Genomic DNA, 214,669 nt, shown 5'->3' with positions numbered 1-214,669 from the left:
CAGGTTAGTTATGAAAGAGCTAAAAGCTGAGAGTGTGGATTTTTAAAGAGGTCTCTAGATTTGGATGAGGTAGCTAGGTAGACACAGTGGATAGGGTGCTGAGCCTGGGCTTATTAAGACTCATTTTCTTGACCTCAAATCTGGTCTCAGACACTTACTAGCTGTGTGACCCTGGGCAAATCACTTAACCCTGTTTGCCCCAGTTTCCTCATCTTTAAAATGAGCTGGAGAAGGAAATGGCAAACCACTCCAGTATCTTTCCCAAAAAATCCCAAATGGGGTCATGAAGAGTTGCACATGACTGAAATGACTAAAGAACAACTAGATTTGGATAGATTTAATGGTCTGTGATTCACACCAGCTTTTCAAGAAATTTCAAGAAACCCTAGATAGCAAAGAAGGTCATTTTACAAGCTGTCACTCCTCTACACTTGTTCTGCATATCAAAGCAAGAGACCTTGTTTGCAAAGTTATGTATGTGTGTGTGTATATATATATATATGTATATATATGTGTATATATGTATATATATATATATACACACACACAACTTATCAGACACACTGAACCTTGATAATGCCAGGCTCAAGAAGCCTTCCCAAGGTTATAAAGAGGTACTGCTCTGGTTGGAGGAGACTGAAGAGCTGTATACACAGCACCATGGACAGCGTTTTCAGTGTGTCTTGGCTACTGTTTTCTTTAAATGTGAAGAGCCTGCCTTTTTCTTTTTTAAAGGAAACAAAAATAAGTGTGGGAGCTGAGGACTAGGACAGGTTGAAAACAAGGGGAACTGATAGTAAACTAAAAATTTAAATCAACAATATGCTGCTTTCAGGAAACGCTGTAAAAATGAGAGATACACATAAACATAAAATAAAGGTCAGGAGTAGAATTTGTTATGTTAAAAAAAAAAAGCAGAGGTGGTAATCATGATCTCAGACAAAGTTAAAGATAGAATAGATTTAATCAAAAGAGAAAAATAGGAAAATTCCACTATGTGTCAGCCATATTATTCAATATTGTTTTAGACCATTTAAAATGACTAGACAGTATAAAAAACCTGAGAGTATACCTGCCAAAACAGACACAGGAACTATACAAATATAAATACAAAACATCTTTTTTTTTTTTGCTTTTTGGTGAGGCAATTGGGGTTAAGTGACTTGCCAGGGTCACACAGCTAGTAAGTGTCAAGTGTCTGAGGCTGGATTTGAACTGAGGTCTTCCTGACTCCAAGGCCAGAGCTCTATCCACTGTGCCACCTAGCTGCCCTGACAAAACATCTTTTAGGAAAATAAAGTTAGATCTAAATAACTGAAGTAGTGTTTATTGTTCATGGGTAAGTAAAGTCAATATTTTTAAATGACAATTTTACCTAACTTATCTATTTATGTAATGCCATCCCAATTAAAATATTAAAAAATTACCTGTTAAAAAAATAATAACAAGGTTCATTTGGGAGAACAGAGGGTCAGGAACTTCAAGGAAAACAAGGGAAAAAGACGAGGAACCAGATTCAGTAGTATCAGACCTTAAACCATAGTATAAGGTGAGAGCACTGTTGAAATGTAAAATGGCTAATTTTGATTATTCTAAATTCAAATTTTCTTGTATAAATAAAACCTGTGCAGTCAAGATAGAAGGAATGCAGAAAATTAGGAAGAAACGTTCATAGACAATCTCTCAGATAGAATGTGATTGGGTTGAAATTTTGCTGTGGTATAGGAAATGATAGGCTAGTTGATATGGAAACATGGAAAGACTTGGACATATGAAGGATGATGCTATTTACCTTTAGAGAAATACATGCCAAGTGGAAATAAGCATAGTATGGTCTTACATGTATATGTATGAGTGTATATGTGCATATGTGGATGTTTATAGATATCTATGTATATATGTGTGAATATATATACACACGTACACACACATACATATATATATATATATATACATATACACATGCACACATCCACATACACACACTTAATTGTAGCCCTCTTGAGGGGGAAAAAGGGGGGGGAAATAAAGTAAAAAGTGCACAGCAGAGAACAAAAGAAAACTACCAAGGAAGCAAAGAAAAGCTGAACAGCTTTGAAAACAATGTGTAGTATTTATTATATAGGTTTTCTTGAAATGGAAATTTATTGCTCTAAATTGAATCTTCTCTTACGTTCTGATGTGTGCCTGGCAATTTTTTTTCTTGTTTTATATTTAAATTTAAAATAAATTTAAAAACTTTTAAAAAAGAAAGCAAGGGGAAAGGGGGAGGGTGAGAAGAGAAAGAGAAAGGCAGAGAATATGAAAATCTTAACAAGTGCAAGCAAAGGTTAAACAGAAATTATCCAAATTACATGCTTTACTAAATAAGCCCTTCATTTGAACAGCTCTACAATACACTGGGCCTGAGGAAAACCAGATTACAAACTCAAGTAGAGGAACTGATTTAAAAGCAAAATGAAAAAGAAAAGAAAAAACAAGTTCAAATATGCAGTTAAGTAAAGCCCAAATATGCAACAGTTTGATCCAAGAAGCATTTACTAAGTATTTATTATGTGCAAAGTATCATGCTGGGCACCAGGAATGCAAAGACCAAAAAACCCCAAATAAACCTCCAATCTCTGTCCTCAAGGACCTTGCATTCTACCAGGGGATACAACCGATAGATAGATAAATGAAGATGCATGTGATTATTTTAAGAGGAAGAGAGGACACTAGTAACTGACAGATCAGGAAAGGTTCCTCATAAGGGGTGGCACATAACCTGCATCTTAAAAGAAGGCAGAGGGGATTCTATGAAATGGAGAGGAGGAGGGAGTGTATTCCAGGAATGAGGACAGCCTGTGCAAAGTCCTGGAGATGGGAGATTAAATGTCCTTTTCATGAAATAGCAGATAAATTATTTTGTCTAGAACACAGAGTACATGAAGGGGAATAAATGTTAAATAAACTTTAGCAAGAAGTGTTATCTTTTCATCAAAGACTAAAACTTAAGGAAGAATGAATTGATGATAAAAGATTTTGAGGTGTGGAACAAAAGGAAAGAGGAAGGGCATGGCAAATGTCTCATAAAAATAGGAAGTAAGGGGGGGGGCAGCTAGGTGGTACAGTGGATAGAACACCGGCCCTGGAGTCAGGAGGCCCTGAGTTCAAATTCGGCCTCAGACACATAACAAATACTTCTTAGCTGTGTGACTCTGGGCAAGTCACTTAAAGGAAGTAAGGCCCTCTGCTGAGAGGGTAAGGAAGAGGAGCTGGTATAGGAGATTTGAGGAGAGATGAACAGGTTTGGAATAGCTATTCTGGAACATATTATGTAAAGATATAAAGAAAATAAAAGGATTGCCATGCAGCAGTGAGGGTGCAATTGAAACTAGGTAACATAAATTTGTAATGAAGACAGTATAGTTGAACAACTTTTTCCACTAGTATTCAGCAGCATATGGATAGGAGCAGGTAAGGTTGATGGTGGGAATAACTTAGGGTTGGGGTTTGGAAAAGTATGGTGGGAGAAGGGGGAAAGCAACTAAAGGATAACTAGTAGTAAATGACTGAACTGGTTAATCTTAGGGTCAAGATTATGAAAGGAGAGAAGTGAAACCAGAGCAGGGGTATTCTATTAAAAGAATGGAGTGGGGAGTAGCCAGGTGGCACAGTAGATAGAGCTCCAGCCTTGGAATCAGGAGGACCTGAGTTCAAATCTGACCCCAGACACTTGACACTTACTAACTGTATAACTCTGGGCAAGTCACTTAACCCCAATTGCCTCACCAAAAAGCAAAAAAAAAAAAAAAAAAAAATAATGGAGTGGGAGTAAAGGGAAGGATTAGCAGTCACAGTAAGGCCAAAGAATGGATTTAAGAAGAGTGAGACAGAGGGAGAGACTAAATAAAAGAAAAGAGATTGTAGTTAGAAGAATTTCAACACAGTTACATATAATGTGCCAGTTTTCATTTAATTCGCAGAATCAAAAGAAATTTCAGAGCTTTATTATAAAGCCCTCAGGAGCCAGGTGTTCATATAAGTTTTGTCTCAACTAGATTATAAATAATTTCTATAATGTTCCCTCCCAAAAATAGAGTGGGTTGATGGGTAAGTCATGTCTGAGAGCTTTTGCTAAGGAATAGAACCAGAAGACAGGGAGATCAGGAGGGCAAAAGACCTCCAGTTGCTCCCATATAGGCACTGGTTGGAAAAATGAAAGATCTTTAGATTGGAGAACTAAAGACCTAGAAGGATGGAATAGCTGCCTCCAAGTGTGTTGGAGAGGCTTTCTTAAGGAAGACTTGTTCTGTACAACTAGAGGCTGTCTTAAGGAAGACTTGTTCTGTACAACAGATGGAAAGTCATTGTAAGGAAAAATATCTTAACAGTTAGTTATCCCAAAATGGAACGGATTGACTCTGAAGGCAGTGGCTTCTTTTACTGGAGGTCTTCATTCAAAGGCTTACTTGTTGGGGATGTTGGAGATGGGACTTTTGGCCTGATATTGACTGGACTCTCAGGTTCCTAAGGTGCTTTATAATAAAGCTCTGAAATTCTTTGAGCCTGTGAACAGAATGAAAGCTGACATATTACATCAATGTTCCACCCAACATGGCCTGCAGTTCCTCAGAATCATCCTCCAAATTCCTTCCAAAGAAGAATAAAGAAAAAAAATGAAATATTCCTATGGAAAATCATTCTCTGACTGATTAGGGCTAGTTGACTTGGTCATCAGAAATCTCACTTCTCTAATGGGAAAGAAAAACATTAATGCATCTGGATTGACAGTCAGGAGACCTAGGTTCTAGTCTGTTCCTGATTGAGTAGGCAATTTTGGGCAAGTCACCTCGCCTCTACGACCCTCATTTTCTTTATCTGTTAAGATGGCACAATGGAGAAGCAACATGAGCTAGTCAATAGGATGCTGGACTTGGAGACGTCAGGAAGCCCTGAGTTCAAGTTTCTCCTCAGACATTTAATGGCTGTGTGATCCTATACAAGTCACTGAACCTCTCTCAGTTCCAATGTCCTTATATGTATAATAACGGTAGTAATAGAACAATATAGTGTTGTTGTAAGGCATAAGAATTATCATGCATGTAAAGTGCTTTATAGTCCTTAAAGCACTGTATAAATGTGAGCTGTTGTTATTAAAAATGAAGGGGTGGGACTAGAGGACCTCTAAAGTCCTCTCCAGAACTAATCAGTCAGTCATCAACATTTATTAAGCCCATATTATTTTTAGGGAACGGTAATATGTGCATTCCTCTCAGGGCTCCACTCCCAGCTCTCTTTCTCCTCCATAACCCAGAAGCCTTCCAATTCCATCCCTGGAAGATCACTCCATCCCTGTAGCCTCTTCCTCTGATTGGTCAGTTCCCCTTGGAACTTCCATTTTAAGAAAAGTACCCAGGCCAGCCATGTTCACTTCTTCATTTCTCCCCAGTCTGGCTCCTGACTCACTGCACTTCTCCACCACGGCTTCCATGGTGACTCCTTCTCCATGCCTTTTCAGCTTCTTTTCATGGTTGTCTTCCCCTTTAGAATGTAAGCTCCCTGAAGGCAGGGACTGCTTTTCTTTTTGTTTGTGTTTGTATTCCCAGGAGTTTAACACAATAGCTGGCACATATTAAGTGCTTAATAAATGTTTGTTTTTGTCACTGTTGTTGTTGCCAAACACTGGGGATACCAAAAAAGAGGCAAAAATTCAATTCTTGCCTTGAAGGAGCTCAAATTCTAATGATAGATACAGTGAGTTCCTCCAGAACAAGAACTATTTTGGGGGGGCTTTCTTTGTATTCTGAACACATAATAGATGCTTGATAAACACTAGTTGATTAATTTATTGATTGAATATGCACATACTAGATATGTACAGAGTAAATAGAAGGTAATCTCAGAGGGAAGGCACTAGAAGTATGTGAGAGACAGGGAGTGGTCACACCTGAACTTTAGGAAAATCACTTTAGCAGCTCAGTGGAGGATACATTGGAGTGGAGAGAGATTTGAGGCTCAGAGAGCAACTGGAAAACTATTTCAGTAGTCCACACATGAAGTGATGATAGTCTACACCAGATGGTGACTGTGAATGAAGAGTGGGGAATTCTTGGGAAGGTAAAACCTTGGAAACAGACTGGACATGCAGAATAAGTTCATGAGGAATTTTAGTGGTTGACAACATCACTGGGAGGATAGTGGTACCTCAACAATATCAGGGAAATTTAGAGAAGGGAATAATTTAAGGGTAAATATATTGAGTTCTGTTTTGGATATATTGAGTTTGACATACCTTCAGGACATCTAATTTGTTATGGGAGAAGTATCTTCTTTTTGAGTTCATGTGGTAGGTTATTGCTGCCGAGTAAATCTATCACAATGCAGATATTATAGAGGTAAACACTTAGCTTTTACTCTGCTTAAGCATAGGTTCAGAAGGTAGAAGAATAACCCTGAATAAATATTAGGATTCTAAAGAGGCTTTTACAGAGAAACACAGAAGTAATTTTTGACATACAGCAATCTAGTACATCTTCTTAGGCCACAAAAGTCAAACAAACTTAGTTAAACAGAATCATAATCTCATGCATCCCCCAAGTAAACAAACCTAGTTAAATAGATGTCTGAGGGATATGAAATGAGGAGGATGAAGAAGAGGGAGCTCTCAATGAATGGCCTCATTTTTTTCAATGATGTATGAAGGTCTGCAGCTAAGAAGAGAGAGAATAGAAGGAAGTTGGAAGTTTGAGCTGGTTTTGTGGCATTTTCTAGCTCGGTTTAGCAGCATGGGTATAAGTGAAAATGGTAGGAGTAATCTTAGGTTGGCATTTGACAAGACATTATCAGTGATGGGACAAGTGGGCAAGGGATTAGAGTGTGGAGGATAGTGTAGAGTTGATCTTGTTCACCAAGGGGTTAAGACAGGTAAGTTGGCAGAGAGTAGCCAAGGGAAGGAGTGATAGCCTGAGAAAGAATTAAGGGGTGAAAAGATTGGCAGTCACAGTAAGGCTGAAGAACAAGGCTGAGGGTTGTAAAGGCAGAGGGAAAGATGAAATGCTAAAAGTTATGATCAGATAAATGAATATCAAAGTTCATGAATATGAAAGCAGAAGCATGTCAAGGTCAAGATTTTGACCGTCTCTCTGTGTAGCTGAGGTGGAGTGAAGGAGGAAGATCCTAGGGACTGAGGAGCTTGAAGAACTGGGAAGTTGGAGTCTTTGAGGGAACATCAATATGTATGTTTGTGCCCTACGTAAGTGATGTAAGTCCCCTAAGATGACAGCAAGAATTGAGGCAGAAAGATTAATATTCTATGGATATTCCCTTGTAAAAGGAGATTGCATTTAGAATCAAAGAACCATATTTTTTAAAATCTAGAACATATGTAAGATTCTCTATTCTAATTCCAATCCATTTGTTTTCCAGAGGAAACTGAAGCCAGAGAGGTTAAGTTACTTGCTAGGGTCACACAATGAATTAACAGCTAAACTAGGATTAGACGCCAAATGTACTCAGTGCAGTTCACTCTCTACAATTACCATTTGACTGGTAAACTATATCATGTAGAAGCTGGTAGATTGAAATTACAATAAAAATCATGTTGGACGGTGCCTTGGCTCTCATGTACATACCTCAAGGCTTATTTGTGTTCCCTGATACTATTGGAATGGTGAGGTTTGTGTTCTTTCTGCTAGGCTGAACAGACTTTGGACCTCACCATCCTTGAAGATTGTCCCACTGATCTCGAAATAAAAAAAGAAATTAACATGCCAATTCCTCAGAAAATGAGGTAAGTAAATACAAAATGGGAAAAATAAACATCCTGGGTTTCTAAAATTATTCAAAGGCTCCCAAACCCAGGTTCTGATAATCAGCTTAGAGTTCTTTTTTATATCGTTAATAATCCTATGACTTGGGGCAAGTTGTTTGACATCCTTTCTATTGCCTCATCTCTAAAACAGGGCTATTAGTACCTATTTGGTGTACCTTACAGGTGGCTGTAGGAATCTACCGGGATAAGATATGTGAACGGCAAAGACCATTTTTTTTTATTATATCATTTATTTCTCACCATGACCAACATAGGCCTATTTTCTCTTTAGTCAATCAGTACATAGTTATTAAATGTCTACTATGAGGCAGCTAGGTGGCACAGTGGATAAAAATCTGGGCCAGGAGTCAGGAAGACCTGAATTCAAATACTTACTATCTATGTTAGCCTGGGCAAGTCACTCAACCTTTGCCTCAGTTTCCTCATGTGGAAAATAGGGATTACAATAGCATCTACCTCCTGGGGTTATTATGAGGATCATATGAGATTATATTTGTAAGATGTTTTACAAAACCTAAAGCACTATACAAATGTTAGCTATCATTGATATTATTAATACTATGTGTCTAGCACTGTGCAAGGTGCTGTGCTAATCCTGGGCAAGTCACTTAACTTCTGCTTTAATCCACTGGAGAAGGAAATGGCAAACCACTCCAGTATCTTTGCCAAGAAAACCCCATGGACACTATGGTCCATGAGGTCAGGAGGAGCTGGACACACCTGAACAACTGAATAACAGCAAAAGAGAAAAGAGCAAAAAGAGAAAGGGAATAACAACAACAATAAAGTAAACTTAAGGAACTTGGACTAGAATAGAGTAATAAGGATGGAAGGAGAGTTATGGGAGCAGACTGGGATCAAATTAATGTAAGCAAAACAAAATGTAGGAACCAAGTGCTTCCTTAAATGAAGAGGAAAAAATTGATGCAAAATAATTAAATGGAGAAAAACACAAACTAAATAACTGCATTTTAAATGTGAATGGATTTAACTCTCCAATAAAATGAGCCCCTCTACAACTTACACCCACTTCTCCTGGGTCTGCTCCCTGGAGCCAAATAGAAAAAGTTTAATTTCTCTTCTACATGATGGCCCTTCAAAAACTTGAAGGCCTTTCCAGCCTAGTCTTTCTCAAATTCTTCAATTTATTTTACTATAGCAGGATATCCAGGGTTCTCTTCATCCATCTCAACAGATTGTTATAGGATTCAAATGAGATAACCTATATATAACATATGTTATATATATGTTATGTTATGCGATAACCTATGTATGAGATCCTTGAGGTCAGGAACTATTTCATTTTTGTCTTTGTCTCCCCAGAACCTAGCACAATGCCTGGTATATAGTAGGTGCTTAATAAATGCTTGTTGATTGACTGAATGAAGTGAGGATCAAAGATGTTTTTGAAGGATACTTCAATCAGGAAATAGGGAGAAAAAAGAAAAAGGTGGATAAAAGAGGCTCTAGGAAAAATTAAGGAAATAAAGGTGAACTACTAAAGGACAGAACCATAGAATCTTATGGCTTTTAAGGAACCTTTCAAGAAGAAGATGATCAAAAGCATCACATGGAACACTAAGATGAAGATCCTTAAGAGGTCATTGAAAACTATTATGTGGGAGTTTTAGTGGAATGGTAAAACTTTCTTGGAATCTAGGAGGGTGTTAAATAAGAATCTGAAGCAATGAGAATCAATTGTTCTTCAAGGTATACAGAAATGACTGGGAAGAAAAAAATGAGAGATCGTTGGAATGGGAAGTAGAATTGGGCCAAGGTTATTTTCCCACGTCTGCTAATGAAAAACTCATTTTGACTATTTATACAACAGGTAATGAGTTAAAGGAGATTATCTGGGGAGGATAAGAAATAGGTTTCCCATAGTCCTGGCCTATGTCATGCTAACATTTTTATATTGTTCTATTTTCTTAGGTTGCCACAAGAACAGAAGAAGAATTCCAACAGTCCATTTACCCCTGGGTGGCCCAATGCTTATCACACACTCAAATGTCATGAAGTTGCCAATATTCCACCTATAGGAAGAAAACCAGATGTGTCCATTATTGGTACAGACTTTATTTAAGTGATATGAAAGAAAAGAGTAACTAAAGTTACTTCAAAGGACTGATCATTTAACTGCTCCCTAAGAATCTGATTGCTAGAAAAACTTAAAATATTTTCTCTTCCTCTTAATTTTTTCTTTTTGAATACTAGAGAAACTTATGTTTTCTTTTACTCACAACTTTCCTTCACTGAAAAATCAAAAGGTCTAACAGAGTCTAACCCAGGGATTCTTTTTTTAATTTTTTAAAATTTTATTCTGAACTTATGAAATAAAACAAGCATTTTCATAACATAGTAGAATAGAAAAAAAGATGATTGTTCATGAAACTGCAAATCTATTGTGTGCAACTTGCTATCTTTTTAATATATAACAAAGCTATCATGTAACCTTCTTTTCTTTCCTTTTTTTTTCCTCCCCCCTCAGAGATGACTGGGGGTCCATAGACCACCCCGCCCAAGAGTTCTATGTATGTATTTTAGGGAGTCTGGGAACTTTGGTTGGAAAAAAAATCACATCTTTATTTCAATATAGGAAGAGTGAATAAAAACCCATTCACACTAATAGAGTGTGTTTTGTAATCCTACGTGTTTTATTTTATGCATTTAAAAACATGATTCTGAGAAAAGGTCCATAGGCTTCACCAGACTGCCAAAGGAGTACATGATGGTTAAAAGGTTAAGATGCTTTTCATGCTAAGAGTCAAAGAATAACAAGACAAAAAATGATTTTAGCAGATGTGGTCATGCTTCCCAGCATAATTAGAGTTTATGTCTAAGTGTACAAATTGGGATTCAAGCTGCCCCGCCTTCACCCCAGCTCCCCGCAGGAAATAGTTATTTATTTGCTTAGCATTGGGCTGCGAAAGTTAGGAACTGTCCTATCAGCACTGTCATTGTGTCCTGTCCCTGGGGTGGGAGAGGAATTTATCCCGGGAATATTATGTACCCTCTTCATTACTGTATCCTTTTTCATCTCTGCAAAGAGTAACTATTGCTACATACCCCTCCAGGGATGGCAGGAGAACAAAGTAGAAATATGTAAGTTCGTTGAGAAGAAACTGTAAATATACATGATAATAACAATCATTGTTGTCATATCTTTCTGTTCCGTAAGATTCCCTTGGAGAATTCACTATGTGACTACCTGAACATTAGAACATTAGACATGAAAGGGATACTAGAGAAGGATTGTGTAAAACAACTCCCACATTTCATTAACCCATTTATTTACTCATTCATTCCACAAGCATTTATTAAGTCCCTATTATATGCCAGGCACTGCTGATACAAAGACAAAATTGTGACTGCTCACAAGCAACATATATTCTGTTGAGGATAAATAAAGTAAATACAGCAAAGCAAATGTAAAATATATACAAAGTGAATAGAAAGTCAACTTGAGGAGAGGGCATGACCAACTTGGAATCAGGATAAGCTTCCTGCAGGAGCTGGCATTTGAAGGTGAGTAAGGAGTCTATATAACTAAGGGGAGGAGAAAGGGGATTCAGGAAGGCAGAACAACTTTTTCAAAGGCATAGAGACAGAGGGTGGAATGTTATGTTTGGGAAACAGCCAATCAGGCAGTCAACTAACTTTTCTTGAACACCTACTATGTTCTAGACACTGTGCTAAACACTGCAAAGAAATAAAAACCAAAACCCAAAACTACACACACATACAAGTCTCTCTTCTCAAGCTCACAGTCTAATGGGGGTTACAATATAAGAGTAACTATGTACAAATAAGATATATACAAGATGGATTAGAGATAATTTCACAGGGAAAAGCACTAGCCTCAAAAGGGATTGGGAAAGGCTTCTTGAAGACGATGAGACAAGAAGTAGGCCAGTTTGTCAGCAGTTGCAGATGTCCAATAGGAGTTAGCAATACTAGGCTGGAGGTCACTCGAGAGGTTAGGATTGTATAAATAGATTTGAAAATCATCAGCATGGGGATGATAATTGAATCTATGGGAATTGATGAGATCACCGAGTGATTTAGTATAGAGGGAGAAAGGAATTAGGAGACAGGTCTGTAGAGATAAAAGCGATTTGTCCAAGGTCATAACTAATCAAATAATTTTACATCATATCATAGTTTATTCTGGTCCATTGTTCAAAGAATGGGGCTCACAGAGGCACGAGTTGACATAAATTAAGGGAAAATTCACCTCTACAGTTCTTGGGAGCACTCAGTAACAAAGAAAACAAAGCAAATCCACATGTGAGAATTACATCCTGACACCCTATTAGTAAGTTCACTTACCTAGCTAGAACAAGAGTCTTGTAATTGGCTGGTGATATTTTTAATAAGCCAGAAATGTTGAGCAAAAGTCAAGAAATATGAGAAAAAAACCACAGGAGTCAGAAGAAGAAAAGCATAGTGAGAGTGAGGAAAAGGAGGCAGATTAGAAGAGGCTTTTTGCTTGATGGTGAGAGGGCCGTTGACAAAAGAAAAAACATTCTGCTTGATGTCTGGTCTGGGAAGAGGAAGGTGGGAAAGGGGATTAGGCAAAGTACCTGCAAACAAAATACTCTCTGAAAGCTCAGGACATCTCTGAAAAGTATTTTTGTTGGAGGAGGAAGGAAGGAGAAGGGTGAGGAATGAGTGATGGGGCAACACACGACCACCTAGACTCCAATGGCCCTTGAAAGCCTGTTTAATACATCAACTAGTACAATTCAACAACCTGGGGAAAGTGGGGAAAGTGAAAGTGACTAGCACTTCTAGAAGTGCTAGAATTTGCTGTAGGTAGCTACAAGCTAAACCGTGCTGTAGAAAGGATTGTAGCCTATATGATAATATGTACACACTCCTCTCCTGGCTCCACTCCTGACTCTGGATTTCTCTACCATGTCCCAGCAGCTTTCTTGCCTTGGAACATGCCTTTAACCTGTGGCCTTCTTACCGTTTGAGATCTCCTGCCCTGCTTCTTCAAGTTTTTCATCTCCCTTTTATGTGTTGTTTTCCTCCCACCAAGGCATCTGGATGGTACAGTGGATAGAGAACTGGGCCAAGAGTCAAGTAAGACCTGAGTTCATATCCAACCTCAGTCACTAATTAAGTGGCCCTGGGCAAGTCACTTAACCACTATCTGTCTCAATTTCCTCAACTGTAAAATAGAGACAATAATAACACCTACTTCCTGTGGGTGTTATGAGGATCAAAAGAGCTACTATTTGCAAAGCACTTAAGCCCAGTGGCTTGGTGTTTGTGCATAATAAATATTTATCACCTTCCTTACTTAGAATGTAAGATCTTAGAGAGCAGGGACTGTCTTTTTGTTTGCATTTTTTTTTCAATATTGATTGATTCAATATTGATTCCAATTTTCCACTTCTGAATGTGGCTTGAAAAAAAGGCAAATTCAGGAAAATGTTGATGGCATAGTGCAAAGCTAGTTCTTCTAGCTCCCCTGTATGGTGACCTTCCTCAGATAATGTTGAAATTCTTTGCAGAGTACAAGTCATCTCAAGCACCATACAATGCATCTATCCCAATAAGGGGACCAGATAATGTTCCGTATGAGTGCCTCCCAGATAAAAGAGCAAACAGTACCACCCTCTTTGACCCAATGCTCCTTAAAAAGACAAAATCCTTGTGGAATAGCCATCTGCATTTTCAAAAGCCTGGCTTCGGTATTCCAAGTAGGCACCAAGCAGGCAACACGGAAAGTCTGATACAGCTGGTAAAACAAACAAACAAACAAACAAAACTGTTCTGAAATCCCAGCATTCTAGATCTGGAAGGTACTTTAGAGACATATTATCCAAATTCTTCACCAATGTAGGAATTCTCTCTCTGAAGTCCCTCAGCTTTTGCCTGAATGCCTCCAATGACCAAGAATCATAAGTATGCATGAAAATAATAATGGTAATTTGCAGCAACTGAACTTGCCAAAGCTACAGGCTTCAGTCAAATGTATCATGCAGGAGCCAGCATCTGGGATGCTTTGGCAATCAGGGATTGAGATGTATATGCAGAATTGAGAGTACATTAAGGAGCTCTCTGCTCTTTCTTGATAAGAAACAGGGTCTAAACTTGTCATTTCATTGATACATGGAACTAATGGATGAGGAAACTCCCTGCACCAAAGTAGGCAAGCATCCCTGCAATTTATATAGTCAAAGAGTTGCCCCAGAACATTGAGAAGTTAAGAGAGGTTGACAAGGGTCATGCAACCAATATGTTTCAGAGATAGGACTTGAATCTGTTAAATGATAAAGAACAGGTTCCAAAGAAGAGATATGAGAAGGGACTTGCCTCCTCTTCTTTGTAGAAGTGGAGGGTTATGGCTATGGACTACTACATATAAAATAAGGTTTTTTCAAGATATTGGTGAATTTTGCTCATCTTTTTTGCCTTTTTATATTATAAGGGATGGCTTTCTAGAAAGAGTTGGGAAGTGGGATACAGTAGTAAATGAAGGTGATATAGAAACAAAAGATAAAAACTTATTTTTTAAAAATGCTACTGTAGAAAAAATTATGACTTCTTCAATAATTATGAAGCCACACAGCCACATTCTGTAATTCTGGCTGATGAGAACAGAATCTTAAAATTTTAAATTAATGATTATGCTGCTCTTTTTGGGGGGGGAGGGGGCTTGCCAACTTCCACCCTGGCATTTGACAGAGAAATAAGTGACCCTGAGCTCAAGCAGAATGAAGATAGCTAGACTATTCTTACACGTACTAATAGGAACTCATAAAATAAAACCTTTGGTGATTGAAAAATTCAACACCTGAGAGCTTTCAAAAGTTTCACACATTAATTTAGTGTTTACAGAATGAAATCTAATGTATGAAAGGGTCAATGTTTTTTTTTTTCTTCCCCTGTTTGGTACATTTTCTGTTTTTGAACCCTCAATAAAAGATCATTTCAGAACCTGAGAGCAAAGCCTGTATGTGTGTGTATATGTGTGTATGTATATATATGTGTATATATATGTACACATATACATATGTATGTATAAAATCTCTATCTATATATCTTTATAATTGTACAGATTGAGTAGAAATCATTCTCAAGAAATATAAGTGTTGGTAAAAAAAAAAATTGTGCCATTTTTCTGCACTTTTCCTCCCTTGGGCAAATGTTCAAGGCAGCTCTAGAAGACTGCATATTGCAGAGAAGTTGACGATGTGCATTGGTAGAAGGAGTTTTCTCACCTATGCCACTGAAGTCACAAATCTGATCTATCCTTCTATTCGCTATCTTTCTTCCCCTGCAATGTTACCTATCTGATGTTAGACTATGGCCAAAGGAAATAGCAAATGTAAAGCACTTCATAACTATAAAGCATGGAAACTGTAAGGACTTCTTATTATAGCTATTTGCTGCTTGGTATTATACAGAACTTTCAATCACATAATATTAAAGATTCAATTGCCAATGTTACTATGCCTGGAATTTTATTAGAAATAAGAGCCTCAGTGGGGGGAAAGGGGAGATGTGGCCTGATGTCACCTCCGTGGAAGGATCATCATCTTCTGATGGGTAAGATTTGGTAGCCACCCACAAAACATTCTAGTAATTTGATGGGATTCATGTAGTGTTACAGTTGACAGAAACGCTTGAGATCATCTAGCATAACCCCCTCATTTCTTGAAATGGCAAAGAATACTCCTCCATAATTCCCCCATCCAACGAACGGCACACATGAGATAGAAGAAGGGGTGGGTGCAAACTTTCAAAGGTGGTTCTATGATCCACTGGCAGTCATTTAAAATACAGCTTCTGAGTACTGCCAGGCCAAGGACAATGATGCCAGTTAAGCCAGTAATATTTTCTGGAGGATGAGAAAAACAAATGGAAGACTGCTTTGGACTTGGATTCACTGCTTTGGCTAGGGGCACACAAACAACTTAATTATGAAATTATCAATGATCAGTCAATGATCAACACCTCCCTAAAACTAGATACAAATTTGCACTTGTGGAGGGAGTTTCTCATTGGGAGTTCCCTAAACCAATGAAATGACAGGTCTGGCATATTTTTCACCTGTTGTGTACAGTCTTCAAGGATACAAAGGCAAAAGTGAAATTGCCCCTGCCCTCAAGGAGCTTTACCTTCTACTGGTGGGAGGGTGGGCAGCATGTGTTACAGAGTAAATTAATACAAGAGGAAAGAGTATTAACAAGTAGGGACATCATGAAAGGCTTCCTATGGGAAGGTGGTCCTTGAACTGAGCCTTTGTGGAAGGTTAGGAAGAGGAAGGAATGCATTCTGAACTTAACAGCCTGTGGGAATGTGGGGTGGTGGAAGACAGAACGCAAAATTCAAAGAAGAGTTCAAAGCAAGTAGTTTGGCTAGCTAGACCATAAAGTGTATGAATGGGGAACAAGATGAAATAAGCCTGGAAAAGTAAATTGAAACCAGATTTCTGAAAACTTCATATAACCAAGCTAAGGAGTTTGTATTTTATTTTAGAGGCAACAGGATGCCACTAAAGGTTTTTTTGTGCTCAGAGTTATGTCTTGGGAAGATTATTTTGGCAGCTATGTGGAAGATGGCGTAGAAGAAGGAGATACCAGAGACAGAGACCAATTAGGAGATTCTTAAAACAATCTCCAAGATTGTAGGTATAGAATAGAGGTGATAAAGGCTTGAATTAGGGCAGAAACTAGAAGGCCCCTTTAAGGAAAGCATGAAGCAACTGATTAAATTTGCTGTGCTCACCACTAGCTATAGATGTGAAGTGGAAAGAGTTCTGTACTTGGGAGTTAGGCAGCCAGGGCTCAATTCCTGGCTTTGTCATTTATTATCTGTGTGACTTGGAGCAATTCAATGCACAAACAAAAAATTCATCATTTCCTGTTTGTAAAGTGAGAGCCAGCATAAGGTAATAGTGGATAGAGGTTTCAGAGTCAGAAGACCTGTGTGAAACACCTGTCTGAAACATATCAGCTATATTACCATGGGAAGTCACCCAATAGTTGTCACTCCACTTTGAGAATTTCTGACATCAATGAAACCATTGGCCCAGATCCAGTACAAGGAACAGAGGAAACAAAAACCCAAAAAATTATCTGAAGGTCCCCATTCCTCAGTTTCCTGGAGGATCACTTCATGTAAATAGACTAATAAAGAACATAGGTTCTTATGTTGGGGTTGGGAAGGGTTCAGATAGGCCATTCTTATGATTTATCTAGATCAGCAATGCTTCTTACAATTCGGTATCTAGAGTTGCTTGGAGAAACTGAATGATTAAGTGACTTGCCTCTAGTCAAACAGCCAGTATGTATCCAAAGCAAGCCTAGAACCCAAGTCTTTGCTTGAAGTCTAGCCCTCTTGTCCATTGCACCATACTAGTTTTCACTAATAATACCAAGGGATTCAAAATAATTTCAAGGATGTGAGCAAACTAAGACACCTCGGGGTGGGGGGACAGGTAATCATGAGAGGCCTCAGCATCTTATTCTCGATCAAAGCAAGGAAGCTAGAGATGATTTAGACGTGAGGAGGGAGTCCTTTACAGCCTCCTCTGAAATGGCACAGGGGTAGGAGATGGAATTTGTGTGGAGGCCAGATGGCCAACCATTTTGGAATAGTGAACACACGAAGATGAAATAGAACTCGCAATGTAGGTAAGAACCTTATTATAAATAGCTTTAAATGACAACGTAAGGCAACTGGGGCTTACCCAACAATTTTCAATAGGAGAGTGACATAGCCCCATCTGCATTTTAAGAACATTAATTTTACAATCATGAGGAGGATGGATTGAAAGAGAAACCAGCAGCAGGGAGATTAGGTGGCTACTACCATTGTCCAGGCAAGAGGCAATGAAGGCCTGAATAAAGGAGGTAGCTTTTTTTTTTCAAGTAACAAATACTTTAAAAATTAATCTATCATTCCTGCCATGCCCCTCACCCTCCTAACCTCCCCTATTGAGCAAATTAAAACAAACATTTAAAAAAATCTCTCAATACATATTTACATAGTCCAGCTAAACATATTCTTACATTAAACATGTGTGAAAATGTATGTCTTTCTGTATTTTTTTAGGCTCATTACCTATCTGATCAGGAAGCGAATGGTATATTTCTTCCTTCTTTGGAACATGTGATCAGACTTCTGGTTTGCCAGTTTTTTATCTGTATGTTATCATTACATAAATTGTTCTCCTAGCTCTGCTCATTTTGCTGTACATCAGTTCATATGATTTTCCCAGTTTCCTCTGAAATTGTTCATTTCATCCTTTCTTGCGGCATAATAGTCCATCACTTTTCTATATTACAATTTGTTTAGCCATTCCCCAACAGGACACCCCTTTAGTTTCCAATTTTCAGCTACTGCAAAAAGATCTGCTATGTTTTTGTACTCTTAGAGACAGGCTTAACACCACCACTCTGATGGGACACTAAAGCATTCAAAAGACTCGAGTAGTTAACAAAAGGTTTACTTTGCCCTAACATAGCAGGGATACGCAATAAGGTTACCTTGGGCATGGCTCCCTCATCTTCATATAGAAACATGGCTTGTGATGTATGTGCAAGTCAACTGTGCATGAGTGGGACTCTTTGGGGGGTAGCTAGGTGAAATGGATAGAAGGTTAGACCTGGAGTCAGGAAGACCTGAGTTCCAAACCAGCCTCAGATATTTACTAATTGTGTGACTCTCGTCAAGTCACTTAACCTATTTCCTTCAGTTTCCTCATCTGTAAAATGGGGTATAATAATAGGACCCACTTTTTAGGGTTGTTGCGAGGATCAAATAACTGCAAAGTGCTTACCACAGTGCCTGCCACATAGTAAAAGCTACATAAATGTTATTATTTTTTATGCCCCTAAGTGACTAGGAAGCTTCATCAAAGGAGGCAGGGGCCAAGCAAATCCCAGGGACAGTTTTGTTGCCTTTTAGGGAAAAATAATCCCTATTGCCAGGAAGTGGGAAACCCTGGACCTACCATATGTACATCCTTTTCCTCCTCTTTTGAGATAAAATGGGAGTAGGTATGTAGAGCTGGGTCAGAGGGTATGCCAGCTTTTAACTTTTTGGGCATTATTACAAAGAACTTTCTGTAATGGCTCTGATACCGGGGCTAGTGGCTGTCAGTGAGAAGGGGATAGCTGGATATGGTATCCATTGCCTCCCTCAGCCTCCTCTGTCCTCTGATTGGAGGGCTGAGCCCCAAACTCCTCCCAATGCCTTTCTTTACAGAAGAAATCAGACTGTTCAGCTCACTCCACTCTGCCATTTGCTGCTTTGCCAGGTTTCAACTCCATGTTTGATGCCCCTCCCCACCCCCAACTCCTTCTTCCTTGTCTCCTTTTGCTTGTTTTCTCACCCTATCAGATTGTAAAGCTCCTTGAAAGCAGAAACTGTTTTTGCTAATTGTATCCCCAACACTTAGCACAGTGCTTTACAGCACATAGTAGGTACTTGATAAATGTTTATTGGACTGGATTGGGTTGGGTTGGATTTGGAGGCAGAGTCACCAAGATTTGGCAACTGATGGGATAAACAAGGGTGAATGAGAAGGAAGAGTAATCCTGACACCAAGGTTGTAAACCTGCTGGACTAGGATGGTAGCAGAAGAGTTTGGGAAAATGGGTTATAAAGGAAAGAAGTACCTAGTGTCCCAACCCTAAAACACTATAATTGCAGCAAATCTAATAGAAAGCTAATGTTCACTAAAGGAAGGCATGTTACTGAAGGGTATTCCATGACACATCCCTAGGACTTATTTCTGAAAGCATTGTGAATTACTTTAGAGTCAAATGCTTTGATCGAGAAAGCAAGTTTCATGAGACAAATTTATAAAAGTTAAGAGCCATTCCCCTAGTAGACAGTCAAAGGATACGAACAAGCAGTTTTCAGAAGAAATCAAAGCTATCAATAGTCACATGAAAAAGTGCTCTAAATCACTACTGATTAGAGAAATGCAAATTAAAATAACTCGGAGGTACTACCTTACACCTATCAGATTGGCTAATAACAGAAAATAAAAATAACAAATGCTGGAGAAGATGTGGAAAAATTGGGACCCTGACGCACTGGTGGTGGAGTTGTGAACTGATTCAACCACTCTGTAGAGTGATTTGGAACAACACCCAGAGGGCAAAGAATTGGAAGAGGGACACCCATCAATTTGGGAATGGCTAAACAAGTTGTGGCTTATGATTGTGATGGAATACTATCGTGCTACAAGAAATAACAAGCAGGATGCTTTCAGAAAAACCAGCAGACTTACATGAACTGATGTAAAGTGAAGTGAGCAGAACCAAGAAAACACTGTACACAGTAATAGTACTATTGTAAGGATGATCAACAACTATCCAAGACAATTACAAAGGGCTCATGATGAAAAATGTCATCTGCCTCCACAGAGAGCTGAAGAACTGAGTACAGATTGAAGCATACTTTAAAATATTTTTTTCTTGTCTTGCTTTTCTTTTGCAACATGGCTAACATAGAACTGTTTTGCATGACTTCATATGTATAATTGATATAAAATTGTTTGCCTTCTCAGGGAGGGAGGAGGGGCAGAAAGGAGGAAGAGAATTTGGAATGCAAAATTTTTTAAAATGTTAGAAAAATTCATATTAAATTAAAAAATAATTGAAAATGTTAAAATAAGAGAAAAAGCAAGTTCCAGCTCCACTTTCCACCACAGCTATTCATCCTGACACTTCACATCATTCATAGCTCTAGTTACAGGTATTTCTCATGCATTATACATTTCCCCAACAAAAAGGCCATGTCACTGACAAGTTTCTTGTGACCAGGAATAGTTGTGTGGTATTCCCAGCACCTAACATAGTAAATACTAGCAAACATGGTAAATAGGTATGTTGATTTTTCTACTAAAAAGTCTTTCTTCCACATTCTAATATGTCTTCCTCCTCTTTCGAATCCCATCTCAGAGATAACTCCTGTGAAAGTAATCTTACACACACTCCTGCTAAAATTTTTCCTATGTGAACTGGTCTTTTTGCCTGTCACACACTCCTTTGTATTATACTTACTTATCCATCCTTTAATACCTTCTCTTTCACTAGACCAAGTTCCTTGAAGGAAAGAAGAGACTAATTTTAACCCCTGTAATGTTCAGTCATGTTTGACTTCTTGTGATCCCATTTTGGGTTTCTCAGCAAAGATACTGGTCTAGTTTACCATTTCTTTCTCCAACTCATTTTACAGATTAGGAACTGAGGCAGAATTAAGTGACTTGCCCAGGGTCACCCACCTAATAAATGTCTGAGGCCAGATTTGAACTCATGAAGATGAGTCTTCTCGATTTCCAGATTTGAACTCATGAAGATGAGTCTTCTCGATTTCAAGTCCAGTGCTCTATCCACTGCACCACCTAGCTCAACACCCCTGTAATACCCAGTGCCCAATACTGTACCTTACATAGAGTAGAGGCTGTTTATGGAACTGAATTAAGGCAGAAGGAAAGCATATAATACATTTTTAGAAGACTTGGAATAAAAAGGTAAAACCCTCAGTTACTAAGAACACCTCAGTCACAATGGTCTCGTGTCTAATGATTCAGGGTAACAGATTCAACCATAGAACATTTAACTTTTGGATACATTAACAGTTGTAGTATCACTTGATGCCTATTAAAGTTGTCTTCCTGTAATAGGTTTTGGAATTCACTGTTTTACACCTTCAAGATTAAGTGCCGAGTAACAGTATACGGAGCCTAAAGGAATGAGCACTTCAAACAATGTAAATACAAAATTACTGACATTTTACTACCAGAGAATGTTTCAGCTTTTTTGTGTTTTGTGTGTGGAGGGTTGGGTGGTGGGAAAGTAATGGTACAACAAATAGGCTAGAGACTCCACCTCTCTAAAATAAACAAGTATCTTTGTTTTTGTAAATAATAGTAATAAACATAAAACTAAGCTACTACCCCCACCCAGTTGCTCATTATACCTTCTACACCTCAGTGTTCAGTCCTTACTTACAAATGCTAATGTTAGCTTGTCTTAAAGCTGCCATCTTGAACTAAAGAGGTGCTATAATTTTATAAATTGGAAAAAAATGAAAAGGGAATTGGGGTTTCACAAAAAGTGGCCTGTCCTACAAGCTTCTATCAGTGTTTAAAAGTAACCAACAAAGCCAACAGTTTAGAAATGACACCATTGTATGAACTTTATTATTAAAGCTCATTAAATGCTTCACAATACCAGTTACAACAGGATCAACATTTCCTCCATTGGTAAATCTCCACAGGACAATGTACTGTTTAGCAAGAGATAAATTTTAAGTTTTTGTTCTGCATGCTACTAATACATTTCACTATCTTTTGTTTTACCCAATGACATATAAATAATAATAATGAAGAAAAAAGTTCTACCCTATTAGACAATTTTGGAAAGCCCTTATGAGGTCATATTTAATCATATTTACACACACACACACACACACACACACACACACACATGCGGAAATGGAGGGTAAGATGCAAGAAAACTACCTTGGCAGAAACAAATGCTTAAAGATTTTTAGTCACAACCCTCTTGAATGAGCAGTACATTTTTTTTCCAGAAGACAAAATCAATTTCATCCTTACTGATGCAAATGGTTAATACTGCACAGAAGCTTAGTATGAATTCACAATTCCACAGGAATCTGAAAGTTACCAAGGCAATTTTCCCTTTTAGGATCATAATGACTACAGACTTAAGCTTTGCATTTTTCCATTAATACACAAAAAATTTCTAAACATTCTTAAAAAAGAAAATATAAATAAGTCTCAGTATGTCTTTTAGAATTACATACTACGGCAAAAAATATTTTCATCATTTGTTGGTAGTGACCCTGCTTAACTTAAAGTGATTTAGTCCAAATCCATGTGAATGGTGCTGTTGTCACTGGGATGACAGTCTCCATTCTGATGCAGGCCTTCAGCATTCATGTTATTTTTCACTTCAAAACCTTCATTCTTATCCACATTGGGGCCATTCAATGTTTTTTCCTGCTTGGGAGATTCTACTTTTGGTTTTGGTTGTGTTACAACTGGTTCACAAGTATGGATTAATTCCTGAGGCAGAAAGACAAAATGAAGTTAGTTCAGATTTCTTCATGCCTTTTTAGAGAGATTTTTCTTCTCCACTTTCTAATTTCCTTATCCGATGCCAATCTATCCTGCTAAAATAGAATTTTACATATTAAACTCTTGCATAAATCTGAGTTGTGCAGACTGAACAAAGACAGAACAAACATTTTCACCAGGCCATTCTTCTGTGCACTAAGTTGAGAAAGGAAAGCGAGCTTCATCGCTCTCATTAGGGAAATAAACTGGACTGCGGTGTCACTGATAAGAATGCAGCAGGAACTTAAGTTTTGCAAGGTGGCCAGGAGCAATGAGAGGTCCAGGGTCACAGAGCCAGAATATGGCAGAGGTGGACCCAGACAGCAGTTCGTGACTCCAAGGCCGGCTCTCTAGCCACTGTACCACACTGCCTCTCATCATTTAAGACCCTACTGTTGATCAGATTTAACTTTTCTTTGCCTTTTTCTAGGGGATGTGACTCAATCAATCAACAAGCATTTATTAAGTGCCAGGCGTAAATGCTCAGGTACAGGTGAGAGGATAAAAGGAGCAGGTCCTCAGAGGCTCATCTGATAAGAGAAATCTTTCTTGAGAATGGAGCTACCTTTAATGTCCAGGGAGCTACTCTGGTGATACAATCTCACAGATGGAGGCTCAGGAAAAGAAAACAGGGCTATGTAGCAACACTCACCTCTATCTTCATTTTTATTTCATTGCCACGTACAACTGGGTCCTGATCAAGACTTCTTTTAGCCTGAGCATTCATGACATTATTCATCCACTCCATCGTTTCATTGACAGACTTTTCAACTTTCTTCATTTCTGATTCATCAATGTGGATATATTTCTCATCCTGAATGGAGTAAACAAAACTGGTTACTCTGTGTAATTAAAAAGCTGAAGGTACACCTGAAGTAAAAGGGACAGTTAATGAAGCACATGAAGTGAATTAAAATCTTGGAAGGGACATCAACTCCTTCCTACTGTGTTATAATTGGTTTCTGGGCAAATTCTGAAGTGTAGCCGAGGAGGCAAGGAGAGGACAATCCAATCCAAACACCAATTTCCATTTTTCTGAGGGGAATTTTGCTGGTTATGGAAGTTGCCCAGTTGGCTCATTTGTTAGTGGTTAATTTCTACATAGTTTTCACCTCGATATATGCAGAAGGACTCACTTTATTCCTGTAGTCGCCTGCTATTTTTGCATAGTGTTGCAGCCTTCGTCCTAATTCTTCAAACATTCTTGGTCGTTCCTCAGCTTCTTGAAACCTAATCTTAATTGGAGTGCCTAATTTCTAAATCAAAACGAGACACATGACAACCATTTCATTTATTCTGCAAGACTTATCTAACTTTTATAAAACAAAGAAATAACTCAAGGGTGGGTAAAACCTGTGGCTTGAGGCTGCACCTTGCCCACCCCTGGAATAGCCCCTATGGCCAGGTATCCTACCATCAACTGGTCCAACTTGTCAACATATGCTTGTTTGGCTTGGTCCTCTCCCTCCTCATACAGCCAGTCTTCAGTCTCTGTCAAGAGTTTCAGGAAATTTTGATGATCCTAGAAAACGAAAAGTTGAGTATTCAGATTTGGCTTTACCACAACTGAGTCTAAGAATTATTTCATAAGAAGTGCTAACATTTATGAATTGTAGGTCTTATTTTGTGGAGCTAAGCTGTACTGGTCATAATGTGTACTTAAGCCCACGTAAAACCTTCAGAAAGAAGAATGGGAACCAGGATGACTGATAGATATCCTGCCCCAGGTAGATAAGTGGGATTTACTTTCTTCAAATGAAATAATTCAGTATAAGAATATTAAGTGGATCTGCATCAAATAATGGTAAAGTATATAGTATTTATTTGTTATACATAAAATTCTTCAAGAGGATTTGGAAGAATCATAATGACATTTCTAATCAGTAGCCTGTTAAATCATAACCTTGGGGTTTCAATTATTTTATCTGGAAAATACATACATTATTATTGTGCTTACAATGTAATTTGAGGAGTCCAGGTAATTTGCAAGCAGCCCAATGTTAGTGCACCTGGCTCAATCAGTCTCAAAGGACTCTACCAGTAATTTCCCACTTTTAAGGTAAGTTGAGGAGACTAATTTTTCTTTCCACTACTTATTTGCATGGAGACCTCACAATAAATTTTTCATTAAACTTCACAATAAACAGCCCTATGAGGAAAGTAAGAAGTAACGGTTATGCTAAAACACTCAACTTCAGTATCCTAATACACATCAATGTCACTCAACTTTAATTAAGATCAGCTGACATCTGGATTGATCAACAAAGAGCTAACATCTTGGTTCTTAGCCAGTAAGTCTATCCACTAAATTATTTCATCATGTGAGCGTTTAAACAAATTCTTAAATCAACTGTTCATTACCCAAACTCATAATGTTATAAATTTCTCCCTAATTCCTGGAGTTTGAAGTAGATTACCCAGAAATGTCATTTTCATCCCACCCTCTTTATGCTCCCAAGTTAATAGGTTCTAGAGCTGACCAGAATGTTAGGTTCTACTAAAATAAAGGGTCTTAAAATGAACTGGAATGGACCATCCTTGGAGTAACCTAGGAAAAGACCTGAAATGTCCAGCATTAGTCCTAGAAACATTCGGAGTCTCCCCGTGACCTGCTCTAGACTTTGGCTTCCAATTCAAAAAGAAGCCAAATGAGTATTTGGGATCAGGCCTTATTAATAAGTATTTATTAGATGCTTAATATGTGCCACTGTATAAACTTTGTACAAAAGCAAAGATAGTGTCTGTGTGTATGCATGTATTTGTACTTAGTTCTTCAAACATTTTGACATTCCTCATCTTCTTGAGATCTAATCTTAATTGGAGTGCCTAATTTCTAAATCAAAACAAGATACATGACAACCATTTCATTTATTCCTCAAAACTTCTATGTTTTGCAAAACTAAGCAAGAGGCTCTATACCTAGGTGTCCTACCATTAACTGGTCCAACTTCTCATATGTAGATAGTTATCTACTGATATCAAGATTAATCTATTGGGAAATAATGTGTAGATATTTATCTACTGATATCAAGATTAATCTATCTGTATAGGTGATAATTGAACCCATGGGAACTGATAGTCACCCAAAAAATCCAGGAGAAAAAGAGAACCCAGGATAGAGCCTGGACATATATATACAGTTAGGGGTTGATACAAATGGTGACACAGTAAGATTGAGAAAGGGCAGTCAGAAACAATCATGAGAAGCTACACTCAGCAGCATCCTTCATCTGAACTGAATTTGGGGACACAGTTAAAAAAAAACCCCAAAACAAAAAAATCACCCCAGAAAATTGCAAAGGACAAAAACTATACAGCTTAGGTTTGTGACTTTGGTTTTGAGAAGTCACTGGTACCAAGTAACATAGGCTTGCTTGCTGTCAGTACTCCTTTGCCATCTGAAAACAGACAACTCTGGTTGACAAGCTTCAAACTTAAAGGGCTTTCAGTTTCTATAAGCTTAAACTACACAATGTTTTGTGGAGCAGAAAACAAAATCTAACAGTCAACAGACTGTATCATCAGGAAGAGTAAGTCTCATGGTTAGACAGCTACCATACCTGTTCACATATGAACTGTTCATACGGCCCAGACAGCTTATCCCTGAATTCATAGACATATTCTTCTACCGCGTTTTTGGCGTCATTCCTCTCTTTCTCGAGCTTGTCTTGCATGATCATCTTGCCCTGCAAGAAGAAAAAAGAATTTATCTCAGATATTATGCTCATCAAACCTTGCTAAAAAGAGCCCAAAGTTAGTAACATATTTTTAAAATTGATTGCATGATTGTGTGTATCAAATATACTTCTGGTTTATGACAGCCAACACATTTTGCTCTCAGTATAAAAAGAACTACGTAGGCAAATAACTTCATGACATTTTAAAACCAGAACAATGGCTCTCTTTGGTTAAGACACCTATAAGTAAACTTAATTCATGAACACGAAGAAAATAAGTGCAACTATTTTATTAGTGAGACTTGTTATTCTATCTATAGACAGTGACCCTTCCCATCATCTGCAATAAATACTATGTTGCAGTAAGAAGGAAAACTGGATCCCCAAATGCTCTTAGAGCATCCTATAATGACTGGGATAGGACTTCAAAAACTATTTCCATTCCAGCAGTCACTTAGCAAAAAACTTAATAAACAACATGTTTGCCAAAGTGTCATCCACAACAGAGAAATGGCATAGTGCAATGGGAAAGAACAACAGATCAGGCACGGGATACTGACTTTTCCATTTACTACCTATATATGATTTTTGGCAGGTCAACCTGTATTCTGTGAAACGAAGGGGTTAACAGCAGGCCTTACATCCTTTACAATTTTCACAGGCCACTAGAAATCCTTTCGCAGGCAACATGTTGTGCAGACTTAAGTTAGATTTTCTCAGGTTCCTCGCTGATCAATCTGTGAGTCTCTTGAGTCTATCGTCACCATACTTTTACAAGGCTGAAAGTTAGTGCTTTCCATAGTTCTCACTTGAGTGTCACAACTCTTGTGATGGAGGTACTACAGATTATTATCCCTACTTTATGCATGAGGACACTGAGGCTCAGTTAAGTCAAGCAGGACCAAAGCCTAGCTATCAGCAACAAGGCTATCTTTGAGGGTTTTTTTAAAGCTTCCTCAATGTGGCCAACGTTTGTCCATGAACATGCAGTTCACACCAAATACATCCATTAAGAAATTCACATTAAATATGCGGAAGTTTAGGTACAGAAACAAGTAAGACAGTTTCACTGGCAGGATTCTATAAGACCCATTTACAACTTTTTATTAGTAGTTACATATTTCTCTAGTTTCGTTAGTTCAAGTTAAACTAAAACTTATTTGAACACACACAGAGAATGAAACAAACACATCAGTCACAGTTAGACCTATGAAAGAAAATACTTAACTGGAAACTTACTTCTGTTTCAATATACATGTTGAGAAGGTCTTTTCCCAATTGCCAGACCAAGTTTGCTTCAATGGGAAGCTCGACATTCACCACCTTTATTTTAGGTTTTTTAGCTTCTGGAGGCTGATCTACTTTCTTTTCATTTGCCTTCAAGAGAGAAAACAATTCTTAAGTATTCCTTCAAAAAAAATACACAGACACATCTACACAAATAAAATGGAATTCATCACTAGACTGAGAAACCATCTCCTCCATCTTTAGTAAGGATCATAATCATAATCACAGAAATGGGATAGTGCTGTATGGTTGAACTTTTGTACAACTACCAATAAGCATGTATTCTAATGACTAACATGCCTCATCGTCAGAATTTTTCTTGTATCTACTTAAATCTCTCCTATGATGCTTATGCTATCCTCAAAGAATTATGCCTCAGTCCCCCTATTTCTCCGTCTTTGTGGCTCTTCTATGATCTCTTCAAATTCTCAACATCCTTAGTTTAAGAAGAATGTGATAGCATTTCAAATGAAAATTCAATCAGTGCTACTTACAATTATTACTTCTATATTCCAGCATTATCATGTACTTTTACAAAACAAGATGTCCCAACAAAATGGACAATCACTATGGTTAATGTGACTTTCTGGAATTTTGGCCTAAGGAAATAAATACCTAATGGGGATTTTGAATATTTCTCTTTTCAGCTACTTATGCCTTTGGTCTTTTCATTACTTTTAACCAGCTTTGTAGCTAAGTGACAGAAAAAGAGTGATAAATCATCTGACTCAGCAGCTACCAAAAAATTTTGTTTTGTAAACACAAGGCTTAAATAGGGCTCAGAAATTCTTCTTATACTTGTTCATTATCCATGCTTTCCCCCTCTCTACTACCCGAAAGGTACATATTTCCACATCCTAATCACAAGCAAGAGAACTACAAAAATTCAGGCTTATCATACTTGTCAATGTGAGGCAAGCTGATCAGATAACAAATATTTCAAAATAGGAGTAAATAAAGTAGCTGGTCCATAATGTATTATAGAATATCATGCAAAGGATCTTAAGGAAATTTATGGATAAGAAGGACAGGATGAGATAGAAATTTATAGATCATCTGAGGCAAGCCTGAATAAGTTATAAAACGTGACTGAGGCTCAGAGAGTTGGGGATCTAAGTTCACACAGTTTGTTAGCCAAGTTGGTCCCTAAACTTTGACCAAAAACTTTACTTCCCCTTAAGCACTAGAAAATACCAATAGCAACAATTCACATTTCTACTCAGTGACTAGAACTTATGAATGCTATAGCCTCTTCTACCTAGTGGAGAAGCAGATATGGCAAGTGTCAAAACAGTCCTCCCTTACTGACATCTGGGTTGTTACAAGGATATACAATAGTGAATAAAGGATAGACTATTTACCTAAGAGACTAAATTGACTAACAATGTGACTAGTATGCATTGCAAAATGTTATCTAAAACAAGCAATAAAGATGCTGACAAGAAACATTCTGGCATTCCACTTGGACCAGACAATTATCGTCTCCCAAGAGTAATGCATCTATAATTTGACCATCCAGATAGCCATCATTAATAATGGCACTGAGGAGAGTGAAAGGGAAGTTAAACTATTAGAGGGAAGCAATGCTCTCCTGACATACAAAAAAACTACAATAATAAAGTTTACAGAAAACTAAAAAACATGATCAGTGGGTAAAAGATGAAGCCAAAGAGTGACATGCAGACTAATAAAAGCATGAATATTTCTACCCACAGATTTAAAGAAGGTATGAGGAATAATCCACATTTCTAATACCACTGATTAGTATAGAGGGCCACTTCAGGATTCCTGTTATTTAGAGTTATTTAGACTAAGTTTTGTTTCTACTGTTTGGAAGAAATTCTGTCAAGCACATGGGTGTGATAAGCTAATTTGAGGCTACTACTGCTACACAATGGAAAAAAAATTGTCAAAGCTAACGGACCTGATGGCAGATCACTGAAGTTGTTAGGCTGAAAGAACAAAGGTATTGCATAAATTGTTGCCCAATATTTAAAGAGTAGCAAACGAGGTTATAAGATTTCAAAGAATCTTTTCTGTAACTCAAGAAGGAAAGCAACTGACAAGCATGGCCAATATTTTACTATCATTTAGGATCTGAAAATTTGCTACCAGGAACGTGCGGCAATCGTTGAAAGTTGGTGATCAGAATATATAGTCTCATTTTATCCCTTCCCTATCAGAAGGGAGAAAGAGCTGTAATAAAGAGCTATGTGTAATAAAATGAAGTTCACCATTTCCATATAGCCATGTTTGATGATTTATCAATAGGGGACCTAGGAGATGCTATCAATATCCTGGGGAACTGAGAAACTCCATAAACTCTGCTCACAAACACTACCATTCACAAGGGGTGTTACAATAGCAATCATATCCCTAAAGCACACGTGTAAGTGTTTGACTATTCTACATCAGCAAAGCACTTAAAAGATGAGTTCGGTCATGACACATATAAGCAGGAGTATCTTACTGTGTGTAGCATGCTGCATTAAGTTCTAGGAATAAAAAGGCATAGTCTCGATCCAAGATCTTCATTAGAAGTACAGAACTGACAACTGTAAAGAATTTTTATTACTTGGGCAAACAGTCTTATCAGAAAGCATATATCATGGAAACAAGATCAAGACCACTACTACGACCTCTGGGAGGTAGATTTTGGTACTAACCAAAATTGACTTAAAAAAAAAAAAAAAAAAAAGGCCTACACAAAGTAATGTTAGGCTTTTACCATGGGAGTGCAACCTGGATTTAATAGAGATGACCTGAATTTTAATTCTATCAATCAACCTTGTCTTAACTGGAGGATGGGATGGAAAAGGGAAGAAACCTATAATCAAACTCCAAAATTTGATCATAAAGATAAATGGACAGTAGAGACAAATATCCAAGATATTGTGATGTCATCACAAGATGAAGAATGGTAAGTGACTAAAAAGTTATGACATTGGAATCACTTTAAGGAACTAATTGAAACAAAGCCTAAAGCGATATGGTATAAAAAGTGAAAACATGCAGCTGAGAAACCACAGCAGAATTTCAATTATAAAAAATGGAGTTTTTTTTTTTTTTTGAGTAAAAACTTTGGACAAATAAAGCAGAAAGGTCTTTTAGATGGACAGTTATTAGAGAACAAATTTCACATGCATTCAGTGCAAAATGACCAAGTGGCAAATTAGGTTTTAGTTATACTTGCACATGCAGACCATCAACGCCAACTGAATATATCAAATGTTCTATTAGAAAATATTGAGAGGTGGCTGTATAAATGCAGACAAACAGCTGCATGGTGCTGCTGCTCATCATTACACATATTCATGTAAAATCCATGTTATGGGGGAGGTGAGGACTGCTTTTAAAATGTTCTGTTCATTACTAGTTCTTCATAATTTTCTCAACACAAAACAAAAGACTTGAGGAGAAAATATACTAAGAATCAATCTACCTACACATATTTATTTTCTAATACGTTAAAAAAGGTAAAACCAACTTAAAGTGATCAACTGAAAACATGCAATACAATTGTATCTATGTCTGCTGCCAAGAGTTAATATCCTAAGGTAATGAATTAACTAATTTTCTACTACTGAATGGCAGCAAATCAACAGAAGCTTTTGGAAGTAAAGCAAAACATTGGATTGACTTCAGTGTTGCTACTTAAAAAAAGTTAACATGAAAATCCTACGTAAGAAGAACAGGTTAACTTTGTATGGTATGATTAATGCTTACACGTTGTAACATTTTCTAATGGAATGAACTAGAAGAATCACTCACTTTGTCAGCATCAGGGATTTTGTTTTCTTCAGAGGGAAGGTCAGGTGAAGGGGGACACTGTGGAGTTTGTTGACCATCAGTTTGTACCTGGGGCTGTGTTCCAGCGTCACTGTTGTCTTGCTGGATATTTTTCTGAAATGAAAGCCCAGGCACAAAGGATGTAGAAAGCATGTGTACTTGATTTTATTAAAGCTAAAGGGCATCAAAAGTCAGTACACTCAATTTCTGCTATACTCTAGGGGGAAAAAAGTATCTGATCAAAGCAAGCTGAATTCAATATCTGAAACTGAGAACCTGTAAAAAAATTTGGTTGAAATTAACATAGCTTTTTTAGAAAGTAGGCAATGTGATGACAACCACCAAGTGTGACGATCTTTACTTCAGAAACGTACACAATTCTCCAGGATCCATAATGCTGGGCCCTCAAAAGTGACAGCCCTGATTCTATGCCCTGGCCTCTGGTGTGACTTTCATTCTCAGTTCCTGGTGTTCAGGGTATATACAGCCAACTCTCAATTACATGGAGAGAATGCCCTCATCTTTGCAGTATGCAGGTTACAGCAGGGTCCTTTAATTTTCAATGCAGCTGAGAACACTCCACAGGGGTTACACAAAAGCAGAGAGAGGCTATTTTGCTTAGTAGACAGAGCAAAGAAGTCTCACTAAAAGTTTAGTGGAGAACATTTTGGGACTCTCTGTAGACAGTCACCCTACATCACCAGATGATTGAGAGTTGGCTATAGTTTCTTTCATACTCTGAGGAAAGCCCCAAACCCTTAACTGTTCCCCTTGAGACTCCCTTTCAGTCATGTAGGCTTCTGGGGTGGCTAAAGCAATACATGATTCCTGTAAACTTTACTAGGAGTCCAAAAGGCAGGGGAGAGCAAATAAGGAAAAAAATACCAATAAAGATGTTTAATGAAGGGACACCTGAAAAAGAGACACTGGTAAACTTATCTCCTTCGATTGAAGAGACTACTATTTGCCCAGTATCACTGAAGTCTGGGGTGGTAATGTCTTTAATCTAGAATTTTAGTTTTGCTACACGAGTTCCTTGACCAAAGTCTGTTTGAAAATCCCTAATGGAAAAAAGGGGGAAAAAAAAAAAGGAAAAAAGTTTTGGGGGCAGCTAGGTGACGCAGCAGATAGAGCACCGGCCCTGGATTCAGGAAGACCTGAGTTCAAATCCAGCCTCAAACACATAACACTTACTAGCTGTGTGGCTCTGGGCAAGTCACTTAACCCCAATTGCCTCACAAATTAAAAAAAAAAGAGAGAGAGAGAAAGAGAGAGAAAATCCCTAATGAATACATTACTAAAGTTGCTGTTTTAGGATTTTTTCTCACTACTGGCTATGCAGCTGCTATGATTCTTACCAATGGAATCTGAGATCTATGTTATGTAGAAGCAGTTCTCTATCATTCAGTAAGTAATAAGTTATGCTCCTTTTAAACTAGTGTTCTAAACTACAAAAAGAACAAAGAATAAATCATTCAGGAATATAAATGCCAGTTTTTTCCATGCAGGGTGGCAGGGTAGGATGATATCAGCTTTAATATTTATTAGACAAACCAAGTAGTTTTTTCTATGGTATAAGTGAGGTAAGCAAAACAACATTCAATAAATACCTCTAATGTGTAAAACACTTTCAATTATTTCTACCTCATGTTTAGCAGCATACTGAAATTAGCAAGATCTAGAGTAACATTTAAATTAGAAACTGCTTTGCTTCAGGTAACAAAGATAAAGGACAAAGTTCTATATGACGAAACTATAAAACACATTTCTCAATGCATTACTACTACTTCCCTTAGACGACTTTGATAGGTTGGAATAATTTATTTTTACACCCTTCTACCAGCTCCTTAAGATGGCCCTGTACCACTCTATCTACTTCCCACATAGTTCATACCCATGTCCCCAAACTTACATCAACATCTGCATTTTCAGGTGGAGGTCGGCTCTGATGCTCCATATCTGTTTCAATGGAGGAACCCTCACTTTCTTCTGTTGGGATTTTCTCTACCATTGATGCAGTAGATATTGTAAAAATGCCATGAGTGTTGACACGTACTTTGACTTTGACTTTAGACTTCTCTCCATCTCTCTGAGCTGAAACATTCTGGACTACAAAGCGGCCTAAAACAGAAGAACACATTTGGAAGAGTGTCAAAGACTGCAATACTGACATGCCCCAAAATTAGATTTTAGGAAAGAACAAGAGAGAAAACCAATAAATACACACTAGCTCTAACAGGCTGCTCTTCTTGCCTTGGTCCTCCATTAATCTATTGCTTACATTTTTTCCAAGCCTACTCCAGGTCCTTCTTTTTTCAAAAAAGCCTTCTTGAATTACTGTAGTGCATAATTCTTCTTTAATTCCTGGAGCATTTACAGGTTGAATCAAACATTCTGCTGTCTGGAATACATACTAATTAATATATTCTCTAAGGCTTTTTTGGACTGGTTGGTGTATACTCACATCCTGACTCCTAACTTCAAGGAGATTAATTTCTTTGTACTCCCCCACCCCCATAATGAGGGCAATAAAATATAACACTCTTTAACAGTGATATAGCACCTACAATGTGCCAATTGCTTTACAAACATTATCTCATTTGATCCTCACAACAACTCTGGGAGGTAGGTGCTGTGAATAGCCCCATTTTACAGATGAGAAAACTGAGGCAAGGAGAAGCTAAGTGACTTGCTCAGGATCTCACAGCTAATAAATTTCTGAGGCTGCATTTGAACTTAGGCCTTCCTGACTTCAGACCTGTTGCTCTATCCATTGTGCCACCTCACTGCCCCCCACACTCCTCTTAAAACATAACACTAACAAAAACTTAGATGAGATTCAGCATACTGTTAGGATACTTCAAACACTATACACTAACTTCAATCTGAATTGTAACTTCCATTAGTGGGTCTTTTAAAGAGTAGTTTTAAATTATTATGATTAGTCAATTCTACCTTCCCTCTCTATGTTTTTTTGAGGACAATGTGGAGGATTTATAATTAAGAATACAAATGTTAAGAATACAAATTACATTTATAATTAAGAATACAAAAGATTGAAATTATTTTCAACATGGCAAAAAGTAATTACCATTCAGAAAAAAGATAATTATTATGGGCTTGGACTGGTAAGACATTCCAGGTTTTATTTATTATTAAGAATTCTGGGGGTAGGCGGGTTAAAACCTCCTGAAAGATAACATTTGGCGTGTACCACACCCTCTCTCCTGAAAGAGTTACTTTCTTGCATCACCAGTCAGTTTCCTTACCTCTAAAATGAAGGGCTCATACTAGATGATTGGGAGGGATGGATCTCAGTGACTTGCATGACAGACATACTTGAATCCAGCCTCTAACGCTTACTAGCTGTGACCAGTCAAGTCATTTAACCTTTGAGCCTTAGTTTATTCATGTGTAAAAATGGGGACACCACCTCTTAGTTCCCAGAGCTGCTGTGAGGATCAAAAGAAAACAAAGTGCTTTGCAAACCTTAAAGCACTAAATAAATGTCACAGATTAAAAATGAACACTGAGCAAGAACCAGTAATGTTTAATATAAAGACGGTGCTTTGTGGTGTTTTACCTTCTATCTGAACTCAAAGAAATTCTATGTATAACAAAGCGTTTGTTAGTTGTAATACCTAGTGTCACACAGTTATTAATTACAACTTCATCTATATCATTTTGGGAAAAAATAGCATACTGGTAACTTGTACTTACCAATTTTTGCTTCTGGGTATGGAAAGCCTTCAGGATCAGAGTAAAAGGCTTCTAACTCAAAGGGACCTTTCCTATAAAAGGTGAGAACTTTGGAGAAAGGAGCAGCATGGTTCCTGCTGAACACTTCATGAACACTAAAGTTAGAAGAAAAGAGAAAAAAATGTCATTAAACAAGGTCATTAATATTTCCACTTTATGCAGTAAAATAATCTTCAATTAAATCCTAATAGTCAACCTGAAAACGATGCTCCTCTCTAACTCATTCTGTTTACCTAAATAAATATAATAATAGTGACAACTTTGATCAGAAGATCCTGAGATATCACCTATGAAAACCTTCCTAAAGCATATTAGTCATTTTTTCTCTTTTATGTTAAAACAACTGTCTCCTTTAGAAAAATTTCAGCTACCTACCCTTCAGCATCTTCTGAGTCATTGTTCCAGACTAAGGAGATTGGGAAAGGAACCGCATCTGTAACTGAAAACTCTCGTACTTTAAATGCTGGGGAGAGGATGGCACACTGAAAGAAAAAAATAGTCTGGTTTGTCATAGTTCCTTACGGGATGTTAAGTCATACTTTGCCTTAATTTTCTTTTTTATAACACAAAGATGATATGATTGGTGGGTTTGAATGTTCTTTAAAACTCTGTATTATTTATCATGAACAACACTGAAGTACTCAATTATTCTGAACAAAAGTATATGTGCTTGAACAGGTAGTTGCAAGGAGTGTAATAATTAGAGGCCTGTAAGAATTTCAACAGGGATGGGATGACAGGACCACAGCTGCTCAACATAGAAAGACTATATAAGAACTCTGAAGCGGAAGAGCCACTGGTCCCCAATGGTCTTTTCAGGATCACTCATACAAATAAGAGAACATGTATACTCATTTCTGAAAAGTCATGCATGTTTAAATAAATTAAACCATATGACCTGACTCCTGTCCTCTACTTAACAATATAAAACATAAGTTCTAGGATAAAGACATAAGGATAACATACTCTGAAAACATTTAACCTACAGGGTTGTACATTCAATTCTATGTCAGGATGTTCACATAATATTTTATAAATGAGAGAAAAGGGTGAATATCGGGGTAGGCATCTACTGCTCCTAAATTCACTCAATAAAATAACTTAATTGAGAAGGTCACCTATCTGATTTAAAAGACAGACAATGGGTAGAGTATCAATAGCACTGCAGTGAGGTTTCTAGGACAGAGTCTAGCCCTAAGTCTAACTTTTTATCATAGTGGAAAAGTCACAGGGGCCTTAATTTTCTCCAACATAAAGCAGGGGGTAGAAACCATGGTTAGACCAAAGGTCTGCTAACACTAGGAGAAACAGCCAGGTCAAGGAAAATAATCAAATCTATTCTGATTAATTTAAAGATGTTCCAAGAGGAAGAATTCAGTTTCTTCCAAAACGTTGAGTCAGTGATACTCTATGTTCCGAGCCTGCATTTGTCTCCAAAGCTCTTGGCAAACTTTAAAACATAAATGACAGTTACTGCTATTATCATCATTAATATTAGATATCCCACAAAAAAGGTAAATTCTCCTCAAAGACGTTATTTTCTACATCTCTTGCTCTTCCAAGATATGATAACTCTGATTCAATAGCACTACTTTGATTAACACTGGTTTATCTTTATCATTGCTCCTGAGATCTAATTTAACACCCTTTTAAAAGGCAAATCTCATCTTTTAAGGTTAATTTTGCTTTTTTAATGCTTTTTAAATGCTTAAGCATTCAGCCTATCTGGCACCTAAGAAGAAACCTTCTACAACGAATGAAGTTAACCACAGTTGATCAATTTTTCTTTTCTTTTCTTTTTTTTGCTTAGGCAGTTCGGGTTAAGTGACTTGCCCAGGGTCACACAGCTAATACGTGTCAAGTGTTTGGGCTGAGGCCGGATTTGAACTCAGGTTCTTCTGACTTCAGGGCCCATGCTGTATCCACTGTGCTACCTAGCTGCCCCGATCCAATTTTTCTTAATGATCACTTTACAACTTCCTGTAATATTTTTTGACATAGATTTGAGGAAGAAGCTATGTAAAGCCCTTAAAGACACTGTCTGACTTCCCATACTGACCTAAAATGTTTGCATACCCTACAGCTGTTTTCTAATGATCTCTTAAGTTCAGCAAGATTTTTACCTGGCATGTCTTGCTGAGCAGGGTAAAAGAGAGCCAGGTGATAAGTTAATACCCCGCCCCCCCCCACAAGGCAAATGCTGGAGATGCTGTGGGGAAAACAGGGCCATTAAGGCACCGTTGGTGGAACTATGGAATGGGTCAGCCATTCTGCAAAGTTATTTGGACCCATGCCCAAAAAGCTATTAATACTTAGCAATACTAGATCTATACAGCAGAAAGATCAAAAAAACAGGCAAAGGGCTCACATGTACAAAAAGTCACCATAGCTCTTTTTTCAGTGGCAAAGAATTGGAAATTGAGGAGTTGTCCCTCAATTGGGAAGTAGCTGAATAACTTATGGAATATGAGTAGTATAGCACTGTGCTGTAAGAAATGATAAAGGGGATAGCTTCAGAGAAACCTGGGAAAACTTGTATAAGCAGATGCAAAGTAAAGCAAAACCAGGAGAACAATTTCTGCAAGAATAATATTGTAAAGATGAACAACTTAAAGACTTAGAAACTCTGATCTACAAATAACCAAAGATTTGAAAGACTCATGATGAAACATGCTTTCCACCTCCAGATAGAGAGGAGATGGACTCAAGAGTGCAGGTTGAAGCATATTTTTTTTTAGACTTGGCTAATGTAAGAATTTGTTTTGACTATGCGTATTTGTAATGAGTTTTTTTTTTCTCTGCCTTCTCAATGGGTAGAGGAGAGAGAGGTGGAAGGGAGAAAATTAGGAATGGAAAATAGAAACTAAAGGGGAAAAAAACGAAATTTAGTTAAAAAATAAAGTCCAAGTGGCCAGACTTAGCTAGTTCATTCACTTCATATATGGTACTGCTATCATTAAATACCTATTTGGAATTAATCGAGCTCTCCAACGTGCAGTAGCCTTAATATTGATCTGTAATCTGTACTAGTGTAAACATTCCTCCCACCCTCGATGAGTTTGAGAAATATCGGTATAATTCTATTGCCTAATTTTTTGTCTCTTCTTGATTTAGAAGGCATTTTCCCTTGCCTTCTCATCTTAAACTTCTTTAAAAGTTCTCACCAAAAAGCATTAAGCATTTATATATAAAAACCACTTCCCTTTCAGGACAGAACTGGGATGGAGTCTTGGCAAGCACCCCCTTCTTTGCCTGAAATTATTTCCAATCACTCAGTCACCAAGCATTAATTTTCAAGGTAAGAAGATCAATCAGTTTGGAAGTGGAAAAAACGGCAAACTAGAGTTAGAGTTGGCCAAAGGAAAAGAACGGCTGTCCTGAGACAGTATTCGTGGTTGGGCATGGCTGGTTCTGTTAATATCTCTGGAGGAGAATAAGGCAGCCTCAGGAGTTAGCAGATTCTCCCTGAGTAAAGGTCTTCAAGCAAAAGCTGAACAACCACTTGCTGATTACGATGTAAAAGATTCTCATTGAGGTTCGGGTTGTACTAAATGGTTTCTGAGGTTAAATGACTCGGTTGTTATTTTTATCTTCCTTCCCCTGAGACTTAAACAACTACCACCACAACAACTCCCCGTTTAGAGATACTAAGGGGAAATCCATGCAAAGGCCAGGTACGTGTTAGTAGAAAGAATGACATGAATGAGAACACCAACTCCTCTCAGTTTTGAGAAACTGAGTTACACCAAGGGCTTTTTGAAAGAAACCCTAGATAGGAGTAGGCCAGGAGATAGTTTTAACAGCCTGGTCCCTCCCAGGCCTGGGTAGGATGCTAGGCTATCCTATCTTCTACAATTCATCAGTCTAGATAACATTTTTTTTGAGACTAGCTGAAGGCAGGGCCTACCTGTAGGGCACACCCTCTGGCTACAGCTTCATCGGCGTTCAGAGTGGTGCTGACGTCTTTCCCAAAGAATTTGGCAATCTTCTCTTTCACTGCAGGGATTCTTGTGGTGCCTCCAACAATCTCCACAGCACTTACATCTTCTACTTGGAGTTCAGTTTGTTCCATTAATGAGGTCAGGGGCTTGTCTATCTTTTGCAGGAGATCAGCACATAACTCTTCAAACTGAGATCTGGACAAGAGAAGATTTTGCAAAATGAAACAAAAAAACCAAAAGATACTCTGTATAACTTTAGTGTTTCAGCACTTAAACACGTAGGCAGTGAAGTTCTTTCTAAACTTAGGGAACTTTCTAGTATGTAGCCCAGAAACACAGTTCAAGGAATCAATCACTCACTCAAATAATGAACCAGCCTTTACCACACATCTATGTGCTAGGGAGTAGGGATATCAAGACAAAAATCCAATAGTGCCTGCTCAGATCAAAGAGTTTACATGCACATATTTAAGTATATACTATAAAAATCTAAGAATGCATTTCAGTTGGGAGGAGGGGAAAATCAAGGAAGGCTTAATGTAGAAGGAGGTCCTCAGTCAAGTTCTAAAGGAAGAGAGGGACTCTCAAGTAGAGATGAGGAGGGAGTGTAATCCAGACAAGGGTGAGATAAGCTGCAAAAGCATAGATGCTGGCGACAGTGTCACATGTGAGGAAGAGCAAAGAAAGCCACCTTGGCAGCATCATGGAGGGGGAGAGAGAGGAACAATATAGAAGGCTGCAAATTTGCTCCTAAAGGCAATGAGGGGTGGAGGGAAAAGAAAACTTCAATGGAAGATGGGGTGGGATGGAGTGAGGCTTGAGGGAGAAAGACTGATTAGAAAGTTATTTTAATAACCCACGTGGAACTAGTATGGTAGCTTTTTGAGTAGTGAGAAAGGGATGAATGCAAGGAATGGTATGGCACACTACTCTTTTTTTTCCAGGGCTTAAAGTCAGCCCAACTCAAACTTTTGAGAGGCCAATAAACACAATCTCAAAAATGATAGAAAAAAAAATTCAGCTAAAAGATTGCACCAAATATGTTCACAACAAAGTATGACACTCTTCAAAGATATTTAATATTTTTGGCTTCAGTTCTGCTTATGAAAATAACTTATAAGTCCTGACTCTTCTGACAAGAATTTCATATCAACAACTCACCTGTTCATCTTCCCAGAAATATCTATGTCATTCATAAAGCATTCAATATTCAGTGGGAGGTCCATGCTATTAGAGCTCATCAGCTTTTTCAGTTTCTCACATTCCTGATACAGACGTAGGAGGGCTCGAATTTTAGATTTGGCATCCAATTTGTATTTAGTTTTAATTTCTGCACAGAAGTACTCCACTAATTTTTCATCAAAATTTCTTCCTCCCAAGAAAGGATCAAAAGCTGTTCCAAGAACCTAATGAAAACAAAACAAAACAAAAAATCCACTAGTTTAGAGTCAAGTTTGCAACTAACATTGCCCCCCCCCCCTTCCCTAGATGTCAAGATACTCTAACACTTCAACTTACATCACCTTCCATGAAATACTGAAATCGGTCATGATGAAAGAAATCAAAATACTTCCCTATATAGTCTACTTCTGTAGACTACCTAGAATGACTACCTATGTTTTTAAAGTTTTGTTTTAAAGATTTTACATAAGATTTTAAAGATAAAATATGAAGAACTTTTTTTAAAAGATGATTTTACTATTAGTCTCAATTTCTTAGAACGATAAAATCAAGCTCAAGGTCACTAATGCAAGCCTTGACCTGAAAATATAAATCCTTCCTATTACACTCCCAATGACAAATAACCTAGCTTTCTATTCTCCAACCTCTTGTGACAGGAAACATGCTAGCTCCCAGGAAGAAGCGGTTAGGAATAAACAAAACTGAAACTGGCCAATCTGTAATTTCTACCTTCTGGCCTCAGTTCTGCCCTTTGGAGCCAAATACTAGCACTAACCCTTCTCTATAACATCCCAAGTACTTGAGGTTTTCTTTTCCAGGAATACACCAAAGTTCTTTAAACCAATGCTCACTATATGCTTTTCCATCTCCCCCTAAGGGCAGCCTTCCTCTGAATTCATGGTAGTCTGTCAAAAGTTTCCTAAAATGTAGCATCCACAGCTGGACACACTACTTCAGATGCAAACTGATCAAACTTGTAGAGGACCATGGGTCAATTGGGAAAACATGACAGAACCCGAGCCAGGAAACTCTTTTCATATGAATAGCTTTCTACTCACATTTCCTCCATCTTATACTTGCATGGTTAATTTGTTTTCTTTCACTTGTCAGGATCTGAACCCAGAATCACTGGGTCCAAATGAAATGATGGAAATATTGATTTGCTTAAGATCAAATATTTGTTACAAATCTGACTGTTTAGTTTCACTAAGCTGCTCTCACTTGAATCTGTGGCTTCTCTGGGGAATATGTAACTAACCTTCAGTTTACCCTTGTTGAAAGCACAGGCAGATACTTGGAAAGCCGAGTGTCCCATATCAACAAAGACCACAATTCGTGGTTTTTCTTCTGGGCCTGGAAGATCTTGTTTATAAATTCCATAATTCAAAGCAACTACAAAAAAGGAAACAAGTGGACAAAAGAATTGAAACATGTTATATAAAACAATGTAACTCTTAACAGGATGATACGCAGAAATACCACAGAATAGTAAGATGAAATACCTAAATGGGGAATGTATCCTTTTTATAGTATAAAGGCCACTGTTACCTTTAGTTTCATTCTCCTTTGAAAATATATTATAGCAATAAATAAAATAAATGGGAAATCTCTGAGGAACGGTGATAAGTTCAAACTGGGAATTAAAGAAATATAAGGTGGATAGAAGAAAAAAACATTGGAAAATTAGGGCTTTGAATGTCAGGATAAGAAGTTTGGAGCTCCTTTGGTGTATATTTATTTCCCACAATGCTGTATTCTCTTGAATTTCTCCACCTTGCCCCCAAGAACCTCATCAGGGATCTCTAAAGACCTCCACCCTCCCCTCTCACTTTCCAGCTTACTTTTATGTGTGGTCTTCCCATGTAGGGAAGCTCCCTGAAGGCAGGGAATGTCTTTCTTTTTGTTATTTGGAGCCCCAGCCCTTCCTTAGGGTAAGTACTTAATAAAAGTTTACTAACTATACAAAGTGGAGCTGTTGGTATTTGAATAAGGTAGATACAAGCAAGAAGTGAATATCAGAAAGATTAGTTTGACATTGGTATCCAATCTGAGGGAAAAACAGCTGGAGTGGGGCATGTAGGCTAGAGGAAAGAAATCTGCTGAAGAGGCTTCATATTCTAAGGAAGAAGTGATAAGGACCTGACCCAGAATGTTTCAGTAAGAAAACGACTGTAGAAATCAGTCAGTGAATCATTCAAATATTTATTTAAGCACTATGTGCCAGGACTGTGCTACGCGCTGGAAATACAAAGAATGGCAAAATCAGTCCTGATTGGAATTATAAGGGAACTGGGAAAATAGTACCAGAAATCAAGGGAAGAAAGAAATCTCAAAGAAGAGGGGTTAAGTAAAGCTGTGTCAAATTCTGCAGAAAGATCAAGAGAGGAAAATAAGTCTATTGATATTTAGCAAACTGGTCAAAAGTGATCTTTGAAAGGGTAGTTTCAGTAGAGTAGTTGGTAAGAAAGCCACAATACAAAAAAAAATTATAGCATAAGTAATGATGGAATAGAATACAGATTACTTTTAAATAGAAAATAGCTTACTTTAGTTTAAAGGGCTAAGTAGGATCAAAGTTAGGCTTAAAGAAATGCTGGTTTTGCTGGTCTAGAACAGCAGTTTTCAAAGTGTAGTGTATGGACCTCTGGGGATCTGGCACGACCATTTCACAGGGGGTGAAAAATATTTTCAAAGTAACACTAAGACATTATTTGTCCATTAATTACTTCTCTCTTTTCTAACTACATATCTCTGTGAGATAATTTTCTTCAAATATTTCAAATAATAGATCACAGCAGATTAAGTACACAAGCAGATACAAGAATCTAGCCGTCTTTTATTATGCTGGACATAAAAGAAATGTGCAAAAATGTATTTTAAGAAGCCACTCTTTTTGTTTTGGAAAACATACTTATCTTTCATAAAAATGTTATATTAAAATGTAATGAGGTTATTGTTATATCTGCTTTAATTTGTAACGAGGCAAATTTTGATGGACATAACCTTTTGTTTATAAGCTAAAGCTCTTTGGGGTCCCTCAATTTTTAAGACTCTAAAGGGAGTTTGAGAATTTTCTGACAAAGGGCTACACTAAGTCCACCAATTCTAACAAAAGTACAGGTATCTATCTACTTAAGATCTAGTGGATAACTTCACACCCCCGTTACCCAATAACTACGAGGTTTATAGAGTGGAAGGCCTGGTTTTCTTTCACCATAAAAACAAACAATGTGACCTGGAATGGCCTTAATCTATGGATGAATTTAATCCAAGAGCAGCAAAGTCCTAGAACCTTTCCTGAAGAAACAATTAAGTTAGTTATGTTACCAACTCTGTGAAAACTATTGCCTGAAATTTTTGAGTTTTTTTGTTTCCTGATCTGATGCGTGTTTTAAGAGGTTATTTCTGCTGTCTGATGCAAACTATGACTTCATTGCTATAGGGAACTCCTACTGAGCAAATTCCCTCTACCAATGCAGGTTGACACCTGCACTACAACTGAGAATTGTCTTTTACGTGACCCCAAAGTTCACAAATAACTTCTAGATGAGTAGCATACCGATATGTAGTTTTGTTTTAGTTTTAAGTTCCTTATCCTCCTTCTCTGGCAAAGGTACTTGAGACTTCCTTCTAATGCTTACTCTGCACCAAAACTTTCTCTTACCTGCTGTCATATCATTCATTAGTCTTAGGCAGTTTAAGCCAACGATCTGAGCAGCATCCAATACAGACCTTCTTTCAGCATCTGTGAAAAATGATGGCACCTAGAACAAAAATGAATTGAAGAATTATTTTATTTTTCAATTTTACATAGTATCCTCTGAGTGTCTTCACAATCATTCTTTGAAACAGAATAGCTATTCTGTCTCTAAAGAAATTAATAGTGAAGCTAAGGTATGAGTGGGGCCCCTGCCACAGCATTGCTTATGTTTGAGAGTTCTGAGCTACAGTAGGACTTAGTTGGGTGTCTGCCCTATCTAATTCAGCCACCAATCTGGTGAGACTCTGGTAGCGAGGGGTCACCAACCTTGCCTAAACAGGGGCAAACTGGCCCATGCTGAAAAAAGAGCAGAATGAAGCTTCCATGCTGATCAGCAGTGGGATTAGGTCCATGAGTAGCCATTGAATTTTCATCTTGAGCAAGGAGGAGACCCAGTCTCAAGCTTTATAAAAAGTCAAGTCATCATTTAACATGCTGGCAGTTAAAACAATCAGTGGCAAAATACTAGCCTGTTTTTCATCATCTGCTTTGCCACAATTCTACTTTTTTCCAAATAACTGTTCATTTAGATATGCAAAATGCAGGCTATCAATTCAAAATGTTGACACAAGGCCAATAACACTTTCCACGTATCTGGATGCTAAGAATAGTGTTACAGAGACAGGCCCAGATAGCAGCTCATAAGATGAAAATTTCCAACTGTGTCCAGCCATGATCAGATCATTAAAATATACTTTCTGTGGCAAGATTTAATAAGATTAAGAGTTAGTCTCCAGCATACTCTTTGGGGAGAAAGGTGGTGCAATATAGTTAGAACAGTGTTGGGAGAAACTAAAGAAATCTAAATCTACCACCTGCACTTTATGAGTAAGCAGATAATCTATAATATGACTACTTACTGAAATAACACAATCTGTTACTGGTTTTTTGAGGTTATTCTCAGCAGTTTCCTTTAACTTGGTTAACAGCATTGCAGTTATTTGTTCCACACTAAAGTAATGTTCTTCATCCATGTATATTACCTATTAGAGAAAAAGGAAGCAGAAAGACCATACCATTTACCTTCTAGTACCTATCATACCCTATTGTTTCTCTTTCCTCCAAGGGTATTCACATCCACAATTCACAGAACATAAACTAGACATAAAGCATGTTTTCAAAGGAAGAATGCCTACAGCCATTTTTTTCCATTCAAAGAATTGAATGCCAATGTCCAGAAAATGTTTCTATTATAAACAAAAGATTAATTTGTAGTTTTGTTTTCTGCAGTTGTAACAATATTAATTATCCTTAGAAATTCTTTTGTAGATTATAACTGCAACACAAATCGAGTTCATTTCAACCAACTACATTTATTATATGCCACTATTTATTAGGAAGGGATTAATCTATTAGCTGCCTTTTAGTGTTTTTCTGCAGTTGTCATACAAAACTATTTACGTTTGCAAAACTGAATTTCAAAACCCCACATGGTGTTTTAGTACCTTCAAACTCTTAAGATTCTATGAATTTACAATGTCTAATTTCTCACCTCAACTGTAGAATGTCTGTGAGCCTGAATCAGACATCTACTTTCCTTAAATATTTAAACCATAACCTTCCAGCACTTATTCCGTTATAATTCAAATCTTTTCAATACTTACAATTTGCATTATCATATTTAAACTTCCACCCCACCTTTCTCCCAGAGGTTGAGGTACTTTTCAGAGATATCTTACAAGTAACAGCAGTCATAAGTAATTTGTTTCCATTCCTGGTTTTATGAGTTAATATTATGGTAGTCTAACACTATAGCAAAAGGTGTGGAAGAAAGTAGTCTGGGATGAAGCAATGAGGCTTCTGAAATGTTCTTATTAAGACTGTAATTAGAACAATAAATATAACAAGTCTAATGATTAGATACACTCAAATCAACTTAGCTTCCAAAATCCACCTAATTTTTAGCAGCTTGAGAATTTCCAGTAAGTTGGGAAATTGACAACTGCTTCAAGAGTATATGTAATCTATATTATCTGATATTCTTCAAACTAATTGTAAATGAAAAATATGTGAGGTTACAGCTACTAAAGTTGAATGTCAATAACCAGGATTTTTTTTTAAGCGAAGACCAAGATCTATGATCAACCCGTTTTCAATTATGTTCCAATTGTGAATAATATATTTACCAGATTAAAAAGAAAAAAAAGGTGCAGTTACATTACCTTTATTCCAACACCTCCATTTTTCATGGGAACCAAGTCGAAACTCAAATTTTCTTTTTCTTTCTGAACAAAAGGGTCATTAAATGCTCGGCCATGAAATCTCTTGAAGTTAGATACTGTGTTGTTCGCATGAGTGATTTGCTGAAGCAAAAAAAAAAAAAAAAAAAAAAAAAAAAAATTTAAGGTATTTATTCTCCTTCCTTCCCACCTCCTGGGAACAACACCCTACAGTTACCCTGGCGATAGCACATACACTTAGATCCCAGAAGACCCAAGGTCACAAAGCTTCCCTGAGCACTAAACCAGCTCATGACCATTCTTTCAATAAAAATAAACAAAGTGGCTGAATTTCTTTTATATCACCTATTTTTTTTTTTTCTGACAGGAAAACCAAAAGCAGCCACAGGAACAGACTCCTTGCTGATTTAAAACCACTAAGGCATAGTATCCTACAGCACCAAGATGCTTAGTGAACTTTTCAGAATGATCATGGCAGCACTTAAGTGCTCTGAATAAACCCCCAAGCAGTACTCTTTTGTCATTTCATTTGATTTTTAGGTATCCTGGTTCATCTGTGTCCCAAATATAAATGCATAAACATTGCTTAAAAAAAAAAAGTTTAGAACTATGACAGTTAACACACAGGTCAAGAGAAGGTTATTTAGATGTTTTAATCTTGCTTTAATATTTATTAATATAAGCTAAATAATTTGTGAAGACTAATATAAGCCTCTAACTGAAGTCCTTGAAAATTGCCAACAGGGCCTAAGCTTTGGCCAGTCCTACCAACCTGGAAAGGCTGCACGTCTGCTGTCCAAAGACCAGCCTGGCTAAATTCAGAGGCTCATTATCAAGCTAGCCACAAGGTGATTCGTTATTTTCGTGGACAGCAACCCTTGAAGAGAGTATATTGTGCAAAGTGTACTGGATCTGGAGCCAGATCTAAGTTGCAATCCCAGCAGCTGAGGTTATTACCTGTGTCACAACCTGCTTGGGCATTTTTTATAAAATAAGGTGGTTGGATTAGATCATCTCTATGGTCCTTACCAGCTCAGAATCTATGATCTACTACTGCATTACAGGAGATGCAATCTGTATATACAGAATCACCCTCACAAATGATCCCTCACAAAGAACCATCGATCCCTCACAAATTACCACAGATCCTTTATGTTATAGAGATACTATGAAATTCTCATTAAATGTACTTTGTTGCTTGACAATTATTTCCCTATGATAGCCTCCAAATCCTTATACTTGGTGAAGAAGGTGCCAGAAGTTTAAGGCACATGAGGCTTGATGGTATCTCCTTGGCACCCTTGCCCTGTAAGCTAACTTGGAAACTTAAGTACTATGAAGAGCAAGGTCTCAGCTTCTCCTGTCATATCAGGGACTGGAAACCAATCAGACCCATCTGGCACCCTGCCACCTTCTATAAAACCCTGACTGGGTTGACCCAGATGTTCCTTACATCAAAATTAAGTTCGTAGACTACAAAAGACCTCAGTTGACTTCCTCACCTTCTTCCTCCTTCTTGGCACAAGAACATGGTATCTAAGGTTCTGGGGATTTTCCCAACCATTTTTTATTGCTCTTGCCAGCCTTTTCTGTTTGTGTTAGGCCTTGTGATAAGAAGGGGCCAATAAAGGTCTTTGCTTTTAGCATGCACGGACATATCTTATACATATATGCATTACTTAAAGATAATCTTATCTTAGATGATTAAGATTAACATTTTCTTATAGTTCTTTTCCTTGATAAGTGATCAAAACTGTTCCTTCTCCAAAGGACATACCTGATTTTTAGCTGCTACTCCAATGGTTCTGTTTTTTGATCCAAATGATATTACTGATCTAAAGAAGAAATATAAGCCACTTTTAAAACAATAGAAAGCAACATTAACAGGCAATCTGCAAGGCACTGGGGATAATATAATTGTAACCTCAGGCTCCAAGTAGAGCCCCACAAAGTAGAAGCTCCACAGAGCAATGATCAAGGCATGCTTGCCAGCCTATTTTGATGGTATCAGGGTAGAAGTTAGTTTATGATTTAGGGAAAAGAGAATTAAAGAGGAATTCCCACAACTATGTATACTATAAGGCCAACTTTTTGGGTCTTAAGAACACAAAAAAGATAATTTTGAAGGATAAGGTTACTGGTCCCAAGCACATTAAGGAATACCACTCAGTAGCAGTATCAAATACCATCTATACCATGGGAAATATTCCTAAGTGATAAACTAAATCGCTATTTAAATATCTTCCTCTAAAATTTTTCTGACCCAGAACCCTTTTCCTCATTTCCTTCTGAATGAAAATAGGAGCAGGGATGAAGGCTAGGACAATGCACTGAGGGGTCATCCCTTCTCCATTTCATGTGCTGCAGACCACTAAGGGTTGGAGTATTAGTCTTAACCTAGAGTTGACATAAATGACAATTCCATTATTTTCAGTCTTTATCTACCAATACTCTTTCATAGTACCCTTTCATAATATCTACCAATACTCTTTCATAGTTTTCTTGTTCATTTATAGCATTTATGTATACAAAAGGATAGGCAAACTTTTTATTAGTTCAAAATAGCTTGCCTACTAGGCAAGTGGTATCCACTAGGTACGCTACTAGGCAAGAGTACTAGAACTAACATCCCTACATGAAGAAAAAAAGGGGGAGGGGAAATGAAAAGGAATAGAGAGATAATGATAAGGAAAAGGTGGAAGACTAGTAGCAGAAAGTCATTTAAATGCCTAGCTCTGTATTCCTGACTTTACACTACATCAATGAAAATAAAACCACAAACCCAATAAAGACTGAAGGGGGGGGGCGCTAGAGGAATGCTTTATTAAGTCTACATGGTTAATTTACAAGAATAAAAATAGAATCCCAGACAATTTAGGCTTTAAGGATGGAAAAAGACAACAAGATTGGCCCTTTAAGTAGAAGCTGAAAGTTGATAGGTTGGAAAAACACCTGGTAAAGGACTTCAGAGCTGTTTGGTAGAATAGCTGGGTACAAGCCTACATAGATAATTTATATAGTATCTCAATTTTAAGATTCTAGCATTTTAGGCCTGAAGAGTAGGATTACATATATTTGGTCATTTTACTTTTAAAAAAAAAAGTGGGGGGGAGGGGAAACACCTAATGCAAGTAGCTAAATAGATTTTCTGACCCTCATTAGACAAACACCCTAGATTTCCCCATTGCTTGAATTCTGGAGGATATTTCAGTAAGAGCTCATTTTAATGGACTAGCAAATCATTTATGATGAACTTGGGGGTCTTTTTGGTCCCTACTCCAATTTTTTTAAAAAAGGTTTGCTTGGGGGAAAAAGGTGTGTGTGTCTGTGTGTTAGAGGGGTGGTGTACATTTTCTGATGTCAGACTGACCCTAGTGGTGAAAGCTTCAGTCTGTTTCCCCAGTTTTTCCAATACATATTTATTAGAGTTGTGCCTTGCCCTAAGAATAATAAACAAGTATCTCCAAACTTAATGCTTAGAAAAACTCTCCTCCACATCACTGGTTTCTAATTTTATATTCACCTACACAAGATGGTGGTTATACCTGAGGGACGAGAACAAGGGCTGCCTTTCAGCCATGGTTTCTTCTGGCCCTGTCCATGTCGTCCCAAGCTCGGGGGAGTCTTCATAGGACAATGTGCTTGATACAATTCCGTTAATTCGCCAATGGCGGGGGCCTTTTGCTACCCCATCCCTACAGATGGGATGTCCAGCATCTCCCCCCATCGCTCCCCAGCACAAAACTGCGAACCTAATATTTAATATCCCCTGAATGACTACAGACAGGCTCTTGGCCAAGGGCAACCATGCTGCATTGTTCCATCTGCGCTCAGAGCCCGGATTCCGGGGTCTGCCTCCTCCCTCCCGAACTTTGCCAGCGCGGGGGGCGTCCTAGGCCCGGTACCCGTCTGGGCCGCGGCTGACCGAAGGCCCCCGGCAGGTTTGCGGACGGTCACCCCGAGCAGCCGGCCAGTGGTCAGGGCGGGGGCGCGGGGGGAGGGGAGCCTGCCGCCCTCCAGGAGCACGGCGGGCTCTGGAAGCTTCCGAGGCGCAGGGCGAGCGCGGCGGCGGCAGGACGCGGCGGCTCCGCGGCGCGGCGCTAAGAGCCACGCTCCGGCTGCTGCCTGCCGAGGCGGGGGGCGGGCGGGCAGGCTAGCTGGAGGCGGCTCCAAAGCCAAAGCCGGGGGGGGGGAAGCGGGGGCTGGCGGAGACCGAAGCGGCTCCCTCCAAGCCGGCCAAGGAATCAGCGGCAGAGGCTCGGGCTTTGTCGCAGTCAGATCCCCCCAAAGTTGATAAAACGACAGAAAATGAATGAATGATGGCTGCTTCCCACCCACCACCACCCCCATTCCTTTCCCTGGGGGGAAATCCTAGGGATGAGCCCTCCCCCACCCTCGAAGACCCCCGTACCGCCCCCCCATATTCTAGAGGGGGTCACGCCCACTCCTCCCGGCCCCAAACTTAAGACCCTGAGGGCTCATAAAAGCAATGATTTGGGGAAGATGGGCGGGGATGCGCGTGGAGAAGGGAAAAGCCGCGATCACCTGGCTTTCTTTCACCCTGCCCCGGCCCCTTCCCCTCGCTTCATCCGGCTGTTCCTCGCCTCCCCCCCAAGTCGCAGCACCCGTGGGGCGCGCACACACTTACGGGGTGCACCGGTCGCTGAACTCGTTGGCGATAGTCTCGATTCCCCCAGCCCGAGCCACTGCGATGTAGCAGCTCTGGGAGCCCACATCCAGCCCCACCACCGACATGGCTGGAGCTGCTGCTGCTGCTTTTTTCTTCTGCTGCCCGCGCGCCGCTTCTCGCAGGGTCGCCCGAGTGCCGCCGCCGCCGAAGCTGCTTCTGCTGCTGCTGCGGCCGCCGCTGTCTAGCGCCTGCTCAGCTGGGAAGGGCTCAGACAGACCCGACTCACGGCGCCGGGCGGGGTGGAAGGAGGGAGGGAGAACGACAGACGTGCCCCCTGCCGCTTGCCCGCTCTGCCTGCTGGTCTAGCTCGCCGGGTCTGTCTAGCCGGGTAGCACGCGCACCTGCTCCTTCGTTCACTCGCAAGCTCGCAGCGCGCACGCCGAAATACCGGCCCAGACAGAGAGGAAATCCGGCCTCCTCAGCTTTATGTAGCTCCCCGATGAGAACTTTCCAGAATCTGCGGCATTTACTCCCCGGCGCCTCCGCCGGCTCCCCTCCCACTCCTCTCCTTACCACGTGCCACTTCCGCTTCCGTCTTCTCCAGCCTTCTCGAAAGATTCTAACCAATAGGCGGCCGTCCCCTCCTCCCGACTTATAGCGGTTGCCATGGCCGCGGAGAAGTCGCCCGTTTGCCATAGGCCTCGGACACAAAAGCCTGACCCGCCCCTGTCCCTCCACCCTTTCCCGTTCTCCGCCCCGACAGGAAGTAAGGGAAATGGCTTCGGAGAGCTAGGGCTCCCTCTGTAGCGGCTCCTCCTCCGAGGTGAGTCGTTCGCGCTTCGGAGAGTCGGTTTTACCCCCGTAGTCAGACTAAAGATGGAAAAGACTAAAGATGGTTTGGGACTGAAAACGCCATAGCGTTTGTAAAGATTACGGACCCCGAGACACAATCCTTAACTAGACAGATGAACGCCGGGACCGCCTTACCGGGCGTTGTTGGGGGGGGGGGTGTCTGAGGGTGGGGTGGGAAGGGGGGGCGGGGCAGACATGGGCTCCCGAAAGGTGAGGTTACCCCTGCCGGGCATCCCGGGCTCCAGCGCCCAGCCCGAGCTTTGGATTGGGGGATGGGAAGCGGGGGCCTTTCCCGTTCTCCTGGTCCAGTCGTCTTCAGCTACTTAATCTCCAGCTTAATTTTTCTTTTTTCTTTTGCTTTTTTTTGGGGGGTCGGGGGTCGGGTTGGTATCTGAATTCCCCTAGTCACCTTACGATACAGGCTTTTATTTTTAGAAAGGTAAGGAATGAGTGCTAGAATGCATTGCCGTTTTTTGTTTATCTTCTGAAAGCCAACAAGATGCTTTATTGTGTCCTGTTAAAGGGTGGTGTTCTAGAGTTGTTTTTTGTTTGCCCTCAATAAAGGAAAACAAAAGTCTGTCACCGCTAAAATTGAGCTTCCAACTACCTTATGATTGAAGATCAGACTACTTTCTGCATGTGTTTACTATTTCTGAAATAAATTCACTCCACCCCTTCAGTCTCTGATGAAAAGATGACCCTTCTGGAGGCAGCAGTGGATGGAGCACTGGGCCTGGAGTCAGAAAGACCTGAGCTCCCATATGGCTTCAGACACTTCATAATTGTGTGACCTTGGGCGAGTTACTTAACTTATGTTTGCCTCAGTTTCCTTAACTGTTAAATGGGAATAATAGCACCTACCTCCCAGAGATGCTGTGACGATCAAATGAGATGATGTTTGTAAATTGCTTCCTGACACATAGTAGAAACTTGATAAATGTTTCCATCTCTCCTTCCTTCCTCCATTCCTCCTTTTCTTCCCTCCCTCTTTCCCTCCTTTCCTTCATTCTCTCCCTCTTTTCTCCCCCCTTCTTTCTCTCCCTTTTTTTCCCTTTCTTCCTTCTCTTTCCTCTTAACCTCTTCCTCTATTCCCCTCTCCCCCCTTTCTTTCTCCTCTTCTCCCTGTCTTTCCCTTTGCTGAGGACAAGCCTTCTGTTCTACACTTGATCCCATTTCCTCTCATTTCTCTGCCTAATTGTCCCACTATCATCCTCTTTCTCTCCTTAATCTCTTCATAACTTCCTTCCTTTCCTACAGGCATGGACCAGCCCCACTGGCTTACTTGCTATTGCTCATATGGGATCTTGTATTGCCCATCTCTGGGTATTTATGCCCACTTAATCTCCCCTATGCCCTTTTCTCACCTGCCCCTGGCTTCTTAAAAGGCATTCCACAGTCAAATATATTTATGTATTTATATATAAATGTGTATATAAATACATAATGTATATATTTATATAAATACATTTATTTAATCTCTTGTTATTTCCCTTTACACCCTCTGTTTTCTAGTCAAGCTGACCCCTGTTCATGTTGTCCTTCATCATCTCCATTCCATTATTTATATCATTTTGCATGCCTAGAATTAAATCTCTTCCTTCAAAGCCTAGCTTATAGATTTAGAGCTTATGGACCTGTAGTGATCAGCTAGTCTAAATTCACTAGTCATTTTAAAAATAATTTCCTTAAACCAATCCCCAGCATAAGTCCAGCTCAGGCCTAATACATTGGATACAGCAGTAGACCTACAGTCAGGAAGACCAGAGTCAAATCCAGCCTCAAACATGTATGACCCTGAGCAAATCACTTAACCTCTGTCTGCCTCAGTTCCCTCATCTATAAAATGGGGATAATAATAGTACCCACCTCCCAGGATTGTTGTAAGGATTAAATGATGTATTTGTAAAGTGCTTTACAAACCATGAAGCATTTTTATGCTAGCCACTATTATTTCTTCATTCACAAACAGACATTATGTTATCTGCTGGAACGTAATGGAAAGAATAGGGGAAAAAAATCTTGGAAATTAAAAAAAAACAACTTGTAGTCATATTTATACAGCGTCAAAATTACTGTCCAGTGGTTCTGCTACTCCTGTAGTCTTTAAACAGGGGAGAAGAGGGCAGGAGGAGGATTCTGGAACCTCTAGACTTCAGTTCTAATCAGATATATTCCCCTTTTTGTAGTAATAATAGCCCTGTTATGTAGGCAGTATATTGCCATCCCATTTTACTGATGAGGAAACTGAGCCTGATGGGAAGTTACGTGATTTTCCCCAGCCACACAACTAGTAAATGGTAGAGCCAGGATTTTGAACCCAAGTCTTTTAGTATCAGTGATATTTCTACACTATAAATATTAGGACTCACTGCCTTTTTCTAGTGTTCTTTTTCTTTAGTTAGATGGAGTGTACTTTTCCTAGCTGTGGACAGTCTTCTTCTGTTTTTCCTTAACTTCACTGAGAGCTATCATCTCTACTTAACTGCAGGTTTGAGGGATTCTATGGACATAAAAGAGCTCTTCTTCCCAGCCTCAGCTTTGAGCATATTAGTTTCTTTTCCTCCAGCCATTTACCTCCATCCACTGCTTTGTGGCTACCAGAAGCCCACCTCTGGGGTCCCTTTTTATAAGGGATATATACCTCAGCAGTCCTGCTCATACCAGTTTCAGGTTCATTTTAAAGGACAATATTGAACTTCTGTAGTCTGAATTTTGGTTGCTTAGGAACACAGTGTGTCATTTACAGTAGTGTGGGAATTAACTGGGATAGTCAATTAAATTTATACGATAAATCTGACAATCATTTACATCTTTTAAAACTTTTAATATATAATATCTCATCTTTTTCTTTCAATTATGTGTTTTACACAATTTGGTATTAAGGTCACAAGATTTTGACACAGTCTTTAATTTTTCATTTTGAAGCCACACATTTTTCATCACATTGAATCACAGACTTTTTCCTAAAAGGAACATCATTCAGGGCCTACAGTGTGCCTGGCTCTGTACTGAGTTCTGGGAATACAGAGAGAGGCGAAAGACAATCCCTGCCCTCATGGAGCACACAGTCTAATGGGTGAGACAACAAGCAAACAAATATGTACAAACACACTGTATTCAAGATAAATAAGAAGTGAAGGCAGAGAGAGAGAGAGAGAGAGAAGGCACTAGTAGAATTAAGAGATTTTGGGAAAGGCTTCCTGTAGAAGATGTCTAAGATTGATTGTAGCCTGTAGGTTTAAAGTTCATCATTCTCAATGGGGATGGATTTGCGCAAAGGCCCCCTTATAAGCAAAAAGAAAAAGAAAAGAAAGAAAATCCAAAGATTTGTTGTTGTGTTTCAGTCATGTTCCACTTTTTGTGACCCCATTTGGGGTTTCTTGGCAAAGATGCTGGAATGGTTTGCCATTTCCTCATTTTACAGATGAGGAAACTGTAGCAAACAGGGTGAAGTGACTTGCCCAAGGTCACACAGGTAGTAAGTGTTTGAGGCTAGATTTGAGCTCGTGAAGGTGAGTCTTCCTGATTCCAGGCCTGGCATTCTGTCCACTGCACCACCTAGATATCCAAAGAGGATTTGTAGGTGGATGCTTTACATTCTGCAGAAGATGCCGATATGATCTTCCAGATTCATCTGCACTTCTGACAACAGTTTTGGCATAGCCTTAAATGAAAAAGTGAATTTCATCTGTAAAAATTACTTTTTTCCAGTCTTCAGTACTCCAAACTTTATATTTTCTAGCCTATGACAAGCAATTTTTTTTTCCTGCATAGCAGGAAAAACCTTGTATAGCAAAAAGGTTAAGAGTTTTAAAATTTTGCTGATCTCCTTGTTCTTCTGATTTCAAAATGCATATGCCTTTCATGGAGAAAACAGTAATAGTCCTTCCAGGTGCTTAACGTCTCTGAAGATATTTGTTTTCTGAGGATTAATTAGACTGCTTTGCAGCTATAGTTTGCCAGTTGTTGTTTTTTTCTTTTTTTTTTTTTTTGATGTACTTTCCTTTGCACTTTACTGATCGCTTGTCTTTATGGGCTTGAATAATTCTTGAAATACTGACTTCCCCACATCAACAGCCATTGCAGTGTCTTTAAAGTTATGAAAGTAGGCTCTTTAGGAGCTTTAACTTTTGCACATTGACTTGGAGTAATATCTATTCTTTAAAAGCCGAAGGAAAGAGCAATGAAATATATGTGTATGACACAAAATCCGGCATTCATTTGACAGAAAACTAACAGAAGGTGGGGAAAACTAGTTAATCTGGTTTCGTCTGGGCAAGATCAGACATATTGAGTCGGTCTAGTGTCAGTAGAAGCACACGGCCATTGCTGTTACAGAATGAAATCATATCAGAATTGTTGCTTGGCCCATGTAAGTTGCATACTATTGTATAACTTCTATAGAATCAGTCAACAGACATTTATTAAGCACATATGGATATATGCAGCATAAGTGTAAGTAGTTTTAAATAAAAAGTAGTTTGGGAGGAAGGGAACTACGAGTTAAACGGATCGAGAAAGGCTTTATGCAGAAAATGGTGCAGGAATTGCACCTCACCTCAAAGGAAGAGAAGGACTCTGAAGGGGAGTCAAGTATGAGATTACAAATCTGAAAGATTGGAAAGATGGTAGTTCTTGCAACAGAAATAAAGAACTTTGAAAACGAGGGTTTTGGAGGAAAGGTGACGAATTCAGTTTTGGACGTGTTGAATTTGAGATGTGTTCTGGGACATCTAGTTGAAAATGTCCAATAGGCAGTTGGTGACATGGGACTAAAGCTGCTCTAGGGAGAGTGTGGATGCAGATGTGCACACGTGATCTGTATGGAGATGATTGTTAAACCCATAAAAGCTGATAAGGTTACCAAAGAGAGTATAGGGGAAAAGAGAAGACAGTTTGGGATAGAATTTTGGGGGAACACTTAAAATTAGAAGGTGTGATATGGATGATGACTGAGGAGCAGTCAGACAGGTAGGAGGAGAACCAAGAGTGAGTAGTATCATGAAAACCCAAATGCAGTTGATAAGCAGGATGAGTACTGAGAAAAGACCATTAGATTTGACAATTAAGGATCGTTACAAATTTTGGAAAAGAGCAATTTTAGTGGAATGATGAGGTTGGGGACCAGAATTGCAAAGAGAAGTAAAGACAGCAAGTAGAGACAGCTTTTTCAAGGAATTTGTTTGAGAAAGTGATGGTAGAGTAGGAAAGTTTTTTTTAAGGATAGGAAAAACTTGGCATGTTTGAAGGCAGCAGGGAAGGAACCAGTAGCTAGGTGGAGGTCAAAGATTTGAGAAGCCTGAGGGATAATGGAGGTTGGAGTCTAATGGAGAAAATGAGAAGAGGCAGAATAAAATGCATGTCAGGTTAGTCTAGATAAAAAGAAGGGCCGTCTCTTTGTCAGAGACTGGGGTAATGGAGGAGTAGGTGAGAGATAATGTGAAAGGGTTTTGACATACAGAGAATGGGAGAAGAAGGAGCTCATGGCAGATGGCCTGAGTTTTCTCAGAAAAATAAGATGCTTATCTAGGAGAGATAAAGGAAGGAGAGTTGTGGTAGGCTTCAGAAGGGAAGAGGTTTGGAATAGCTTCTGTGGGGAATGAGATAGGGAATTGATTTGGAAGCAATCAGTGTACTGCCTTGCTACAGTGAGGGCCCAAGAGGCTAAATTATATGAATTTGTAACATGCCTAGTTAGCAGGATTATGAGACTCCTAGTTGTATGTTCACTTAGCAGCTTGTGTAGAAGCAGACTGCAAATGGTGGGAGTGAAAAAGGGCTACAGTTTGGCAAGAGATGAGTGGTGATAGGACAAGAGGGCAAAGGACTTGGAGGGAATGGGGGTGGCAAAGGATAGCGTAGAGTTGAAATGGCTAACTACTGAGTTGAGAATGGAGAGGGAGGAAAGTGAAGCCAGCAGGGAAGATGGCCTGGAGAAGTACTGAAGCAAGCAAAGGGATTGGAGGTTTTGATTACATTTCTATGCATTGGTTGCTTCAGCTAAAGTCAGATTTAGGGGAACTAATTAATGAAATTAGGTGGATGTGTTTTACATGAGATTGTTGAAAGGAAGATACCTAGACCAGTTTGGAGGAACACCTTCAAATCCTTGCCAATTTTGGAGACTGGTCTCCATATAATTATGCTGAAGACTACCTTTCCCTTAACCCTCCCCCTCCCCCCATGCAGAAGGTACCACAGCATTATTCTTTACCTATTTCTGGAGATAGTGGGACCTAGGATGAAAGAGAGGGAAGTGTGGGCAAAGGCAGCCCCAAAGATATGAGAAGCACAACAGCATGGGAAGGAAAGGCAAGAACACTGATACAGTATAAAAGGCAATGTGCAATTTGTGGATGACAATTTTGAAGTATATACATTGTGCTTCTTTAAACTATAAACTTCTGATCAGTTAAGTATTTGAATGCCTACTAGAATTACAGAAGAAGAATGTGGTATCATACATGTAAGAACTATTTTTTTTATGTTCTGTATGGATAGAATTGTTTGTGCTCAGATATTCTTTTTTTTTTTTGTTTTTGTTTTTTAGATAATTGGAGTTAAGTGACTTGCCTGGAGTCACACAGCTAGTAAGTGTCAAGTGTTTGGTCTGAGGCTGGATTTGAACTCAGGTCCTCCTAACTTCAGGGCCGGTGCTCTATCCACTGCGCCACCTAGCTGCCCCTGTGCTCAGATATTCTTAAAACACAAACTTAGTGTCTGTCCTGACCTCTTGGAACATTTTCTTGCTAAAGTAGATTGAATTCTTCTGATAGCCCTTTCGAAAGTGATATTTTATAACATTGTGCATCCATTTAGTATACTACTTTGGCATGTGGCTACATTTTCAGAGAGTAACGCAGTGGTATACTTTAATAATTAAGTGGCTCTATAATCTTACTGGGTCTATATGCCATTAGATCAGATCATAGTCCATCCATACCTAATCCCGTACGTGACTTCCCCCCCTCAAACCTCAGGATTCATGGTCTCCCCAATGTCCTGGTGGTATTTGTCCAGATCTTTTTTCCTTTGGGTTCTTCTGTTACATTCAGACTGTCCATTTTTTAAAAAAATTTATTTCTTGCTCTTATTAGCAAGCACTTGCTTCCTATATTGTACATGATATCTTTTATGCCATTTATATTTATTCCAGCATGCATTTGGGAAATCCTGTAAATGATCCCAAGCTGCTCCCTGAAACAGTCTGATTGCATAGAGGGAACAAAGAATGACTATTGGCTATCTTAATCTTCGATAAATCAATCAACAACAAACATTTATTAAGCATCGATTATGTGCCAGGCACTATACTAAGCTCTTAATCTTGAAAGGAACCAATCTGGGGATTTGGCAGGTCACAGCAAAGCGTGGGGGTGTGTGTGTGTGTGTGTGTGTGTGTGTGTGTGTGTGTGTGTGTGTGTGTGTGTGTGTGTCTTGTAAATGCATGGCGCATCTGGCATTTAAGTTTTCCCCTGTCCTCCTTTATATTTTAACTTTTAAAACTCCCTGTGGACTTTGTATGTACTAGTTACTGTATCACTAGCACACAGTAGTGGAAAATAATTGAAACCATAAACATCAAAGAAGCCTGTTTTTTTTTTTGTTGTTGTTGTTGTTAACACTTACCTTTTTCTATTTGCTTTTATTTCCTAGAAACCTCAGAACATCTATGATTCAGCCCATACCTGAACAAGAAAACACTTTCAAAAACATCCCGGAGAAGTGCTCATCCATCTTTTGCTAGAAGTCCTCAAGTGGGAAGGAACCAACAGCTAGATTGTAATGAATATGTGTTTGAATATTGCAGAATTCCTTTAGTGTGAGTTCTAAAATGATTCCAGGTTGCATTTAATGCAAGCAAAAATTCAATCAATGTGACATGTGGGAGCTAGCCAATGTTATTAATTGCCACTAAAAATCAGTCTGTACTTGCCCATCATTGAGTGTAGATGTGATGTGCCATTGCATACCATATCATCAACTGTTTTGTTAATTTTTCAAAAAAGAACCCTTAATAAAATGGACAAAAGGAAAAATACTTCAGATGGCAACACTGCCAACCCAAAAAAGAAGAGACTTGTTATTACTTTAGAACAAAAATTTGATGTAATTGAACGGCATGAACGTGGTCATAGTAATTCTAAAATAGGAAGAGATATAGGAATGCCTGAATCTACAGTACGGAATATTATAAAACATGCAGGTGAAATTAAAAAAAAGGGCAAAGTTGCATCAACTTTTTGTGGTTTGCAAACAACTACGAGAAACAGAAGTATCACAATGATAGAAATGGAGCGTCTGTTAGCTGTATGGATTGAAGATTGCAATCAAAAATGCATTCCTCTTACCAGAGCAGCCATTCAGACAAAAGCTTCAAGTTTATTTAAGGCAGTAAAAGAAAATGGAAATGAAATGGATAGTGAAGAAACTTTTGCTGCAAGTGTTGGTTGGTTTAATCGCTTTAAAAATCGACTTCAATTGCACAATGCTAAAATTACCAGAGAGGCAGCCATTGCAGATAAGGACACCACGGTGTGGAAGCACATTTTGCCACACTCTACAAATGGTACTTTTGAGTGTTTCCCTCCTCAAAAACAGACTGTTATAGAAGAAATAACAAACATTGGAAGAAAGCTTGGTTTTGATGAACTAGAAAATGGTAATGTCCAAGAATTGCTCATTTCACACTCAGAAGAATTGGCTGATAATGATCTTCATTTAGAACAGCAACAAGCATTTGAAGAAGCCAACAATGATGCCAGAGAATCAGATAATGTGCAAATGAAGGAGTTCACTCTCAAGGAATTTGAAGATATCTTCCGAGCTGTAGAAGTCATGAAGCAGAAAATTATGAATGCTGATCCTAATGTCAGTCGAAGCATACAAATTCGTCAAGATGTGGATAAAGCTCTCTGTACCTACCAGCATATGTATGAGGATTTAAAGAAAAAGACAGTTCAGCCTACTCTGCTAAAATATATTAAACAAGAATAAAGACATTTTTGTCATATCATCATTGTAGGCTTATCTTTAGATATAATCAGTAATTTTTAAATTTTGCTTTCTATTATTCCTTTGTAATAAACTCAAATCAGAAATACATTTTTCTTATTCTTTGCTATTAAGTTAATAGATTAAAAAATTTATTTTTAAAAATGTCATTGCACATTTCCATTGGGCTCAAACCACTTACCTATTTTACATATGATTATAATGTCAAATAGTGTGAATTTAGACTATGTTACTACTTCACAGGATTTCATTATTGGGACCTAGCTGTATCTCAAGTGTCCAAGAACCTGAATTGAACCTTAAAAAAATCTGTGGAATCAGAGGTGGAAGTAAGAAGGTTATGAAGGACCGCCTGTGTAAAGATTCAAAGATGAGTTTTATGTAACAGTAGGACAGCTGAGCTGGAACATAGAGGTCATAAAGAGGAGCAAAAGTAAGTTTGGGAATGGAAGTTGGAGCTACACCATAGTTTTAAATTTTAGACTGAGAAGTTTGTATTTTATGCTAGAAATAATAGTAAGATACTGAAGATATTTGAGCAGACAAGTGACATAGACTTAACACTTATGTCCTTTTGCTTAAGTATTTTCTTCTCCAGCATATATATCCCCTCTTTTTTTACCATCTTGTTCTTCCTTCTCCAAGGTTCTATTCAATATCCTCCACCTTTTCTTGGTAATCTCGTTAACTCCCATGGGTTTAACCATCATTTCAGTCTCCTTTGTAAGATAAAGCATTCAGAACTGAAAACAGTACTCTAGAAGCAATCTGGCCAGAACAAATACAGCAAGATGATCAACCTCTCTAAATCAAAACCCCCAATCGTTTTTTAAACTGACCACTATCTAGCTATATCTCCCTTAATTTCTGTTTGTAAAGTAGCTTTTTATGAAATCAAGCATCAAGACCTTATATTTATCTCTATTCAATTTCATATTATTAGATTAGAATTAGTATTTTAGTCCATCAAGATCTTTTTACATTCTGAGTTTTGAGTTAACTCTCCTTTTAAACCATGTGTCATTTACATATTTAATAACCAACACTATGCTTTTATCCAAGTCATTGGTAAAAAACATTAAGCAGAATAGGGCCAAGATAGACTCTGGGACTTTGCATTAGAGATTTCCTTCCAGGGTGATAAATGGCTATTAATACAATGTACTTTTGGGTTTGGCAATTCAATTAGTATACTTACCCTATAGATTAACTGTTACTGGAGGGCTGTCTTTTCTGCAAGTATTGCAGAAAAAACTTTTTGTCAAACTTTGTTAAAATGTAGGCTAACTATGTAGCTTTCCCCTGACTCATGAGTCTAATAGCATTGTCAAACAAAAAAATAAGTCTGCCATCACCTGTTTTTGATGAAGTCATACTGACTGGTGATCATTGCTGTTTTTTTTTTCTAAGTGCAGCAAGATGGGGAATAAATGGTTCTCAGCATAACTTCCAAACCATACCATCTCAGCTGTTTTTTTCTCTTCTCTTGGAAGTTTCTACAAAGCAGGGATTCAGCCAAATATTCCAACTCTCCAATGTGAGGAGGACTTTGAAGTAACTCACCACCAATACTCTGTACAGGAGAAAACCCCATAGCAATGGATAGGAGAGGGGCTAAACAATGTAGAAGTCTTAAATAAAACCAGTTGGTGATAAGCCTAACCCACAAATAGTAAAATAAGCTGAGTTGGTTTTTTTTTCTTTTTTGGTGAGGCAATTGGGGTTAAGTGACTTGCCCAAGGTCACACAGCTAGTAAGTGTCAAGTGTCTGAGGCTGGATTTTAATTCAGGTCCTCCTGACTCCAAGGCTGGAGCTCTATCCACTTCGCAACCTAGCTACCCTGAGATTTTTTTTTTTGTAAAGGAGGGTGTGATACCATGTTGTGGTAAATGTTTGTAATCTCTGCTCCTAGAGGGTCTGAGTCTATTGGATCACATGGGTTTGGGATTTGAGAGCTGCACTAGGGCTTTAAGCCAACTGGGTTGTTGTACAATAAGTACATCACTAATATGGTGAGCCCTAGGGAGCAGAGGGCCACTGTGTTGTCTAAGGAGGAAGGAAACCAACCCGGGTCAGAAAAAGCAGGTTAAAGCTTCCATATCTGATGGCCACTGGGATTGGGCCTGTTGGTGAGTACTGACCTTCCAGCATGGGTGAGATAGGGACACAGGGTTGGGTGGGAATGAGTAACAAAACTATAAAAGAATGCAATACTTGGAGTAAATCAAAGAATAAATACTATACATTAATGGAACAAAATCTAGAAACTCAAAAAAAAAAAAACAAACCTACCACAAGACCATAAATTCTTTGGGACATTCAGAAATGAAATAACAGCATGAAACTCCAAAATGTCTGAAAAGAGAAATAACAGTAGAGAAATAAGGCATAAGAAAAGGTTGCTGATTGAGAACACAAGGAAATCTAGATTACACATTTCTGTTTACCAACCATGTCTTTAAATAATATATCCTAAAATTGAGATCAAATTCGCTGGTTTACGTATAGTTTGAAAAAAGCACTTTTATTCCCTTTTTAAAAATCAGGCCAGTTGCTGTTCAGTCTTGTAGTACTTTTCCTGATCTCCACAGATTTGGAACAGTCACCCAGCAATTTTATCTCTCAGTTCTTTCAGTACCTTAGAATGTAGTTCAATTAGGCCCTGTGACCTGAACTCACCAGGAGTAACTGAGTGCTCTATAAGTCTCTCTCTACTTAAGTTTTAATTCCGTATTTGCTCTCTCCCAGACTATGATCATTCTCCTTGGCAGGAAAAACAGAAGAAAAATAAAGACTGAACAGCCTTGCTTTCATTCTGGCGTCATCATATTTCTTCTTTGATCCCTCTTTTACGCCTACATAGACATATAAACGCATCCTCTTGATGACTGACTTGGATAGACTTGACTCCTCACAGCAATGCAAAGATCTAAGACAACTCCCAAAGAGTCCCAGTGGAAAAGGCCATCCCCATCCAGAGAAAGAACGATGGAGTCGGAATGCGGATGGAAGCAGACTATCTGCTCTCCTTTGCCTTTGTTGTTTTGTTTTATTGCTTCATGCTCATGGTTCCTGCCATCAGTTCTAATTGTTCTTTACCTCATGACTAATGGGAAAATATGCTTAATATGAATGTGTAAGTGGAGCCTATATCAGATTGCATGCCATCTTGGGGTGGTAGGGGGAGAGGAGTGGAAGGGGAAAATTTTTAAATTCAAAATCTTATGGAAGTGAATGTTGAAAACTTAAATACATTATCAAGAAAAAAGTGCATCCCCTTACCCCCAATGTGACCTTTTTTTAAAGTCTACTCATCTTTACCTATTTAAGGTATCTCTAAAACCTCCAGTCTGAGGTTTTCTCTGCTATACACGTATCTCTACACCCCCTTTCTATTATTTTCCATGCTGGAGATTGACACATCTGATTCTTGTACAGCCTGGCCATCTTGCATATCAAGACTTGGACCAGAGACCATATAGGTGACTACTCAGGTCTGGAACATTTTAAAGATTTAAGCTATCTTGATTGATGAGTATATCACATGACCTGCTATCTAGCATTCCCCAAGGCCATTTTCTTGCCCTTTGCCTGCTGTTCTACTCTGGACTGTTAAAACTTGATATTCCACCTTTCTGCTTTCTAACTCTAATTTGTACTTGCTTTGACAAGGGAAAAGATGTGTCAAACTCCCTATTATGGTGATTTCCCAAACCAAAACATTTCTCTTTGGTCTCTGCTCTCTATGTATTATCTCTTCCTCATATTGTGTCTTCTATAAGAATGAAAGCTTGTTAAGGGCAGGGATTGTCTTTTTAAAAATATGTACCTTATTTGTTTTCATCAACCAAGACCTGCTTTTTCACCCTTCTGCCCCAATCATTCCTAACTGAAAACATAAAAAAAACAAAACAAAAAAACATTGCAAACATTTATAATCAATCAAAACAAATTTCCACATTGGCTGTGTCCAAAAAAATTTTTTTGTGTCATTCTGCATTCTCAGTCCTTTATTCTCAGTACCTATGGAGGTAGGTAACACGTTTCATCATTAGTCCTCTGGGATTCTGGTTTGTCATGACACCGATAAGAGTTAAGCACAATATTATTCCATCACATATTGGCTTTTTGATTTTTTTTAAATTTTTGCTTATTTTTAGTTTTCAACATTCACTTTTTACAAGATTCTGAGTTCCAAATTTTTCCCTCTTCCTCTCTACCCCTCTCCCCAAGATAGCATGCAGTCTGATCTAGGCAAAACATGTACAATCATATTAAACATTTCCACATTAGTCATGTGAAAGAAGAATCAGCACAAAAGGGAAACCACCACAAGAAAGAAAAAACAAAACAGAAAAAAAAAACAGTATGCTTAAATCTGCATTCAGACTCCATAGTTCTTTCTCTGGATATGGATAGCATTTTCCATCACGAATCAAGAAGAGCTAAGGCTATCACAGATGATCATTGCACAATGTTGCTGTTCCTGTGTACAATGTTCTCCTGGTTCTGTTGGCTTCATTCAGCATCAGTTCATGTAAGTCTTTCCAGGTTTTTCTGAAATCTGCCTGCTTGTCATTTGTTATAGAACAGTAGTATTCATTACATTCATATACCACAACTTATTCAGCCATTCCCCAATTGATGGGCATCTACTCAATTTCCAATTCCTTACCACCATAGAAAGAGTTGCTATAAATATTTTTGTACATGTGGGTCCTTTTCCCTTTTTTATGATCTCTTTGGAATATAGACCTAGTAGTGCTATTTCTGGATCATGGGGTATGCACAGTTTTATAGCCCTTTGGGTATAGCTCCAAATTGCTCTTCAGAATGGGTGCATCAATTCACAACTCCACCAACAATGCATTAGTGTTCAAATTTTCCCACATCTCCAACATTTATCATTTTCCTTTTCTTCATATTAGCTAAACTGAGAGGTATGAAGTTGCTTTAAATTGCATTTCTTTAATTATTTCTTTTAATTTGCATTTCTTTAATAATTTAATAATTTGCATTTCTTTAATCAATGGCATCACATATTGTTAAGGGCTATTAAGGGGTCCCCTGAACTTGTCTTTTTGAGTTGCCATATTTTCCAGAAACACTGGACCCAGAGCATGTGTGTGTTAAGGATGAAGCTTCCCCTGAGCTGACAAAATTTGTTGCATACCAAGCTGGACTCCCTCTATGTCCTTGGGAGGCAAGACAGGCACCAGCCAATCTGTGCCAAACTGGGATAATGCTTATGCTGCTGGGGTCCTTCACAGATAAGCAGACCCTTCTATCTTCATACAATGGTGGGGAACCTGCAGCCTTGAGGCCACATGTGGCCTTCTAGGTCCTTAGGTGTGGCCTTTTGACTGAATCCAAGTTTTACAGAACAAATCCTTTTATTAAGGGGGTTTGTTCTGTGAAGTTTGGATTCAAAGGGCTGCACTTGAGGACCTAGAGGGCCACATGTGACCTTGAGGCCACAGGTTCCCCACCCCTGCAGTTCTCAAGGGAAAAGAATGAGGATTTTGCCATCACCTTGCTCCTCTCCATGGGGAGTAGTTTTGTCTTTTTTCCCATCTTTGCTGCACCACTCCCCCTCCTATGTCATGCCCCTTCCAGGTATTCTTCTCTTTGTCCTGCTATTATAAAAATGTAAACTTCTATAGAAGACTGGGAACCCTTTGGGTTCCATATACATGTTCATTTCTCTTGTAATAAACCTGATTTTCACATAAGTCTCATTACATTGTGATTGCCTGTTGACAACATATAAACCATAATTTGTTTATCCATTGCCTAGTTTGTGAACACTCAAACCTCAAAAGAGAATTTAAAATATTTTTGTACATCCATAGAATTTGTTTTGCTTAGGACTAATCCCTCCCTTAAACTACCCTTGCTCTAATTCCTCCTCCCCTCTTCTCCCCTTTCCCTCCTGTTTTCTTATTGTGAAATAGATAATTGTACCTAATTCTGTGTGTGTATGTATGTATGTGTGTATGTGTGTGTGTGTGTGTGCATGTGTGTATTCCTCCTCCTTTTGACCAGTTCAAATGATAGTGAGGTTCAAGCACTAGCCATTCCTCCCCACCTCCTCCCTTTTCATCTTGGTATAGATGTCTATTTGTGCACCCAGATAATGTGAGCTAATTTTCCCTAACCTTCCTTTTCCCTTCTTCCCCCACCCCCACCAACATATTCCTCCTCCCTTTTCTTTCCATTCTTTTCTTAAGATCATCAAGACATAACAGAATCATTCTCAGATCTTGCTTAATTGGACTCCTTCTATGAACCCTGATGATGATAGTGCTCAGAAGGGACAGGTATGATCTCCCCATATTTCAGTGTAAGCAATTTATCCTTGTTTAGTCCTTTATCATCGTTTGTTACTTCAGTTACCTTTTTATGTTTCTCTTCACTCCTGTGTTTGAACTTCAAAGTTTTTCTACAGGCTCTAGTCTTTTCATCAGTAATACTTCAAAGTCCTCTTTCTTTAAATGTTCATTTTTTTTCCCTCTGCAATATTAAACTTGGTTTTGCTGGGTAAGCTATTCTTGCCTGTAAGCCCATATCCTTTGCCTTAAATAGTATGTCTAGGCTCTTTTTTTGGTCATATTGTTCAGAAAGTCCAATGATTCTTAATTTTTTTTCTCCTTGATCTGTTTTCCAGGTCAGTTGTTTTTGCTATGAGATATATTTTCTTCTGTTCCCCCCACATCTAGCCTTTTGACTTTATTTTAATATTTCTTGTTGCCTCATGAAGTCATCGGCTTCTTTTTGATCCATTAGAATTTTCAGACAGTTTGTTGCTTAGGCAAAGTTTTATACTTCTTGTGCCAAGCTGTTAATTCCCTTTCCAGTTCTTTCTTCCATAGCTCTCATTCCACCCCCCCCCCCCCCCCGTTTTTTTTTTCAAGGACACTCATCCCATAGATGAAAAGATTGTTTAACTCTTGCCTTATCTCTTCCAGGAATTCTAGTTCATCTTGTGCCTAAACTGTGTTTTTCTTTCAGGCATTGCTTGTAGATGTTTTGGAGTTACTCTCTTTTGTGCTTGTTTTGAGCATCCCTGCCACTATATTAGCTCATTATGATATGGCTCATTTTTGTTCACCCATTCTTCTAGTTTAATTCCTTACTTTAGACTTGGTGTTAGGGCTGGGCTGTACTACATCTCTGGAGAAAATTTATGGTTTGGTCCTGTTGCTGCTTTCTTGGGATATTGAATGTTATCATTGCAGGATCTCAGAGACAAGCTGGGGACTTGCAAGCTTTCAGTGCTCCCAAAAGGGTGGGTGCAGGACAAAGTCTGATTGCTGCCTCTTAGTCTGAATTCTGCAAGTTCCTGACCTGGGTTTAGGTCTGTGCAAAGGTAGTCTGCTGCTAGATTCCACCCCATCAACCAGCTGGAAAGCTCTATTGGTTTAAAGTGGCAGAATTGTAGACTCCTCTTTAGTCTGGATTTTATGCCTTTGCTATTCCTCTGCAGGCTGGTCCAGATGCTGGAAATGAGACTCCGTTTTGCTCCTGAGGTATTGGCTTAGATGAGAATAGGCAAGTTGTCTGTGAAGAATAGTCTGTTTTCTTGATTGATTTGGAGTACTCAACTGTAGATCAAGGGTATGACCATCTTTGTGTGTGGCTAATTGGGGGGGGTGGAGGAGTGGGTTATGGGAAGTGAGTATATTGAGGAAGTGATTGGCTAGGGTGTTAAAGGAGAGTTAATATGTATGTGGAAGTAGGGGACTGATGGTTTTACTTTAGTGAAGATTGTTTTTTCTCAAGGTTATGTTCTAAAGAATTAACCATGTATATCCTTCTTTAATCATGTATATATATCCTTCCCTACCATAGGCTCTACCAGGGCTCCCATCAATTAATTAAAACCCCTAACCATGGTCTTTAAGTACAGGTTATTTGGTCTGCTCTAAATAAATACAAATACATGCACAAATACAAACTAGAATGTGTACATGAAGGAAGTAGGATGGTTAAGTGGAAAGAGCTCTGCTTTGTGCATCAGAAGACATGGGTACAAATCCTAGTTCTGACACATTCTAGCTATGTGATCATGGGTCTGTCACCTCAGCCTCAGTGTCCTCATCTGTAAAGTGGGAATAGTTTATACATATTCTACCTCAAGGACTGTCATAAAGAAAGCACTTTATTAATTATTTCCTATTTACCCTGTATATAGCTTGTTTGTATGTATTTTTTTGCTTGTTGTCTCTTCTATTACATTGTGAACTCCTTGAGGGCAGGGATTGTCTTTTACCTCTTTTTGTATCCCCAATGTTTGGCACAATGCTTGGCATATAGTATGTGCTTAATAAATGTTAATTGGCTGATTGAAATAGTAAACTTGGTGTTGTTTGGCATTTTAGTTGTATCAGAACTATTCTGGTTCCTGCAAACTGTAATGGAAATGATCAAGACCTTCTTGTTTCAGCTTCCTTATCTCTTCGAGGTATCTAGTGCTCTCATACTGTCCTGGCTTCTTGGTGACCCCTACTTGAGTATTCCACAGCTATGAGCTATGCCTATAAGCGAGTCTTATTTTCAGATATATTTATGAGGACTGATGTCTTTCCTTATAGTTATAAAGTCTGTTTTTCCTCCCTTTCTACCTCCACCAGCCTCCAAACCCAACTGGTCAGGTAGGTGTCTTCACACTAAGATCTCTAATTAAGTCATGCTAAAACATTAATATTTATTACTGGTTTCTTATGTTACCCTTCCAAACTTTTTCATTTTTACAAGTCATAAGACCTATATAGCTAGCATTTATAGAGTACTTTAAAGTTTGCAAAATGCTTTGAAAATTACTCATTTGATCCTCACAAGAACCCTGAGAGGTAGGTATTATTATCCCCATTTTATAGATAGGGAGATTGAGGCAGACAGACATTAAGTGACTTGGCCAGGGTCACAAAGCTAGAAAGCATCTGAGGATTTATTTGAATTCAGATCTTCCTGACTATAGATCCAGCACACCCTCTACTGCACCACCCGCCTTCCTGTTTGCAGGCTAATGAATCTGTAATGGCAGAACTTAAGCATCATTACTAGGTGGTAGGGAGGTTTTGTCTTCTTCTTCTTCTTTTTTCCTTTGGAGGGGAGAGAACAGGTTTTAAAGGGAGATTGAGTAGGTTTTGGAAAGGTTAGTCCTAGAACCCAAAAAAAAGGGCCATTGAGGTGGCACAATGGAGACAGTGCTGGGCCTGGAGTCAGGAGGACCTGAGCTCAAGTGTGGCCTCAGATACTTACTAGCTGTGTGACCCTAGGCAAGCCACTTAACTCTGTTTGCCTTAGTTTCTTCATCTGTAAAATGAACTGGAGAAGGAAATAGCAAACCACCTCAGCACCTCTGCCAAGAAAACCCCAAATGGGGTAATGAAGAGTTGGAAATGACTGGATAAAAACAAGAACCCCTCCCCCAATGGAATTACAGAATCTTATAATAGATTTTTAGTGTTGGAAGGGGCCTTAGCACTGATGGAGTTTGGTTTCTCAATTATCCCATGTAGAAATCCTATTTACAACATTCTTGACAAGTGGTCATCTGATCACATGTGGAATTAGTCTACCGCTTAACATAGACATTTAAGGTCGAGGTCAATATTTAAGAATGGGTTAGAAGTAGCATTTTAAGGATGGAAGTAAAAAGTTATTCCAGTTGTCACATGAAAGGGAAAAGAAAGTTTTGTTGATGCCTTTTGTTTTTAAAACGTTACTTCCCAATATAGTGTTTTTTACCATCCCCCTTCCCCCAATACTCATATCTTGGGCCTTTTAACAAAGAAAAATATTTAATCAAAACCAAACAACAGCATATGCTAAACTATACACTTGGACCCTTTTCTTCCCAAACAATAAAAAAAAACAAATAAAAACTTGTCTCCTGAGATGAGGGAGCTGGATTTCATCATTTATTTTCTGAGACTAAGATTATTAATTACAATTAAAATTTGGCTTTTAAGTGTTTTGTGTATATGCTTAGTCTTTATTTACATTGTCTTCCACTTTACTTCACTCTGCATGACTTCATGTCTTTTCCTGTGTTGATTTTTTTCTCTCAATTCTTTATGTTTGTTATTTCAGTGCATTAGTGTTCCATTACATCCCTCCATGTACTATAATTTGTTCATTTATTGCCAATTCATGAACACTCACTTCTGTTAGACTATGGTATTTTGTTGATGAAAAATTGTGTACCAGAGCCAGGTGAGAATATATAGAGGAGCTGGCAATATGCACTATAGAAATGAATATTGATGTATTTGATGCATTGATGCAATCATCAGTACATTGAAATATGGAAAATATTGAGTTAACATATAGGTTGTAGTTACCTGCAAACAGCTAGGTGGTGTGGTGGCAGCTACGTGTCACAGTGGATAGAGTGCTGGGCTTGCAGTCAGGAAGACCTGAGTTCAAATCTGGCCTCAGGCACTTAATAGCTGTGTGACCCTGGAAAAGTTACTTAACTTCTTCTTGCCTCAGTTTCCTCATCTGTAAAATAGGAATAATAATAGCACCTACCTCCCAGGATTGTTGTGAGGATCAAATGAATATTTGTAAAGTGCTTGGCACATAGTAGGGACTGTATCAATGTTAGCTATAGTAATAGAAGCAGGACTGGAGAATAGGGAAGATGACAGTTAAATATAAGTATAACTTTGTTAAAGCATGAAAACAACATTAAATTCCTCTAGGACACATTCTTTGCAAATTAACAAATTTATTGCCAATTAGTTTTAAACTTTTAAACCAAGAATCCAGGTATAGAAGCTGTTTTCGGAAAAGCCGTTTTTGTAGAAATAACAACTGCTGGTTAGGAATATTACTAATAACATCAGCACAGTTTGTGTAGACTGCTAAACACCCATAATACCCAAAGCAACAAAACTTGAGCTGTGTATAGCATTCTTGAAACCCAAAGTGTAACATGGGCTTTGGGCTTACTTTTCTACAAGCCCACTTGGTCTCTAGGAGAGCAGGATCAAATTTAAATTGGTCACTATGAACCATTTTCTCCTCCCCATATCCCTACCCTAAGTCCTGACATTCACTTCTGGTTGTGGCAGAGTTGTTAAACGATTTGCTCCTTGGCTTACGAGACATACCATCTCAGCTCCTGAATCAATTCACTACCGGGCAAGGACAAGCAGGTCCCTTCCCCAGGGTTGACTCCTCACCCACCTTGGATGCTGTGGCTACCGACTTACAATGGACTCCAACTGCAGTTTACATTTTGAAACTCACAAAGTTTGGTCTGTTCTGTTTTTAATATTCATTCACTTAAGATAAGGATAGACTATACACAACAGGGACAAAAGAAACTGAGGTGGCCCTGCTTCATGGAGGCCCTGGAGCTGTGGTACCCAGTAGCAGAACCTGCTACTTCATTCTCTCTCCATCTGGAGACTTACCATAGTTCTTGCCTACTTACCTCGATGGAAAAGAGGGAAATTTTCCCTGCTAGAACCTTGTATATGCACTCAGTTCCAAAGCTTTTTGTCTCCTCAAAGTAACCCAATAGCAAATAGTTATGGGCATGCTCTGAATTGAAAGGTAGCACCTCTAGAAGCAGGATCATCAAATTTTCACACAGAGTGATACTAGCTAAAGCATATGGTACATGCTTAAAGGGCTAGGTCCCTATTGGCCAGTCCCAAGTGACAAAAGGATTTCTGTATTATAGCTGCCCGAAGGGAAGGACCGTTCTACTTTTTATCTTATTATTTGCAATGCCTAGCAAAGTGTCTTCACTACATTTTGCCTGAAATCAGTTTTGAGCTGATGGTTGTCTAAGTCCTAATTCATTCATCTTCAGGGGCTGTAATGATAAACTTCAGTTTCTTCAGGTTGAAAGTTATAGTTTGGAGTTGAGCTTGTGGTAGATTTACAGCAGGGCTGTCACCATATTGGAAGGGTGCTAAAAAGGAAAAAATTAAAAGAAACTTGGGGCAGTATAGACTATCTACTGCAAGCTTGCAATTCAAAGGATTTCTTTATTAGAAAATCCACTCCTTGGGGCAGCTAGGTGGTGCAGTGGATAGCGCACCGGCCCTGGAGTCAGGAGGTCCTGAGTTCTGGTCTCAGACCAGACACTTACTAGCTGTGTGACCTTGGTCAGGCACTATTATTTTTCATCTTTGAATACTCATTGCCAGGCAGTACCTTGTTAATTAGTAGATGCTTAATAGGCGTTGCATTGAATTTCATCCTACTATCCCAATGTAGTGTGAGGAACCAGGCAGGTTTCCTGACTCAGAGTAGTGAGCACTGTTAAGAAGTTTTCTGACACTTTCCTTTAACCCTTCTCCTGGTGAAGGGGTATAATTAAGAATTCTTTTGATTCTCAAAATGGGGTATGATGTTCCTTGGTATTAATGGGGCTGATTTTGTGCAGGTAGCAAAAAAAGGGCTAAAACCAGAGCACTCATGGAGCTCTTTGTCATGGAATCTGTGTGTATCTTAATGAACATTCTTTATTCCAGTAAGCACTCTAAACTTGTTCACGGAAGGGAGAACTCCCAGAAAATCCATTTATCTTATGACTTAGAGTACTAGTGATAGCTAATAGTCTTTTCCCCCAAGTTATAGAACTCTGTAACATGCCATTATCTATGTCTGAAATAGAAAGAAGGAATACAAAGATAAGTTTATTATTTAAACAACTTGGCTCTCTCTTTTAGTTGTCTTCAAATTCCATTTTTCTATATCCTAGTAGATACTATCACTCGATTACCATGAATATTAGTTAATACCAATAGGCAATTGATTACTTGAAATGTTAGATAGCTGAAAAATGCTAACAGCCAAGTTTCTCAATTAAATCAGTAATCTTTATTTCTAATTCTGTTTGAAAATTTTATATCCATCAACATCAAATAATAAAGATTTATTAAATGCCTATTGTATATGGAGCACTATTCTAGATACAAAATTTAAGAGATGTCACCTGTCCTCAAGGAAATTCCAGTCTAGTAAGGAATAAGACACCAATATAAGTAGCTATCATGATTTGATTGAGTTATACTATGTGAGTGTTGACTGTGAGGTCTAAGGGGGAAAGTTAACAACCTAACCCACAGGAGGATTCTGGGAAGGCTTCTGGAAGAGTTGGCATATAAGTTGGGATTTATAGGAAGGATGTCAAGGATGTCAAGCATGTCTTCATCTCTTTAGATGAAGAGAAAGAAGGCTACCATTCCAGGCACATAAAACACCCTGAAGACCCAGAAGCATGAAAGCATGATGCATGTATGAAGAGCAGAAAGTTATCCAGTTTGTTTGAAGAGTTGAGTATATAGAGGTAATATGAAATAAGGCTGGAAAAGTAGTGTGTCACTATGTTGTTTAGGATCTTGAATTCCAGGCAAAGGGGTTGAAATTTCATTTAAAAATAATTAAGCTATACAAAACTACAAATATAGTAGGGGCAGGGACTTGGCAGAGAACAGCCCTGTTTTGCATTCATTTGTTCTTTTTTTTTTTTAACCTGAATTTGGATTTATTTAATCAGTAACTATGGAACCTGTGACTATAACCCTAAGTTATTGTAGGTTCAACTAGTGCCCTCTAGTAGTAGAAAGAATCTTATTTTGAGTGGGGGACTTGTTCTTCCCAGTCCAAACATTCCTTCTCCCCTCTACCACCTATTTGAAGGTGCTTGATTGCATAGGTTCAGAAAGGCCTCACACAAATACAGTATTTGTAGCCACCTCAGAAAAAAAGGTTTTGTTCTTACAATCTTCACTGAGGCCAGAGATGTAGCAGGTCTTGAAGGGGCAGTGACTAAAAAGTTCCTCCCTGCTCAGTGGAAAAATACCTGCTTGCTCCAGTAGAACTGAGTTATTTGTTAGAGCATACATAGTGAGATGAGAGAGACTTTATCAAGTTCTGAGTAGCATCTTGGGGCTGAATGAACAGTAGCCCTGCTCCTACAGTTTTCCCCTATAGCTATTTTCCATTTATTATGATCACATTGTTTGTATTATTGTGTTTATTATGCACAATAATGTAATAGTACAATCATATCTGAAAGTGGTACCTCTTCAGTTCCCTTTCACAAAATATTTCATAGAGCATGTGGTTAAAGTTGAATCTTGGGGTTACGGTTTCCTTTCTTTGTTTTGGTAATTTGGTATATGGAGAGTGGGACTTGGGATCCCCAAAGGCCCTCAGGGGTAAAATCCTGCCTCAGATACTACCTGTGTGACCCTGGACCAGACTCTTAACCTCTGTCTTCCTCAGCTTCCTTATCTATAAAAAAGGGATAATAATAGCACTTATTTTTCAGGACTGTTGTGAGGATCAAATGAAATGATATTTGTAAAACCCTTTACAAACCTTAAGCACTATATAAATGCTAGTTATTATTATTGTTTTGCTAACTGACTTTCAGAATGAGCTTTCAGTAAGTCACTTAACTAATATATGCCTCTAATTTTTAAATAAAAAAAGTGTATTCACCCAATCTTTCTAAAGTGCTTTGAAAATGGCAAATTTGTCCCTATTAAAAATTATCAGTACTAAAAATACTGATAAAATAGTTTAAGATTTTAAATTTTTAAAAATAGTTTAAGATTCTTCTATTTAAAAAGCAGAACTACAGGCCCCCAACTATTAGATAATAAGAAAGAGATTAAGTAAATTAGTTGAGCTGATTAAAAGTACCTTAATCAACGTAGAACATTGCGGCCAGCAGAACTGAGAGTTGAGTTATTGATTTATAGCAGGAGAAGCGATTCTCTCTCCTCCCACCTTCTTCCCTGTCCCCCTTCCCCTTCTCTCCACACCACCCCCCGCTCCCCCGCCCCCCGGCCACATCCGGGGTAAGAAGTGGAGCTGTTCGGTTAGCACTGGAGAGAGGGGGGCCGGGCAAAGTGTGGAGGGAGAGAGAGCTGCGCGCACGTGAGGACAAAAGTAGAAGCCTGGGATGCCTGGAGACTTTGAACGGGCGGAGGAAAGGAGGGCCGGGGCAAGAAGGGATTAAGGACCTAGCGGGAGTGAGCCCTCGGGTCCCCAGCCTTCCCGCCCCGTCCTGGGGCGCCCCGCCGCTGCAGCCCCCAGCCTCGGGCCAGGAGTTGGGGGGACGCCATCCCGCTGCCTGCCGCTAGAGGGCGCGTCCAGACTCGGCCGAGAGGAGGCGGCGAGCGGGCGGAGACGGCTCAGCAGCAGCAGCAGCAGCAGCAGCAGTAGCTGTAGCTGTAGCTGTAGCAGCAGCCACTGCCACGGCCACGGCCACCGCCGCTCAGCTCGGGCTCCAGTCCCAAGTGCCCCTGCCCGCAGACTCCGACTCCGCAGGCTGGAGGAGAGCGCAGCTCCAGGCACGGGGATGCGGCCGCTTGCTCGCTGCCTGCTCGGTGTCCCGGCTGTGCTTGCGCTTCTTACCTGCTCCCTGGGTAAGTAGCGGGCGGCCCGGGGCAGTGGCGAAGAGAGAGCGGGGAGAGGAGGCGGGGTCCCGGGGCTCGCTTCCTGCCCGGCCCCTGAGTCCCGGGAGGGCGCGCGCGAGGCGCGGAGCCCCGCGCTCCCGGGGCAGCGCTGCCCGGCTCCCGAGTCTCCTGGCCGTGCCGTCCTGTCCCGTCCCGTCCCTTCCCTTCCTTCCTTCCCGGGCTGCTCACGGAGGGCCCTCTCCCGGTCCTGCTGCTTCCAGGTGCAGCCCGCCCGCCCGACTCCCACGGGCTAGCCTGGCCACCGCCACCGCCACCGCCACCGCCACCGCCACCGCCACCGCCGCCCTCCTCCTCCAGCCCCCAGACGCCGTCCCGTCTTCCTTACCGGGAATTCCACTTCCCCCTTCCTTGGCTTCTTCCCCCCCTCTCCACCCCGAGAGAACTTGACCTTGGGCTTAAAGTCGCCAGGGGGGAGTGCTCAGTCCCACCAGAAGCGCCGGTGTCAATGTGGAACTGCAAGAAACTTTAAAAAAGGAAACCGGTTGTGTGATCCCCGCCCCATCCTCCTCTTTCCTCCTTCCTTCCTCCCTTCTCCCTCCTCTACACCCACCCAGTAAGTTGGAGACAGATTCTTCGGTAAGAGGAGATGATTCACCCCACAGCAGGAGGGACCTCTTCTGTCCCTGTTGCTCAGCTCCACGAGCCTCGGCCCTCGGGCCCCCGCCCTCCTTAACCCTTCCTGCCACCGTTCTAGGGTTGGCAGGAGTTCCACTGAAATGGTGGCATTCAGCTCCGCAGCGAGTTCTTTTTCTCTCCGTGGGCTCTTAGAGGAGATGCTTTACAGCCCCCCGGGACGTTTGTGCGTTTTTAGTTCCCAGGCCAGAGAGGAGAGAAGACATTCACCTACTTGCCAGTGGAGATGGGGGTGGGGAAATAGGAGGGGGAACTTCCTAAGTAAAGTCTTTGTAAATTAGAGAAAATAATGGTCTCTGCCCATATTCTGCAGTATCTCCCCCCTCCCTCCTTCCAGCTCCCACCTTCCTTTCTACTCCGAGGGCACTTCATCATAAAATGCTAGTGTAAAAGTTGAAAAAAATATTATGGTTGTGAACATTGGCACCGATTGGCGAAAAGTTTGCAATACGTTCATTTTGTAGAGTAATAGAGATATGTGTTTACATGCTAGGAATTAAGGAAGTATTCTGGTTGATTTTTTTTTTTCCCCTCTGTGGTAGTGCCGGAAGAGAGAAATGTTAGTGTGTTTCAAATTCAGGTTGGTTTGAGCCTTTACAAATGCAGCAACTTGAGTTTTTAATCATGGCAGTATGGTACTGTTTAGAAAAAAGATTCAGTATCTCACTGCTGCTGTTTGGCCCACTGGAACTACTACTTAGATTGTCAGCCTTCTGTATAGGGACTACATTCGTCTCTGCTGTATGCTATTTATGGCATTTTATAAGTGTTCGGTAAGTGTGAAATGATAGAAGGATGACTAATTTGTAATTAAATGTTAACGTGCATAATTAATTAAGCAACAATAGAATTAAAACTGGTCTAATAGTTTGGGTAGAGAAGGCTATATGTGATGGTAGAAAGAAGGTGGCTTTATCAGATTTGTTTAAAAGAGGGAATATTATTGCTCGTCATGCTTTTCTTGTATATGATAAGATTGGTAGTTTAGGAAACTGACTAGGTGACTAGTTTGTTCGTTGGCTTATTGCCCAGGACTTGCTGTTGCAGAAGAAAAGGGCTAGGGAGTGGGGGGAGGTGACAGAAACTGGTAATTTAGTATTGTTAATAATAATAGTAATTACTAATACTCCAAGAGTGTATTTTACTGCTAGTAATACTAATAACGGATTTTATATAATGATTTCTTTATAATAACCATAAAAAGTGTATATGTATATAAAACGTTTATGTAAATATAGTTCACATTAGGAAGCCAATCAGTTGGGATACAAGTTTTCCTTAAATTTGATAAAAATATTAAAGATTATTAAAAATCAACTGAATTAACATTTGTTGAAATAGTGTTTTTAGTGGAATTGTCTGATTCGAATAATAAACAAAACTGTGAAACCTGTTAGAAAGTACTTGTGAGACATTACAGCTTTAGGGAAATAGCTTTGATGATCTGGCAAAGAAATAAAGCAGAACTAGTTCCCACCAAGGCAAGGTTTTTGTTCATAATGGCTGACATACATTGCTTTACTAAAGCCTTTGCACCTACTGTTTCTTGATCTTTGGAACAATACTGTAAGGTAGGTAGTGCAAGTGTTTTGATCCCTAATGTACTGTTGAGGGAACTCCTGACTTCCCTGGCTCCCTTTAAAGACTCAGCTCAAATCCCACATACTGCAAGAGGCCTTTCCTGGTCTCCTTCCCTTCCTTTCCTCCCATTTCCTCTGAGCTTACCTCTGTCTTACATTATATATAGCTGTATGTACATGGTGGTTCGTTTGCATGCCATCTCCCTCATTAGACTGGGAGCTCCTATAGAGCAGGGGGCTGTTCTCTGTCTTCCTTTCTAATTCCAGCACAGTATCTATCACATAATATAGTAAGTGCTTCTTAAATTCTTGTTGGCTGCCTGATTGACTGACCGACTGACTGACTGACTGACTGAGAGGTAGTGAGTAACTAACCTAAGCTCACAAAATTAGGAGTAAATCTTCTGGGTTCAAATGCTGTGTTTCCTATGAAGCCAGACCATGGCTTCCTCCAGTGTGGAAATCAACTGAATTTCTTCACTTTTATTGCAGAATTTTTGAGGTGGCACTCTGATTCTTTTGTTGATTGGACCTGGGGATGATGGAAGACTGGCTCACATCTCCTTTAATATAGCACAAATGCCTTGCCTGATTTAGCAATGAGTTTGCTTTGGAAATTAAAATATCATCAGTAGTTTGTCCCTGTCAAGCCACTGAGAATGGCAGTAAACAAAGGCAGTATTTAAATACCATCCTCATGATTTGGAGCTGAGATAGATTCCAAGGCTCAAATGTATTTTCTCCCTTACAAGCTTTGGACTGTATCCTTTTAGCTTTCTAATCCCATTCAGGCTTGTCAAAAGCAGAGTTTCTGCAGGTCCAGAATGATGAAGGAAAGGGATTTAACAGATGTCTGCTCCAACAATGACTGACATTAACTAGTTTTGTGACCTTGGACATAGGACTTGAGGATCTTAGGTTTTATAGCTGGAAGGCATGTTGGCAAGAGTGTGATGATAAGTGTTTAACAACTGACTCTCCAAAAACTTGAAAGACATTTAAAAGTTTAATCTGCATTGTTAACATTTTCAATTAATCTCTTACACCTAGAAAATCAAAAGAACAATAAATCTCTGTTTTGCCATGTTTGCTGATATCTAGGGAATAATGATCTCATTGAAAATTTAGCAATAGACTCTCATAAGCTGTTGGGGGCTAGCTCCACTATACTCCTGGGTGTTGGAGATCACGTAGTTCTATCTACTCACTTAAGACAAGAAGAAATTAAGAGAAAAGGGAAGTGACTTGTCCAGGATCTCACACGTAGCAGAGCTGAGATTCAAAACCAGGTCCTCTGATTCCAATTCCAAATTCACTGGGCTTCTTGCCTTTTCCTTGCACTTTGGAACTGAGTTTCTGATCCCTAAACTATTCTTATTTGTTATTCATATGGAAAAGGTGGAATGATGTTGGCTGGACAGTCTAGTCAGATGGATTCAGGACTGGTGATGTTATACCCGCCCAAAGAGTAGTCTTTAATGGTTCAGTGTCATCTCAGGAGGTCTCCAGTGGTGTGCCCTAGTGATTTGTATTTGTCCCTTTGCTGATTAATTTTTTTTTATCTCTCAGATGAAATCAATCAGTTAACAAATATTGATCCTTAATAGATACTGGAAAATATTGGGAATACATTCAATTGTAAGATCATTGACTTCCAGGAGTTTATAATCTGGTTGTGTTATAGGGCCCTGGACAAGTCATTTAACCTTTATATGCCTCAGTTTCCTCTACTATAAAATGGAGAACATAACGGTGCCCACCTCCTAGGTTGTTGTGAGGATCAAATGAGATAGTATTAGTAAAGTGCTTAGCATAGTGTCTGACACATAGTAGGTGCTTAAAGAAATGCTTCCTTTCTGACTACCTTCCTGCCTACCTTTCTGCCTACCTTAATTCCTGTCTTCCTTCTTCCCTGTCTTCTTTCTTGCCTTCCTTCCTCCCTTTCTTCCTGCCTTTTATCCTTACCATTCAGCCAGAGCCCTAATTGAGATGATTTTCACCAAACTCATCCCAGTGGGGAAAAGGTATGCAATTAGAAATCATGAGATAATTTAATAGTTATAAATACTGAACTGAACTACCAGAAAATATAAACAATTTTAAAATAGGAACAGTATCTTAACACTGTTTCCAAGTTTTAGCTAGAGCAAGATGATTTAAGCTTTCCCTCAAAATGTATGTTTACAAAATGGTCCATGGTAGACACAGTGGAAAAAAAAGTAGTCTTTTATCTAAGTGATTACTACAGTAAAGCTGCAGGTTTTGACAGAAGAATGATTAAAAGTACCATTAAATGAGATTAAAATTTATTAACCTTCTTATTAAAATAATTAATCTCCTACTGGTATTCACCCTCACAAAATGCAAAAATGTTATGTTCTTCTAGGGATATGACTAATTTCCCCTCCTAAAGGAATATTTCATGCAACTCAGATGATAATATATTTTAGTTATTTTGCTTTTCTGCAAGAAGCTCTAGGCTCTTTATATATTACATCAAATTAATCTTCACAACATTCCAGTGAACTAGGGGATAAATTATTGTTCATAATTTCTAAGGTGAATGAGGTACAGGGAAGCAAATGACCTGTCCAAGGTCCCAAGTCATGAGTGGGTGACTGAGCAGAGAAAAGTCCTGTGTTCAGGACCTGTGACTCCCACTTCAGGCTTTCATAGAGTCAGACTTGGAGAGCACCCCAGAGGTTGTCTGGTTTACCCCATTGCCGACCAAAGATTTCTACAGTCCAATGAGGGGGCATCTAGGCTGTTTTGAAAACCTCAAATGGAGCCAGTACCTCTTGAGCCAGCCCATTCTAATTTTGGAAAGCTCTAATTGTTTGAATATTTTTTCTTATATCAATCCTAATTTTTTCTCTGGGACCAAATAGAATAAGTTTAATTCTGGGCAATAATTATTAAAATACTTGAAGTGTACTATTATATTCTCTTCAAGTCTTCTCTTCCCCAAGCTAAAAATCCCTAGTTCCATCAATCCATCCTTTACCATCTGGATTTTCCTTTTTGTACACTTTCCAACTAATATCCTTCCTAAAACATGTTGCCCAGAACTGAATTCATTGCTCCAGAAATGATCTGAACAGGGGAGAGTATGGTGGGTCTGTCACCTTCTTAGTCTGGGGCATTAGGTCTCAATGCAACCTAAAATCACATTAGCTTTTTTTGTCGGTCGTATCCCGTGGTTCACTCTATCTGAGTGTACAATATAAAACCCTTCAGGGGTGGGGAACCTGTGGCCTTGAGGCCACATATGGCCTTCTGGACCCTTAAGTGTGTCATTTTGATTGAATACAAATTTATTAGCTTTGTAAAATTTGGATTCAGTCAAGAGGCCACACTTAAGGATCTAGAAGGCCACAGGTTCCCCACCCATTTTTCAGACAAATTGTTGTGTAACCATGTATCTCCGATCTTGATTTTTTAAACCCAAATGCAAGATATTTATATCCACTCCTGTTAAATTCATCTTATTAGATTTGGCCAAGTGCTCTATCCATTCAAGATCTTTATGGATCCTGTCTGTCCTCCAATGTGTTAACTATTCCTCCTAGTGTTGTATCATCTGCAAATTTGATAGGCACGTCATCAATACATTTATTCAGGTCATTGATTAAAATGTTAAACAACCCAGGGCTAAGTACAGATCCTTATGGTATTCCAATAGAGACCTCTTTCTGAATTGACATTGAAACATTAATAACTATTCTTTTGGGTCAGACTTTTCAACCTGTTCTGAATACATCTAACAGTACTATTGTCTAAATCTAGCCCACATCTCTCCATCTTTTCCACAAGAATAGAATGAGAGCCTGTGTAAAATATTTAATAAAATAAAATTATACCTACAGCTGGACTCATCAAATGACAGATACCTCCATTATTTCCTTACTTATCTTTAATAACAGCTCTTTATTGGCCATTTTTGATCTGCCCTTTCCAGTTCAAAAGGCCTTCTGTTTGGCAGAGAAAACAGAAGCAAAATAAAAGTTCAGCGGCCCTTTCTTTTCCTTGCAGGCTTTCCCTCATTATTGTCCCATCCTAGCTCATTTTGATCCAAAGAGCTTTAAACCCCTCTTTTTTACCTCAGGTTCCCTGGCTTTAGTTCAGTTTGAGCACTAGACTTATAGTCAGGAGGACCTGGATTCAAATTCTATCTCAGACCCTAGGCAAGTTGCATAACCTCTCTGTACCTCAGTTTCCTCATCTGTAAAATGAGGGGGTTGGATTCAGTAGCCTCTAATGCCACTTTTAGGTCTAAATCCATGATCTTCTGATTTCATTCATGAGTTTCTCATTTTTTCTTGGGGTAATTTTCTTCATTGAATGTTAGGTCTTAGGTTCCTATCTATTCTTTCTCTGAACCCTTTGAAATCTCCTTTCTTAAAATCTAGGATATGTGTCAGACTATACCCACCATTCCTCTCATCTGTCATAGATTCTATGATGGGAACTTCCATCCAGGTTCCCAATATTTCCACCACAGAGGCGTTATTTATTAGTGAGAATCAGATCCAGAATAGGTTTTTTTCTTTATTGGTTCCTATATCTTTTTAAAAAAATGAAATTATCATTTTGTCAAATCAACAAATGATTAGCTGTTTATGCTTTTGGCAGTGAGCAGGGGGAGGGGGAAAGGGGAAGGAGGGAAAGGAAGAGGAGAAGGAGGAGGAGGAAGAGAGAGAGAAGAAAAGTGAAAGAGCTTTGTAAGTGCAGCGTGGAAGAGGCACATTTAGAGATCAGTTTTACTAAAAACGTCTGGGGACATTAGGGAGTTAAAAGCTCAGTATGAATTAATAAAGTGATAAAAACGAGAGCCAACAAAGCAAATAACTTTCAGGAATGAAGAGAAGTAAGTCTCTTTGTACTCTGCTCTGGGTAGTCCACAGATAGAATTTTGTGGTCAAGTCTAGCCACTACATTTTAGGAAGAACGTTGATAAACTGGAGAGTGTTTAGAAAAAGAAAACCAGACTAGGAAATGGCAGGCTTAGGGAACTGGAGATGTTTAGCCTGGAGAAAAAAAAGACTTAGAGAAAACATAATTGTCTTCAAGTATTTAAGGGATAGAAGAGGGATTAGATGTGTCCTTCTTGACATTAGAGACCATGACTTGGAGAAGTGGGTTCACATCGCCAAAAGGAAGAGGGAGTGGGTTCATACTTATTGTTGCTCTTCAGGAAGGACCAAATTGACTGTCATTTGTCAAAAATGTTCTAGTGGGAATCTCCGTTTTGGTGCAGTTTGGACCAGATGATTTCTGAGCTTCTTTCCAACTTTAAAACTCAGATTCTTTCCTATTGTTTCATTTAGAATAGGCTATCAGATGAGCAGGTCTTGGTGTTTTTTTTTTAATTTATTCTCCCCATTGATTATCCTAAGACCTTTTATTGTGATCATAATGGTTCCAATGAGACACTTGCATGTTGAGTTATTAAATTTTAAATTTTAATGTTAGGAATTGTTGTATCTCAAAGCATAGTGTGTTAACTACAAAAAAAAAAAAAAACCAAAACCCTAAACATTTGACCCAGAATATAATTCAGCTTTAAAAGTTCTCCTCCACCAACAAATATCTCATATATAATACCTGATGTTTAAAGTCCTTTGAAACCTGGCCCTTTTCCACCTTTCCATTCTTTTTGTACTTTACTTCCCCCTGCTTACTAAGACCCAGCTTCATTGACTTTCTTGTTATTCCTTATATACCACACACCATCTCCCACCTCTGTGATTTTTTTTTTTTTCTGGCTGTTCCTCAGGCCTGGACAGCTCTTTTTCCTCATTTCCATCTCCTGGCTTCTCTAGCTTCCTTCAAAAAGCTCAACTCTCACCTTCTCCAAGAGCTCCTTCCTGGTTCACATTTCCCACCCTCACCCCTCTCCACTACTACTGCTGTGCCTCAGATTTTCTTCCATTCACACTTACAAGTAAGTAGTTATGTGCATGCTGTCTCCCTTATTAGGGGGTCCCTTGAGTATTTGATTGGTTCTACCAGTTATTTGGTTGAGGGCAAGGTTTATGTTTTTACCTTTCTTTGAATCAGGCCAGTGCCAGGCACATAGTAAGTCTGTGTGTGTGTGTGTGTGTGTGTGTGTGTGTGTGTGTATGTGTGTGTTCAACATTTACTTTTATAAGATTGTGAGTTCCAAAATTTTTTTCTCCTTCCCCTCCCCCTCCCCAAGATGGCATGCAATCTGATATAGGCTATATATGTACAATTGTATTAAGCATATTTCCACACTAGTTATGTTGTGAAAGAAGAATTGGAACAAAAGGGGAAAACCATGAGACAGAAAAAACAAAAGGTAAAAATAGCATGCTTCGATCTGCATTCAGACTCCATAGTTCTTTCTCTGAATGTGGATAACGTTTTCCACCGTGAGTCTTTTGGACGTATCTTAGATCATGGTATTGCTAAGAAAAGCTGTCTATCAAAGTTGGTCATTGCACAATGCTACTGTTACTGTGTACAGTGTTCTCCTGGTTCTGCTCACTTCACTCAGCATCAGTTCATTTAAGTTTTCTAGGTTTTTCTGAAATCTGCCTGCTAAACGAGCAAGTCTTGGAAAAGAAAAACAAAGATTTCCGTGATGTATAAATGTATGAGTGCTATACCCTTTTAAAATGTATATTTTTGAAATTACTATATTAGACCTCACACACTCAATATATGGCAACCAAAAAAAGTTAATGATATGTTATATCTCATTGAAAGGCATGGGGTCTGGAACAAGGGAGGTAATAGCCATATCTCTTGTTAGGTCTGGAGATCACGTAAGCTGGAAAACATCCAGGCCGGTAAAGGCTCATAGCCTTATGCTGTACTTAGAGGTATAGTTGAAGGACCTGAGCGACTTTTATCCAGAAGAGAAAACCCAGGAGGAACTCCATAGCTGTCTTCAAGTATCTGGAGATCTGTTAGGTATTCAACTTGTTCATCTCAGTCCCAGAACAGACCTGCCAACAGTGGGTGGAGATTTCAAAGGGGGAGATTTTACCTTGGGCATAAAGAAACTTCTGACAAGCAGAGTTATCCCGAAATGGAATGAACTTCCTTGGGAGGCAGGGAGAGGATTCTTATCCAGGATCTTATTCAGGTCCCCTGCAGAGGGCTGGATGCCCACTGGTTGGGGATAGTTTTAGAGGTGATTCTTGTTCATCTGTAACTTGGGCTACAGGACCTCAGAGATTCCTTACAGCCCTTAAAGTCTATGATTCCCCAGTAAGGCTCAATAGGAGTCAGGCCTATGAATGATTAACTATGGATGCTTATTACCTATGATCTTTCTAGTTTTTTTCCTTTTAAAATAAAACAGGGATTAATTTTGTAAAAGGGAAAAACATAATGCCTTAATCTCATGTGTACTCCTCTAATGGTCGTTGAAAATAAGAAATCTGGTTTCAGTGGCATTTGCTCTCCTGGAGAGTAATCAACCTCTCAGAGGAACTCTGTTCTTGAAATGCTGCTCTTTTTAAGTTTGGCTGTTCAGAGGTTTGAGTCTGTTTTCTAGTTTCTCTGCTGATTCATTATCATGTTAGAGAAATAAAATCTTGCAATTATCAAGTCCAGCTCCTTGACTAGTGGGTCCATGCCATCTCTCTCTCTCTCTCTCTCTCTCTCTCTTTTTGGATCTGTCTTCTTAGTCACAATGCCTCTGTCACATAGTAAGTAGCCACTTAACATCTTTGTTATTTGACTGATCTACAACATTCTTTTTCTTTTGGTATATAAATATTTTTATTGTATTTCTATTGTTTTTTTATTAATTTATTTTTGTTTTCAACAATCACTTCCATACACTTTTGAGTTTTAAATTTTCCTCCCCCTCTCTTGCTGTCTCCCTCCCTAAGACAGCATGCAATCTGATATAAGCTCTACATATACATTCCTATTAAACATATTTTCACATTAGTCATGTTGTAATGAAGAATTAGAACCAATAGGAGGAACCACAAGAAAGAGGAAACAAAACAAAACAGAAGAAAAAAAGGAGCAAATAGTATGCTTCGCTGATCTACAGCATTCTTGAAAGCAGTTATCCAGCCTTGAACATCAGTGTTTACAGGGAATTTACTATCTAATGAGTTATTCAATAACTAGCAATTATATATAGTACTTTAAGGTTTTCAAAGTGCTTTCCATGCATCATCTCATTTGATCTTCACAAAAATCCTACTGTGTCTGTGTTATTATATCCATTTTACGAATAGAGAAACTGAGATTGAAATTGGTTAAGGAGTTTGCCCACCTGTAGTAAGTATCAAAAGTGGAATTTAAATTCAGGTCTTTCTGACTCCAAATTCAACACTCTATCTACTATGCCAACTAGCTGTCTACATTCTCAGACAGTTTCAATTATAGTGATATTTTTCCTCATAGTTAACCAAATTTTACATCCCTGTAACTTGCACCTATTGGCTCTTCTATTAATTTTAGATAGATGGAGCATTTACTACATGCTAGGAACTGTACTAAACCCAGGAGATAAAATAGAAGAAAACAAGATGGTTCTGACTCTCAAGGAAGTTACCTCCTAATGGGAAAAGACACTACATAAAGGGCAGCCTGAAAGGTAGGGCAGGGTGGGAGAAGGAAAGGGAGAAGGTGGGAGAAAGAGTCTTCTCTTTTTGGGGGGAGGCTGTTGAAGAAGTGTGACTGTCTAGAGATTAAATGAGCTGAGAATAATTTGAGCGGGGATGGAGGTCCTCAAGAAATGGTAATCTCTGCCAGGGACTCAATAGTCAGGAGAACAAGATTCATTTTCCCTATGGAGTCAAGCAGAATAAGCATTCCCCATAACAGTCCTTTGGGTTAAAGGCCACTACATTTTACAGATGGCATGATGTAAATACCCAAGTAGTAAAATGGCTTGTTCATTATCCAAAATGATAGTGGCCTATTTGCCCTGCCAAGGAATTGTGAAATTAACTGAGTCAAAGTTTGCAAGATCAGTTGGGAGTTTCAGATTGTGTAAATGCTTTATAAGACCATGATTTGAAAAACTTACATTCATATATATACATATCTATATAATATTTTGTGTAATATCCATGTTCCCAAAAAGTTATTTGTAAGTTTACTGTGTGTGTGTGTGTGTGTGTGTGTGTGTGTGTGTAAATTGAACGTAATTGTGACTGATCTAGGGGAACTTATTATCAGCTTCCGGTGATTTGTAGGTAGAAACTTACTTTTGAATAATTTTTTTTTGTAATGAACACACTTCAGTATTTCAAAAGATTTGTGATTTCATGATTGTAGGCAATCCCTCCATTGCAGTATTTCAGTGCGTTTGAAGACAGTTTCATGAGTTGTTGGGTCCAAAGGAAAAACCATCACCTGGTGATCAACCATATGGTGATAATTCACATTGTTGAGATTGTCGTTCTTTACCTGGGTTTGTATGCTGAGCCTTTTCAGCTTGGTAGAACCTGCTAGAACTCAGGCTCTGATGGCATAGACTTTGAGAACCCAGGGTCACCTTCATAGTATACCAGACACCTCGGCAGCAATGTGACACAATAGAGAGGACATTGAACTTGGAGTCAGGATGAACTGAGTTCAAATCCAACTTCAGATGCTTCCTAGTTACTTAAACCTGGTCAAGTCACTTAAACTGTTTGCTTAAACTTTGTTTCCTCATCTGTAAAATGGAGGTAATAATAGCATCTACCTCCCAGGATTGTTTTGAGAATCAAAGGAGATAATATTTGTAAGGCACTTTATAAACCATAAAATGCTATATAAATATTAGTTATTGTTATACCATGATGGAGCATTGAAATAGGATTTTAGTGAAAGTATATTACAAATAATTACCTTCTAATTTTTTTTTTAGTTTGAATTTTTGCATATTGGGTCTTTTGAAAGTGAGAGCATACCTGTACTGTGTTAGTATTTTCAGTAAGTTTATGTTGTGTTGTACAGGTCACAGATTCAGATATGACAATTGACTAGGGAAAATTTTGAAATATAGGGCACCTTTTGTCTTTTTTTAAAGTTGTACTTATCTGATAATTCACTCTCTTTTCCTCTGAAAATAATGTTTTAAAGGTTTCTAACACACTATCTGTGAGTTTAATTTTTTCCTTGTGTTCTAATGGTGTCTCTTTTCCAAAAGCAGAGTGATTGACTTAAACATGGTCCAAATTAGAGAAGCAAAGTACATGTTGTAATCATTTTCTCATCTTTAAACTCAGATATTTCTTTTTTGTCTTTGAATTTTGTTACCCCTTGATGTATTGGGTAGCTAGATGCCTTTTTGAAGAGTGTATTGTAAAACGAAATTTTGCAGAAATTCATTTTCCTGCCAACAGTGAATTCCAGATGGAATGAGGTCAAAGTTGGGCCAGGAGTGAGTTCAAAGGGAGAAGTGGTTTTGTCACGACCTTTCTTCCTAGTCCTGCTTCTTGTCTCTACTGTTTTGTCCCATTCCCCCCGCTTTCAGGTTGCCCTCCTTGTCAACACTACTGCCTGGCTAAGTCTCCACAGATGAAGGTCCCCTGGAGCTGGGAAAAAGAACTTCCTGGATCCCAGCAGATTGCTTCATTCTGTTACTGACTGCCTGGAGCCTGAGCTATGTAGCCTTTAGAAAAGGGAATTCTTATTAGTATGTTGGCATAGACAGTGTCATCGATTTAGAGCTAGAAAAGACCATTGAATCCAACCCCATCATTTTTAACAGATGAGGAAACTTAGACAGACATAGCCTTTGTGATTTGCCTAGAGTCACACAGCTAGTAAAGTTCTTAGGCCGGATTTGAATTCAGATCTTCTTGACTTCAAGTCCAGGACTCTAACCGTTATACCACTCAACAACAACACTTTATTTTTTTAGTCTTCATTATCTTTTGATCTTTTGACACTTTTTTATTGCACCCCCTTCTTTTGTGATATTTTTTCTTCCCTTGACTTCCTGGTACTATTCTCCCAGTTCCCTTATAATTCTGATAATTTCTACAGTCTCCTTTCTTTTCCTACTATAACACCCTGGGTCTTCATTACTCCTTGCTTTGAGTATTAGAACAGCCTACCCACAAGATTTCTTGCCTCCAGTCTTGGATGCTCCCTCCACCCAAAAAAAAATGCCTACTATTGCAAGATTAATTATTCTAATGTGGTATGCTTGCTAGTGTCTAGCGTCCTATGCAAATATCTTCAATGGGAGGATTGGACTTAGATCTTTCTGACTCCAGGCTGGGTGTTCTGCCACTCCATCATTCTGCTTTCTTCCCCAGCATGTATATGTTTGTATTGGGAGAGATGTTGGCAGTTTTTTGCTACTAAGGCAAGTAAACAAATTTTGCTGTTTTGTAGAATCAATGTTAGAGAATAAATATAGCATGTCTTTATCAATTTGCAAGGAATTTTATTGTTTTTCTAAATGCTTCACATACATTTTGTTAGATGCTCTGTACAATAGCCCTTTGGCATAGGGCAGGTGGTTATTATTCCCATTTTGTAAATTGATATACTGAGTCAGAGAGAGTAAGTGACTTGATCAGGGTCACGCAGCAAGTTAGTGATAGAGCCAGTATTGGAACTCAGGTCTTATGATACTTGGTCTTGTGTTCTTTTCTTTGCTTTATGAAGCTACTGGACCTGTAATTTTTTTTTTAGTATAGAGCTCCCAGGTGAGGAAACTCCTGCTACCAATGCAAGTCAACACCTTCCCTGCAATCGATCATCTTAGAGAGTTCACTAGAAAACTAAGAGGTTAAGTGACTTACTGAGGGTCACATCACCGTATGTGTCAGAGGTGGGACTTGAACCCAAATCTTCCTGGTTCCAAAGCTGGATCTTTATCCACTAAGCTATGACCCTACAGGGACCATACAAAGACATTTGTATTATGAATTATTCAGAGTTGATGCTAAGCATTCTTTTTTTCTTATCCTAAAAATTGAAGTCCATTAGCAGATTCCAGTGGAATTGAAAGGGATTTACTTTTGAATGGGAAAAGGAAAACCATAGATGTTAGAACAGTAGGAGAGAACTCAGGCTTTAGAGTTTTTTGCCCCCTCATTCTCTGTGTTTGCAATTTAAGGTACAGGCCCTCCATCTCATACTTGGATTTATTGTATTAGCCCTCTGGTTGGGATCCTTGACTCAAGTCTCTCCCCACTCTAGTCAGTTCTCCACTCAGCTGTCAAATTGATTTTCCTGAAGTTAAGGTCTGACCTTTTCAACCCCCTTTCCCACCATTCAGTAAATTTCACCGACTCCCTATCACTGCCGTGATCAAATATAAAATCATCTGGGGTTCAAAGTCTTTCATAACCTAGCCCCTTGCTGCCTTTCCAGTCTTATTATACCTTACTCACTCCCAAATACTCCATGATCCAGTGACTCTGGCTTCCGGGAACATGACATTCCATTGTGCATTTCACTGTCTGTCCCCCATTCTCAGAACTTTCCCTCCTATCTTTGTCTTCTGGCTTCCTTCAAGGCCCAAGTAAAATCTTACCTTCTACAAGAAGCATTTTTCTGATCCTTCTTTCTAGTGCCTTTCCTTTGTTGATTATCTCCAATTTATCCTGTATTTATCTTGTTTGTACATAGTTGTTTGCGTGTTGTCTTCCCCAGTAGACTGTGAGCTCCTTGAGAGCAGGGAATGTTTTTTTGCTTTTCTTTGTATCCCCAATACTTAGCACAATGCCTGGCACATAATAGGAGCTTAATAAATGCTTGTTGGCTGACTGACTCCTTGTTGCTAGGGGCCAAGGAATTTTTCTGACTCTGATATGCATAGAAAGAGATGGAATGAACTTGGCTTGGCTTCTCCTGCCTTGGTCTTATCTGGTTCTGGCTTGCTGACCTTCGCAGGCAAGTGTACGTTGCCTGAGAGGGAAAAGGAGAAAATCTGGTGCAGGAGGATGGGAGTGAGGAGATGGGGTAGACGCGGATTACAGATTAGTGTTGCCTGGCCACCATTTCATTTGGTTTTTAATTCCTCTGTTGCCCTGGTTTATCTTCAAAGCATATAATCGTCTACCAGAAAATAAGATCTGGAGGTTATGCATCCTGTAGTGTAAGGTACTCTTCACAACGCATTGAATTAGAATTAGAAAGCTCTAGGGAAAGGAGACTTAGGCAAGACACTAGCAGATGTGTTGGGCTCTCTGATGCTTTTTGACATAGTGCTGAGTAATGTATCTTCTAAGTAGGTCACAAGAAGCAAAGTAATGCCCCATAGAACCCTCTCCCCTCAGTAACTTTAAAAAAAAGTAATTTTTGACACTAACTGCCCCTGAAGTAAGTGCCCATGATGTTGACAGCAGCATGAAATCTGCCTCCGTGCTCAGAGTGTACTCATTTTTAGAGCCACCTTTGATCCCAGAGCTCCAGGATAGTCAGTCTATTTCTGCTTCTGCTGGAGAGCAGATAATCACCAAGACCCCCTCATGTTGACAAGGAGAAAGATGAGGTGTTAATTAGCATAATCTAGTGCTTCTTTGAATTTAATTTGATTTATAAAATGAAGTGTTATCAGAATAACTTGTGAAGAAAAAATCAAGAAAACAGAAACAATAGAGTTATGAGGAAAAATCTTACTTTTCATAAGGTAGAGGTGAATTTATAATGGAATAAAAAAGATAACTAAGGGAGGTTATAAATGATAATAGAAATAACTGACATTTATATAGTGCCTTAGGGTTTGCAAAAGAGAGAGGAAGGCTGGGAAGCCCTCTGCTCCTGCCCTACTTGGTTTTCCAACCTCCTGGTGATACCAGAAGAGTTCTTAAACTCTGGGGTCAAATCCTGGTCCCTGCCATAGAAATTTGATTGGTTTCAAAGGTTAGATGTGTTAGTATTTCAGGGTGACTTTGGTTAAAAGTATGAGGAGAAACCCTTATTTTCATTGTCTGCCCTCATTCACGTGTTAAGCATAGCTTCCCAGCTTGCCAATTACCTAGATTCCTTAGTTCTCCAGATTTCAAAGTGAATATAGGAAAAAGTAAAATTTATTTTTAAAATTGTAGTTTGGCACAATTAGGTAATCTTTATAACTTCCCTGTGTGTTCAGTTATGTCCAACTCTTTGTGGTTATGTCCAGCCTCATTTGGGGTTTATTTGGTGAAGATACTGGAGTAGTTTGCCATTTCCTTCTCCAGCTCATTTCACAGATGAGGAAACTGAGGCAAAAAGGGTTGTGATTTGCCCAGGGTCATACAGCTTGTAAGTGTCTGAGGCTGGATTTGAACTCAGGTCTTCCTGACTCCAGGCCCACAATTTGTCCATTGCTGTTATTTGGCTTCCCTATAACATCCCTAGTCAGTACCTAAAGTAGTAGGAGCTTTGTGGAATGTAATTGAAACATTTTGTTTGTTTGTTTGTTTTTGCCTATCAATGTCTTAGTACAAAGGACTAAAGGACTGAAGAAGAAAGTGTTATTATACATGAAATATGCTTTGTTTCCCCACTATTTGCAACAGTTGCCCACCCAAGAACCTTGATAGAGATTTTACTTGAGTTGATGCTGACATGGATTTGTGGTCAATTGCACACTCTATTCTAAAAATACACTGTATTCTCTGAGTATTTTAAAATTTTATTTAGATTAAGAAAGTGGAAGGGTAGAGCTCATTAAATAATTATGTTGGTATGGCAACATTAATCCTGTGCAGCCAATTGTCCTGACAGGGCCAAAAGTTTTCTTTTTTTGCCTTCTCTGGCCGGGAGAAAAATATTTTGTGTTTGATTTTATAAAAGGTATTAGAGAGTACCTTATGACATTAGAGAGTACTAGGTAGGGCTATGTTGATGAAGATATTAACGAGTACTATGTGGCTTTGATGACTCTAATATCACTATTTTAAGTTTTAGATAATTTATGAATTTAATGAACATGATGTTTTATGGTCACAGCAAAAAAAAAAGGACAAAGGAAAGGACAATTTTGTTTAATTCCTTCTCTGAATTTTAATCCATGTTGATGTCAATTTTTAATAAATAAAAGTCATTTTTGGAAGGCTATTTCAGTTAAAGGCATATATATTTTTAGGTAGCAGCAATTTCACTTGACTAAGTTAAGCCTTTTCTAAGTGAGGGGTTGTTATTTCTATTATTTCATTGTGAAGGGGAACATTTGGAAAATTCATTTGTATTGTTAGTCAATTTTCCATTCTTGATAATGCACTATAAAAGAATTGCATCATCAAACAAATGATAACAGAATGAACTTGTATGAGGCTTTGCCAAGTGATTAATAGAAACCCACTCCAAGAAAGATAAAAATTTGCCCCCCTTTGCCCACATTCTTTTTTTCTTTTTAAAAATTTATTTAGCATTTTATTTTTCCTTAGTTACATAAAAAAATAATGTTTAACATTCATTTTTAAAGCTTTGAGTTCCTAATTCTCTCCCTTCCTTCCTCTACATCCCCTCCCCCCACATTGAGAAAGCAGGCAATTCGATATAGGTTATACATGTGTAGCCATGCAAAACATTTCCATAATGGTCATGTTGTGAAAGAAAACACAAACCAAAAAAACTCAAGAAAAATATAGTAAAAAAAAAAGTATTCTTCAATCTGTATTCAGATACATTCAGTTCTTTCTCTGGGAATGAATAGCATTTTTCATCATAAGTCCTTCAGAGCTATCTCGGATCCTTGTATTACTGAGAACAGCTAAGTCATTCACAGCTGATCTTACAATATTGCTGTTACTCTGTACACAGTACATTTCAATTTGCATCAGCCCATGCAAGTCTTTCCAGGTTTTTCTGAGAGCATTCTTCACTACACATTCTTGAGAAACCTCCAGTCATATATTGTGTTGAGACTTCTTTCTTTTACTGCTAACTTGACCTGCCCCAGTGAAGTAAGAGTGAATGCTAATTATAAGATGATGAATCACTGTGGATGTTAAATTAAGAGAATTATATTTCCCTATTATGGATAAAAATTTAATACAGAGAAAGTGCAGTATCTTAATTACAAAGCTACTCCTTGAAAAATCTTGTGAAGGAGCAAAATCAATAAGAAACAAATATTTGCTTAACCATAGTCCTTAGATGCTTCAAATTGGCAGAACATCCCAATATCTGAAAAGCCAACTTTAAGCAATTTATGATACTGAACAAAGTTGTTCACATAGCAATATTATTTTTCTATATAATATGTATGTTTATTAACCATTTTTATGATACCTTTTTGAGTATAGTCTGGTACCATAAATGTAGCTAATAAATAGGCATGAGTAAACATCCTGTAAGAGACAGTTAGGTGGCTGGATAGCGAGCTGGGCCTTGAGTTTGGGAAGACCTGAATTCGAATCCATCCTCTGACACTTACTAGCCATGTGACCTTGGGCAAGTCACTTAATCTTATTTTGCATGATTCACTGGAGAAGGAAATGGCAAACCATTCCAGCATCTTTACCAAGAAAACCCCATGGACAGCATTGACATGATTTTGTTCACGGGGTCACAAAGAGTCACCATCCTACTTCAGGAAAGTCATGCAACTCCCCTAACCTGAGAGGGTTGGACTATATAGTTTCTGAGATCCCTTCCAGGTGATAGGCAAATCATATAACCTCTTTCAATCTCAGTTTCCTTATCCATAAGAAAAGGGTAACAATGTCTATATTACTGATGCCTGAATTTCTGCAAATAAAGATTATTTTGGCTAAAGGCTTCCTGTCTCTGTTAAAATGCAAATTGACTTGACAGTGGTGACAGCTTTAGTACAGTATACAGTAGTCCTGGGGAATGGGGGTAAGGGAGAGGAAGGGAGTAAGCATTTATATAGCACCTACTACATGGTAGGCACTGTGCCAAGTTCTTTACAAATATTGTCTCTTTTGATCCTCACAACAACCCTCTAGGGTAAATGTTGTTATTATCCTAATTTTACACTTGATGAAACTGAGGCAAAGAGAGGTTAGACTTAACCAAGGTCATGCAGCTAGTAAGTATCTGAGGACGGATTTGAATCCAGATCTAAAACTCTATCCATTATGGCACAATTGCCTCAAGTCCTGGTTCTCCACCAACTGTCTGACTTCCTTTTCAACCTCTTTTGCTAACACATCATGCTTCTTACCTATGGCTATACTCCAAAGCTCTGTCCTGGCTCCTGTTTCTTTCTCTATGCATTCATTTGATAACCTCTGCATCTCCTAGATAACATAAATCTGGGTGTCATTAGCAGAGAGTATTTATTTATTTAGGCTTAGTCTCTCTCTCTCTCTGAGTTTCAGTCCTGTATTACCGATTGCCTGCATTTCAAATGGAAGGGCCATAGCCATTTCCATCTCAACTTGTCAAAAACAGAACTCTTTCCATCCAAACCCAAACCTCTTTTGATTTTAAAACATCTTTTCAGTCTCCCAGCTGCCCCTAAATTCTCAACCTTTTTGTTATCCTCAACTTCTTCCTGTCCCCTCACGTCATATATACAATCATATGCCTTCACAGTATTCCCTTCTCACTACTCACACAGCCACACAACCACCACTTTAGTTCAGGCATTCATTGCCTCTTGCTTGGATTATTGCAGCAGCCTTCTAATTTATTGGTCCCTTTGCCTCAAATCTGTCCCTACTCCAGTCCATCCACCATACAGCTGCCAAAATAATTCTTCCTAAGAGCAGGTCTGACTATATTACTCCCTTACTCAATACTACCAGTGGCTTCCTATTGCCTCTAAGATAAAATATGTTTTTTTCCTTCCCCTTGCCCCTCATTTTTATTCTGTGTATGTCTTTTAAAAAAAAAGGCAATATGTTTCTTGTAAGCAACAGATCCTGGGGCTTTTCTTATCCAATCTGTCACTTTAAAAAAAATTAATGGATTTCTTAATCCATTTAAATGTAAAGTTATGCGGGGTTTATATTTTCTTCCATTTGTCCCTAATGTTGTCTTTTACTTTCAAATTAGGATTTACTCCCCTCTTCCTCTGTAGATAGAGTACTGTGTCTCATCAGTTATTTTAGCTTCATTTATTTTAAAGCAACCCTTTTTCTCCTAGCTCTCTTCTCTTCACCTTCAAACTACCCTCTCTCCCTGTTTGTTACTACTCCTTTCCCTAATTTTGGAGTTTCGTTTATTAGTGTTGTTTTCTTCCTCTGTTTTTTAAAAAGTCCCTCACAACATGACCTCAGTCTACCTCTCCAGGCTCATTATTGTATACAGCATTCTTCTTTCAAGTCTCAACCGTCCAGTCACACTGGCTCTCTTCTTGTTTTTCTGATAACTCCATCTTCCATCTAATGCTTTTACACTGCTAGTCCCCGTGCCTGGAGTGCCCTCCTTCCTCATCAATCCCCTCTCTGCCTTCAAGATTCTGTTTTCTTGTAGGTTTCAGCTCAAGCACCATCTTCTATGTGAAACCTTTCCTTGACAACCCCCTACCAAGTGCTGGTGCCCTCCCTTTCAAAATGACTCAGGAAGAGGTAGTGAGGCTGACGACTTTGCTCAGCACTGCCTCACTTAAATCTAATTCACGAGCAAGTCAAGACATCACTGGTGTTGTCACTCATCCTCTTCCAAAACTAAGGAGGAATAAAAACAAAACAACAACACCTTGTGTTTTGGTTTTGTGTATGCTTGTATACATATAATAGGTACGTGCTGTCTCTCCCAATTGGATATAAGCTTCTAAAGGGCAGGAACTCATTTTTTTCTTTGTATTCTCAGACCCTGTTGTCCATCACCAGAATAGGTGCTTGATAAATTCCTATCACTCAGTTAATAATTTACTGTATCTCAGTATGAATGATGGTTTTATCTGATTATTCTGTCACACCGAAATGTGATGTGGTAAATATCCAACCGGACACAAGTCGATTAGTACACATCAGAGTGGAGTAGGGAGGTGTCGGCAGGAGCGGAATTGGGCAGTAGGAGGAAAAGGGGAACAGAAAGGACGTGAGAGGGATGGAAGAAAAGGTTTGCTTTCGAGTAGGACTAACCCAGCCACTGTGATCTGTTCAGTTGCTGTGACCCTGTAGAAATGCTTACTTTCTAGCAGGATAAGGCAGAACTATGCAAATCACCCGCAGTCCTTCTGGGAAAAGGTGTTACTTGTTCCATTTACCTGCCTAACTCTTTGTTTGAATCCTCATTTGGCTTCCTTTTTTTCCCCAAAGCATTTTGCATAAGTTGAATGTCTTCATCCTGATTCTCTTTAATGCAGAGCCTAGATGTTTCTCTAGGGGCATCTCGATATATTTATGGGCTCTGACTCAAACTATTTCATCATTCTAAATGAGGAATAATTTTTAATTCATTCCCTTCCTTTGGCCCTGGCATCACTCTGCTAAGGGCATCTTAACTATCCTCTCCTTGTCTGTTAGCTGTAACTGGACTGCCCTGCTAACCCCACTGTTCCAGAAAACTGAAAGCTTGCTCCAGGTTGAGTACTATTGAATGCCATGTTCTGGCACGGTCTGTGAAAGCTTGAATATTATTGTATCTGCAGTGTGAAGAATTCTTGTTCAATTAAGAAGGTGTTGAAATAAAGGTTTATTACATGGGAGTATTTAGTGTGATTGTTTTGAGTGTGGATGTATAGGGTATCTCAAAAGTTTTAGTGCAGCTTTAATAGCTTAAATAGGTATATGCTATATTCTATTATGTAAATTTAGTGGTAGACTTGCTTGGGGTGTGTGTGTGTGTGTGTGTGTGTGTGTGTGTGCGTGTATGCAGGATTTTAAAAATATTATTTTATTTTTGCTTAGGAGCCAAGGTGTGTTGGCTTCACATCAATGAATAATTTTAGTTTCAGAGATAAAGGAAAACAGAAGTGCCTGTCTGCAGCAAAGCAGCTATTTAAATGTCAAATTGCCCACTGTTTTGTTTTATTTTTTAAACAACCCAAAAAACAGAGAGAATAAGGGTATGTCACAGTAAATAATATTGGTGATTCAGTTTTTAAGCTTAATTCTGATGAATATGAAAATTATTTTAATTGCTAATTTTAATGAAGAAATATGAATGGTTTTTTTTTTCTCCCTAGCTTCTGCCGTGGCTGCTGAAGATGTAAAGAAAGATGCCAAGAATTCACAGGTACTAATTCTATTTGTGAAAATCTTCTCTTTGTCTGAAATTCTTCATAGAACAGAAGATGAGGATGCTTTTTTTCTTAGACTAATGTGAAAAGGAGATTAGAAAACTTATGAAGTCAGAGAATGTTAGACATGGATGGATCATTTGGGATCATCTCAAGTTCAAGTGCTTCATTTTAAAGATGAGAAAACTGAGGCTTAGAAATATGAAAGGGCTTGTCCAAGGTTTTGGTGCCATATGCAGGACCTGAATTCAAGTCAATAATCCTTCTCCTTTAGCACACTTCATCTATTTGCCTCTTAGTAAATGTTCCATTTATTTAAAAAAAATAATGGATAGTCTTTTATCTATATAGATTAACTAGCATAAAGCATTGTAGAATATGTGCTTAGTAAATGTTCGTTGAAGGTAGCTCGGTGTTTCGGTGTCTAGAGTGCCAAGCCTGGAGTCCAGAAGACTCATCTTCCTGAATTCAAATCCAGCCTCAGACACTAAATAGCTGTGTGACCCTGGGCAAGTCACTTCACTCTGTTTGCCTCAGTTTCCTCTTCTATAAATTGAGCTGGAGAAGGAAATAGCAAACCACTCCAGTATCTTTGCCAAGAAAACCCTAAACGGGGTCATGAAGAGTCAGACATAACTGAAACGACTGAACAACAAAATATTTGTTGAATTTGAACCCATGGCAGCACTCTCAATGTCTATAGATATGCTTCTCTTAAAATGTTTCTTTCCATAATAGAAGAACATGTACAAGTATGAAATTCATTATAAAAAATAGTTGATTCCACATACCCAGGAATTTCAGGAATTTGATATTAATTTTGATACTATGTTTAAAAAACCCATAAGCTTATCCTACTCTCTCATTTAATTTTTTTCAGCCTATAAAATATAGGTGTTACTACTTTCTCATTTAATTTTTTTCAGCCTATAAAATATAGGTGCTACTACATCACAGGGGCTTTGCAAGTCTTTAGTGGCTGCCATTTTGAAGATGGCAGTGTTAGGGTATGTTTCAGGCAGGGAAGAGCTGCAGAAAGTCTCAGAGTTATTACGTTAGGTCCTGCTAGGTTAGAAATAGAACACCTTAGACTATACAGAAACATGTGTAAAAACCAAATCAAACCCAAGAAGATGTGATTGCACTCTTTTATTGATTAAATTGCTTTGATTTTATTAATTTGCCCTTTTGATCACTGTTTAAAAATCTTACTTTGCTAATAATTTTCACATGAGGGCATTGTGATGTATCAGTTTAGTACCTAATGGAAAAGAAATGGCATTTAACACATGGTTTGCTTTGTCATTAATTAAAACATAATTGGTATTTTTTTCTTTTTCAAGACTAGTTCTCCTTATCTCTCCCAGGCTGGAAGTGCAGCAGCCACTTGTGGGCCCAATTTCTTACTTATCTACATGGAAGCTTTAACCTATTCAGTCGTTCCTGTTTGGGCCATTTGCTTTTCCTTAAGCAGCTTAGAGGTCCTTTGCTCCCTGTTGTTGCTCAGTCATTTTTCAGTTGTGTCCCACTCTTAGTGACCCCATTTGAGGTTTTCTTGGCAAAGATAATTGGAGTGGTTTGCAGTTTCCTTCTCCAGCTCATTTTACAGAAGAGGAAACTGAGGCAAAATGGGTAAAGTGACTTGCCCAGGGTCACACAGCTAAGTGTCTGAAGTCAGATTTGAACTCAGGAAGATGAGTCTTCCTGACTCCAGGTCTAGCACTCTATCTACTGTGCCCCTCTCTGGAACTCACCATATTGCTCCTGGTCTCAGTGCTAGTGCCCACTCAGTATTAGCCTCATGCAGCTCAGGATTTCCAAATTCAAGCCTCTGCCTCCACCACCAGCAGCAATTATAGGAGTACACTACTACAGCTGACTGATTCTTGGCTATATAAAAGAATTTTTAATGGAATGTTTCTTAGTAACCCCAGTGTCATATCCCTTTCAAACTGAATAGAGTATGAATCTCCCAAGAAATTCTGCACTGCTATAATTAAAAGCAGTCTTCAAATTACTTTAGTAATAATGAGGCGTATTTGTTATGGATTTAAAAATGCTACCTATAGTTCAATATCAGGGAATTAAAATTTTATTAAATGAATTTAGAGATTAGTTCCACATATGTTCACTGGTGGGTTTCAGGTGATCTTTAATTTTGAATCAGGACATTATATTTTCTTCCACTTTTAATATGTAATGTTTTCCTATATTTTCATAGCATCTTTCATCCAAAGATATTCAATTCATTCTAAAAGTATTGTTCATTCAAACAGTGGGCCTTTAAGGAGAGGCAGTCAGGTGGCACAGTGGAATTCAAATGTGGCCTTAGACACTAGCTGTGTGACCCTGGGCAAGTCATTTCAACTTGTTTGCCTCAGTTTCCTCATCTGTAAAATGAACTGGAGAAGGAAATGGCAAACCACTCCAGTATCTCTGCCAAGAAAACCCCAAATGGGGTCATGAAGAGTTGGACATGACTGAAAAAAGACTGAACAACAAATGGCAAAAACCTTTTCTTTCTGATAGAAGAAAGCAGGTTGTGTGATACACTTGCAGTCCGTGACACCTTGCCTGAGGTGACCTGATGCTCCTATTGCCTCTCCAGATTCCCAATCTATTGCTTATATTGACCTTTTAGCATTTACCAGGTCCTTCAAACTGCTTGAGTATGTGGATTCCTGGCCTATTTCCCATTAGTACTTAAGTGAACCTTTACTCCAGGTGGTTGGCTGGTTCCTGATTCCCAGCTATGCCTATGAGCCTATACTTTTCCTTCACTCCACACTTGTGGCTCTGCATCACCTCTTCTGATCCCCCAGTTCTTCATCCCATGTCCACAACCCACTCTGCTAACTTGACATCACAGTGGTAAATGCTGGTTAAATTTTCTTGAGGTTATAATATGGGATGCATGCCCTGAGCCCTCTATCAAAGCCAAGCAATTAAGGCAACAGAGAGAATTCAGATCTCATGGACTTGTTTTGTTTTTGTAGTGGCAAACCAATGACTGTTTATCTGGAGTGTTAGATGCAAGCATCCTGCATAATTTGCTTGTTCAAACCCTCACTTTTATTCTAGTGTTAATGACTGAGGAGAAGAGTCAGGTTCATCTACTTCCCTTCTCAAACAGCATTCAGATAAAATGCTTGATGATTTTGATAAATAATGTTATCTTTTGATGAATTTCCAAACTAGATATTACAGGGATACGTGTGGACTTTGATGTTCCAAATGACCATATCTACCATCTCTTAACACAAAAAACCTCGAACTCCAAAACCTGTCTAATGGAATTGTGCTTTTCCCACCAGGAGAAGGAACCATGTGCAGTATAGTTACATTAATAATATACCCTGTGTGAAGTTGAACTACATTATGACTGACCTACAAAAACCTGACAGTGCCTACATTTGTGATTGATATTAATAGTCGAGATGAGAAACATAACTGCAGCTGAGATAATAAAACAAGTCATGTGTTTCTTCTTAGGAAGAACTGTATCTTTTCCTGAGAAAGCCAGAGACTGAATTTTTAATGTTCTGTCAATTTATTTGTTTAGTCTAATTTTCTCTTTGGGGAGGAAAATACTTGGGTTCACTTTGATTCCATTCCATTTTGCCCAATTCATCCATCCATTAAAATATGGACAGGGAGAGAGGAAGGACAATATGGACTAAGCCTTTAAAAATTTTGAGTTCTAGCACTTCAAAAAAATTTAGGTTTTTTTTAAACTGATGAGTTTTTCTTTTGTATTTAGTTGTATTTGGTGCAAAGTTCATTTAAATTTGGCTTAAATATCCAATCTCCTGATAACTATGCTATGTCTAAGCTATGTAGTCTAGAAACAGTCATAGACATGTCTTCCCTTTCAACTTTATGATGGTGAGATGCCCTATACTCATATATCACTTTCAATTTATTTTCAAAGTAGTTTCACATCTACTATCATGTATTATCACCAATATTTCTGCTAGGTAGGTTGGACAGGTGTTGTTTTTATGGTATAGTAGAAAAAACACTGAATTGGTGGTAAGGAGACTGGGAGTCTGGGCTTGTCTCTGTCACTAATTAGTTGTATTGCCTCAGACATCAACTTCTACGGACCTCAGTTTTCTTAAGTGTAAAATGAGGTTAGATAATCTCTAAGGTCCCTCTCTGTTTTAAAATTCTATGATTCCATAATCCCCATTTTTTGGATATGAGGAAAAGTCCCTAAAAACATCAACAAGCATTTATTAAGTATCTGTTGTTTGCCAAGCATACATTAAACGAAACCAAAAATTAAATAACCCCTGTCCTCAAATAACATATTTTATTGGAGGATACAACACATACTTGTATATATAAGTATATATAAAAGAAATGTAAATGTAAATATATAAGCATACATACTTATTAGCTTAAGTATATATAAAATGAATCCTAGTTTATGGAGGGATTAAAGATGGATGGTGTTAGCACTTGTTGGAGGTAAGGGTAAAGAGATGTGGTTAGTAGTTTTTGACCTGAGTCTTGAAGGAAAAAGAATGTATTTCAGCATGGTGGATGGCCAGAGCCAAGATGGGCAAATGGGAAATGGAGAGCCACATACGAGGAAAAGCAAGATCAGTTTGACTACACCATAGTGTATGGGTAGGAGAGGAAGGAATGGGGTCTTAAAATGTACACGTGGCCTACATTGTGAAGGATTTTAAAAGCCAAATAGGAGTCGTTATTGTATCCTAGAGGCAATTGGGAGCATCTGGAGTTTATTGAATAGAGGAGTGACATAGTCAGCCTTGTACTTAAGGCAAATCACATTAGCATCTATGGGACAGGTGTGTAGGACTGGTGATGATGCCAGAGGTGATGATGCCCTGAACTAGGTTTGTGGCCATGTCAGATGAGAGAGCTATATTGTGAAGGTAGAAATGACAGGACTTGACAACTGGTAGGTAGGGTAAGGAAGATCGAGGAGCTGAAGATAATGCTGAATTTTGGGAATCGGGGAGACTGGAAGGATGATGATGCCCTTGAAAGAAATCGTTTTGAAGAAAGGTGGATTGGAAGGGAGAGGAAATGAGTTTGGCTTTGGACGTGTTAAATCTGAGATGTCTATTGGACATATAGTTTGAAATGGTTGGTAGATAGTTGGTGATACAGGATTAGAGCTGAGGAGAGATTAAGGTTGGTTACTTAAATCTGGGATTTATTTGCACAGAGATGTACTTAAATCCATAAGAGTTAATGAGGTGGGGGGAAGGGGACAAGAGAGCAGGGGGATGACAGAGGGGAGGGCAGATTGGGGGAGGGGTAATCAGAAGCAAACACTTCTGAGGAGGGACGGGGTCATAAGAGGGAATAGAATAAAGGGGGGGCGGGATAGGATGGAGGGAAATAGAGTTAGTTTTTCACAACATGACTGCTGTGGAAGTGTTTTGCATGACTATACATCTGCAACCTATATCGAGATGCTTGCCTTCTCAATGAGGGTGGATGGGGAGAGAGGAAGGGAGAAAATTTGGAACCCAAAGTTTTAAAAACAAATGTTAAAAATAGTTTTCACATGCAATTAGGAAATAAGATATATAGGAAATGGGGTATAGAAATCTATCCTGCTCTACAGGAAAATTGAAGGGGAAGGGGATAAGAGAAGGGAGGGAGAGATAGAAGGGAGGGCAGATTAGGGGAAGGGGTATTCAGAATGCATGTCATCTCAGGGTTGGGGGAGGGATGAGATGGAACTCAAAATCTTGTGGAAGTGAATGGTGTAAACTAAAAATAAATAAGTAAATAATTTTTAAAAAAGAGTTAATGAGGTCACAAGGGAAGAGGGCAGAGAGAAGAGAGAAGGCCCAGGACTGAGTCTTGGAGTGCAAACGCAGTTAGTGGACAGGACATGGGTGATGATCTGACAAAGGAGACTGAGAAGGAGCAGTCAGGCAAGAGAAGAACCAGAGAAGAAGGTATCTAGGAAGAGAAGGTGGTCACTGATATCAAATGCTGCAGAGAGGTGAAAAAGGATGAAGATTGAGAAAAGGCCATCACATCTGGCATTGCACCTCACACTCAGCAATTGGGCAGAGATTCTGAAAGAGGGGAATGATCAGTGTTGGAAAGGTGTTGGAAAAAGGGAACAGTGATGTGACAGCTGTGAATTAGACTAGCATTCTGGAAAGCAATTTGGAATTATGCCAAGAATGTGCCATCTCATCATCAGAGACAGGAGGAAAATGAAGAGAGAGCCAAAGATGACATAGGCTTTTGAGATGAAGAGAAAAAGAGGGATTTCAGTGCTAATGGCTTCCATTTTCTTAATAAGAGGAAGAGCCTTAGCTGAGAGGGTTGTGGGAAGGTGAGATGTGGAAAGTTTGAGAAAGGAAGTTTTCGATTAGCCTGTGGGCTAGAGAACCAATTAAGGAAGGGTAAAAACTATTGCCTTGTTATAGTGAGTGCCCAGTTAAGGTTTAACCCTTTAGCTCTATTACCTAATTTCATTAGCACTCCATTGCTTATAGAAAAATGTCAAAACTCTGAGTTTGACATTCAAGGGCTTCTTCAATATAATCTCAAAACTATCTTTGCAGTTTTATCCCCTACTAATTCTCCTCTCGGTCAAGAGAATCTTAAAATTGTAAGTGACTTCAGAGGTTGCCAGTCCAATTTGTACCTAAAACACGAATTCTTCTCTGCCACCACCTGATTCTGTGCTATAGTCTTACAGTACTAGTTCATGTTCCCCAAGTATGTCAGACTTGGTACAGTGAAGTGGGTACCACCAGTGTGGGGATCAGGAGTCCTGGTTCTAGTCTTGGTTCTGCCATAATTTTGCTATGTGGCCTTGGACAAGCCATTTAGCCTCAGGGCCACAGTTTCCCCATCTGTAAAATGAGGGTGTTGAGCTGGATAATGTCTAAAGTCTCTTCCCATTCTGTCATTGTATGCACCTCTTATTCTTAAGCACCCCTACAATTTCTCCATTCAGTGCTTTTTCTTATGCTTTTCCTTTTGCTTAAAATGTCCTTCCCTTATATCCTCATCTGTCAATGTCCTGCTCATCCTTCAAGTTCCTACCCAAATGCTTTCTTTCTGATATCTTCCCCTTGAAACTGATGTGAACCACCTCATTGGAACCTCCATAGAAGTTATTTTTAAATTTCTTTTGTGGAACCTATCACAATAGTCTAGCTTTAAAAATAACTAATCGTACTCCTGTCTCAGTCCCCATACAATAGGCTGGGCATTCTATTATTTATCTTGTACCAAACCCTACCCTCAGTCACTCAAAGATGTCATTTCAGAAAATAGGTTTAATAGAGGTGTTTGTTTCCTCATTACTAAACTTTGTTTTTCTTCTCTAAATGATCATTCATTTGCCAAGCTAAATCCCACTTTTGTCAGGGAAGATCCATAAATGTAGTCTTGGTGAAGTCTGTAAAGAAAATTGAACACAAAAGGACCCTTAGTGGAATATTTGCTGGAGGTCCAACTACCACATATGGCAGCATAAGGCTGGAGGAAGTAAGCTGCTATGGGGCACACTCAATAGAACTCAGAACAGTGGATAGAACTTGAGACTTGGAATTAGGAAGACCTGAGTTTGAATCCTGTCTCAAACACTTACTAGCTGAATAACCTTGGGCAAGTCATTTAGCCTCAGTTTCCTTCTCTGTAAAATGGGTATAATAGCACCAGTTGTGAGGATCAAATGAGTCAACATATGTAAAATACTTTGCATACTTTAAAGTGCCATATAAATGCTAGCTGTTACTATCATGATGATGCTGATGATGATGTGGCAAAGGCAGATTAGAAAGAAAATCCACTATATATACTACCAACACAATGTCATATAATCAATAGAGACCTGTTCTCAGAACTCAGATGATAACAGTTATATTATTATTACAAATAATCATAAATTGTAATTATACATAATTATAGCTGATATTTGTATAGCATTTACAATGTGCCAGGCACTGTGCTAAATACTTTACAAATATTAGTTCATCTGATCCTTATAGCCCTGGGAAGTAGGTGCTGTTATTACCCCCATTTTACAGATGAGGAAACTGGGGCAGACAGAGGTTAAGTGACTTGCCCAGGGTTACACAGCTAGTAAGTGTCTGAGGCTGGGTTTGAGGTCAGATCTTCCTAACTCTAGGTGCAAGGCTCTAACCACTGTGCCACTTAGCCACCCCGGTAAACCTAGGTTGAAGTGCTGCTTTTCATACATACTGGCTACCATGACTTTGACCAAGGCATTTAACCTCTCAGTGTCCCAATGAAGTCTCCAAGAATATAAGTTTCAGAGCCAATTTATATTAGTAAAGGGAGTTTTTCTCACTGGAAATTCCTCATGCCATTGAAATCACAAATAGGGTTGACATTTTGTATTTTATTCGCAAACAACAATATTTGCTTGCATTCATATAAGACCTTAATGCATTATAAACATTACTTCATTTAATCCTCACAACAACTCTGTGAGCTAGGACATTATCCCAATGTTACCTGTGAGGTAATATTATTATCTCCATTTTAAAGATGAAGAAACTAAGGCTCAGTGAAGTTAAGTGATTTGCTCAGTCATATATACAGCTTCTAAATGGCAGGTTGAGACTGATTTTATCATGCTGCTTCTGAAATATACATTTCTTAACCTGGCATTTGAGGTTCTCTGGCTCACTCATAGACTTTATATTGCAGCCAAACTGAACTACTAGGATTATGTAATTTAGGACTCGAAGGGATGATGAAGATCATGTCATTCGCCGTATCATTTTACGATGAAGGCAAGTTATTTTTCAGAATCTGAGTTATAAAGAACCTCAGATTCTCTCTGAATAGGAATGACTTCTACAAGATCCCTTAGTGATTCCTTATCACTCGCAAAATATTAGAAAGTATGAAACAAGAATCTTCATTTTATTTTATGAGTGCCTTAATTAATTACGTTGCCCCCCAAAGATGATAAAATATATAAAAATTAAAGTAGTTCATTGTCATGAGAAATATACCACTGAATCCTATCATCTTTCTAAGTTTTTTTCTTCATGAGTCTATTCTCTTTCCATCTCATTTTTGGGCTGGATCTTTTTTGTGAGTGAGAAAAGGGAAACATTGCCAAGCTCTCCTGTTCAAATTCATGATCAGAAGAAGTACCTTTCCTAAGAGCTGTGATGTCTGATTGCATATGTTTATTCCATGTGTTACCATATTTTCCACATGTGATGAGACTTTTTTCTTTTTTTCTTTAACACAGAATTTGGGGAAAAGTAGAACGTCAAGTAAAAATGACTTAGGTAAGTAACTGGAAAAGTTTGTGTTTATATTTGTATACTTGAATGTTTTAATCTTGCAATTTTCCAGTAGAGCATGGGTTTCCTTTTCTTCTTGTTGATGTGTGGAGTAAATATTTTTTGATATATTATCACAAGGCTAACTCCTTGGCCCCATTTTTATCAATGACAAAAATGAAGCTGATGGAAAGACACAGGGAACAGAAGACTATCTGATACAGTGGATGACAGAGTCACATTCAAAAGTCACCTGAGGTGAAGTGCCTTGCCCAGTGTCAGCCCTGGGATGGGAACCCTTTTCTCTCCTCACTCCCAGTATAGTCCTTTCCTCTCCTTATTATGCTCCCTCTTCTGTGCACTGCACTACTTGGGTAAAAGGTGAGCGTGTGGATATGAATAGACCTTTACTTTTCACCAGAAGACTTTCTGTGACAATTTGGTGGTTTTAAAATCTTTGTTCCTTATAAGTTTTTACAATGAAGCTATAAAATGGGTTTTGATCCTTTCCCTCAAGATTCTCTTTCTTTTTCTTCATTTCCTTCTTCTTTTCTGTTCTATTTCCTTTTCTTGACCAAGCATCATCTTTATTATTTACTTTATTAATATTTATTTTTATTTATTACTTACTTTATATTTATTGTTTATTTATTTTTATTATGTATTTTATTTATTATTTATTATTTATTTTAGTCTAGGTGTTCAGTTTCTTTTACATGCTTCTTTGTGTCTTCCTTTTCCCCTCTCTAGAATGCCATGGCTTTCCTCATCAAGATACTTCTTGTATCTTTTTCTGGTGGAAAAACCATGGTGCTGTGTTTTGAGTTGTTGTAACTTTTAAAGTAAATACGATGGAATGAATTGAGAAAGGCTGCATGATATGGTAGAAATACCACTGGCCCTGGATTGGGAGTCTACCTCTGGGACAGTGTGGCCTCTATTACCTCTTCTGCTCTGGTCACTTCCAGCTTTAGATCCACAATCCTATGAGTGCAGGAAAAAGGATGAAGTAAATAACAGTTATCTTACTTGGTTCTGTTCCTTGGGAAGCTACTGAGTAGGGACTTAGGGTTGGAAGATAAACGAAGAGTGTAAATGATGAGGGCTCTTATTTAAGTGAAACCTGAGGACTGCTATCAGAAGTGATGGGATAAAATTGAGGAATGCTATGGCTTTTATTTTCTCCAATAATTATCCAGAAACAATGATTACTCTTCCTTGAGTACTGTCAAGTCGATAGGCATGTATTAAATTTTTTTTTTTTTTCACCATGCACCCAGCAGCACTGTGCTAAATGCTGGGAATGAAAATAGAAACAGAAAGACAGTCTCTGCTCTCAAACAGCTTATATTCCAATGAGGAAAGACATAAAAAGGGAGACACATGAAAGGCAGCTGAAATACTAAGGGTCAGGGAGGTGGCTGGTCACGAAGTTACCAGGGCCAGTGTAGAGGAAGGCAAAGTAAGGAGCATAGGCTGGAGAGGCATGGCTGTCCTGGGCCTTTTCCTTAAAATGGTGGTTCTGGGAGGATAGAAGCCATAGTGACTGAGGATACTTCAAAGATGTGAATGAAGGCCAGGGTTGGACTGTGTGTCCAGGGTAAAGAGGCTTCTGGGACAGGGGAGAGGATAAAGTCTGGCAGGGTCATGAGTGCAACCTGAAGAGGAAAAGTGTGTCAACATTTGAATTATTTTTGAAAAACAAATATTCCATGATTAGTTTTTTTTTAATTGTAGGGAGACTCAAATGACCCATAAGCCCTTTCACTTAATGAATTTCACTGAGGCTGTAACTGGGTTCCAGCAAGTTGTCTGTAAAAGTAGTTGTCAGCAATGCTGAAGTTATCTTGCAAGCCCTGTACATAAGAAAGGAAACACAAAATCTTTGGAAAACAAAAGCAGTAGCATTCATAAGAGCCTAGATTTAGAACTGGAAGGGACCTTAAAAAGTCTAGGTTAGCCTAAATGAGGCTAGCATCCTTATTTTATTGACGAGAAAACTCAGGTTGAGAGAATTTGAATAATTTGCCCAGGGTCACACAGCTGGGAAGTATCTGAGGTGGGATTGGAACCCAAGTCTTCCCTGAGTCCAAGTCTAGTTGCCTGTTACTGATGATGCCTTTCACTGCTGACCCTGTAGAAATGGTGGTATCAAATATATAGACAGTAGCTCATGAGTATAAAGAGAGCAATTTGCTACTTCAGAGTTATTTCCTTTGATGAAAACAACTGTCATGGATATAGGACAAATAGTAGCATGACCATCTTGCAGGGGAGAAAATTGAGGTTCAAAAGCATATCTCATCACAAAAGGTGGCTGTCCTGTTTGCTAAGATGGTCAGGCTTTGCTGAATGGAAGCTGGCACACTTGGGACAATGGATTTGAGATAACATTTCAGTTCTAACTTAAAAAAAAAAAAGAAATTAAAAAGAGACAGCACCCATGTAGATTTATATATTTTAATGTCTAGACATCATATTATGTATGTCCATGTAATCTATAATATCTAAACAATTTAAATCTATATTGTAGATTTAACAGGGAGTGGGTAATTTCTTATCTTTGTATACCTTTGTATTAAGTGCCTTTCATCTTTTGTATTAAGTGCCTTGCATCATCGTGGACAATAAGATGGGTGCTGAGTTGAATAAAGAACCTGTATGTATTTACATATAACTATCAACATGGAATTTTCCCATATTAAATTTTTGTTAGGTTTTCATCTGAGACCATTTGGGGGCAATGTTTAGAATTTAGATGAGAATTTTATATGCAAAACAGCAAATGGAGCAGTTGGCTGGTAGAACTGCAGAACAATAAAAGACAGCTCAATAAAATTATATCCCAAGCAATATTATTGTACTCAGTCAGACTGAGTTGGGGTGGGCAGGTGCTGGCATCCACTTATACCAAGTCTGACTTCTTGTACCCACCTCTCTTTTCAATGAGTCTGTAAGAAGAAAGAATGGAAAAGCCTATTCAGGTTATAGAAGGGAAGAGAGAGAAAAGCAAAAGCTAGCTTTTACTGTATGGAGGAATGTGTTGAAAGTGTATGGAGGAGTTACTGTATAGAGGAGTATATTGTTGAAAGGCAGGTAGCGAGCTCCTGAAAGGATGTAACAAAGCCCCCTCCCCCCCCCCCGCCCCAGGTCTAGGAGTAACATTGTATCACTGTAGAGTGGAAACTCCTTGAGGATAGGGACTTCTCTATTTGTATAGCCCCTGACATGGTGCCTGGCCCACAATAAGTGTTCAATCATGACATTTTGGTTGATTGTTGGTTGATTTCTACATTATCAGGTTAAAGGATGACAATGCCTAATTGTATTTCTCTGATCTGCCAGTCAGAGCAGCCATCTCAACCAGCAGGGACCTAGTGACTAATTTTTGAGCTCTCACTTTCTAGCACAAAGGACTTTTCTCTTCCCAGGCAAGTAGACCTGTCTTATCCAGGCATTTTACTTGGCAGGCAAATACCATCAGGCTTATTTTAGATGTGCTTTATGCAGCATTTCATCCTTAAGCACCAAGTACTGACACATTTTTATATTGCTGTTTTCGTGGAGATAATACTTAATCCTGACTACTTGACTTCTGGGAGATCTCAGGGATTACAGAGATCTTTGTGAAAAGTTTTGAATGCTTAGGGAGATAGGAGCAACATACCACTATTATTTAGCGGCAGTATACCTCAGGTTATCCCAAAGATTCCTGGAATGGCTGGTTTGGGGATTATATGGCACCTGTTCCAATGTTCCAGTGTCAAGTTAAATTCTCAGCCACATGAGGCAGGTGAATTTTCAAAAAATTGCAGATAATTCTCCATGAACACACACACACACATCATTGTATCTGTTGGCTGACACAATCAGAAGGAAGTGAACAGGTCACATCTCCAGACGTGGCCTGAGTATAGTAATATTGTTTCCTTGATGCTGCTCTCCTCTTAGGTCAGGTTTGGAGGTTTGGGAGAACATTGTTAGGGTGCAGATTTATAGGAATTCTGATTATACAAGGCAGCTAGCTAAGTGGTACAGTGACTAAATAGAGGAGTAGACTTCGAGTCAAGAAGTCCTGAATTCAAATCCTGTCTCAGACACTTATTAGGTGTGTGACCTTGAACAAGTAAATCTTCTCTCAGTCTCAGTTTCCTCATTTGTAAATTGAAGTTAATAGTAGCAATTAGCTCCTAGGGTTGTTGTGGGTATTAAATGAGATAATAATTGTATAGTGCTTTGCAAACCTATTAGCTTTATTCAAATAGTTATTGATTTCCTGTTTGGTGCCTTGTGTGGTTTCTTACTTGTCCTGTTTACCCAGGCAATGGGGAAAAAAAAACAAAACCAAACCAAAAAAACTCAACTCACCTAATATTCCTATTTTCTGATTCACAGACTTAAAAGAAGTTGTATTTGTCATCCAGAGTCAAAGTAATTCATTTCATGCAGAGAAAGCAAAGCAATTAGAGCAAAACATCTTAAAACAGGCTGCTGATCTTACCCAGGTAGGCAGAAACCACAAGGAGTGAATGTTTGTTCTGCATGTGGTTGCAGATGTGTGGATTGTCTACAGTACTTGTTCTTTCATGTATGTTCGACTCTCATTAAAATATCTGGATTGATATATATTGTGTTCACTTAGTACTGGATGTTGACTCTTTAAAATTCTGCACTTTATCACCAATGCTTTTAGTATGACTACATTTTGAAATATATGTATAAAGAGAATACTGGGTCTGAATTTTGGCATGAAGTATAGTAAAAGGAAGTAGAAAAGAATTTTGGCATGAAGTATAGTAAAAGGAAGTAGAAAAGAATTTTAAAAGGGAAAATATAAAAATTGAATAATGGGATTCAGAATATTTAACATTTCATTCATAGATAGTTTTGCATGTTTGAGGTAAAAGTTGAATTCATTTTGGTGACATGGTTGTTTTGATTTCTTGTAATTTTCTGGTTAGTTTTAATTGGCCTTTGTGATGTAATTATAATTTAATTTGTAATATGAGGCCAGAATACCTTCCCTGATACATCTCCCCCTAGTCTTGCCCTTAGATCAACAATTCATAAACATTTATTAAGTGCCTATGATTACCAGCTGTTGCTAAGCTCTGGGGATACAAAAGGAGGCAAAAGACAGTCTCTGCCCTCAAGGAGCTTATAATCTAATAGGAGTGGTATTTGAATACAAGGAGGAAGCCTCTAAACTTCCAGACAGAGAGATGATATGCCACTGATACTCCATGATTCCTTCGATTCAATTTATCCTTTGGTATGAAGGAATAATTAAGGCTATGATATGATGCTTACATGACAGATATATGTGAAGAAATCACATATGTTCATAAATTAAAGTGGGCAAGGTTAGCCTAGTTGAGGGAGCTATGTGGCTCCATAATGCACAGAGTGCTGGGCATAGAACCAGAAAGACCTGAGTTCAAATTTGGCCTCAGAAATTCACCAGGGTAATTCACTTAACCTTTGTCTGCCTCAGTTTCCTCAACTCTATAATGGGGATCATTATAGATCATTATAGATCATTATATCCTGCACTTACTACGCAGGATAGTTGTGAGGATCAAATGAGATAACATTCGGTTTTTTTTTTTGTTTTTGTTTTTGGTTGGGCAATGGGGGTTAAGTGACTTGCCCAGGGTCACACACCTAGTAAGTGTTATGTGTCTGAGGCTGGATTTGAACTAGGGTCCTCCTGAATCCAGGGTCAGTGCTCTATCCACTGCACCACCTAGCTGCCCCCTGAGATAACATTTGTAAATTGCTTAGCACGTAGTAAGCTTGACACATAGTTGACTCTATATAAATGTTAGGTACTTTAATGTTATTATTATTATTATTAGTAGTAGTAGTAATTATGATTACTCCTTTCAACCAGCTATAACTTGTCCATTTGACCTGGGGTCACAAAGTGCCTCTTTTTGTGTGTTTTTCTGAAAGGAACATACACACTCCTATACATCATTTGGGGGGCCAGACCCATGATTTCACTGGTCTAGGGAACTTCTGACGAGGAGAGTTCCTCTACCGATATAGGTCAGCAGCTCCTCTGCAACTTCATAGTCTTACAGAGTTGCCTGTGGCCCTGAGAGGGTAAGCCCAAGTTCACAGAGGTTTGTGTCAGAGGTGAGACTTGAACCCAGGTCTTAGAGACTCCAAGACAGATCCCTCATCCAATATGTCATACTGTGTTGCATTAATAGTAAAGATACTTTTTTATGTTTGGCTGAAGTTCTGCAACATAATACCCCTGCATTACTGTTATGTTTCAAGATGGTATTGAATTTGAGTTACTCAACATGATGCTATCTCGTTTTGCTTTATTACCAAAGACCTCTTTTGCAAAGGAAATACGTATTCCAGTAGAGGATTCTTCTTTGGTAATGGGGGTAGTAGTAGGAAGGAAGAGGATGCTATATGGAAAAATGAGCAGTCTTAGTGACTGTTTTATTGATTAATACAAAGGCCAATGAATAATGGCTGTACTTAATGCTTTAACATTTTCTCAAGTTGTTTCGTAGTTAGGTAATTAGTAAATGTTGAATGAATAAAAAATATTGTCTTGTTCAACCTCATGACCTCTGTAAGTTATTGAAATCCATGGAGAATGTAGGGAGGGCAGGGAAGTGTTTCTCAGGACATGGCAGCCTCTAAATTAGCTGTCTCCTATTATCTATATACCATATGACCCATGATTGTACTTTAAAGAGAAGGAAGAATTCCTGGCTACAGTTCAGACTTTGATTATCTTCAGGAATAGGAGACAGAGGAAGCATGATTAATTTATTGTTAATGCTTAATTTATCTCTATTATAAATATTAAAAACAACTCTTTTTAAGTGAGCCTTCTATATCGTTTCTCACTAAACTTTCACCATTTCATTTGAACTATTAATGAGTACCCAGCCTAGCTGGTGTGGATTTCTTTACCTTTAATTTTCCATGCCTATTCTCCAGGGGGAAAGGTAGGCATTAAGGAGAAAAGGGAGAAACCAGTAACTTGGATAATTTGCAAATTGCATCTGATCAAGAGTTCACAGAACTGAAATGAGTTCACTTTACTGTACTTACCTCTAAGGAAAAATTCCTTGATTGACAGTAATATTGATGGGCAACTATCCTTCTATTATATACATTATCTGTGTGCTGGTGGGGGCCATAGACAGTGAGTCTCAGCTCCTTACCTTCCCAGCATGCACTAGAAACTCCTTTTTCCTTCTTGGTTAGTCAGAAAGGTGTTTTATCTTTATCTAATTTTTTAGATTATGAATTCCACTCTCCTCCATTTTCCCCATTTGATCCATACTAGTAATACACAGTTGTCTCCATTACAGAGAATAATTCAGAGTTGGACACATTGTATTTTATGAGAAGAAATACAGGTATTCTTTTAAATAATATCTAGAGTTAGTTAGCTCTCTTAGGATAATATACTTAGATCTAGACTGGACTTAAGACCTCACCAAGTCCAGTCTCCTTATTTTACAGATAAGGAAATTGAGGGAGGCTCAGAAAGATTCAGTCATTTGTCTAAGATTGCAAAGTCAGTATTTGAACTCAGATCCTCTCACTCCAAATCTAGAACTCTTTCTTCTATACCCTGCTGCTTCCTAAATAGAACAGCTCAAATTGGGGGAAAGGGTAAAGAATAGTTTTGAAATGAGTTCTGGTAGTATGGCATAGTAGATAGAATATTGGACCTGGAGTCTTAAAGTCCTGGGGTTCACATCCTGCTCCTGACATTCGTTCGCTGTGTGACAAGAAGTAAGCTGCTTAACCTTTCTGAGCCTCACTGCAATAATTGCTATTACTAGAAAAATCAGGTATGAGTCAAAAGTAAAGGCAAGTAATTCTTTAAGATAATTTGGAAATAAACCTCTAAATTACTTTCTAATGTTTTTTTTTCTTGACCTCTAAACTTTTACTTATGAACCAAAGACTTATCTTTAACTGAACTATTTATTGTCCCTTGAATATACCATATGTACTTCCCATCTCCACACCATTTCTGTTGCCATTTATATGGCCTTAATATCCTCTCTCTCATCATCTCCATTTATTTAGAACTTACCCATCCTTTTAAGCCCCTTTCCCTACCACTTCAACCTATAATGATTCTCTGAGCTGCTCACATGGCACTTATATGTTGCCTTGAATTTCTGATGATTTTTGGACATGCCTCTAGCCTATTGATTTAATTTCTTTTTATTCCCCACAGCAACCAGCACAGAAGTTGTTTCCTTTTTTATTCCTTCTAGCTCCAGATTTGCGATTTTGTTATTCTCTTGACCTTCCTGTGTGGAGAAACCTTTCACTTCATTCAGATCTGAAACTCCTTTACCATTTAATAACCTAAGGCAGTTAAGTAGCCTGAGAGCAGAGAGATTAAGTGATTTGAAAAAGGATCACACTGCCAGTATATGTCACACCCCAGTCTTCCTGACTCTAAGGCCATTAGCTCTTTATACCCTGGGCTGTGCTACCTCTCTAGAAATAGGAGGTGCCCAATCAATGTTTCTGATAGGTCATTCTCAGGATAATTACAAATGGTTGCAAAAAGCAGATTCTGAATTAGCTCTTTACTTCATTTTACTTTCTAACAGTTTCTTCAATAGCAAAGTGAATTTGCACATTATATATATCAAAGGCCACTAGTTATATTGCCTCTTTAGTCAAAAATTTGGGTATGTATTTACAGTATATTAATGTGTTTTTTTTTAAATTTTCATCCCTAACTTAGAAAATAGTCTATTTGTTTTAAATGGGATTGATAATTTGTAATGATTCCTTCTAGGTACTCATTGCATACAAAATGGAGACTATATACTTCTGTCTATCCTTTTTCATTTTAAAATTATTGTTTGTAATTTGCTTAATTGTATTTTGAAATTCAGATTGCCACTAGGTGGCAATATTGGTTTTTAAAATTTAAAGAAATGTAATTCCTGCTTATTATTGGACAATAATAATTTACTGCTACCCCTTCCCCCCCCCCCCCCCAGCATTTAATTTGTATGCTAGTCAATGCGACTAGGACTTAATGATAAGGTTACCACTATTTCAATACTAACCAGTTCTTTATCCTTTGCTTTAATGACTATTTTAATTCTAAATTTATTTCCCAGTAAGAAAGTACAGTATAAGGATTTAAACAGTTATGATAGGACATTTTTAATTTACTCAGAGGGACTTAGAAAACCTGGTAGATTTACTAAATTTTCAACGACTCTTAGAATATTAGAGCTAAGACCATAGAGAAAATGTAGTCTAACTCCCCCCTCCCCATTATTATGAAGGTGATTTTGAGGCCCAAACAGTTTTAAAGTGATTCACGTAAGTCACATAGCTAGTGAGTGCACAGGATCGGACCAGAATACAGGCTTTCCTGACTCTTCATTCATTCAGTACTCTAAGCTAGGGGTTCTCAAGCTTTTTGGTCTCAGGACCCCTTTACACTCTTAAACATTATTGAGGATTCCTCTCTCCAGTAGTTTTTGTTTATGTGGGTTATGTCTATTAACATTTGCCATATTAGAAATTAAAGCATTTTAATATTATTACAAAAATGATTTCGGCTTTGCAGATGCCCTAAAAGAGCGTTGGGGACACCCAGGGGTCCCTGTCCTACACATTGAGAACCACTATTCTAAACAATGAATTTTTTAAAAAATCAGAATGACTTTTTATATTTCAAATCCACATAGAGAAATGAATTGGTGTTTGATTCTGGGGGTGTGCCTGATGCTAAGAAATTATATGTAAACATTGTATACTACTAACTGCATTTTTAGATGGCAAAAAGAACTTTGAACAGCCAGACTAGTTCCAGAAGTTTTCCACTGCTCAGTGTTTTCACTGACCTTGTTAAGTTGTGCTTGAATATAAAAATCTGCCAGCATTCAAGGGTGTAGAAATATTGTCATTTCTGTGATTCCTCATCAGCTTCCATCTGCCCTCATTGCCTTGGCAAGCTATTACCTATTTCTTCTTTGCCTTAAGGAGCTAAAATGCTCTCTGATTAAAAGCACAAATGTCTTCTATTCTTACAACATGACTATAAAGACTAGTGCCTAAAGGAAAGTTCTATCTATAACTGGTTGTAATACTCTGCATAAAGTAGAGAGATGATGTAATTTACCTTTTTTCCTTTTCAGAAAAGTTTTGTTCCCTATGGTTTGTTATTTCCTGTAGCTATTTTCTGAAAGTAAAGAAGAATTAAGAGGTCAGGGTAGGAGGCCTGAAATTGTGAGCATATAATAAATCTTACTTTGAAGAAGCTAGGATCTCATCAGCTTGGCCTATCCGTCCACCAGGGGAAAGAGCAATGCTTCTACACCTTCTCAACCAGTGTAATTCTTGTCCATGTTTGTCCGTAACTCCTCCATAGATAATAATCTAAGTTAAGAACATGTCTTGACTGTCCACTGTGTACCAAGAACTATGTCAGGGGTAGAGGTTTCAAAGTGATACTTTACTCTTGAAGGAATTTATTATCTATTTGCAGAGACAAAGCTTATGCCTACACAAGCAGTATTAAGGATGCTTTTGAAGTAATAGACAATTAAGCACAAAATATGGATGTAAACCAAGTCTGATTTATTCAGTATGTTGGTTTTTGTTTTTGTTTTTGTTTTTGTTTTTTTGGTGAGGCAATTGGGGTTAAGTGACTTGCCCAGAGTCACATAGCTAGTAGGTGTTATGTATCTGAGGCCAAATTTGAACTCAGGTTCTCCGGACTCCAGGGCTGGTGCTCTATCCACTGTGCCACCTTCCTCAATATTTTTTTAAAGAACCTACAAATGGTTTTTGTGAAGAGAAGACATTCTTGCTTTGGGAAAAAAAAATTTATAAGAGACCAAATACATAATTTTAAGCCCATTTAAGACACAAAGGAACATATATGAAAGTATAAACTGATATAGGGACAACTATAAATATTGTTGTTAAAAGCCAGGAAAGGGAGGACAGTGTGATACAGTGGAATGAATGTTGGTTTTGAAGTCAGAGCAAATCCTGGTCACAAACTACTTGGGCAAATTACTTGATTTCTCTGGGCCTCAGTACCTCATTTGTAAAAATATTTGGACTAAATAACCCCTAAGGCACCTTTCCAGCTTTGAATCCATGATCCTATGAAAAAATCAGATGGAGTTAGCCAGGGAGTGCCATGAGGCTCTTCCTTCTCCCTGTTCTAGTCAAAATTTTGGCATTGACTTGGATGAATACATAGATAGTATGATTATCCAAAGTACAGATGACACTGAAAGGAGCAGGACTAGTGAGTATGTTGGGTGTCACACATGGAGTCCAAAAAGAGATTAACAGACTAAAACAAAGTTGATATTTGTTGTTCCCCAGCCCACTTTCTGAGGTTAGGAATAATGGAAAGGGAACTTAGTGTTTCTCTAAGTGTCTTACTGTATCCTTGTGGCACCAGCTAGCAGTGATGGGGAAATATGCTGGTTGTGCTAATCAGATTGATTCAAATGCTGGATTCCCCAAAGAATGTTCAGAAAGATCCACCCCATTTCCTTTGATGCCCATGATTCTCCTGGGCACTGCTCTTCCCCAGATGTTCGGGTATTAGTCCTGGATGGCCTGCTTCTCTTTATGGTTTATACTCATTGGTATGTTTTGCACATGCTTATTCCCAGCTCCAGGGCAGAAGCCGTTCTTGTGTCCTGTCAATGGTTCTTCTGTACTTGTCTATCATATGTAAAATTATATCGTATATATATATATATCATATCATATATAAAAGCTAGAACTTATATAGTGCTTTAAAGTATGCAAAGGACTTTATGTATGTTGTCTCATTTGATAGTTTTGCCTTGCAGAGAAGAAAGGGAAGGAAGAAAAGAAGGGAAGGAAGGAAAGAAGTAAGAGAAGGAAGGAGGGAAGGGAAGGAAGAAAAGTAGGGAAATAAGGAAGGGAAGGAAGGAAAGAAAGAATGGAAGGAAGAAAAAAGAGGGAAGGAAAGAAGGAAGAGAAGGAAGAAAAATGGGAAGGAAAGAGGGAAGAGAAGGAAAGAATGTAAAGAAAGGAGGAAAAGAATCAAGGAAGAAAAGAAGGAAGGAAGGAAAGGAGGGAGGGAGGGAGGATTAAGTATTTACTATGTACAGAGGATACAACTGGATGAAAAAAGAAAGACAATCCCCACCTTCAAGGAGTTTACATTCTAATGGGGGGGGGTGAGGAATGAGGAGTATGATTTTGAAACTGGGGTGATTGGAGTTGGGGGCTTACCTGAGCCTCTCTTCAAAATGGAGACTACAGGAGGAACTCACCAATGGGAGAAGGGGGCAGGCCTTACAAAGGGATATTTGAGGTTGAGAAGACCACAGGCATGGTTGGATGTTCGAGGGTGAGAGAGCAGCAGAGGCTTGGTTTTGAAGTCCTGAGGAGGGGTGGATGTGAAGAGCCATTGTTTGGGTGGGTCCATGTGGACACACCCGCAGCTCGTGCTTTATGCTTTATATCCTTTCTGTGGATATGTTTGTGGGAAATCGCTTTGTAAATTTTATATTGCTATAGAAATGTGTTTTACTAAAGTAGATGAAGTAGATTCAACATTTTGGGATTCTAGTATGACCTTGACTCTTTTTATTTGAACTTTTAAAAATCTCTAATGTCAGTTTTTTTTAATAAAAACTTTCATGTTTTAGTGGTCATGTTAAATCAGTTTATCATCACTCCCATAAGCCACAAAGCACTTTTTTGGTGTATCTTCTGTGTTATATTAGGCTTCAGAAGCTCCCTGTGAGACAGGAGACACACTTCTTTAAGATTTGTCAAACCAGTAATCAAAGGTCTCCCCTATGATGTGATACAATTTTTCCTCTAGCCTTATAAGACTCCTTGTCTAGTCCATAGAGTGAATAATGAGTTTGGAGCATTATGGCCAGCAAATATGAAAACCACTGCTCTGGTCCAAGGAGAGCCAAGGTCAAGGAATTTTAGGCAGCCACACTCATGTTTGTGGACTGGGGGAGAAAAGATAGAATACAATATATGAGAGTGGTATGCCATTTTGAGAAGCTTAAGCTTGGCCTAGTGTAGTAGACTCTAGTCAGAAAGACTTAGGGTAGTTGGGTGGCACATTGGATAGAGTGTTGGGCCTGGAATCAGGAAGACCTGAGTTCACATGCAGCCTCAGACATGTAATAGTTATGTAACCCAGGGTAGCTAGGTAGAATGGTGGCTAGAACACCTGGCCTGAAGTCATCTTCCTGAGTTCAAATCTGGCTTCAGACACTTACTAGCTATGAGACCCTGGGAAAGTTACGTGCTACCCGTCTTTGCCTCAGTTTCCTCATCTGTAAAATGAGCTGGAGAAGGAAATGGCAAACTACTCCAGTATTTTTGTCAAGAAAACTCCAAATGGGGTCAACAAAGAGTCAGACACCACTGAAAAATGACACAACAACAACAATAACAACTAGGGCAAGTCACTTAACCTCAGTTTCCTCATCTGTAAAATGAAGATAATAATATTATCTATCTCTCAGGGTTGTTACAAGGTTCGAATGAGATAATATTTTTGAAGTGTTTAACATGGTAGCTGGCACATAGTAGGCTCTGTATAAACATTAGCTAGTATTATTAATATTCAGGTCTTGCTTCTGACTGGTACTGGTTATGGGACTCTCAGCAAGTCGCTTAAAATCTCAATGTCCTCTCTAAGATTATAAGCTGCATTGGACATCCTGATAGATATATTTGTAGAGGAAATTTCCTGTAGGAATGAAATCACTGCTCTAGTATGCCCCCTCCAATAAATCAGGATCAAAACAGGAGTTATTAATATATTTTTTGGTGTCATTGACCCCATTAGCAATCTGGAGAAGCCTGTGGACCTGTTATGAGAATAATGTTTTTAAATAATTCAAGGAAATGCTAAATTTCAGTTAAAGGTTGGTAAAAATAAAGATGTATTTTTTCCCATCCAAGTTCACAGACCTCCTGCTATCTATCCATGGGCTCCCCCTAGGTTAAGAACCCCTGGCTTAAAGGAGTAAATAGAGTAATATTAACACAGAATGAAGGTGCTGTTTGGCTGAAGTATCGGTTTTGATTTGGAGGCAAAGAAAAAGTAATTCAGGTTAGAGGGAGTACTTAGAGAAAGATGGAGGTAGGTTTTAGGGAATCAGGCATTATTAGCCTTTACTGAAAGAACCGAGATATGGGGGGAATTATGTGTAAACTTCTTGTACATCCAACTCTCTCTCTCTCTCTTTCTTTCTCTTTGTCTTTCCCTCTCTCTGTACTTAGCTAGATTCAGGGGAGGCTTCTCAGAGGTTCAGTTGGAATATGTGAAAACAGAGGTTGTATCACATTTTTATGGAGAATGCTATTAAAATGAGAATGTACAGTTGCTTGAGAAGAAAAAAAAACTAGCCCGAAGCTTTGGATATTGAGTGGCTATGTCTAACTTTGTTCTTTTTTTCTGTGATGTGAATGACCTTTGTCCAAACACCTGGCCCAATTACATCCTGACTAATGAGGTTACCCTTTGTACCTGTCTCAGGAAATTTTACACAAAAGAATCTTCTGGGGACAGTGTAATGTCAGTTCTTGGCTCATCAGTTTAGGACCTCATTGGTATCTGGTAGCATGTTAAGGTAGCAGAACTCTTCAGCCTGAAGAAAAACCATGCAAAATCATATTGCCTCCCAAAGTCTATTTTTACTATTTCTTGGCAACTGAGAAGGTCTCCCAATGAAAGGTTAATAGTAATGACTGTGACTCACTGCCCCATCCCTTTTCAGTCTTTCTACTTAACTTTGGTGAAAGTAATTAGTTGTGTAAGAATTCATAAAAGACTCCCCATTGGTAGTGAATAAGGGAGAAGAGATATATCCTAATTTTGATAGTTTATTGACAAATTGGTAACAGTTCTATGCCAACTGAACAAGCTAATTTGGTGTCAGAATTCCCAGCTAAACAACTGCCCTTTTTGAAGGTTAATTGAATTCACCAGTTCAACCTCTTTGTTTGAAATCTGATTGTGATTTGAACAGATATGGAGGGTTTTCATCTTGAGAACACTTCTATCCCCTGTATTTTTCCTCCCCTTCCTTTTTTCAAGAAGCTTACCAAGTAAATTATTGCCATGAGAACAGTGGCTTCAACAGCTATAGACAAAATACCTAGGCCTGGTTGAAAGGTTATTGGTCCCTTAGAGAGCAATATATGTAGAGCAATATATGTAGAGCAGTATATGGAGAGCTTCATTTGACTCCACACCCCAAGCAGCTCATCTGAGAATATGTTGATAGAATTCTTTCATTAATTCCAAAATCAGGCCAAATTGTATTTGTCAGTGCAAAATATTTCCAAAGTAGATATGCGCAATACCTACTTTATTCTTTAATCAAAAATAATTTGCGTCAAAAATTGGGGGAACCAGCCCATTAAGACCTCCTTTAACTCAGGAAACTTACCTTGCTAAAGGCAGTAAAAATTAAGTGTTAGCTTGCTTAGCAATGTAAAATGATCACATCAATTTTATGTTCTTGAGGAAGAAACTAGTCACCTATTTTTACAGCAGAGCAGTTTCTTTTAGCTGCAAGAATTCTCATCTACCATTTACGTAATTGTTTCTCAGTACATGTTTTATCTAAGCATTAGAATTGCCATTTCAAGGCACTGTGTCTCATTCTTACCAAAATGAAGCACATTTTTTATGCTTCTCATTTTTACTCATTACAGTATGTTTTCCTCCTTTTGTTAAAAACATCTGTTTCCTCTTCCATTTTTTCTTTAATTTTAGACTGTAGTCATACTTTCATTAAAGTGCATAAACTCTATATAAGCAGCAGGAATTCCAGATTCTTTTCCCTCTCTCTTCCATTCTTTTAATTTTAGTGTTTTTCTTCTTGCAGGATTTATGCCAACACTTGAAATTAGATTGAAGTTTTTTTCTTGGTGTTGAAATAAATTATAGTCTTGTTAAAGTTTGTGGTTATTATCATTAAAATAGTATATTACTTGTCCTAATGATATAAGGTTGTACACATGGTAAGTGCTCAATACATACTTGTTGAATGAACATACATGGGTAATGTAGTGGACAAAGTATAAGACTTAGAGTTTGAAAGACTTGAGTTCAAATACCACCTCTGTCCCTCGTTAGCTGTGTGACCATACCAAGTCACAAACCCTTATGAACCTTGTTTTTCTCATCTGTAAGAATAGGATGAGGCGCAGCTAGGTGGCGCAGTGGATGACTTTGTGCAACTCTGCCTTACTTAAGTCCACTTCATGCGCAAGTCATCACCTGTAATATCATAGGTCCTCTTTGAAAACAAAGGACAACAGCAACAGTATACAAACACGTGTGTGTATATATGTATGTATGTATAAATATAAATATATATATAGTTTGGAGATAATCAGCAGAGGGAAGGTACTGGCATTAAGGGGATCAGGAAAGCCTTCTTGAAGAAGACGAGATTTTATTTGGGACTTGAAAGAAGCCAAGGAAGTCAGGAGGTATAAATGAGGAGGGAGAGTATTCTAGGCAGGGAGGACAGCTAGTGAAAATGCCCATTATCTGTAGATGGAGTATCTTGTATGAAGCAACATCAAGGAGGGCAGGGTCTCAGAAATATGAGTGGGCGAATAGTGGTGGGGGTGGGGGGAGGACAAGATGTTAGAAGACTAGAAAGGTTGAACGGGGCCAGGTTATGAAGGGATTTTGAACCCCAAACAGAGGAATTTATGTTTGATCCTGGAGGTGATAAGGAGCCACTGAAGTTTATTGAATGGGGGTGGGGAGGGTGACATGGTCATATCTGCATTTTGGGAAAATTAGCTGAGTGGAGAATGGAATGGAGTAGGGAGAGACTTGAGGCAGGGAGTCCAAACAGAAGTCCATTGCAATAGTGAGGTGGGCCTGTACTTGGGTGGTGACAGTATCAGAGGGGAGAAGGAGTTGTATATGAGTAGGAGTGTGCTAGAGCCAGCTCCTACAGGTCCAGGAGAGCTTATTGTTAAGTTTTCAGTATAAGCACTTACACCTTAGAAATTGTTGTAATGCTACAAATAGGTCTTGATTTACTGTTTTGTTGATTGTCTAGTATCTAGACTTTAAAAAGTGATAACAGTATATGTTATGTCCTTCAGGAGCATATTTCATCTTCTAATCCCATGGTTTCAATTTATCTTTGTACGATTCCTAAATATTTCTTACTGCCTCTGACTTTTAACCTAAATCCAAGTCCTGAATCCTCAAATATCTAAAGGATAAGGCCCTCAGGGGATCTGTGAATAAATTTTAGGGGTCCATGAACTTGGATGGGAGAAAAGTTACATCTTTATTTCTGTTTAATGGGCTTCTTTCATGATTATGCGTATTTTGTTTTATGCAATTAAAAACATTCTGAGAAGGGATCCACAGGCTTTACCAGAATGCCAGAGGGTTACATAATAAGTCAAGTCAAGCCAACAAGCAATCATTAAGTGCCTACTATGTGCCAGGGATCAAACTGAGGATACAAAGAGAGGCAAAAGACTATAGCTTCTCTGAGCTACTAGTCAGTAGCTACTAGTACTGAACTATACTAGTCTCCTATTACTAGGAGCTCATAGTCACATGAATGAGAAAATATGCAAACAGCTATGTATAAACAAGATATAGACCAGATAAATTGGAGATAATCTTCAAGGAAAGTCTCTAGAATAACAAAAGGTTTACAATCTCTGCTGTAGGGCATCTTCCCTTGGATATTCTTCTGAGAGCTCTGGCTGATCCTGTTGGGAGTTTATTTATTAGCCTCCATAAACTTGTCCTCTCAGTGTCCTTGTTTCCTCTGATAACTACACCATTCTTCCAGTTGCCCAGACTCAAAAGATCGGTCATTTGATTTTTTCTTCTTCACTGTCCTGGTCCCATATCCAATCAGTTGCCAAGTCCTGTCATTCTGTCTCCACAACTTTTCCTATTGTCTCTCAAACCTATCCTCTCTTCTCCACTTCCTTAATTTTATTGTCACTATCCTAACCACCTTCCATTTGCATTGTATGTATCTTTTACATATTGTTTGCATATTGCCTCCCCAATTAAATTGTGAACATTTTGAGAAAAGACTTTTTTTTTTGAGAGCTGATTGTTAAACATTTGCTGGCATACTTCAATTAGACAGGCATCTGATTGGATTTGGAGGGTGGGGGAGAGGGAAATGCTTGAGAGAGAGTGAGGCGTGAAGAATGGCACCTAGGTTGAGACCCTGGGTGACTGGGAGGATGGTGGTAGGAGGATGGTCATGCCTTCAACAGTAATAGGGAAGTTAGGATAAGGGGACAAGGTTTGAGAGCAGATGAATAATGAGTTCAGTTTTGGATATGTTGAATTTAAGATGTCTACAGGACATTCAGTTTGGGATGTCTAATGGGTAGATATGAGCATCATCCACATAGAAATGATAATTGAATCCATGGGAGCTGACAAATGAAATAGTATAAAGGGAGAAGAGAAAAGGGCCAACCAAGCACAGAGTCCTGAGGGACATCCGTCCTTTGAAGTGACCTGGTCAAAGATGCAACAAAGGAGACTGAGAAGGAGAGGTCAGACAGGAGAACCATGAGAGAGTAGTGTCACAGAAACCTAAAGAGAAGAAGGTATCAAGGAGAAGATAATGATCAACCATGTCAAAGGCTACAGAAAGGTCAAGAAGGAGGAGAACTTAGAAAAGGCCATTAGATTTGGCAGTTAAGAGATTTTGACTGAATGATGAGGTCAGAAGCCAGAATGTAGGTTACAATGAACCTTCCACTCATCATCACATTTGATCCTCACAACAACCCTGTTCAGTAGGTAGGAAATTTTACAGACAAGAAACTAGTATCTCACAGAGCCAAGACTCAACACTTAAAATAGCAATGCAGTAAGATAAAATTTTCCTAGTACTAGAAAAAGTATTCAAGAATAGCGAGATGTTAAAAAAGGCATTAGTAATTAAGGAAAAATGTCTGAAGGTATTTTCTCCTGTGTAGCTTCAGTTACCTTAAGTCTATATTTTTTGTTAACAATGAGTAATCTGATTTGTCTTAAAGAAAAGTCTCAAAGACTAATGACTGCTAATAAATGTCAGAAATAAGTTAGAAACAGCATATTATGAAGATCTATACCAACCCCCTGGAAGAATCTGCCTCTTATTAAATGATGAGTGCATTATAACATTAAGCAGATGTTAACTTTCACTGTATGTTTTGGGTCAGGAACTTGAGTGAGTTTCAGAATTATAGAACAATTCTATTTCAGCTACAATCAGTCTTGAAACTGGACTCATTCTTGTAGAAAATTGATCCGATATATCCAATATTGAACAAATGTGGGGCAAAAAAAAAAACAAGCCTCCTATTTTATGACACCACTGACTGAACAACAAAATTAAACTGGGACTTAAACTGAAAATAAACTTGGTTCTTGACTATTGGACTTTAGAAGGTAAATATAAGAGATGGACAAGTTACAAACATGAGGAAACAGACTGCTAACAAGGTGCAGCAGTCAGGAGCACAGAGTGAATATATAATTAGTTTAGTCAATCCTAGCCAGCTGCAGTATGACTAAAACAATTCAGAACCATCTCAGGCAAAAGGGAAGAAATTTACAGTATATTAAATGCTCAGCTGTTAAGTTCCAAATATGGCTCTCCAAATCACATACATCATTTTGTGTCTCCATGTTTAACCTGTTGATGACTTTTTTCCTTTTTTTTTTTTTATAAAAGTAAGAATATCGAGATTTGTTCATTTTTAGTCTTTTGGCATTTTAAAGGTATAAACTGTGATGGTGTTCACCAAGGCTTAACAATGACATCAAATGGGCTACCTTTCCTCAGAGATAACAATTCCCATCTCAATAGTATTAGCCTTTTTTTTTTAAGCAACAAATGAGGAAATTGGAGCATGGAGAGGTTAGGTTAGCCAATGTCACATCTTTGGTAAATGTCAGTCAGGACTGTTACTTTTTTTTTTGTTTGTTTCAGCCAAAGACAAGATTTATTAGAACATCCATCATATTGGGCAGACTCTTAAGGAGTCTGAACATTAGTAAACTATTGGCTAGATTATAAGAATCTGAGCATCTTAATGGAGACAAGATGGACCTTATATACAGAAGGACTGTGGGAGGCATCTAGCAGTGGCCAAGTAGTCCATGAAGTAATAGAATTACCAAGGGTGGGAAGTGGCCTGGGGCCTTAGGGAGGCAAGACAATGGAGGGGAGGATTATAGCCTCAGGCGAATGCCAGAGATTTGGCCATGTGGGAAAGTCCAGGGTTTTTCCTTTCTGGGGCCCAGATCCCAACCCCATCACTCCCCCCTCAAACAAATGGGACCCAAATTCTTTTGGAGTAAGGGGCAAAGGTCTCAGCTTCTCAAACTGCTTCCTGCTGGTAAGGGGTGTAGAGCTGTCCCTGCCTCAAGGGGGTCCCAAAGAGGAGGTGGACTGGAACCAAGCACAGGCTGCATCCAGGGAACGATTATATGGGGACATTGGCTGGTACTCGCTGTTTGCTACCAACTGTAGGTGAATGGCCTATAGTCTGGAAGACATAAATCTGACAGAAAAAACTGCGGGACCCAGATATAAAGCAGGGACTAGATTTAGGGCCCAACTTTGAGAAGATAAAACATCCTTAGTTCTGTTTGGATTCAGATAATTAAGTTTTCCAACCATGAAGTATTAAATCCACCTCATAGCCAGACTCAGGAATAGCCAGGTGGGTAATATTCCCTTTCAAAGGAACATAATGGGGAAACTGAGCCAGGAGGATCCCATCTTAGACTGAGGCTAAAATTGTCCTCTCAGCTTTTCTCAATGTTGACTTCCCACCAGTATCACCTTCTCTGAGTAGCTTGTGGCATTTCTCTCAGATGGTGGATTATTGATTATCGATGGATTATGACCCATCAGACAACTTAAAATAAAATCCTATGAGCTTTTACCTCAAACAGCAATTTTTACTAATCACAGCTTAGGAAAAACTTTTCCAGGATTTACATCTCAAACTTACATTTGTCCTGATGTAAAAAGCCAATCATTAGAGATTTCTATGCACTTGCAAATTCTCAGCAAGTCATACATAACCCAAACAAACTTTTTGGCTAGTTTACACATTAAGACAATAACAAACAATAGTTAAATTATTTTAGCAATAACCAAATTATGAAAAATTGCTTGACATAACTGATACAGGAAGTTCACCAATTTGAAACTTGAAACAAACCCATTACCAATCAGGTGACTTCAGTTTTGTTAAATGCACTTCCAAATTACTTTACACAGAGAATCATCATCTCATCATTAACAGTTAAAACTACAAATTTAGGAGTGTACTTACCCAAGTTTGGAGGCTAGCTTCATTACCTTGATCAAGATGTGCTGAACCTGGGTGATGCTTCCAGGCAAAGGTTGCCCCAGAGCCCAAGGCCATTGCCAGTGGGGCTCATGCTGTAGCTGCTGCCCCTTCCCTCTCCTTCCTTTTCCCCAGGTAGGGAAGGGCAAAATCAAAAGTGAGAGGTAAAGGGTGAAACTCTCTTCTCCTATGAGAGGGGTTAACAGATATCCTCTTGACTCAAGCAAAGGGAGTGGGAGAAAAAAGTGACCAGGGTTGTAAGGAGGAGTTCTAAACTCCTTAATGATCAATCACAAAACCTCCAGAATCTGCTCATATATTTTTAGCTGTTCTAACTTTCCCTGTAACCTCCATGAAGGAAGATTCACAGGTGCAGAGGGAAGGGAATAAGTAAGCCTCAGGGAACCAAAAAGCAACTGCAGTTTTCCTCAATTCCCTAGCGCTAAGGGAATTGAGCATACACTTCCAGATAGGGCATCCATCCTTGTCCTCTATGCTGCGGAAGGTGTACGCAGGTCCGTGTACCCAGTGGACCAAGGGCCTAAGAGCATCAGGCCAAGTGGGAGACAGCCTCGTAACTGTCTGCCTGAAAAGCACCTCCAAGCCTTGGTGCTTAGAGAGCAACCCCAACTACAGAGCAAGAAAGGAGGAGAAGAGGGAGGCTTACATACCTTCCAGTCTTGGCTGGAGAAGAACTTGGGGTTAGGCAGTTTCCCCATACGGGCCACCAAAATGATGTGGTTTAGGGGTTTAGGGGTTCTGGGACCCCAAAATCACAACACGTGGGTCCTGCCTGAAAGAATTCAACCCAAGCCTTCTTTCAGCCAAAGACAAGATTTATTAGAACATCCGTCATATTGGGCCAACTCTTAAGGAGTCTGAACATTAGTAAGCTATTGGCAGATTATAAGAATCTGACCAGTGGCTAGATTTTAAGAATCTGACCAGTTGGCTAGATTATAAGAATCTGAACCAGAAATGATTTTTAAGACAGTGTTCTTTCTGCTGTATCTTGCAGGGTTTTTATTCATTTGTTTCATTGGTGTCTGACTCTTTGTGACCCCATTTGGCAAAGATATTGGAGTGGTTTGCCATTTCCTTCTCCAGCTCATTTTCCAGATGAAGAATTGAGGCAAACAGGGCTAATAAGTGTCTAAAAACCTACTATCCCCTGCATAGAACTTTTTGGTAATTCATGAATTAGTTTCTTTAAAAATTAGTTGCATAGTACAATCATTTGTTAGCTTGAATAAGACCTCATACCTTGATAGAAAAATAATAGAATGGTGTAATATTGACTAAAACTTCTTCCTACACAGTTTCTATACACTTGCTAAATTGAAACTTTATTCTTTATTAATAAGCACTAAGGATAATTATGAAGATAGAAGACTTTAATTCCAAAAGACAAATAAACAGTTGACAGTAGGATTGATCCTGGTTCATTTAGTTGTTTTTCCTTTCTAGTCATATGTCTCCACATTGATCTTTGACCATGACATTATCCACTGAAGCTAATGCCCACTATTCAGTGACTGTCAATCAGCAACTTTGTGTCCTCAGGTGGAAAATGAAGGGGTTAGGTGATGTTAGAAGATCCCTTCTAGTTCCAACATTAAAAGACAAAAAGTTTATTGAATAAAAGAGCAACATAAACACAAGCTAGGTTTAAACAGACTCATTCAGATGGTGGTCACCCCTTACCTAACCCTTTCAATTAAGCCCCTTTGAGTTGAAAACAAAAAGTGCAGGCATAACTCACTAATTTGTGGCTTGTTCAAGGACGTCAGTCATAGCATAACTATTCATTCTAAGGAGCCGTGTTAGTATATTGTGTATATTAACACATAGAGAGGAGTGAAATGTGAAAGTCAGTGGTTATCAAGAATTTATTACATTGTTACTTTGTGCCTGGCACTATGCTAAGTTCTAGGAGTATAGTCAGAAAGAATGGCATCTCCTGGCCTCAAGTAGCTTACATCCTAATGGGGAAGACAATGTAGCTACAAAGGTACTTCAGTGCCTTCTGTAAATTTGGAGGTTCTGGGAGCAGCCATCTAGTCAGAGGAAGAGGCCCAAGAGGATGATACTTCCTTGTGTGAATTTCAGACTGGGAATGAGCTTTGGGAATGAAAATGTTTCTGGGGCATGTAGAGAAAGTCTGGAGTGCAGCCTGGAAAGGAATATCAGTCATTTATTAAACACTTACTTGTGTCAGATACAGTGTTAAGCACTGTGCTACAAAAAAGGCACAACAAATAGAAAATAGTCCCTGCTCTCTAGGGACTTGAGAATCTAATCACAATCTATTGGGGGAGATACTGTGAAGTATAACTATGTACATACAAGCTATCTCTACCCAGGATTAATCAGAGGTAATCCTGAGGTCAGGCATGAGCATTAAGGGGGAGTGGTCAGGGTCAGGAAGGGCTTCTTGCAGAAAGTGGTGTTTTTAGCTGAGATTTGGATGAAGTTGGGGAAGAAGCTAGGAAGTAGAAATGAGGAGGGAGAGAATGCCAGCCTTGGGGGACAGAATGAAAATGCCTGGAGTCCAGAAGTGAAGTGGATTTTTTTTTTTTGTGAGGAACAGTGAGGAGACCAGTTTAAAAAATGTTAAAACTGGAATAATTTTTGGAAGAAACTGTCTGAAGAACATTCATGCAGTTATGATAAAGTTATACAGTAAGAGCATTTGTTTTGGAGAAGGTTCATAACAGTATTCTTCATCTCCTGAAATTACATTATGGTGTTTAGGATAATTTTCCAAACAGATGTGTGTTGTCTGAATTTATTTTGTACATTAGCTGTTCTTTTCCCAAACATGAGATTTAAAAAGAGTCTTTTTGAGTTCATTAGGGGCAGCAAGGTGGTGTAGTGAATAGGGGACTGGACTTGGAGTCAGGAAGACTTGAGTTCAAATCCAGCCTCAGACATTTACTAGCTGTGTGATCCTGGGCAAGTCACTTAACCCTGCCAGCTTCAGTTTCCTCATCTGTAAAATGAGCTGGAAAAGGACATGGCATACCACTCTAGTATCTTTGCCAAGATAACCCCAAGTGGGGTAATGGAGAGTGAGACCCAACTGAAAAATGACTACCTAACAACAAATAAAATGCTTTGAAGAAAGCCCTCAGAAGAAAATCTGAAGTAATTTATGGTATGTATTACCCCTCTTCCAGTTCACTGTTTCAATTCCTGTTGTACTCTCAGTATTGCTACCGAGAATTTAAAAGTAAATCAGTCATCTGAAGTGGTTTGTTAAACTTAACACACTGAGGAAATACTCATCATTATTCAGGTTACCAAGCTCACAAAATTATTTTTTCTTCTAAGTGCTCTCCTAGCAACTGAGACCTTGTCTCTTCTGATTTCTTTCTAATCCTTCTAGAGAATTATTTGATTGTGAGTCAGAATAGAAATGTTTCGAATTGAGACATTCATATGCCATTAGTAGAAAATCCAAGGGAATTGGGGGAATTGTATTTACCCTTGGTGCTAATAACATTTGGCCCTGGGCAAGTCTGACCGTTCTGTTGTGATAATCTGATAATCTGTGTCCCTCTGGTACCCTCGGCTGCTCTGATGTAAACTTCAAAGAGATCAAAGCCTGAGGCTGAAATGGGCAAGGCTAGAAGTAGAAATTAGGAGATCTCTTTCCAGATGGTAGAGCAGCCCCAGGCCCCACCCTAGAGATAAATGGAGTGTGTGTGTATGTGTGTGTGTCCCCTTCCAAGGTACAATCCTTAACTTTGCCTAGGTTCTAATCTGGCTTCCTCAAAAACTAGTTATATGTCCTTGGGTAGAACATTTCTTAGAGCTCATCTGTGAAATAAATACATGAAAATAGATGATTTTAAGACCTTTTAAGAAATCTTTAAGATCCTGTGATTTTATGAAATAATGACTCATTTGAACACCATGTTCCTCTTCATATTGTAAAGAGAGCTCATTCTAGGCTCTAGGAGGGAGTTGGACACAATAGCATCATCCTTGTAATTGAGTGAGAGTTCAAAATGGCCAGGAAAAATAAGCAACCCTGCCTAAACTATATTATATGCCAAAAAGAGAATTGTATAGTCCTTGAAATTTGGGAGAAAAGAATAGGACAGACAGGTAAGGCTAGGTAGTATTTGTCTAAGGGTCTTTGTTGAAGTTTTGAGATAAAAATTAGCCCCAGAGAAATAGGAGGGAAATTCAACTCCTCGCCCTCCCCTGCCCTCCATACTGTATAAAATGCTTCATTTCCTTTTGTTATGCTGTCTGATAGGGGATTGTGGGTAGGTGGCACAGTGGATAGAGTGCCAGGCTTGCAGTCAGGGAGGACTCATCTTCCTGAGTTCAAATCTGGCCTCAGACACTTACCAGCTGTGTGACCCTGGGCAAGTCATTCAGCCTTGTTTGCCTCAGCTTCTTCATCTGTAAAATGAGCTGGAGAAGGAAATGGCAAACCACTCCAGTATCTCTAACGAAAAAACCCCAAATGGGGTCACAAAGAGTCAAACATGACTGAAAAAAACAACAACTAAATAACAAACTGATAGGAGATTATAGTTAGGATCCTGGGACTTCTGACATAGGCAAGATTGGGGGAATGGAAATTATATAGATCATAGGTTCTCATTGTGTTGTCTTAGGCCTCAGGGGTCTTGAGACCCTTTCAGGAGATCCCAGAAAGTCAAAACTATTTTCATAATAATATTGAGACTAACTTCTAATATGGTAAATATTGATAGATATAACCCACATAAACTAAAACTCTTTGCGAAAGGGGTCCTCCATAATTTTTAAGAATATAAAGGAGTCAGGGGCAGCTAGGTAGCGCAGTGGATAGAGCACTGGCCCTGGAGTCAGGAGGACCTGAGGTCAAATCTGGTCTGAGGCTAGACACTTGACGCTTACTAGCTATGTGATCCTGGGCAATTCATTTCACCCCAGTTGCCTAAAAATAAAAAAATTAAAAAAAATAAATAAGAATGTCAAGGAGTCCTTGAGACCAAAATGTTTGAAAAACACTAGTGTAGAAGACACAGTCAAGGACACACAGCTATTGCTAATAACAGTAGTATAGATTCACAGCTGTGTAACCTTGGGTTGTTGTTGAGTTGTTCAGTCATGTCTGACTCTTTGTAACCCCATAGACCATAGCACACCAGTCCTTTCTATGTTCTACTATCTCCCCAAGTCTGTCCAAGCTCATGTTCATTGCTTCCATGATACTTTCTATCCATCTCATCCTCTGTCATCTCCTTTTCCTTTTGCCTTCAGTCTTTAATAATATCAGGGTCTTTTCCAATGAGTCCTGTCTTCTCATTATGTAGCCAAAGTATTTAAGCTTCAGCTTCAGTATTTGACCTTTCAGTGATAGCCTGAATTAATTTCTTTAAGTGTTGACTGATTTTACCTCGTTGCTGTCCAAAGGACACTCAAAAGTCTTCTCCAGCACCACAATTTGGAAATATTGATTCTGAAGCCCTCAGCTTTTCTTACAGTCCAACTCTCACAGTCATGCATTGCTACTGGAAAAACCATAGCTTTGATTATACAGACCTTTGATCACTTCATCTTTGTGTTCCTTAGTTTCCCCAAATGTAAAATGAGGTTAGACTAACTGACTTAAGACTACTTGTAGGTCTGTCTGTGAGTCTGAAATCCTTTTGTGTTTTCTGGCCAAGATCTCAAGGCAGTTCAGCAACACAGCCCCAGCATACCTGTCTTTCCTAAGGACATATATAACCTAAGGGAACATAAATTAAAATATACAAGGAAGTAACAATTGCAATAACAGTAATCATAATTTATATTTATATATTATATTAGAGTTGTTGAAGAAAAAATATCAATGCTAATCCTGTCCTGAGTTTTTAATCTCAAATCTTGACAGAAACAATTTTATTTAACACTTATTTAATAACTAAGATGTCCAAACTGGTGCAGTCTCTATGACTTCTGACACAACTCTCTGTTCCCAAGACAATTTTAGTTTCATTTATAGGAGTCTCGAGCAAAGAAATTTCAGTTGTTTTTCAGTCATTTTTTGGTCATGTCCAACTCTGTGACCTCATTTGGGGTTTTTTTTGGCAAAGGTACTAGGCGAAGGTTTGCCATTTCCTTCTCTACCTCATTTTACAGATGAGGAAACTGAGGCAAACAGGGTTAAATGTCTTGCCCAGGGTGACACACAGCTAGTAAGTGTATGAGGCCAGATTTGAACTCAGGAAGATGAGTCTTCCTGACTCCAGGCCCAGCACTATATCCACTGGGTTAAAATTCTAAAGCAACCAAGATCTACCCAATTCATCCTGGACCTTTCCCCTTAATCTATATCTAGAATTTAAACTGAAGAGAAAGCGGAGAGGATGCCTCCCTTTCAATGGACAAGGACGTTTCCCTATGTATGTATTAGTGGCTAGAGCTTTAGAGATGGAAAAGGCTATGATCTTTTCTAGAGTTAAATTAATTCCTTAATCTATTTTCCCAAGAAAGGCTATAGCTTTTTGTTTTACCCACTTTCCTAAAGGGAAATGTCTGGGAAGTGTTTTAGGCTGGAAAATATAATTTTTTAATATTTCTAGGAACTAAAAAGGAGTTTTAAAATATTCTTCCATAGGGTTTATATTTATATATGTGTGTTTATACATGTATGTGTATGTACAGATATACATACATATATGTGTGTACATATATACATATATCTTATATATACATCTTATATGCATATGTTCATACATATAAAATCTCATTTGAAAGCCACCCAAAAACACCATTCCTCTGAAATAATACTGCTGCATCTAAAGATTTCTCATTTGGCTCTTCCTCAAGTGGAAAGAGCATTGATTGGTTCTGGAGTTAGAGGACCTAGGTCCAAATACCACCTCTGACTGACCCTTAGTACCCGTGGGACCTTGGATAAGTCTCTTAACCTCCTTGAGCCTCAGTTTCTTCTTCTATAAAATAAAGGATGTGATTTAGATGGTCTCTGAGCTCCTTGACATTTCTAGATCTATAATCCTTCAAGGACAATTAATTCTTTTACAGTGGTGTTGTGATTTAGTCTGTAGAACCAGCAAAGGGGACCTGTTTTCCCCAGTTTTATGCCAATGGCCACAAGCAACTCTCATGTCCTCATAGAGTCCTCAGGACTGTTGACACCACTGTCTTTCTGTCCTACAATCAAGCAGATCTGACCTGCTTATAATAGGAACAAATATGAGACTTAAAGAAATGAGATTAACAAAAATATGTTCTAGAACTTTGCAAAGGAAAGAACACTGGGGTTAGGAAGTCAGACTGTTTTTCAGCCCTGGCTCTCTTACTGTCAGTCAGACAATAAACATTTATTAAACTCCTATTGTATGATGAGTACTGTGCTAAGTGCTGAGGATACAAATATGAAAAATAAAGACATAAGCCCTCAAGGAGCTTACAATCTAATGAGGAAAGACAACACACAAAAACGGGTATTACTGAGCGTTATGAACTTAGACAACCCTTTGGGGCCTCATTTTCCTCCTCTGGAAAACAAGGCAATTAAATTAGATGATCTCTAAGCTCTTATGAAACTTTGCTTTGACATGCTATCATTCAAATAGTTGTTGTCTTTCAGAATGGTGGTGGTATGTGCTATCTTTTTAATTACCTTCAGAACCAATTTGAGCCACACAAGAAAATCATTCCCATTAGTTTCCATTCACACCTTGTTTTTGACTAGAGTAGAGTTGTTCCTCAGCTTTGTCCATACACTCAATTCAGGAGGTTTGGTTCTGAATGACTTTGTCAGGGTCATGTAACCCAGGCACACCCAAGAAAATAAGAAAGACCTCGAGGCCCCTGTCAAGAAGGGTGATATGGGAGCCAAGATGGGAGAAGCTATGAAAAGCAGTGGTGATTAAAAGTCCAAATAGAAAAAATGAAAGCTTCATTCTGTATGGGTTATAAGCACTTGGAAAAAAGTTCTCAGCATATGATATAGGGCCAATTAGTAATTGTTGATTGGTTTTAAAAGTTGGTACAAGTGTGAGGTGCTAAGAAAGCTCATTTTAATGTTTTTCATTTTTTGAACTTGTTTCTGAAAATATAAGATTTGGAGCTTTTTGGTGGCATGCTTATGGCCTCTTTCTGCTATTTCAAATTAAAAGTCTATAAAAATCTTTATTTCCTATGTAAGTATACCAGTCAGATATATGGGCAGGTAGGTGGCACAGTGGATAGAGCACTGGGTTGGAACCAGGAAGACTCATCTTCCTGAATTCAAATCCAACCTCAGACATTTACTAGCTGTGTGACTCTGGGCAAGTCACTTAACCCTGTTTGCCTCAGTTTCCTCATCTGCAAAATAAGCTACAGAGGGAAATTACAAACCACTCCAGTATCTTTGCCAAGAAAACCCCAAATGGGGTCATGAAGAGTTGGACATGACTGAAAAATGACTGAACAATTACAAGTATACCATATATTTTACCAGTGGAGTGTACCTTACAGATTATAATTAGCAGTGTTTTAGCAAGACTACGTTACTTTGTTGAAGAATTAAAGATTATTATCTCAGATACTTTTCTGCTACACATTTCCATTTGTTACTCTTAGAAATTATTGTCGCTAGCATCACAGAACATCCTTGATAAATGAGATTCCTTAGTTTCCCTTCCTTAGGTACCACTCACCCAATCAATTGGCATTGATTTAGGTACTTAACTATGCTTAAGCTAAATGTGCTAAATACTAGGGTTACAAAGAAAATAGAAATAGGTACAGACAAGATACATCCAGAATAGTTGGAAAGGAGCCTTAGAGGGGAGGACATACATTTGGGTTTGGGGGAGGAGTGAGGAGAGGCTTCTTGAAGGAGGTTTGAGATGAATATTGAAGGAAGTCGGGGCTCCTGAGGGGCCAAAGTGAGGATGGAGAACACTCCAGGTACGAAGGATCAGCCAGTGCTAAGGCATGTAGATGAGAGACTGGAGATGGAGTGTTATTTGTGCCAGGAGCAGCATGTAGGCTACTATGGCTGCATTGTATTTATGGAGGTGAATAGAATGTTAGAAGATGGGAAGTGTAAGGAGTATGTTTCATTATCGATGTTCTCAGACTTTTTGTGATGTAATTATCAAGAAAGTTTGCTATGGTCTGAGATCCTTTGGTGCTTCATAGTTGTCTGGAAGTGAATTCTCAAAGGCCTGTTGGGCCCATATTATGTAAAGTACTACTAAGCTCCTTCTAAAATAACCTCTGTAAGAGAGAAGATTACTACTCCCCTGCTCAAAAATCCAGTGTTTCCCCCTTGCCCAGGGTTAAGATATGCATTTATTGTTGTGCAGTCATTTCGATCATTTCCAACTGTTTGTGACCTTATTTGGGGTTTTCTTGGCCAAGATACTGGAGTGGTTTTGCCATTTCCTTCTCCAGCTCATTTTACAGATGAGGAAACAAAGGCAAACAGGGTTAAGTGACTTGCTCAGAGTCACACAGCTAGTAAGTGTCTGAGGCCAGATTTGAACTCAGGAAGATGAGTCTTTCTGACTCCGGGTTCAGTACTCTATCCTCTGCACCACGTAGCTGCCCTTAAGATATACATTTAACTTGACATTTAAGGCTCTCCACAATCTGGCTTCAAGTAATTTTTTCTACTCTATTTCATATCATTTCTCTTTACCACAACCACCCTGGATGACTAGCTATTCTCTAAATTAAATATTCCTTCTTTTTCCTCTGTGTATTTGCTCAGGTTCTGTCTCTCAGTAAGAGAGCTTGTTTTTCACCACATATTTGCATGAGTGAACATTTTCATTTTATTCTTTTTTTAAAGCAAAATACAGCAATAAACTCAGTAAAGCACCAGATTGAAGACCATCTTTGTTTGACATTGAGCCAAATATTGTAAACCTTCATTCAAATAAAACAGTCCAACATTGAAATCAAATTGATCATAATATTATGTGAAACATTTTACAAGTTGTAACTTATTTCATTAAAATATTATTAATATTTGACAAAATTTGTAAAATGAAGAAATTTAGTAGGAACTCTGGCAGATAATAGTAAGCATATAAGGTCTTACTGGATTGCTTCATTTAATTCTTACAGGATGTCCCACATAAAATATTTGTCATTGTTTTATAATTTTAAATTTGCACTTTTCATAATTTTAGGTAGAATAAAATTTTATATTCTTTAATTTTAATTATATAAATGTACATTTTAATTTGGGTGTTTTGGTGGGAAGTTTTTTATGGTTATTGTAAAAACACTTAGATAATAAATCTAAAAGTTTATTGTGCATAGTATGTCAAATTACCCAGAGGGTTCACAACCTCCACAATTGTTTACAACATTTTTTAATTATTGTTAAAGTGGTTCATGGAATAAAAAATGTTAGGAACCATTGCTCTAATGTACTCAGCTTGAACACCCATTCTAATGTGTTATTTTCAATATCAATTACCAGTTAATATTTCCTCAATATCATCAATGCCATTGATTAGTACTCAATTATCAATTTAACTAGGTAAAATCAGTTATCTTTTAAAAGGGATATTTACTGAAAAGATGTAGCAAAAACAAAAGTACGAAAACTTCCCCCCCAAACCCCAGCACGTATTCTCCCCTGCAACCCCTTGGTCCCTGATGGATAGTGTGCTCAAACTTAAACAGGTTGCTGCAAAGTGTTTGCCTCACGAAGTTCTCCCCCAAATACATACAAACACTGGCACAGTAGCCCCTTTTTTGCAGGACATATCTCAGTGGGCTCATTTGCTATTAGGCTGGGTCAAGCCAATCATTTCTCAGGACTGGGCTGGTACCCCAGGATCAGCAGCTGGTAAGCACTGGTTTGGAGTCCTGAGTCTCTGGCATCTTGTTCTTCTGACCTTCTGAAACTCACAAGGTTGCAGCTATCTCTCAGACTTACCTAAGAGCAGGAGAAATAGATACAACTGAACCAAAAACAGCCTCTGTTCATGACTGCTTGCAGGCCACCAGTGGGGAGCATGAGATGCTGATGCCATCTCTCTTTATCCACCTGGAGGCTTACAGACTTCATTAAGATGAAGGAGCACTAAAGAATGGCTTCTTGCAGAAGGTAGGACTTTGGCTAAGACTTGAAGGAAACTGGGGAAACCAGGAAGTAGAGATGAAGAAGGAAAATATTATCATACATGAGACACAGTTTTAATTCAATAACAAGGTCAGTATCATGGGTTCACAGAATACATAAAGGGGAATACGATTTAAGAAGTCTGGAAAGGTGGGAAATACCAGGTTATAAAGGACTTTAAAAGCCAAACACAGGATTTTCTAATTGATTTTGGAAGTAATAGGAAGTCACTGGAGTTTTTTGAACAGAGGGTGAAATACAGTCAGATCTTCATTTTAGGAAAATCAATTTGATAGTTGATTGGAGGAAGGACAGTTGGAGAAGGGAGAGACTTGAGACTTAAGGAATATCTACCAGTAGACTAGTGCAAGAGTCCAGGTGCACCAGAGAGGTTGCAGTGTTAGAAGGGAGAATGGGGCATACACAAGAGATATTACAAAGGTATAAATGAAAGGACTTGATGACTGATTGGATATGGGCTAGGGAAGAGAAAGTGAGGAATGGAGGATGACCCCTTGGCTATGAGCCTAGGTGATTGGGAGGATGTCAGCAGCAGGGAATTTACAAAGAGGGGAGAGTTTGGCGAGGTATTGCTTCATCTCTTTCTTTTTCTTTCCTAGACTGCCACTTAATCTTAAGTGGTCATCTTAATCTTTGACCACTCTCATGTTAATTTGTGCAGCGATGCTGAAGTAGCTGCAAAGAAACAAGCCTCATTTACTTTTAAATCTCTGGCTTTGTCAGAGTCTATCTTTTCTTCTGAAAATAATTCAAAGTATGCAGCCTGCAAGGTTGACTTGATAATCCCAGTGGTTCTGTAATGATGATGTGCTTGGCAAAATTGGATGTTTATCATTTCACCTTCCTGTCTATAATGTTTAGGATAACATGTTTTTTATATCCTGTATAAAACTTGTGGCAATAAAGTGTATTGGGAGAACTGAAGAATGCCAGTAATGAAACACCAAGTCTGCTCATTGTTCCTCTAGGAGGTTTTATGATAAGATTTTTAGTCTCTTTTTATAGTTACTTAGAGGAGAATTGTGTTGATGGGGTTGGGATCTGGGCCCGAGAAAGGAAAATCCCTGGACTTTCCCACATGGCCAAATCTCTGGCATTTGCTTGAGGCTATAATCAACTGGCCTTTCATTGTGTCTACACCCAATCTCCCCTCCATTGTCTTGCCTCTCCATTTCCCTAGAATTCTATTACCACTTAGACTACTTGGCTACTCCTAGATCCCTCCCACAGTCTTTCTGTATATAAAGTACATCTTGTCACCATTAAGATGCTCAGATTCTTATAATCTAGCCATTGCTTAGATTCTTAAAATCTGGCCACTGGTCAGATTCTTATAATCTAGCCAATAGTTTACTAATGTTCAGACTCCTTAAGAGTCTGCCCAATGTGACGGATGTTCTAATAAACCTTGTCTTTGGCTGAAAGAAGGCTTGGGTCGAATTCTTTTGGGCAGGACACGTCTATTGTGGGTCCCAGCACCCCTAAACCTCTAAACCACATCAATGTTATATCCCCAAAATGAATGCCATTCAATTAAATATTAATACAATTGAATATTAAATATATTTGTATTCTTCTGGCGACAGGTGTGTGTTATTTGAAAACTATTACTGTTTCTCTACCAATGCATGGCATTTAGAAATCCTACATATAGTTCTTATCCTCTGTGTTACCCCAAAATTAACTACCTCACTGTCTGAATATTTAAGTGTTGATTTATTTGTCTATGAGGTGAATTAATACTTATTTTTTCTTATGTATATGTGCTTGTAGAATACTTGAGCTTTCATTTCCTTGAAAGAATTTTTTTCTGTCTTCATAGGATTAATTCTTGTCAAGCTATAACTCTTGGAAACCCTTCCTTCTGTGGTCCTTCCTCTTTCCCAACCCTAGCCATCTTAGATTCTAGTTTAGAAAAATCACCAATTGGAAATGCTTAGTTAATGTTTCATTGTTCAGATGAAGAGAACAATGCACATTTGATTGGAGAATGATCATTTCCTGTAGACCCTAGGGAGAAAAGAAGGGACTTTGACCCAACCTATGAGACATTAAAATCACCTTTCTCAAGAAATGTTTGTGTTGAAATTAAGTGGATATTTAATATTGTAGTGGTCAGGTGTTCTGACTTATTTCCCTCTCTTGTTTATTTATTGACTAATTTTATTTTATCACCCTGTGTTTTAGGAGCTCCCCAGAGTTCTTCTTCTTCATCTTCTGGATAAGCATGAAGGAGCATGGACCATACTTCCGTTATTACCTCAGTATGTATGAAAAAAATCTTTCTGAATTACTGACATTCTCATCTGAATATGCTCATGTTACTTAGTTTTCCTTGCCTGGAGGTTTCTGGGTACTCTTCTTTCAGAATTGGTGACTGTGTAGGGCCGGGGTGGAGGAAGAATGAGAGGGGGTGGGGTTCAGCCTTGGAAAGTTTATTGCTTGTCACAGCTTTAAATTAAAAACACAATTTACTTCAAAAGTAAACAAATGAACTACAGAATTGAGTATATGAACATTCTCTTATCTGCCTTCTGAAGGATTTTTATGGGAAAGTGAATTTGAAGAGCTGATAAGATTCCTCTTTGGACCATTGTCTAAGGAAAGGAAAAATACATGAAGAAAATAGGGCTCTCTTATCATCGTATCTCATCATCATTTCTTCCATTTCTTACTCACAACTTTGTGGTTTTATGATAAATCCAGTTTGGAGTAGAGCTTATTGTAAACTATTTCTTCTTAGTTTTTCCACATCATTTAGCAGAAACTCATCATGGATTTTCTTCTGTGAAGAAGAAACAAGGATACACATTCCAAAGCTCTTAGAAACTCTCCGAAGATATGACCCATCTAAGGTAAAGGAAAATTGAAATGTTAATATTAAGCCTCCAGGGGAAAACCTTGAAGAGGGTTTAGTATTGATTAAAAGAATGGGAAGCTAGTAAATAACACTTCTAAAAAGAGTTGGAAATAGTTAATGTGTAAGCTCGGAGGCTATATTGTTAGAATTTCTTTGTAAAGAACTTCCAATTTGAAAGTTTTCTTTTATGGTTTATGGCTTACAAAATGAGAGGACTTATATGATACTCTTTTTTTTAAAATGGAAGGCATATTAAAAATATATTAGTAATTTGGAAATATTAGACAAATGCAGTAATCCAGAGTTAAGAAATCATCTACTTTAAACATAAAGTTAAATGAACTATTTCTTTTCATGGCAATATGGTAATTTGGTCATTCTGATTCCATTAACTATAATTTTTACTTTTTTTTTTTTGGTGTGTGTCAATATGTCCTTCTTAGTAGATATAGCTTTGATTGACAGCATTAAATTAACTCCTAAGGGTTAGGAGTCAGGAAGACCCGACTTGGAATCCTGCCTCAGACACTTAACTCTGTGACCCGGGGCAAGTCACTTAACTTCTCATACTCTCACTTTCTCCATCTAAAAATGGAGATAATAATAGCCCCTACCTTACAGTATTATTGTGAGGATTAAAAGGAGTTAATATATGTAATGGCATTTCGCACACCTGAAAGCAATCATATAGTAATAGTTTACATTCACATAGCACAGTACTTAATGCATAGGAAGTACTTAATAAATACTTCTTCATTTAGTCATTTAAGGCTAGCAAAGTGCTTTCCATATATTATCTCCTTTCCTGTTAGCTATTACCATTATCATCATCACCACCACCACCACCACCACCACCATCACCATCACCATCACCATCACCATCACCATCATCACCATCACCATCATCATCATCATCATCATCATCATCATCATCATCATCATTATCATCATTCTCTATTTTGACCTCAGTTAAGATCTCTGGGACCATACCCAGGTATCTTTTAAACCACCACTACCCTGTGGGGATCTTTCTACGAACAAGCTAGAACGGATCCAGATTAGGGGGAATTTCACTCGGACCAAATTGACTTAGGCATTCTTTGGAATTGATGATGACCCAGAATTGGGTTAGGCTTGCTAGGGCATTTTAAACTTGTCCCAAAGTCTCTTTTCCCCAGGCCGCACATTAGAATCTAGTCATATGTATTTGGGTCAAGAAAAGTAGGAGGATTTTTTTTTCCTGATTATATTACATAGGCCTTTGCACCTTAGAGACAGAAATCTGGACTGGGAATAATACCTCAAGGACTGATGATTAAGGGCAGATTCATCAGCATAACAAAAATCAGCATTTTAAATCTGAAAGCTTTGGAATGGCTCAATTTATCTTTCATTATCATTCTTCTAACTTTAGTACCTTGTGCCTAGTAGTCAATCCATATTTGCTGAATTAACTTGGTAATAATAATAAAGTTGGATGAATGAGAGCTGTCTATTCTATTTTTAAAATTTATTTTATTTTAGTTTATGGAACAAAACAAGCATTTCTATAACATAGTATAATAAAAAAGATTGCACATGAAACTGCAAATCTATTATGTACAACTTGCTATTTCTTTTAAATATGTAATAAAGTTATAATGTAAATTTCTTTTTTTCTTTTTTCTCCCCCTGCCCCCATGTCTACTGTTAGATGCATATATACATATACATATACATACATACATACATAAATATATATGTATGTATGTAAAGTCATTCTATACATACTTCTATTTATCAGTTCTTTCTCTAGATGCAGATAGTGTCTTCCTTCATATGTCCTTTGTAGTGAATTTGGGTATTTGTAGTAGTCAAAATGACTTCATCTCTCAAAGTTGTTCTTAAAACAATATTGTTCTTACTCTATATATTGTTCTCTGGGTTCTGCTTATTTTGCTCTTCATTATTTTGTGCAAGTCTATCCATGTTTTTCTAAAATCATTGAGCTCATCATTTCTTATAGCACAGTAGTATTCCAGCATGATCAAATACTACAATTTATTCAGCCATTCTCCAGTTGATGAGCATACCCGAAATTTCCAGTTCTTTGCCACCACAAAGAGACTTGCTGTAAATATTTTACAACATATAGGTTCTTTTCCTTTTTCCCTAATCGTCTTTGGAAATAGACCTAGTATTAGTGATGGGATTGAGATCTGAACCCCTAAAAGGAAAAGACTATGTCTTTGGGATCTGGACCCCAAAAAAGGAAAAGCCCCTGGACTTTCCCATGTGATCCAGGTCCCTAGTGTTCACCTGGGGCACCTAGCCCTTTCGGGTCCTTCTCTTTTACCTCCCAGTCACCTGAGCTATTAACCACTCCTTGACCACTATATATAAGTGTCCATCTTGTCCCCATTAAATCACTCAGATTCCTTAAGACTCTGATCCAGTTGTATTCTCATTACAAAGGCTCAGATTCTTAAAATCTGGCTAATAGGGCAGATTCTTAGAATCTTGCCCACCCTGATCAGTGATCTAATAAACCTTATCTTTGGCTAAAAGAAGGCTTGGGTGGAATTCATTTGAGGCAGGACCCATGTCACTTGCCCTTGAATTTCAGGTTCCCAGTACCCCTAGACTTCAACATTTTGGTTCCCTGATCAGGAAACTGCCTAATCTCAAAATCTTCTATGGCCAAGACTGGAAGGTATGTAAGCCTTCCCTCACTCCCTATCCCCTTCTTGCCCTGCAGTTGGGGTCTCTCTCCAAACACCTAGGAAGGTTTAGAGGTGCTTTTCAGGCCTGACTTCACAAGTCCCATTAGGTCAGACTGTTACAAGGCTGTCTCACACTCAGCCTGATGCTTTCAGGTTCTCAGTCCAGTGGTTTGGTTTGAGGCCATGGACCTGGGCCACAAACCTGGGCCACATGGAAGGGGTCTAGATGGAATTAAGGAGTGCTGGTCTAGGGTGGGGCCAGGTGCAGACAATGAGACCCACAACGAAAGGGCAGTTGAAAGGATTAACTGGGAAGGGCCAGGTGCCCCTTAAGAACGACAGGGACCTGGGCCATGTGGAAAAGTCCAGGGGCTTTTCCTTTTTGGGGTCCAGATCCCCTTCCTATTAGTAGTCTTGCTGGGTCAAAAGGTATAGGCAGTTTAATAACTCTTTTGGTGTAATTCCAGATTGCTCTCCAAAATGGTTGAATCTGTTCACAGTTCCACTAACAGTGAATTAGTGTCTCAATTTTTCCACATCCCCTCCCAATATTTGTTGCTTTCCCCTTCAATCATTTTAGCTAATTTGATAGGTGTAAAATGATGTCTCCATTCTAACAATAACTTCTTCAAAGGGGAAAAGAATTACCATCTTATCTTACCTAGGATTTTCAGATTGCTCAAGCCAATCAACTAGCAATTATGAATCCCTTGAAGTAGTCTCATCATTTGAATTTGCACGGCACATTTCTATTGGGCTAGAATCACTTACCTTATTTTGCACGCTAATAATAATTTTGTTGTTGTTCAGTTGTGTCCAACTCTATATAACCCAATGGACTTTGTGTTCATGGCATTTTCTTGGCAAAGATACTGAAGTGGTTTGCATTTCCTCCTCTAGTGTGTCCTCATTTTACATTTGAGGAACTGAGGCAAATAGAGGTTAAGTGACTTGCCCAGGGTCATACAGCTAGTAAGTGTCTGGGCTGGATTTGAACTCAGATCTTCCTGGTTCCAAGCCTGGTGCTCTAACCACTGTATCATCCACTGCACCACCTTGTTGCCCTATAATCATAATAATAACTAACACTTATATAGTGCTTATTATGTGCTGAGAATTAGCTAGACCCAGTTACCTCTTTTTATACAATAATAATAATGATAACTAACCTTTATATAGTGCTTACTATATGTTGAGTACTTTACAATTATTACCTCATTTGATTCCTGCAACATCCCTAGGAAGTAGGTGCTATTATTATTCCCATTTTACAGATGAGAAAAGTGAGGTGAACAGAGGTTAAGTGATTTGCACAAGGTCACATAACTAAGTATTAAGTATAATACTTAAGTATACTTAAGTATTAAGCATTATACTTAAGTAAGTATTAAGGGGCAGATTTGAACTCAGGTGTTCCTGACTTCAGACCCAGTGCTCTAACCACTGTACCAGCTAGCATAATTATAAGTTCCAAGCACTATGCTAGGCCCTGGGAATATAGAGACAAAAATGAAATAGTCCCTGCCCTCTAGAAGGTTACATTTTATCAGGGGAAACAACATGTACATAAATAAGTACATGCAAAATAAATATTAAATATTTTGAGGGGAGAGGCCCCAATCCAGTCTCTTGTGCCATGAAAGGATAGTCTTGTTTCATTTAAAGCTTTTGTTATGTGGTATGCTGTCTTTGTTTGCTATAAAAATAAAACATAACACCAAAAAACCTTCTAAAAACCTCTCAGGTTTCTCTTTGAATGCGGGAGTTGTAACTTTCACTTAATGTTTTTTTCATCTGTAGATCATTCCTTCTGTTATCCATAGCTCAAATTCTGTAAGGGATGACGACTCACCTTGCTTTTTTTTTTTTTTGTGAAAAAAATAGAATGATAATTTCAAAAGTTTAAGACAAGTTCATGAAAATTGGAATATAAAATAAAATCTTATCAGGATCCTTAGCTTTTCTGAATCATTCAAAAATTTAGAGTGTTTTATTTTTAAAATGACATTAAAGAATAAGCATTCTATAGGTGTGAGGTTTATTTTTAAACCAGAGAGATTTTTCAAATTTCAACCCAGTCAGAAATTTTAGCAGAACAGAAAGTGAGGGGTCAAATGCTGCAGCAGCAAGCATGCTGGGCTGAGAGTCAGGACACCTGGGTTCTTTTTGTGGGCTCTGACACTCCTTCCTGTGTGATCCCTGGCAAACCACTCACCGTTCTAAGCTAGTTCTTCCTCTGTAAAAGGAATTGGGAAGGCTAGATAACCTTCCAGGTCCCTTTCAGCTTTAAAACTTTTAGTTTCCCAATGATCTAATTGATTTAGTGTTTTCAATATGAAAGTGTGTTATTTTGTGTTAACAATCCCTTTCTCTTCATCAGTCATTTGAAATAAAAGTGTAGCCAGTGTTATATGAATAGTATAAATGAAGAAAAGTAGGTCCCCTCCCTTCTCCCAACTTTGGTATCTTTTTCTCTTTCAGCTACCTTAAAAATTGATCTCCCAGTGCCCTCGGCTGTGTTGCCTTCAACACAGACCTCTTCTATATATGTGTGTGTATATATATATATCTGGTCTCATCCAACTACTTTCACCATCTTTATTTTCTGAAGTGCCATTTTACTTCATCAAGGAGATTATCTAAGACTTTGATGTTAGGGTTTAAATGTGATGGCTTCACTGTTCTTAATGATGAAAAGATTTTGTTATACAAATCTTTGTTGCGCTCCTTCTAGTTTCCTCCTTAAATTGGACTGAGCTTCTTGAGAGCAAGGATTGTCTTGCCTTTCATGCTTAGCTTAGCATGGTGCCTGGCATATAGTAGGTACTTAATAAATGCTCATTTGGCTGATTGGCTAACTAAGTGCTCTTAGGATGATCTTTGTATAGTTGACTCTTTTCCCAAGCTTTCTCAAAACTTACTTCCTTTCTAGTGATTCTCACTATCAGTGAACAACAGTACTGTTCATAATCTTATATTAACCCCTGCCAGAGGGAGATTCTGTATTTAAAAAAAAAAGATCTTTCTTTTTTGAGGAAAAGAGAAAAACATAAGCAAAACCGATCAGTAAATAAAAAAATCTGACAATGTGTGTAATGTCCCCCATCCATGGATACTCCCATTTCTGCAAAGGAGTGTGGGGATGTGCCTTCTCCTTTCTCTTCTTTGGGACCAAGCTTGTTTTTTTTGGTAATTACATAACAGTCACTTTCTGTAGTTTTGCCACCGTTCTTTGCATTTATATTGTTATAGTTTTTGTGTATATTGTTATATTTGGTCTCCTTACTTCCGTGTGTGTTACTTAATGCAATCTTTCAGGCTTTTGCTATTCCTTAGATCCCAGTATTATTCCATTATAGTCATGTACTATGATTTATTTAGCCATTCTCCAATCATTGGGCATTTACTTTGTTTCTAGTTCTTTATTACTGCAAAAAAAATGTTGCTATAACTATTTTCATGTAGATGGATTGTTTCCTTTTTATTAGTGATCTCCTTGGGGGTATGATTTTAGCTACTTTATTTGTATAATTCCAAAGCACCTTTCCAGATAGTTGTTCTAATTCACAGTTTTAGCTGCAATGAAATAGTATGCCTGTCTTTCCACAGCCCTTCCAACACTGATTATTCCTGGTTTTTTCTTGTCTTTGCCAATTTGCTGGGTGTGAGGTAAAATCTCGGGGTTGTTCTGATTTCCTTATCTCTTATAAGTGATTTGGAGAATTTTGTAATTCTTCTGAGAACTGTTCATAACCTTTAGCCACTTATCTATTGGGAAACTGCCTTTTGGCCATATATATTCTTGTTAGTTGTCTATAAAAATATCTTAGATACCAAACCCTTGCCACATAAATTTGATACAAAGATTTTTCCCCATTTAATCCCATTCCCTTCTTATTCTAAATTAATTCTGTTTGTGTAAAAAGCTTTTCAATTTCATGTAATCAAAATGACTTCTTTTATCTTTTTAAATTACCTCTCCCTGGTTTACGTTAAGAATTCATCTCCTACCTATAACTGTAAAAGGTATACAATATGATTCTATTCTAATATTTCAATTATGAAATTTATTAGTCATGTTATATATCTATTTTGGATTTATTGCAGATATAGCGTATTTTTTGTTATCCTCATCCATGACCACCTTGTGTTGATATCACTGAGTATTGAAATATATGTTGATATAATTTGGATCATCTTTTCAAGTTCTTGGTACAACTTCTCTGCCTCTTTTCCCTCTGTACCAGATATTGGTACATAAGCTGTAATCAATTTCATGATGATGCTTTTGCAAATACCCATCATAAGCACCACAATACAAAATCACCCAAATGTCCAATGAAAAATGGTTCTTGTTGCCATTGGCCATACCATAAAACCAACTCCACCAATTCCATGATTTGCCTTCCATTTAGTTTCAACTTCCTTCTGTCTTTTGGTTTCATTTGTGTGAATATCAAGATTGACATGATTCAGTTCCTTCTTCAGAAATCTCTTAAAGCAAAGTAAACTCTCTGTTATCTACCATTCCATCCACTAATGCTTTTTGCACACCTGTCGGATAAGGATGACTGACAGTGTGGCATAATAGATTTATAGCTGTCCTCACAGTCAAAAAGACCTGAATTCAAGTCCTACGTTTTGATACACCCTAGCTATGGTACCCTGAGCAAGTTATGTAACTTCTCCTTTCTCTAGACGACTGTCCGAGACTCTATGTTGCTGAACAATTGCTGATTTATTTTTGGTATATAGTGTTTCCTTACCTGGAGTTCCCTACAGCAATGAAATCACAGATCTAGAACAAAAAAAGAAAAAAAATAAGCATGATCAGTGTTAATAATGATTATTTTGAGGCATATTTCAAATCCTAAAGTGATTTCTGAATCATCAAAGAAAGAGTAAATTATGTTCGTGTGGTTTTAGTGTTAGAGCTATATTATTGTATTCTGATTTTTTTAAAAATTGGGAATCCATATATGCTAACTTTCTGTTGACCAGAGTACTGTTCTTTACCATGTGATAAAACAAAGAATGTTTTAGTAGGTTGTAAAAGCAGACATTTTGCAAGTTCCATAATCCCTTCCCTCAGCAGGTAACTATTTTTTTCTATCATTTATCTTGAATAAATAATGTAATGGGTGATTTAGTATGTTGTGCATTTTTCTTCCAGGAGTGGTTTTTAGGAAAAGCGTTACATGATGAACAATCAACAATCATCCATCATTATGCCTTTGCTGAAGATCCTACAATTTTCAAATTTCCTGACTTTGCTGCTGGCTGGGCCCTTAGTCTTCCACTCATAAACAAGTAAGAATTAAATGGGCATTTTTTTTAATACAGTTCCATGACTTTATGACTCGTAGATTGGCTAAAAAAAGGCATTTTTGCCCTAGCAAATTATCTATATTTTTGTAGTGTTTTATGATTTTCTGGGTATTTTTTTTTTGGTTCAAATCTCTTTTATTTAAAAAAAATCTTGAATTTTTAAAATTCTGAACTTATTAATACCAGATTACCAAAACTATACCAAATACCCCCCAAAGAAATGTTTTTATTTTCAAAGGAGAAGAGAAAAAAAGGGACTATATGTGAAACTGTGGATCACTAGTTCATACCATATGCTTTTTAAAAGCTTATAACAAATTGTTACTTTCAAAGCTTTCCTGCTTGTCTGTTTCCTGCTGGCCTTCTGTTCTCTTGTGTGCATTTTTAGAAAATGCTTAAATGGCTCTCTTTTCTTGTTTTCTTTTTACAACAGAATCACTAGTTCCCCTGTCCCCTCAAATACCCATACCTCCAAGTGAAAAAAAAATAAGAAAACTAGAATCCTTGTAACAGATAAGTGTAATCAGAGAAAACATCTATACGTGCGCCATGTCTAAAAATGTGTGTTTCACTTTGCATCTTGAATTCATCATTTCCCTAGTAGGAGGTATGAATAACCTGCTTTATCATCCAGCCTATGGATTCATGGTCAGTCATTGTATTAATCAGAATTTTTAAGATTTTTTTAAAGTTATTTTTATAGTGCATACTGCGTGAGCAATAGTATAGTGCTTGGTACATAGTAGGTGCTTATGTTTATTGGTTGATTAGGCACATATTATGTGTTTAATAAATGCTTGACGACTTGACTAAATTGTTCTGCCTCTCACTTGACTCTGGCAAATATATGTATTCAAAATTGTTACTGCTAACCATGGTCAGAGCCCTATGATAGAGGGGAAAGAGTAGTAGACTTTAGGGTTAGAGACCTGGCTTCTTATCCCAGTTCTGCCTCTTATTTGCCCTCTGACCTCTCTGTGTCTCATTTTTTCCTGTATGATGAGGCTAACAATACTTGCTATATTTACCTTAAAAAGTAGTTATAATGATTGTGAGATATATCGTTGAAAGCACTTTGAAAATTGTATGAGTGTAAGGTAATTTACTCAGTAAACATTTGTTAAGCACCTACTGTGTGCGAGACACTGTGCTAACATTGGTGATACAAATTAAGAAAAAGAGTTCCCGCCTCCAGAGAGCTTACAGTCTGATGGGGGAAGAGAACACACAAAAGGAAACTGGAAGAGTTTGTAGGGGTGAAGGATATCTGGCACAGGGCACAATGGAGAAATCTGTCATGGAGAAAGAGTACAGCTGGTTGGGAAATGAAGAGATGGCTGGCCTGGGTGCCCTCCTTAAATGGAGGTTTGGGGAGGGCTGTGACCCAATTGTAAAATAGTTTTCTTGCCAGATCAACAGAGCTTTAGTAACTAGCTGATAAGAAACTTAATATAAATACTTTGAAAATAAAATAAAATTGAACCCAAAAAATGCATTTGAAATCTTAAAAACAAAACCAATTTAATGTAATATCTTTTAAGTCTGACAGATGACTGAGGTGATCTGTAACTTAAATAGGACATACAGACCTTAGAAGATGCCAAATAATCCATTTCTTCATAGTTATAAAACCTGGTGTTTATACAGTGCTTTAAAGTATGCAAAGTGCTTTTCGTGTATTATTAGCTCATTTGATCCTTACAATAGCCCTGTGAGCTAGACCCTACAGCTGGGATTATTCCTCATCCTACAGAAGAGAAAACCGAGGCTTATAGAGGTGAAGTGGTCACATAGTTGGGAAATGTCAGAAAATGGATTTGAACTCTGAGTCTAGCACTCCATCCATATCTCCTGCCTAGGCATATGCAGAAACATGGAGCTGACCTGGCCAAGAGCCCAGAGATAATAGAAACTGGGCACTTTTTCTTTTTTGTCCTCGGTTAGTGTCATAGGATCATAGATTTAGAGCTGAAAGGGAGGACAAGATGGCATCTGGGGTCCGTTCCAGCTCTAATCTATGATTCTTTTATCCAACCTCTTCATTTTATGGATGAGGAAACTGAGGCCTGGAAAGATGCTGAATCTCAAAGAGATTAACTGATTTGCCTAAGGTACAAAGGGAGAAATCTGGGATTTGAACCCAGGGCCTGTGACTCCAAATCCAGGATTCTTTTCAGTGTGCTGTACTGTCTCCAACCAGCCAGCTGCTTCCTGGCTTCAGGGTGCTGTGATGTGGGGCTTACCTTGGCCCCTTCTCCCTTCTGGTAGTGTCTAAAGAATATTTATTTTAATAGTAACTACTGGTGTCAAAAATTCCTGGGCATACAATGATAAGCACCCATAATCTCACTCCCTTTCCTCTCCCAATTCTTCCCACTCTCATCCCCATGACTGAGGGAGGACAGAAATAAACATTTTTCTAGTACCTACTATATACTGTTTTCTAGTACATACCATGTCCCACTATGTGCCAGACACTGCACTAAATGCTTAACAAATATCATCTCATTTGATCCTCACAATGAGCTTGTGAGATAGTTGCTGTTCTATTTCACAGTTGAAGAAACTGAGGCAAACAGAGGTTAAGTGACTTGTGTAGAGTCACACAGCTGGTAAGTGTCTGAAGCAGTATTTGAACTCATTTCTTCCTGACTCCAGGAGTGGCACTCCATCTCCACTGTACCACCTACTTGCCTCTAAACCTAAGCGGACTGCACATGATCATTTCACCCCAGGACTCAGTAAGCATTTCCTGCTTACTGATGTCGAGGGGGCACTAGACACCCCATTGAAAAATCTCTGTTTTGAGCTCTGCTAATACTTATTGTCAAGGGAGCCTTTTTTGCAGCCAAGTTGCTACTCTCCAACAGTCATCAGATTTCAAAGGCCCTTGGCATGGAGTCCAAATTTCAGAACATTCTTTGATACAATATATTTGGGGGGACCATCTTGAACTAGATAAGATCTGATTTGGATTTTATTCCAAGACTTGACAAAAAAAAATTCTGGGTATGTGTGTTTAAGGATGGATTAGGGTTGTTGTCAGTATGAGTTATAGAAATGTATGTTTTTAAGAAATGATGAGCTTGATGAGCTTAGAAAAACATGGACAGATTTGTATGAAATAATGGAGAATGAAATGAGCAGAACCAAGAGAACATTATATACAGTAACAGCAATATTGTTTTAAGAACTATGTTGAGTGATGAAGTCATTTTGACTATCATAAATACCCAAATTAACTACAAAGGACATATGAAGGAAGATGCTATCTCCATCTAGAGAAAGATCTGATGAATAGAAGTATGTACAGAATGATTTTACGTGTATATATATATATATTTGTGTCTAATGGTAGCCAGCTTTAGGACAGGGCGAGGGAAAGAGGGAAGAAAAAAAGAAAAAAAAGAAAGTTGCCTGATAACTTTGTTATATATTAAAAAGGAATAGCAAGTTGTACATAATAGATTTGCAGTTTTATGTGCAATCATCTTTTTTTTAATTATACTATGTTATGGAAATGCTTGTTTTACTCCATAAATTAAAAATTAAATAAATAAAAATTTAGAAAAGTAAAACTATAGGGATATGGTTATTGTGTGGGTAGATATAGCAAAGACTCATTGATTTCTTTGGGAATTCTGTGCCATAAAATAGTTTGTTTTTTTGTTTTTGCTTTTTGGTGAGGCAGTTGGGGTTAAGTGACTTGCCCAGGGTCACACAGCTAGTAAGTTTCAAATGTTTGAGGCTGGATTTGAACTCAGGTCCTCCTGACTCTAAGGCCAGAGCTCTATCTACTGCACCACCTAGCTGCCCCCATAAAATAGTTTCAACATGATTATTGTCAGTTCCCAACTTCCAAAAGGGTCGTGATTCTAGAATTTTATTTGTAAGTGTCGAGGCTAACCATGTCAAGTTTCTTCAGTTGATCCTCCTATGGCATGAGCTTAAGGTTCTTCACTGTCCCAGTTACTCTCCTCTGGATGCTGCCCAGCTCAGCAATGACCTTCCTGAAATGTACTAAACACAATACTTCAAATAGTCACGATGCAGTGGAACTATTACTTCTTTAGTCCCAGAAACTCTGTCTCTTTTAATGTAGCCTGAGATTCAATTAGTTTTTCTAAAATCTAGGGAAACTTTATCCTCATCATTCCCTTCTGCTTAAAAGCACTGTCAGAGAAGGAAATAAAATGAGTCTAGCATGACTTTTTCATGATAAAACCATACTGACCCTTTGTGATTACTGCTTCCTTTTCTAGATGTTCAGTAACTAATTCTTTAATAATATATTTATATATTTAAGTTGTTTACTGGCCTGTAGTTTTCATGTTCTATTCATTCTATCCATTTATTCTGTTTTCTCTCTCTCTCTCTCTTTTTTAATATCAGGACACTTGCTGTTTTCTATATATGGAGTATCTTTCCCATTCTTAATGATTTTTTAAGTACCGCTGAAGGTGGCTCAGTGGCACATCTGCCAGTACTTTCTTTACCTGAATGTGGAAAGTCATATGGGCCAAGTGACTTGAATACATTTAGTGGTGCTAGGCTCTGTGTGCTGTCTTGTCTTCTTACTTATCTGGGGTATTGACTCCCTATTAGTCATTTGTTATTTCCTTTCCATTTGAAAGAACTTTATTTTTAGCAAAGAGAACAGAATAGCTTAATTGCTTGATTTTTGTTAACTGGGAGATGTCTCAGGATGGGGAAGATAGAGGGTGCATCTGAAAGTGGCATTTTTATGTCAGTCATTTGTAAGTCATGGAGTCCCTGTAATAGCATTTGTAGGTCAACTGTTATTCAATAAAATATAAATTATGATCCATTTTCCATGTCTTTATCTTCTATATGTTAAGAATCAAGTTTTGAAAAAAATCTTTTTTGACCAAACACAAGGCCAAGATGTAATAAACAAGTGAACAACAAACATTTTGGTAGGATTTTCAAATTTGCTGCTGCTTTTATACATTGAGATGTTATTTGACAGTAGTGAGTAGAAGACATTTAAAATGTTTATTATGACTTCTCATAGATGAAGCCAATGGTATACATACTATTAAAATAACTAGATATCAAAACAAAATTTCTTCTACTTTATGAGAATCATAAAACAGATAAGTGTTTCTACAGTCCAGTTCATTGTATGAACCTCAGTTTGGAATCAAAGAAAACACTTCGAAGAAAAGCAATTTTTGCTTTCCCCAATAGTCTCCCAAACAAGCAAAGAAAAAGGCTATATTGAAGTTATTGAAAATGACCGAGGGAAATTTCAACCTTTATCCTTTTTTTTTCCTTTCCTTCTCCTATTTTCTTTTTTTCTATAATTCAGTAGAAGTATATCCAGTTTAAAACAAAACCTCATTGTATTATCTTTCAAAGGCTCCAGTATGTCTCTTTGTATATGATAAAATGATCTTCCTTTTAAAGGTTGGCATTTTGAAGTGTTTAAAATTCAGCATTTGTGCCACACAATTGGCATGCTTATGATAATAAGTAAATGATTTGTGTTTTCATCCATTTAGCATCCTTACAGTGTAATTTTGTTTTATTCTTTTATTCTTTATAAAAAATTTTAATAATAATAAGTTCTGCATTAACTTATTTAAACTTAAAAAAATCCAAACAATGTTTTCCCCCTCTTTTTTGTTTTGTTTTGTTTTTGGTTCTTGACAAAAAGTAAATTTAATTGCCTTCATTTTCCAGGCTTACCAAAAGATTGAAAAGTGAGTCCTTGAAGTCTGATTTTACAATCGATTTAAAACATGAGGTAAGTCATATCTCATTGGGTTGAATGTTTGAATAATCAAATCTGTAAAGGATTTTGGTACTGGAAAAATTCTAAGTTTCCAATAGTATGTTTTCCCTCATAAGTAGTCAATCCTCAGTGTAGTTCAGTCCAGTTTTGAGTTTTAAAACTGTGGATGAGCCCAGAGGTGAAATACTCCATGTGGTGGAAGTGCCTTTACTCAATCCTCATCCTTCTTGACATCTCTGCAGATGTCCTCCACCACCCCTTCTCTTTTCCTTTGATTTCTGTAAAGCTCTCAGTTGGTTCTGCTTCTACCTGTCTACTCGCTTCTCAGTTCTCCTTTCTAGATCATCCTTCTCAACCCTTGCATAGTAAATGAAGTCATTCTCAAGCTATGTCCTGAGCCTGTTTCATCTGTAGGTTCAACTATCACCTCTATGCAAATGACTCCCCCAAATTCTTATTCAGCCTTAATCTCTTTCCTGAATGCCTGTCCCATGATATTGACTGCCTGGACAATTTGTAAGAATGTAAAACTCAACCAGTCCAAAATAGAACACACTGTATTTCCCCCAAAATTAATCTATTCTCTGAACTTACCCATTTCTGTTGATGGCATTGCCATCCCTGCACCTCATCCTCTGATTGGGGCATTCTCACTTGGGGCCACCATTTCAGGAGGTGATCGTGACATCCATGCTTACTTCTCTCCTGGATCTGTTCCTGATCTTTCCACTTTGCCCCAATATGGGCATCCTTCCACTCTAAAGCCCCTTCTCAGGTCCCTCACTATAGTTCTTGAGTTGTGCAAGGAAGCTGTGATGCTGTCACATATATACATATACACACATATGTATATATAATATATACACACACATATGTATATATAATATATATACACACATATGTATATATAATATATATACATACATATGTACATATAATATATATACATACATATGTATATATGATATATACATACATATGTACACATGTATGTATATATTTATATTACATGTACATATATGTCTGTCTGTGTGTGTGTGTGTCTGACATATAGAAAACAATTAATAAATTAAATAAAATAAATATTAATTTTTTTATGTATCTGTCCTTCTAGTTACCCAGGTTTATAACCTCATCGTCATCTTTGATTCTTTTTCCCCTCCCTATCTGGCACATTGTCCAGTCATGTCTGTTCTCCCTCTGTCTCTTGCAACCATCCCCTTCTCTCTGCTCTGTTTTAGGCTTTTGTCACCCCTTGCCTGGACTATTGAAATAAACCTCTTCTTGGTCACCTTGCCTCTTCTCTCTCCCCTCTCTAGTCTGCTGCACACAGCTATCAAAGTGGTATTCCTAAAACATAGATCTGATCACGGCACTCCCTCATTCAAAACTCTTCAGTAGCTTCCTTTTAGAATAAACCAGAAATTCCTCCACCTGCCATTTGAAGCTTGGCTCCCAACTGCCTTTCTGGCCCTAGGTTATATTGCGCTGTTTCACCCAGTGTCTGTTCCAGTCTCATTGGCCCTCCAGCTAGCTGTTCCTCATGTGCAGTGTTCCATTTTCCAGCTCCTTTCATTTGCTAGAATATCCAGCTCTGAGATGTGCTCTTCCCATACCCCTCCCTCAGAGAATTCCATAGGCTGACAGTTGCTTGGTTCAGAGATGTCTGTAGCCTTATCTAGTAGTGCCCTGAACTTAGATGTGAATCTCTCCTTTTGTCCACATCTGGGCCCTGGGAAACAGGATCTAACCAAACAACCAAAGGCAAGTAATGGGGGTGCATCTGAGGGGGAAGGAGAAGAGGAGGGCAAAATCATTTATTCAATACCTACTATGTGCCAGGCACTGTGCTAAGCATTTTACAAATATTGTCTCTTTTGATCCTTACAACAACCCTATGAGATAGGAACTGTTATTATCTCCTTTTTACAGTTGAGGAAACTGAGGCAGGCCTAGGGGAAGAGACTTGCCTTTGGTCACACAGTAAGTGTCTGAGGTAGAACTTGAACTCCAATCTTCCTGACTAGGCCTAGAACTCTCTCCGCTGTGCCACCCTAGCAGGAATTTAGGATAGCTCCACCTCCCATTCCCTAACCTTGTGGTTGTACTGGCTATTTTCCTCTAAGCTAATTAGTAGTGAACAACTCAGGGAGCAAAGGATGTCTTTTTGTACTTTTGGCATAAATGGTGGGCAACCAGATAGCCTGAGACAGATTATATAGCCCGTCCTTAAACATTCATTGCTTCAGATCTCTCTGATCATATATTCAATCCTGCCCAAGAGAGACTTGTGTTTCCTTTTTACTGAGTTCACCTACACGATCTTGGACTTCGAGCAGATTTTAGATTATCACTCATTCAGCATTTTGTTTTACCTGCCATGCAAACCACCATCTGAAGGCAGACTGTTAATTATAACCCTAAGTGTGCACACTGAGGCAGAGGTGGAAAGAATCTCAGAAGTCATTTAGCACCAACCTGAAGAGGAAGGCAGGCTGGTACAGGGGAAAGAACACACAACTTGGACCCAGAGGACCTAGGTTTAAATCTTGCCTTTTGGGGCAAGTCACTTCACTTTCCTAATCCTCGTCTGTAAAATGAAAGGATTGGATCAGATGGTCTCCAAGGCTGAGGATCAGATGTTTATAAGAAGCACTTTTCACAGTGACTGGCACGTAGTAGGTGCTATATAAAAACACTTATCCCCTGCTTCCAGGTCCTTTCCAACTCTAAAAGTATGAACGCTCTACAACAGAGATGTCAGCTGGACCAGATTAAAATGTCTAACAATGTTTCCCCCATCCTGCACTGGTTCAGTCAAACAGCTTGCTGGCACAGTGGATAGAGTGCTGGACCTGGAGCCAGGAAGACCTGAGTTCAAAGCTAGCCTTGGATACTTATTAGCCATGTGACCCCGGGCAAGTTGTTTAACCTTTCTTAGTTTCCTCTCCTGCATAATGATAGCACCCACATCACATGGTAGTTGAGAGGATAAAATGAGAATATTTTTAAAGCATTTTGCAAACTTAAAAGCTCCATATAAATTTTAAGGCAAGTAGGTGGCGCAGTGGAAATGCTGGGCCTGAAGTCAGGAAGACCTGAATTCAAATCTGGCTTCAGACACTTACTAGCTGTGTGCCTGGGCAAGTCATTTAACCATGTTTGCCTCAGTTTTCTCTTCTGTGAAATGAGCTGGAGAAGGAAATGGCAAACTACTCTACTATCTTTGCCAAGAAAACCCCAAATGGGGTCACAGAGTCAGATAGGACTGAAAAAATGACTGAACATAAATGCTAGATATTATTATTGAATCCAAATATATGGCATAACATTTGTACCTAGCAAATTTCATCTTAATTAGATTTTGCTATTTTTTTAACTTGTTCATCAAAGTCAGGGGTAAACCCTGGGGTGTTCATTAGAAATATCCCTTCATGTTGCTGTGTATCCATTAATTGCCTCTTTTTTAGGTCCTGTATAATCCAACCAATTCTGAATCCAGGCTTCATTTTTCCATCTTGTCCACAAGTATATCATGAGAGACTTGGTAAAATGCTGTAGTGAAACCCAACTATACTATGTACCTGTCACATTCCCCCTAATCGGTTTAATAACACTGTCAAGAAAAGACAGGATGTTAGTTTGGCATGAGCCATCCTTGATGACCCATGTTGTCTCTTAGTGGGCATGTACTCCTTTTCTAAGGGTTACTAATCCCTCCCTTTAAGATTATGCCCTTCAAGACTTTTGCCAGCAGTCAGAGTCAAGCCTACTGACCTCTAGTTTGAAGAACTCAATTTATCTTTTTCGAAAAATGGGGATGACAGATTTCAGGCTCTGGTCCCTGAGCACTTGTCTCATTCATTTTCTTCATATTTTTTCAAATACTAATGACAGTTATTCAACAGTCATTCCTGCATGGTTTTTTCCAGTGTCTTGGGAAAAACTTTGTCCTGACCTGGTGACTTGATCTCATGAAGGGCAGCTAGGTATTCTTTTTTTTTTTTAACCATTTCCTTGATTATTTTGAGTTTCATTTCTGTTATATAGTCCCCAATTTCAAAGATTATTTTCCTTAATAAAGAAAATGGAAGCAAAATAAGTGTTGAGTATGGTGGTGGGAGGGAACATGAGCCATTGCTTCCCCTTTCTGGTGACAAAGAATGGAGGTTGCCTATGAATGTATTTTTCTTTTAAAGAGAATGCAGCTCAGGTGTAGATACCAGGTTTTTTGGTGATGTTGGTGAGGCTAATGATTTTCTTGTATATTTCTCTACAGTATCTTGATGGGAGTTTTACTGCTTTACAAAATTCATGTATCCACTTGGGAATCCTTTAGTACTCAGAATGTTGGTTCATTTATAAGACTTATAAACACAATGTAATTAATAATTCTCTAATGATTATGAGACCAATCTCAAGATAATTGATGCTTTATGTCCTTTCTTTCTTTACATCTTGTGTATTATCTTCCTGTAGTCATTGCCAATCATCTGTTTTATAATAGATTGCTCTCTACATTTGGGACAAAGGCAATGGACCCCATCTTACTCCGGTGCCTGAGTTTTGCACAGATGATGTGAGCTCTCCTAAGGCTACCAGTTGTGCTACAATGTTTCATGCTTTTCTACCGCTTTGTGTGAGTACCATAGGTAAAATTTCTTTATGTGTTAAGTTTATATAGTATGCTTCATGCTATCTTGGCACCTTGTATAACATTACAGACTCAGTGAGTCTTGGTAATTATTCACTGATGGAGGACACAGGAGCAGATTCTATGTCAAATCATTAATGTCAACTAAAATTTCCTGAACACTTGTTATGGGTTGTAGTGGGAAGGATACTAGATTTGGAATCGGAAGATTTTAATGTGAGTCCTAGATCTGCTAGTTAGGAGCTGCCTGCCCTTGAGCAAGTCACTTAATTTCTCTGAGCCTCAGTTTTCCCATCTATAAAATGAAGATGTTTCTCCTATGACTATGTTTGTTAAAAAAGCATTTTGTAAACCTTAACACACTATATAAGTAAGTTATTATTGTTATTATCAAATGAAACACCATATTCAATTCAGGCATTTATTAAGTGCCTCTTGAACATGAAAGGCTTTGAATGTAGAGAACTTTACTTGGTGGGTAATAGGTAGCTGTTGAAGGGCTTTGGACTAGAATGATGTGACCAGATCCAAGAATAAAGAAGGTAAGTCTGTAAGCAGAGTGAAAGCTCAGTTGAATATAGAGAGAGTAGAAATGGGGATTATGAATAGTAACTTCTATCCCTGTCACCATATGATAGATATTATTATTATTATTATTATTATTATTATTATTATTACAGAGGCAGCAGGGCATAGTGGGTAGGCTTGGAGTCAGGAAAACTAGAGATCTAGTCCCTCATCTGAAACCTAGTAGACATGTCACCTTGAAAAATTTGCTGAACTTAAGGTTCAGATGCCTTAGGATTTTCCTACTAAAAAGTAGACAGGCTGTGATCCTAATTAGCAAAGTTCCCACACTGGGAGTTTCCCATGTTGACAAAATTCCAAATTCTTTGTATTAGTGATGTCTTACTAGCAGAAGAGCTAAGGAGATATTTTATAGCATAGAGATGCTATAGTCATGACACCTGTCCTTCACATCTTTCCGTCTAAAAGGAAGAAAATGTAAACATACACCATATGCACATTTAGCACCTTGACAAATGTGCACAATGAATACTTTATTATTGATAATTAAGAAGAGCACTTGGGCTCATGTGTTTTTCATAGGATCAAGCATTTCATTAACTATAGTAAGACCCTGAAAGACAGTTTTTATTGAAAACTGTCATTCTGAAAGGAGAAAAAAAAACATCACTGATAGAGGATGACCCTTGCTAGCAAACTCAGACTGCCTACAATTAAAATCAAGTGTACTCAAAACTAGACTCCATATTTGAGAGTGGAAAAGACCTTATGGTGATAGGTAGAAATAGAGTGATTGAACTTGGAGCCAGGAAAATGTGAGTTTAAAATCTCCTTCAGATACTAGCTGTGTGTCCTAGGGCAAGTCATTTAACTTCTTTTTGCCTCAGTTTCTTCATGTGTAAAATGAGGATAATAATAACACCTACCTCGAAGGTGTGGAAGAAAATTCTATACTCTGTGTTGTATACACAAACCTATGAAAAACAAGTATTAATTTATAATAATTTTAAATGTAAGCATATTTTTTGTCTATTGAGAAAAATGTCAAAACTGACATCTCATTACCTTGGGCATCTCTCTAACACAAGTAATTTTGAAGTCCCAATTTATAGGATCCTGAACAAGGAATACTTCCCAGTTAAGACTGAACAAGGGTCATCTAGAGTCCTGGTAACATTTCAGTTAGCAGTTTGTTTTATTAGAACAATAGTCATTTAAGTTTTGGCACAGCTCTGGAAAATAATTTCTTTCTTTCCTTTTCTCTTTTCTTCCTTTTCTTTCTTTCTTTCTTTCTTTCTTTCTTTCTTTCTTTCTTTCTTTCTGTGAGGCAATCATGGTTAAGTGACTTGCCCAGGGTCACACAGCTAGTAAGGAGAATAATTTCCTGAAACCATTCATTTCTCTTTGACTACTACCCAAAGGATCCTCTTTTCCAGCTGGCCAAAGGTGAACCCAGAAGATATATTTCCATTAGTTGAAGTAATCAAAGAGGCTTCTTCCTTCTCTTAGGCCAAGACTTCTTAACCTGGAGTCCACAGATAAATTTCAGTTAAGAGAAGTTAAGGGGTCTATGAACTTGGGGTGGAAAAAAAATTACATCTTGATTTTCTTTAAGCTCTAACTGAAATCAAATATTTCCTTTAGTTATTTAAAACATTCTGAGAGAGAGTCTTCACTAGACTTCAAAGGGATACAGTCCATAGGAGCCCTGATTTAGGAGGATCATTAACCTAATCTCTTCAGGGCATAAGGGAAGAGGCTCCTACTCTTCCATGGATCAATCAAAGGCAGCTTGCCTTTGTCCCTTCACTGCCTTAATTACTTATTGGGGAGGAACCCTTTGGCAGTTAGGTGGTAAAGTGAATAGAGTACTGGGCCTGGAGTCAGGAAGACTCATCTAGGCTCTGACACTTACTAGCTGTGTGACCCTGGGCAAGTCATTTAACCCTCTTTGCCTCAGTTTCCTCATCTATAAAATGAGCTGGAGAAGGAAATGGCAAACTCCAAACAAACAAACAAAAAACCAAATGGGGTCACAGGGAGTTTGCAAATGACTGAACAACAACGTTCCTGGGCTGATCCAAAAGAAGAGAACATGACTTTTTTTGGAATTGATCATTAAGGCAAGGTTGATGATGTTTCTCTCTCACATTAGATCAAAGGCTTCAGACTAGGGTCATTTCACAAAGGAATTCTTAATATTTCTAAATGAGGAAGCTAAGACAGATGAGTTGGTGTCTGGTTCCAAGATCAAATTAGATAATATGTGTAAAGCACTTTGCAAAATTTAAATCACCATATCATTAGATGCTATTATCATAATCATCCTCATGATCACCTTGTCCAAACCACACATTTGTAAGAGATGAAAAAATGGGGGCCCGCGGAGAGACTAAGTAAATTTCTAAAGGTTCCATAGCCAGCTAAAATGGGCTGGGCCAAGAGCCCAGGTCTTCTGACTCTTGACCTTGTCTTCTTTCTCCTATTCCATCCTAACTACTCTAACTCTCCCAACTACAGACTTAAGTTTAAACAAGTCAATTAATTTTATTGACAATAGACATATAAATATGATCCTAATTAAAACATGTTCTAGTAAATGTTCCCTGTTTCTAGGCATTCTCCATCCTGTTCATTACAAATTAGAAAAGAGCTACTTTAATTGTTATTAAAATGATTCCTCCATTCTTTACCTAAATTTAATTGGGCAGTAGGATTGGACTCATTGTCATAAAAAAGCCACTTTTTATGGAGTTTGGGATAGTTGATGCTTGATTTTATAATGCACACTTTAAATAAACACTTCAAGTTATAAATGCATCATTTTTTCTTCTTATTGCCTCATAGGGAAATCCAGTGAAGGAGATGGCTGTTTTTGTTGCGGTAAAAACATGCAAGAAGTTTCATGATGACAGAAGTATGTTCTGAATCATTTGTTTTTATTGGATTTTTAAAATGTGCTCTTCATTTTATAAGGGCATAAGCACAAGAATTAGACAGGAACGAAGGGAGCAACCAGTGAAATCTGCTTTTAACAGTATTCCTCATTTTGACAGGTTAACTAAAAGGGTTAAACTTTATTAATATGAATTCATATGAAACCAAAATATGAATTCACAGCTCCTTTAAATGCCTGTTAAAGCCCCATTTTTATTTATAAATTAGAAAGTTTAGACAACATCTGTCTTGGGGACAGTATGTCAGAAATATTTACTTTGAACTGTGCAGAACCTTTGATTCTCACTGAAATCTTGGTAGTTTACTAGAATAATTGATCATGTTATATGTGTTGCCTGTGAAAAGTTTGGAATATGAAAATTAAGTGGGTCCAATGAGAATTTTGAAGACGGTCCCTGATCTACCCCCTTCCTAGATTTCACTGTACATTCTTCCAAAGAAAACATTTATAACTGTGCTACTCCTAAGTGAAATAGAGATTATAAAAAAAGATGGGAAAGGGAGATGCTTTATAAAGCAGGAGAGCCCTGTTAACTAAACCAGAGAATGGAGAACACTTTGGGAAAGTACAGGTTTTTTTATTGTATTGCCAAGGAGTGCTCTTGAGATGGGCAGTATGATGTAATGGCAAGAATGTTAAGAGCACTGGACTTGGAACCAAGCCCTGCTACTTACTGTCTATGTGACCTTAGACAGATTATTAACCCCTCTGGGCCTCAGTTTCCTCATCTGTAAAATGAGGGGGCTGGATTAGATGGTCTCTGAGGTCCCTTCCAGCTCTAAATCCATGATCCTATCCTTCCTTATAGAAGAGGCTTGTCCTGATTTATCCTTGCCCCCAGCTTTTAGTGCCTCTCCCTGAAAATGACCTTGCATTTATTTTGTTTATGCTTATCTGTATACATGTTGCCTCCACCCAGAGAATGTAAGCTCCGTGAGGGCAGGGACTATTTAATTTTTGTCTTTGTATTTGTATTTCCAGTGCCTGGCACATAGTAAGTACTTAATGATATTGACTGATTAATCCTCCTCTGAGTATGAAAAGCAACAACAACAGGATAATAATGATAGCTCATATTTATGTAACATATTAATGTTTACAGATTACTTTACATATATTATCTCATTTAAGTCTCAAGATAATACTGTGAAGTAGGTGCAGTCACCATCCCCCATTTAATAGATGAGGGAACTGAGGTTCAGGTAAGTGAAGTGACTGGCCCAGGGTCACACATCTGGTACGTATCAGAGGCAGGCTCTAACCCCAGGTCTTTCTGACTCCAAGTCCAGCACTCTATCTCCAGCTGAATTAGAAATGAGAAATGCTGACTGCTAAATCAGGCTTTCTTAGCCTTCATTGCAACAGACTCCTCTTGTTACATTATGCTGTCTCTCTAGATACCTGTCCAGTGAAGGTTTGGGCAGACCAACACTTGTTCTGAGCAGAAAATGACTGAGTCCCATGGCCTTTCTTAAAGCCTCATACCTCCTTCCCCTGTGCATTCTGTACCTTGCCCTACAAACCCAGGCTTGGGGGACAGCTTTTACTCCACTCAAAATCCCTTCAGAACCATAATTCTTGATAAAAAAGAACCCAAGATTAGTCTTAGAGTCGCAAAATGAAGATGATTCCTAATATCTGTCACAATATGTAACATTTTGTTGGCAGGTTCTCAGAGTGTCACATCTCATTGGAAAGCCATAAAAACAATTAAGAAATTATTAATGTGAGCTTTTAAAAAAGAAGATTCAAAATGTTTCCTCCTAGAAGCTAAGATAGGCACATGACAATATCTTGCCCCCCACACATACTGTTGCCTTCCTTTGTCTAATTAAGCATCATCAGAAATTTCTGGATGACTGGATAAAGGGGACAAAGAATGAATTAATACAGCTTGGAATTAGACAGCATTTTGTGAGTGGACTATTGAAATATGAAAGCAGTGAAAGGCAGAACTCTATTTCACACAACCCAAAAATAACCTCACCTACTATCTTGAATTTAGCCTGAAGATCATTTTATTTTTAAAAAGTAGTTATTAAATTAAAGAATATAAAAGCAGGAAGAGTGTGACCCAATGGAAAGAAGATTGGCCAGGGAATCAGGAGACCTGGATTCTGGTCCCACTTCTACCGCTGACATGCTTTGTGACCCAGTACAAGTCACTGAATTTCTCTGGACCTCAGGCGCTTCGTTAATGAAGTGAATGCTCTGGCCTAATGATCACTTCTAGCTCTAATAATGCTTACTGCTATGATTATGGGAAATGAACAGACAAACAAACACTTCAGCTCCTAAAGCAATCCAATGTATTGATTTCTATTGTTTGGCTCCAGTCACAGAGAAAAGTGAAAATTTGTGACTATTCTGAAACCCGGTTGATTTTCGGTTGTAAGACTCATTTGAATGTGATGTGTTTGTTCAAAGAAATAATCTAATGTGAGAGAATTTCTAAGTTTCCTGTGACCCTTGAGTTTGTGTATATGCTAGGAGAATCTTGGAGCTTTGGGCTTTCCTGCCCTTTCTACTATCTGGTTGGGAGAGTCACCATGTTTTCTTCATAAAGGCCGTGAGCTACTGCCATGGAGAACAAAGAGAGAACCACTGTGGCACAGTGGAAAGGTTGGATTTAGAGTCATAAGGCCTGACTTCACATATGCCTCTGTCACTAGTGACCTGTGTCACTTTGGACAAGTCATTTCATCTCTCTCTGTCTCAGTTTCCTTGTCTATAAAATGAGGAGGTTGGATTAGATAACCTCTGAGGTTATTTCCACCTCTACATCTAGGATGCCATGAGAAACATGATAGTATAGTAGAAAGCAGTACAATGTGCATTCAGGTACACATCTAATACCATTTAATGGCATTGATGAAGAAGGCATACTCTCTTGAAGATCAGGTATTTAGAAAGCCAGCATTTAGAAGCTCGTAAAAGCCAACTTTTTATTTTCTGTATTAATTAGGACAGGATGAAATAAAAATCCACAACTAACTCTCAAATACAATCTTAGGTTGGGTTAGGAATATTTGGCTCTCCTCTCTTGCCATCTATTTTACTGGATGTTATTAATTATTAATGGGCAAGTAGGTGGCAGAGTAGATAGAGTGCTGGGCCTGGAATCAGGAAGAGTCATCCTCCAGAGTGCCAATCTGGCCTCAGACATTTACTAACTGTGTGACCCTGGGCAAGTCACTTAACCCTGTTTGCCTTAGCTTCCTCATCTGTAAAATGAGCTGGAGAAGGAAATGGCAAACCACTCCAGTATCTCTGCCAAGAAAACCCCAAATGGGGTCACAAATAGTTGGACGTGATTGAAGCAACTGAACAAATTATTTAATAAGAAGGAGCTACGAATAAACAGCATGCTAAATTGGAAACAGTACCAGCTCTAGAATCAGAGGATCTGGGTTTATAACCTGTCTCTATTGCTTACTACCTGTGTGACCATGGATAAGTCACTTACCTTCCTGAGGCCTCTCTGTAAACTGGGTGTTTTGGATCAGGTGGCCCACTGGAGTCCTTTTCCAGCTCTAATTTTACAATCCTGAGCAGAAGAATTAGGTCTTGAGTGTCATCTTTTTTCTGCCTTTGCATATTCTCTGATGGAGATGTTAATAAATACAGAAATAAATACCTAGAAGTAGTGGAGAGAGAAACTATAAAAATGATCAATTCCTCTCTCTGATTGAACATTAGGGGAGTAGGTACAGGATTATGTTGTAGCAATTTGCTTACTTATGGTTATTATTATTCATGAGTATTTTATTATCAATATTATATATTAAACAATATTAATATGATGATGATGATAACACCTAGCATATATATAGTTCCTCAAGGTTTACAAGGCACTTTACAAATATCATCTCATTTGATCCTCACGGCTCTGGGAGGAGGGTGCTGTTATTTATCTCCATTTTATAGATCAGGAAACTGAGACAGAGATTAAGTGACTTGCCCAGGGTCCCACAGCTACTAAGTGTCTGGTGTAACATTTGAACTTCTGACTTCTAGCTCAATTTACTCTGCCCCATAACCAGAGAAGCACTAGTATACTCTTCTAGCACATTTTCTGGCAATCATTAGTGATTGTATGAAATATTAACAACCTCTAAGGATAGGCTGAACTGCTCTCAAGGAAATTCCATTCTTGCTTTTAAGGTGTTTGGCATAAATGGACATGAATGGAACGCAAAATGACATAAGTGGAATTCAGTTTTTACTTCCTGAGGTAGACTAGCAATAAAGGAGGAAGGCCAATGTTCAAAAGAAAGGTGTTGTGATTGTTCTCTACTAATACAAAGGAAAGCATAGCTGCTTGATGGAGCCAGTCTATTTGAACTCTCTATATGTGTGATACTCTGTAACTCTACTTGAAACATTACATTCTTATTGACACATACTTTTCAAGTTAGCTTAGAAAATCCCTATCTACTCCATCTATGCAGCAGCATTTCTGTTAAGATCCAAGCATGGGTAAGGCTTTTAAACAGACTTTTAAAAGCTGTAAGGGTAAGAAGTAGCATTAAATGCTGCAAAATACTATTTACTGGGGTTTTGATTCAACTTGATCCATGCTCTTGGGTCATATGTTTTTCATTGCGTAATGGGAGCTGTGAGAAAATTTTAAGAATCTTCTGTACCTTACCTTTCTTATGCAGATCATGTGCATGTCTCAAGCATCTGGTAGCAGCCACTGTTGTTGCTCATTAAATAGTGGGTTGTGATATGCCATCTTCCTGCTGTCTCCCATCTAATTAAAGAGGCAAAATTGCTACTTATTCAGCCTTCAGTTCCTTTTCACAGCTTCTTGATTTCTTAAAAAAAAATGAGATAAATACCTTGTTCTGCTTTAGATTAGAAAAAGGTAGACAGCTTTACTGCTGTGATTATGCATCAGAGAGTAAAATCCACATCAATATACTGAAACAAACATTAGGATTAACCCCTACCTAGTTTTCTGTCTTTGATTGAACAATCTGATGGGGAGGCAGGTAGTGAAGAGTGTAGCGTGTGGGTCTTAAATAGGTGTGTAAGTAAAGCTTGGGTTATAAGGAACCAGGTGGAAGACAATTCCTTGTTAGAAGAAGTAATTAAATTAATAACTGTGGATGAAAGCTAGTTCTTGAGTACTCCCCGTGAAGTCTGAAGTGGTTGAGGATACAGATTAATTGGAGATGTCACTTTCAATCAGTGGGGTAGAATGGTTTTAATCACTTCCATGAAATTTTTCTCTTTGATGTGGAATTATGACCCACATTTGGTATGTATTCTTATATAACATATATATATACAGACACATACATACATATACATATATACATACACACGTATACACATGCACATATATTCCTATATATCCTATACATATATATTATAGTATACATACATACATTCATACAGACACACACATATATATATACATATATATGTGTGTATATATACACACACACACATTTATGTGTATGTATGTGTATGCCTCCTTGTGGTCCTGGATCTGTCCCATAGAGAAAATAACAATCATGTTTTTAAGTGGACAAGTAAACACAACTTAGACCCAACATCATATGTAAGTACAATATTAATAATACCTTCCTCAATAAGCCCAAAAGCTGTCATTTGATTGTAAGGTAGCTTTATAGCATGTCCGAGGACTATTTTCATTCTTAGCTTAAGTCATCTTCACAGTGAAACATACAAGGGTAAATATGTATGTTGTGTACTTCAGAGTTATGTTTTACTCCTTTGGTTAAGGGGCCTCTAAATCCATATGGAAGATATATATAGTTTATACAGCTGAACTTTTTCATAATAGAAGTATTTTTTAACCTTTTGCTCTTACTTTTAGTTATTTTGTTGTTAACTAATCTTATTGAGGAGGTCCTTTCTGTTACTTTGGTACCTTGATGTGTGAGATTTCATAAACATTAGCATGATATCACTTAATTATTGAATTCAATCAAATTAAATTAAATTGATTGAAAGTGAAATCTGTAATTGTAATTGACTGCAAAAGTATTTTCTCAACATTCAGCCTTTTAGAAATACAGTGATCAGGCAGTATGATTTAGAATTCTCTTAGCAAAGAGCATTGAACAGTCAAATTAGATCCCAAATACCTTAATGACACTAATAACAATTGTTCATACCTTTATAAGGTATATATATATAGATATATATACATATATCTATATATATAGATATACGTATATATCTATATATAGATATATGTATATATCTATATATAGATATGTGTATATATCTCCCTCTATATATAGATATATGTATATATCTCCCTCTATATATAGATATATGTATATATCTCTCTCTATATATAGATATGTGTATATATCTCTCTCTATATATAGATATATGTATATATCTCTCTCTCTGTATAGATATATGTATATATCTATATAGGGGAAAAATCAATCCTGTTACAAGATGTTGCCAATTTCTAGCCTTCTCTGGTATCTAATAATTCCTAGTTTGAACAAAAAAAAAAGAAAAAAAAAAGAAGGGGATTTGAAAAAGGGAACTGTCCTAAGATATTGACAACCACTATTTAAAACTCCAGCAGGGAGAATGTAGTTGAATATAGGAGTTCAGGGAGGAGAGTCAACCTTGATTTTTATTTCAGTGTCATTTGAATCAGCTCGTTGGTGGAGAATCACCCATCCTGATTAGTTATTAGAGCAAAAAGGAACTGAAGGCTAAAAGCCAAGGAAAACGAATGCACAATTTGCAACCCTGCAAGGACACATGTTGAAGACTGAGGGAAATTCTTGACTTTTCCTCACAGCTTCTTCCAGTGTTATGCAATAATGGAGGATATCTTACCCAAGAGTGTGAACATATAGTGACTGCATGCTCCTGAGAGCCCTATTACGTGGTAAGTCGTTTTCTTTATTATATGCAAAAATAAGCCACCAATGCAGTGCCCTGGTTAAGATTTTAATTACACAGGGTTTTAGAAGGAGAGAATAGAGTGAAGATTTTTACAGTAACTTTACTTTGTCTTTCATTTAATATGCCTCTTACTACAGTGAAAACATGCATGAACTATCTCTTCTGTGACTGCAGAAAAATCATAGGACCATATATGGCATGGAGATTCCTTTAATATTGCATTAAGATTGATCACTTTAATGTTAATTCATCCATTGATTTAATAAACATTTATTAAAAGATTACTATGTGCCAGGCATGGTGCTAGGGGCTTGAGATACAAAGACAATTACAAAACAGTCCCTGCTTGCAAGGAATTTACTTTCCACTGGAGGGAAACAACATTTAAACAAATAAGCAATTGCAAAATATATACAAGGTAAGTATGAAATAATTTTGGGGGAGGAGGAGCACTCAAACTAAAGACATTGGGTGAGGCCCTCCCTCTAGGAGGTGATAACTGAAGTGAGCCTGGAAGGAAATCCAAGAATCGTTGGAGCCTAAAAATTGTTTGGCAGTTCAGTCAATCGGTTGTTGGAGGTGAGGAGGGATAACATTCCAGGTATGAGAGATAGCAGATGCAAATGCACAGATATAGGAAATGGAAAATCATATATGGGGCAAAAGTTTGACATAATATGTGAGAGAGAGTGATCCGTGTAATCAACCTAGAAAAAAAATAATGTTCAGAACCAGATTGTGAAGGACTTTAAATGCCAAAAAGAAGAGTCTGCATTTTGTCTTAGAGGTTAGGGAACCTCTGGAGTGTTTTGAGGAAGGAAGTAACATGGTTAGTTATATGCTCCAGAAATACTAGTTTGACAGCTATATGGAGAATGAATTCCCAGAGGAGAGACTGGAGGGCAAAGGGAGAGAGGGAGGGAGGGAGACAGAGAGACAGAGAGAGACAGAGACACAGAGACCAAAAGGATGATGAACCAAGGTCACCATTTTGTGAGTGGAGAGAAAAGGATGAATGCAAGAGATGTTATGAAGGTAAAATCAACAAGACAGGCAAACTGATTAAATGGGATGGGGGAAAGGGGAGAGACAAAGAAACTTTGAGAACAAACATGAAATTACAAACCTGGGGGACTGGAAGGATGGTAGTGCCTTCAACATAAATAGGGAAGTTAGAAAGCAAGACGGATTTTAGAGGGAGAAAGATAGTGAATTCCATTTTGGAGAGGCTGAGTTTGAGATGCTTATGCAAGAGATGTCCAGCAGGGAGCTGGTGATGTAGTGCTGTAACTTAAAAAAGAGATGAGAGGTGGATATGTTGATTTGGGAGTTCCATCAATCAAGGAGTATTTATTAAGCACCTACTATGTGCCAGGCCTGTGCTAAGCTCTGGATGTACAAAGAAAGGCAAAAAAAAAAGTCAAGTCTCTGTTCTCTCGCAGTCTACTGGGGGAAGCAACATGCAAACAACTATGCAGAAACAAGATATATACAGAATACATTAAGGATAATCCCAGAAGAAGTCACTAAGATTAGCTAGAATAATATAACAGTTTTTTTTAAAAGCTGAGCTAAAAATGATGGTTTAAAAAGTAGATTTTAAATTAACATTTTGTGGGGGAAGAAAAAGGTTAATTAAAATTTGAGCTTTACATATAACACTGTGATGTAATTGGACTGGGATTTCATATAAGGAAGTAAATGCGTTCATCAGTATGAAGGCAGAATTTATTGCTTAAGGGAGTATTGAAAATGCTGATCAAGAAGTGGGATCGAATCATGTCCCGTCATCACCATTCAACTATAGCTTTTCTCAGGGTTACAAACAAGCTCTTGGTCCTAGGAGACCTTAAGAAGGACAAATGACCATCTTACTGCCTTATAGATGTTGCAGTTCTGAGTTGCCTCTGCTGATTACACATTTAGGCAGGTGATCTTAATCTCTTTTCTCTGTAACTTCTCCCCCTCAGTACCTATTGTAAAGCAGACTTGGGAAGATCAGGCAAGACTCATTGAATACTACAGTGATTATGCAGAGAGTTCAATTCCAACTATTGATCTGGGAGTGCCTAATACTGAAAGAGGTGAGCACTGATTGATTAGTGCCTTTCTAAGAAATATTTTATTCCATAAATATGATAAATTAAGGCAGAAAATGTTTATTTTCCAAGTAGATTATAATTCTATTTTACACATTTTCCTCTGTCCCCTTGGTTTCTTTAAGCATTGCCTTTACATCAACAGGACCAGCTAGGTGGCACAGTGGAGAGAGTGCTGGGCCTGGAGTCAGCAAGACCTGAGTTCAGTTCCAGCCTCAGACACTTACTAGCTGTGTGACCTTGGGCAAGTATCTAAATCCTGTTTGCCTCAGTTCCTCATCTGTAAAATGAGGTGGAGAAGGAAATAGCAAATCACTCCAGTATCTTTGCCAAGAAAACTCCAAATGGAATCATGAAGAATCAGATGTGACTAAACCAATTGAAAAACAACAAATTACATCAACAACAAAAGGTTATTTATTCCTAATAGTTTTTCAGTAGACCATAATTAATATAGTTGGAGTACGTGGAAATTGTACCTATATAAGGATTAGTTTTACACATACACACACACACATACACATTCACACATTTGTATCTGTGCATACATATATGTATGTATACATATATACAGTATGTATATATTTCATGTCTTTGTGTCATGATTGAAAAAAATAAGATCTTATTAGGCATTCTGGTTGTCCAATACTATATATCCACCATACATAGATTGCCAATTTTCAAGGAATTAAATTGCAATTATGGCATTATCTGTCAGTTTGTGGGTTTAACAGCTTTGCTATCTCCATGTTTCTGAGCCCCTGGGAGCATGTTGCTGAAGTTCTAGGGAGACACCACCAGGTGGTAGTCTCGCTTATCTTGGTTACTTCAGAATTGCTAGTCATTTATTTCAGTGAATGTGTCTTGTAGAATACAGACAAAGCCAACCTTCTTAGGCAATTAAACATTTTATTAGTAAAAAAAAACTTCATGTTACACAGCTGGTACTTACTAGATACCTGAAACAGGTGGGAGAAAATTGGAACAACGTCTTCTAAAGAAACACAAGGACCTATGATGGAAGTATGAGCGGTTATCTTTGTAGAGCTTAACCTTTGGTGTACTCCGAGCCTTCTTAACAGCCTCATTAATTCTCCCCTTTTCTCCATAGTCCAAAACCTCTGTTATATTCACCTTTAACATTTTACCTTTTGAGAACTTAAGGATCCACTTGAGCACTGAAGCTACTAGCAGTTTTGGCAATAGATGGACTAGATGTTTGGACTCTTAGAGGCCTGGGAACACAAGTGCTTCTGTGTTTCCTGAATTTCTTCTGGAAAGTCATCATGTTCTGGCCTATTCCTTCTATCTCAGAATGCCTTAGGAGGCACTTAAGCTAGTGCTTTAGCTAATGCTTTTTATCTAAACTTACCTTTGACTAATTTGGGAAGTCCCAGAGAAAATTACATTGAAGGATTTCCAAGCCTTCCTCTATCCCTAGATTTTTCCTACTTCCAGTCAGATCAGGGGACATAGAAGAGAAAAGTAATGAATCTCTCCTTTTTAGTCTGATCTAATCCTATGGCATTTTTCTTGTACCTGTAACCAGAAGCATTGTGGACTTCAGTCAAGTCAAATCAGTCTCTCATCTTCCTTCTTTTTCAAAAAGAATTTATATTTTATAAATCCCTATTCCAGGTGTTACATTTTAGCATGACAGCTTGAGTTCACTTATTGAATCTATTTCTCTTTGTTCTTATAAATAGCACATATGTAAATAGAAGGAAGATTTTGAGCAAGCAATGCCTTTCCTAAGAACAGTAAAATGTACTTAATTCTCAGTTATGTTCAGTAGAGTATGCTTTTGACCTTTGATGATTAAAGATCCTGGCAGGGCATTAGTGTTGTGGTTTTGAGTATCAATTATCAGTTTGCTATAGATATGGTTTAATTGTGGTTTATAATATGCCATATAATTGGTCATATGCCATATAATTGGTTGTATTATTAACCATTTCAAGCTTTAGTCAGGGTTGGGTTTTTGGTTTTTGGTTTTTTTTTTGGCCTTTGTTGAGTTGTTTCAATCATATGCAACTCTCTGTGACCTCATTTGGGATTTTGTTGGCAAAGATACTGCAGTAGTTTGCGACTTCCTTCTCTAGTTCATTTTACAGATGAAGAAACTGAGGCAAACAGGGTTAAGTGACTTGCCTAGGGTCACACAAGTAGTGTCGGAGGCTGGATTTGAACTCAGATCCTCTTGATTCCAGGTCCAGCACTCTATTCACTGCATCACCTAGCTGTCCAGAATTGGTCAGTACTACTCAAGAAAACTGGAACTATGGCAAGGGTATTCTGTATGTGTTGCAAAATCATGTATTAGTCAGGCATTGCTTAGACTAAATGACTTCTCCCTTTGAAATCCCATGATCCTAAATGTAACTTTCATCTTTGCATTATAACTTGTCTAATTAAAATTTAGGCTTTTCATTCAATAGAAAAAAAACCTGAGTCATTTTACCTCCAAATGTTTTTTATTTGTTTTCATTTAGTACATGGATGATAATGGTGAATACAATTTTCATTCATATAACATCTTATATCAGAGGACACGGTTCAAACCCTGAATCTACCACTTTACATCTGTGGGTAATCACCGTATCCTATCCTGACATTTTTTCTTAGGTCACTGTGGAAAGACCTTTGCTATTTTGGAAAGATTTTTGAATCATAGCAGTGATACAACAACTTGGTTAGTCATTGTGGATGATGATACATTAATAAGGTAAGAAGTCATTCAGAATCTAGCCATACATTCAAAGCCTTAGTTCATATACTTCCAAGTCTAATCTTTTCTCTGTTCATATTTTCTAGTTTGCATATATATGGATATTGTGACTAATATAAATATCACAATTAATTTTATCATAACTTTTTATTAAGTATCCATATGCTTATGGTGCTATATAGTGTATTTTTTTAAGATGAAAAATATTTTAATTGATACATTTTGTTTTGACTCATTAGTCACTTACCAATAAACAATATCCTAATAAAAAGTACCTTTCCATAACAAAGTAAAACCATCTAGTACATTGATTACTACTGGCAGCACATGTAACTTTTCACTCATATAGTTTACAATGCTTACAGAAGAGAATGTTGTGGTTTTAACCTCAGTAATAGAGAACCAACTTTGTCCACTGTATTTGACCTGTATTCTGTTGGTCTTTTAGCGTTATCTTTTTTTTTTTACACTAGTAGAGTGTGTGTGTGTGTGTGTGTGTGTGTGTGTGTGTGTATTGAGAGAGAAAGAGAGAGGTTCTATTCCCTTTGCTCTGCATCAGTTCATATAGATCTCATGATTCATGAAATCTCACATTCCTTATGTATTTCCTATGGGGACCACTTATTTTTAGTTAACTTACTGCCTGTACCACCCATTGCAGTAATCTGTACTGTGATGAATAGCGTGGGTATTTACTGTGTGTGACCAAGGTCCCCAAGGCAGAATAATTCCCAGAGACAATCTTTGTTGTTGACACTAGAACTCTAAGCACACCAGTAACTTACATTTTCTTGAAGATTGAAATATGTTTAACAAAGTGGTAACTGGCAGAATCTGTTAGAGCAAAAGTCTAATAAGGAAGACCACCTTTCTTATATGCATAAAAGCTTTCTTCTCTTAAATTCCTCCTTCGACCCCTGAGGGTAGTACAGAAGTGATCCTCAGCTCTCAAAGCAAGCTTTGGAAGGTGCTACAAAGCTGAAAATACTTCCAGTACAGGCTCAGGAGGGACCAGTTGTCTGTCAGCTGAGAACCAGACCAACAAAGTTTGGAGAGACTGTCACTATATAAGTAGTGAGTTGAAAAGTGTCTCCTAAATTATCAAAAGGGTTGCCATCTACATCAGTGTAAATAGGGAATGCCCACTGCAATGAAGTCATAACTCCTTGAAGTATATGAAACCTTCATTATATAATTTCAAAAGCAGCGTGGCTAATTTGATTTTTTTATGCAGGACTTGAGGGCAAGATGTAGTGGAGGTGGCGTTTAAAATATCTTTAGAAGAGGGGAAGGAGAGGCTAGAGAGCAGTATAGAGCTGTCCCCCCCACCCCCCCAGTCCCCTATGATGACCACTGGCTGATTTCTATCATTTTCTTAATTGCCTCCATAAGCTTTTTTGAACCCTAGTTATAATAAATTTTCATATGGCTAGCATGCACTGCACAGCAGGCTCTAGGAGCCATGAAAGTTTAACCAGAAATTGTGTTTGAAAGGAGTAATTGTTAATTACGCGTACCATTGACATTTTAGTATCTCCAGGCTCCGGAATCTGCTTAGCTGTTATGACTCAAGTGAACCCGTGTTTCTAGGAGAACGTTATGGCTATGGACTAGGAACTGGAGGATACAGCTACATCACTGGAGGAGGAGGGTACCTGAATTTTGAGATGCCTCCCAACCTTATGTTTAATATTTATCTGTAATTGTTCTGAATTCTGCATTTCATGATGTAGATGTGTTTACCTCGTGTTATCTGTTTTTGAAAAATGGGTGGGTTATTTAGGTTAAAACAACAAAAACAAAAACAAAAACAATTTATGGCATGGAGCTCCCTTTATGGAAATTTCCTCTGCTTTTATGACTTAGTAGACAACTTTAAGGGTGTTGCCTGAGGCAAGTGATTTGCTGAGGGTCACAGGTAGAATTTGAATACCTGTCTTTCTGATACCATTCCCAGGACTCTATCCACTACACTGTCATAAACCTCAAAAAGAAGGGGCAGCTAGGTGGCGCAGTGGATATAGCACCGGCCCTGGATTCAGGAGGACCTGTGTTCAAATCCGGCCTCATACACATAACACTTACTAGCTGTGTGACCCTGGGCAAGTCACTTAAACCCATTGCCTAACCAAAAAAAAAAAAACAACAAAACACAAACCTCAAAAAGAATGTCTTGTCCTCAGAATATATGAAAATACTCTGTTTCAGAGAACTTGGTAAAAAAAAATGGTCTGCAGTGGTATATTGTTTAAAACAGTTAACTAATTTTAATTATCAGTGTATTTTAAAAAATATTTATCAAAATCATAGAAAATTGTAATTTCATTCTTATAGACATGCTTCAGGCAGCTAAGTGGCATAGTGGATAAAGTGCTGGGCCTAGAATCAGAAAGACTCATCTTCATGAGTTCAAATCTAGCCTCAGACACTTTACTAGCTGTGTGACCCTGGATAAATCATTTAACCCTGTTTGCCTCAGTTTTCTTGTCTGTAAAATGAGCTGGAGAAGGCAATGACAAACCACTCCAGTATTTTTGCCAGGAAAACCCCAAAGGGGGTCATGAAGAGTAGCATATGACTGAGAAACGACCCAACAACCAAAATACACACTTCATTCTTTGAGAGAGAATGTAGAAAACTATTAGAAAATTAAAGATTTAAGAAATTTATTTATGGTTTCATAATTGGGACTAGACCAGTGTTTTCATTGGTTTGGAGAACTCAAAGGTGAGGAAACTATCCCTACAAGGTAGGTCAGCACCATCTCTGCGACATATAGTCTTAAGAGCATTGATGGGGAACAGGCTAGTGAATTGCTCAATCCATGGTCCTGCCTCTATTTTATAATGCCTACTTTTAAAGAGCAGTTGAAAATGAGTACTTTGAAGGAGGTAATGTGGTACAATGAATAGAGGGCTGGCTTTGGGGTCAGGAAGACTGCCTTGGGCACATCCTAGTTGGATGACCTTGGTGCCCCAGGCCGCTCTCTAAGCCAAGCTCCGTGAACTTGTTTTTTAAACTATTTGGATAATTATGTTTTAATATAATTGGCTTATTTCTATCCCTATGTATTTTATTTTGGACACTTAAAAACATCATTCTGAGAAATAACAGGCAAGGCTAGTTCTGCCTAGTTAGGCTCCCTGCCAATCCATGTGGAGTCCATAAAGGTCAAGTATTTGCTATTCAGTTGGAGCTGAGGCTTCAGGAATTGAGAGGCCAGAGCAGGGATGGAGGAAAGTGGGCTAAGGGGCTTCTGTCTCTCAAGGGTGACCTTAAGGCAAACAAAGGAGTCATGGAGACAGGCCCTAAACACAAATGAAGGGTCCGTGGGCCTCACTAGGCTGCCAGAGGGATCCATGACACAAAAACAGTGAAAAGCCCCTGTCTAAGCCCAGAAGTTGTAGATAGGTGCTGAGCTCCATTAGTAGGGGGAACTTCCTCATGGAAATTTACATATACCAATGAAATCACAGGTTTGGACTTTAAAAAACAAGACAAAACAAAAACAAAAAAAAAACCTTTGACATTAAATCTTCACTGTCTTTTCTTTTTTTTTTTTTGGTTAAATATTTTGATATAATCCTGTGTGTACAAAATCAATTAAAATAAGATTTTTTGTTTGGTTTTTTTGAGCATCTGCTTTGTGTCCAGGATCATGACAGTGTAGTGCCCCCTGCCCCAACTTTCTTGGGGATGTGAAGTGTAGGAAATATTCCTTCCCAGCCTCCCCCAGCTACAGAGCAGATGTAGACATCCTCAGGCTGCTTCCTGCCAGCCTTTATGACTCTTTTAATTGGCTGAGCTGGAACTCTGGGGTTATACTAAAGGGGCAGTCTCTACTGCTGAGGCCTCTTCTCCTTGCTAGCCACAAAGTATAAGGATGCCTCTGAAGTTGTTTGATATAGGAGGGGTTCCCATCCCAGACATAGGCTTGCCTAGAAGGCTGTGAGCTCATGACTTGCAGCTCAGGGAGAAGGAGTAGCATCCTCTGACCTCTGACTCTGGAGCTCAGAGAATCATTCTTGTACCTCAAGGCTAACAGGAAGAATAAAGGCAAAGGAAGGGAATTTGCATTTATTTAAGTACCTACTATGTGCCAGGCACTGTGCTAAGCACTTTACAAATATCATTTCATTTGTTCCGCACAATAACCCTGTGAGGTAGGTGCTATTATTATTTCCATTTTACAGTTGAAGCAACTGAGTGAAGTTAAGTGAATTGGCCAAGGTCACATGGCTACTAAGTGTCTAAGGCCAGATTTCAACTTGGGTCTTTCTGATTCTAGGCCCAGTACTCTATCCACTGTACTACCCAGCTGTCTAAGACCCCAAAAAGAGGCATAGATTGCCCTTTTAGTATATCCACAAAGTTGGGACCTCCCTCCACCACACATCTGCAGTTATACTCAGCTACTTGGAGAACAAGAAAAGAACCTTAATTTGTTTAAAAATATACAACCAGTTTGCATCACAAACTCCTGAAAGGCTAAGACTTAGCTTAATTTGTAATTCCAGATCCTCTGGGTTATCACCTGTGCTTGCAGAAGACTGTGCACTAGATTCTTTGGCTAATGTTAACAGTAATATAAAAGTATCCTTGCAGCCTGGTTGGAAAGCCTTTTAATTTGATAGATTTTTATATAGTATAGTATATACTGGTCCATGATTTCACTTAGGTGGGTACAGATTCCAGCCTGTCCAGGATTTCTTATCCTGTGTCTTTTCTATCCACAAGTCCTTCTTAGATGATCTATCCAAATCCAGAGGCCTTCCTTTGAGTCTTTTAGTATTTCTTGATACCAGGTCCCATTAACAGATTTCCAAAGCGGTCCAAGTATACTGAGCCCAGTGAAGGGGACCCTTTTCTGCTGCAGGCTCAGGAAATAGCTCAGCAAGGACATGATTATACTTAAGGTTCCAGAGACCTGGAATCAAGTAGGTCTTTGGTTCATGGTGTTGCTGATTAAATTAAAAGCAAGTAGGCAAGCCATAGAGGAAGGGCCAATTTTTAAAAAAGCATAATTTGTTTTTAAAATTATAATAATGTTTTTTGCAACCTTAATCCTGTATTTGGCTTAATCAGCAAGGATTTTTGTTGTTCGGTTTTTTCAGTCCTGTCTGACTTTTTTTTGACCCCATTTGGGATTTTCTTGGCAAAAATACTGGAATGGTTTGACATTTCCTACTCTAGCTCTATTTACAGATGAGGAAACTGAGGCAAATGGTTAAGTGACTTGCTCAGGATCACACAGCTTGTAAATGTCTGAACTGAACTCAGGAAGATGAGTCTTCCTGACTCCAGGGCTGGTGCTATATCTACTGCTCCACCTAACTGCCTGAATACATGGCTGTGATCCTTAGCCCATCTCTTCAAGCCACTTTGGGAAAACCACTTCATTAGCCAACAGGTGTTTGTCTCTCATAGGCTGTCAGTCCTATTTAGGAACATGGTACCCTGAGCAAAAAAAAAAAAAAAAAGCACCATATGTTTCTCCAGGTCCCAAAATGTATTTCCCTATCGCTCCTTTCAAAAATCCTTATCTAGTAGTTAACATTTATATAATACTTACTGTGTGCCAGGCACTGTGCTAGGTGCTTTATAGACATTTTCATTTGATCCTCACAATAATCCTAGGAGGTAGATACTTTTATTATATCATCTTCCAGAGAAGCAAACTGAGGCAAATAGAGATTAAGTGACTACCCAAGGTCACACTGCTAAAAAGTGTCTGAGGCTAGATTAGAATTCAGGTCTTCCTGACTCCAGACCCAGTACTCTATAAATTGCACCCACCACCTAGCTATCTGTCTAAAGTTCTCTAATTCTGATTTGTTGTTTAGTAGTGTCTGACTTCCTGACCCCATATGAGATTTTCCTGGCAAAGATACTGGAGTAGTTTGCCATTTTCTTCTCTTCTACTTCTATATTTTCTTCTCTTCTACTTCTACTTCTTCTTCTACTACGTGCTAACTTAGCATGTAGTAGGCGTTTAATAGATGCTACTTGACTAACTGACCATGGCAGATAGTGGGGGCAAAGGCAGCAATTTATGGGAGAAGCAAGGTAACACCTAGGGATTGAGAGTAGTGTTACAGTGTGAATATAAGAGAGATGGCAAAAAATAACTTGGGTTTATGGAGCAGTTTAGCCAGGATTTCTAGAGTTTTGAAAGCTGCCCAATTGTATGATGTATAGGACAAAGGGTGCTGGTATCAGAATGGAGGGATGAGTTTTAGTCGCTCTTGATTTGCTCAAGGCCAAACTTTTTAATCTGGCATTCAAGGCTCTTCACAGAGTTTTAGAGCTATAAAGGGCCTTTGGGAGTCATCTAGCCTCTTCAGAGATGAAGAGACTGAGGCCCAGAGGTATAAAGTGACTAATGTCCTTACCTATTTAAATTAATCTCCAAAGTAATCCCCAACAGCAACTCTCACTGCACATTAAAAAAATAAAAAAAAAGATTTATTGATGCCTTTTGTTTTTATATTGTAGTCATTTATTGATATACATGCATATGTACACGTATGCATGGACACATACACATATCTGTAGAATGGTGGAACTGTCTGTTATAACAAGCTTCCCATCCCCCTTCCTGCATCTTACCTCCTCAGAGGAGAAAGTATGCATCTCAGTCCAAATTTGATGTCTCCTTACTGACCCTGATGTTCCTTTTCATCTCCAAAATTTCTGTTGCTCTCTGATTTTGTCCTTAATGTTCCGTAATATGATACCTTTAAGGGTGGAGACTCTCAGCTCTATCAGTCTATAATTTTATCCCTCTCCAATACTCCTCCCTTTGTGGAGCCTTTCCTGTTTCTCCCCCCAATCCAGTAGGATAGCCTTACCTACTCTTGGCAAGTGGTGTAGGAGAGAGAGAGAGAGGGAGAGAGAGAGAGAGAGAGAGAGGGCTAACCTCAAAGAGAGGAAGACCTAAATTCAGCCCCACCTAGCGATCCAGTACATGCTAGTTGTTCAGCTTCTGGTCTTAGAGAATTGCTTAATTGTTGCAGAAATAATAGCATTGGTAGAGAGATTTCCCTCCTTTAGGATTTCCCTATACTAATGAAACAGCAAGTTCTGTCCCTACCCTTATTACATGCCCTCCCTGTAATGCTGGGCACATAGTAGACACTAAGTGTTTGGTGACTGATTGATCTTACCCTTGTATAATCTCATGGCACTTAATCTACCTTGACACATTTGGATTTATCTTGTTGATTACTCTCTTTTTTGAAGGTGGAGGATTGAAAGATGGCAAGTTAAATGATGAAACCCAGAAGTTCTGCTGTTAGATTGAGTTTGAGTAGGAGGAAAAATACCTAGAGTCACCTAGTGAGAGACAGAAGAAGGTCGATCATGGAAGGAAGAGAGGGAGAGAAGGAACCAACATTTATTAAATGTATATTATGTGTCAGACACTATGCTCAATGTTTAACAAATATTCTCATTTGATCCTCACAACCACTTTAGGAAGGAAGTGCTATTATTATACCCCGTTTACATTTGAGACTAAAGAAAACAGAAATTAAGTGACTTGTTTGGGGTCACAAAACTAGTAAGTGTCTGAGGCTAGATTTGAACTCAGGTCTTTCTGATGCACTCTGTCTACTGCACCTCTGCCTCATGGAATGAGCTCTTGACCACAGAACTGAAATATTTCATTCGAGAATGATAGATAAAATAATTCTTGGAGAAGAACTCCAGAAGACAGTTCTCAAAGAAATTTTCGTGAGACAGTTGTGTTCTGATGCAGAATGCTGGCCTCTCTTCCTTGGTGTAGTATTTAATTCCTGGTAGAATTTCAGGCAAGTCCCTGCCCTCTATTTCAGTTTTTTTTCCAATTTAAAAGAAATAGAGATATCAAAGAAAATCAAAGTGTTAGAATTCTAGCCTCTAAACATCTTTTAAATATTTAAAAATTGGCTTACAGGATAGACATATGGTTCTTTTGTGGCACAACATGATGGGCAATTTTCCGTGTTGAGACAGCTGCTTAAATAACCCACTATCTTAATAAAAAGTTTTATTGCAAGTCCACATGCACTTGGGCGATTTGGATTATTTATGTAGCTAGTGCTCAGGATGTGTAGAAAGAAGTCACAGGCTTGCTAACAGCAAAATTCACCCTCAGCTTGTACTTTACTAAGTCAAAGCTCTCAGAATCCACAGGAGTACAAATGGATCAAATTATTATAAAGATCTTCTCCTATTCCTATTTTTCCTGTATGTTTGTAAGAGAAAAATAAAGGAGCAGAGTGCTGGATGTAGAGGCAGAGGATGGAAACACAAATTTATTAAGTACCTACTGTATGCCAGACAGTGCTAAATGTTTTACAAATATTATCTTATTTGATTATCACAATCACCCTGCGAGGTGGATGCTATTATTATCCCTGTTTTATAATTGAGGAAATTGAGGCAGACAAAGGTTAAGTGACTTGCCCAAAGATATATAATTAGTAGGAATCTGAGGCCAGTTTTGAACTCAGTTCTACTTGATTCCAGGTTCAGCCCTCTCCGCACTGCATCACCTAGCTGTAGAGAACCTGGATTAGGTCCTAGCTCTACCTCTCACTATCTGGGTGACCTTAGGCAAATCACTGTCGGTTTCTTCATCTGTTAAAATGAGAGGGTTGAACTTTATCATCTCTAAGGCCCTGCCAGCTTCAAATCTGTCATCATTTAATTTAAAGTAAGTTGAGAGAGCAAACTACATTCATACTATTGACCAGCCCTCAGTTCCTTGTATACTTTCTTCTCTCTAGGTTTTCATGATATTATTATCTCTTGTTTTAGCTACTCTTTCTCATTCTCCTTTGCTGGTTGATCATCCATATCATACTTCTAACTCTGATTCTTCGTGCTCTCTCTTGGGTCCTCTTCTCTTTACATTCTCTCTCTTGGTGATCTCATCAGCTTCCAAGGGTTCAATGATCATCTCTATGCAAATGATGACCCAAATCTCAGATCTCTACATCTCGCCCTGTTCTTTCTTCTGAACTCCATTTCCATCTCACCACTTGCCTCTTGGATATTTCTAATTCTATGTCCTAGAAACATCTCAAACAACATATCCAAAAAAGAATTCATTATCTTTCCCCAAAACATAGCCTTTTGGACTTCCCTATTTCAGTTTGAACCCTCCCCATTTCTTCCCTATTTTCCTATTTCTATTTTTTTTTTTCAGTGAGGAATCTAAAACCCAGAAATGAGAGGTGATCTATTCAGTACCATGTAGGTAGCAAATAGCAGAATTGGGATTACAACCCACTTCTTTAATTGGAATTTCCATTTCCCTTTTGGAATGCAAGATTCACAACCTCTGCATCATCTTTGATTCCTGACTCCTCCCTCACTCCACATTTCTACTCAGTTGTCAAAATTTGTCATTTCTACCTCCACAATATTGTTTAGTTTTTTCTTATGTGACTACCACCCTAATTCAGGGCTTCAACATGTGAGGATTAAAAAATTTTGAGAGCCGTAGTATCTGAGTAATTTCATCGTTTTATTAATAAGGCCAGTGCATTTATTGATAAAAGGATGGTCATTTGGCTGTCTCTCTTAGACCAAAGACCCCTAATGGCAGTGGGCTCACAGTTTATATGTCCTTTGAAGAGTAGGTATTCCTGAGGGGTGGCAATCAACACTGAGTGGTTAGCACACTGGGAGGTGGGCTATATTAAAATATTAAATGTTATAATTATATATATAATAATATAAGACTAGACTAGACGTGACTTAGGTCACCCAAATCTTGGTCAGAGAGACATCAATTTCTGTATCACTTGAGGATCCACATTTTCCCAGCCTTGTCTGAGCAAACACAATGAGCAGGAATATACCCATTAGGCTAAAATTAGAATTTCTTTTATTGTCTGATTAGACCTTGGCCTAGGTAAATCTTTAGGAGAGATTTCTCATATTGGTTGATTTCTGGATGAGGAAGTAGAAAAAGGAAAAATCCTTGGTCCAAATATAATAATTAGGTGTTAGATACAAGAGAGAAAAATTCATTTCTTGTAAACATCTCGATAGCCCCCATCTCCTTGCCAAGCACCATACTGCTACCAAAAGCAATTTTCCTTAACCACAGATCTGACCGTATCACTCCCCTATTCAATAAACTGTAGTAGTTCTCTTTTGCCTTTAAGTTAAAATGGAAATTCCTCTGGCTTTTAAAGACCTTCACAACTTGACTCCAGCCTGCTTGTTTAGCCTATTTAAAAAACCCTTCACAACCTGATTCTTTTATTATACACTATTCCCCTCTCAGCCAAATTAGCTTTCCTCCTCTCCGTCACACATGACACTCTCTCTATTCTCTGGGCCTTTACACTGGCTCCTTGCCATGCCTGAAATGTATACTCTCCTTACTTCTGTCTCAGAGAATCTTGTTTCCTTCATGGCTCAGCTTAAGTACCACCTTCTACAGAAGTCTTTCCTGAGGCCCTTCCCAACTCCTAGTTTCCTCCCTTCTTAAATTGCCTTGTATGTATTTTGCATGTATTTTGTATATATTCTTATAAATTACATACTGTCTCCCCCACTCCTGTTTGTCCTTATGTCCCCAATGCCTAGCATGATTCCTGGCATTTAATAGGTATTTAATAAATGTCTCTTGATACATACGGGTAAGGGTTGTGGGCCATCAGAACTTTGTATCTCCCCCAGGACCTAGCACACATTAGGTATTTAATAGTAATTTAAAATGAATGTTTGTTGAATTGAATGGGAAAGATGTCATTGCTTTGATTAGGATAAAAATCACATTTAAACTCCTCCCACCATTATCCATTCACTCTTGGCCAGTAAGGTGTTTTAAAATAAGCATGCCTGTGACTGCACAGGTATAATTGATATCAAATTGCTTGCCTTCTCAAGGAAGGGGGTGGGGGGGGGAAGGAGAGAAGGAGAGAATTTGGAACTCAACAATTTTAAAAATGAATGTTTAAAAAATTTGCTTTCATGAAATTGAGAAAAAACAAAAATAAATAAAATGTGTACTAAGGAAAGAAAGAAAGAAAGATGCCTGTTACAAGATCTGTTTTGCCCTAATGTTAGCTAATTAGGACCACAAGGGATCTCTTACTAAAAGACATCTTATTGACCTCTCCAGAGCTCAACCCTAATCAGTCTGAACCAATACAAAGCCATTGATACTACTGTGATTTAAGACTGACATAGCCAGAGGGGGAAAAAGGAATTTCTAAAAAAGGAAGAGACAGTGGTGTGACTTTCTGGTTGTTTTCTAATAAGTATTTGGATATTGTTGTTTTCCATTTAGGAATAATAATTTTTTTTTCTTCATATTAGACTTAAGGGATAATTTTGAAATTTTATGGCCTCTTTCCATTCCAGAGTCAGGAAAGAAGTGATTGGCTGGGAAAACTTATTAACACCTTTAGGTTAACTTTTTTTTTAGAGGGGTGAGGATAGGGCAAGGAGAAAGATTGTATCCTTATGTGTCTTTCATTATTTGAGCTGGGGTGGGGGGAGAGGGGAGGAGTCATCCTTACGTCAGGATGGCTCAGGACTTTCCCCTTATGATCTTTTTTTGTAGTTCCTAAGTTTCCACAAAGTAATAATGAGATTCAGTAGCAGAGCAGACTAGACTAGACCAAAAGATAATCATGTAGACAGGCTGCACCTTGCCCAAAGTAATAGCAATTGAATGGTAGAGCTTTGACAATAAACCCTGGAAACAAGAGTCTTACATTTTCTCCCAGGATTCTGTTAACCATTAGCATAAGTCTAAAGGAGCACCAATCATTCAAAACATGTTATAAGGGGGATCAGCTGAAGGCACTGAGGCTATTAAGTCAGAAGTGGAGAAGACTTAGGGGGCACATGATTGCCATCTTTTGACATTTACAAGTTTAAGTAGGGCAACCAAGGGGATGAGAGATTTGCCTTAAGATCTCTTAGTTAAAATTAAAAGGAAGATGATTTTAACTCAACTTAAAGAGAAATTAAGATCAACCAGTTTGCTTCTTGCCATAGTGAATTACCCTTCCCTGGATGTATTTAAACAGAGACTGAATAATCATCTTTCAGCAGGAGGTAAAGAGAATTCCTGCCTTTTAAGCAGGTGATTGGGCTAAATGACCATGAGGGCCTTTCCAATTCTTAAGATTCTATAATTCTCTAAAATCTATTTTCCTTACTGTCAGTAAGGAGCACTCTGGACCAGAAGTCTTCAGGGATCTTTTAGCTGGATAGTCCCTCTAAGTCATTCATAGCCTATAGGAATTAAGGATGTCTCTGAGATGTAAAGGCTTGTGGCTTATCCAAAGAAGAACTCCAAAGTGTGTTGTCACAGAGAGTTCCAATACCAGGGAGTATTTTAATTTTCCAACTGATGATTTGAAAAAGATAGAACATGAGGCAGCATATTGTTGCCAAGAAGTTAGAATAGAAATGTGTGAAGAAGTAAAAATTTACCCACAAGGAAAACATCTGCTTCAAGTTTAAAATATTTATGCAAGTGTTAATATCTGACAGAAAGCACAAAAACAGTTTCTTTTATACACAGTAATTATAAAGTGGCTTCTGAGCCCCTGAGAAACAGTTCTTTTATCATAATCAGAAATGCGTCTCTATCGAACCAGATTTCTCTATTCAAGTAATGGCCTTTGAAGTTCTTTTTGTTTGTTTTTTTTCTTTGTTTTTGTGTGTTTGCCCATTAGTATGGTCTTTAGCAGAGAAGCAGTCCGGAGGCTTTTGGCCAGTAAGTGCCGATGTTACAGCAATGATGCCCCAGATGACATGGTGCTTGGCATGTGTTTCAGTGGTCTGGGAATTCCAGTGACGCACAGCCCTCTCTTTCATCAGGTGAGAGGATTAATTTCCATGCAACTTAAAAAAAAAGATTTCTTCTCCTTGGAGGAGTCTGTTTCTCTTCCTTCACCATCACTTCTTTGAGTAGTTTTGAGAGCTATGCGCACAAGTTCCAGATGGTCATCCCTTGGAGGCCTCTTTGACAGGGGCAGGAATGGGAGGAACTATTATGTCACCTACATTAAAAAGGTGGGATTAAAAACATGTAGGAAAACAAATGGCATATGACAAATATCTGTCCCACATTAGGGACCAGAGAAAACCTGCCCCTTCCCATATAGTTGGACACTTTTAATCAAAAAAGAAGATATTCACTGTTTGCTCATTGGTGGGTAGGAGATATCTTGGGCAAACCTAATAGCATCCCTCTGGCTTGGGTTTAATTCTTTTTCATAATTCATTTTGTTCTGAATTTAACAAATACCAAATAAAATGGTTATTCCATATACATGGTAGAACAGAAAAAGAGGATTGCACATGAAACTGCAGAACTTTGTTATGTACAGCTTGCTTTTCTTTTAAAGTAGATAATAAATTCAACTCGCAGCTTTCAAAGCTGTTGAATTTAATTCTCCTGCATGTATAACTTTGCTTTGTTTTCTAGTGTTATCACTATCAGTTTTGCAGCCTTTTTGCTGGATTTTCATCCTTTTTACTCTTATTCCCTCTAGTCAGTTAAATTTCAATGTTGTGTCCCTTGTGAGGATGCATCCTGGGGGGAGGAAAGGAGAAGCGGTAGCGATTTCTGCAAGGCATCGGTGGTGTATTCATATCGCTGTTATAGTCTTTGGGGAAATATGTTCTTCCTGTGCTATTTTTAGTAGTCCCTTGAGAAGTAGGTCTGTGAAAATGAAATCTTTTTGCTGTACTTGGATTAATAACAACAGTGCCTTCAACACCTACAGTATGCTTTTCTTAGAGAAACTTAGAGCTGCTCAGGACTTGAAAAATGTAAATGTATGTCTACTTTAGATGCCGTAACAAGCATTGAAATGGCATTTAAACCCTGATTTTATATCCAACAGAATTCATATTTTATGTCACCACCAAGCAGCAATTGCTACCCCTAGTGATATAAAAATTCATCCATGACAGGTATAGCTGTGGAGAAGAGAATTCTAGCAAGGCAGAGAAAGCATTTGCATCATTGGATGAGGCAGACACTGCTTTAACATCCCCAAGTGCTGTGAGGAAAGATAAAAATAGCTTTTTAATGATCAGCTTAGAAAACCCTCCTTGACAAAAGGGCATTTTTCCTGTTCTTTCAAAATTCTGTCTGATCTTACCCATTCTAAACCTTAGACATACAGGGTTATAAAAACCTAGAAGAACAGATGAGGTTCTTTATTCTTTGGTCCTCAAATGAAAAATGAAAAAAAAATTAAAACTCTTGGAGTAGAAGAGATATAATTCATCACTATATTAGCATAACAGTACTTAGATGTGGGCAATAGCCCTGGCCTATAAAAGAAGAAAAAGGGAAAGAAACATATTAGAATAGAATACTACGAGTCTGCTCACACAGGAAAAGGCAGGCAGGGACCATATATCCTGCTCTCCTATTCTTTCCAGCAAAGGAAAGAAAATAATCTATTCTTTGGGCATAAATTCTAGGGAAGAAATTTTAAAGGAATTCATTTTTTACTTTCCCATTCTTAAAAACTCCTGATTTGTGTTCCATCGGCAATGTATTTTAAGCCTTTTCCAAGACTGAAAAATGTAAGCAATCTAGAATTCCTAGCAAGTTCTGTTTTATCTTGTAATGTTTAAAGTATATCCTAGAGAGCTTTACATAAATTTGAGAATGGTTTCTTTTTTTTAATTTTCAAAGTAAATCTGGCATAATGGAAAAAAAACCAAAACACTGAGCTGGGAATCAGCAGACTTGGGTTCTCATTCTAAGCTCTGGCCCTCATTCACCAAGTGACCTAAGAGCAAATCATTTCACTCCTCTGGAATTCAGTTTCCTCATTTGTAAATTGAGGGAGTTGGCCTAGATGTCTTCTAAGAGCCATCCCAGTGACAAGAGTCTGTGCTCTGAGACAGGGCTGTGAACATCAGTGGTTACACATTGACTTACTGACAAAGTTGGCATTAACGTTCAACCTCAGACTCCTCTACTTGGTTTCTCCTTGACAGACTGTTTCAGTGAACCAGTTATAATGGAATCCTGATTCTAGAAAGGGAGTCAGAAAAAGTCCAATCCATCCCTTTACATCCAAACAGAATTCCTTAAAGAAAAAAAAAGGATCTGTAAAATAAGGACTTTGGTGTAGGCAATGTGATACATTGATAATAATAATAATTGTAACTAGCACTTCTAAGATGCCTTACATCTGTTATAACATTTGATTCTTATAACAACCCTGTGGGGTAGGTGCTATTATTATCCTCATTTTATAGCTGAGGAAACTGAGACTTAAAGAGAGCAAAGTGACTTGCCCCTGGTTGCATAGCTAATAAGTGTCTGAGGCAGGATTTGAAATCAGGTAGTGAAAAGAACCCTAGATTTGGAGTTGGAGAACCCCTGTTGGGATCTTGGCTCTGTTACTTCCTATATATGTGACCTTGGGCAAGTCACTTAATCCCTGTGGGTTTTGGTATCTTCATCTGCAAAATAAAAGTGGCCTCCCACTTCTACAATATTTCTAGATGACCTCTAATAGCTCACATTTCTATGGTGTTTTAAAATTTATGGAGCACACCTCTGTGAGGTAAGGCAGCACCAGCAACAGCAGGTGAGAAGACCGAAGTTCGTAAGGGTTTTGGCTTGCCCAGGATCTCACAGTCCTGTCTGTCTTTAAATTCTATGCTTCTGGACCTAGGGAAGAACAGAACAGCCTCTTTTTTCCCCCAGCTCAAAGGGTCCCAACCCTTAGGAGTTCTCGATGTGGAGTACATGAACTTAAAAAAAAAACCATATATATATATATATATGTGTGTGTGTGTGTGTGTGTATGTATGTATGTATGTATATATAAAAATACATATAGACACACATATATAAATATACATATATAATACATACATATATGTTTTCATAAGTATATTTCAATATTGTTGGCTTCCATTGTAATACTATGTATTTTATTGTATGCATTTTAAAAACATGATTCTGAGCCATAGACTTTACCAGACTGCCCAAGGGGGCAAAATCAGATTAAGAAACCTACCTTAAAACTACATATTTCAACCCAACCTATATCCCCCCTACTATAGTTTAGGCATGGTTTCCTTTGTTTGTATTTAGTGGAGTCGGAGAACAATTAGTCGGTATTCTCCATGCATCTGTTCAGTGTGTCCTATTTTCTCATCCTCTAATGGTAACCTGTGAGGGGTGACTGTCTTGGCATTATAGATACATTTATTCCTTTACAGGACTCCTGGGTATTAACATACACCTCTCTGAATTGATTTCACTTTCCATAATCTCCGTCTTGTTCTTTTCTAGTACCTCATTTATTGAAAACGATTAGCACATGTTAGTGCTTAATAAGCTAGAGTCTCCCAACATGACTTCCTGAGACAAAATCAGACCCTTTGTAATCTGCATTAACAGAGAGAAATTATGAATGTTTTTATTTCCTGTTAGCTGTGTTAGTAATGCAAACAGCTCATCCTTAGCCATGCACAATAAGTGAAAGATTTGCCTCTGTTGCTCTCAATTCTCCTTTCTGGGGCCGTTGTGAAATTATCTGAGGAATGAATTGGGAAGGAAAGCAAAAAATCTAACAACACATCTCCCCTGGCTTTTCCCTTCCTTCCTGACAGTTAAGCCTCAGAGAATCTGACAAACATCAAATGATTTATGATTGCCCTTATTTAAAAAGTTAAAAACCAATTAGAATAGATGCTAGCATATATGTGCATATATGTATGTGTTTATGTGGATATGTTTTCTGGTTCACTCTTCTCCAGTACAGCTCCTATCTAGTTATTAACTACTTCAAGGTTTAGAACTTTTAAAACCAATGGTACCTAGCCATTCATGATTTTTAATCTTTCCTCACTGATCTCAGTGTTTGAGCCCTGGCTCAGGGAACTTTTTCTACTTTTCAACTGGTTAAGGGGCTCCAGCCTAACCTGCAGTTGTCTTGGTGATATTTATGGATGAATGAATGAATAAAAAATCATTTTATTAAGGGTTCACTTGCTTACGATGTGCAAAATACTATGCTTTTGGGGATACAAATAGAAAAAAAAATAAGATAGTGCCCAGCTAGTAGTGTGAAGTATCTGTACTTTTCAGGATCACAAACCCCTCATTTTACAGCTCTTTTAAAAATGAATGAGTGAACTTTACAGGAAAATAGGGGGGAAGGGGATAAGAGAGTGTTGGGGATGATAGAAGGAAGGGCAGATTGGGGGAGGGGGTAATCAGAAACAAACACTTCTGAGGAGGGACAGGGTCAAAAGAGAGACTAGAATAAACGGGGGGTGGGATAGGATGAAGGAAAATATAGTTAGTTTTCCACAATATGACTGCTATGGAAGTGTTTTGTATGACTGCACATGTATAACCTGTATGGAGTTGCTTGCCTTCTCAATGAGGGTGGGTAGGGAGGGAGGAAGGGAGAAAATTTGGAACGCAAAGTTTTAAAAACAAATGTTAAAAACAGTTTTCACATGCAACTGGGAAATAAGATATACAGGCAATGGGGTATATAAATCTATCTTGCCCTATAGGAAAATAGAAGGGGAAGGGAATAAGAGAAGGGGGGGAGGTAGAAGGGAAGGCAGATTAGGGGAAGGAGTATTCAGAATGCATGCTGTCTTGGGGTGGGGGGAGGGATGAGATGGGGATAAAATTTGGAACTCAAAATCTTATGGAAGTGAATGTTGAAAACTAAAAATAAATAAATTAATAGAGAAAAAATGAATGAGTGAACTAATGAAGGCAAAAAGCATTTATTAACCACTTTCTGTGTGCAAAGCACAGCAAAGTAAGACAATTCTTGCTTTCAGAGAGTTCACATTCTAATGAGAGAGACACACATATGGAGGATCTCAGCTACGAGTCAGTTTGAAAGGTCCCATGGTCCTTGGGGTGCAGCAATAAAACAGATGGCAATACTTCTTCATTAATGTCATTGCCAACAATAAAATCATGTCAGTTCTTGATGTTGAATCATTTGACAATGACAAGGACTTTAAAAGAGAAAACCATATGCTTTGGATAGAAGAGAAAGAGCTGGATGAGGTATTTTTCCCAAGACCATTTCTTAGGATTATGATTCAGTTACAACTTATTCACTGAAAGGGAATAAGCATTTATTTCAAGTGTTAACATCTTATTTGATATTTACAACAACCTAATAAAGTAGGTGCTATTATTATCCTCATTTTGCAGTTTTGGAAACTGAGTCAGATAGAGGTTAAGAGATTTGCCCAGAGTCATACCGCTAGTAAGTGTCTGAGGCCAGATTTAAACTTAGGTCTTCTTGACTCCTTGCCTAGTTCTCTGTGCACTATGGTGTCACCTAACTGCCTCTAAATAAGTGGTATGTGGATAAGAAATATGGTATTATTCTCTTTCTATAAGAAGCCGTACTTTTTAATATTAGGTCTATCACTAATTCAGTATACCATAGTTCATCTCACTGTGTCATATCATGGTGGAGCCAGTCTGGAAGGTAAGAATTCCCTTTAGAATGAAAGTTCCTTGAGTATAGGGATTGTTTTCTTCTTTATTCTTTGTATTTATATCAACAGTCTTTGCAAGGCTGAATGGCACACAGCAGCACTTGATTGATGTTGGACTTGGAGTCAGGAAGACTTGGGTCTGAACCCTACTTCAGACATTTACCAACTGTGTGATGTTGAGCAAATCACATAACTTCTCTCAGTCTCATTTTTTTCATGTGTAAAATGGCACCTACCTCACAGAGTTGTTGTGAGCATCAAATGAGGCAACACACATAAAGTGCTTTTTGAATCTTAAAGGGCTGTATAAATTGAGGCCATCATTATTACGTAAATGCTTATTGACTGATTCATGAAACCCTAGTGTTTGAAGGGATGGCTCTAAAGGTTGTTGTCCACATATCCTGTATGTGCATGGAAAAAGGGAATGGGGATTGGTGTTGAGAAGAAAAATGAGCCACTGTCTATTTTCTCTGTGATAAACCTTGCTGTAGTTTCTAATTATGAATGTCCCACCCCCCAAGGGACTGGCATTTACTGGAGAAAGAACGTCAAATGACCCCTGCCTTCTTGTACCCCTTGGTTCTCCATACCCGGAAGCACAAAGAGAATTGGGAGGCCATCAACAATCTTTGCAGAAGGGTTTGGTGGACATCTGCCATGCCACTGCTTCACAGTCCACATGACTTGTGAAATCTTAATTTTAGCCATTGTAGATTTTGCTAGAACAAAGGGATTGAGGATGCAAGACTCTAAACATCGTAAAAAGAAACTGAAAAACAGATGCTACTTTTCCCAGCCTGGGCAAAACAACTATCTATTCTTCCATAAGTCGTCTGAATTCTTAAAATCTCACCTAAATTGTTAATGTACTTTATGTAGTCTCGGGGAGGGGGAGGTGTCAAAGTATTCTTTTTATTATCAGAACTCTATGATATAGATATTTAGACAGCTATATCGCTATTATATATCCATATTGATATTATCTATCTATATTGATAGTATAGATATCTCTATCTCTATCTTTATATTTACCTATTTAAGAGCTAGGGAGAAAAAAGAGGATGAGAAAGATGTCCCATAGGCAGAGGTAAAGGGTAGAGGAAAAGTGGTACCAAAGATTCCAGTACTTGTTTTGGACACATGCAACTACTATTAGAGTAGCAAGATTATAAAGCATTCTTCCTGCAAATATGACTACGGAACCAAAAACCTCCATAGGGGAAAGAAATAATTGTCTCTTTTTCTTCCAGGCTCGACCAGTGGATTACCCAGAGGACTACCTTTCTCACCAAGTTCCCATATCATTTCACAAACACTGGAACATTGATCCAATAAAGGTGTATTTCACCTGGTTGGCACCCAATGGGAAAGATGCCTCCAGTGGCAGGAAGCAGGCACATTTTAAAGAAGAGTTATAAGCATCTCATACTGTTGAAGAAGATGCTCATGGTGGTGCAGATGGAGTCTCTAGGCATTCTTATGCTATGTTGTACTTATATTGCTTAAATGTGCCATGTTGCATAGGAGACTTTATGTCTTAGGAGTGAAACTGTATATTGTTCTATTTCTTAATTTGGGGGGCTGAGGCGGGGGAAAGGGGAGGGATCAGAGGAAGGGGAAGGATCTAACTTCAACTTTGCTTTTTCCTTTGTGAAGATGTGAGAGTAAGTCTTAGAATACCACCCCTTTGATTTTGAATCATGGGATTATTATATTACATCATATTTAATAGGTATTTTAAAGCCATGATGAGGTATCTTCAACAATTCATCCTAGGGAAAATAGAGCATCACCCTTGGACTCCCTGGTGTTCCCTTATACTGCAACACATCTTGCAACAAGGAGTGACTCCTTATTTAAAATAATGTGCAAAGAAGAATGAAATGTTTTGGCATAAATGTTGATGGGAACCTATTCCAAAGTTTACTTCTGGTTTTTAAATATACTAATGATAAGAAATACTCCCTTGGAAAGGAGTTGGAACGACATTGTTGATTGTGAATGCTCATAAAATACTGGCTTATGGAAACCTCTCTGGAAGTGGATCTGTGACCTCACTGATTTGAGAATTCCCTCCCAGGATGCAGATTGCTGCTGCCCATCCCATGGGGCTCTTGCCCATGTCCTCCCAAAAGTTTGCCACAGAGGCTTCATTCAGTGTCCAACAGTACTTCCTTGCTTTCTCCAGACATCATGAGAGTACCTGTGGAAAACCCTGGCTGGCTGCCCATCCCTTGTTTTTGCTGGACACTTTTTATTTTTTACTTTTTACTTGTTAATTTTTCATTCTGTACCTGTGTGAAAAGGATTTTCTAATAACCTCTTTAGACTCTAGGAATTAGTCTACAGCCCACTGCTCCCTGAAGCCCTATCTTTATAACCCACATATAATCTCAGAATGGACTCAGTGTTACCACATGATAGTGGCCATCTATACCTGAAAATAAGAATGAAGTATTTTACCTGAGTTGATTAACCGTGATATGGATCCCAGGAAGTGAACTAAATTTGGATATTCTGAACCTGTTATTTCACAGTAGTTTTGTTTTGTTTTGGTTTGGTTTGGTTTCAGTGGATGTTGCTTCATAACTCTGTCTTGACTCATTGTAGAACACCATACCTTAACACAGGTGGACAGTGAGAGCATTGAGTAGTTTTCCTGGACTCTTAAGGAATGTATTTTGAACATGATGTTTTGAAGCTACTTTCATTTTTAAACCTCATCCAAATGATACCTTAGTAATGTAACACATCCATGTAAAGAGTATTATATATTTTAAATCATTTTAGTTTTTTCTATGTATAATTCAGTTTTGTAAAGATATTTGTATAAAATCTGATTTTAGTATTCTGAACTAATTTTTGTAAAGTAAAATATTTTTCTTTTCTTTTTGTAAAAAAAAAATAAAAAAGACAAATGGACATGCTGTTCTCTAACTTTATTGGCTATACTTTTGTAACCAAATCCATATTGTTGAAATAATGTTTTTTAAAGTTTTCCATATTTTTCCTGTGGTTTAGCATTTTATTTATTTCCAAATGAATCCAAATTCCAAATTGGGGGACACTGAGATTGATTAATGACTGAGAGTTCTGTGCCCATTTTGACTGTAATTTTGAAGCAGGGGTGCTTCATCTCTCTGTGTGTGCCAAGGACCCCTTGGACAGTCTGGTAAAACCTAGGGACCCTTTCTCAGAATCATATTTTTAAATGTATAAAATAAAATCTACGAGATTACAAAGGCAGCCAGTTGTATTGGAATAAAATTAGCAAAATATTTCTTTAAAAATAAGTTTATGGACTCTAGATTAAGAACTGTTGCTTTAGAGCATTAAAATATGAACACTTGTTTATGATCAGTCAAAATAATGTGCCAGGAGATGTCAATAGAGCACGATTCCTGAGGTGATCATGCTTTAGAGAAGTGTGAATTCTGCCAGGCTACTATTATCACCATCATCATTGATATTAACAAGAAAAGATCTTTAGACCCTTTCCCATGGCCTACTGACTGCAGGTTTCCCTAATCCTGGAGGTGGTTCCCTAAGACCCGGCTGGGAAGAGCTGTTATTTCCAATGATCATAGAAGGAATTATAGCTCAAATTTATATAAAGCTGGGTTTCTTTTCTTTTTTTTATTTTGAGGCAATTGGGGTTAAGTGACTTGCCCAGGGTCACACAGCTAGTAAGTGTCAAGTGTTTGGTCTGAGACCAGATTTGAACTCAGGTCCTCCTGACTTCAGGGCCAGTGCTCTATCCACTGTGCCACCTAGCTGCCCCTCAAATTTATATAGCACTTTAAGATTTCCTTAAATATCGCTAGGGAGGTAGGTAATATAAATAATATTATTTCCACTTTACAGACGGGCAAGTTAAGAGAAAGGTAAAGTGATTTAGGCTTTTTAGATCATAGATCTACAGTTGGAAGAAACCTTAGAGGTCATCTAATCCAACCCCGACATTTTACAGAGGAGAAAACAGACTCAGATTAAGCAACTTGTCCAAGGTCACTTAAGAAATAAGTGGTAGAATGGGATTTGAACTCAAGTCTTATCAGTGTTCTCATTACATCACGTGGTCTCTCAGAACCTGGATAGTTATCCAGATCTCTTGACTTCAATTCAGCACTCTTGACTATATCATACTTACCCCTCTAAAGGACAATGGCTCCCAGACAATAGTTTACTTGATAGGATCTGAATTGATTTTGTGTACATAGACACACAGACACTTAAGTGTGTGTGTGTGTGTGTGTGTGTGTGTGTACATATATATCCATAGAGAGAAAGAGATAGATCCTACATGGACTTTCTTTCCTCTGTGTTCCTGTTAGTGCCTTCTTACTGATATGAGAGCAACTTCCTTGGGACTATGGGAGTTGGAGTAATTATATTTACTGCTTTAAACTATATAAGCTTAAGATGAATAAAAAAAATTTGATAACGTTTCTGTTTTCTTAAATGTCATGTTCATTAGTCCAACAGAAAGAAAAACATGAATTTATGAAATCAAAGGAAAAGGTGAGAAGTTCAGGAGAGCAGCTTTTGCTTTGGTTCGGTTTCTTAAATAAGTCAACAAGCATTGGAATGTCATTTGAAAGGCAGAGTAGGATTATGTCCAGAGAGCTTAAAGATTTAAGTCCCACTTCTGATACACGGGCTGATCCTAGGTAAGTCCCTTAGCTGCTCAGCACCCTTACAACAGTGACGCTGTTAGCTGTAAAGAAGTTGGTGGCAGGGATTTCCTCATGAGGCACTACCTAGATTGTTCAAATCACAGTTCTGAATTAAAAGAAAACTCAGAAATTTATTAAGCAGCTACTATCATAAGGTACTTTACCTTGAACCAGGGATACATACATAGATGAAAATCAATGCAGTACCTTTCCTCAACAACCTGTAATAAATCAAAACAGTTAATTAAAAGGCAATTAAAGCAACAAACATTAAATGGCTACTGTATGCTAGGCACTGTGCTAAGAGTTGGGACTATCCATCCATCTATCTGTCCATCCATCCATCTGTCTATCCATCCATCTGTCTATCCATCCATCTATGTATCTCCACATACTGTACAATCATGTTTTCACTTTGATCATATTGATAAAAAAATTAAAATAACTGATCCACGACCCAACCAATCCTTGAAACATCATTCAATTTGTCCTACTAAACTGTTAATGAGCTGTTGATCTGGGGATGTCCTATACTCACTTAATAAATCTAGCACTTCATTTTTCAGCCACCAGATTCCAGAAGAGGGCCTCTTCAGATGCGTATTTGCTGTGGCTTTGTAACAAAGATCTTAACATTTGGCCCCCGAAGGATTATTTTTCTTTTCTTTTTAAAAATCTTATTTAATAATTTATTTTTCCCAATTACATATGAAAACAATTTTAACATTTTTTCTTTTCAAATTTTGAGTTCCAAATTCTTTCCCTCCCTGTCTCCCCCGCCCCATTGAAAGGACAAGCAATTTGACATAGATTATACATGTGTAGTCATGCAAAACATATTTCCATGCAAGCCGTTCTGTGAATGAAAACACAGACAAAAAAACCCCAAGAAAAATTAAAAAAGTGAAGAAAAAGTATCTTTGATTTGCATTCAGGCTCTACCAGTTCTTTCTTTGGAGATAGCACCTTTCATCATAAGTCCTTTATATTTGTATTGCTGAGAATTGTATTGCTGAGAATAGCTCAGTTATTCATAGTAGATCATCATACAATATTGCTGTTACTATGTACAATGTTCTCCTGGTTCTGCTCATTTCACTTTGCCTCAGTTCATCTAAGTCTTTCCATGTTTTTTTTTTTTTTCTGAGAGCATCCTGCTCATCGTTTTTTAAAGCGCAGTAGTATTCCATCACAATCATATACAACAGCTTGTTCAGCCATTCCCCAATTGATGGAAATTCCTTCAGTTTCTAATTCTCTGCCACCACTAAAAGAGCTGCTATAAATATTTTGTACACATAAGTCCTTTTCCTTTTTGTTTTTTAATCTCTTTGGGATACAGACCTAGTAGTGGTTTTGCTTGGTCAAAGAGCGCAGTTCTAAACTGCTCTTCAGAATAGTTGAGTCAGTGTACCACTTCACCAGGAGTACATTAGTGTTTTTATTTTCTGAATCTTCTCCAACATATGTTATTTTCCTTTTCGGTTATATTAGCCAATCTGACCATTGTGAAGTCAGAGTTGTTTTAATTTGCATTTCTCTCATCAATAGTGATTTAGAGCATTTTTTCAGATGACTAGATAGCTTTGATTACTTTTTCTGCAAACTGCCTGTTCATATCCTTTGACCATTTTTCAATTGAGGAATGGCTCTTATTTCTACAAATTTGATTCAGTTTTCTATATTTTTAAGAAATAAAGTCTTTATCAGAGAAACTCACTGTAATTTTTTTTCACAGTAATGATTACCAAGTATATATTTCCCTCTATCCTATTTCCCCCTATTTATCCTACTTTCTCTCTCCTTTTATCCTGTTCGTTTTCTGACTTTTACCTCCCCCAAACTACCCTCCCTTCTATCAGTTCCCCACCCCCTTCTCTTATCCTCTTCCCTTCCTACTTTCCCATATGGTAAGATAGATTTCCACACCCAACTGTGTGTTTATATTATTCCTTCTTTGAGCCAATTCCAATGAGAGTAAGGTTCATGTACTCCCCTCCACATTTCCCCCATTTCCCCCTCCACTGTAAAATTTCTTTCAGATCTCCTTTATGTCAGATAATTTATCCCAGTCTACCTTTCCCTTTCCCTTTCTCCCATTGCGTTCTTCTTTCTCATCCCTTAATTTTATTTTTTTAAAGATAATTATACCATCACATTCAACTCACATCTCTGCTTTTTGTCTATGTATACTCCTTCTAATTGCCCTAATAATGAGAAAGTTTTTAAGAGTTATAAATATCATTTTCCCATGTAGAAAAATAAACAGCTTAACTTTACCGAATCCCTTATGATTTCTCTTTCCTGTTTACCTTTTAATGCTTCTTTTGCATCTTGCATTTTGAAGTCAAAGTTTCTATTCAGTTCTGGTCTTTTCACCAGGAATGTTTGAAAGTCTTCTATTTCCTTGAAATTCCATTTTTTCCCCTAAAGGATTATATTCAGTTTTTCTGGGTAGGCGATTCTTGGTTGTGATCCTCTTTTGCAGGATAGCTCTTTTGCCCTCCAGAATATCATATTCCAAGCCCTCTGATCCTTTAATGTAGAATTCTGCTAAATCTTGTGTTATCCTCACTGTGGATCCATGATATTTGAATTGTTTCTTTTTGGCTGCTTGCAGTATTTTCTCCTTGATCTGGGAGGTCTGGAATTTGGTGATAATATTCCTGGGAGTTTTCATTTTGAGATCTCTTTCAGGAGGTGATCAATGGATTCTTTCAATTTCTATTTTATTCTCTGCTTCTAGAATATCAGGGCAGTTTTCCCTGATAATTTCTTGAAAGATGATGTCTAGGCTCTTTTTTTTGATCATGGCTTTCAGGTAGTCCAATGATTTTAAAATGATCTGTCCTGGATCTATTTTCCAGATCAATTGTTTTTCCAATGAGATAGTTCACATTTTCTTCTATATTTTCATTCTTTTGATTTTGTGTGATTTTTTTTGACGTCTCATAAAGTCATTAGCCACTTGCCTGATTCTAACTTTTAAAAAATTATTTTCTTCAGTGAGCTTTTGTGGCTCCTTTTCCATTTGGTCAATTCTATTTTTTAAGGAGTTCTTCTCTTCAGTGAATTGTATATCTTATTCCATTTGGCCAATTCTGCTTTTCAAGGCATTCTTCTGTTCATTGGATTTTTTTTTTTTTTGGCTAGGCAATGGGGTTAAGTGACTTACCAAGGGTCACACAGCTAGTAAGTGTTATGTGTCTGAGGCTCGATTTGAACTCAGGTCCTCCTGAATCCAGGGCCACTGAGCCACTTAGCTGCCTCTCTTCATTGGATTTTTATGCCTCTATGTGGCTTATTCTGTTTTTTAAGGTGTTATTTTCTTTAGTATTTTTGTGCCTCTTTTAACAAACTGTTGACTCTTTTTTCATGATCTTCTTGCATCACTCTCATTTCTCTTCCCAATTTTTCCTCTACTTCTCTTACTTGATTTTTAAAATCCTTTTTGAGCTCTTCCATGGCATGAGACCAATTAACATTTTTCTTGGAGGCTTTGGATACAGGAATCTTGGCTTTATTTTCTTCTGAGTGTATGTTTTGATCTTCCTTGCCACCTTAGTAACTTTCTATGGTCATATTTTTTTTCCTGTTTGCTCATTTTCTAGCTTATTTCTTGACTTTTAACTCTATGCTAAAGTGGGGCTCTGCTTTCAAGGTGGAGGGTGCGTTGTCCCAAAGTTCAGGTTTTTTGTGCAGTTGTTTTCAGATGTAATTCTGGGGACCTGTAAGTGTTTGGATCTCCCAAGGTTGTGTAATCTAGGGAGAGGTGTGTTTACTACTCTCCTGTACTCTACACTGGTTTGTGAGCTACCACAAGCACTCTTTTCAGCCCTGAAACTGTGATGAGGGTTCCTGCTCACCTGCAGCTGCAAGCTCTGCTATGCTGGTATTCCTCCTCATCCTGGGACTAAGATCCGGAACTGTGACCCAGATCCAAGTATAGACAATGCAACAGAGTCCTGCCTCTGGTGCCAGCAAAGTGACCCCTGTAAATCTCCTTCTGACTCATTGTCTTATCCCCTTATGGTCTGTGGGCTGAGATGTCTGGAAACCACCACTGCTCACCACTGATTCAGTCACCCTGAGGCCTGCTCCTGGTTTGCTGGGGCCCCATCTGTGCTGGTGTGGCCTGCACTGGACTGCACTCCTGTCTTTTCTTGGTGCAACAGACCTTTCCTGCAGACCTTCTAAGTTGTCTTGGGCTGGAAAATTGTTTCACTCTGTCTTCTTGTGGGTTCTGCCTCTCTAGAATTTGTTTAGAGTCATTATTTAAAGGTATTTGGAGGGTTTTGGGGGAGAGCTCAGGCAAGTCCCTGTATTTATTCCACCATCTTAGCTCCACCTCAAAAGAATTATTTTTCTTCAGGTGATGTTAACACACACAGGATGTGAGATAACTGGAAAGTCATTTAGACTCAGACCCCCTTCAGATGTTGCTAAGCCAAGCGGAATTGTCTAATGATGTAGAATTTTCTCATCTTTTTTGCATTTTATATCCTTTGACTAAGTCAGAAATGCCGAGGCAAAATAGAGCCCTTAGAATGGATTAAAGCACTGAAAGCCTTTACCTCCAGAAACAAAGGCATCATGTTCAATAAGCGGGGAAATGCATTGTCTCTGCACAGGTGGCACATTTATATAACTGTTGCACTTTTAGAGAACAAACACATAGAAAGCTTAATAGTCAATATCCCTAGTCTTGAATATATAATTGAAATGTCAGCAGAGTTATTGCACGTGCTAATCAATGCCGATTTGTATAGGTATTTCTCACTTTACAGAATAGGCATATTTTAATAAACCTTTGTTGTAAAGTGAATTTGGGAAAAATGATTTTTATTTTTCCATTCCTTTTGATCATGAAATCAAAAATGTATTCTTATGTCAAGAAATCAGTTGGCAGCTATTTGTGCACTAGTCTGTGATATCTTGATACTGTGTGTATGTGGGGGGTGGGGTGGGGAATGTAAAAATGGTCCAGGGTACTGAAATTGAATTAGGGAGACCTGGGTTCAAATTCAGTCTTAGACACTAGCCGTATGTACCTGGACAATTCACTTAACCCTCTTCGTGCCTCGGTTTCTTCATCTTTATAATGACATGTTGGACTCGGTAACCTCCAAGGCCTCTTCCAGCTCTAAATCTATGATTCTGTGAAGATGCTATGATACTTGTCCTGAATATAATAAAGAACATTATGTAATATAATAAAAATATGATAAAAGGCTTATTATCCAGGTGGGGATACAACTATAATTATACAAGAGGTATCACAAAGTAACATGTGATTTACTGCCAAATGGCTGGTACACAACTGCTGAGATTTGCAAGGGGCAGGAATGGAGAAATTTTCCAGTATACTGAATTTGAAAACTTGGTCCAAAAAGGGGGTAAGGTAGCACATAACTGGGGTGTGTTGGTAAATATATAACAACTGATTCTCCAAGAAAAAGGAAAAAATCCATGTATACATGACATATTTTTAAGTTTAATCTGTATTAATAATGTTTTCTCCATTACTTTCCTAAGTCAAGGCAATCAACAACAACAGCAACAACAACAACAACAAAAAAAAAATCAAGCCCTGATTTATAGTATTTGCTGATTTCCAAGTTCTAAGTGCTCACAACTGCCTCTAATACACCTCTGCATCTAACCCATGGCAGAATAGGTTGAGAGAGACATAGGATGACATTGAAATAATTTTAATATTTGAGACAAAAGATCTGGATTTAGGACCCAGCTCTTCCATTTACCAGCCAAATGGAAAGTGGGTTAATCAAGATACTTCTTGGAGCCTCAGTTTCTTCATGTGTAAAATGGCTCTGATAATGCATTCATATTACTTCCCTTAAAATGATCGTCAACTGAAAAATGCTATAGAAATGTGAGAGATTGTAATTGTGAGTTATTATGAGAGCATAATGCAGAAAGTGGCAGAATTTTGTCTCTAAGGTTTCTCCTCCAGGACTGCTATGTCCTCAACAATGTGACATTGACTTTTTTTAATATCAGGGTCACCTGTTTTCCCATTAGTAGTTCTTGGTATACTGCTCCCCTCCTTTTACTTATATGATATAATGGAAGATCTAGGTTCTGGTGATGGCCCTGTGACTAGCCAAAGCATGGCCCAGTGGAGTCAGAAAACTGGATCTGAGTTTAGCTCTGCCACTTTCTTACCAGTCAGGTGACTTATAGGCAAGTCACTTAAAATTTCTGATCCTTAGTTTCCTTTCTACAGTGGGGATGATACTTGAATCTCATAAGGAAAGCACTTTATATATTGTAATGTCCTTTAGAAATGTAATAGATGCTTAATAAATGCTTGACTTATTACTATTAAGTCTGATTTTCCTTATCTCTAAAATTGGGAGGTAGCATAGTATACTGGTAGATTCTCAAACCTTTTGTTTGGATCCTTACTCTGCTACTTATTACTTTTGTGTTCTTGGACAAGCTAACCTCTACTTCTGTGGACCTCAGTTTCCTCATCTGTATAATGAGGGGGTTGTGTTAGATGAGTTCTAAGCTCTAGATCTAAGACCCTATGATGAGTGTTGGAGCTTCTCTCAGGGACCTTTTTTTTTTAGTCCTAAAACAGTAAGACTTAAATATTTTGGGGTTATTTTACATTTTAATTAATAAGCATTTATTTTTTCTCCCACCCACCCCCCATTTTAAAATAAAAGCATAACCCTTATAACAAATACACATAGTAAAACAAAACAAATCCTCACATTGTCTGTGTCTAAAAACAAATGTCTCATTCAACATCTTGAATCAATCACCTCTCTGCCAGGAGTTGACTAATGTGGTTTGTCATCAGTACTCTGGAATGATGGGTGGTCACCTCATCTTAAGCTTTTCAAAGTTGGTTTTGTCTTTACAATGTTGTAACTGTATAAATTGTTCTCCTGGTCTGCTCACTTCACTCTGCATCAGTTCACATAAGTCTTCCCAGTTTTCTCTGAAAGCCTCTCCTTTATTATTTCTTATGGCATGACAGTAATTTTGTTACATTCATAGAATACATAATTACATAGAATACAATACATTCATAGAATACATAATTACGTAGAATACAATAATTACATTCATAACTTGTTCAGCTATCCCCTGATTGATGGATACTCCCCTGCAGGATTCCAATAGACCCAGATTATGGTATTGCAGTCTGACACTTCACGAGTAGGTGCCACCATCTAGCACACGGATATAACAGCTTGAAAATTCCATCTTGTTAATAATTTTGGTTCTGTAAATAAAATTAATTCCTCATTTTATTCATCCTTTTCATTTGACATTCTATACATTGGGTTTACCCATGAGGAGGCGAGACTCATTTTGATATCAGGATCTGAAAATTGTACAAAAGCCAGCTCTATCAAAAATTTACCTTCATTTTCTAGAACTGAAACCCAGATAAGGTGATTGATGTATTGAAGGTCTTCATCAGAACAGTGCACACCTGATTCTTTTTATCACTCTTCTATCTCTGGAGATCTTCATCTTTCATGTTTGACTTTGGATCACTGTGGTATGCCTAGAAGGCCAAGAGACAATACTGCAGAACTCAGAAGGTTTCAGAGCTTTGTCATGCTTATAGGGTTTTTTTCTCCTAAAGATTGTGAGTCTAAATTTCCATTAGAACCAGTCTTTTTTATCTGTATCAATTTATCTGTATCAATCATTTTTTTTATCTGTAAAAACCTAACCTACAGCTACCATATAATACAGAACATCCAGGTTCCTTGATTTTGAAGCACTCCTTTCTACTGTTTGAACTTGGCCATAATTTTAAAAATTGCTTTCCCTCCAACAAATCTTTATAATACATGACCTAAGGTCTTCCCCTATCCACCAGGCAGATACTAATAACATTCCCAGCACAATCAGTTTCAAATAGATATTTTTTATTAGGTTTCCCAAAGATAGATGGAGAAGAGCTAAGTTTCGTTGCTCCTCCGAAGAAAAACACTATTATGAGAAGGGGTACATAGTACTACTTCTGGTAAATTTTATTTGTGATGAGCCACAGCTATAAAAGAGTGACCACAGAGAGCCCAGCCCTTACTGGATGGCCCATCTCCACAATCTATTCCCATGGAAGTGCAGGCTGAATCCAATTTTCTTTGTCATTTTTCAAGACCATGAATTAAGGTGCTTTTTTTTCATGGTTATAATATATTGCAGGACCAAACCTGGGGAGCAGAGAAAATGGCTTTTCCTACTCACAATTTCTTCATATCCAGAAATTGATACCCACTGTAAAAATATTTATCTGTTTTGGAGGGAAGGAAAGCATGCACTGTTCCTTTAACTTTTTCAATTCTATACTTTTCTTTTGTATTTCTCTAAAGTGTTTTATCTGTAAAGATTAAGTGCTTAATAAATTAATTGTATTTTTATTTTATGTGTTTATTTTATATTTATTATTATATGGAAATGGAAAAGTATATCTTAAGCACTTATACTTTCCATTATATTAAATTATAATGTATAATATTTAATTTTTAATTTATGTTTATTAACTTTTAAAATTAAATTAATTAATTTAATTAAAACTTGCTAATTATTTCTGTATCTTGGTTCCTTTGAGTCTTGGGATCCCAGACTTTTGATTGATGAGCATTTATAATAAACATGTACTCAGATTACCTACATATCTCTGCACTTAAGCCTCCACCTCCAACCTGGCATTCCCAGCTCCTTCCCTGGCACTCTAGTCTACTTTTTTATAAAGAATTCACCATATGTAGCCTGGACCCAGACCCATCCCATTACTACCTGGCTATCTTTGTGCCATGTCAAATGCACCTCTCTCCTCCTTCCCTCTCTACCTTTGAGGATACCTACCCAAGGGGGACCAAAAAGGATGGAGAGATAGTTAAGTCAAGCAATGAAGTGAACATGACTGGGACTCTTAAGAAAATGTGATCCAAGAAACTGACCTGGAGCTCCAAACCTGGGAAGGTCCAAACCAGAAACACTAGAAGTTATGACCTCATATCTCATTTCAAATCTTTGGGAAGAGCTGAAGTGCCCCATCTGCCTAGATTTCTTCACATGTGCCATATCTATAGAATGTGGTCACAATTTCTGTGCAAGATGTATCCATGAATCTATTATAAAGACTTCAGGGGGGTGGAGCCAAGATGGCAGAGGGAAAGCAGTGACCTGCTGGAGCTCTCCCCCAAACCCCTCCAAATACCTATAAAAAATGGGTCTAAACAAATTCTAAAGCAGCAGAACCCACAAAAAAACAGAGTGAAACAAATTTCCAGCCAAAGACAGCCTGGATGGTTGATCGGAAAGGTATATCGCTCCAGGCAGGGAGAGGAGCGAAGTGCGGTGTGGGCGCACAGGCTGCAGTGACCCTGGAGCAGGCCTCAGAGGACTGAATCGCAGGCAGCTGTGTTGGTTTCCAGACTTCTCAACCCATGAACGCCAAAGACAACTTAGAAGGTCAGTGGGAAAAGTCTGGGACTGCTGTGAGAGAAGGAGCTAGGTCTCAGCCACCCCTGGGGACTGCGGCTGTAACCTGAGCTTCTGCCCGCAGACTGAGGGGGAATCAAGTGACTGATCAGAGGGGGATTGCAGGGATCTCTTTGACAGTGCTAAGGCAGGAATCTCTTGCTTTACTGGTGCTTAGATCTGGGTCACAGTTCTGAGGGGTGGTCCTGGGGCGAGGAGGATTGCTGGTGTGGTGAAGCTAATTGTGGCGGTGGAGAGAAAACACCTCACCCCTTATCATAGCACCTTGGAAGAACTGAAAATTTTCAGGTTACTACAAGTATCTCTGAAAACAGCTGTACAAATCCCCAAAACTTGGGACAGTATATTCTCCACATTGGAAGCAGACTTTTACCTCAACAAAGAGTTTAAAACTCCAGTAATTGGCCAGGATCATGAGTGAGCAGCGCAAAAAGAATCAAACTATACTATCTGACTTTGGTGAAAAAGAAGATCAAAATATACAACCAGAAAAAGACAATGAAGCCAAAGCTCCTATATCCAAAGCCTCCAAGAAAAATATGAATCAGCTTCACGCCTTGGAAGAGCTCAAAAGGGATTTTGAGAAGCAAGTAAGAGAAGTAGAGGAAAAACTGAGAGTTTTGCAAGAAAATAATGAAAAACAAGTCAATGGCTTGCTAAAGGAGACCCAAAAAAATACTGAAGAAAATAACACCTTAAAAAATAGCCTAACCCAAATGGCAAAAGAGGTCCAAAAATCCAATGAGGAGAATGCCCTAAAAAACAAAATTGGCCAAAAGGAAAAGGAAGTCCAAAAGATTACTGAAGAAAATACTTCCTTAAAAATTAGAATAGAGCAATTGGAAACTAGTGACTTTATGATAAATCAAGATACTGTAAAACAAATCCAAAAAAATGAAAAATTAGAAAACAATATGAAATATCTCATTGGAAAAGCAACTGACCTGGAAAATAGATCCAGGAGAGAGAACTTAAAAATTATTGGAGTATCTGAAAGCCATGTTCAAAAAAAGAGCCTAGACATCATCTTTCAAGAAACAATCAAGGAAAACTGTCCTGATATTTTAGAATCAGAGGGCAAAATAGAAATTGAAAGAATCCACCGATCACCACCTGAAAGAGATCCCCAAAGGAAAGCTCCTAGGAATATTTTAGCCAAATTCCAGAGTTCTCAGGTCAAGGAGGAAATATTACAAGCAGCCAGAAAGAAACAATTCAAGTATTATGGAAACACAATCAGGGGAACACAAGATTTAGCTGCTTCTACATTAAGGGACCACAGGGCATGGAATATGATATTCCAGAGGGCAAAGGAGATAGGATTACAGCCAAGAATCACCTACCCAGCAAAACTGAGTATAATCCTGCAGGGGAAAAAATGGTCATTCAGTGAAATAGAAGACTTTCAAGCATTCTTGATGAAAAGACCAGAGCTGAATAGAAAATTTGATATTCAAATACAAGACTCAAGTGGAACATAAAGAGGTAAATAGGAAAGAGAAAATCGTAAGAGGCTTATTATGGTTGAACTGTTCACATTCCTTCATGGAAAGATGATATTTGTAACTCATGAGACCTTTGTCAGTATTAGGGTAGTTGGAGGGGAAAAAATTATATGTACGCATATATAGATATAGATAGACAGATAGAGGGCACAGGGTGAGTTGAAGATGAAGGGGTCATATCTAGAGAATAAAATTAAGGGGTGAGAGAGGATTGTACTAGGAGAAGGAGAAAGGGAGAAGTAGAGTGGGGTAAATTATCTCACAAAAAAGAACAGAAGAAAAGGCTTTTACAGTGGAGGGGAAATGGGGGAAGGTGAGAGGGAATGAGTGAATCTTATTCTCATAGAATTTGATTTAGGGAGGGAATAACATACACACTCAATTGGGTATGGAAATCTGTCTTACCCTACAGGAAAATAGGGGGGGAAGGGGACAAAAGAGTAGGGGGATGATAGAGAGGAGGGCAGATTGGGAAAGGGGGTAATCAGAAGCAAGTACTTCTGAGGAGGGTCAGAGTCAAAAGAAAGAATAGAATAAATGGGGGGATGGGATAGGATTAAGGGTAGTAGAGTTAATTTTTCACAGCATGTCTACTATGGAAGTGTTTTGCATAACTGCACATATACAACCTATATTTAGTTGCTTGCCTTATCAATGAGGGTGGGTGGGGAGGGAGGAAGGGAGAAAATTTGGAACCCTAAGTTTTAAAAACACATCTTTAAAAAAAAATGTTTTCACATGCAACTGGGAAATAAGAAATACAGGAAATGGGATACAGAAATCCATCCTGCCCTACAGGAAAATTGAAAGGGAAGGGGATAAGAGAAGGGAGGGAGAGATAGAAGGGAAGGCAGACTAGGGGAAGGGGTATTTAGAATGCATGCCATCTTGGGGTGGGGGGAGGGGTGAGATGGGGCAAAATTTTGGAACTCAAAATCTTGTGGAAGTAAATGTTGAAAACAAAAAAATAAATAAAATTACCATAATACAAAAAAAGATGGGATTCCAGTAAAAAAAAAAAAAAAAAGACTTCAAAGCCCAGATGTCCATGTCCTAAGCGTAATAAGAAGTGTATGACAACTCTCTGGCCTAGTCAACAACTGGAGACAGTGGCTCAATCCTTCAAATTGCTCACCCTTCACATGATGAGGAACTGGAAGCTGAGAGATGTGATCAAGAGAAAATTCCATAAGGAAATCAGCCTGGATCCTGAAACTGCCTATCCTGGAATCATCTTGTCCACAGACATGAAAACAATGAGAGGAAGAGATGCATGGATCAAGTTGGATCGTACTGTGGAGAGACATGATTTATGTGGTGCTGTTCTAGCAACTCAGAGTTTGATGTCTGGGAGACATTATTGGGAGGTTACAGTGGAAAGAAGTTCTGCTTGGGATGTTGGTCTTTGTAAGAACTCTGTAGAAAGAATTGGAGAGGTTTCACCATCTTCTACTGGATATTAGCTTTTGAATCTAAGAAAAAATAAATATATTGTTTGTATCATGCTGTCCCTTAACAAGGAAGCTCTACAAAGTGGGGATCTTTTTGGATTATGAGGCAGGAGATATAGTGTTTTATGATGTAGACAGTAGATGCCACATCTCTACATTCATCAGTTCCTTTTTAGAACCTTTCTGGCCTATATTTTCCATTGGCCTCTCTTCCAAGAATAAAAATATTCTAACTGTTGAGCCAGTATCTGATGAGGCTGCAGAAACCCCTGAACATGAATGACCATGACCATGACCATGACCCTTGCTTGGAGATTTCCTCCCGAAAGGAACCCAGTCCTTGACCCCAATGTAAGATCTTTTTTCTTGTTTTACCTCACTTTGGGAACAGGGAGAAATTTGTCTTATTTTGAAATATTCAGGCAATATACTGCATACTAAGAGGAGGTCAGCGTAAGATACATTGATGGTTCACTGATGACTTAATAAATTATGTGGTGGAGTCATTTTGGTGTACAAAATGGGGAAATTGATTTCAAAAACACCTGGAAAGACATATATGAACAAATGCACACTGAAGTCAGCAGAACCAAAAAAAACAATTTATACTATAACATCAATATTATAACATGAACAAATTTGCAGATTTTAGTAAACTTATTAAAAATCTCATGAGTAGAGCAAGAAGAGCAATTTGTACAATGACAGCAACACTAAAAAACAAACAATTTTGAGAACTATAGGAACTATGATCTGTCAATAGAATAATAGGAAGAATGACTGTCTTTTAATCTCCATTGCCCTCAGTTTCCTCATCTGTGAGAAAAAAAAGAGGTTGAATTCAATTGGGATGCTTTTTAGTTCTGTGGCTGTTTCTGCAAAAAGCTATCCCAATTCGAAGTAGCAAAGTTATTCATCAATCACTGACACCAACCCTGAACTGAACTCTTAGTCGTGAAATTCCAGATGTGAGTTGCCTTGTACTCACTACCATTGTTCTTTACACTTGTGCCCCCTCTATCTTCCTGCACTCTCTGTATTTGTAGGAGCGTGCACTCTAGGTTTGAGGTGGGCATGACTAAGGAATGATTTGTTATTCTTCTTGCTATCCATTTGAGTAATTGCATTTGCTAAGAACTGAGTCTGTTGTCTGCTTATTGGGAAGCATATTGGTGGGGACTGAAAGAGCATACCTCCTCAAGGTCTGAGAAACCTGGCAAGTAGCGCTAATTATTCTTCCAAGCACTCTACCTGCCACTGTATGAGGAATTGGGGCAGTAAGCCCTAGAAAGAATATGACACTCATATTGTTCCTTTGTTTCTATTTTATTTGCTCTGTATCACTTAATAAATTTTCTCACCTAAAAAATGAGGGGAAAAAAAAGAAAATGATGGTCCAGGCTAAAGACTCAACTGAATCAGGAGAGTAGGGCTCAGGCTGCAGGCATCTGCATGGGGAGAAGCCTACTGTAGAGGAAGTCCAGACAGGGAACTGACTTATAAATGAAGGACTTGAGGGAAAAGATTGGCTTGCTTACTTGTATCTGTAGCCCCATCACTTAGCACAGTCCATGACACACAGGAAGTGCTTAAGATATGCTTTTCCATTTTATTACTTTTGAATTATTTCCCCAAACCATTAATTTAAAAAAAAACCACATGCATTAAGCACCTACTGTATGCAGGACTCTGCTAGGTTGGGGGAGATTTAAATAAGACATGGTACTTGCTTTCATGGAGCTGGACCAGAGAAGATATAAATAGATAATGACACCTTTATAGTGCCTTCATGGTTTTCAAATGGCTTTCCTCTCAACATGGTGAGGTATTACTATCCCTGTTTTATAATGAGGAAGCCTAGAGTTAGAGAGATAAAATGATTTGTGAGCTGCACAGCAACTAAACATTTGTTTATTTGTTATTATTTTGGGGGGCAGTTAGGCAATGGAGTTAAGTGACTTGTCCAGGGTCACTAGTAAGTGTTATGTGTCTGAGGCCAGATTTGAACTCAGGTCCTCCTGAATCCAGGGC

General features: G+C 38.3%; 2 protein-coding genes across 4 annotated transcripts; one reads left to right on the top strand and one right to left on the bottom strand.

The window, feature by feature from the left end:
• Nucleotides 1-21,962: 21,962 nt before the first annotated feature.
• On the bottom strand, nt 21,963-51,340 carry HSPH1 (heat shock protein family H (Hsp110) member 1). 2 transcript variants are annotated; one of them, XM_027835192.1, is made up of 18 exons: nt 51,155-51,340; nt 48,284-48,341; nt 46,489-46,629; nt 45,187-45,309; nt 44,231-44,330; nt 41,825-41,958; nt 40,546-40,790; nt 39,351-39,579; nt 35,819-35,925; nt 35,405-35,538; nt 33,597-33,805; nt 31,667-31,798; nt 27,848-27,985; nt 26,492-26,617; nt 24,346-24,453; nt 24,068-24,187; nt 23,584-23,745; nt 21,963-22,880 (listed from the first exon to the last, which is right to left on the bottom strand). In XM_027835192.1, exons 1-18 carry the CDS (start codon nt 51,259-51,261, stop codon nt 22,677-22,679), a joined length of 2,577 nt encoding a protein of 858 aa, XP_027690993.1. In that variant the 5' UTR covers nt 51,262-51,340; the 3' UTR covers nt 21,963-22,676. The 2 variants fall into 2 exon arrangements, with proteins under 2 accessions (XP_027690993.1, XP_027690992.1); XM_027835191.1 differs by lacking the exon at nt 31,667-31,798 and having other exon boundaries at nt 51,155-51,333.
• A 24,850-nt stretch (nt 51,341-76,190) lies between these two features.
• On the top strand, nt 76,191-198,324 carry B3GLCT (beta 3-glucosyltransferase). 2 transcript variants are annotated; one of them, XM_027835193.1, is made up of 15 exons: nt 76,191-76,414; nt 98,660-98,709; nt 107,961-108,000; nt 112,390-112,499; nt 142,673-142,749; nt 143,229-143,340; nt 151,221-151,357; nt 157,082-157,145; nt 161,641-161,772; nt 165,163-165,232; nt 174,157-174,270; nt 176,911-177,010; nt 178,545-178,664; nt 189,709-189,853; nt 196,756-198,323. In XM_027835193.1, exons 1-15 carry the CDS (start codon nt 76,348-76,350, stop codon nt 196,921-196,923), a joined length of 1,506 nt encoding a protein of 501 aa, XP_027690994.1. In that variant the 5' UTR covers nt 76,191-76,347; the 3' UTR covers nt 196,924-198,323. The 2 variants fall into 2 exon arrangements, with proteins under 2 accessions (XP_027690994.1, XP_027690995.1); XM_027835194.1 differs by lacking the exon at nt 178,545-178,664 and having other exon boundaries at nt 196,756-198,324.
• Nucleotides 198,325-214,669: the final 16,345 nt, after the last annotated feature.

The sequence above is a fragment of the Vombatus ursinus genome, unplaced genomic scaffold (genome assembly GCF_900497805.2).
Source record: "Vombatus ursinus unplaced genomic scaffold, bare-nosed wombat genome assembly UNPS02014813.1, whole genome shotgun sequence".
NCBI classification, from domain to species: Eukaryota; Metazoa; Chordata; class Mammalia; order Diprotodontia; family Vombatidae; genus Vombatus; species Vombatus ursinus.
This window is presented reverse-complemented; position numbering and strand designations above follow the sequence as displayed.

Coding starts and splice junctions, on each gene's coding strand:
- HSPH1 (XM_027835192.1), bottom strand. CDS start 51,261: ATGTCGGTGGTGGGGCTGGATGTGGGCTCCCAGAGCTGCTACATCGCA. Junction 46,630..48,283: donor GAGTAGCAGCTAAAAATCAG/GTATGTCCTTTG, acceptor TTTTTGCTTCAG/CAAATCACTCATGCGAACAA. Junction 26,618..27,847: donor ACATGTATATTGAAACAGAA/GTAAGTTTCCAG, acceptor TTCTTCTTGCAG/GGCAAGATGATCATGCAAGA.
- B3GLCT (XM_027835193.1), top strand. CDS start 76,348: ATGCGGCCGCTTGCTCGCTGCCTGCTCGGTGTCCCGGCTGTGCTTGCG. Junction 178,665..189,708: donor TACATCACTGGAGGAGGAGG/GTACCTGAATTT, acceptor TTTGCCCATTAG/TATGGTCTTTAGCAGAGAAG. Junction 189,854..196,755: donor ACAGCCCTCTCTTTCATCAG/GTGAGAGGATTA, acceptor TTTTTCTTCCAG/GCTCGACCAGTGGATTACCC.